Source organism: Arvicanthis niloticus, chromosome 1 (genome assembly GCF_011762505.2).
Source record: "Arvicanthis niloticus isolate mArvNil1 chromosome 1, mArvNil1.pat.X, whole genome shotgun sequence".
Taxonomy (NCBI): Eukaryota; Metazoa; Chordata; class Mammalia; order Rodentia; family Muridae; genus Arvicanthis; species Arvicanthis niloticus.
In genome coordinates, this window is record NC_047658.1 from 93888922 (window position 1) to 94126553 (window position 237632).

The 237632-nt window shown below is 48.5% G+C and overlaps 19 protein-coding genes and 1 pseudogene across 64 annotated transcripts; 11 read left to right on the forward strand and 9 right to left on the reverse strand.

The window, feature by feature from the left end:
• The first annotated feature begins 3964 nt into the window (after positions 1-3964).
• On the forward strand, positions 3965-11289 carry LOC117718607 (large ribosomal subunit protein eL18-like; annotated as a pseudogene).
• Positions 11290-16611: 5322 nt separating this feature from the next.
• Positions 16612-22832, forward strand: Mapk3 (mitogen-activated protein kinase 3). The gene is made up of 9 exons (XM_034484101.1): positions 16612-16799; positions 17724-17906; positions 20034-20223; positions 20392-20508; positions 20736-20850; positions 21201-21332; positions 21503-21612; positions 21691-21845; positions 22243-22832. The coding sequence occupies exons 1-8, from the start codon at positions 16627-16629 to the stop codon at positions 21811-21813; spliced, it is 1143 nt and encodes a 380-aa protein (XP_034339992.1). The 5' UTR covers positions 16612-16626; the 3' UTR covers positions 21814-21845; positions 22243-22832.
• Positions 22833-22974: 142 nt separating this feature from the next.
• Gdpd3 (glycerophosphodiester phosphodiesterase domain containing 3) lies at positions 22975-32079 on the forward strand. The gene is made up of 10 exons (XM_034512695.2): positions 22975-23624; positions 23918-23960; positions 24193-24328; positions 24409-24454; positions 24574-24692; positions 24768-24857; positions 26050-26183; positions 28603-28662; positions 28779-28830; positions 31882-32079. Exons 1-10 carry the CDS (start codon positions 23486-23488, stop codon positions 32023-32025), a joined length of 963 nt encoding a protein of 320 aa, XP_034368586.1. The 5' UTR covers positions 22975-23485; the 3' UTR covers positions 32026-32079.
• A 1306-nt stretch (positions 32080-33385) lies between these two features.
• Ypel3 (yippee like 3) lies at positions 33386-36760 on the forward strand. 9 transcript variants are annotated; one of them, XM_034511833.2, is made up of 6 exons: positions 33390-33540; positions 33947-34046; positions 34200-34382; positions 34484-34527; positions 34750-34858; positions 36283-36760. In XM_034511833.2, exons 2-6 carry the CDS (start codon positions 34026-34028, stop codon positions 36370-36372), a joined length of 447 nt encoding a protein of 148 aa, XP_034367724.1. In that variant the 5' UTR covers positions 33390-33540; positions 33947-34025; the 3' UTR covers positions 36373-36760. The 9 variants fall into 9 exon arrangements, with proteins under 9 accessions (XP_076798771.1, XP_034367724.1, XP_034367696.1 ...); XM_034511820.2 differs by having other exon boundaries at positions 33430-33540; positions 33947-33979; XM_076942656.1 differs by lacking the exon at positions 34484-34527 and having other exon boundaries at positions 33386-33540; positions 33947-33979.
• A 153-nt stretch (positions 36761-36913) lies between these two features.
• Positions 36914-41677, forward strand: Tbx6 (T-box transcription factor 6). The gene is made up of 8 exons (XM_034511793.2): positions 36914-37862; positions 37951-38185; positions 39101-39368; positions 39461-39607; positions 39686-39756; positions 40656-40729; positions 40811-40991; positions 41072-41677. Exons 1-8 carry the CDS (start codon positions 37745-37747, stop codon positions 41283-41285), a joined length of 1308 nt encoding a protein of 435 aa, XP_034367684.1. The 5' UTR covers positions 36914-37744; the 3' UTR covers positions 41286-41677.
• Positions 41678-41985: 308 nt separating this feature from the next.
• On the reverse strand, positions 41986-48776 carry Ppp4c (protein phosphatase 4 catalytic subunit). 2 transcript variants are annotated; one of them, XM_034524727.2, is made up of 9 exons: positions 48633-48776; positions 48272-48433; positions 45136-45187; positions 44507-44557; positions 44236-44337; positions 43563-43736; positions 43343-43469; positions 42486-42675; positions 41986-42406 (listed from the first exon to the last, which is right to left on the reverse strand). In XM_034524727.2, the coding sequence occupies exons 2-9, from the start codon at positions 48367-48369 to the stop codon at positions 42277-42279; spliced, it is 924 nt and encodes a 307-aa protein (XP_034380618.1). In that variant the 5' UTR covers positions 48370-48433; positions 48633-48776; the 3' UTR covers positions 41986-42276. The 2 variants fall into 2 exon arrangements, with proteins under 2 accessions (XP_034380618.1, XP_034380626.1); XM_034524735.2 differs by lacking the exon at positions 48633-48776 and having other exon boundaries at positions 45136-45246; positions 48272-48418.
• Positions 48777-51439: 2663 nt separating this feature from the next.
• On the reverse strand, positions 51440-56676 carry Aldoa (aldolase, fructose-bisphosphate A). Of its 4 annotated transcripts, none has more exons than XM_034484232.2 (9): positions 56523-56676; positions 53861-53999; positions 53558-53769; positions 53065-53119; positions 52815-52975; positions 52391-52474; positions 52130-52304; positions 51792-51991; positions 51440-51716 (listed from the first exon to the last, which is right to left on the reverse strand). In XM_034484232.2, the coding sequence occupies exons 2-9, from the start codon at positions 53970-53972 to the stop codon at positions 51621-51623; spliced, it is 1095 nt and encodes a 364-aa protein (XP_034340123.1). In that variant the 5' UTR covers positions 53973-53999; positions 56523-56676; the 3' UTR covers positions 51440-51620. The 4 variants fall into 4 exon arrangements, with proteins under 4 accessions (XP_034340123.1, XP_034340132.1, XP_034340114.1 ...); XM_034484241.2 differs by lacking the exon at positions 56523-56676 and adding an exon at positions 56233-56387; XM_034484223.2 differs by lacking the exon at positions 56523-56676 and adding an exon at positions 55267-55426.
• A 312-nt stretch (positions 56677-56988) lies between these two features.
• LOC117693532 (uncharacterized) lies at positions 56989-65475 on the reverse strand. Of its 2 annotated transcripts, XM_034484255.2 has the most exons (4): positions 65118-65475; positions 64298-64441; positions 63899-64054; positions 56989-57233 (listed from the first exon to the last, which is right to left on the reverse strand). In XM_034484255.2, the coding sequence occupies exons 1-4, from the start codon at positions 65121-65123 to the stop codon at positions 57120-57122; spliced, it is 420 nt and encodes a 139-aa protein (XP_034340146.1). In that variant the 5' UTR covers positions 65124-65475; the 3' UTR covers positions 56989-57119. The 2 variants fall into 2 exon arrangements, with proteins under 2 accessions (XP_034340146.1, XP_076798722.1); XM_076942607.1 differs by having other exon boundaries at positions 64298-65475.
• A 3578-nt stretch (positions 65476-69053) lies between these two features.
• Tlcd3b (TLC domain containing 3B) lies at positions 69054-87015 on the forward strand. 8 transcript variants are annotated; one of them, XM_076942670.1, is made up of 8 exons: positions 69054-69309; positions 70690-70808; positions 73660-73776; positions 76855-76985; positions 81755-81838; positions 84331-84565; positions 85612-85707; positions 86009-87015. In XM_076942670.1, exons 4-8 carry the CDS (start codon positions 76861-76863, stop codon positions 86294-86296), a joined length of 828 nt encoding a protein of 275 aa, XP_076798785.1. In that variant the 5' UTR covers positions 69054-69309; positions 70690-70808; positions 73660-73776; positions 76855-76860; the 3' UTR covers positions 86297-87015. The 8 variants fall into 8 exon arrangements, with proteins under 8 accessions (XP_076798785.1, XP_076798790.1, XP_034364020.1 ...); XM_076942675.1 differs by lacking the exon at positions 70690-70808 and adding an exon at positions 75278-75372; XM_034508129.2 differs by lacking the exon at positions 70690-70808.
• Positions 87016-87252: 237 nt separating this feature from the next.
• On the reverse strand, positions 87253-88220 carry C1H16orf92 (chromosome 1 C16orf92 homolog). 2 transcript variants are annotated; one of them, XM_034489070.2, is made up of 4 exons: positions 88151-88220; positions 87623-87781; positions 87461-87548; positions 87253-87369 (listed from the first exon to the last, which is right to left on the reverse strand). In XM_034489070.2, the coding sequence occupies exons 1-4, from the start codon at positions 88218-88220 to the stop codon at positions 87348-87350; spliced, it is 339 nt and encodes a 112-aa protein (XP_034344961.2). In that variant the 3' UTR covers positions 87253-87347. The 2 variants fall into 2 exon arrangements, with proteins under 2 accessions (XP_034344961.2, XP_076798817.1); XM_076942702.1 differs by lacking the exon at positions 88151-88220 and having other exon boundaries at positions 87623-88075.
• A 15130-nt stretch (positions 88221-103350) lies between these two features.
• On the forward strand, positions 103351-107913 carry Doc2a (double C2 domain alpha). 4 transcript variants are annotated; one of them, XM_076942730.1, is made up of 11 exons: positions 103351-103710; positions 104452-104795; positions 105155-105234; positions 105419-105493; positions 105605-105714; positions 106826-106952; positions 107036-107095; positions 107178-107341; positions 107422-107503; positions 107585-107681; positions 107768-107913. In XM_076942730.1, exons 1-11 carry the CDS (start codon positions 103358-103360, stop codon positions 107911-107913), a joined length of 1638 nt encoding a protein of 545 aa, XP_076798845.1. In that variant the 5' UTR covers positions 103351-103357. The 4 variants fall into 4 exon arrangements, with proteins under 4 accessions (XP_076798845.1, XP_076798848.1, XP_076798856.1 ...); XM_076942733.1 differs by having other exon boundaries at positions 104512-104795; XM_076942741.1 differs by lacking the exon at positions 103351-103710 and adding an exon at positions 103738-103980 and having other exon boundaries at positions 104512-104795.
• Ino80e (INO80 complex subunit E) lies at positions 107469-117894 on the reverse strand. Of its 4 annotated transcripts, XM_034502114.2 has the most exons (8): positions 117753-117894; positions 117524-117594; positions 117285-117337; positions 113806-113884; positions 113607-113718; positions 113166-113282; positions 109375-109466; positions 108313-108875 (listed from the first exon to the last, which is right to left on the reverse strand). In XM_034502114.2, exons 1-7 carry the CDS (start codon positions 117831-117833, stop codon positions 109395-109397), a joined length of 585 nt encoding a protein of 194 aa, XP_034358005.1. In that variant the 5' UTR covers positions 117834-117894; the 3' UTR covers positions 108313-108875; positions 109375-109394. The 4 variants fall into 4 exon arrangements, with proteins under 4 accessions (XP_034357995.1, XP_034358005.1, XP_076798887.1 ...); XM_034502104.2 differs by lacking the exon at positions 109375-109466 and having other exon boundaries at positions 107469-108875; XM_076942772.1 differs by lacking the exon at positions 109375-109466 and having other exon boundaries at positions 113166-113231.
• Positions 117895-118436: 542 nt separating this feature from the next.
• Hirip3 (HIRA interacting protein 3) lies at positions 118437-121057 on the forward strand. Its single transcript, XM_034502071.2, has 7 exons — positions 118437-118579; positions 118661-118781; positions 118882-118990; positions 119240-120171; positions 120241-120409; positions 120489-120587; positions 120669-121057. Exons 1-7 carry the CDS (start codon positions 118515-118517, stop codon positions 120830-120832), a joined length of 1659 nt encoding a protein of 552 aa, XP_034357962.1. The 5' UTR covers positions 118437-118514; the 3' UTR covers positions 120833-121057.
• A 609-nt stretch (positions 121058-121666) lies between these two features.
• On the reverse strand, positions 121667-139772 carry Taok2 (TAO kinase 2). Of its 6 annotated transcripts, XR_004608488.2 has the most exons (20): positions 139628-139772; positions 136327-136493; positions 136078-136149; positions 135883-135984; positions 135235-135280; positions 135027-135123; positions 134759-134872; positions 134566-134657; positions 132083-132176; positions 131907-131988; positions 131096-131263; positions 130685-130969; positions 130344-130502; positions 128293-128658; positions 128000-128203; positions 127493-127732; positions 124129-124341; positions 123307-123413; positions 122989-123171; positions 122752-122906 (listed from the first exon to the last, which is right to left on the reverse strand). XR_004608488.2 is itself a non-coding variant. In XM_034520987.2 (19 exons), exons 2-19 carry the CDS (start codon positions 136456-136458, stop codon positions 122388-122390), a joined length of 3150 nt encoding a protein of 1049 aa, XP_034376878.1. In that variant the 5' UTR covers positions 136459-136493; positions 139628-139772; the 3' UTR covers positions 121667-122387. The 6 variants fall into 6 exon arrangements, 5 of the variants coding, with proteins under 5 accessions (XP_034376878.1, XP_034376862.1, XP_076798840.1 ...); XM_034520987.2 differs by lacking the exon at positions 123307-123413 and having other exon boundaries at positions 121667-122906; positions 130685-130951; XM_034520971.2 differs by lacking the exon at positions 123307-123413 and having other exon boundaries at positions 121667-122906.
• Positions 139773-142174: 2402 nt separating this feature from the next.
• Positions 142175-173964, reverse strand: Tmem219 (transmembrane protein 219). Of its 8 annotated transcripts, none has more exons than XM_076942767.1 (8): positions 173806-173909; positions 173327-173384; positions 155193-155322; positions 153343-153541; positions 153065-153254; positions 147671-147900; positions 145038-145207; positions 142175-142271 (listed from the first exon to the last, which is right to left on the reverse strand). In XM_076942767.1, exons 3-7 carry the CDS (start codon positions 155234-155236, stop codon positions 145070-145072), a joined length of 801 nt encoding a protein of 266 aa, XP_076798882.1. In that variant the 5' UTR covers positions 155237-155322; positions 173327-173384; positions 173806-173909; the 3' UTR covers positions 142175-142271; positions 145038-145069. The 8 variants fall into 8 exon arrangements, with proteins under 8 accessions (XP_076798882.1, XP_076798876.1, XP_034376910.1 ...); XM_076942761.1 differs by having other exon boundaries at positions 153343-153544; XM_034521019.2 differs by lacking the exon at positions 173327-173384 and having other exon boundaries at positions 173806-173964.
• Positions 173965-181291: 7327 nt separating this feature from the next.
• Positions 181292-196555, forward strand: Kctd13 (potassium channel tetramerization domain containing 13). The gene is made up of 6 exons (XM_034523374.2): positions 181292-181727; positions 183274-183443; positions 191956-192045; positions 192136-192188; positions 192758-192953; positions 195796-196555. The coding sequence occupies exons 1-6, from the start codon at positions 181484-181486 to the stop codon at positions 196030-196032; spliced, it is 990 nt and encodes a 329-aa protein (XP_034379265.1). The 5' UTR covers positions 181292-181483; the 3' UTR covers positions 196033-196555.
• Positions 196556-196698: 143 nt separating this feature from the next.
• On the reverse strand, positions 196699-200879 carry Asphd1 (aspartate beta-hydroxylase domain containing 1). Its single transcript, XM_034510723.2, has 3 exons — positions 198983-200879; positions 197449-197562; positions 196699-196951 (listed from the first exon to the last, which is right to left on the reverse strand). Exons 1-3 carry the CDS (start codon positions 199839-199841, stop codon positions 196842-196844), a joined length of 1083 nt encoding a protein of 360 aa, XP_034366614.1. The 5' UTR covers positions 199842-200879; the 3' UTR covers positions 196699-196841.
• A 300-nt stretch (positions 200880-201179) lies between these two features.
• Positions 201180-221810, forward strand: Sez6l2 (seizure related 6 homolog like 2). 2 transcript variants are annotated; one of them, XM_034509991.2, is made up of 18 exons: positions 201180-201843; positions 202798-202929; positions 203586-203885; positions 204193-204332; positions 204523-204724; positions 208994-209179; positions 209793-209961; positions 210492-210655; positions 212614-212814; positions 213209-213347; positions 214133-214329; positions 214431-214625; positions 218138-218329; positions 218426-218617; positions 219119-219157; positions 219340-219457; positions 219571-219667; positions 221250-221810. In XM_034509991.2, the coding sequence occupies exons 1-18, from the start codon at positions 201765-201767 to the stop codon at positions 221277-221279; spliced, it is 2772 nt and encodes a 923-aa protein (XP_034365882.1). In that variant the 5' UTR covers positions 201180-201764; the 3' UTR covers positions 221280-221810. The 2 variants fall into 2 exon arrangements, with proteins under 2 accessions (XP_034365882.1, XP_034365889.1); XM_034509998.2 differs by lacking the exon at positions 219119-219157.
• Positions 221811-223784: 1974 nt separating this feature from the next.
• On the reverse strand, positions 223785-228488 carry LOC117717968 (putative protein T-ENOL). 6 transcript variants are annotated; one of them, XM_076942825.1, is made up of 6 exons: positions 228333-228488; positions 226516-226600; positions 226132-226282; positions 225862-225895; positions 225630-225687; positions 223785-224074 (listed from the first exon to the last, which is right to left on the reverse strand). In XM_076942825.1, exons 2-6 carry the CDS (start codon positions 226594-226596, stop codon positions 224039-224041), a joined length of 360 nt encoding a protein of 119 aa, XP_076798940.1. In that variant the 5' UTR covers positions 226597-226600; positions 228333-228488; the 3' UTR covers positions 223785-224038. The 6 variants fall into 6 exon arrangements, with proteins under 6 accessions (XP_076798940.1, XP_034371371.1, XP_034371375.1 ...); XM_034515480.2 differs by lacking the exon at positions 228333-228488 and adding an exon at positions 227404-227520; XM_034515484.2 differs by lacking the exon at positions 228333-228488 and adding an exon at positions 227033-227192.
• Cdipt (CDP-diacylglycerol--inositol 3-phosphatidyltransferase) lies at positions 227551-231509 on the forward strand. The gene is made up of 6 exons (XM_034515461.2): positions 227551-228005; positions 228101-228235; positions 229306-229459; positions 229916-229997; positions 230333-230414; positions 230530-231509. The coding sequence occupies exons 1-6, from the start codon at positions 227963-227965 to the stop codon at positions 230673-230675; spliced, it is 642 nt and encodes a 213-aa protein (XP_034371352.1). The 5' UTR covers positions 227551-227962; the 3' UTR covers positions 230676-231509.
• Positions 231510-237632: the final 6123 nt, after the last annotated feature.

The following is a 237632-nucleotide window of genomic DNA, read 5'->3' on the forward strand; positions in this document are numbered from 1 at the left end:
TGCCATGAAATGCAGGGATTTTGTTTGTTTCGTTTCTGCTTCTGTTTCTCTATGTAGACCACACAGTATCCTCCTGCCTCATTCTATAATAGAGTGCTGAGATTAAAAGTATGCATTGGTTTGTTTGTTTTTGAGATGGGGTTTCCCTATGTAGCCCAGGCTGTGCACAAACTCGCCTCTCCAGTGCCAGGATGCAGGCATGCACCAGCACACATGCTTTATGGTGGGGTTTTGTATAGTAGCGGATAACTGAACCAAACACTGTGGGGAAAGTGTATAATTGTGTATTAATGTACTTAGAGTAAACCAGAAAATGTCTGTGACTCTTAGAATACACTAAGTTAATTATGCAAATGCTATACATGAACTAGTAGTGACCCTGTTCCAATGTTGAACTAAATATATATATATATATATATATATATATATATATATATATATATATATATATTTCAAGACAATCCAATGAAAAAAACCAAAATGTCTCTATCTCATTCTTTTAGATATTGATGGAGATGCCACAGGAAGGGGGCTTCAAGGGATTAAAGGAGCAGACAGGAAATTCTGTTACTAAAAAGAAGTTGGGCATAATGGCACCAATCCCAGCACCTGTAAAGAAGCAGGAGATCACAAGTTCAAGACCACCCCAGGCTGCAGAGCAAGACCTTGCCTTCAAAGAAGGTGGAGGAGGCCAGAGAGTTGATAAGGGTAACAGGTAAGGGCACTGTGGACAAGTTTGATGACCCATGGTCAATATCTGGACCCTGTAGAGTAGGAGAGAATTGGCTCTGATATCCACTTCTGCATACACAGACACACGTGCACACGCACACACAAGCACAGACACACACACATGCACACACGAGCACGCACACACACACACTCAGGGCTGCTCTAACGTGTACAGACAGTATTGGGATGGCTGCAAGTGGACTGAGCTTAGATTACAAAACCAGCAGCAAAAAGGCTGCAGCTATATTTGGAAGAAGGAAGAGACTGACCCAGTGCTTGGGGTGGATGGTGTAATATTGACAGATGACCAAGAGGAAACAGAACTTCACAACTTTCATCTTGTTTGTCTTCTCAAGGAGAAGATGCTCAGGGTTTAAAATGACTTAAAGTTGCAGTTAGGAGCTGGGGACATTCGGCGGCAAAGTAGCTGCTGGGTTGATGTTTGATTCCCAGAAGAAAGGAAGAAGAGGAGGAGGAGGAAGAGGAGCGTAAACTAACAAGAACAGAGAGAGAGGGGAGAGAGAGAGAGAATAGTCAAGAGGAAATGGAATCTTCCAAGAAGGGGAGAAGGACTTTAACTCTGTCAAAGCGGTCTAGACCGCAGACTTGATCTGTTTTCTCTAGAGTCCAACAGAAGCTGTGTGCAGCCTTGTAACCACTGTACACAACTGTGAGAGATTTGAAAAAAAAAAAGAAAATACTGAGAATGATCAATGTTGTTCTACCTTGCGCTTATAAACTATCTTAAATGATTTAGCCGTGAATTTTGGTATCCGTGAATTTGGTCTCCCTGGAAGCCTGTTTGCGTGCGAGGAGCAGCTGAATGAACTTCACTTCCCCTTTTTCCCAGCAGCACCGCAGCTGCCATGCTGCCGACAGGGACCTCTGGGCGCTTCGTTTGCTTTGGGCCTTGATCTCAGGAAGAGACAGTCTTTGGGGAAATTCAGATGACATAAGGAATGAGCCCAGGCACAGCCGATTGGTGGCTCCCCAACAGTCAAGCCAAGCAAGTGTGGTGGTGCACACTGAGAGACTAGCCCCTAAGAGGCATAGGCAGAGGAGCCGGACATTGAGAGCTAGCCTGGACTACAGAGGGAGACTTGATTTCAAAACCTACCAAATAAGCCTGCTGCCTCAGACCTGTAAACAGAGTAAAGGGGAACACAGCCTCACAGGCAGCCTGGACTCAGGGCTACTCAGGAGTATTCTGGTGACCTATCAAGCCCTGTCTCAAAACACAACAGTGAGGATCAGAAGTTCAAAGTCATCCTCAGCCACATAGCAAGTTCAAGACTAGCTTTAGCTATTTGCCAAAAAAAAAAAAAAAAAAAAAAAAGTAAATAAGTAAACAAAACCAAAAATTGTAGCTAAGTAGCAGGCCATTGCCTGGCATGCATGAGGACTAGAAAAATAAAACAAAGCAGAAACACTATAATAATCTGGCAGGGCATGGTGGTTTATCCTTTAATCCCAGCACTAGGCAAAAGGAATGAGAATCTGAGTTTGAGGCAAGCCTGGACTACACAGTGAGTTCAAGGCAAGTCAGAGATACATAGAAAGACCCTGTCTCAAAAAAAAAAAAAAAAAAAAAAATCTAAACTAAGCTTTATAGAGTCAGCAAAAATATCAGAATAAAGACCTATGGGAATTCATTTCTTAATAAAAGTAATAGAAAAAAAGCTAAAAATCAGCTTTCAAACTAAAAGTCAACCAGACTAGAACAACTTGAGGAATCCTTATTTAAGAAGGATGGCTGAAGCACTGAGGGCTCAGAGGGAAGAGCACTGGCTGCTCCTCAGAGATCCAAGTTCAAATCCCAGCACCACTCAGAACCAGCTGTAATTCCAGTTCCAGTAGATTTTGATGCCCTCTTCTGGCTTCCTGGGCACTGGGCATACATATGGTAGTGTATAGACACACAGGCAAGATGTTAGTTCTCCAGCTGCATATGTAGCAGATATGATGCCTTCTCTGGCATCAATGGGAGGGGAGCCCCTTGTTCCTGTGGAGGCTCAACGCCCCAGCATAGGGGAATGCTAAGGTGGGGAGGCGGGAGTGGGTGAGTGGGGGGGGGGGAGCACTTTCATAGAGGTGGGGGGAAAGGGGATGGGATAGGGGGACTTTGGAGGGGAAACCAGGAAGAGAGACATTTGAAATGTAAATAAATAAATAACCAATTTTAAAGAAAGAAAAAAATTTAAAAAAAAATGATTCTCAAAAAAAAAAAAACTTTAAAAAAAATTACTGACTCCTGAGTGTTGGTAAAGACGGGTGCTTTTGTAGTTTTTTTTTTTTTTTTTTTTTTTTTGACAAGTTCTCATTAGCTCTGGCTGGCTTCTGAGGCTTTTTAAATTGCCTTAATCTAGTAAGATGCGAACTCAAGTCCAGCCTGAGCTACATAGCAAACCCATTTCTCAACAAACAAACAACAAAATAGCAACCAAGGGGGGGGAAAAAATCTCGGCCAGCAAGCTGACCCAGCAGCTAAAAGCACTTTGTGCCAAGCCTGATAACTCTGGTTTGATCCCTGGGCCCCACATGACAGAAGAGGAGAATTAATTCTGGAAAGTTGTTGAGCTGCCTTGTTTATGTCAATTTACTGCAAGCTAGAGTCATCTGAGAAGAGGAAGCCTCGATTGAGAAAATACCTCCAAGACAGCGAGAGGGCCCAGCCCATTGTGGGTGGGGCCATCCCTGGGCTGGAGGTCCTGGGTTCTATACAAAGCCAGCTGAGGACGCCAGGAAGTACAAGCCAGTTTAAGGCGCACCCCTCGGTGCTGTGCTGTCTGCATTAGCCCCTGCTTCCAGGGCCTGCCCAGTTTTGAGTTCCTGGCTTGGCTTCCCTCAATGGACTTTGATCCAGAATATGAAAGCTAAATAAACCCTTTCCCCCACAACTTGTCTTGGGTGATGGTGTTTTATCACAGCAATAGTAACCCTGACAGAGACATTTGTCCTCTGGCTACCACATGTATGAACACACACACTCAGCTGTTTAATAAATAAATGTATTAAAAAGAAACATGAATAAAAAAGAAGAGAAAACAATCCTTTTAAAGGCAGAGCAGTGGTGCAGACGCCTTTAATCCCAGCACTCAGCAAACAGGCAGGTCTGTGAGTTCAAGGCCAGCCTGGTCTACAGAGTGAGTTCCAGGACGGCCAGGGCTACACAGAGAAACCCTGTCTCGAAAAACAAACACTTTCTGGACCTGGCCGAGCAGGAGGTGTCGTCATGGATGTGAACATTTGCCACAACCAGAACCAGAAGGTTTGGCGGAAAGAGCCCAAGGCCAACTCCACCTTCAATCAGGTCGTTCTGGAAAAGGTTATTTATGAGCTGCACTAACCAACCGCCTCTGTCCTTGTCCCAGATGACCCGAAAGCTAAAGCTTTCTGTCCGGGAGAACAAAACCGCTGTGGTTGTGGAGATGGTCACAGATGATGGGCAGATTTCTTTCTTTCTTTTTTTTTTTTTTTTTTTTTTTGGTTTTTGGTTTTTTGGTTTTTTGGTTTTTTGGTTTTTTGAGAGCAGATTTCTAAAGTGCCCGAGCTGAAGTTATGTACCCTGCGGTGAGCAGCGTCTCAAGTCACATTCTCGAGATAAGATCTTCACCTTCAACCAGCTGGCTCTGGAGTCTCCCAAGGGCCGAGGCACTGTGCTCCTGTCTGGTCCTCTGAAGGGCCGAGAGGTATATTGGCATTTTGGCAAGCCCCCAGGAACCCCACACAGCCACACCAAACCCTATGTCCAGTCCAAGGGCCGGAAGTTCTAGTGTGGCAGAGGCTGAAGAGCCAACCAAGGCCACAAAACTAACCCTGAATCTTACTGTAAAATAAATAAATAAATAAATAAATAAATAAATAAATAAATAAATAAATAAAATAAAATAAAAAAGCTTTGGAGGTGGAGGCAGCCGGAGAGATGGCTCAGCGGTTAAGAGCACTGACTGCTCTTCCAAATAACACTTGTAACTCCAGTTTCAGGAGATCCAGTGCCCTTTCTGGCCTCCACAGGCATGAGACACACATGTGTTTGGATTAAAGGCATATGCCACCACCACCTGTCAATGCAACACAACTTAGAGTTACTTGGGAAAAGAGTTTTAATAAGGAATCATCTAAATCAAGCCGGCCCTGTAGGCGTGTCTGTGAGGATTGTCCTGATTGTTAATTGAGATGGGAAGACACACCCTGAATATGTGTGGTACCATTTCCAGTCAGAGGGATGAGAAGACCTGAGCTTGAGTCTGACAGGAACAGCTGTTTCCAGCTCTGGCCACTGTGACATCCCTGCAGTAATCAACAGTAACTTGTAAGCCTTAAGATTAACCCTTCCCACCTTTTTGTCAAGGTATTTTTCCTAGCAACAGAAATGGAGATAGGACACCAACCTCATTCAGGGCTCTGCCTTCTCTCTTTCCATCTCAAGCACTACAAAACAAAGCAAAACACTAAAGATGCTCAAAGAACCAAAGGGAATCATGCTTAAAGAAGTAAAAGAGAGGGCTGGACAGACAGCTCAGTGGCTAAGAGCAAAGGCAGCTCTAAGGACTAGGGTTCAATTCCCAGTACCCACATAGCAGCTCACGATAATTATGTGTAACTCCAGTTCCAGGGCATCCGACTCTTTCTCTAGATACTGCACACATGTGGTACCCAGAAATACACAGACAAAACTCCCGTGCACACAAAATAATAAACTCTACAGAAGGACAGGGAGGGCCGTGGAGAGATGGCTCACTGGTTAAGAGCACTTGTTGCTCTTGCAGAGGACTGCAGTTCAGTTCCCAGCAAGCCACTTGGCAGCTGACAACTGTCTGTAATCCTAACTCCAGAGGATCAGATGCCCTCTTCTGGACTCCTTATGTACATGGCACACAAACATACATTCAGACAAAATATCATACACATAAAATAAAAATAAATAAATCTGCTGAGCATGATGGCTTCAATCTCAACACTCTGGAGGCAGAAGCAGACAGATCTCTGAGTTCCAGGCTAGCCTGATCTACACAGCAAGTCCCGAGCTAGCCTAATCCACATAGGAATACTTTCCAACTTTAATGAAAAGCATTAATCTGCACATCTGAGAGACTAGGTGATGTACAGCAGGGTAACTGTGAAGAGACCCACACATAGACTATCGGTAAACACACTAACAGCCAGTGACAAGAAGGAGATCTTGGTAACAGCAAGAGAAAAGGCCTCGTGATGTACAAGAAAACTTAACTTTATGAACAACACAAGAGGCCAGGCAGCAGGATGGGGACACATTCCAAGTACATCCACAAAACAGCAAGCCAGGCAGAGTGGCTCCCATCTGGAATCTTGACACCTGGAAAGCTGAGGCAGGGGGACTGCCATGAGTTTGAAGCCATCCTGGACTATACAGTTAACCTCGGGCCAGCCAGGGCTACAATCTTGTCTCAAAAGAACCCACAAATAAAACAATAATAAATGAAAAACTAAGTGACAGTTGATTATTGGTATTCATAGTACTTATACTCCATAAAGACATTATGAACACTAAGTTGACAAATGTTGAACCAGACCTAGTCACACATGCCTGTAATATCCAGCTAGTGTGGAGGCTGAAGATCAAAAGTTCAAGGCCTGCTTGCTGGTAAGTTCTGAGCCAGCCTGGGCTACATAAAAAGACCATGTCTGAAAATAAAAAGGTCTGGTCATATAGTGTGCATGAGGTTAGGTTTAACACACACACACACACACACACACACACACACACACACACACACACACACGGGCTCATAAAGCTAGATGATCTGAATTTGTTGATCCCCAAAGCCCACAAGATGAAAAGAATTGACTCCTTAAAGTTGTTCTCTGACTTCCACATACACACATTGGTAGCATGGGTGCATGTACACACTCACACCAAATGAACAATAAATAAATAGAAAATAAATAAATAAATAATTTTTAAAATTTAAAGCTGAGCATTGGTCTTAGGGGGAAAGTCACACCATTAAGGAAAACATATGGTATTGATTCATTAACATTGAACTCATAATTAACAATGACATAACTCAGGCCTGAGTTCAACTCATGGATTTTTTTTCATATACACATCTAGGTCTGTGAGGAACACCAGGCAGCTCCTCATCACTACAGGGAGCATTTAAAGACGAGCACAGAATGTGGCACTAAATTGAAGAACAGACATGTTGGTGCACTTAGAAGTAGGAGCAAAGCCAGGCAGTGGTGGCGCACGCCTTTAATCCCAGCACTTGGGAGGCAGAGGCAGGTGGATTTCTGAGTTCCAGGACAGCCTGGTCTACAGAGTGAGTTCCAGGACAGCCAGGGCTACACAGAGAAACCCTGTCTCGAAAAAAAACAAACAAACAAACAAACAAAAAAGAAGAAGTAGGAGCAAAAAGAGTCAGAAATTTGAGGCTAGCTTGAGCTATAAGAGATCTTGCCTCAGATGAACAGATATCTAGGGGAAGTTGTACATGCCTGTAATCTCAGCTACTCAAGAGGCTTCTGAAACTGGAAGGTTCTGAAATTTGGGTCTAGCCTGGGGAACTAGCATCTCTCAAAAAATATAACAGTTGGGACTAAAAGATGGCTCAATGGGTAAAATCACTCACTGCCAAGCCTGATTCTTGAGTTCAATTTCTGGGAACCAAATGGTAGAAAATGAGAATCAACTCCTGAAAGCTATTCTCAGACCTCTACACACATACTATGTGTGCGGAGACCCCACACACACACACACACACAGGCACACAAATGCATGTAATTAAAAACAATTAAACAAACAGGTAACTCAATAGTAAACTGCTGCTTTCCAGTGTGAGATCCTGGAATAAATCACTGATAAAGAAAGAACCCACAAAGACCTGTACAATGACACTGACCTGCAATTCTAAGGCAGGAGGATTGCATGTCTGAGCTATAAAGTGAAACCTATGAAAAAAAAATTAGGCTTGATGTTGCATATCCCTAGCCCCAGCAATTGGGAAGCAGAGACATGTAGATCTCTAAGTTTGAAGCCAGCCTGTTCTACACAGTGAGCTCCAGGCAAAGCTACATAGTGAGACTTTGTCTCAAAACAAAACAAAAAGAAGAAAAAGAAGAGAGACAGAAAGAAAAGAAACACCAGACCTGGTTCTTTAAGCTAAGAGATGGAAATCTGAACCCACTTGAGCAGCAGCAGAGAAGGCTGCCTTGAAAGACAATGTTAGTTTATAGAGTTGTCTTAAAAGCAGTCGTACTGAGCAAGCACACCGGCTCATACCAGCATTCCAAGCTGAAGCTGAAGGACCTCTGTGAGTTCCAGTCTGAGATACAAAGCTAGACTCAGTCTCAAGACAACAGCAATAACCCAAAATGCCAGTCTCTCAAGGATGTGTAAGGATACAGTTGCCACATCTAAACACAGGGTATGGACATCTGTGAGGTTTGATCTGACAGACCTGAGGGAGGAAAGAGATGATTCAATAGCAACAGTGAAAGACTTAGATGCTGCAAGGGAACAAAAGACTTGAACACTGTGCACAAGCCAAACCTAAAGGTCACCATGAGGACACCCACCCAGTGACAACAGATGTGTACAACACCACAGAGATGTCCTCTGGGACAGACCATATGCCAGGCTACAGAGCTACCCTCCACAAGTTTTAAAGGACTGAAGTCATATGGAGAATGTTTTTCAATCACAAGAGCTCAAAATAACAACAAAAGAAATTAAGGGAATTCAGAAATATGTAGAAATTAGGCAAGACTATTCAAGAACTAAAAAAAAAAAAAAAAAAAAAGGAAAAATCATATAGGAAGTAGAAAACACATTGAGATAAAGGAAGATGAATTTACAACCTACCAAAGTCCCCGGGATGTGGGGCCAAGCCGACAGCACACAGCTGGAGTTCTGGCACTTGGAGGGCAGAGACAGCAGTTTCACAACTGGAGGCCAGCCAGGGCCACACCACAGTGATAACTTCACACAGCTATTATAAAATAAGTGAGATTGGGCATTTCCTCTGATTAGCCATGACCTACCTCACACAGAGATGCTCAGTGTAGGTGTTTGAATGAGAATGGAGTCCGTAGGCTCACCTATTTCAATGTTTGCTTCCCAGTGGACCGTTTAGAAGGAAGAGGAGGAGTAGCCTTCTTGGACAAGGTGAGCTAGGGAGAATGAGCTTTGAGATTTCAAAAGCCTATTCGGGGTCCAGTTTCTCTCACCTACAGATCAGGGTAGATCTCTCAGCTCCTTCCCCAGCACCATGCCTGCATGCTGCCATGTTTCCTGCCAGGATGATAATGGACTAACTCTCTGAAACTGTAAGCCAGCCCCCAGTGAAATGTTTTCTTTTTATAAGGGTTGCCTTGGTTACAATGTCTCTTCACAGCAATAAACAGTGACTAAGACACTCAGTAAGTGTATGATTGTGTGTGTGTGTGTGTGTGTGTGTGTGTGCGCGTGTGTGTGTGTTCTTGAGACAGAATCTTGTTCTATAGCTCCGATTGGTTGGCCTGGAACTTTCTTTGTAGCCCAGGCTGGTCCTAGATACGCCATCCTCTTACCTTAGCCCCTAGGGACCAGGTCTATGACTGTGCACTACCATGCTTGAAAATCAGTACATGCTGAGACAGTACCTGGTTGTTTCTGCAGCTCACAGACAAAGAAGAGACTTTTCAAGAAGTTCAGGAGCTTAAGGTTACCATTAGTTATGTAATAAGTTCAAGGCCAGCCAGGGCTACATTAGACTCAGTCCCAAAAACAAAGAAACAAAAAACAAAACAGGGCTGGAGAAATGGCTCAGCAGTTAAAAGCATTGATTGTTCTTCTAGAGGTCCTGAGTTCAATTCCCAACAACCACATGATGGCTTCCAATTATCTGTAATGGGACCCGATGCCCTCTTCTGTGTGTCTGAAGATAATTTACTCATAATAAATAAATTTTAAAAAAGAATCTTGCAGCCTCCACATACATAATTATTACAGAGCATTACACCTCCAACAAGCCTATAATGACAGACTGTGATGAGCTTCTTGGAAGAAGACACCATAAGCGAGGCATACAAGTAGCTCAGGTTGGAGATCTGGGAGACGCATTTATAGAAGTGAAGAAAGTATTGGGTCAGCCAGGCAGTGGTAGTGCAGGCCTTTAATCCTAGCACTTGGGAGGCAGAGGCAGGCAGGCTTCCTAGTTTACAGCCAGTCTCGTTTACAGTTCCAAGATGGTCAGAGCTACACAGAAAAAAACTTTGTCTTGAAAAATCAAAAAGAAGACGAAGGAGGTGGAAGAGGAAGCAGAAGAGGAGGAGGAGGAGAAAAGAAAGAAAGAAAGAAAGAAAGAAGGAAGGAAGGAAGGAAGGAAAGAAAGAAAGAAAGAAAGAAAGAAAGAGAGAGAGAGAGAGAAAGAAAGAGAGAAAGAAAGAGAGAAAGAAAGAAAGAGTGAATGTGGGGGTGATAGTGGAGCCAATTCCTCGACCTCCATGGGTACTGTACTTACATGCGCACACCCACACAAAGGCACATGTGTATACAATTAAAAATAAAATAAGAAGACCGGTTATGGTGGTGCAGGCCTTTAATCCTAGCACTCATGTCAGGTGGTTCACAACTCCCCATGACTCCAGCTTCAGGGGACCCAACACCCTCTACTGGTCTCCGCAGGCACCTGCGCACATGGGGCATTCACTCACACAGACACACACACTATAAATATATTATTGGTGGTGCTGGAGAGATGGCTCAGTGACTAAAAGCACTGGCTGCTTTTGCAGAGGACCTGGGTTTTGTTCCCAGCACCACGTGGTTGCTCATAACCACACATAACTCCAGTTCTGGGTGTCCAGTGCTCTCTTCTGACTTCGTGGGCACCAGGCAGGCACATGGAGCACATATATACTTAGAGACAAAACATTCTTGGTTACTTTATTATAGCTGTGATAAACCTAATTGACCAAGGCAACTTATAAAAGCAAGCCTTTTATAAGCCCCAATTTGGGGCTTACAGTTTCAGTTGGTTAGAGTTCATAGCCATACGGCAGGAAGTATGGCAGCAATCAGGAAGCCATGATTCTGGAGCATATGTCCTGGAACTCACAGAGAACTGCCTGCCTCTGCCTCTCAAGTGCTGAAGTTAAAGGCGACCACCACTATTTTAGTTAAATATTGATCTATAAAGGAGTCTGAGAAATCCCCAAATCCCAGCACGATCCTTAAAGGAAATTCCAATCTCAGCCACTAGGGGGAGAGCTCAGTCGCGCTCCCTTACCCAGAGGCCTGAGAGTGGTGGCATGCGCCACCCATCTCTCCAACCTTTCCCTTGCACAGGGAAACTCACTCCGCTCAAGAAAGTGGAATCCCATGGTCCTTTCTGAGTCACTATATTCTCTTGCAGTAGCAATATGATCTGGCAAAATTCCCTCCAGGGCTTTCACTACTTCCTGAGGAGCATCCGAAGTCGGCCTGAAGCTAAGACCTTCATCAGTCTGGCCTGCCTCATTAGGGCTATCCTGGACCTCCCGTGGATCCTTGTCTGCAGCTGTCAGACAAGACAAGCTCCTGCCTCTATCCCTTGATATATGCTCTTCCCTTTCCTCGACGTCCTTTCTCCATGTCCAGCTTCTGCAACCTCACTAATGTTTCAGTGACTAAAGGCCACCTCCACAGCCATGCGGTGGTGGCCCACGCCTTAAATATCAGCACTTCGGAGGCAGAGACAGACAAGGCAGATCTCCATGAGTTTGAAGCCAGTGTGGTCTACAGAATAAGTTCAGGACAGCCAGGGCTACATAGAGAAACCCTGTCTCTAAAAGCCAAAATAAATTAATAAAACAATAAAATAAAATAAAAGGCCACCTCCTCAATTCTCCTGAAAGTGACCTTGGCCCCTTCCTCCCCCAGCTTTTGGGGGTTTACTTTTGATATATTTCCTTCTTATATGACCCAACTTGGCCTTAAACCTGCCTCAGTCTCCTAAGTGCTGTGTTTACCACCACATCTGGTATCATGAAGTTTTAAGCCAGTCTGGCTGCAGCAAGTTCCAGGTCTTCAGTAAGAGCCTGTACTATGCAGCAATCCTCCATCAGCCTAGCCTAGAATGTTGCTCAAAGTGCCATATAATTAAGCCTATCAAAGCAATTACCAAAGAAATCGTGGATCTAACCGGTACCTCTTAAACATTTAGTGACTGGACGCTCTGGGGGATCAACCGCTCAGCCTCACTGACCTGAGCTACATACAGTGCTTGGCCATAGGTCTGACTCTGAACACTCATGATTGTTCTATTGTCTCTTGATCCATAATTCCCACAAGCACTTTCTCCCAATACCCTGGGGAGAAAGAAGAGAAGCCTAGGCTCTGTGTGTTTGCGAGGCTTCTGGATCACACAGTTCTGGAAAAAGGGGTGGGATAGCAGCATATGAATGTGTCTTCCACGTGAACTCTCTATGGTTCCGAGACAGTATGGTATCAGAGAGTGTGAAAAGACATCTTACGATAGTGGCCCCTCCTTGACTCAAGTTAGCAAACTTAATTCTCAGACTCCCCAAATGTTAAATAATTGATTCATTTAAAAGTGCGACGCTGGGAGAGATGGCTCAGCAGTTAAAGGCATGTAATGCTCACCCAGAGGGTCTGAGTTGCCAGTACCCATATCAAGCGGCTCACAACCAATTGTATGTAACCCCAGCTTCAGGAGATCCAATACCTTCCAGCACCTATACTCATATATACATATACACTGAGAGACACAACTTAAAAGCAATCTTTTTTTTTTTTTTTTTTTCAAGACAGGGTTTCTCTGCATAGCCCTGGCTGTCCTGGAGCTGCTCTGTAGACCAGGCTGGCCTCAAACTGTCTCCTAAGAGCTAGGATTAAAGTAGTGTACCAGCACTGCCCATCAATCAATCAATCAATCAATCATTTAAAAGTCACTGCAGCAGGCCTAGCATCAGAAGGTTCTTGAGCCACGTTGTCCAATATGAATCAATGGCTGTTGACTTTGTGACCATGGTCACTTCTATGTCTGTGAAGTTCACCACACTGACTACTGAGCAGTTAAAACTTGGCTAGTGCAGCCAGGAAACTGGATTTTTTTTGACACGGTGTCTGACTCTAGGTCAGGCTCTGTCTCTGTACCCTCCTGCTTCAGCCTCCAGAGTGTGGGCATTACAGACGTGTGTCACCACACCCAGCACTTTTCTCTTTAGCAGAATCCAAGGAGAAGGCAAAGGGTGAGTCTCCAAGGCAGAAGGAAGATGTGGAGGAGGGAAAGGCAGGAAGCTACCCTACCGTGACCAGCCCTAAAGCATCTTGGAAGCTGGCGCTGTGAGGACCACTGCCTGGGACCACTTCCCAGATGAAACACATCAACTGAACAGTTCCAGGCAGGGACAGGGAGAGAATCTTGGAAGTCAGATGACTTCTGGGGGATGCTTACTGAGTGTCCAAGTTATGGATAAAACACCATGAACAAAAGCAAGTTGAGGAGGAAAGGGTTTATTTGGCTTATACTTCTACATTGTAGTCCATTACGAAAGGAAGTCAGGACAGGAACTCAAACAGGGCTAGAACATGGAGGCAGGAGTTAAAGCAGAGGCCACGGAGGGGAGCTGTTTACTGGCCTGCTCCTTATGGCTTCCTTGCTCAGCCTGCTTTCTTATACAACTGAGGAGCAACGGCCCAGGGGTGGCCCCACCCACACTGGGCTATACCCTTCCCCATCAGTCACTAATCAAGAAAGCACCCTACAGCCAGATCTTGTGGAGGCATTTTCTCAATTGAGGTTTCCTCCTTTCAGATGACTCTAGCTTGTATCAAGTTGACAAAGCTAGCCAGCAACTGAGTTATTAAAGACTGAAGATAGAAAAGGAAAAATAAGTGAACTCTTATTTAATTCTGACAGGCCTTGTTGGAAGCTGGGGTCGGGGGCTGGGGAAGGCAGGGGTATGCCACTAATACTTTATTGTTAACTTCATGACAGTTTAGAGAGGTGAGGACCAGGAACAGCTGACAGCCTGCTTTCTTATAGAACCCAGGACCACCAGGCCAGGGGTGGCCCCACCCACCACGTGCTGGGTCCTTTCCCATTAATCACTAATTACGAAGGCGCCCTACAGCACATGTTATGAAGGCATTTTCTCAACTGAGGTTCCCTCCTCTCAAATGACTCTAGCTTGTGTGCCTGCACGGGTGTAGAGTCAGGAGTCACGCAGGAGCACCTGCCTGCATGGGTGTAGAGCCAAGCAGTCCACTGATTGCTCAGGGGCCAGGGCAGGTCCAAATCCTGTGAGTGCTGCTGGTTACTGAGATGCCTGGTTCTGGGTTCTCCGCCTTTACAGATCTGATGACACCACCACCACCACTCTAGCCTTGTTAAGCATACAGATCCCACCACACCCCCCCTCCCGGGTCAAACCCGGGATTTTGGACTTAACTGGGTATGATGTTACAGGTCTGTAAGCACAGCACCTTGACACACATGCACATGCAACACAGACACACCAACATGAAATAACAGAATACATTTAGAGACAGGATCCTGGAGAGATGGCTCAGTGACTCAGAGCTGTTCTTCCAGAGGTCCTGAGTTTAGTTCCCAGCAACCACATGCTGCTTATAGTCATCTTTAATGGGATCCAATGTCCTCTTCTGCTGGGCAGGCAGGCAGAGCCATCATATACATAAAATACATAAACAAGCCTTTAGAGACAGGATCTCACCATATAGCCCAGGCTAGCCTCAAACCGACAGTCATCCTACCTTGGCTTTCCAAATGAACACAGGATTCTAGTTGTTTTTGTCAAATCTAATTGTTTAATTAAGTAAATACTGTGTATGGGTGTGTCTGAGTGTACGTACGTACGTACATGCATCAAGTGTGTGCAGGAGCCCTCGAAGGTCAGAAGAGGATGCTGAATCCCCTGGAACTAGATGGTTGTGAGCTGCCATGTTGATGTTGGGAACCTGGATCCGCTGCAGAAGCAGGAAGTGCTCTTATCCTCTGAGCCACCTTTTCAGATTCTCAAATCCAAACTTAAAAATGACATTTTCAGTGCTGGAGAGATGCATTAGCATTGAAGAGCACATACTGCTCTTCCAGAGGACCCAAATTTCATTCCTGGCACCTAAATCAAGTGGCTCACAACTGCTTAGAACTCTATCTAGCTCCAGAGGGTCTGACTCCTCCAGCCTCGGTGGGTGCCTGTACTCATGCGCACAGGTACAGACAGACGCACACATAATTTTTAAAATTATATTTTATTTATTCTGTGTGTGAATATGTGTGTATCCACACTCATGCTATTGCATACTTGTGTTGGCTGGAGGATAACCTGCAGGAACTAATTCTCTCTCTTTTTTTTTGGCTTTTCGAGACAGGGTTTCTCTGTATAGCCCTGGCTGTCCTGGAACTTACTCTGTAGACCAGGCTGGCCTCGAACTCAGAAATCCGCCTGCCTCTGCCTCCCAAGTGCTGGGATTAAAGGTGTGCGCCGCCGCCACCACCGCCACCACCACCACCACCACCACCACCGCCGCCGCCACCACCGCCACCACCACCACCACCGCCGCCGCCACCACCACCACCACCGCCGCCGCCACCACCACCACCACCACCACCACCACCACCACCACCACCACCACCACCACCACCACCACCACCACCATCCGGCAGGAACTAATTCTCTACTTCCATTGTGTAGATCCCAGGGATCCAACTCAGATCCCTAGGCTTGCTTGGCGAGCATCTTTCCCTACCCAACCATCTTACCGGCAAAGATCCAGATCCAGGGTGTTGATGTTGCCGTTTGGCGTGTGCATGTGCATATGTGCATGTATAACAGAGAAAGAAAAGCTGATAGTGCATCTTAATTGATTTAGTTACCTCTGTTCACAGCCACCACCCCTTCCCGTCTTCTCCTGTGAGGTGGGCTGGGTTGCATGTCCTCTGGGCAATAAGGCAGAGGGCATGTACAACACCAGGACCTCAGGACACACTTGAGCCTGCCTGCAGGCCAGCTTCTTCACACTGGAGTCAGGACGGACTTCACAGATTCCTAGTGCTGCCTGCTGTCCACCACCCTTCAGATTGCTTCCTCATTATAAAACGTAAGATATGCCCCACCCCCCCAACGCCACAGAGTGGCCCAGTGGATGTGGGCACTTCCTACCATGTCTGACAGCCTGAGTTGAATACCTGGGACTCACATGGTGGAAGGAATCAGATGTCCTCTGACCTCCACACGGTCTCTGTGACATACTCATGCCTCCACACACAAAATTAATAAATGTGGCAAATAAATAAGAAATTTTGGAATCTGCCATGATGATACAGTCTTTAAGCCCAACACTGGAGAGTTATGTTGAGGCCAGCCTGGTCTACATAATGAGTTCCAAGATAGCCAGTTCTGTGTCAAGAGACCCTCTTAAAAAAGAAAGAAAGAGAAAGGGAGAGAGAGAAGAAAGGATGGAGATGTGGCTCAGTGGTAGGATGCTTGCCATTCAAGGCCAACCTCCACCACATAGAGCCTTTGGGGCTAGCCTAGATTACTACTGTCTGTCTAAATGAAACAAAAGAAGGTTAGAGGCAGGTCTCCAAAGGTTAATTGTAAGACATAGGTGCGTCCCCTTAGCATCACTGAGGGCCGCTGGTCCCTGGGGCTGCAGAACTCTCTTGGCCGACTAAAGTACCCTAGTGGCCATAGCTGGGAAGGAACAGCGTAACTAGGCGGGAAAGCCGGGCGCGCGCCCAGGAGACCACGTGACTTCGCGGGCCCGCGCAGGCTCGCCGGGCAGGCGCGGGGGCGGGGCGCGCGGGGGCGGGGGCGGAGCCTGGCGCGCGGCCCCGCGGTGACAGGGCGTAGGGAGGGGCGGGGCCGCGGGCGGGGCAGCGGGGGGAGGCGGGAGGAGTGGAGATGGCGGCGGCGGCGGCGGCTCCGGGGGGCGGGGGCGGGGAGCCCAGGGGAACTGCTGGGGTCGTCCCGGTGGTCCCGGGGGAAGTGGAGGTTGTGAAGGGGCAGCCATTCGACGTGGGCCCACGCTACACGCAGCTGCAGTACATCGGCGAGGGCGCGTACGGCATGGTCAGGTGAGGGGGCGTCCCGGGTGGGGGCTTCAGAGCAGGGACAGCAGGTGCGTGCCCCGGACATGGGGGCCCAGGGAGTGTCGCAGGGGAGGGATCGTGCAGTGACTTCTGGGGGACCAGGAGCTACTTTCTCCGGGGAGGGGGGTTGGAGGCTTTGAAGCCACCTTGTATTGTTAAGGGAGGAGCACCTGGGGGACCCTAGAGATACAGGTGGAGCTAAGAGGATGAGTATTCTTGGTGAAGGGGGAGTGAGGGACCCATAAGCAGGTAGTGGGAGCCTTGGTTCCCCCTGATGAGGCTGTGACAGAGAGTTTGAGAGAGAAGAGCAAAGCTCAGGGTGGGGCAAACCTTTGCACCTCTGCCCCTAGCAAGGCGAGGGGCGCAAAGTAGGGAGGGCTCTCTAGAATGTGCCTTATTTTGTAGGATGCGTGTTTGTGAGTTCTCGCTGCCCCACTGTGTGCTCTGGGCCTTTGTTCCCATGGGAACAGCTCTGACCCAGGAACCTACCTCACAGGGAAATCTGCCTGCCCCTCCTTATCTCTTTTTCTCTTGTCCCATTACTGAATCCTCTAGGTTTCATCTACTTTCTCCATTTAACTCCCATTGCCTGGACCTGCCTTGGATTGAAAGTGTCCAGCTTGGGAAAGGGGAGGAGGGAGGGGGCAACTAGAATGTAAGAGGGTCCAGGAGAAAGGAAGTCAGTGAGTAGCCACTCTCTTCCTCTGTTTGTGAAGTCACTGAAAGGCAGCCTGGCTGGTCCCCAGCTTCCCCCCTGGAGATTCCAGGCCTTCACAGCAGGAAGGAGCCAGCATTGTTTACCCTTGGCCTGAACCCTCTCCTGCTCTCTCCCGTCCCTGCCAAGGCCTGGGTGGGGCCACGAGGCCTGGATTCCCCCTTTGTAAGGCCACATCTCTCTGGCCCTCTCAGCTCAGCTTATGACCACGTGCGCAAGACCAGAGTGGCTATCAAGAAGATCAGCCCCTTCGAGCATCAAACCTACTGTCAGCGCACGCTGAGGGAAATCCAGATCTTGCTGCGATTCCGCCATGAGAATGTCATAGGCATCCGAGACATCCTCAGAGCACCGACCCTGGAAGCCATGCGGGATGTGTATCCTTCCTTCACTTTAGCCACAGCCCCAGAGCTAGGCTAGGGAGCTTGGCTTTGCTTTCTGTCATCATCTTTTGTACCACCCTCAAAAAAAAAAAAAAAAAAAAAAAAAAAAAAAAAAAAAAAAAAAAACCAGCAAAGTAACTTTTTAGCAGAGAGTCTCCAGAACATAAGAGCACACTGGCAGGCCTTGGATCCTGGTCTGTCAGCCAACTGGAGTGGCCTTGAGCACATCCTTTTCTGCTCTGTGCCCCAGCATGGTGTGTGGGGAGGGAGAATGCTGGGCTAAACAGCCTCTATGGGAGCTTTGTCTTCTGACATCTGCAGTTCTGTGACATGACCCAGTCTCTGCCCACAGCCCGTTCCTGCTCAACAGACTCACGATTCTTTCTTTAGAGACCTCACACTGGATGGAAAGCAAAGAGGCAAACCAGTATTGGGCAGGCCTACTGCTTTGGTTCTGATTCAACCTTTTGACTTCCCTGTGTGATGAACTTTACCGAGTCCATTTCAAAGATGAGGAAACTGAGGCTCTTCTGTTAAGTTTTACAGTGCCTTCTCAGGGGGTGGGCAATACTTTCTCCAACATGGAGGGGGTGGAGGCTTTCAAACCACCTTGTATTGTTAAGAGGGGGAACCTGAGGACCTAGAGTCACAGGGCAGAGCCATGCCTTTGCACTCCTACCTAGGCCAGGGCCTCAAGGAAAGATGAGGGGCTCTGAGAGTCTCCCTGTATAAGAAAGCCTAAGTTCAGCTGTTCCTGTTTGCTGCTCCCTGCTCTCCCTTAGTTGGCTTTCTTGGAGCCTTCCCCCTTTTCTGAGAGCCCCACCCTTATTACCTGTGGACTTGTACCTTGACCAGGGAGGGTAGTCCAGCCCTTGTAGCCCTTGCTTGACACTACTTTCCTAGTTCAGACATCCAGTTCATTGTCCACATCTACTTCCTGCCTGGCTCCGTTGTTAGCGACGGTAGCACCCATGGCCTCTTCCCTATCCACCCCTCCCAATCCCAGGGTTTGTTCTGCAGCCTCTGCAACTCTGACCACAGGAAATCGACACACTCCTGTCCTGCTGCATGACCTTCAGCAGGTCTCTGCGTCCTAAACTCGCACAGTTATAAAACAGCAGGGTTGGTCCATGTGTGTATATCTGCATGTGCTTGTTCTCTCTTTTTGAGAAAGGGTCTCACTATGTAGACCAGGCTAACCCTGAACTCACAGAGATCCAACTGCCATTGCCTCCAGGGTGCCACCAGCCCCAGCTCACATGTCTTCTGTAGAAGACAGTTCAGACTTAGTTTTTTGAGAAAGTGTCACTATGAATCCCTGGTTGGCCTCAGGCTAACTTTGTAGACCAGGCTGGTTTTAAACTTCTAGGCAATCCTCTGGCCCCTGCCTCTCGAGTGCTGAGATTATAGGAGTGAGGTCCTCTGCCCAGCTCCTGACTACTCTTCCAAAGATAAACCAGATGACATTTGTTTATGTTTAATCTTTGTTTTATCTTCAAGTATAAAAGGACTCTTAGTTCTCCACCTTCTGGTGTATGGTGAAGTGCCCTGTAGAAGCACACTGTTGGGGAGTGTCTCCTCACTTTTCTGGCACAAATCACCCCCATAAGGCAGGCATTTATTTTTAAGCAAACAGTTACTGTGTGCCAGATGGTATTCATGCATTATCTCGTTTAACCCACTCAACGGCCGCATGGCTCTGCTCGTGAGTAACAACTGTGATGCTTGTTTGCTGAGCGCTCTCCGCAAGCATCTTCTGCTCACAGCCATCCTCTGAAGAACACTTACTCTCCCTGCTTGTCAGATAAGGAGACGGAGGCGTGGACAGGTTAAGAATATGGAGCTGTGGAGGCAGCATGGGGACTTCGGGCATGAGTGGGTTAACTCAGAGCTCCTGTTCTCCCTCCCACTACCTTCCACAGCACCCTCATTTGCTCAGTAGGGAAACTGAGGGCCCAGAATAGATATGCCTTGCACACTGTCAGCTCCAAGCCTTGTAAAGCGCATGAGGCCAAGGGACCCTAGCTGGGAGGAATACTCTAGCTCCTGGTCAGAGCCTGTTTTCCTTAACGAAGTGTCTCCTACTCCCCCCAACATGGGGGTCTCTGGAGCCGCCATCAGTTACATTGTTCAGGACCTTATGGAGACAGACCTGTACAAGCTGCTTAAGAGCCAGCAGCTGAGCAATGACCACATCTGCTACTTCCTCTACCAGATCCTCCGGGGCCTCAAGTACATCCACTCAGCCAATGTGCTGCACCGGGACCTGAAGCCCTCCAATCTGCTCATCAACACCACCTGCGACCTTAAGGTCAGAGGTTAAATGCCTGCCTCTCTCCCCTTCCCTGGTCGTGGGGCCTGTGGGTGGCCAGCAAAAGCAGCCTTGGAACATGGCGAGCAAGAACAGAATAGGTAGGGCAGGGCCACCTCCTAGCCTGTGGAGACCTTAGGCCCTTCAATGGCCTGGGTTTGATTCCAGATCTGTGATTTTGGCCTGGCCCGGATTGCTGACCCTGAACATGACCACACTGGCTTTCTGACTGAGTACGTGGCCACGCGCTGGTACCGAGCCCCAGAGATCATGCTAAACTCCAAGGTAGGAGAGTTACCCATGTCTGCAAGGAAGTCCTAGAGTCATCTCTGGGCCTTGGCACAATCCCTCTGGCCCTTGGGCTCTAGCGAGATGTAGAGATTAGAGTTTCCCTGGCCTCTGTCCTCTGCCCTTTGCTGTGTTAGATCTCAGTTGGATATAGTACATGTCCCAAATACCAGGAATGACCCTGATGAGGTTGGCTAGGGAGCTCAACACATTCTCCTCCCCAGGGCTACACCAAATCCATTGACATCTGGTCTGTGGGCTGCATTCTGGCTGAGATGCTCTCCAACCGGCCTATCTTCCCTGGCAAGCACTACCTGGACCAGCTCAACCACATTCTAGGTGAAAGGGCCTGTCTCTCTGAGAGGGTTAGGGGTTAGCTCATCAGAGGTGACATTTCTGGAGGGTGAGAACTGGGTACCACATGTGGAGCCTCCCCAGCATCTCATGGTATTTCTTCCCATTTGAAAGCTGGGAAAAGCAAGGCTAAGCCCCATATCTGAGAAAGACTGGAGCCAGAATCTGAGTCCAGGGCTCCCTGGTTCTCTGCTCTCTGCTCTTCGTCACTACCACAGTGGGTAGACGGGCAGGTGTGGCGGCAGGTGGCTGGGCTTGGTATCCTGTTCTTGCTTCCTGACCTGTTCCCAGAAAGAGGACCTGACTTCTCACCAAAACAACTGGTTTATCCACAGGTATCCTGGGTTCTCCATCCCAGGAGGACCTTAATTGTATCATCAACATGAAAGCCCGAAACTACCTACAGTCTCTGCCCTCGAAAACCAAGGTGGCTTGGGCCAAGCTTTTTCCCAAATCTGACTCCAAAGGTTAGTGAGACAAAGACAAAAGGCCTGGGGTAGGCTAAAACCCAGCGACAAAGAAGAGTGTGTACCCCTAACGCCTGCCTCAGTAGATAGGCCCCTGGGCACTGGACAGGGGATGGGATGTCCATGGCACTCCGTTAGCCTTCCTCCTGACTGTCCCTGCCTTGCCTTAGCTCTTGATCTGCTGGACCGGATGTTAACCTTCAACCCGAACAAGCGCATCACAGTAGAGGAAGCACTGGCTCACCCTTACTTGGAACAGTACTATGATCCCACAGATGAGGTAAGCCGGCCACCAGCGGCTAGGTGGGTAGTCAGTATCTCAGGGTCTAGCCTGTACCTTACTGTCTTTGCCCCCTAGCCAGTGGCTGAGGAGCCATTCACCTTTGACATGGAGCTGGATGATCTCCCCAAGGAACGGCTGAAGGAGCTGATCTTCCAAGAGACAGCCCGCTTCCAGCCAGGGGCATCAGAGGGTCCCTAACAAGAACAGACACCCCTGTCCTTTTGGACCTGGTGAGTGGCTCCCAATGCCCCTGCACGGCCACATCCCAGTCAGAGGCTGCCCAGCCTGGGTGCGTCACCATCTGTGCACATGTGTGGTAACAACAGAGAGCCGGGCCTGCTAGTCATGTGTGACCAAGCATCCTCCAGCCCATCTGTTTCCCACTTGTCAGCATCACTGGAGACCCACGCGTGAGGGACCCGCCCCTTATGAGGAGCCATTCCAGGCCTTGGGGGCAGAGTATCCCATGATGACTTTGAGGAGAGCCTATAATCACAGCAACAGTTGGTGGCTGCTCTTGTTAGCTGCAGATAAGGAAGCCAAGATCCATAGAACTTGACAGACCAGTGGCACTGGGGTCAAGGCTTACCCGGCTGACAGTTCTTTTCTGTCTGTTTCTTTTTTAAGGTCCTGCTCCTACCTGCTCCTTCTCTGCAGATTGTTAGAAAATGAACTTTGCTCAACCCAGACCCCGGCAGCCCAGGCTGGACCAAGGGTGGGCCTGGCCACCTTCTCTCACTTTGCTGGGGTCTCCTGCTTCAAGCAGGCTTCTCCCACTCCAACCCCCTGTCCCATCTCCCCATGGCCCGAGTGATGAGGTGGCCCCAGAGCTGATGATCTGTGCTGCTGTGTCTTTATCTACCCTTGCTAGCCCCGGCTCTGGTAGACCGTTCTGGAATGGAAGGGCTATGACCGCCCTAGGCTCTGTTCTACAGAGGGGTGGAGGGCACTGAGTAGGGCTACACTCTGCCCTACTTATCCTGTTGGAACCCCACCCCATTTCCCCTGACAGGACATTCCTAAGTCTCAAGGGCTAGTTTCCCTGAGGAGCCAGGCCCAGGCCTAACCCTCTCCCACTCAAGCTGCCACATGTAACGTCCTTGCTGCTTCTGTGTGTGGGTGATTGGATGTGGAGGTGGGGCCCGTGGAGAGCCGGTGCCCCTCCCCACCTCCCCGTGCCTGTATCTAATATATAAATATAGAGATGTGTATATGGATGACCCTGCCTCTGTCTGTGTATGCCGACGTGACCCCAGCATGCTACACTCACAACTGCCCCCGCCTCCAGCTGTGGCTTTACATGACCCTGGTAGTCTTTGGCGCCAGCTAGCCAGGCATGAGGTTGGGTTCTAAGGAGTGCCAGTTTCCTGGGAAGGGGTCAGTTTCCCTTTAGTCACTGTCTTCCCTAACAGCTTCCCGTTTAACTACCTGGAGTGATTTGGGGTGACTCAGAGGCACCTTACACACCCCCAAATTCCCGGGAAGTGGCAAAGGTAGTAAGTTACAGGTCCTGTCTACAAACACCTATGCGAGGCAGAGAAATCTAAAAACTAGAGGGTGGGACTGCCTAATCCCCCACACACACATGGTCAAGAACAGAAGGGGATGTTGGGATCTGTGAAAGGTCTCTGGATGTGAAACCTAGGGCTGCCTGCCTCAGTTCTGGTGCCTGGCCCCAGCTCTGGGCCATACTGCAGTCTGGCCATGTTCCAGCAGCACCCAGCAGGCTCAGCAGGTCCATGGGCGTGGCGCTGCCCAGTGGTGGAGCCAGCCTACACTGGCTCAGCAGGCAGGCTCCGCCCTGGGCATCAGAGCCCTTTGGGACTGGGAAGGCTGTGCTTTTGACAGAAGCCTGCTGTGGAGTGAGGCTATGATCCCCTTCCTGTACTTTGTTCTGCCTGCCCTGGGCAGTTACATCATGGTCTCCATCTTCTTCCTGCGCCGACCTCATCTGCTGCACACGTCCCGGGCTCCCGTCTTCCCTATCTGCCTGGCTGCCCACCGTGGAGGTGAGCTGAGTGAGGGAGTGAGAAGGGATGGAATCCATTTAGGGTGGAGGGAGCCTAACAAGACAGGTACCATGGTGGGCAGCCTATCTTCAAGACACAGGGCACTAGTGACTGTTGAAGAATGAGGTAAGGAGGGTCACGGGTTCTGGAGGGTGTGTGACAGGGAAGGAGAGGCCAGTTCAACTGACTGGAAGAGAGGAAGCCTAAAGCAAGTGGGAGACCATCAAGAAGAAAGGTAGGTAGGTAGGAAGGTCAAGCCAGGTCCCAGGGACTCACCCAAACTGCTTCTACAGGGTCTGGGGAGCGCCTGGAGAATACCATGGAGGCAGTAGAAAAGTGAGTCTGAGACCCAGCAAGCTCCATGTAAGGTTGTGGGGTTGTAGATTGTGCTCTGCAGGGCAACCAGGAGTACTACTTACTGATTTGTAAACTGGGTATCTGGAAGCCCCTGAAACTGTGTAGGTGGGGTCACATGTCCCACCATAAATTCTGTGTCAATATGTCCCTTCCACTACATGCCCTGGTCCTTCTGTGTCCTCTCCCCCCTCCCCTAACCTTTGCCCCATAGTTCCATGGCCCAGCGAGCAGATCTCTTGGAATTTGACTGCCAGCTCACCCGAGATGGTGTGGTGGTAGTGTCACACGACAAGAACCTGTCCCGCCAGTCAGGCCTAAATAAGGATGTGAACACCCTGGCCTTTGAGGTGAGTTTTGCAGCCCCTCATACTGAGAGTTGCATCACTTACACACATGCACCCTGATGATGCTTCTCTGTTCTCCACAGGAACTGCCCCTCTACAAGGAAGAACTGGAGATTTACTTCTCACCAGGTAGGATGTGTATAGCCACCACTGCACTGCCTAGCCACCTTCTCATAGACTCTCATTAAACCCCTCCCTCTAGCCCGTTCATCCTACTCTGACCCCAGTTTTTGTGACCCCCTGCCCAGGCCATTTTGCCCATGGGTCAGACCGGCACATGATTAGTTTGGAGAATGTATTCCAGAAATTTCCTAGGACTCCCATGAGCTTGGAGATCAAAGAAAAAAATGAAGAACTCATCCACAAGGTAGTACTGTAACCCAGCAGGTGAGGGCAGGGTCAAGAGAGGCCTGGCTTCCCTTACCCCCCTTCTCCCTCCTAGGTAGCCAACCTGACCAGGCACTTTGACCGAAGCGAGATTACTATTTGGGCTTCAGAGAAGAACTCAGTCATGAAGCGATGCAAAGCTGCTGTGAGTCCCTCTTTCTCTGCCATGGGGTTAGAGGCCACCTCAGCCCAAGGACGGCCCCAGGAACAAGCCTTCAGTGAAAGGTCCGGGACTCCCCAGAAAGGGGGTCCACTTAAGTCACAGGATAGCACGCACCCAAAGGACACAGGAGAGACCGTCTTGCTGTAAAGCACATGAGGTGGTTTATTAAATCAGAGCTCTGGGCCAGCCCATATCCCCATATCTCACATAGGGGATAGAGGGACTGACCTCGTGGCTCAGGGGCATAGCGCTTATATATGGGCGGGGTAGGGAAAAAGCGAACTTTCGCGCGGGTGCACAGGATTGGTTATTTTACTTTTTTGAACACTAGTAGGCCTTACCATGGGGCAGGGTGTAGTTCCTCCCTTGGCCAGTCAGTTTCTGGGATGTTCTTAACAGGCCTTTGTACTGTAACTCCCCCTCCTCTATAACTAATTAGATGGACCCAAACCTGCTGGCAGGTGCTTTTCTGCCCAAGGTCTAAGGCGAAAAATTTACACATATTTCATAAGATGGCCTTTATAATTTTTCACTCTACATCAGCACAGTCCCCAAGAGCAGGATTGGAAAAGTCAGATATGTGACTGTGTACTGGCATGGCATTGCCATGAGGCCTGCTTTAGGAAAACTCAAATACTGGCGCTGTTGGTCAGGTGTTTGGCACTGTGACAGGCTTCAGGCCATATCTTATGGCTTATAGTTTTTAACCCATATCACATAGGCCCCATAGCTAGAGGTCAAGAGGGCATGAGAAGGAGGTCTCCTCATTAATTAGAAGCAGAGATAACGCCTGAACTGATTTTTTCCTCCTTCCCTATTGTCATGGGCCTGAGAGGTGGAAAGAGCACAATAGATACCATTTTGGAAGCAGATGCCAGGCTGCTTCTTCCCCTACAAGCCCCTTCCAAGCCTATGGAGAAGCTGCTGCCCATGTTCAGGGTGGGTCTCCTTTCTTAGCTAATTTTGTGGAAACATCCTCAGGTATGCCCACAGGTATTTCCCCAAACTCCTAGGTACTACTTCTTAAGTCAATCATATTAACAGAATTAACCACTGTACTGTTCAAGGTGTGGTTGTGATGTCCAGCCCTGACCCTTTTGACAAGTACCATCTCTCTACTGCCTCTGGTGCGGATAGATGGCTCTACCTTCTCACCTCTCCCCCTGCCTCCCAGAACCCTGAGATGCCCATGGCCTTCACGATATGGCGATCATTCTGGATAGTGCTGTCCTACTACCTGGGGCTGCTGCCTTTTGTCTCCATCCCTGAGAAGTTTTTCTTCTGTTTCCTGCCCACCATCATCAACAGGTACCAGTGAGATGGGGCTTAGAACCTCTCTGTTATGGCTACATTGCCCAGGATTTGTGTGGTAATGACTCAGGACACCCAGTTTCCTAATTTCCTCAGAGTCCTCAAGGTTCTTTAAATATTTGTGTGTGTGTGTGTGTGTGTGTGTGTGTACACGCACATTTGCACACCACATGTGTGCAGTTCACTACAGAACCCAGAAGAGGGTGTCAGATAGCCCAGAACTAGAGTTATAGGTGGTTGTGAATTCACCCAACATGAATACTTAGAACCAAACTCAGGTCCTCTGAAAGACCAGCAAGTTCTTAACCACTGAGCCATCTCTCCAATCCCAAGGCCCTTTAAAGAGAATAGTGACCTCTTTTTTATTTTGTTTTGTTTTACTGAGACAGAATTTCATGTATCTTAAACTGGCCTGAAACAAAGTAGCTGAGAAAGACATTGAATTTTTAATCCTCCTGCCTCTACCAGGTTTTATTCAGTGCTAGAAGTAGAACCTAGGGTTTTGTGTATGCTGGGGACACAATTTGTTATAGAGGGTGTGTGTGTGTGTGTGTGTGTGTGTGTGTGTGTGTGTGTGTGTGTGTGTGATGGTGTGTATCTGGATGCCAGAGACAATATTCTTTCTGCCTTTTGGTAGGTTCCAGGGATTGGACTCAAGTTGCTGGGCTTTCATGGCAAGGACCTTTATCCACTAAGCCACTGGTTCTTAACCTGTGGGTCAAGATCCCTGTGGGGGCTGAACAACCCTTTCACAGGGGTTGTCTAAGACCACTGGAAAACACAATACTTATAGTTCATAACAGAAAAATTATAGTTGTGAAGTAACAATGACTAATTTTATTGTCATTGTTGGGGGTCATCACAATGTAAGGAACTATATGAAAGGATCACAGCATTCAGACGGTTGAGAACGGCTGCACTAAGCCATGGAGAAGGCCTGGTTTTAGTTTCTAAGTCAAGGGTCTCATATATTGGCCTCAAACTGTCAATCCTCCTGCCTCAGCCTTCCCAATGCTAGAATCATGGGCCTCTACCACTATAGTTCTTGCCTGGCATTCATGAACACTAAGAGGTTTGTGACACCACCACCACCACCAATAACAACTTGCAGGCATATATATATATACATACATATGCATGCAGTTTTAGAAGAAATTCATCCAAACCCTTGATGGAAAACCTCTCTAGTCAGTGCAGTTGTAATAGGGTAAAGCCTTGTAAAGAAACCTGATGTGCCTGGGTCAGGCCCTCAGGAGAACAGCCAGGCTCTCTCACTCTAAGGTGACTTAGCCCACCCTTCACTAGCCCTGTTAACAAAGTAACTGTAGAAGGATATTTTCTTAGCTTGGGCCTGTCTCCTCCCTTTCCTTTGTGACAACTTCTCCAGGACTGTCCCCTAAGCCCTGGTTCTACTATGTGATTCTCAGGAGAGCTAGCCAGCCCCATAGCCCCACAGCCCCACAGCCCCACAGCCCCACAGCCCCACAGCCCCACAGCCCCACAGCCCCACAGCCCCACAGCCCCACAGCCCCAAAGCCTTGTCTGCAGTGTTTTACACAGGGTTAAAGGTTTTCACATATTGTAGTGTATTTAACCTTTACCTTACAGTGCCCCTTCCAGAAGGTAGAGCTATGATCTACCCCTCGACCCTCATTAGTATCAGAGATACAGGGTTTCTGTGATTTGCCCAAGGTTACCCAGTTGGAAATACAGAGACTGCGCACACTCCAAAATCAAAAATCATCCCTAGAATGGGATAAGTTGTGACATGTAGTCAACCTAGTAAGCCCTGTCTCATCTGAAGAAGCTGGCCAAATTTGGGCACCATGGCACACACCTGTAATCCCAGCATTCATGAGAGAATGAGGCCAGAGGGTTGCAAGTTCTGGATCAACCTCCGCTATTCTTAAAAAACTACCCTTGGCGGGGCAGTAGTGGTGCATGCCTTTAATCCCAGCATTCAGGAGGCAGAGGCAGGAGGATCTCTAAGTTTGAGTGTTCCAAGACAGCCAAGGCTACGCAAAGAAACCCTGTCTTGAAAAGCTAAAAAATTTAAAAAACCTCATCCAGACTCAAACAGGAGGACCTCTGTGATATCTAGCTCTGGTATCAAGCTGGTCCCAGGCCCATCACAGATATGGTTTTGATTGACCTCCAGTGTGTTCCAGTGTCTAAGCCTCAGATTCTTGTCTTTAAGATGGGAAGACAAGCTCTGAGTTCAAAGACTCAAGACACAGTCAGCTCTCACAAAGGTTGCATTTTCTCTCTAGGCACCTGCAGAGCTCCTTCAGGCGAGGCCAGGGTGAAGGAGTCATTACCACCACACAGCTCTGTGCCCCACCACTACCACCACGAGAGAGAGAGAGAGCGCCCAGATACCAAGGAGCTGACTCTGCCTCTTCTCTTCTCTCCACAGGACTTATTTCCCATTTCCCTGTGGATGGATGAACAAACTGTCGGCTACAGTTACAAAATGGTGAGGTGGGCAGGGCTGCTGGGTAGAGGGTCCACACAGGGACCTGCCACCACCCTTCTCCTTTGTCCCCTCTCACCACTGTATCATCACCTTTGATGTCCCCATCCGTCCTCCAGGATCATCATGAGGAAAAGTCTGATCCGACACTTGCAGGACAGAGGGGTGCAGGTGAGGACTCAGCCACTAGCCAGAGAGGAGCTGGTTGAGTGTACACTTGGGAGCAGAGTTTCCATCATTCTGTGACACTTCTGAGTGTCGGTTACTTTGCCTATAACATGCAGAGAATGAGTATCTGCAGATCCTATGAATGTGTACCTGGTACTTAATCAGAGATTGGTAAGCATTAGCCACTGATCATGACGCTTGTGGCCTGCTGGGAACATGCTGGGGAGCCAGTCCCAGCCCCCCTGCGGCTCTGCCTTGATTGTGGTCCATGGAAATAGTGAAGGCATAGGTTTGTTTTGGTATTTTGGGTTTTTTTGTTGTTGTTGTTTTGTTTTGTTTTCATGTGTAATAAATGTTTTGCCCTAAGACATTTAATCAGCAAGCCTCACTGAGAGGGTTCTGGACACTAACCTGGGATGAGAGCTTTCTATCAAATGTGGGGAAAGAAATGAAGCCTGTTAGCCCCTCATGTACTGTGATGTTACAGTGAAGGACACAGGCCGTGGATGGAGGGGGATGGGGCTAGTCATGAGAATGTTGGAATGAAGATGGCTCTTGGGGAGAGAAAACATCAGAGGCAGGCATCTACAGGCCTAAAGCTTGGAGGAGCAAGAGACCGGGCTCAGAGAAACTGGGCAGATTCCCTAGGCTGAGGGCAGTGGAGGTCAGTTAGGCCCACTGGCCTCATGTCTAATAGGACCATGACCTTAGGGAGGGAAACTTTTGAAAGTCTACCACCTATCCAGATAAATTCATTGAGTGAAGTCTTTGGTGTATAACATGGAGACAGTGTGGTGGTAGGTAGACGGTGAGTGTCCTTAAGAGCCTGGTACTGCCACAGACAGGAGTCAGATTTGGGTGACAGCAGTGGGGACAGATGGAAGGGTTAATAACTCAGAGAGAGGCTTTGCCTACTACCTGTGTCTGACATTGTTAAGGCAGAAGGACAGAGAGGTCTTTCCTTCCCAGCCCTCTCACACCTCTGATCTCTACGTGTTTAAAGACTAGACCCTCATTTGTTCAACTAAGACATCCAGAGATCCTACACCAGGTGTGGTTGTTTGACTCTGCTTGGCCCAGGGGCAGTGGCACTATTAGGAGGTATGGCCTTTGTTGGAGGAAGTCAGCACTATGGAGTTGGGCTTTGAGGTCCTATGCTCAAGCTCTGCCCAATGTGGAATAAGGGACCCTGGATGATAATGGACTGAACCTCTGAAACCGTAAGCCAGCCCCAATTAAGTGGGCTTTGTAAGAGTTGCCTTGGCCATGGTGTCTCTCCACAGCAATGGAAACCCAAACTGAGATACCATGTCAGCCAGGTGCAGCAGCCCATACACATGATACTTGGGAAACAGAGGCAGGAAGATAGTGGGTTCTAAACCAGTCTGGACTGAGTAACACTTCCTGCCTCAAAACAACAAAGATAAAACAAACAAGGAAGACAATAAAATGATTCAGTGGCTAAAGGCTTCTGCCATCAACCTGATGACCTAAGAGCTGTCCTCCAGCCCACAAACTTGGTGTGATGTGCACCTGCCCCGTCATAAGTAAATAAAATCAAATTGTTAAAAAAAAAAAAAAAAAAAAAAGAGGGGGATGGGATGGGATGGGTGGGATGGGTGGGAATGGGTGGAATGGGGAGACGGCTCAGCAGTTAAGAGCATTAGCTGCTCTTCTAGGGCATCCACATCTGGGTCCCAGCACCCATAATCACTGGCTTACAATCATTCACAACCATCCAGATCCAGGGGGTCAGATGTCCTGGCAGACCTCTGTTGACACCAGACATATGTGTGGTAAACAGACATACATGTAGATAAATCACTCATACCTATCAAACAAACAAATATGTTTTTTAATTTTAAAATAAATTGTAAAAAGAACAATAGTAAACGGGAAAAAAACAGGTATAGTGCTATATACCCGTAACCTGAGCACTAGAGATGGAAGCAGGACAGAAGTCCAAGGTCATCATCAGATAGAGAGAGAGAGTTTAAGGCCAACTTGGTTACATGAGACCCTAACAGAGAAGAGAAAAGAAGAGGGGAGGGGAGGGGAGGGGAGGGGAGGGAGAAGAGAAGAGACCATAAGAAACTATAAAATAGTGATGATAGTGATGGGCTTTTTAGTACCTAACTTAAAAAATATATTCCATGTGTGTGCGTGTGTGTACATGGGGTGGAGCACATCCCACGCTGTGCTTGTGGAGGTCACAGGGTGTGTGTTGCAGGAATCAGTTCTCCCACCATGTAGATCCTGGGGATCTAGCTGAAGTCCTCAGGTGACTTTACCTGCTGAGTCACGACATTGGCCCATGTTTGTGTTTTTGTTTAATTTGTTTTGTAGTACTAGGAATCAAACCCAGGGCTTTGCACTTACGAGGCCAGGGTTAAACCATTGAGCAACAGCCCCAGTTCTTGGATTGTTTGTGACAGGTCTCATATAGCCCAGGCTGGCCCTTGAACTCCCTGTGTAACACAAGGTATCTTTAAATTCCTTTCCCTTCTATCTCTTGCCTCTCAGTGCTATAAAAAAACAATCATGCACCACCACAGTGCTACTCTACCTTTGTTTTTAATAGAATTTCTTTTTTCTTTTGAGACAAAGTTTCACTGTGCAACTCTAGCTGGCCTGAAATTTACTATATAGACCCAGCCTAGATCTCACAGAGATCCACCAACCTCTGCATCCTGAGTTCTGAGACTGCTCAACTGCAAGTTCATGTAGTTACATGATTTATGTATTTATTTTTGAGGCAGGGTCTTGCTATACAGCCCTGGCTGGCTGCTACTCTGTGTAGCCCCGATGGCTTCCCGAGTGCAGCGTTACAAACATGCATGGCCACGCTTAGCTCTAAGGTCATATATTTAGGTTTTGACAGTAGCTGTGTTTAATAACTAATTTGGAATTTTCTAAAACGATAACCATCAGCTCCAGGACACCATTGCTGGGAGGTCTGTGCAGAAGGAGGAGCTGCCACCTCCTGGACGTTAAAGGAAGCTTTGGGTTGATGTCTAGAACTAACCTGTTCTTTCCCCCCCCCCCCCTGTTCAGGTACTATTTTGGTGCCTAAATGAAGAATCAGATTTTGAAGTGGCCTTCAGCTTAGGAGTCAATGGTGTCATGACCGATTACCCCACAGCCCTGAGAGGCTACCTGGACAAGCAGGAACAGAGAGATCCAGCCTCCTCAGTCTGAGGCCCTGTCCTTTCTTTCTCTTAAGAAAAATAAAAATGTTCTTGTCAAAACATAGTTCATCTTTAGATACATAGTACATCTTTAACATCAGCACTTGGAAGGCAGAGGCAGGTGGATTTCTAAGAGTTATATTCCAGGGCTACAAAGTAAGAGCCTGCCCACTGACACCCCTCCAAAAAGAAGCCTGGGGGCCTAAGTAGGCTGGCCCACTTGTTCCACTACATTCCAGACCCAGTGGAGTGGCACCACACCCTGTGTCAGCTTGGCCTCCACTCAGAAGCATGCTAACCAAGTGCCCAAGACTCTAGAGATCCCGAGATGAGTGGTTTTCCTGAAACCATTAAGAGAACCAGGCATAAGGGACTCGATTTTCCTCGTGTTACTAATGTTGGTCACCTTCTGCACTGAACTGCAAGCAGGCAGGCATGGGTGAGCTTACAGGCTCCCCCACCATACCTGCTGTCCTCTTTCTGATCTCCTAATTCATTTAATGAATATTTCCAATGCAGTACTTTTCAAGCCTGCTGGTTACTGGGACTCTGCAGTGAACACAAGTCTAGGTATACCAAACAGGTTTAAACTGGGGTCAGACCTACAGAAACCTGGAGGCCAGGAATACCAAAGGATGCTTGGAGCAGATGATGCTCAGCCGTAGAGATTTTTAAAGCTTTGGTTCCTGGGAGTCTAATAGCAAAAGGACACCTTTAGCTGGGCAGTGGTGGCGAACGCCTTTAATCCCAGCACTTGGGAGGCAGAGGCAGGTGGAGTTCTGAGTTCGAGGCCAGCCTGGTCTACAGAGTGAGCTCCAGGACAGCCAGAAATACACAGAGAAACCCTGTCTCGAAAAACCGAAAGGGGGAAAAAAAAAAAAAGACACCGTTAGCAGTTCCCTTCTAACAATCTGTCCACGTGCTTGGGAAAAGTGAGAATTCCAACTTTAACTCTTACCATCTGGGTAATCTCTGGAGAGGATCTCTTCTCCAAGCCTCAGAACCTGGTCAAATGGAGAAACTACAGGATTGTGAGATAGTGGCCAGTGGATAAACGAAGACAATTACGACGAGCTTTCTCAGGGCTTTGCATACAGACAACACCCTCCTACTAACCCCATGCCAGGTTAGGATCCTTGTCTCTTCGAGCACCAGTGATAGCAGAGCACCAGAGGTGCAATCAGGCCCGTGGTAGCCTCTGGGTTAGGCTGAGACTCGCAGCCGCATTTCCGGGCGAGCTGGCTAGCGGGAGCCGGGAGCAGGGGGAAGGGCAGCCCAGCCTGTGCTGGCCGCCGTATGACGCGCCCCCTCATTTGCATGCGGCACTCCGATTGGCTACGGCGGCCGCCGGGACAGGAGGCCGGCCCCCTCCCCCTCCCGCCGCAGCCGCGGCAGCAGCTGGTCTCGGTGTAAACAAGTCGAGGCGGCTGCGAACCGGGCCGGGGGGGACGGCGCCCATCAGGAGCGCCCCCCACTCCCAGGCCAGGCCACCCCGCGGACCGGGCCCTCCACGCGCCCAGGCGAGGTGAGGCCTGGACCGACGTCTCTGCGCGTCGCCCCGCGCCCCCGCCCCGCAAGTGAAGACTGCCCCTTCCCCCGCGCACGCCCCTATCCCCTCGCCCCAGGTGAGCCCCGGGGTCTCAGGTAAGGCTTGGCGATGCAGGTAAGATTTCCCTCAGCGGAGATGAGGCTCAGCGCCTGCAGGTAAAAACCCCTCTACTCCCTAGGGGATCCTCTTCCTTTGGGGAGGCCTCCTGCCTCCTCCAGGTGAGAGACCCTTTCCCCAAACGAATTCCATATACCCCACATTTGACCTATCACTAGTCCAAATAGGGTCCCAAGGACCAGTCAGTTTCTTATCCCCCCCCATAATGCCTCAAAACTGAAAACTGGCAGCCCATCCACTCTGAAGCCCCTTCTTCCCGTTTCAGATGCCAGCTCAGCAAGGGTGAGGCCAGAAGCAGGTGGGTGACTCACCTAGAGCTCCTCCTAGCCTCAGTTTCCCCGCTGATGCAACCTGAGGCCTCCTCAGTGAGTCAAAACTGAGATGACTCTGATCCCTGGTGAGACTGCTGGCTCTAGGGAAAGGAGAGAGCGGCCAAGTGTGACAGAGTCCCCATAGTTCTGGGCTTGTCTACATGTGTGTGGCCTTGGTCCTGACAGTCCACCTCTCCTTCCTGGCAGGCACTGGGCTCCCTCTGCTCCCCGTGGACCGCTCCCCGCGTGGGGCCACTGCCCTTGGCCCCCGCCATGGTGCGGATTTCAAAGCCCAAGACGTTTCAGGCCTACTTGGATGACTGTCACCGAAGGTACAGCTGTGCCCACTGCCGTGCTCACCTGGCCAACCACGACGACCTCATCTCCAAGGTAAGCAGGCCACATTTTTGGTCTAGAATGGCAATGGGCTGCCTGGCAACTCCCCACCAATAGCCCTAACCCCCTCCTCTCGTCTCCCCACTACCCTCCAGTCCTTCCAGGGCAGTCAGGGGCGTGCCTACCTCTTCAACTCTGTGTGAGTATTCATCTCCTTCCTTTCTTTTCCTGACCTCTGTTGTGACCTGTGACCCCTGGCATCAAGCCGATAATATTCCCAGAGGCCCTTGTTTCAGACAGGAAGCCATCATCAGGTTCCTCTTAGAGGCTAAGACCAGACGCTGAACATACTAGCTGGGGGGGTGGGGGGGGGCCTCTGTGCTGCTGAGACCCTCCCTGGGACTACCCTTTGTTCCCACAGGGTGAATGTGGGCTGCGGGCCAGCAGAAGAGCGGGTGCTGCTGACAGGTCTTCATGCTGTCGCTGACATCCACTGCGAGAACTGCAAGACCACTTTGGGCTGGAAATATGTGAGTGTGTGATCCCTTGACCTAGGCTTAACCTAGGCTGGCCTTTGACCTAACCTCATCCCTTCTTCCTTGAAAGCATATACCTTTGCCTTTCAGAGTACCAGTGGCCCGGCACAACCTGTTTTCCCCCAGTGACTGGTGTCTGTCCATTGCATTCTGCAGGGCTTTGAGGATGTTCCTCTTCCCTCAGAGGGTTAGCACCCCATCCTAGCCAATCAGTAGCAAATAGCATCGTCATTTATGGAATGCTTATCCGCCATGCATATTAACACACACGGCATATAGTCTCTGAATCGTTACAACTGTTCTGGTGGCAGAAGACAAGGAGGTCTGAAATGCTGGGGCATTTGTCCAAGATCACACAACTAAGACTCTGTAGCAATGTGGAAATGAGGTCCCCAGGTCTTTGCACAGCTCCTGTAGCTTCTGATGCTGTCTAGCTTCTGGTTTCACAACCTCAAGTCTCATTTCTTTACCTGGCATGGGAACATAAAGCCACTACCTGGCACAGAAGATCATTATGAGGATCAGATTACATGTAGCAGTTATTCCTTATCCGTGTGGGGAGTGTATTAGGGAATTGGGCATTTGGCTTGTCTCTAGGAGCTGGATGCCCCAGGCAGAGACAGAGAGTCCTAACCTAACTTTACCTCTGACCCTGCCACACATTTGCTGTGTGTCTCTGGACAGGTGGCCTGGCCCCTCTGAAACTCCTAAAAATATAGCCTAGTCCAGAGGTTAAAAACTCAAATGTCAACAGTGTGTGGTGCTGCATGCCTTTAATCTCAACACCGAGGAAGCATGGGCAGGTGATCTCTGAGTTTTAGGCCAGGCTAGTGAGCTCCAGGACACCTAGGGCTATGTACCCTGTCTCAAAGTTCAACAAAATCTGTCAAGTGTCTAGAAGGCCAGGCAGATACTGTGGGTTTATCAATGAGAAGCATAGATTTAGGGCAGAGAAAGCATGCTGTTGCAAAATGGAGTGAGTACGTATATTTATCACTTAGTTGTACATTTTATTGTATTTTTTTAATGTGGTACTTGTATTGAATCTAAGCCTTCCACATGCTAAACATCCCCAATCCCTAAAGTTGTTTATATTAAGTTCTCTGCTATCCAAATAAAGCTACTTGTAGGCTGAAATGGCCCTTAGGCCACCAGTTTATAATCCCTGGACTATGAAATCTTATAGGTACTTCTGTATCCTCCCTATTGGAGCTGTCATTAATTTTCAAAAATACCCATGACTCAAAGTTCTCTGTATTCCCAGGGGGAAACAGGCCTGCCAGTTGTGTTTGGGCAGATAGCTGAGCTTCCCTGGGCCACAGTTTTTTCATATATAAAACAAGACCAATCATTTCCAAACCCCATTGCTTAGTGGTAAAAGTCTTGTCTGTGACTAGCAGTCCTTTCTCTCCTTTCAGGAGCAAGCCTTTGAGAGCAGCCAGAAATACAAAGAGGGGAAGTACATCATTGAACTCAACCACATGATCAAAGACAACGGCTGGGACTGACCTAGCTCCTGACTCATGTGGCTTCAGCCTGGCCTGGCCGCCAGGGGGAGCCACTGGTCTCGCTCCTCCTGAAGGGAGCTCTGGACCCTCAGGGTCCCCACAGGGGAAGGATCCAGCTCCTGTACATATATTTTATTGCATGCACTGTGACCTTGGGGGGAGACAAGGAGGGGGATTGTACCCCCGGCACCTCCCTGCGATCTGACTGGCTTGGATCTCATTTTTTAACCCCTTCCTGTCTTGCCTGTCCCATAGATATGGCCTGTGTGCTGCTCTCATGGCCCCGGTGCACCATCTTTCTGTGAATCTCTCCCACTGGATCCCTCTTACCTGCAACGTGTCTGTTCTCCTTCTGTAGCGTTTGTAAATAATAAAACAATGGAATGGAGACAGCCCCTGGCTCACATGGAATACAGAAAGGGGACCTGGAATCCAAGTTCCTTTTCTATATAGATGGTTCCATTCAGAGCCTCAGCAGGAGGAATGGAGTAGGAACAGTAGACCAAACTGGTCTAGCCCCCGACTTCTTGCTTGTGTTTGTCTTGGCGTTAGTGCCTAGGGGGCAAGCTTCAGGAAAGACCACCAATTCTCTGGCTTTGCTGACCCTGTCTGAACTACAATTCCCAGGGACCCCAACACAGCTTGCCTGTGGCCTTTGCGTGAGACTGGCGCAGTGCCTACTGGGAAATGTAGTTGAAGTGTTCTCGGCGTAAGCCTTTGCTCCTTGCACGAGATACCACAGATTTGTGGCTGTGCACTCCCCTCAACTTTTGAGACTTGGAAGCTTTTTAGACTATAAACCAGGGAGGACTCTAGGCTTTAGTCGTCTGCTGCGGTCTCTTGAAGATGCCCAATGTCTGGCGCATCAGCACAGACACCAACCCTGCACTTGTCCTCGCATTCACTAGTCCTCCAAGTGAAGAAAAGGGAGGGGTCACCTTCCAGAAAGTCTGGGGCTTTAGGGTCTAACCCGGGATCCTAGGCTCGGTGCCAAGATCCAGGTCCCACCCCTGCCCCCTAGCCGGTCTGCCCCCACCGTGGGAACAGAGACCAGCTGGCCGGAAGCGCCAAACTGCGTCCCTGTCCTAGCCCTAGGGATCAATCAGGCCGAGGAGTTAATTATGTAATGAGGGGGTAGGGGGTCGGGACTAGTGAAGCCGCGAGGGAGAGGGGAGGGTACCCAGGTATCCGGCCTCCTCTTGGACCCCTTCGAGGCCCCAGGGGTCTCCATTCCAACCCACCTCCAGGGCCCCAAGGATGGGAGGGGCTGTGATCTCTGGTTTGGAAGGGGCTGTGCTGTGAGCTATAAAGGGGGCATCCCTTAGACCCCGGATTCTAGCAACTGGGACACAAGGCCAGAAGAAACTACAACATGTACCATCCACGAGAGTTGTACCCCTCCCTGGGGACTGGCTACCGTCTGGGACACCCCCAGCCTGGGGCAGACTCCACCTTCCCACCTGCCCTGACAGAGGGCTACCGCTACCCTGGTGAGCGGTTGGATTGGCTCTGGGTAAGGGGCAGGAAACTGGGAATATGTGGCCCTCCCCTGGATCCTCATTCTTCCCACATCTCCAGATCTGGATACTTCTAAACTGGACTGCTTCCTCTCTGGGATTGAGGCAGCTCCCCACACTCTGGCTGCACCCCCTCCTTTGCCCCTTCTCCCGGCTGCTCTGGGCCCTGAGACAGCACCGCCACCCCCAGAGGCCCTTCACTCGCTTCCTGGGGTCAGCCTGAGCTTGGAGAACCAGGAACTGTGGAAGGAATTCAGCGCTGTGGGGACAGAGATGATCATCACCAAGGCTGGCAGGTGAGGGATGAGCGAGTCAGCTTTTAGAAAAGATAGAATTCCTGGGGACAGAAATAGGTTTAGGGGCCTCTCCAGGGCTAGTATAACCCAGACAGCAGAATCTAACTGGCCTGACACTATCTGTGACCATGGGTGAACAGGAGTTACATTGTGTCTAGGTTCAAGGATCAGTCTGGAGAGTTTGTGACTGAGTTTAGGAGTGGTTCTATCAAGGGTCAGAGAGGTCAGTCTGGCTGGGTTGTAGCTTGGCATGTGGCCTAACTCAGAAACAGACAGCCTATGAGAAGGATCAAGGACCAGTCAGTGACCATTGTCGGGAGAATCTGTCCAGGATCGGGGTGAGTATGTGGCCAAGTCCCAGCTCACCCTCAAAGAAGGTGAATGCTCAACATGTGAGCTCTGGCAAGGTCTCTAAGGCCTGAACCCCAGGATAAATCTTGTCCTCAGGGGCCAGCACCTATTTTTTTCTGAAGTTAGTCTTTGCAGCCACAGGGGCCAGTGCTGCACCAAGGTGGGGAGCAAGAGGCTCCTAAGGCTTCAGGAAGAAAATAGTCACCATTGTCTCTGCAAATAGAGTTACAGGGGACAGGGGTCAGGAGCCTGGACAGGAAGTGGCAAGGGCTCTGAGACAGGCTTGTACCATGCTATAACTAGAATAGAGAGTGAAGGATCAAGTGAGAAGATTAACCTGCTGTGCCTGTCAGATTCCTTAACCTGTCTGTTCCCTTTGCCCATCTGTAAAATGGACTAAGCCTTCCAGCTCTTAAGACTCTGTGTTAGAAAACCTAATCACACCTCTCTGGCTTTACTGTGCCAAAATTGAGGTGCCTGTTGCTAGTTTCTTTAATGATGCTGGGCTCACCCGTGGTAGTGGGTAGCTCCAGGCCTCTCCTACCCTCCCCTTCCCCTGTACAGGCGCATGTTCCCTGCTTGCCGTGTATCAGTCACTGGCTTGGACCCAGAGGCCCGCTATTTGTTCCTTCTCGATGTGGTTCCAGTGGATGGGGCCCGATACCGCTGGCAGGGCCAGCACTGGGAGCCCAGTGGCAAGGCTGAGCCCCGCCTACCTGACCGCGTCTACATTCACCCTGATTCTCCTGCCACCGGTGCCCACTGGATGCGGCAGCCCGTATCCTTCCATCGTGTTAAGCTCACCAACAGCACACTGGACCCCCATGGCCACGTGAGGCCCGGGCTGGGACTCCTTGATAGGGTTTTAGGGCGGTACTGGGAGGAAGGTGAAGGCTGGGAGTCACCTCATTTCTTCCCTCTCAGCTGATCTTGCACTCCATGCACAAGTACCAGCCACGAATCCACCTGGTGAGAGCCACCCAACTTTGCAGCCAACACTGGGGGGGTGTGGCCTCCTTCAGATTTCCTGAGACCACATTCATCTCTGTGACAGCCTACCAGAACCCTAGGGTGAGTGACCTTGCTTGAGGGAGGGGCAGTGCCTGTAGCTCAGGCTACAGGGGCTTTGACCTGGATGTGTGTCCTCAGATCACACAGCTGAAGATTGCAGCCAATCCCTTTGCCAAAGGTTTCCGAGAAAATGGCAGAAACTGTAAGAGGTGGGCATCATTCATTCAGTGAGTGTTTACTAATTACTGTGCCAGGCACTGTGCCAGGTTACCAGGAACATGATGGTAAGTAAAACCATGTATCCACTTTTGGTTCAACAAATACTTAAGCTTGCTCAGTCCTCATACAATTGATATGAGGCAGAGCAGACAAAAACGAGAGCCCTGTAAGATTCTACTGAGCAATAAGGCATGAAAAAGGTGGCAAGGCTGGAGGGAAATAGTGGAAAAAAGGCACCCGAGGACAATTGACAAAGACCTTTAGGAAGGGGAAGGGAAGGTGGGTGTCTGGAAAAACACAAGTGCGGAAGGCTCTGTGGCAGAAGTGTCCTACAGTGAGGCTGAAGAATGAGCAAATCGAAGTGAAGGAAGTCAGATAATTGCTTAGCAAGGAAGGACTTGGCCATCTGTTCTGAGTACAACCCGAGAGCTGACCTAGCCCTGGGAGAGCTTCTAGTCTATCCCAAAAGACAGTGACTGGTTCACTAGCTCAAATATGGAGTGAGCTATGATAGGGCATGAGGGAGGTGTGTGATGTCACAGGTCAGAGAGGCCTTCCTGGAAGAAGTATAGATTGTCAGGTGCAGAAATGCTGTGGGGCAGCCATGAAACTGGGCAGATATTGGACCTTGATGCTGGAAGGTGCTTTCTCAGATTCTAAATACCCAAGGAGGAAAGAAAGCACTGAAGAACAAGTTCCAAGTCTAAGAGAAACCTCAGCTCTGCTGCTTTTTAGTGGCTTCTCTGGTCCTCAGTTCCCTATCTGTAAAATGGGTATAATACAGCACCTGCCCACAGAGTGCCTGGGAGGGTGAAGTGCCTGGCACCTTGTAAGTACTATTAGTGCCATCATCATCATCATCATCATCACATCATCATTCATTCCCCAGGGAGCGGGATGCCCGTGTGAAGAGGAAACTTCGGGGCCCGGAGCCAGTAGCCACAGAGGCCTGTGGGACTGGGGGTGAGTGCTATCCTGGTGGCATGGGGCCAAACCTGAGACATGGAGCCCCCACTAGCCAACCTGTGCTTTTTGTCTCCTCAGATACACCAGGGGGTCCCTGTGACTCCACTCTGGGTGGGGACATTAGGGACTCAGATCCAGAGCAGGCCCCAACCCCCCGGGAAGCTTCTGCCTCAGCTCCTCCCTGTGGGGGCCCCAGTGCTGAGGCCTACCTCCTGCACCCTGCAGCTTTTCATGGGGCCCCCAGTCACCTACCAGCCAGGTAAGGTGGACAAGGGCAGAGGGCTGGGTGCTCCAGGAGGGGGTGGCCCAGTTCTGTTCTTATACCTCTCTCCTGACTAGGACCCCCCGCTTCCCTGAGGCTCCAGACCCTGGGCGTCCAGCCCCCTACTCAGCTGCATTCCTGGACCTACAGCCTGGACCAGGGGGCTCTGCCTGTCAGGCAGCTCCATCTGTACCATCCTTTGCCCCACACTTCATTCAAGGGGCCCCCTTCGCTCTACCATACCCAGGACCTGGAGGTTATCTGGACATGGGATCCAAGCCAATGTACTGAGCAATGATGTAGTCAGCCAAGCCAAGGCCTATGCCATCTTCCCTTGATCCTCCAGCTCCCTTCCCCCAGCCTGGTAGCATCCGCATTGAAGTGGTACCCTCCCTCCCCCCCACCAAATGGCTGGCTTGGGCCTCTCTCTACCCTTTAGTTCACACCTTGATTTCACTCCACCCCCTCTGGCTTCAAAGCTCAGGCAAGGCGGCTCTGAGTCCAGCTGGGGCCAGCTTCCCCTCAGCTCTCACCTCAGTGCGAATGGAGGGAGACTCTGCCTGGACAAATGGGGCCCCAGCCAAGTACCCCCACCTCCTGGGGACCTCGCCACTAGTGTAAGCCACACCAATTTGTTCTCAGGATCAGAGTATTTTTGTTAATAAAACTCCAAAGACATTAGTGCTCAGAACTTGAGCTGATGGTGTTGGCCCTGGGTGGGGCTGGGGGAGCCACAGCTTTAAGGTCCAGATGCTGCCCTTGTGGATAGGAAAGAGCCTGCTCCGGGCATGTCCCCTTCAAGAAGATGGATTAGTTTCCTCACAATGGTTGCTTTAGGAATCAAGGCTTGTCCAGGAACCTAGATTGTAACCAACACTAAGGAAGTCTTTGGGAAAGATTAGCAGCTGGAGCCTGAAGGCTCTGGACCCAGTGGACAAGCAGGGCAGGCCTCCGTCTCTACCCCAATCAAACCTGAGAGAAACCCTAAGACTATTTTTCTTCTTTTATTAGAATTTTTTTCTTTTTTTCTCAAAATGTTTTATCTAAAAACAAAACAAAAAAAGAGAAAGAAAAAGGAAAAAGGAAAAAAGAAAAACAAAAATGGAAACTTCATGGATCAAGTGGGAGGAAGGAGAGGAAGCCAGGAGCTAAGGCTCCAACCTCTCCAGAGCAAGTCCGCACCCTGGGGCAAGCAAAGCCAGGCAGCCCCTCATACCCAGCCTCCGACTGGGCAGAGGGCAGTCACAGTGGTCCAAGGGCCAGAGGGGCTGGGGCCAAAGAGTCACAGGAAATAGTCGGCCACTGGCTTTTTGGAGGGGATGCCACGTGTCTCTTGGGGTGCAGCCTCAAAGATGATGAAATCTTTCTGGAGGTGCTCATCCAGTTCTAAGATGGCTGCCACATTGCCACAGCTAGATTTAAGAAAAGCACAGTTAGCAATGGTTGGCCCAGATATCCACCCTCACCCCGCTCCCAGCCCTGCCAGCTTACCGGTAGCAGTAATTAGGTGCTGACCACACAGTAAGCACGGTCTCATTGAAGTGCCACTTGTAACCTTCCATCACCAACTGGTGAGCACGGCAGATCATATCAATGTCATTGGCTGCGTTGAACTGGGCGACCACGTCACTGCCAAACAGGTAGCCTGCCCCACGGGGGCTCACACCCCAGCCTGTTGTGTCTGAGACAGGACAAGGACAGTGTGTGGGCTCCTCTGGTTGTCTACTATAACACAGAATTAAAAACCTGTGCACCTTTCCTCATCAAGCAGAGGCTTGTCCTAGGGGATCCTGGGAGACAGGACAGCAAATGGCAGAGCAGAGATGCTCTAAAGAGAAAACAATGCCCAGAGTACCACTGTGATCAAGGTCTTTCCTGGCAATAAGGTCATTTTCTGTCACCTGGGGCAGTCTGGACTAATACTGATGGAACTGGAGAGTACTCGGAAAGCCTGGCTCTAAATTTTCATTCTGGCCCAACTAGAGGGGAACAATATACTATACAATGGAAACCTCAGGGGCCATCATAAGAGGTTGTCAAAGCTTCTGTCACAGTCTATGACCTTTCCCACCCAGGGAGCCAATGATTTCATCCTGAACAGACCCTCTGAGCCACGAATACTCAGGAGCCCACCTACTGCAGAAGGCCTCAGCACACCATCATCCATGGTTTCTGCTCCTTATGGAGCATCCAGTCATAAAGGAGAAAAGCAAAAGGCTAAAGCCAGTGTGGACCAACCTTGCCTTCTTCTCCCAAACTACCCTGGCCTGATTCTTCTCCCTTCATACACTTGCTTAAATCCAGTCTCCACAAGCTAAAGGTAAAGCCAGCTCAGGTATTACCCTTACCTTCAGGGTCAGACCACAGGAGGTCACACATGGGTCCATCATGGGGTACCTCTTGCTTTCGGTCAATCGTCCGGATCTGGTCCAAGGTCTGGATGGAAGGGGAAAGACCTCCATGCACACAGAAAATCTACGAGGGAAAGTAATATTAGAGAAAGGAGGTGGAAGCCCAGAGACCCACCATTGCCCCACCCACCCCTAAGGAGATCCATAGCCAACCTACCTTGCCATCAATGATGGCAGACAGGCTGAGGTAGTCAAAGATCTCAGTACAGTAGCGCCATACGGTCACCGAACCATATTTCCGTAAGCACTCATCATAGAATCCATAGACCTGGGTAATCTGGCGACTCTCATGATTGCCCCGGATCAAAGTGATTCTGTCAGGATATCGAACCTAGGGGGAGCATCAATCCATGGCTGATTCTAGTCTATTTCCCACTTAACCCCTCCCAAGAGTCTACCAGCCTCACTCAGCCCTAACCATGATCTGTGTAGCCCAGTCTCTTACATAATCATGACATCCCTGCCTCACAGGCTCCTAGGGGCTTTTTCTAGAGATACACTACAAGACTAATGATTCCTCACCTGCCAGACAGACTCAGGCTCCAATCCTTAGCGCCCCATCCCCACCCTACTGTGGTCCCTCACCAATAAATTCTCCCAGTTACTCAATTTCTGCTGCTTCCTGAGCACACAGCCTGTCTACTTCCCAGAACTCACATCACCGCCTCTTCTCAAGGGCTCAGGAGACGGCCCCACTCATGGCAGCAGTCATGACCAGCCCCGCCAAGCACACAGTCCACAGCCACAGCAAAGTTCCAAGGTGACAGGAAAGGTGATGAGGGCAGCGAGCAGTGGCCAAGGCTCAGGCTCCAGGGGCCAAGGGTCCTCACCTTAAGAGCCAGCAGGAGGAGGAAGGTTTCAACACTGTAGAAACCACGGTCCACAAAGTCTCCCATGAAGAGGTAGTTGGTCTCAGGGACATCGCCACCTACCTGGGAGGAGGGATATGGCTCTGCTTGGCCCCAAACTATCTCTCCTCCCACTGCAAGACCAAAGAGGCTGAGCCCCTTCTGTCACCCAAAGTCCGTGCAGCCTAAGGCCTCTCAATGATCCTATCTTCCAATCACCCCCAGTTTGCAGGTCCAGTGTTCCCTAACTCACTCTGAACAGCTCCTTGAGGTCATAGAATTGTCCATGGATGTCACCGCATACCTGGAAAAAATGAATGTGGGTTGTCAGAGTGGACAAAGGCATAAACCCTTTGTTCCTAGAGACCACCCTTCAAAATACCTGTTACTTTCCATGCCAGCCAAGGCTGTATTACTCCATCTCAAGACTATAGTTCTACCCTCTATCCCCAAGTGAGCCTGTTCTGGTGTCATCTATCACCTCACCCGCTCTGGTACAGGAGATGTATGTATGTTTCTTGGGAGACTCACAGCTTCAGAAGACTGGCTTCATCTCTGTTTGTCCACATGCCCAGCAGAGTTACTAGCACACAGCCAAGAATCATTTACCAAATCAAATTCTTCTGCCTTAGCCATGAACATCCCCATGATAAATCAAAATTCCTACAGCATCCTGTCTTTTCTTATAGTCATACGGCTAAACCCAGGGTCTCAAACACACCAGGAAAGCATCCGACCACTAAGCTTCAAGTTCAGCCCACCATCTAATTCTTGTATTGAGGCTCACCTGAAGACTGAGGAGAGCAGGGGACGGGGGGAGAGGGTTCTAGCCTCTCATAAATTTAGGACTAAGTCAGAGGCTCCAAGGGACAGAGTACTCACTGTGACTGGCGAGTCCACCCTCTGCACGTTGCTCTCTTCTACCAAGATCTCTCTGGAGACAGGAGAAGACCAGGGTCACCACAGGCAGGCCAGCCCAGCCCAATTCCTGACCTTTTTTGGAGGGAGGGAGGACATGAGGTAGTCCTTGAACCTCCATGGGACAGGAGGAAGTATGCACTGTCCCCATGATTTTGGTCAAAAAGCACTGACCTCTGCCACTCCACACCTCAACACTCAACACCTGCTCATGGCTCCTTGTTGCCAACTGAACAGAGTCCAAGTTCTCACTCACCTTCCCCCAATTAAGCCCCTCCAAGCAGGCTGTGACATTTTCAGCCTAGACTCTCCCTGTGGTTCCTTGAGTACAGCACATATTCCTGGAAGGGAGATCCCTTTCCCTCAGAACACTGAGCTCTGACCTCCCTCCCTTCCCCCACACTATCCACGGTAAGGGTGAGCTCTAGGCCATGGTGATCCCAGATAGACCTTTAAATGATTGTGCTGTTCCTTCCTTGTCAGCATTAAATTTTATTTATTTGTTCTGGAGACATAGCCTCATTATGTATCCTCGGCTAGTCTGGATGTGTAAACTTGATGTATAAACCAGGCTAGTCTCAAGCTCAAGAAATCTGCCTGTCTGTGTCTGCCCCATGTGTACCGGACTGCAGCACTGCAGCACTGTGACAGGGATTCAGAATAGGCTCTGCTGTAGCTTTTCCTTTCTGCTAGTTTGTGGGTTCTTCTAACAATGTCTTCTCTGGCTCAGCTCAGAGAGCACTGTCTTTTCTAACCCTATTCCTATGATGAGTTCCCCAAAGACATCCTTCTAGAATATCGGCAGGAGCAAGCTGGAAACTTGCTGAACCTGGAATCCAACTTTCACAGAGCAATACCATCGGCTCTCACAGACCTCAAATCAATACCAGGAACACGTACATAGAATGTGAGCACTTGGTAGGAGAGGCAGAAAGATCAAGGTTATGCTTGGCTATATAGAAAATTCAAGCCGGGCGGTGGTGGCGCACGCCTTTAATCCCAGCACTTGGGAGACAGAGGCAGGCGGATTTCTGAGTTTGAGGCCAGCCTGGTCTACAGAATGAGTTCCAGGACAGCCAGGGCTACACAGAGAAACCCTGTCTCGAAAAAAACAAAAAAAAATAAAAAATAAAAAATAAAAAAAATCAAGGATAGTCTAAGATGTGAAAGTTCCTGTTTAATAAACAAAACCGGAAACAGGCATAACGGCATGGTGATAGAAGCAAAGGAGTCCACACTCCAGATCAGCCTAAGAGACAGTGAGATCCTGTCTCCAAAACAAAAGCCTCAAACCAAACAGGACTAGGGATGTAGCCTAGCAAGAGAAAGCAAACTAGGACAGCAGCTGTCACATCCTCAATGGGTAGCCTGCATCAAATCAGTGGTATCTACAAGTCATGGCTTCCTACTCTGTAAAAAGAAAGCATCACTTGAGAGACAGAGACAGATGTACCTCTTTGAGTTCAAGGCCAGCTGGGACTACATGGGAGGACAGACAGACAGGCACACACACATACTCTCCTAGCTTCACAGGACTGGTGGGGAGAGTGAGGACCAGGCTACTGTCCTTCAGCAGGGTGGAAGCCACACTGAAACAGTTTCCAGAGGAGGCAGGTAATCAGCCTCAATGCTGCCTACATATTTACTCCCTGCTTGAATATTCCTTCTCACTGTGCTGTCAGCTGGTCAAGAGTGTATCTTTCAAAGTCTACTTTTTCTTAGAAGTACCTTGGTCACCCAAGGGTGATAGCACATCTTTAATCCCAGCACTTGGGAGTCAGGGGCAAATGGGTCTCTAAGTTCAAAGCCAGCCTGGTCTACAGAGCGAGTTCCAGGACAAGGCAGGTCTACAAAGAGAAACCCTATCTCAGAAAAAAACAAAAAACAACCCCCACCCACAGAGCTTCAGCTAGCTTCACTCTTTGAATACACCATTATTGCCCTCCCACCATAAAGACACCATCTCATGGCTTACGGTACCCAAACACCATGCTAAGTTCACTTCCAGCTCAGATTCACTGAATGGTCACAACCATTTTACTCAACACAACTTGTTCCATTTTACTGACTCCTAGACACATCAAAATCACCACCACACAAAGTGGCAGAGCTCAGATTCAAACTCACAGTCACTGCACCCGCAAACTGGGATCCTGACTTACAACTTTCTCTACTTCTCTCCACATCCATATCATGCTTAACTCTTTTTAGCCTCCTTTCCTGAGCTTCCGAGTCTCAGGCGGTGGCCTTGATCTAGATAAGGATGACCCTAAACCCCTCACTCTGCTCTTCTCCCCCAAGTGCTTGGGATTAGAAGTGTGTTGAGGCTGTGGGTTTGTTTGTTTTTTGGTTTTTTGAGACAGGGTTTCTCTGTATAGCCCTGGCTGTCCTGGAACTCACTCTGTAGACCAGGCTGGCCTCGAACTCAGAAATCCGCCTGCCTCTGCCTCCCAAGTGCTGGGATTAAAGGCGTGCGCCACCACCGCCCGGTGTCTGTTTGTTTTTTAATCTTCCTTTTTCGAAATGGTCTCAATTTAGTAAGCCAAGCTAGTCTGAAACTCACGTTCTATTCTAGCTTACTTATTTTCTTAGGATCCTAACTTAACAGGAAAGTGGCTCGACTCCATCTTCCAGAATCATAACTAAAAGATCCATATTCAGAGAACTGGCTTCAGGTTCCATTCCTTCCTTGCTGGTAATTTTGAACAACTGGAGTCCTTGTTTTGTTAAACTGGACACAAAACCACTTTCTCTTTTAAGGACTGACGGGATTGAGGGACTTTCGCAAATCCCGTTTTGTTTTCTTGCCTTGAACCAGCTCCTCATTCTTAAAGAACTATCCCAGAAACTCGGTCCCTCCAAGAAACTTTCTCTTTCGCCCCAGCAGGGCAAGCCGTTTTCCCTGAGTTTCCAAGAACTTCCTGCCACTCGCTCTTACTCCACTAGAAACACACTCACAGCCGACCCCGTGGGTTCCTGGTGGGAAGTGGCTCTCGGGACGCTTCCGGGATAGGGCAAGCCCTAAGTTTTCAGCTGAGTTAGCCCAGCCGAAACCCCTGGGCGAGGAGTTGGCCTCCCTCCTGCGGGGCTGCCGGCTCACCTGGCCTTAGCACACAGGGCCTTGACTTCGCTCTCTTTGATAAGCTCACAGCGCCGCAGCTGCTCGATCTGCCGGTCCAGGTCGCTGATTTCCGCCATGGCCCACCCCCCGGCGCGGGTCAGAGTCGGGGCCGCCGCCCCCTCCGGACCGCACAGGGGTCTCCTGGGAAAAGCGAAGGCGAGCCCGCCAATCAGAGGGTCCGTGCGGGAGGGGGGACTCGATTCTGGGACCGCCCCCCCCTCCCCTCACGGCGGTCCAGGACCCTCCGCGTCCCGCTGCCCTGGCCGCACCCCGCCAACTCCCGTCGAACCCCGCGGGCCCGCGCTAAGGACGGTGGCCTAGAGGGGCCTCGGACAATTACCGCCGCTGAGACTCCGGCTGAGTCTCTCCGACTCCCCACTTCCCTCCGCTTTGGGCCTCCGCCACCGCCGCTTCTACTTCCGGCCTCGCCGCGGAAGCAAAGGGAAACCAGTTCTATCGCGCGCCGGAAGTGACATACACAAGTCACGCCTCTCTCAAGGCGCCGGGAAGGAGCCGGAAGTGGGCGGGCGAAGTGGGCTGGAGGTAAGTATAACTGTGCTTCAGTTTTGTAGGCCAGGTGACGTGAGCTGCGGTAGGCTTCTCATCTCACATTACAGTTTTCCCTTGGCTGCTTTCTGTCCTGCTTCTATTACAGATCTCACGGATAAAACTGCCGTGTTCATCATTGCCTCTCCGGTGTTTAGAATAAGGCCAAGCATTGCAGATATGCATAAATAGTTGTTCAATGAATGGGCCTATCCTAGTCCACATTGCTTGCCACGGTTCCATAGAAACCTTGCCATGGAGGAACTCCGCACCTGGGTGGTGAGACATCCTATTTGTAATCCCAGAACTCAGGAGGCTAAGGCTGGATTGTGGATTCTAGGCTGTCAAAGCCACAGAGCAAACACTCAGGGGGAAAAAAAAATACCAAAATTCACCAAGATGGCATGTCTGATAAAAGAACTTGTCACCAAGCCCGACTGACCAGATTTGAATCGACAGGACCCATATGGTGATGAGAGAAAACACAGAGGCTTAAATCTAATTGGAAAAAAAAAAAGATAAGTGCCCACTCTTTGGACCTTGTTTTTAACTCCCATAATTTCAAAATAGTTGATGTTTTTTTGACAGGGTTTCACTATAGCTCAAAATAGCCCAGATGTTAAGCAACCACACCCAACATTACTTCCTATTGCCTGAACATACTCCTTGAAGGTGGCCATGGGTTCAGAGGCTAGCTTGCTCACAGTTGAAAGCTGTAAGTTTTTCAGTTAAGACTCAAATATAAACTCAGGGAAAGCGGTTTTCAAGTCTGGCTTTCACCTTTCATTTATTGTTGCTGAAACTCAAAGCAACACAAAAACTAAGACTTGACACTCCCCAAATTCAGTGCATGCCCTCTGCTTTCTTGCCTTTTGTCGTAGGCAGAGGTTATTAATCTTTCTTCTACACCATGCTCTGTTTCAGCATTCTATTGCCCCTCTCAATTTTGAACGATTTTTATGTGCCTTAAGATTGTCTTATGGGGGCGGGAGGAGAGATGGCTCTGTGGTTAACAGACTGCTCTTCCAGACCACCATCCAGGTCCAATTCCCAGCACTGACATGGCTGCTCACAACTCTAACTCCTGTTCTGGGGGTCCAGTACTCTTACACATACATACATTCAGCCAAAATACCAATGTACATAAAATTAAATTTTTAAAGAGATTGTCTCTTAGAAGGGAGTAATAGCACATGCCTTTCATCCCAGCACTTGGGAAGCAGAGGCAGGCAGATCAGAGTTCCAGACCAGTGTGGTCTACACAATTCCAGAAAGCAAGGCTACAAAAGTGATAAGCAGAAGTTTGTTTCCCCAAACACTAGGGATTTAATCTTTCCCTGCAGTGCTGGGCAGGAACCAGAGTCATATACAGTGCTCAGCCATGCCTGAGCTTAGCGTTGATTACTGGCAATACATGGAAATATTCAGACAGTGGAGACTATGCTTTGATACTCATAGTAAGTCAATTCTGTGCAGATCACTGAAAAGTGTAAAAGAAAAAAGATGTTTAGGAAGGAAAACAACAGAAAAGACAGAGAAGGCAGGAAACAGGAAATGGTTAAGACCAAATGAGTCCCTATTACTACTTAGTATCTCCAGCACTATACACTAGAGAGAATAGTGGGGCTGGAGAGGGAACTCAGCAGTTTACAGAGTTGTCTTCCAGAGAACCCACAGGACTCACAACCATGAGAAACCAGGCAAGGACTCTGCCACTGAGTTATAGTCCCCAGCCCTCAGTCCTTAGGGTTTTTTATCTTGCTAAAAATACATTCCTCTTGGCCTCCAAGGGCATCAGACACACTGTATACAAACATTTATGCAGAATTGTTTAAAGGCACAACCACACTCAGTATAAGGTGGCAAGAATACAAATGGCCAACGGCTCAGTGTGGTGCTCATTCTAACATCCATCAAGGACCAGCAGCAGCCCTGAGGCTCCATTCTCAACCTGGAGCCTGAGAGTTCTGCAGCTGCGCTGTGTGGATACCTGTCAGTGCAGGAGAGGATTCTAGATTTTCCAATAGGTTCCATATTCCCAAGAACACAAAGGTATTGTTAATTATATTTCCTGTTACAATGGGGAAACAGCTGCATAAATTTAAAGTAATAGAAAACTTCACCCTTGGCAAGGTAAGAAACCCAGTCAGGAATGCTAGAGCTGGGGCTATAATGCAGAAGCAGAGTTCTTGCCTGGATCCCAGCGAGGTTTAGATTGGGCATGGCACCCTATACCCATAAATCCAGCACTCAGGAGGTAGTGGCAGAATATTAGGTGTTCAAAGTTGCCTTCAATTAGATGTGGTTAGAAGAACATCTCACAATACTCTGCCTTTCTCAAAGCTCTGGTCAATAAACCCTTCCTCCAGCTTTCCAAGGATGGCTTCCATGTCTGCATGACACCCCGAGTGAGTTAATTAAAGTGCTCTTTGCTGTTTATTATGAACCAATAAAGTTTGTGAGCCCTAAAAAAAATTAACAACCCAAAAAAAAAACAAAAACAAAAACCTTCCTCTATCCTTTTACTGCCCAGGGAAAAAGGCGTCTAAAGGCTCTTTCCTCAGGCCCTCTCCTATACCCTACAAGGAATGAACGACAGACTCCCCCTTAAATAGTTGTTTATTGGCAGTGCACTGGAAGGGATGGCAGATTTAGCATTCACAGACAACACCGCACGCACGAGGGCAGCAAGAGTGATGGGAAAGAGGCTGAAGGCCCTTCAATAGCAAGTGGGTAGGCAGGGGCCTGGAGTGTTGACGGAGCAGCCTTAGATCAGCTCTGGTTAGTAGGCATGGTTAGAGATGAAGAGAGATTCACTGGCTGCGGCTCCAGACTGGCCACTTGGGGTATACTTTCCTTGACAGGCGAGGCTGTTGGCCTAAAAGGGAAGAGGAGTCAGGAAAGTTCTGAGTGCCACCCCCTCCCCCGCCCTGTTCACACTTCCATGCCTTACCAGGGCCCGCTTGATGTACTCCTCCTGGGCTGCCTTCAGGTTCTCCTTCTTCCCACCCCAGGCCTTCAGAGCAGAAGCCTGCAGGGCTCGGCCATAGGAGAAAGTCAAGGCCCACGGTTTCAGCAGGGGACACTTGTTGATAGCGTTGAGGTTGATGGATGCCTCTTCCTCACTCTGCCCTCCAGACAGGAAAGTGACCCCTGGGAACAAGTGCACAAGGAAAGGGTGCTTTCATTAGAGATGCAGGGCAGGAAGGAGCTGTGAGAAGTTACCCTGGACAAAGTCAAATGTGATGGCGCATCCACTTCACCAGGCCAAGATGAGGGAGTGGGCCTCACCAGGGACAGCAGGGGGCACTGTGCGACGAAGTGCTGTGACCGTTGCCATGGCAATCTCCTCATTGGAAAATTTCTGGGTGCAAGCATGGCCAGGGGTGACCATGTTGGGCTTCAGCAATGTGCCTTCCAGGTAGATATGGTGGTCACTCAGAGCCTTGTAGACAGCCGCCAGTACCTGGAACACAGAAGATGGAAACCAGGGGTTACCTCAGTGGGGCCCAGCCTGCCACATTACCCTGACCAAGTAGACGGGCAACCTACCTTCTCAGTTACATACTGGCAGCGCTTCAAGTCATGGTCCCCATCAGGGAGTATTTCAGGCTCCACAATGGGCACAATGCCATTCTGTGGGAAGGACAAGGTAGTGAGGCCTCTTGACCAGGACCCTCACCTACAGCTCTACCACCATTAGCCATGAACTTATGTTGATGATGATAGGGAATGAGGCTTCAAAGTCCTCAGCAGGTTACGGGGGATGAGCAAACCTATCAGATTTACCCATACACCTATTCCCACCCCTGTATTGCAGAGTAGCCTCCACTCAATAGCCTGACGCATGGTGGGTACTGAGAACAGTTGCTCTGGGGGAGGTAGATATATATTCTGGCAGATGGACAGAAAGGTAGCCCACAACTGCACCAAGTGTGCGCAGATGGCCCACTGCCAGTCTGTAGTCCAGTCCCACCTGCTGGCAGATGCTGGCGTAACGGGCCAGAACATTGGCATTTTCCATGATGGCCAGGGCCGAGGGAGTATGTTCCCCAATCTTTAGCACACAGCGCCACTTGGCAAAGTCAGCGCCATCCTTTTTATACTGGGCACAGCGTTCAGACAGCCCATCCAGCCCTGAAGGAATAAAGTGAAGGTTTGTGAGCAGACTCACTTTGGAACTCTGGTGAGCTGGTGGAGAAGGGAAGGAGGAAGATCATTCTTACCTTGGGTAGTGGTCTCGCCATTGGTTCCTGCCAGGGGTACCACACCCTTATCTACCTGCCAGGGAGGAGGACAGCAGTCAACTCTGCGGCCCCTTTCTCCTCTACCCAGGCCCAAACTCATCCCTTACTGCAACCTCTCATGGTTTGCAAAGATGTTTACGAGGAAAGATGTGTGTATTATTTTAAAGGAATGTTAGCCGACTAGAGGGACCTGGCACTACCTCTCCCCAAGAAAGTCATTTCCTTCTTGACTTTTGGTTTTTCATTCATATATGTGGTATCACCTTAGAATCACCAGGGGGGCCATTAAGTTGGTAACAGAGCACTTGGACCTGAGTTCTATCCCAAACACTGATTATATGCAAGTACACCCGAACTAAGAAAACCATACCTAAGTCTCTAGGCCTGCTAACCCAGTATTCACCCCTCCCTACCTATTAATCCTTCTCCAGATCCAACTCTAATCTTACATCCCAGGTCCCCCCCCCATTACCTTAATGCCCACAACACCACCCTTGGACTTGATAACTTGGGGGAAGGGACGTCCATCATCTGCCTTCTGGTACAGTGTCTCGTGGAAGAGGATCACCCCCCCAATGCAGGGATTCACACGGTCATCTGCAGTCAGCAGCAGCTGGCGGTAGAAGCGCCTGTTCTCCTCGGTGTTCTCGGTGCCAATGGACTGCAGGCGCTTGGCGATGCTTCCTGAAGGGAGGGTCATGTGGGAAGATAAGGGGATCAGCCGGCTACTTCCAACCTTGGGCCCGCCTCCCCCGTTCTTCTGCCTGTACCGCACCAGTGGACTCGTCTGCAGCCAGGATGCCCTTTCCCGGAGCCACAATTCGGTGAGCGATGTCAGACAGCTCCTTCTTCTGCTCCGGGGTCAGTGCTGGGTATGGGTAGGGCATGGTGCCAGTGGTAGTGGCAGCACTTTCCTGAGTGAGGAAGACAGACAGGGACAAGTGTTTAATTGGGCCATCCTATGGTCTCCCCAGGTAACAAAGCTCGTTCCCTGGAGGCCAGGGCAATAGCCCCCACCTCCCCTGCCCCACTCCCTGAGGGTCCTGGGATACTTCCTGTCCCAGAGCTCTCCCCTACACCCGACTTCCCTATACTAGACCTGCCTCTTCCTGTACCTTTCCTAACTCTGTCTGTTGCTGGGTGTTGCCCAGCTCAGAGTGGGGTTGCTCACTGGCAACTGGGGGAAAGGAAAAAGCCAGAGCCAGGGACAGGCGGGTCATGTTGAAGCTGGACCCATCTGGCCTGCGCGTTGCCATGGGTCACCTTGCCTAGAAACAAAATTGAACCGGGAATATTTTAGAATTTAAGGATCACGAATAGGGCAGAGAGCCTAATACCCTCATTTGAAAGAGCCCAAGAAAGAAATGATCTGTGCTTAGCCACACAGCAACCCAAAGGCGAGAGCTAAGAGAGAACCCAGATTTCACGACTGAGGTGGGGTGCCCCTTTTAATCCACCCAGGGCCGGCCCAGGCTTCAAGGACACCCCAAGGTCAGGCTTCTTTCTACTCGATGGTTGGGGGTAAGAGCGCAAGGAAAAGGATATTAGGAAAAACACAGGGCCATCAGAAACACAGAAAAGGGGCTATGGAGCCCAGATAGAAGGAAACCTTTGCCTCCATACTGTTAGAAGGGGAGGGCAAGGATGTACGAGGCACGTGCTGCTCACACAGCTACAGCGGTTCCAGGCTCAGAATCAAGGTCACAGATAAGGAAAGATAGTTTAAGTGTTAATGGGCCACAGAGTGCGGCAGCTGAGGAGTTTAGCCTTCTCCCCAGGGGCTCCCTGAAAGGAAACCAAATTCCTCCACCCCATCGCGGAAACCCTGAGACGGTGTAAGAGCTGATGGCCCCCCTCTCCCCATTGCTTTTTGAGATCTCTTAAATAGGCAATGGGACTCTGATGCTCTGCATAGCGGGGAGTTTTTGCAAAAAATAGAGGGGTCTGTTTTTCCACCTCATCTTGCTTCCTCCCCCGGCATGACTCAGCGCGCTGAGGAGCTGCTGCATGGCGCAGCGAACCGCCAGGGCGCAGGCCGGAGAATCCGGGCTAGGGGCAAGCGTGGGGGCAGAGAAGAGAGGAGTGAGGGGCCGTGGGGAAGACGGCTCTGCACTGCCCGCCACCGGCCCAAGATCCTAACCCCATAGACCCTTCCCCGAGCACGTGTCAAATGGCGCTCACCTGGCACAGGACGGGGTGGGTCTGCCGGGTACGCCGGTGGGTAGGCGAAAGGACTAAGGAGCGAACGCGGCTAGGGTCACCAGAACCTCGTTCTGCGGCGCGTTCCAAGAGAACGCAGCCTATTCAGCAGGGGTGGGGGGGACAGGAGGCGGGGCCCCGGACATTTAAAGGCGCCGCTCCGCCCTCTGCAGGTTTTTTCCTTGCAGGGACGCAAGCCGTCCAATTGCAGGCGGGCACAGTGCGGGGCACCGCCCCAAGATGCTACGGTAGGAGGCGGCGCTGGGGAGGAGACAAGCGGCTAGAACTCGATCCCTCCTCCGCCCCGCTAGGACGTGACTCGAGCCACATCCCGCAGGTCACCAGGCCCTTCCCCCAACCCCCCAGCCCCTGCCTGGCGCGCGCGCGCGCGAGCTTCGTGACTCAGCCGGAATGTGGGTTGGAGAGGAGTTGGGAGGGGGGTCAGAGTGAGACGATCAGGCTGGCCTCTCCTCCTAGACCCCTGGCTTCCGGCCTGTGCAGTTGCAGCCTGACGTCACTGCAAAGAACGCATAGATTCCGAGCCTGCCGGCCTGGCTAGGCGCTTGGATAAAAGGCAGGGCGAGTTCGAGCCCTCCCTGGCCAGAGCACGCACTGGGAGTGGGAGAGGGTGACGCAGTTGACATGGTACGCAGACAAAGCCTCCCCGGACTAGTGTGCCGGCCACATCGCCACGGAGTGGCGTAGCTTGGCCTGGCCTTGCCTAGCTGAGTGGCGGGAGTCATCACCGGAGAGCTAAACACACCCTGTTTGAGGAAATGACCCGAAGAGGACTGGCCCAAGCCAGACCGGTCTTTCCCGAACCTGATTTCCTTCTCCAAAATAAAAAATCCGTCTTGGAGCTCTCTGTCACCCTGTTACTCTCAGAGCACCCAGTTCCCTCAGGCCCCAGTCAGCAACCCCCATCCTGCAATCCGTCTAGCGGCCCACCTGTGGCGCAGTGAAAGAAGCCGCAGAGCCTGGTCAGCTGCGAGTGAGCCCCGGCAGTACAGGGCTGGGTTATAAGACAGCTCCTACCCTCCACCCCTCCCCTACACACCCCCGCACCAGTGTCCCAGACCTTCTCGGTAACCCCTGCCCTTTCCCCACCCCGCGAATCCGGAGACCGGGACCTATATTTAGGGAAACCTGAGGCTCCTGACATTCATCCCTTCGTGGGGGCGGGGGGGAGAGGAAGCTTTAGTTTTCCTTGAGAGGAGGGGGTGCCACTCCTCACTCACCGGTCTTTAGAGGAATCTCTTCCTTGGAAATACAGTGAAATTAGTCGAGAAATCAATCTCGGGTCCGGGATCTGTAAGGCAGAACAAGAAGGGAAAACATCTAGACGTCGCCTCCCACCGACTCCTCTGGTCCCTCCTCCCTTGACTCTGGTGCCTGCTGGTGGTTGTACTTTTTTTTTTTTTTTTTTTTTTTTAAAGGAGAGCAGATGCAGGCAGGATACTCACCTCTTAAAATAACCAGAAGTCTATAGGCAGGGTGTGGCTGGCCATCCCTTTATCCTGATAGTCCAGGTTCGAAGAGCCCTCCCACACTGTTGCCTGGGTGAGCAATCCTCACTTTCACATACAATAGTTTATCAGGGGAGGGAGGGGAAGAGAGGCAGGGGCACTGGCCAGAACACCAGGCCCTTTACAGCTGTCCAAAAGCTCTCAGAATCCTGCCTTTCAGGGAACCAAGCCCTCCACTCAAGGTTCCCAGGCTGGGCCTGCCATACATACATAGCTCCAGTGCCCTAGTAGTGGTGTCCTGAGGGTCATTATAGAGGGGGCCCTGGGGGCTGGCCACTCCCCAAAGAACAAGGCCCCCAACCCCATCTCTCATCTGAGCTTGATCTCGAAACAGAGGCAGTTGAGGCTCTGGCAGTCTGGGAGCTGGCAGGCACAGGCACAGTCACACAGTGGGCAGCAGTGAGGGCATGGAGGGGCCCAACCCTGAGGGAGAAGAGAGAGGTGGATAAGCAGAGGGGCTGAGGAGGACACAGCAGCCCAGTGGGCAGAGAAACAAAGCACTGTAAACAAAGTAGTCCTCCATCAGCAGTTAAACATCAGCAGTGATACAGTATTCTATCTATCTCACTGCTCCGAGATGCAAGCCCTAGGACTCAAGGGCTCTGTCCCTTTTCCTACCACATGGGTGAGAACAGTGGACCACTGAAGAATTGGCTTTAAGTCTGGCTAGTAGGTACACTCTACTCTCAGAGCCCTATGCAACCTGGAGGAAATCAAGACCGGAAACATGTTTCGATCCTCATGAAGATAGTTTCTGGGGGTTGGACTTTCTTGCTGGCATGAAAACAAACTATACGATCTCTTTCTTCCTTTCCTTATGAGACAGGCTCTCATTCCATAACTCAGGCTAGTCTGGAACAGTGAAACCCAGGCTGGCCTCAAAATCATGACAATCCTTACTTCAACCTACCAAGTACTGGGGTTTCTCTTGTCCTGTTTTGTGACAGGGTTTCACTGTGTGGCCTGGTTGTCATGGAATTCACTTACTTCCTAGTGCTGAAGCAGGCAGATCTCTCTGAGTCTGGACTAGCCTGATCTACATATTGAGTTCCAGGATAGCCAGGGCTACACAGAGAAGTGATTCTCAACTTTCCTAATGCTACCACCTTTTAATACAATTCCTCATGTTGTGGTGACCCCTCAACCAAAAAAAATATTTTTGTTGCTACTTCACAACTGTAATTTGCTACTGTTATGAATCATAAGCGTCCATTTTTTGACAATCTTAGGCCAGCCCTGTGTAAGTTAATACCCACTCTCCCACCCCACCCCTCAAAGGGTCGATCGAGACCCACAGGTTAAGAACCACTGACAGAAAGGGACCCTGTCTAAACCAGGTGTCCTGACTTTATTTTAGTCCCAGCACTAGGAAAGGTAAAGGAAAACAGATGAGAAGTCCAGCCAGCCTGAGCAACAGAAGACCTTGTCGTTAAAGGACAAGACAAACAAACAACAAAAGGAAAAACAAAACAAAAAAACCCAAATAAGCAAAAAAACACAGATGGCTAAAGAGATGGCTCAGCGGTTAAGAGCAATGGCTGCTCTTCCAGAGGACCTAGTTCAGTTCCCAGCACCCACATGGTGGCTCACAACCATCCTGGCTCCAGCTCCTACGTTCCTGGGGATCTGACACTTTCTTCTGACTTCCTCAGGCACACACATGTTGTACAATCAGGTAAAACATTAATATAGATAAATCTTAAGAGGGGGGGATTTTTTTCCTCAGTGATGAGTTGAACTTGGGATATATCATGAACACAGGCAAGCACTCTGCTTCTGAGATACTCTGAACGGGGCTCACACTCGTGGGATGGGGGGCTCTTCACAAAATAATGAAACAGAAACTCAGTGATTTGCCCATAAGAACACAACCAGCAAGAGAAACTGGTTTGGACCAGAGCTCCTTTCCCCAGGCCTTGGATTCTCCGGGCCTGCCCTCCCAAGGCCAGGAATGTCGGCTTCACTCTAGGGCTTCAAAGGCATGGACAGCTGGTCTCCTGTTCTCTGCTTAGTGTGGGGACTCATGCTCAGCGGTGCCTGAGACACAGACAAGGGCTGAGCATTTAAAGAAGGCTAAGCATATCACTTTACTCTCTTTAGGCAAAGGCAGAAGGGGCCTCTTCTGCCTGTCTCATGGACATAATGTCCTGAGATATAGGAACATTCACCCCTGTAACCCAAGGCTCCTCTAACCTTGGGTTAGAGACAGAAATCATCTGCAACTGCCCCAGGCATGGATGGGAGGCAAGCCAAAGCCCTGGAGTAGACACACCCGGGATGGCTATGTGACAGAGACTAGCTCCTTGAGGCCACGAGCAAAGCTAGTGACAGCCACAGTTGCACAGTTCAATCAGAGACCAGGGCCAAGCCAGGAATAGAGAAATGACCTTTCCAACAGCTGAGGTTTCGGGGTACAGTGTCAGATGGCCAGTGAGATCAACTGTCAGCAGGGGGGAGGGAGACCAGCCAGAGAAAGGGGTCTAACCTGGGCCAAGTTACCACCAACAGGGGAGAAGGCTGTAGGCGCAATGGTGGAATGGAGAGAGAAGTGTTTTTCTTGTGATAAAGAGTGGTTTGGGGGCATCTCTGGAGATCAAGTCAGGTCTGTGGGTTTCTAGAAGACCACACCATCACTCTGTGTACAGAGCCACTAGCCAGAACACTTCACAGCCCTTACCTCAGAAAAGGGTATTAAAAGTGTTTCTTGGCTCTGTTCACGGAAGGGTTTAGTTCAGCCATTAATAACTGGCTAATGGATTTCTTGACTCTCACAAGCAAAGGTTTCTGGAAGAACTCCACTGTTTAAGTACATTAAACAAGGACTCTGTAGCCGGTTAACCTTGTGTTTCTATAGGCTCTTGGGTGGGGTTTATCTTTGGACCTTGGGAGGACCAGCCATTTTTACTGGCTAGTTAGTACTTAAGCCCCAGAGTCAAAAATGCCCGCATGTGAATTCTGCCTGATTAAATCATGTTTTGAGCTTCAGTTTCCTCATCTCTGAAACAGACATAGGATTCACTTTTCAGTGTGTCAATGGGCAGAGCTGAACCCTTAGTCAGTGCTCAGTGCTGGGAGCCACTGGACATCACAGTTCTGGTTTCCCTCTGCAGTCTGTCTGTCTCCACTCAGTGTGTAGCCCTGGCTGTCCTGGAGCTAGCTCACTCTGTAAACCATGCTGCCCTTGAACTCAGAGAGATCCATTTGCTTCTTCCTCCCGAGTGTTGGAATCAAAAGGCATGAGCCACTATGGCCAGCTTTAGCAGTAGTTCTTAATTCTAATGTGCATCAGAATTACAAGAGCTTATTAAAAAGTACAATCTATAGTCCCAGCCCAAGCTGACTGGTGAGAAGCCTTGGAGGCAGTGACGTGAAAGGCCTCCTTCTGATCACCTGGCTGGATGTCGCCCCTTTCCTGACTCCTGTAATTGTCTGCTTGCTCATCTATCTTTGCCCTTTACCACAGTATAAGACCTTGGAGTAGAGAGACAGCGTCTGGTTTATTTCAGCTGAGCCCCCAGGGTCAGCACACAGCCTCACACACTGGCTCTCAGTGTCCCTACTGTACACAGGAGGTAGGGAAGAAAGGAAGCAACCCCCTCCTCCTAACAATGCAGTTCAGCAAGCAGGTCTTTCCCACAGAGAGGAAGAAAACCGTGGGTTTGTGGTCTGGCTGGCACATCTATCTGACCCCAGGCAAGTGAGTCACTTGAGCCTCTGTGTCTACACTGGCCAAACAGACAAGCTCTGTGACCTTTCTGCTGTTGTCGTCGTTACTGTAAGGAACCTGGAGAACAGAGGCACCTCAATGTACTTTGAGGAAAGACAGATCAAGGACAGGACAAATTTTCCTATCCTTGGTCACTCTACCTCTTCCTGGATCCAACAGAAACTGGACTGAATCAGATGCATATGGTTCTGAAGCCCTGGGCCAACAGATGAGAGACCTGATCTTCTCACAGTCAGCCTCGACCCTATTCCCTAAGAAGTCGGATCCCTTCTTGTCACTCCATGTAAACACACAGAAAGGGGGGGAGGGGGTTCAGGGCCATAAGTCATTCTGTAACTCCTTAAGATAGGAGTTCTTAGAACCTAAGGTCTCCTTTTTCCCTAACTTCAACCTGAGAGGCCACCTCCTGGCCAGTCTAGGGAACCAGAAGCAGATTACTTGAAAGAAGGCAGTTCTACACCTTCTCACTATGAAGCCACAGCTGGCCTTGAATTTGCATTTGCCTCTGCCTCATGAGGCTAGGATTAAAGGTATATACTATCAGCCTGGATCTACTTACTATAGTAATTTTTCAACATAGATTTACATTTATTTTAAATTTATCTTGTATGTATGGGTGTTTTGGCTGCCTGGGGGTCTGAACACTATTTGCTTGACTGTAAAAGACAGAAAAGGGCTTCGGATCCCCTTGACCTGGAGTTACAAACAGTTCTGATTTAGAAAATGGGTGCTGGGAATCAAACCCAAGTCCTCTGGAGGAGCAGCCAGTGCTCTTAATTACTGGGCCATCTCTCCAGCCCTCCAACTTGTTTTAGACTGACCCTAAACTTTCTATGTAGCTTTACTTTAAACCTATGGGTTTTTAAAAATTTTTTTATTGCATGTAGATGAGTGTTTTAACTGTGTGTGTCTGGATACCACATGCATGCCTATTGCCTGTGGCAATATTCTGAACCAGAAGGCAGCATCCATACGTAGTTTATGCGGTGCCGGGAATCAACCCACTGTCTCCTGAATGCTAGGCAAACATTCTACCAACTAAGCTACATTTCTGGCCCTCAGAGTTTATTTTGAAACTTGAAACATCTGCCAGGGATTTGTATCAAGTACAACCAATCCAAGTTATGAATTTTCTTCTGCTTAGTCTGTTAACCCTCCCTGCTAAGTAAGGAAGGTCACTGCTCCAGGGACAAGAACTCTGATATCTAAGTCTATGCACCTAAAATAATCACTGTCTAAGAAGGTGATCGATCACAAACATAAAACCTGTTGTCTTCTGTGGATCAGCATCCCCATCCCCCACCCTCACCCCATGATTCTGTTGGAGCTTAAACTGTGGAGCAATTAGCTAGCCAAGACTTCACTGGTCTTACACAGTGAAACCACAACCATCCTTGCCATCTCATTCCCCTGCTAGAGGGGCAAAATAATACACGCACACCTCCACGTCCAGGCATGGATACATGGCCATGTGCAGTATGGTGGTGAAGAAGCAGGCTATGCGGCGGGATCCATCTTTGCCAGGGAGGTGGTAATGCATGCTACTAACAGCAAGGCATGTATGTACCACACAAGACAACTTTACAGAGCTGATCTAAAACAACTGGACCTTCCTCGCCTCCCTCTGCTCCCCCGCTCCTGGCGTCTTCTGACAATAGCCAAGAGCCCCACTGCTTTGCCTGCTACATGACTATTTTGGAAACAATACTTTTTGTGATAAAAATGTAGGTTTCTATTGCAAAACCCACCTGTAATCCCAGCACCAAGGAGACAGAGGCAGGAGGATTTCTGTGAGTTTGAGGCCAGCCTAGTTTGCACAGAAAATTCTAGGCCAGCCAGGTATACATAGTGAGACCCTGTTTCAAAAGAGCAAAGCAAAACAAAATAACAACCAAAACAGCAAAAATCCAGCTTGCTTAGTAATTAGTATAACTTAATTCAAAAGAAAAAAAAGAGACTAGACTTCTTGCCATGTTGGCACCTGTGGGTGCTTGCTGGGAACAGGACCTCTAAACAGAAATATGTCAGGAAGGCTGTGGTCCAAGGCCATTTTCTGGCTAGAAGGGAGGTCACCAGAACCAAAGAGAGCTCATAGCTCTTCTTAAGACTGAAGGTGGTTATGGCTGAGATGAAATTTAATTCTACTTGGGCAAGAGATGTGTTTATGTGTATAAGGCAAAAACAGCACAGTTGACTCCAGGAGCAAACTGAACAAAGCCAAAGTGATCTGGGGAAAGGTGACTGAGACCCATGGGACAATGGCAGGGCCACGCCAAAGTCCAAAGCCATTTTCCTGCAAGGCTGTTGGACAGATTCCTCTCACAAACTCATTTTGTTTATTTGTTTGTTTGTTTGTTTGTTTGTTTTTCTCAAGACCGGGTTTCTCTGTGTAGTCCTGGCTGTCCTGGAAGTATTCTGTAGACCAGGCTGGCCCAAAACTCAGAGATCCACCTGCCTCTGCTTTCCAAGTGCTAGGATCAAAGGCGTGCACCACCACTGCCTTGCTTTTCTCTTACATGTTTAAACTAGCCAAACAGGGTAATAAAATAATAATAAAAGAAACAAAACAGAAAAATTGAAAAAAAAATAATAAAAGTTAAAAAATGACAATTAAGCCAGGTATGTGTTGGTGTATACCTATAATCTAGCACTTGGGAGACAGATGCAAGATCAGAAGTTTAAGGCCAGCCTAGTTACAAGATCCTATTGCAAACAATACTTTAAAAGTTAAGTAATGCTAGATTTAAACAAATCCTCAGTTCTTAAGAGCTGCTTCTGGAAGCAGGCCGGTACGTGCCGGTACGTGCAATAGGCCTGCTCTCTGGGAGAGGACACTCACCCAATGGACGGAGGGTGTTTTTTTGTGAATCCGAGCCAGGCCCTACCCCACAGCCAGGCACTTTACTCAAGGCCTGTTTTAACTGCCTTGTTCAGAAGTCCTGACTATGGGGCTGGGTGTGGTGGCATGCACCTTTATTACCAGTACTACAGAAACAGAAGATATCCGTGTTCAAGGACAGCCTAGTCTACATAACAAGTTCCAAGACAACCAGAACTAAGTAATGAAGGAACCTGCCTTAAAAAAAAAAAAGTCCTGATTATGTACTGGGCTTGTGGTCTTGTCACACAAATCATCTTTCTCCAGCCATCACCCTATATTTACTCTTCTTTCAAGTACCATTCATCACCAGAAACAATCTGATATGTTATGTTGCTTTTAGCTGCCTGCCTATGACTCAGTACCTGGAATAGTGCCTGGCCTAGGGTTACTGCTCAGTAATAAATGTGCTGAACAAAGAAAATGAAGGCTCAGATCATCCCTAGGTCAGAGGGAGCAATCTGGGTTAGGAATGGAACTCACAGCTTCACTGGGATGAGGGCAGCAGGCATCCAGGTAGTGGGAGGGACTGGGCAGGGGGAAGTCGCAGGCTTCTGCACAGCTCCAGCAACAGTCTTGGGTCTCTGAGGCACCTTGTTTCCTGCAAGGGGAGCTGCAGTCTGTGCAGCAGCCCTGGGCCTAGGAGATGACAAGACTCAGGATCTGGACCAGAAAGCGGGGAAGGGACAACTCTCCACTTTAATTTCTGGAGAGGGGCAAGACAAGGGTTAACTGGAGTCAAGGAGGAGGACCCCTCTGCTCTGCTGCTCTGACTAATTGGCAAAGGTGTCCCAAGATAAAGGCCTGCAGGTGAGGGGGCACACTAATCACCAGGTTCCTCTTCCCCAAGAACTACCCTCTCTTCCACACCAGGCTCCTCACCAGCAGACAGCGCCTAGTCAGCAGCACTAGGCCCAGCAGCGACAAATAGATGCCCACAGTGATGAAGACGATAGCAGGGGTGGGAAGCAGTAAGGAAGGGCTGCTGATGGAAGCCTGGGTCGGATTCCACGGGCCAGGGGTGGTCTGAAGAAGCACAGAGGAAGCCGTGAAAAGGAGGAGAGATGCTAGGAGGGACACAGAACTAGGTGAGAAGGCAATAGAGCAACACCCTGACTCACCATTCTGTCCCCCTACCTCCCTCATTTACTATCAAGGACCTGCCAGGACCTGCCGTCACTTTAGAGTCATCTAGGAAATACTGTTCTTTGGAGAACACTTCTCTACACAGAGTTTTGTATCTGACTCCAGCATAACAACTTTCCCACCCTTCAGCCCTCAGCCTTGGCCCCTCTTCCAACTTGCTTCTTTCCACACCAGCTGCCCTGGTACCTCCACCCACGGCTCCCCGGACAACTTTTTTTTTTTTTTTTTTTTTTTCCCAGGGACAAAGCTTCCCCACCCCAGCCCCTGGCTACGCCTCTACCCCAACCCCTTATCCGGCAATCATAATGAAGTCTAAGCAATTCCCAGAGGCTCCGTCCTCTCTCTGGCTCCTGAGCTTCTGACTGTACTGCTCTCTGTCTCTCTGACTGCTAATAAAAACTATCTTGCTAGGAATCCCGGAAACATGCCACCTCAGGGGGAAGTCCATCCTGGACTTCACACCTCTTTCCCTGAGCCAGAAGACTTTTTATTGGAATAGAAAACCCCCTCCCCGGTCCGAGCTCGGAGGCGGACGAGCACAGAGCACTGGACTCACGTCCATGGGGCTGGGCAAAGCCAGTCTGTCCAGGAGCTGCAGAAGAGAGAAGATTCTGGGCTCAAAGATCGAGTACCCTTAGGCCGGAGTGCCCAATCTCTTTCTCTCGTTCTGCGGGGGAAACCTGAGGCCCACGGATGGCGGGTGGGCAGGCGAGGATCTGGGGAGCCAGCGCCTTCCCCTCCGGCCTGGCCACACCCTCCACGGTCCCCAGGTTCCTGCTCCCTCGGGCCACGCGGCCGGAGCACCTACAACCACCGAGCAGCGGGCAGTTTACAGATTCCGCGCCGCCTAGGGTCCGAACCGCCAAGGCACCAGCACCGCCCAGAAGGTTGGCGCTGCTTTTTGCGGTTGCCATGGGGACCGCAGTGCTGCGACTACGGCGGCCCGCAGAGATCCAAACACTCCATTCCTGCCTCACTGTATTGGCCCTGCCTTCTACCATTTACCCTAGGTAATAGCCATCTCCCAGCTTTCCCTCCGGAACTAGACAGAAATAGTGCATTTCTCACCACCGCCGGCCCAGGACAGATGCTCATCGAATGCTGGATGTCAGAGGATGCGGACTGGGTCCACTCCCTCTTCTGCAAAGGAGGAACTGCCTGCCTCAGACATACTGTATTTTTAAACTTTACTTTCCCGAGAGGAACCAGAGAAGGATTAACTGGAGACAAGGAGGAAAACTCCCCTGCTCCCACGAAAAGGACAGATGCTCTAAATGGTATAGGCGTCTCAAGATAAAAGCTTGCAAGTGAGAGGACATTCTATGCACCAAGTTCCTCTTACCCAAAGCCTACCCTTTTTTAATTGTATAGAAATATCATTATTTTTCAGCCTGTCTCACTTTGCCAGCTTCACTCTCCTCCCCACCCCTGGCCTTTTGTATTATTTTCAAAGTGATTTCTGTTAGGAGGTAGTTTCCTGAGTTCAGCCATCTCAGGAACGAGTTCCACCTTGATGGCAGAATCAAAAGTTAATTCATGTTCCTCGGGCCCGGGAACCCAACTCCTCTCCTGCTTCTTCAGGTGTTTCCTGTTTGTCTGTTAACCAGTAAAGGATGTAAAGACGGAAGATGCTGTTATCCCATTATCTAAACTAAGACACACAAGTCATAAATGTGTTACCTGTCATGACTTAAGTGCAGCTTGCCCACTTTGTTCCCTTATCATTTCAAAATTCTGGATCAGAGTCCAGGAGGGGACCTGGCTGCAAAAACTGACTCAAGGACCCTGAAGCCAGGTGACCCGGAAAAGGCGGGAAAGATGCAGTCACCAACATTAACTTCCTTTCTAACCCTTTGTGTCAGTGCAACAGCCCACCCTGCTCCCAATCACTCTGTGTTCCCATCCTATAAGAATATTGTACAATCTCCCTTTGGAAACTCGGATCAGATCCTGAACTGCCCACATCCCTGCACTCACAGAAAATAAAACTTCCATTTTTAAGCTTCTGTCTCTAAAGTGAGATTTCTCGGCTTCCATTCTGAACCCAACAACATCCTTCCTCTCCCTCCTCCTCCTCCTCCTCCTCTTCCTCTTCTTCTTCCTCTTCCTCTTCTTCCTCCTCTTCTTCCTCCTCCTCCTTCTCCTCCTCCTCCTTCTCCTCCTCCTCCTTCTCCTCCTCCTCCTTCTCCTCCTCCTCCGTTTGTAATTTGTTTGCTAAGACAAGGTCTCATTCTGTAACCCGGGCTGGCCTGAAACTCACACTATAGTGTAGTTTGGTCTGGGCCTCACCCTGAATGCCAGGATTACAGGCATGAGCAGCCGGGTCATGTTCACAGCTGATCATACTCCTTTTCTATTTTGAACTACCGAACCCCACTGACTGCTGGATAAAACAATTTTACAGACTCAACACTATCCACTCTGAGCATCCTCCAAGAATAAAGTAAATTTCTTTCTCTCCTGCTGACATTCTGTGGGAGGACAGGGCCCACATGCAAATATAAACAGATACAATGTTGTGCCTGATCAGGTCTTTCAGTGCCCCACATAAGACCTACTGACTCTCAGCTCTATAGCCTTGGAGCTGCTGAGACCTCTACCTAGGACACCCTTCCTCTTCTTTCTCTTGAGGAACTCCTTCCTCATCCCTCAGGCCTGCTCAGCTTTATCCTTTCAGAATCTGGCTGCATACTTCAGACAGAAGTTGCTGAGTTGAGCTCTGTACTCCCCAGCCTCATCACAGGATAAGGACTTCTCTGTGTCTGCCTGGCCCTTCGGTCAGACTGCTAGTGCCGGGCTGCTTCTGGTCTGTTTCCACAGCCCAAGCTCAAGCATTTGGGACCACCCAGAAAACAATACTGACTCTGTGAAGCACTCAAATCCAAATCTGACTCTGCCTGCAGATGAAGTGTTGTCCGGTACTCTGCTCCCTTGGCCTCCAATGCGCTCAGTTTCCCTAAGTCACTCCTAACCTTTCTGGTTGTACATGTGTGCTTGCACATGGATGTACATGCACACACAGAAACACAAGTGTAGTGGAGGCCTGAGACACAGTGTCACCATACTCACCTCCTTCTCTCCCCGGATATACTTACTACAGCTGAGTCCCTTGAACTTCCTTTTATGTTTGTTTATTGTTGTTTTGTTTTCCCTGAGACAGTGCCTCACACTGCCACTCTAGTTATCTTGGAACTCATTCTGTATACCAGGCTGGCCTCGAGATCTGTCTGCCTCTACCTTCCAAGTGCCGAAACTAAAGGTATAAGTTGCCACCACCAGGTCCTATGGTCTTTCTTTCTTTTTTTTTTCTTTTTTTTTCTTTTTTTTTTTTTTGGTTTTTCGAGACGGGGTTTCTCTGTGTAGTCCTGTCTGACCTGGAACTCACTTTGTAGACCAGGCTGGCCTCGAACTCAGAAATCTGCCTGTCTCTGCCTCCCAAGTGCTGGGATTAAAGGCGTGCGCCACCACCGCCCGGCTTCCTATGGTCTTTCTTTTCCCGAAAGAAAGTTAGAGAAATTGTCAGGGACTATGCCTGAAGGGGCCAAAGCATTCCATCCTGCAAGGAGGCTCTTTAAACAGGAAGATAAACAACTTACAACAGCTTCAGGAAGTCCCTGAATCTGACCAGATTCACTAGGCCCCTCCTTTCCAAAGTAATAAAAGCTGAGATTCCCTCTCAGACCAGACAAGCTGCAGAAAAGACTCGAGACCAGTAGGTTTAGACCAACTGAATCATTTGGAGAGGACTCTTCAAATGGCTGAGCTGTGTACAGGCTGTGCAATGTGCTCCAGGTTCCCAGCTTTTGTGAGCTGTCACCCATCCTGAGGTGGGCTTTGGTGATGCAGGTGTCTTTGTATTGTTTCTGCTCCGTAAGTAACCCCTCATCCATATTTCTGTAAGTAACCCCAATGAAACTGATTGGTTCACCAAGTTGGATTCTGGTGGTATCTGTACTTTGGTCTATCCTGGGCTCCCTCTCTGAGATGAGTAGACCTCCATGTATTTTCCTAGGAAAAGTTGTACCACACAACATCCCCTGGGTCCTGAATCCCCCTTCAGCCTTCAATCATATTGATAGGGTCCCAGCCATTCCTCCAGCCTTCTCAGGGATGACTGAGCATGGAGAACAAGTGCTCAGCTCCTCTCTGGTGTAGCCTTGTTCATCTGAAGTAGTATCAGATTGCCTCCTTGAGATTCTTTTTTTCTGAGTCTCAAAGACCAGGATGAGGCCAGTTTCCATCTCTACTGTAGGAAAGACCTCCAATGATACAAGCTTCCTCCCTGTCTGTCTTCAGCCCCTTCCAACAGAGAGATGCAAGCCTTGGCAAGGGCCCCAGGCACACCCATGGTCTGCAGTGGCCAGACACACTGCTGATGGTATTCTGTTCCTGTCATTGGTTCCTCCAGTGTGTAGGAGGGCAGACACCAGACAAGCCAATAAGAGAGATGATATATGTGCCTCACATTGCCAAGGCCCCATTTCTACCCACAGTATAACATTAGAAGGAGCTAGGAGACAGTGATTTTACCATAGCCAACAGCTGCCATGACTCCTTCTACCTGAAGTTCAAAGCTGGGAGTGTCAGGGAGCATCACGGGGCATGTTGAACTGACCCAGAGAAGTGAGAAAAGGATGACACCATGTTCTGTCCTCAGTCGTCATGACGTGGGTGAGAAATGGGACATATAGAGAGACCAGCAGGTGAGAGAAGCTTCAGCTTGGATGTGACCCTGAGAAGAAAGCCAAGCAAGTATCATTCTGATCTAATAATTTCAACCCTTCCATTGGCTGTTAGATAACATTGTCTTCTAGATACTAAGAAAAGGCCCCTGGGCTAGTAAGATGGCTCAGTAGATATACATATGGATGTCTGATGAACTAAGTCCGACCCCAGAAATCTACATAAAGATGGGAAGGGAGAACTGACTCCTCTGATCTCTACACACACATATACACACGCGCACACACACATACACTGTAGCAGGGTGTATCTACACACACACAAACACACATGACACAGACACACATGCACACACGCACACTGTAGCAGGGTGTATCTATACACACACACAAATGACACAGGCACACATGCACAAAAACACATACATACTGCACACATATACACCACACACACATATACACCACACAGCCACACAACTACACACACACACACACACACACACACACACACACACACACACACACACCGAGAGAGAAGAGAGAGAGAGAGGTTTTCTCAGCAGAAGGGGGGGGGGGGGTTCTCAGCATTCCTAGTATGAAAATGAAGACCTTTGCCTAGGACCTTCATTCTTCAATCCCTAGGAGGAATGAAGAAGCCACACTTTGCACTGGGCCGAGTTAGCTGGTTCTCATACCTGTGGTCCCAGCACACGGGAGAAAAAAACAAGAGGGCCCCTAGTTTGGGAATAGTCTGGGTTACACAGTAAAACCCTGTCTCACAAGCTGGAGGCAGGGTGGCTCAATGGCAGAGTATTTTCAAAGCATTTACAAGTCTCTTTGGCTTTAATCCCAAGTCCCATAGAAAACAAGCAATCAGACACTGTTGGTGACTACCCAGTGAGCACCCAGTGAGCTCTCAGCTGTTGGTGACTACCCAGGGACATCTCACTCAGGAGCTGTGCCTACCTTTTTGAATCATTCCCAGAAGCCCTTTGTAGAGTTGCTGCTACTGTCTCTATGTGTACATAAGCATTCCAAGGCTCATGAGTCACACAGGTATTCCTGGCGCGGCGAGAGTGGCAAAGCCAGGATTCAGACCCAGGCCATATGACAGAGGCTCAGAAAGGTTCAGAAACTTAGCCAAGATCACATAGACAAAGTATGGAAGAACAGATTAGTAAATCCACAGTTGTCTGTCTCCATCTCACCAACCACGCAGCCTTTTCTGGTGTGAGGAGAAAGGGGAGGACCTTTCTTGCTTGGAACTGTACTAACTTAGGACAGGTTAAAAACAAACAAACAAGAAAAACCCCCTAAATAATGAATACTCTGGCCCCAGGCCACAGTGTCAGGTGGGAAACAGACACCACAGGCTGCTCAGTGGTTACTTATTCACAGCCTTGGTGACACCACAGCTGCATGCTCTTCGATCTGCCATCTGCCTAGGTCCTGAGGATGAGCCCGGGAGCCTTTGGACAAGGGAACCCAAAGCAAAAGGAAATGGTAAACCCCAGGCTCAGAGGAACCTGCTGGCAAGGTCTGCAAGAATGGTAGAGCCACTCCTGGTGAGTTAGGCTGAGGGAGGGGAGCAGGGTACTGAAGTCACCTGAGAGGAGTATCTCCCAACTGCCTCTTCACAGGCTATGCTGAGTGGCCAGAAAGCTTCCTGGTTACATTCCCAAGCTGGTGGCTACTCCCTTCCTTTACAAGCATGCATGGCCAAAGATTTCTGGAACACTTGGACTGTGCAGTGGGTGGAGTGTACCCCATCTTGAGTTTATTTTAGGTGACATACTGGTTCAGCAAGAACACACACATACATACATTCAAACACACACACACTCAAAGAGACACACAGTCACACATACTCAAAGACACACACATACTCAAAACACACACACACACACACGCCAGTTCAAATATACTATCTTCCTTCTAGTTCTCTTTCTATACTTTTGCTTTTTCTGCCCCTTAAAAAAAAACATTATTGTTATTGCATGTGTGGTTTGTGTGTGTGTGTGTGAGAGAGAGAGAGAGAGCATATGTCTATGTGTGTGCCACAGTGCAAGTGTAGAAGGCAGAAGATTACTCTGTGGAATTGATTCTTTTCTTTCACCTTTGTGAGAAGTCTGGAGATCAGCTCAACAGCTTGAAAAGCAAGCATACTTTACCCACGAGCGCCTCCAGCCCCCCCCTTTTTTTTTTTTTTTTTTTTTTTTTTGAGACAGGATCTTGCTATGTACCCATGTTAGCTTCGAATTAGCAATGACCCTGTTCACTCAGCCTGCCAGATGCTTGGGTTACAGGGACAAGCCAGGGGCCTCTGTCTATACTTCCTTCTTCTCTTGTAGCCAGGAGGGAGTTCCTCTTTACCACCAGATTCAGCTCCTTATCTGACTTTTCTTCTCTCTCTCTCTCTCTCTCTCTCTCTCTCTCTCTCTCTCTCTCCCCCCCTCTCTCTTCCCCCACCCAGGGTTTCTCTGTGTGGCCCTGGCTGTCCTGGAACACACTCTGTAGAGCAGGTTGGCCTCGAACTTGGAGATCCACCCGAGTGAGTGTTGGGACTATAGTGTGCACTACCATGCCTGGCCAGATTTACAATGTTCTTCACAAGTGATTCTGGCATTCCATTTAAAAATATGTTTCTTTTTTTTTTATGATATGGGTGTTTTATCTGTATGTATATGTAGTGCTTGGTGCCCAGAGCCCATGGAGACCAGAAAGGGATGAGCTCTCCTGGTACTGGAGTTATAGACAGTTATGAGCCACTATGTGGGTGTTGGGAATTGAACCTGGGTCCTCCAGAAGAGTAGCCGGTACTCTAACCACTGAGATTGTCTCCAGCCCTGTCATTTTCAACAGTATTACAGTTTTCCTTTCGGAGGTTACAAGATTGTACTCTGGAATTTGCACACCACCAGGCTCATATTCCAGCTGTGAGAACAGACCTATTGGTACACATACAAGATCTGGAATTTACTGACTAGCAAGTTCAGGGCCAGTCTGAGACACTTGAAACTTTGTCCCAAAGAATAAAATGGGGGGTTCAGTTCCAGTTACCAACATGGCAGCTCACAACCACTTGTAAGGGCGGTTCCCAAGGATCTGTGCGCTATCATGCCTGGCTCACACTATTATACGTTTATTTGTATGTTATTTATTTTAGGAGGACAGAGTCTCACTCTGTAACCCAGACTGACCTGGATCTCACTGTGTCTCAAACAGTAACCTGAAACTCATGACAATCCTCTTATCTCAACCTCCCCTAAACTGGGGCTATAAGTCGGCCAAGGCCAACTTGAACTGATTCTGTCTTATTGGCTGTCAGACCATGTATGGCTCAGAACCTGAGTGTCATGGTGCTGTCCTGTGCGTTTTTAATGGGCAGCATTGACCCTGTGAAAATACATTGTTTTTTATTGGCATGTGCTCACTGTAGGCAAAGATGGAGTCCATCGAGATCTTCACACCAGTTATCATGACCTTTGACCACATTCATCCTCCCCCACGAGTCCCCTTCTCCCCTACCCCTCCCTCTCTGGCTATTTTTTAGGATTTATTTTTCATTATTATGGAGTGGAGCGCTCAGGTTTCAGTGGCCTCAGAGAACAACCTTGTGGAGTTGCTTCTTTTCTTCTACTTTACCCTGGTTCTGAGGACCTAACGAGGTCATTAGGAACTCACAGCAAGGACATTTTACCCACCGAGCCACCTTACAGGCTTTTGTGTTTCTGAAACAAGTTCTCACCTTGTAGCCCAGGCTAGCACGGACCTCTCAATCCTCCTGTCTCCGTCTTCTGTCTGTTCCAGTGTACAGTGGTGAACCACCACACTAACTAAACTTGGTTCCATTTAAAGACTTATTGAAAAAATTTTGAAGCATTCACACATACACACAAACAGAACTACAGTGTTTATATATGTTATTAAAATTTTCCCGCCTTTAATCCCAGCACTTGGGAGGCAGAGGCAGGTGGATTTCTGAGTTCAAGGCCAGCCTGGTCTACAGAGTGAGTTCCAGGACAGCCAGGGCTACACAGAGAAACCCTGTCTCAAAAAAAAAAAAAAAAAAAACCCAAAATTTTTTTTCCTTATAGGCAGTGACTTGGGGAAAGTAGTGAAACGTTCCTTAGGGATGTAGTTATGAAAAAAAAAAAAGTTGATTGCAATAAGCCCAGATTTTCCTAAGTGGGTCCTTGCCCACTGGTAGGTTGCAAAATCACCCGAACTACATTTGGCAGGGGATGTAGGAAAAATCCCAGGACACTGCATGGAATGGACAGTCAGTACTGTGAGAAAGTTAACTGGGCTGGGGGTAACTCAGTGGTGGAGGGCATGAGCACTAAGTCATAAGCAGATTTCTGTGGCTCCCTGAAGCTGTAGTGAGCTATTGTGTTCCCATCTTTCATATCTCAGACAAGCCTGTGTAGCCGTGGACCTGGCTGATGACAAGACTGTGACAATGAAAGCATCTAGAAATTTCCAGTGACAATCGGGTCTAACCCTTCCCAGCTCCTGGCTATACACTTCAGGGTAAGCTACATGTCCAGAAGAAAACAGCTGTCTTAGAGCATGGAGATTGCTTGTCACGGGTTCAATCCCCAGGACTGAACAATAACAAAATCAAGCAAACAAGCAAAACTCTTTTCTGTTCCTTTAGAGTTTTGTCTTTTATGTCTGCATAACATTATAACAACCGACAAAGGTAGCTCACCCAGCACTTGGGAGGCAGAGGTGGATCTCTGTGAGTTCCAGGCCAGCTAGAGCCTCAAAAAATCAAAATCACAAAGAAAATGTTTAGCCATGTCCTACACACAGGTGCACAGGTGCGTGCATCCAGAATTCTGAGGATTCTCTGGGATCGACTGCTCATGTCTCTCCTGAAGCACCATGCTCTCGTGTGTTTTACTCCCAACTATTTGGCTGAATTTGTAGCGATGAGGCCATGCTGCAGGCTGGTCCCTAGCCCATCTCCCATGCCCACCCCTTGTTGGTTTGGTTTGGTTTGAGGTTTTTCAGACAGGGTTTCTGTGTAGCACAGGCTAGACTAGAATTTGTGATTTGCTGCTTCAGTTCTCCAAGTTCTGCAACTATGGGCAGGTGCTAAGGAGAGAACACGGGGCCTTATGAATGCCAGGAAGGGCTCTACTACTGAGCCACACTCCCAGAACCTATTTATATTCACTTTGAGAGACAGGTTTAGGTGCTGGAGATACAGTTCAGTAGTAAAGTCAAGGCCTGGGTTCTCTCCACTGCTGCCAGATATGGTAATGTCCTGTAATCCCAGCACTTTAGAGACAGAAGCAAGAGGATCCAACACAATGATGAACTACATAATGAAGCCAACCTAGGCTACATAAGATCATGTCTCAAAAAAAAAATCTCTTTTAAGCAGCTGAGACACAGACACACCACCCCCTCCATGCTACATCTTTCTCTGGCCATCTGTAGAGTCTGATTTTGAGATGTAGACCCTCCCAACCTTGAACCTGCCAACCTAACTCATCTCACTCTTGCTCGAGTTTCAGCCCCACCTCTGAAATGTAGCTGTCCATCAAATCAATGAATTCTCGTTGGTCAGTTCTACCTAAAGGCACAAGAATGCCTTATCTTTCCTCAAGAATATAAGCAAATGATGTCAGGAGATTGGCCAATGGGAAGACAGTATGATCCCATCAGTCCACCAATGGGAGGCTGATACTCCTGCCTGTCCAGCTGCCTCTGTGGAGCAGTTTGACCCCTTCCTTCTATGTTGGGACGATCCCTTAAAAGCCACTCAAAAGATGCAGGATGGCAGGCTCCGACTCGCCCCACTGCTCCTGGGGCTCCCTGACTTGCCTTCTCCTTGGAGTGGACGGGAGGAGAGGCTTTTTCAGGCAAAAAATAATATATAAAAGTATGCATCCCATAATCTCTGCTTTCTTTTTTTTTTATTTTTATGTATAATAGTCTTTTACAATTCCGTTTAATGTTTTAAAATTTCAAGTATTTTGACAATTTGAACACCCTCTCCCTTCATCTTTTGCAAGTTTAGTTGCTGAGGAGAAACATCAACTTCTCCCCTGCCCTCCCACCTTTGTACCAGAGAGCTGAGGCCTGTGACAAGTCTGAGAGACGACACAGAACTGGGTGTGTGTCTTGCAGAGGTTGCAGCCGGGTGGAGCTGTAATGCACATACATCAGGAGTGTTACAGGGAAAGGAGGATTTTTGGTTGTGGAGTTTTTCTCCTGTCTTTCTCTGTCTCTTTGTGTCTATTTGTCTCTGTCCCCCTCCCCCCCTCTATCTCTCTCTGTCTTTGTCTCTCTCATCTCTCTCTGTCTGTCTGTTTCTGTCTGTCTGTGTCTCTCTGTCTCTGTCTCTATCTCTCTGTCTCTGTGTCCGTATGTCTATCTCTGTCTCTCTCCTTCTCTCCCTCTCTTTCCTCCTCTCTCCCTCTCTCCCCCTCTCCCTCTCTTTCTCCTTCTCTCCCTCTTTTCCCCTTCCTCTCCCTCCCCCCAACTCTGTCTTAAAGATCGAACCCAAGGTCTCCCAACCCCTGAGCTGCAGCTCTTTTTCAAGATTTATTAGCCAGTCACAGCGGCCCACACCTTTGATCCCAGAATTAGGAGTCAGAGGCAGGCAGATCTCTATAGTTTTAAGGCCAGCCTGGTCCACAAAACAAATTCCAGGATAGCCAGGCTTCATAGAGACCCTGTCCCCCCCCCCCCCCAAATATTTTACGTATGGGTATTTTGCCTGCATGTACTTGTAGTACCCAAAGAGGCCAGAAGAGGGCATCAGGTCCCTTGGAACTGGAGTTACAGATGGTTGTGAGCCACTATATGGGAGCTGGGAATCAAATCCAGATCCTCTGCAAGAGCCGTCAGTGCTCTTAATCAGAGCAGTCTTTCCAACTCTCTGTTTTGTTGATTTTGAGACAGAGTCTTGCTATGTAGTCCATGATGGTCTCCAACTTGTGATCCTTCTTCCTCAGCTTCCCACGTTCTGGGATTGCTGTTCTGTGCTACCATAAAAAGCTAAAATATGATCTGTTTTGGAAGTATGGACCAGCTCCAGGGTTATAGGGAAAACCGAAACAGTCTGAACTGGGTTTAAAACAAAGTGGTAGGGCATGTGGATGCACACCTGTAGCCCCAGCCTGGGGGAGGTAGATGTGGGACATCAGTTCAAGAGCAGCTTGGGGCACATAGAAATTTCAGGGCTAGCCTGAAGTACACAAGGCCCTAACTCAAAGGAAAAAACACACAAACAAGTGTTATGTCCAGCTGCTTTGGATAAATGAAGTAAAAGTATGTAAAGGCCAGGCAAGGCACACAGTTCTGGGCCCTTTTAGACCTTAGGTAGCTGAGACAGGATGGTCAGGAGTTCAAATCCAGACTGGCAGATATGGCAAGACCTTGTCTTAGACCAAACAAAAAAAAAAAAAAAAAAAAAAAAAAAAAATACACTAAGGAGCCAAAAGAGATTAGACTCCAGGCATGCCTGGTGACTTACAGTGACTACCAAGGAGTGGGGCTCATGGGCCCTTGTGTCTTTGCAGTGACAGTAGCTGGGGGTACGGGAGGGGTGTTGAAGAATATTGTTTTCATGGCACTATTTCTCTTCTGCAGACAGGCATGGCCCTGTTCTTCATGCTGGGCTGTGTCTTCTTCCCACTGTGCTTTGCCGTCCTCTGCTGGGGGCTGCAGAACCAAACCAGTTTGCGGATGGAGAGGGAAGAGGCCGTTTTGGTGGCATCCAAGTAAGATGGGAAGGGTGGGGTATCTTTCCTGGGGCCAGAACTGATGGAGCAGCTGCTGGAGCATCTGAAGAGGAGCTGGAGTGGACTCAGGAGGACACAGGGCAGTGTGGGTGGGGCCCTGTTAGTGGAATCTTTTGCAACAGTGAAACCACTGAGGTTCAGGTCTCTCATTGGGAAAGGGGCCTGATTGTAATTTCTCTTTTCCATGGAGACATGTGAGGATCGCGTGTCTAAGGGCTGTGGGCATTGAGGAGGTGCAGGGGTAGGACCTACGTGACACCCTGGGGAAGAAGAAGGGCCTTGGCTCCAGCCAGGCAACACAGAGCCAGCATGTGAACCCAAGCCAGGGCCTGTGGGCCAGGCAGGTGCTCTCCCACCCAGCTGCATCCCAGTCTCTCCCCTGAGACAGAACTTTACTTTATAATCCAACCTGGCCTTGAAACAAAGATGTTCCTGTCTTGATCTCCAAAGTGCTAACAATTGAACATTTCATTTTTTTTTAGAAGTTATTACATTTAACCGGAGGGGGTGCACATGCTGTGGTGGCTCACATGAAGGTCAGAGGACAACTTGTAGTTGGTTCTCTCCTTCCTCCAGTGTTCCAGGGATTGAACGTAGTCTTGGCAACAGGCACCTTTACTTGCTGAGCCTTCTCACTGGCCTGAAACTGGTTGCTTTTTAACTGATAACTCAGACTAGAATTTAAGGAGATACTATCTTCTGCTGGCAACATCATACTAGGAAAAATGTGTTTGTGGGAGAGGTTGGGCCCTCGGGTTGTTAATATAAAGGTGAACAAAGCCAGGGCAGAGCTGGGACAGGGTAGGAGCAGGGTGCAGAAAGCAATTCTTGGGGGTTGTTTTCGGGTTTTTTCTTTTTTCCTTCTTTTCAATGCTGGGTATGGAGCCCTGAGCCTCTGAAATGCTAGATAGCCACTGAGTCCCCAAAGGCAGAGTTTCCCACCAATGTGTCTGTATAAATCCCCTTCAGAGAAAACAAAAATCAAAAGCACGAACCCCAAATCCCCATCTTGCTCGCTGTCACAGTCGGTCCCGGTCCCTTGGCCAGGTCTGTGTCCGCAGTCAGGTTCTGATCCAGATCCCTGCCCTCGCTGGTGCCTTTGCACTCTTGTTCGTTGTTGTTTTGTTTTGTGTGTGTTATATTTTTTTTTTGTGGGTTTTTTGTTTTGTTTTGTAGGTAGCCGAGATTGCATCTTGTAACTTTTGAAAGGTTTTGGTTTTATTTTATTCTGTTACTCCTAGTTAACCTCCTGCCTCAGCCTTCCGGGTACTTGGATTTCAGGCCTGTCTCTTCATACTAGTAGCTCAGGCTAGGCTAAGTGCATGTTTCTTGACAGGATCTCCCTATGTATTCCTGACTAGCTTGGGATTTTGCTGGGACTTTGCTGTATAGACCTGGTTGTCCTGGAAGCCCTGGAATCTGCCTCCTGTCACCTCTGTCTCTGGACTTTCCTGGAGTGAAGCAAACCCCAGCTTGAAATCCTACTTTTCTAATGCACATAGCTGTGTTATCTTGACACTTAAAAAAAAACAAATCCTCTAAGCCTTAGTTTTTCCTTCCCCAACCCTAAAAGCTCTAAGAAGCATTGACATAAATCTCCTTATCCTGTGCTCAGTCTGTAGTAAGACCTGGGAGAGTGGGCCTCTTTTCCTTAGGTGAGATTTCCAGGTCTGCCATGGTCTCTAACACAATCCCCAACTCCTGCTGGTGTCGACTTCCCTTAGCCACTCCCACAGACTGCCACTAGAGGGCACCACAAAATAGCAAATCAGCCCCTTCCTCTAGGGCGCAGAGGGAGTAAGCTGTGGGCTGGAAAGGTCAGTGGTCAGTAAATTTTGAGGCTTATCTCAGGACCAGTGAGAAACCCAAACTACAGTTAGGTGTCAGTCCCCTTGATATACAAGTCTGAAGGAGAGATGGGTTTGGGGAAGGCCCGGCTATAGGAGGCCATGGAAGTGTGAGGAGTAGTTGTGTGCTAGGCCTAAATTACCCTGGCCAAAGGCCTAGGCTGTGCTGTGTTTCCCCCTTGGATTAAAGGAGGAAGTTGACTCAGCCAACCTCCAGGCTCTTCCTCACAAGCAGGACGTTCTGAGGAGTGGCAGAGGAAAGGGAACCAAGGCAACAAGGAGAAGGGGCTCCAGGAGGCTGTGCAGCCTGAGGAAGGGGCCCGGCTTCCAGGACTCCACATGGGTTTTCAAGGCAGCACCCTCTTCTCTTCAAGCCCACTTTTTTTTACCCTCTCCCCTAGGCTAGCTAGCACTTCCTCTGTAGCCCAAGCTGGTTACCAGGAGTGATCCTCCTGCCTCAGCCTCTGGAGTGCTGCCAGAACTACACGATGAACCACTGCCTCCTGTTTCCTATTACTACCCCTCCTCCCCCCAAAGCCACGCTGGAGGGTTCTGACAGCCAGCCGGCTCTCCTCACTTAGTTCTGTCACTTCCTAACTCTCTGATCCTGGGGATCTGGGCTCACACCTCAGGACCATTTCCTGACCTCTAAAGAGCAGAGGAGCATAGATCCCCCCTCCCCCCTGCTGTCACACTAGTGAGGCACACTAGTGAGGGATGACTTGCGGTGGTGTGTGGTACCTAGTGCACGTCAGTCTCCACTCCCTCTGACTGGAGAAGCTGGCGGGCGGGGGGGGGGGGTGTTTCTAGGTCTGAAGGACACTGTGAGATGGTTTGTTCCTATCTGTGCCTTCAGTGGGGGGAAAGCAAGAAACACCATCTACTCAGGCTACCTTCTCTAGGAAATCTTCTTGGCCGGAGTGAGCACCCCTGAGCTAAGATCCCTGCAGGCCACTGAGGGACACACATTTCTGTTTATAAGCATCAGTAGAAGAAAATGCCAGACATTTTTAAAGTGCTGACAGGAAAGGCCCCTCAAGTACCCCCGCTAGGTGGAGGTGCCCGGGGCTAAGAGAAGAGCCATCCCTTCCCTAAGCCCTTGTCCCCAGCAGCCCCCTGCACTGCAGCTCCTGTCTCTTTAAGGGCCTCCCCCTCCCTCTTTCCCTGTCCCCCCCATCTCTGTCGCAGCCGCTGCTGTGGCTCAGAGCTGCATGGGAGACAAGGCTGCTGCAGGTCCGGTTTCTTGGTGTCTGGTCGGTGCCATCATTTCCCTCCCCCTCTCCCGCCCTCCCCAAGCTGGTGGCTTCCCCTCCCCCTCCCCCTCCTCACAGAGGGGGCAGGGGGCTGGGCACCAACTCTATAATGCCATGTGCAGTGTCTGCACAGGGCAGCAGGGCTGTGGCCGCAGCAGCAGGAGGTGGTGGTAGCCTGTGGTGGCGGGAGAGCGGGGTTGACTGGTGACCGCTTGCCCAGCTGCTCCTCCGCTCGGCTCCGTCCTTTCCTCCCTCCCTTTTTCCAGGGCTGGCACCACCGTCCCCCACCCCGCCTCCTTGGGCCCTCCCAGCCTCTCCACGTAAGCCCCCCCCCACCTGCCGCGGTTCTCCCTCCCCTCCCCCACTGCATCTTCCTCCTCCTGTCCCCTCTCCCTCTTGGTCCTCTCATCAAGTCCTCCCTTGGTAGTCTCTTCCCACCCTCTCATCAGCTCTCCCCACCCCTATTCTGCCTGCTAGTCCTTTCTTTCTGAGTCCCCAATCTCATTGACGTCCCTTTCTCCCTTGCCCTGAACTGGCCCTCTTGTCCCATCCTGTCCCCGCCCTGGCCCCTTTGTGCTTCCCCCTCCCTCTTTCTCTCTCCCTCTCTGGCTTGGCAATCCCTTCTCCACCTCCAACTCCCTCTCTCAGTTTGGCCTTCCTGTCCTTTCTGGACCCTCTGGTCTCCCTGCCTGGGTCCAAGTCACCATGCTTACCCCAATGGTGGCTGGGGGGGTGGTGTTCCCCGGACTCTTCCTCCTATCCAAGAACACGCTCCAGAGGCTGCCCCAGCTGCGCTGGGGGGAGGCCGACGCAGTCATTGTCTCCGCCAGGTAAATGGCATGCCTTCCCTGAGTTCAGCCCCTCTCTCTCCAACAGGCTTCGTGGGGAAGGGACCCCAGCACATCCCTGGGCTCAGTAGTGGTGGGTAGGTTTACATCCCAGCTTCCTTCCCTCCTTGGACCTCACTGAAACCCAGCCATCTGGTCTACTATATAGCTTGATCTTGCTCCCCTTAGCTTCCTCCTGCCCTCCCTCTAAAGCAGGGCAGCATGTGACTAAACAGTCCCACAAGACACCCAGGAGCAAGCTGAGGGGCAAGACTATGTTTTTCAGGGCTAGTGTTTGGGGGTCAAGGCACAGAGAAGTAGAGAGTGAAACTTGTATGTCCCTAGAATAGGGCCACCAGGAAGAGGATCATGGTAAGAATCAGGGAAAGTGTGGGAAAGTGGCAGGGGTAGAGGGAGCTTGGGTTACCATGGGGCCAGTGACTGTAGGGATGAGCTGCATGGTGACTGGGTGACCAAAGGGTGCAGGAGCAACTGGGGACTCTCTTAGTCCTCATGGGTCCCTTCCCTCCTTCCTCAGGGAGAGATGTCACTGTAAGCCATTCCCAACACTGGCTTACCTCAGCATGGCCTCCTTGGTGTCCTGGGAGGAAGAAGATTCCACTGCCACAAACTAGGAATGAAGAAGGCTGGGAGAGGCAGGGACTGAGGGATGGAAGCTAAGCGGGGCTTGGCTGAAAGTGACGGTGGGGAAGCCTGGCTTAGGAGGCAGCTGAGGAGTCCTGAGGAACACCCAGACTGTAGTAGCCGGAGGAGAAACGGAGGCACACACCTTACTTTCACTCTTTCCTCTGTCTACCTAGGCTGGTGTCCTCTGTCCAAGCCATCATGGCCTCCACAGCTGGCTACATAGTCTCCACATCCTGCAAGCACATCATAGATGACCAGTAAGTGCCTCACAGCCAGCCCTGCCCAGGCCCCCGCCGTGTGTATGTGGGACCTAGGATCTCCCAGATCTGTAGTAACCAAGAAAGTTCATGTGATTGCTGCAACTCAAAACCAAGGATAAATTTATCCTGCCCTGTCTTAAAGGTCAGAAGCAGGGAAGCAGGAGTCGGGATCAAAGGAAATCCTCCAAGCAGTTCCTGCTCAGCTTCCTGGCTCTTGTCATAGGTTTTGAACATCAGTCACGTCTTTTCCAACTCTTGTATCTCTCATATTCTTTCTGGAATCCATGACTAGCCTCAGCTTGGGTCCAGGGCAAAGAGAAAGGGATGACACAGCAAGGCCATTGAGGGTCAGGCCGTGGGGGTGAAGAGGCCAAAATTTGGCACTGGCAGTTACTGCAGTATTTGGTGCTGCCAAAAAGGCCCAGGCCTGAGCACTGGGGCGGGAGGAGGGTGACGGGACCGGGCCCTGTCCGTGGTGCTGATCTGTCCATTTTAGCTTGACATAGGTTGCTGCAAGTTTGCTGTGTGGCCAGGATGCTCTTCCTTGACTCATAGCTTCTGGCTCTAGTGTCCTTCTGTGGTGTCCTTTGAGCCTCAGGGAACATTATCTGGGTGACCCTGGTCTCCATCTGCCTTCTGGTGTCTGTCTCTTCTTTTCCTATGGGAGAGTGTTTTCTCCTCCGAGGACCTATAGAGAGGTCACATTCCTCCCCAGAGCAGCTTCTGCAGGAAGGAACTGAGTGTGTCAAGTGCCTAGAACAGCTCCTGGGTCCATGGTGCTGAGGAGCCTCTTAGGATCCCTTTCCATGATGTGACTTCCCCTTGCTCTCACCCAACCCCTTCCCCAGCTAACGGGTCCCAGAGAAGCCTGGTGCCAGGCACTTCCTTCTCACCTATGCTTACCTAGAGGTCACCTTTTGGCTCTTGTATTCCCAACCTCAAGTCCGCTCTTGGCCTTGTTTCACCTTTAATCCTTAGGTAGGTGGAAGGATCAGGGTTAATCCGGGGGACAACAGCTGTCCTTCTTTCTGAGCACCTAATTGCTGAGAGAGCAGGAACAGAACCTAACGCCTCATCTGTCAACCCAGGGCCCAAGCCCTTTCTAGCTTTTCCACATCCCAGAGTCCTGTGGCTTCCGCCCCTCAGCACATCCCTAGGCAGCTCTGAGCCTTCTCTGAGCACAGTCGGGCGCTGTTTGTATTTCTGCTGTTTCTAGCCAGCTGCTTCTCCCCTGCCACCTGACTCTGACTCCTGGCCACATCCCCCTCCAATGCTGTAATATGGGTCCCTTTAAGGAAGGGCTGCTCCCTCTCCCAGGCCAGCTTGCCTGGGTAAGGGGTAAGCTCTCACACACCCCTCACCTGTACCTCAGCACTCTCCACTCTCTCACCAGCACTTGCTTGGTGTACGGTGGCTAGCTGGATAGCCTTTTGCTCTGTTCCCTCTGGTCCTTTCTGTCTCCCACCCCCACCCCAGGCCTGACCGAGGATTCCTGGACTTGAGAAAGCTTCTGTGCTGACTCAAGAGAAAAAAAAAAGCGCAGAGTGGCGTATCCGTGTGCTTCCCGTATTTGTTTACTCCAAAGTCTGCAGAACTTTCTCTGTTCTTGGCATCTTTGCTTGGTATTTTCTCTGTACTGCTGGCCATACCTGAGCTAACAATAGACTTGCCACCTTGGAACAAAGGCAGGCTGCAGCGACAGCCCCTCTGGTGCCCTGGGAACTGGCTCCAACTCTCCAACCTTCTTGACACAGTGGGGCTGATGGCAAGGACTCCTGTGGTTATTCCTTGGCCACATTACTTAACCTCTCCATAGCACAGGGTTTTGTGAGAGGTGAACAAGCCAATGCTGTGTAAATATTTAAGTGCCAGCATAGTGGCTGGCATGTGAGAACCGTCACGTCAGCTGGTGCTGGGTCCCTATAGCAGGATCTCTATAGCAGTTGGACCTTTCTCACTGGTTCCTAACTGGGAATGTCTTTGTGTCTTGCTTCAGCTCATTTCCGTCTTACCCACGATCTGCAGTGTTCTGGTCTCCTCTCCCTGTGATACTGCAGAGGAAAAGTGTGGATGAAGGAGAGAGATAGAGACACAGTGAGAAAGACAGAGATACCGGGGGTTATGAGGTCGGCCTGGGAGAATGTCTGGCCTTGGATGATCTCTTGTATCCCACCCCTCAGTTCCAGCATCTGTAACTCAAAACTCAAGAGTTATTACGAGCCGGGAGGTGGTGGCGCACGCCTTTAATCCCAGCACTTGGGAGGCAGAGGCAGGTGGATTTCTGAGTTCGAGGCCAGCCTGGACTACAGAGTGAGTTCCAGGACAGCCAGGACTACACAGAGAAACTCTGTCTCAAAAAACCAAAAAAAAAAAAAAAAAAAAAGAGTTATTACGAGAGCCTTTATGGACCTGACTCCCTCCCATTGAGTACCCTATCCTGTCCTAGGGGTTGCTGAGACCCTGTCCACCTCTCTTCTCTCCCCCCACAGGCACTGGCTGTCCTCGGCCTACACACAGTTTGCAGTTCCCTACTTCATCTATGACATCTACGCCATGTTCCTCTGCCACTGGCACAAGCACCAGGTTAAAGGGCATGGAGGGGAAGACGGGACGCCCCGAGCCCTGGGCAGCACCTGGGCCGTGGTACGTGGCTACCTGCACAAGGAGTTCCTCATGGTGCTCCACCACGCGGCCATGGTGCTGGTGTGCTTCCCACTGTCCGTGGTGAGTCCTTCCTCCTGGAGTCAGGAGGCTCGGGGGCACAGCAGAGTGGGGGGTCCCTGGTGACAGGACTTGGGACAGGACTTCTGGAGCAGAATTCCTCCCAGAGTCTTAAGAGGTACAAGTCAGTGTGGGTGCCTTACAGCATTGGTTACCTGTATGTGAAACCCAGCCTTCCTCTTTGTGTAAGGCTTTCTTAGTCTGCATGTTGTAGGCAGGAGAAAAGAGCGTACCGAGTGTTTATAACCCAGGACTACGTGTCTGTTTGGGCTAAGGATCTAGTTCAGCTGGTAGAGTGTTTCCCTAGCATGTGTGAAACCCTGGGTTTAATTCCCAGCACTTTGTAAAGCCAGCACACTTATAATCTTAGCACTTGAGAGTGTAAGCAAGAAGATACGAAGTTTAAAATCATCTTTTGCTACATAGTGGATTTGAAGCCAGTCTGGGGGGACATGAGACTCTGATCCAAAGGAGGAAAAAAAAAACAAAACAACTCATCTTAAATCTCAGCATTCAGGAGGCAGAAGCAAGTGAATCTCTGAGTTCGAGGTTAGCTTGGTCTACAGAGTGAGTTCTAAGACAGCCGGAGCTATGGGGCGGGGGGAGGCATATGGGGGGACGGGAGCAGTGGAATAGGGCTGGGGACGTGGCTCAGTTAGTACAGTGATTGCTACGCAGAAACAAGGACCAGAGTCTTCTTGAAAAGCTAGTGTGTGCTTAATCCCAGGTCTGGGGCAGTGAAAACAGAAGGGTCCCTGGGCCTTGGTAGCCAGCCAGTATAGCCAGATGAGTGAGCTCCAGGGTTAGTGAAAGTCCTCAAAAATAAATAAATAAATAAATAAATAAATAAATAAATAAATAAATAAATAAAATTGAGAGCAATTGAGGAAATTGACTTCTAGCCTTAATATGCATGTATACACATAAACAGGTGCACGCCTGTGTACACATGAACAGAGAGATGGGGGCACAGCAAGAGGGCACAAAGTATCTCTGAGGGGAGAGATACAGGAATGCACAGATCCTCAGGCTTTTGCCTTTTCCCCTAGGTGTGGCGACAAGGCAAGGGAGATTTTTTTCTAGGCTGCATGTTGATGGCCGAGGTCAGCACACCTTTCGTCTGCTTGGGCAAGATCCTCATCCAGGTGAGAGTGAATCTGAGGGGAATGTGGGGTGGACTTTTGGGGGGATTCCTTAAAGATCTTGCAGCCTTTCAGCGTGGTGCTGTGTGCCTACTACACTAGGGGAGGTTGAAGGCAGGAAGACCATGAGCTTGAGACTAGCCTGGGCTACATAGTGAAACTCTGCTTCAAAAAATAAAGACTAAAGAGCATTGGCCAGGGGCAGGGGCGGCCGTGGGAGGAGCCCTAGGCAGGGTGGAGGGGAGGCAGCTGTGGGAAGGGAACCCCTCCTCTCCCTGCTCTACCACACTGTCCTTGCCCACAGTACAAGCAGCAGCACACGTTGCTGCACAAGGTGAACGGAGCCCTGATGCTACTCAGCTTCCTGTGCTGCCGGGTGCTGCTCTTCCCCTACCTGTACTGGGCCTACGGGCGCCACGCTGGCCTGCCCCTGCTCTCAGTGCCCATGGCCATCCCGGCCCACGTCAACCTGGGCGCTGCGCTACTCCTCGCACCCCAGCTCTACTGGTTCTTCCTTATTTGCCGAGGGGCCTGCCGCCTCTTCCGACCCCGAGGTTCCCCACCACCCTCTCCTTGTCAGACCCAGGACTGAGGCTAGGCCCTGGAAATTCCCCCTCCCCAGCCCCTGTGGAGACAGTGTTTGGGGCTAATAGATGTGTGTGTTGGGGGGGGGGGTGAGAGCCAGGAGTCCCTTGCCTTGACAGCCCCAAGACAGATGGACCCAGAATAAGGAGGAGCTATATACCCTCGGGAGCTGAGGTCAGATTGGCAGGCAGGAAGAGAGGGGACCAGGATGAAGAGCCTCTTCTTGCCTCTGTGCTAACAAAATGAAAGGGAAAGGGAGGAGATGGGGCTCACTGGGACCAAGGAGTCAAGGGACATGGGGGTGGCCCCGCTCCCAAGGACATCCTAGCCTTGCTGCTACAAATCCCTCTCTGCTCCCCATCACCCGGGAGAGAGAAGACACCCTAACTCACCCCATGTGGGCCCTGAGAGGGCAGGTAACCCCCACAGCTCCTTCCTGTGAAGAGCAATCTGAGGGACCTTATTTATTTATTCACCCATATCAAACTAATTTGTTGGGGTGAGGGGAGGGAGGCAGTTGCTCCCCTACAACCTTTCCAGCGCTGAGCAGCCCTGGGGGCAGGCGCCAGGCCAGTCCCTTCTGTCAGGGGCACATTTAGCCCTCGGCCCCGGCCCCGGCTTGTCCCTGGTGCTACAGGCCAATCGCGGCTTCCTCCAGTCTGGGGGCCACAGACCCCGGGAGGTGCTTTTACAGACCGCTAATAAAGACGATCTTCCTGAACGCCAGCAAGACCCTTTGGTCCAGTTTTTGGGGGCTGGGAAGGGAGGAGAAAAGGGGATGGATGACTACCTAGCCACTGAGTAGTAAGGGAGGAAGGGGGAAAGGGTGTGTGTGTGTGTGTCCACCAAGAGGATCATTGGGCAGCCTGGGAGGAATGGGGTGTGTGAATGGTCACTTCGAAGTTGGGGAGGAAGGAGGAAGTGGGGGACAGGTGGCCACAGAGAGAGGGCTACTGCAGTGAGGGAGGAAGGAGGCACCACCTTTATTTCTCAACAGAAGGCTGGGCAGATGTGTGTGGCTCACAGCTGGGTCCAGGGCTACTATAGCTCGGCTCTTGTTAGGCCCCTTTCTGGAAGCGCCTGAGGAGTATGAAGATCAAATGAGAGGGGGCACATAGGAGATTTGGGTCCTTTGGAAGGGGTAGGGCAAGGACAGGGAGACACAACTCACACATGCATGCAGAACTGGAAAAGCAGGAAGAAGAAGGCCACCACCAATGTCCCCACCAGGAGGTGCTGGAAGAGCCCAGGGCTGGAACCTGCCAGACAGCCAACAACAACTTCCTTCCAGACCCTGCCAGGAGGGAGGCCCCTAGATCAAGCTGGTTCATACCTGTCTTAACAAATGTTATAGGCTTCTCTCCAATAAACTGGGCCACAGCAAGAAGGCTCGCTTTGTCTGAGTCTGGATAATCGAAGAAATCAGGCCTGTCTATGAAGAGCTGGGAGCTGGCTCCTGGTACTGAGACCTGTGTTCCATCTCTTCTGGGTGCTAAGAGCCAAAGCAGAGTCTGTGACAAGAGCCCGAGGGCCAGCGTGCCCACCGACGAGGCCAGGCAAATCCAGTGCTCTGCCTGTTTTGTTCCCAGAGTTGGCCAAGCTCTCATCAGAAGCCTCCCTACCATGTCTGAGATGGGGGGAAAGGTTTGTACAGTAACGCTCTGTGACAAGACAAGGCAAAATGAGACAGAGGGGAGGAAGGAGAAGGAAAGGAGAGAAAAGGAAGAAAGGAGGAGAAAGGAAGAGGAGAGGGGAGGAGAGTAAGGCTCAGGGCTGGGCTGGCCTCCTCCTGCTCACAACCCAGCCTACTCCCATTCTCAAGCCCCCCTTATTCCTTCTATCCCTAAGCTCAGCTTCCCACCTGTTTCTATGGTCCCCAGCTCAGCCATCCACATCCACACCCACAGGGTCACCCACTGCCACAGCTTCATAACCTCTCACTATTATGAATGAGTGGGATTCTATGATGTCACAGCCCAGAGCCATTCCGCTGGCCTGACTATGGGGCGCTTCCGGCTCCTAATGCAGGAGGGTTCATTGAGCCTCGTCCTCAAGAACAACATTGACAATAGCAGTGACAGTGGTGGGGGCTTGGGGTGTAGCCCAGGGGTCCAGCTTTTGCTCTGTGTGTGCAAGGTTCTATCAGAGCCACAGTCAGTCAGTCGTTTGGTCAGTGGTATCCCAGGATTTAGCTGGGACTAGGAGATAATGCGTTTGTACAGCAGCTATACTGGGCAGGTGAAGAGGGCTACATATCTCCAGTTGTCCTTTGGATCAACCTCAACTTGTTTACTGAGTGCTTATTAAAATGCCAAGAAAGTTACAAGGATTAGCTCATGTAAATTGGAGAAGCTCTAAGAGGAAGGCCGGAACCAATGCGGAGGGGGCGAGGAACGCTGACACTATGCTTCCTAAAGCTGTGCATTTTTCTGTGTGGGGCTTCCCTTTGCTTTCTGAACCCCAGTTTCATGCACCAATCCATCTCCAGGCTTGATTTTAGCGCTCGGTAGAGATGGATGCGCACGGTGAGAAACAAGAGAAACAGCCAACTTTTCCACTAGGTGGCAGCAGTGTTGGCCCAACGGTGCCACCATCTCTTCTACAGGTTACAGGCAGGCAGGCATGCTCCTCTCTCGGGACTGGCTGTCACAGGGAGGCGGGGAGGAGGGGGATGCAGCGAGGCCGGGGGTGGCACTAGAGGAACTCCCCCAGCTCATTCCAAGGCTAGTCTCTCGGCCATTCGAAGAGCTTGGTTTACTCCCCTCACCGTGACTCACTTTCTCTTTTGGTGGCATTGGTGGCATGTGAACCGCACCGTTCCCTATTCCACCTCTATTTCTTTTTTCGAGTTCCCTCAGTCCTCCCCGTGTCACTTCCCAATTGCGACCGGCACTCCAGAGGCCCCTCCTCTGGAAGAGGCCCCTCCTCTGGAATTGGAAAAGGTAGTTCGCCTCTGATTGGCAGTTAGGCCTGTCTATCACAAATGAATTCCAGCCCACCCAGGCCAAGGACACTTCAAGGGACTCCTCTATTCTGCCCGTGCTTGTTTTATAGTCCCCTGGCTACTCTGTTACACCACTTGCCCGGAAGGTGGTTCCTTATCAAAAGATCCTCTCTCAGACCACGAGGTCACAGAGACCTGCCTCTGCCTCCCAAATGATGCTGGGATTAAAGAAGTGTGCGCCTACACCAGGATCAGCTTTTACCACCACCTCCTCCTCCTCCTCCTCCTCCTCCTCCTCCTCCTCCTCCTCCTCCTCCACCTGCTCCTCTTCTTCCTCCTGCTCTTCTTCCTCCTGCTCCTCTTCCTCCTCCTCCTCCTCCTCCTCTTCCTCCTCCTCTTTAATTAATCACAGCTATTGAGAATTCGAGTGTCACAACTATGCCCAGAGACGTTTCCACAACATTCTATCCCTTTCTCCTGATCTTTTTCTTTCTTTCTCTAACTTTTATGCTCTCACACGTTACATCCTGACCTGTTTCACCTCCCTTCACTCCTCCCAGTCCCTGCCACTGTCTCATCTCCCCCAGATCAACTCCAACTGTATCCCCAAAAGAAAGAAAGAAAGGAAAAAAAGAAAGAAAGAAAAAAGAAAGAAAGAAAGAAAGAAAGAAAGAAAGAAAGAAAGAAAGAGCAGGTCTCCCAGGGATATCCGTCAAACACAGCCTAACAAGATACAATAAGCCTCATATCAAGGCTGGACGAAGCAACCCAGTAAGAGGAAAAGGGTCCCAAGTGTAGGCAAAAGAGTCACACAGCTGTCACAGTGTTAAGAGGCCCACAAGAACATCAAGTTACACAACCATAACATATATATGCAGAGGACCCATGCAGCCTCCATGGTTGCCATTTCAGTCTCTATGAGCGCCTCTGAGTCCCGCTTAGTTGACTCTGTGGGCTGTGTTCTTGTGGTGTCCCTGACTTCCCCTGGCTCCTACAGTTCTTCCTCCCCCTTTTCTGTGAGGCTCCCCTGCCTCTGCCTGGTGTTTGTCTGTGGGTCTCTGTGTCTGCTCCCATCAGTTGCTGGATGATGTCTCTCTGATGACAACTGGGCCAGGCTCCAGTCTATGAGTGTAGCAGAATATCATTAGGAATCATTGCGTTGACTCCCACCCCAACCCCCAGTGTTTGGTTCTATCCTGAGTCTCTGGGCTGTCCTGCCCCTGGTTCCTAGTCATCCACATAGTGTCAGGCATGGGCTTCCTCTCATAACATACGCCATAAACTGGATCCATCATGGGTTGGCCTCTCCCACAAGTTCTGCACCACCATTACCTCAGCATATGTTGCAGGCAGGACAGATTGTAGGTTGAAGGTTTTGTGACTGGGTTGGTGCCTGATTATAGAACATGGTCAGTTTGGGCTCCATATCCCCCATTACTAGGAGACTTCACTAGGGTCACTCTTGTAGATTTCAGGGAGTTTCTATTGTACTGGGTTTCTATCCCAACCTGAAATGTCCCCCCATTCTAGTCATCTCTCTCAGTACTCTCTCCCCTCATCTCCTCCCTCCCCATGCCTGATCATTTCTGTTCCCATCCCCACCTGCCCCCACAAAAAAATCTGTTTCCTTTTCCCAGGGAGATGTTTGCACACCCTTAATCCCTTCTTGAAAGTCAGCCTCTCTTGGGTCTGTGAACTGTAGCACAATTTCCCTTTACTTAACAGCTAATGTCTACTTCTACATAAGTGTGTCTTCCTGGGTCTGGGTTAGCTCAGCTTCTATTTTCTAAGCAAAAACATCTCGAGAGGTAGGCCAGGGTGATACATGCTTTGTAATCCCATCGCTGTGGAGACTAGTAGGAGGGACACAAAGCAAGAACCCATTGAGCCGGGCAGTGGTGGTGCACGCCTTTAATCCCAGCACTTGGGAGGCAGAGGCAGGTGGATTTCTGAGTTGGAGGCCAGCCTGGTCTACAGAGTGAGTCCAGGACAGCCAGGACTACACAGAGAAACCTTGTCTCGAAAAAAACAAAAAACCAAACCAAACCAAACCAAACCAAAAAAAAAAAAAAAAAAAAAAAAAAAAAAAAAAAAAAAAAAAGAACCCATCTGAAATACACAAGTATGTGAGGCCCTGCTTCCACAAACCAGGCATATGATACCCGCTGGGTAGTCAGCACCCATACCTGGGCACCTTTTACCTTCGAGATTCTGCTTCGAGAAGCTCATGTACTTAGACATGAGCTTCTGAATTATATTAAGACAGTTTTACCAACCCCCAACTCTGCTTAAGAGAGACAAACAAGAAGCCAAAGTGGAAAGTCCTGAGGAATACACCTGCAGCCTTACAAATGTGTCTCCACAAATAGGTACGCCTGAAGTGGAAATGTCTCGCTCTTTGGAAAGTTAGTTATACTAAATGATACTTAGCTGGGGCACACAGGTGAAAGGATGTCTTGCTGAAGCAAACACATGAAAGACTGTTTTCCTGAAGCAGACACAGGTGAAAGGATATTTGGGTATAGTAGACATGTAAAAGGACCCCTGATGAAGGAGTATAACTATGGCCCCACAGACAGTGGGAGACGAGCACTGAGCTTTGGTTTGGTTTGCTCTGCCTCACTACTCTTCGCTAAAGACAGGCATGTATTGGTTCACCTTACAGAGTGTTGTTGAGCTCAACTTGTGATAATGTGGCCATTGAGAGAAACTTGCCTGAGAACTGCTCATGAGGTTCCTCTGGTAACTTGACACTTCTGTGGTCCCACCTCAGGTGGGTTGTCGGGTTGTCGAGCTTGGTGGTTTCTTCAGGATTGAACTACAGCTGACTGGTGTCTGCTTGCTGAAAAGATTGGACTCTAGCTGCTGGTCCGTGCCTAGAGGACTGGTCTGCAGCTGCTGGTTCATATTTGGTGTTGGCTACAGGGCTGAACTGCTGTCAAAGAAGATTGAGCTCGCCACCCAAAGCTGGACAAGTCCACTTCCCCTATATCCTAATAACTTTTCTCTTCCACTACCTCTGCTGGGTGGTGGGCTAGAGGAGAGGTTGAACCCTTATTAAAAGTAGGTTGCAAAAAAATTGTGCCTAAAGGTGGCGCCCAACAGGGCTGAGGCATGATGGGTAACTCTGCCTCTAACGTGGTAGAGGCAACTGCAAATCATGAGAGGTTAGCAATGTTACTTTAGGAAATTGGCAAAATGGCAGCTACTGCTGTGGGATGGTCTCCTACTGGGTTCCCAGAGGTGGTTTTCTGGTTTTACTTTGTAGTGTTCACATATACTATTCTGAAAAAGTTTCGGGGGTGTGAGGAGGCCTGAAAACTCAGAAGGTTCACTCAATTCTCTTCTGTTAGAAAAGATCACAGAGCCGGGCAGTGGTGGTGCACGCCTTTAATCCCAGCGCTTGGGAGGCAGAGGCAGGCGGATTTCTGAGTTCGAGGCCAGCCTGGTCTACAGAGTGAGTTCCAGGACAGCCAGGGCTACACAGAGAAACCCTGTCTCGAAAAACAAAAAAAACAAACAAAAAAAAAAAACAAAAAAAAAAAAAAAGAAAAAAAGAATCTATTGTTTCATATGGGTTACATTCTTCCTTTGTCAAAGAAATGCTAAATAACTGGGCCACACAGCATAGGGTGATCCCTCAAGATTGGAAGGGATTGATGTCCACTGTTCTAGAAGCTGGTCAACAATTACAATGGTTGTCGTGGTAGAGGCATGAAGCCACAGCAAGGGGGATAAATGTTACTAAAGACCAGCTGCTTGGTGAAGGGCAGTATTCGACTTACAAGAACAAATCAGGTCTGATGATGGTGGTATTGGACAATGTCATGCTGCCGCTTCAAGAGCTTGGGATTTGGTTGAGGAACCTGGGGGTGGGGTGGGGATCTACCTCATTTACTAAAACAATACAGAATTCTGGAGACGCTTTTATAGAATTCTTACGAGTTAAGCTGTGAATAGAGCCATATCAGACCCTGAAACCAGACAGTCATTGATAGAAATACTGGCCTTTGTGAATGCAAACACCAAATGTCAGAAAGCAATCAGACCATTGAAAGCTTGTGGAGTCCCAATAGATGAATGAATCAGAAAAACGACTGGTATGGGTTCTCAGAAGTATATCCAAGCATCATAGGACAAATTGTGTCTAGAAATATCAGAAATCAAAATGCTCGATGTTTTAATTGTAGTCAATTTGGTCATTTCCAAAGAGATTGTAAGGCAGAGTTCAAAATAACAGGTACATTGATTCTAGAGAATACTGTAACCATAGAGGAGAACAAGCAGGTTTTGGTTACTAAGAGCCACAGAGGCTTCAAGGCTATTGCAGCCACTGTGGAAAGGGCAGACATTGGTCAAAGGATTGCCGATCTAAGAGAGACACACGAGGTAACCTCTTGCCATCAGGGAATGAACTAAGGGGCCTGTTGGCTTGAGGCCCGCAGCAAACAATAGGAGCCATTTTCCTTTAGTCAGTCAGAAGGTACCAAGCAGGCAAAGAAAAAAGAAAAAAAAAAGAAAAGGAAAGGAAAGGAAAGGAAAGGAAAGAAAAGAAAAGAAAAGAAAAAGGTATTTCTGATCATATCCATGCTACAGAAGGAAGTGCCACAGATCTGGCCACAGATACCTCTCTTACATTATCCCCAAAAGTTGAATGTTATAAGTTAACCACTGATGTGTATGGTTCCTTACCTTCAGGGACAGTGGGAATAATCTTGGAAAGAACTGGATTCACTTCTCTAGGATTTATTGTGTATCCAGGTGTATTAGATGGGGATAGTAAGAAAGAAATAAAAATCATGGCAAAAAAGGAGATGCAAATTGAAGCAAAGGATAGAATTGCTCAGTTGTTATTTTCTTACATCAAGGGCAATAACACCCCTGTTGAACAAACAGGGGCTTTTGGGAGCACTGAAAAACATGTGTTCTGGCAAACAATGGTCAATGATCATAAACCCAATGGTACAAATGAATGGTGTGGACATAGAAGGGTTGTTAGATACAGGAGCTGATGTTAGTATACTTTCCCAAAGTCTTGAGATCTAGATTAGCCACTTCGGAAGGTTTACACACAATTTATTGGAATTGGTAAATTATCATGAATAAGACAAAGTGTCCAATGGATTACATGTGTGGGACCAGGAGGGGAAACAGGGAAGTTGAGACCTTATGTGGCTGATATACTTATAAACTTATGGGGAAGAGATCTTTTACAACAATGAGGTACTCAAATTAATATTCCTGCAATTCCAGGGACAGCAATTGAGGAAATTAGAGGTGATATGGTAGATGCTCCTGGGGAAGGTATTGATACAGGTGATAAAGAACAATCCCAAGCTGTGCCCATGGTCAAAAACAGGACGTCACAGGGATGGAGTTTCCAAATTTATAAAAAGGGCCACCGCTGACATACCAACCACCTTGGAAAATGGCCTATAACAAAAGAAAAATTGTAAGTACTTCAACAACTGGTACAAGAACAGATGGAGGCTCAAGATATAGAAGAGTCTAGCAGCGGATGGAACTCCCCTGTGTTGTTTTTTTAAAAAAGTCAGGTAAATGGAGGACAACAGATTTAAGAGTAGTTAACGAGGTCATCAGCCAATGAGTCCTTTACAAGCTGGACTTCCTTTACCATCTTTGTTACAAATCATGGCCTATAATAATATAATTGACTTGAGAGATTGCTTTTTCTCAATACCCTTGCATGAGAAAGACAGGGGAAGCTTTGCTTTCTCAGGACCTACTTTGAGTTCTACTTTGAGTAATAGTCTTCCACTAAAGAGATACAACTGGAAAATACTTCCACAGGGAATGTGAAATAGTCCAATTTTGTCAGTATTTTGTGCAACAACCATTAGAAATTATCTGTAAGCAATTCCCTTGATCTATCATTTATCATTATATGGATGACATTCTGTTGGGTGATTCTAATAAAGATGTTTTAGAGAATGTTTATGGTAACACAAAAAAATTTACCATGCTGAAGGGTTACAGATTGCTTCAGAAAAAAATACAAAGAGGAAGAGATTGATTTAGTTATCTGGGTTATAAAATCAATCTACAAACAATTCGACCACAAAAGGTACAGATTGTGTACACTTAACAATTTTCAAAAATTAATGGGAGCTATTAACTGGCTAAGGCCTATAATTAGATTAAGTATATATGAGTAGTTAAGTAATTTGTTTCAAATATTACAAGGAGATTCCAATTTAAACACTCCAAGATGTCTAACCAATGAAGCAGAAAAAGTTAATGCTTGTTGAACTAAGACTGCAGAAGCATACATGGATAGAATTGACCCTAAACTTGATTGTATTCTGGTCATTTTACCCTCGACTCATTCTCCTACTGGGCTTATTATGCAAAGGAAGATCATATTATAGAATGGATTTTCTTAGCTCATAAACTAAAAAATTGAAAGTAAACTATAGAAATAATTGAAACTAAAATATAGAAAACATTTCTGAATTATTAAAGGTAGAATAAGACTACATCAAGTTTCAGAAACAGATCTGGCTGAAATTGTAGCACCTCTTACAAATGCTGAAAATATGTTATTGTGGGTAATGAGGGTTGGCAAAAAGCTTGTAGTAACTACTTGGGTGAAATTAATAACAAATAATCAAAAAGCAAATGTATACAATTTATTACAAGAACTAACTGAATTCTTCTACATATTATAAAGGGATCACAAATTCCAGAGGCACCAACATTTTCTACTGATACAAACAAGATGGGGACGACAGGTTGTCAGATAAAATAAGCAAGGTGCTCCGACGTCCATATACATTGGTTCAATAGAATGCTATTCTTATGGTATTATTAGATTATCCTGAACCTTTTAACATAATTATTGATTATAAATATTGATTCCTTGTATGCAGAAAGAGTCATTTTACATGTAGAGACTGCTGAATTTGTACCTGATAACTCCAAATTAACTTTGTTTATACAATTGCAACAGGCCATCAGAAGTAGAAGTTATCCACACATATTGGGTCTCACACAGACTTGCCAGGTCCATTAGCTCAAGGAAATGATGAAATTGACAAATTACTAATAAGGAATATGTTAGAAGTCTCGGAATTTCATGAGAAACATCACGTTAATGGGAAAGGTTTAAAGAAAATTTTTTCCATCACTTGGCAACAAGCCAAAGAAATAATAATAATAAAGTCCTACATGTGTTCTATACAATCAAATTCCATTACCTGCTGATAGTAACCCTAGGGGTACTAAAAGAAATGACACCTGGCAGATAGATGCTCTATATTTTGCAAAATTTGGAAAACAAAGGCTTATCCATCATACCATTGACAGGAACTCAGGGTTTCAATGGGCAACTGCTTTAAGTTCTGAGAAGGCTGATTGTGTGATTATACACTTATTAGAAATAATGGCAATTATGGGGATACCTGCACAAATTAAAACTGATAATGCTCCTGCATATGTATCCAATAAGATGCAACAATTCTTTGCATATTACAATATAAAACATGTTACTGTTATGCTACATAATCTCACAGCACAAGCGGTTATAGAAAAAGCCAATTGTAAGAGATGTTATTAAATAAAAAGGAAAAGTAAAAACCCCGGGACAGACTAAATAATGCTTTGTTAGCTCTCAATTTTCTTAATGTTGGTGAAAAGGGAACAACAGCAGCTGAGAGACTCTGGGTTATTGAAAAAACTGAGGAACTAGGCCAACCAATATACTGTAAGGATGTGTTCACATTATAGAGTAGAAACCTGCAATAGTTTTAAGATGGAGACATGGTTATGCTTATGTATCTACAGGGAATGAAAAATATGGTTACCAACAAACCCATAAAGATTAGATCAGACCAGGGAAAACCTCTTGTCAGCTGAGACAGTGTCCTCACAGAGCAAACAGCCCTGGTGATTCAAACTGTCTCAGATACTTATTCCTCCTAAACATGCATGTAAACCAACTTCAAAAGGGCCAGTCCTAACGGTCGCTCATACAGACTGAAAAAACACAAATTTGGCAACAAATGCTACAGCTACCTTTTTTCAAGCTAACCATTTTTTTCCTTAGGGCCCATACAGGAATTTTTCATCCCAATTCAGCAAGGAGCAATTTCAGGAAGATCGTCCCCTAGTCCCTTCAGGTGGGGTGGGTGGGTTTGGTCATTTGCTGTGTTATACTTGTCATCATCTAGGGTGGAACGTTATTATTGGTTAAGATCAGAGATTGATAAAAATTTAAAGTTGTTTTGTTTGAATTATTGTATGTTAGAAATTTAAGGTATTTTATTTCATTATTGTATATTGATAGAAATTTAAGTTTTGTTTGAATTATAGTATATTGATAGAAATATTCTATATTGATAGGAATTTAAGGCTGTTTTGTTAGATTATTTGGCTGTCTTGTACATATGCCATTTATTGAAATCTGATGGTTCTTACAAGTATTTCCATTGTGTGTAGTTTGCTAATGACAGAGAAAAGAACAATTCTTAAACAAAAAGGGGCTTTGAAGTGGAAACTTCTAGTTCTTTGGAAAGTTAGTTATGCCAAATGATGCTTTGCTGGGGCACACAGGTGAAAGGATGTCTAAAGCAAACCCATGAAAGACTGTTTTCCTGAAATAGACACAGGTGACAGACAGTTGAAAGGACACTTGATGAAGGAGTATAACTATGACCCCACAGACAGTGGGAGATGGGTACTGAGCTTTGGTTTGGTTTGCTCTGCCTTGCTACCCTTTGCTAAAGACAGGCATGTATTGGTTTGCCTTATATAGTACAACTTGTGGTAATGCATCATTGAGAGAAACTCACCAAAAACTGCTTGTGAGGTTCCCACAGAAGCTTGCTGCTTTTGCAGCCTTGCCTCAGGCAGGTTGGCGAGCCTGGTGGTTTCTTCAGGATTGAACTACGGCTGCCTGGTATCTGCTTGCTGAAAGGATTGGACTGTAGCTGTTGGTTCCTGCCTGGTGTCTGCCCGCCTAGAGGACTGGTCTGCAGCTGCTGAGTTGTGTTTGGTGTTTGCTACAGGACTGAACTGCTGCCCAAGAAGATCAAGCTTGCACCCAAAGAACTATTGCAGTACAGGTCCACTTCCTCCATATCCTAATAACTTTTCTCTTTTACTATCTGCTGGGTGGTGGCTAGAGGAGAGGTTGAACCCTTACTAAAAGTAGTTGAAAAAGTAGTGCCTATGTACACCCCACTATAGAAGTAATTTTAGAGAGGTAGCCCATATGGCTCTGGAATAAAAAACACACCTGGTATTTTTATTAACATACTGTAAGCCTAAACTGGGCAGGTTCTGAGTTATTCTAGCCTGCACTCCAGCCATAGGCCCCATGTTATTTGCCCACCGAGTCTTGCTATGTTTGCTCTGCTCCATGTGTGTCTTCAGAGCGATTTTCTCTTGGTCACATGCTCATGGTCCATCCTGCCTCGTGGTGACCTCTCTCTTCCCCCTACCTTTTCCCTGCCTGAGACTTCCCTACTCAATCTCAAGTCCTGCCTTCCTCTCTCTCCTGCCCATTCACAGGCTCTAGCCTTTTATTACCCAACCAGAGATTATTGGGGAGCATTCTTTATGGCACACTGGTCAATACAATGCCCATGTCCAGACTGCAACCTGATTTGGGGGCACAGCACTCAACATTTGATACACAAGACAAGCCCCAACACCTCAGAAAAATAACAGAAGTCATCCCTACTCTACCAGCTGACCAGAATGAGGCAGATGAGACCCTCTCTCCTCAAGCATACCTCTGGACCCCTCTGAGCATCAGTAACTGTACAGAGCTCCTGCCGTGTGCTGCCCTGGACTCTAAGGTTTAGAACATGTTTTCAGGGGTGTGGGTACGGCAGTGGGAGACATAACATTTGCAGCAGAAATGTGAGGACCTAAGTTTAAATCCTCAGAACCACTGGGCATGGTGACGCAATACCACGGGGTAAAATCCCAGCAGAGGCAGGAGAATCTGAGTTCCAGGACAGCCAGAGCTACATAGTGATAACCCCATCTCAAAAAAAAAAAAAAAAAAAAAAAAAAAGCCCCAGAACCCCACCCAAAGCTGTGTAAACCTAGCTTTTGTAGCTGGAGATGAGAGAGCTGGTCTCCAGGCAGAAGGCGAGGAGGTTACACAGGCTGTCTTGTGACTTCCACATAGATGCCACGGCATAAACACATGTGAGGGAAGGAAGGATGGATCGATACATAAGTTCTGCCTTCTGAAACCATGAGAAAAGCTCACAGATGCATATTGGTTTAGAAGAGACGGACAACTGTCGGTGTCCGCATTTGCTGCCTGCACTCTCAGCCCTTTCTGATGGGGCTTTGTCCCCTCCTCTCTCCTCACTAGAGCTGCTTGGCTGAAGTCCATCAGTGGTGCTTACTCCCTTCTCCATTTGGTCTCTCTGCGGGATGCCCCGTCCCTCGCGGCATCACAGACTCACCCTCACCGGTTTTCAGGGCTCCTCTTGGTCTCTTCATATATATTCCCTCTCCCTAGGTGATCTCATCCATTCTCATGGCTTTAAATACCATCTATATGCTGGTGACTCACAAACGTATATTTCTAGCCCAGACCTCTCCTCAGAGCTCCAGACTCCCATGCCCAACTTCCTGCTTGATGTCTCCAAGTCCAAAAACAGTAATCCTACAGGAAGGTCTCAGTTCTCTCACTCCAAGCCTGCTCCTCTCTCTTCAACAAATGCTTCTGCAGTCTTTCTAGGTGTTTACTGGGGACCTGAGGATCCTCTTAGATCTTTCTTCTTACCTGACAAGCCCCAAGTGAACATTTGCTGGCGTAATTTCCAGCAGAGAGCTCACAGATGTCTAGATGTGGTGGCACACAACTGCAATCCAAACTCGAGAGGCTGCAAATCATGAATCCAGGTCAGCCTGGGATGTATATCCAGATCCTGTTCCAAAGAAGAGGGGAAGGAGAGGAAAGAAGAGAGTGTTCTCTCTCTCTCTCCTCTCTCTCTCTCTCTCTCTCTCTCTCTCTCTCTCTCTCTCTCTCTCTCCTTTCTGTTCAAGACAAGGTCTTTCAACTGATCTATTGATTGCCACAGACTTTGGTCTGGTTAAACTGTGCAGATTCCTACCTCCTAAGTCCCAGCCTCAGCCATTAGCAAGAACCAGTCAAAGCCAGTATACTACAGGAAAGGCTCCTGTATGAGAGCCAGGCCAGCCTGTCTGCCTGTCCTCCAATTTCCTTTTCCCCAGGTTTTAAGCTACACTGGTTTCTGACCACTCTGTAGTCTAGGTTCTCACCAAGTGATTAATTTTTCTGAGAGAGGGTTGTGCTAAGTAGCCCAGGCTGTCTTCAAGCTTGCAATCCTGTCTTCACTTCCTGAGTGCTGGGGTCCTATTCATAATGCTCACTCAAGGTTTTTATAGTCTCCTAGATGCTTTCACACCTTGCCCAAGCTGCTCCTGCTATACTCTGGATCCATTAATGCCTCATCTTGGAAATGCCAGTTGACACATTTCCTGTAGGAAGGGAGCTCTGAGGCACCCAGCTCTGGGCCATCCTTCACCCATCTCGATTGGAATGAATCGTCTGTGTGTCTGTCTATCTCTCTACAAGGCTATGAGGCTGGAGCTTGTTGCATAGAAGGTATCCAAGAAATGATGGGGTAATGGGACACAGGCATGTTGGACACAGCTTTTCCCACTGTGAACTGCTAAGGCTCATCACTGTCTGCCATGTCCTTGGATTTCGGCCTCTGGAGGAGGCTTTGCAAGGCATGATGGGATGAGTCCAAGATGTCCACAATGAGAAGACAGCAGTGGAGGATTCACTGATCACACAGCCCCTTTCCTTTGGCCCCTGTGTCCAAGCCAACAGCACCTTTGCTCTGAAGTGCTGGCTGGTCTGGAACACACTATGTAGCCCATGGCCTGGAATTTGTGGACACACTTTGTCTACCTATGCCTCCCAAGTCCTGGGATTGCAGGCATGGGCCAGCAGGCTTGGCTTCTTCCTTCCTTAACCTAGAGAGCTATGAAGCTCACATGCTTTGTCTACACAAGGCCCTGAGTCTGGTCTTACACACAAAGACAAATGTAAAACTTTTGAATATTTATTGATTTGTGTAAGTGTGTACCATGTGCCATGTCCCGTGTGTAGAGGTCAGAAGACAACTTGAAGGAATTTGCTCCTTCCTTCTACCATGTGAGGTAGAAGGTCCTAGAAGCAAACTCAGGTTTGTGTGGCGAGTTTCATTACCAGCTGAGTCACCTCACACCCTCAAATGTTTGTGACTTTAATGTGCTCTTGGAAGGGGTGACATGCACACAGCACAATTCAGAAGCATGCGAATGGCCCATACCTTCATCCCCAGTGCCTGGGGTCAGAGGCACAGATCTCTGAGGCCTGCCTGGTCTACACAGTGAGTTCCAGGCCAGCCAGGGTTACGTAGTAAGGCCCTGCCTCAAAGAAAATAAAAACATACAGAAAGTTGTGTATTGGAGGCCAAATCTTTCCTTTGCTTGCCCTTCCCTACTCCACAGCTACCTCACTCTTTAGCGGTCACCATAGTTACCAATGTCTTGTGCAGTCTTCTGGAAATAATATATGCACAATTAAACATGTGTAAGGTTTTCCCCTCCTTCAAATGGTAGCATTCCCATGTGCTGCTATGCACTCTGCATCTCAGTTTAAGTGAGAGATTATGAAGGCAATTTTGTGTGTGTGTGTGTGTGTATCAGAAACCTCATTTTTCATGGCTGCATACTATTTTGATATGGGAAATTAGTTTCTCGTGCATGGGTAGTTTTGTTTTTTTTTTTTTTTTTTTTTTTTATAAGTTTTAGGTAGTCAGATGATGGTGGTGCAGGACTCAGGAGGCAGAGACAGGTGGATCTGAGTTTGAAGTTAGTCTGCTTTTAAAACAGAGTGAGTTCCAGAACAACCAGGGCTACACTGAGAAAACCTATCTCAAAAAAAAAAAAAAAAGTTGTAGGTAAGACTCTTGAACTATTATTTTGTATGTTGTTGGGTATATTGAAAAGTGTATCAATAGGATAAAGTCAGAAAGCTGGAGTTTCAAAGAGCATGTGGATTTGTGATCTTGGCATCCAGTGTCAGACTGGTTGCAACGGAAGTGCCATTAATTTATTTAATTAGTATGTTAAGAGTGCTGAGACTTCAATTTTGTCCATTTCATAGGTGACTGTTTATTGTGTTATATAATATGACTTTATATTATTCTTTTTAAAAAGTTTTAAAATACAAACATATAAAATTGACATGTAACAACTACCATGTTATCTTTTTTATTTTGTGCTAGGGATCAAACTGACTGCATGCTATGCACACACTGTACCAGTGGCCTCAGGCCTTGACAATGTTCAACTGTACGATTAGTCAGTGTTAAGCATAGTCACATGTTGGGCAGAAGAATTTCTCTGTTGAGTCCCAATATTTAGCGAGGCTGACTGAGTGTCAGACCCAGTCTGAGGCACTCTGGACTCAGAGATGAATCAGCCCCTGTTCTCTGCCCCAACTCCCCGGCTGTAAACAGGCAGATCAAACTGTCATCAGAGCTGAGTCTAAGGGTTCTGGCTAGAGGAATATAGAGGGATATGAGAGGGTGTGTGTGTGTGTGTGTGTGTGTGTGTGTGTGCGCGCACTCCAGAAGACTGCTAGGATCAGGTGACGTATAATGACCCAGGAAGGCAGTTCTCAGGAGCAGAGGATCCTAAAGACATGCTCTGAAACTGAAGGGTAAGTGTTACCTGCCAGCCGTGGGCAAGGGATTCCTGGCTTGAAGGGCCTCTCTGAGGATTTGGTCTTTCCAGGAGGAAAGTTCAGGACCCAAGAAAATCGAAGGTTAGGGTTGAAGCCTTCTGTAGCATAGTCTGTAATTCCAGTGAGGCAAGAGATTCAGGAGTTCAAGGCCAGCCCAAGCTGCCCATCTGGCTAATGCCCATTAAGATATTAAAACAAAACAAAACAAAATAAAAAACAAGACAGAAGGCTAGTGGTGAGAGGCAGGAGGCAGGTCGTGGTGACTGCAGGTTCAAGGGACAGAACTGGAGGTGGCAGAGGGTGGTGGGAGGTGTGGGTCTGGTAAAGAGACCCAGGTCCCGAGGGCTAGGTTGAATCACAAGATGGAAGGAGGGATGGGAAAGCCTAATAGTGGTTCCCCAGAGCAGCAGGAGCAGGTCTCTCCTTTTTCCGGCGGGTCCTTAGGTCACTGCGGATCTCTAAGCCACACCCACGGACACCCAGGGGTAGGACAGCTGCCCTTTCCTTTCCCCTCTGGTGTTTTCTGGGATGGGGGTGTGAGTGAAAACCAGCGTCGCTATGGCAACCAGGCCGGGTGGTCGGGCCCTGGAGCCCTGGGAGGCAGCGAAGGCGAGAGGCGGGGCAGCGGGAGGCGCCAGGGCTGCGCGGCGGGGCGGGGGCCTGGGTCTCCCGGGAGGAGCTGGGGAACACCGGGCGCCTCTCGCGGAGGTACACGCCAAGTTCTCGGGTGAGTGTGCACGCGTGTGAGCTGGCCCAAGGCGCACGGGCGGGTGTGAGCGCGAGCACACGTGTCGTGTGTACACTCGCGTGGGTTCTGGGGCCCGTGCCTGGCCCTCTGCGCCCCGCGCCCCTCCCGGCCGCCGGCAGCAGCTCCCGCCACTCCCGCCCCGCGCCGTTTCTCGCTCCGTCCTCGCCCGCCGCGCCGCAGTCGCCGCCGCCGCCCAGCCTGCGCCCACGGGCCGCCCGTGCCGGGCACCTGTTGGAGGCTCAGGGACAGGTGCGGGGGCTGGACCGGCCAGGGGAGCGCGGGTGAGGGTGGGGGTGAGAGGTAGAGAAAACGAGGCGGGGTGGGGGGTCCCTACCTTGGGAGGGCGGATGACCCGGGTTAGGGACTAGGCAGGCAGGCAGGCAGAAGCTTGGGCTGAGTGAAGAGAAACCTAGAGGGGTGGGTGACACCCTGGCCAGCCCCGCGCCCGATGCAGAAGATGGCTAGAGCTTCAGAGCAGCAAAGGAGGGAAGCTGTGGGGTCCCTGGAGGACTTGAGGTGATGGGGACAGAGGGAGAACCCAGGATGAGAGGAAAGCCCTGGAAAGGTGACAGAGGGACAATGTGCAGGTAGTGGTCAGGGTTAAGAGGGAGTCACGACCTGTCTGCCAGGACTGATCTGGCAACCCAGACAGCCCCTTGTGAAGCCTGGCCTCCTGCCTGCCCACCAGCTAGCGCAGCTCATCCTCTCCCTGACACCCAGGGAGGGCAGTGAGGTTCCTCCAGACCCCAGCCGGCCACTCCAGCTCTACCCGTCTCCCAGCCAGAGGTGCTGCATGAGGGGCCGCAGGGGCGATCGCATGACCATCAACATCCAGGAGCACATGGCCATCAACGTGTGCCCTGGACCCATCAGGCCCATCCGCCAGATCTCCGACTACTTCCCTCGCAGGGGACCAGGACCAGAGGGTGGCGGTGGCGGCAGGGGCTGCGGGGAAGCCCCAGCTCATCTGGCCCCTCTGGCTCTGGCCCCCCCTGCGGCTCTCCTTGGGGCCACTACACCTGACGATGGAGCTGAGGTAGACAGCTACGACTCGGATGATACCAGTGAGTCTGGGGGCTCAGTGAGCTTGTGGGAGGGAGCAGCCTCCTGAATATATGTGCGTGTGCGTGGAGGATGGGGAGGAGGGAGGGCAGTCCCGCCACCACAGCTGCAGTCTGGGTGCAGATTACAGCTTCAGCAAGGCTCAATATTCAATATTTCTGCTGAGACACTCCACCACCCACACAGACAGTTGCGGTCGAGCCAGGGACCTAGACGCAGGCATGCACATGGCTGCTCAGCCTCTTGCACATACACTGGCAGACCAGCAGGGATGTGGACACATCCATGTAGCCACCAGGTCTCACACCTTGACCTGGACCAAAGACTCATTCCACTTTCTCTGCGTCCCCTGTTTCTGCAGCTGCCTTGGGCACGCTGGAATTTGACCTTCTCTATGACCAGGCTTCCTGCATGCTGCACTGTAGAATCCTCAGGGCCAAGGTGTGTATCCTCCTTCCTAGGCTGCCACCCTGGGGTGGAAGTTCCATCTTCCCCCAATCAGAATGTACTCCTTCCTACTCCTTCTGCCTCCCTGGAACTGTAATCTGTGGGGATCTAGTCCTGCAGGAGGAGGGAGAAAGGCTTGGGAGTCTAAAATCCCCTTTGCATCCTGTCCTCCCTCCAGGGCCTCAAGCCCATGGATTTCAACGGCCTGGCTGACCCCTACGTAAAGCTGCACCTCCTGCCAGGAGCCTGCAAGGTATGTCTCCTTCCAGAACTAGCTTGGTTTATGGGTCCTTTCCCACCCCCACCTTAAACCTTTGCAGCCCACAGGTTCCGTGCATTAGAACACTTTGTCCCCATGCCCCAGGCCAATAAGCTAAAAACCAAGACACAGAGGAACACACTGAACCCTGTGTGGAACGAGGAACTGACGTACAGTGGCATCACAGATGATGACATCACCCACAAGGTGCTCAGGTGAGGGCTTTTCCTTCAGGCAGCACCTCTGGGAAAGCTGTCACTGGAATCTTAGTTTGGTCCATCTCCTTATGTTCCATCAAGCCTGTTTTGTTGACACCCCACAATAACCAGCGGCTCCCCAGAGCCCTCAGCAGGAGGTTTCAATGTTCTTGTAGGTCTTCTAGCAGAGGCCTAGGTTTGGCATCTGATGGCCTTCAGTTGTGCCTACATGCTCTTGGCTTCCTGCCAACTTCAGTCTTTGATCTGAGGCGCAGCCCCAAATGTGCTTCTTCTGGACAGGTTTCTTTGCTGTCCTTGGGCTGTCTGCCCTATCGACCTATAATCTGAGGGGAAGTCTTCCGAGGCAGAGAACTTGCCATCACGTTAGGTGTAAGAAGTCCCCCTAAAGGGGAGCCTGGCAGCTAAGTCCAGGTCAGGAGAAACTTCTTCCTTTACTCTTGGGTAATAGGAGAGATAAAGGTAGAAGCAGAAAACTTGACCTCACAGTAGACAATGGACCCGCGAGGTCACAGAGGCAGTATTTTGTTTTGACTGGGTCAGCCCAGGCTAGCCTTGAACTTAGTGCTTAGGATCACAGTGCCACCATACCTGGTTCTTAGGGAGCATCTCTTTGTTTGACCCTCATGATAGCTTTAGGGCACTTGGGTAACTTGCCCAAGGTCACACAGGTAATGAGCAGGGCTGGGATTTCCACACACCTTCATACCGTAACCACTCATGTCTCAACTCACACTGCTGTATCTGGGCCAGGCTGGACTTGCTCAAATGGGAAAGAACAGGGCACCCAAGTCAATCAGGAGTCCTTGGCTGGTTACTACCACTGTGTCTGTGGCCATACCCACCCATCCACACCTGTGGGATTCAGCTGGCACTTGTCCTCAGGTGGGAAATGGAGCAGATCTAGCTGTGAGGACATCCTATGCACCTGGGTAATTCTTGATAAGATACTTGACAACCCTGGGCATATCCAATTGCCCTTCTCAAGCTCCCACCCATTTTGCAGATGAGGTGAACTTAGGGCAGAGCTGGGACTGGTCTGAGGACCTTTTTCTCCCTCCGGAGTGGGGCTCAGATACCCAGGGGCCCTGACTCTGCAGTTCCCCGCCAGGATCTCTGTCTGTGATGAAGACAAGCTGAGCCACAATGAATTTATTGGGGAGATCCGAGTGCCCCTCCGCCGCCTCAAGCCTTCACAGAAGAAGCATTTTAACATCTGTCTTGAGCGCCAGGTCCCGGTCCGTGTGGGGCTAACAGGTATGGGGGGTGGGGGGGATCTGGAAAGGTCAGCTTGCCAGAACCTCTTCTTTGCCCCCCTCAGCTTCCTTCACCTTCTTCAATGTCTGCGGCGCTGAGGGGCATATCCTGTTACCTGAAGGAGGTGAGGCACATGATGCCGAGAACCCGGTCTGGGTGGGAGGTGGAGAACACTGTAGACTAACCTCTGCCTCCTTCTCTGGCAGCTAGAGCAGGCGGAGCAGGGACTTGGGCTGCTGGAAGAGCGTGGGCGCATCCTGCTGAGCCTCAGCTACAGCTCGCAGCGGCATGGGCTGCTGGTGGGCATTGTTCGCTGTGCTCACCTGGCTGCAATGGATGTTAACGGCTACTCTGACCCTTATGTGAAGACGTGAGCCCTTGCCCAAACCTGACCCCAGCCTAACTGCTCTGGGGCCTAGCCTGTCCCTAATTAACTTCATGCTCCCCTAGGTACTTGAGACCAGACGTGGATAAGAAATCCAAGCATAAAACGTGTGTAAAGAAGAAGACGCTAAACCCAGAATTTAATGAGGTAAAAATGGCAGGGAACAGAAATAAAGATGGGCTGGGGACAGCGGTGTGGACAGAAAGCACCGCCTGCCTTTGTTCTCAGGAATTCTTCTATGAGATGGAACTCTCCACTCTGGCCACTAAGACCCTGGAAGTCACAGTCTGGGACTACGACATTGGCAAATCCAATGACTTCATAGGTGAGTGAGAGAGCCCACCAGGTGCCATGAAAGAAGTGGAGGAGAGCTGGCATCTAATAGGTTGGCCGGCACTGCCTGTTCTTCAGGTGGTGTGTCTCTGGGACCAGGAGCCCGGGGAGAGGCCCAGAAACACTGGAGTGACTGTCTACACCAGCCAGACACAGCCCTGGAGCGCTGGCATACCCTGACCAGTGAGCTGCCCCCAGCAGCAGGAGCTTTTCCTGTGGCCTGAGAGGACAGCAGCTGCCCAGCACAGGCCCTCTGGGGCCGGGTCCAGTACCCAACCTTCGCACGAGTGTGTTGCACGTTTACATGGGGTGGGATGCTCCTGCCCCACACTACCTGTCTTATTTTTGTGAGTCTCTGTGACCGTGGGTCTGTCTTCTTGTGAGGGACCGTTGAGAGCTATATTCACATATGCAAACTTTCTCCTGCCTGATTTGCTATTACCTGCAAATATGCAACCACCCCATGCACAGGGCCACGTGGGAGTCTCCTGCCAGTGCCCCACCCCATCCTGCAGCTCCTCTCTTGGCCTCTCCAAGCTGCCTGGTCCCCTGCCCCACAGGGAGGGGTCAGATTAGGGGAGATTAGAGGAGAACACTTCCAAATAGAGGAAAAGACAAGGAAAGAAAGAGCCAACTCTTTAATATAGAGCCTTCATTAAAGTGTCCCAGCCCTGTGCAGCTGCTCTTCTCAAGGGTGGCCACCATAGGTCTCTACCTCCCTAAGATGTAGCAGACCCTTCTGGCCACTGATTTAAATAACTGTTCCCTGGATGGGGCTGGGATGTAAGGGCAGGGCCCCTGCCACCTTCCTCGGGGACATTTGTGCATGTTTACGCCTTTTCTGACTGTGTCAGTGGCCGAAGCATGGCAACTGGGCATCAATAAACATCTCTTGAGGAAGTTGGCTCGAGTGTGCTGGCACAGGAGGAGCGCTGTGGGGTGCCTGGCAGGTAGCACTGGGTGGCTACTCTGGAATGTCAATCACCAGGTCGTCATCTCCATCCAGGGCATCATCCCCACTGCCTGCATCGCTGAACATCTGCTGAGGGACGGTGCTCAGGATTGTATGTGGAGGCATCTTAGGAGGAGGCAGGGGGGTCAGGGCTGCCCCAACACTGGCACCAGAACCCCTGGCAGGGAAAGCCAGCGGTCCACCCACAGGGCAGTCAGGGGGTCCCACAGCCATCTGCAGCAGAGGGAGAAACATAAAGAGGTCTAGTTAGATACATCGGCACTGGGAAGCTGCACAGTGCCCACTGAAAGGCAGTTCAAGGTGTGTGTGTGGGGCCCACCGCAGCCCCTCAGTCTCAAGCCATGAAGTGCCTGGGGTGAGGGGCAGTGATGGAGGCATGATGGGGATGGGGTGAGGGGAGTCTGACAGGGAGCCTGGCAGAAAAGCTGGGCTCTTCTCTTTCTAGCAAGGCACTCTGGTTGCTCTGTGCCAGCAGTTACAGCCAGATTCAGGACTAGTGCCTTCCTCCTGCCTCTGGGCACCACCTGCCACCACTGGTCGGCTCTCCCTCCTCCTCCTGTGGGATTCACTGGTTTATGGTAGGCATCACAGGCCACCTAAGCCAGAAGCCTAAGCAGTAGCTTTGCTCCCCAGTTTCTATGACATTGTGGATGAGCCCCTCCTTGGGACCCCAGCAGCCACCAGCCTGGGCCAGGACCTTCTCTCAGCTCACCTGGTCTAGGTACCAGCCTCCTAACTGGACTCCCTGCCTTCAGCCTCTCCCAGATCCAGATCCTCCTCCACACTGCGGCCAGAGTGATCACTCTAGAACACAAACCTGAGCATGTCACTCCTCTGCTTGAGGGCCTTGGCCTTGGCTGCCCTCAGGATGGGCAGTGAAGTGGGCCTAACAGTCTGGCTCAATCCCATCTGTCAAAGTCACGCCTTGTCCTCTGAGTTTGAAAGGACTCTGCTTGCCCCACCCTGCCAGTCCTTACACATCCTCCCTCAAGAGAATTCCCTGGATGCTTGTGATAGCTCATGTGCCAAGGGCACAAACTGAACACTAATAAGGCCTAGGTGACTTCTATCAATAATCTCTACTTTATAGGCCATCCTAGAAGAGAGGTGGGGCCATATGTCAGAGGAAGGAACTAGTATGGAAACAGAAAATAAAGGAATAAGATGCTGGTCCTTACTGTGCAGCACCCAAGGTGCCCATGTGACTGGGGTAGCAAGCAACATGGATGTGTGGTCTCTACAATGACCTCCTGACACTGCCATACTTGGCCTGTGGCCTGCTCTCTGCCTCTCAAGGACCCCTCCCTTACCTCTGCTTGTGGAGTGATCTGAGGGGGCTAGAGTAGGTGAGGTCTCAGAAAATATGGATGGCAAACTACAGCTCTGCAAAGAACCAGAACCCCTGTGGTGGTCTGAATGAGAATGCCTCCCCCATAGGCATTATGTTTGAATGCTTGGTCCCTAGCTGGTCAAACTGTAAGAATTAAGTAGCTGGCCTTGTCGGAGGAGGTGTGTCACTGGAGGTGAGGTTGGACTTTTCAAAAGCTTTCAGTCTTCTCAGCTGGCTCAGATGCTCTCCATCTCTCCCCTCTGCCTTCCCCAGACTCACGGATTCTAGTCCTCTAAAACCACAAGTCCCAAATAAACACTACAGGTTGGCTTGGTCATGGTGTTCCAGCGATGGAAAAGTAACCAAGACAACCCCGAGTGCACAGAGAGCTGGATGCACACACATGACTAAAGAGAACTACTCCAGGGGGACGAGGCCTCTACAGGCTCCCCTCTGCATCACTACCCTGCTCCCAGGATTTCTTCAGCATGACCACGAGCAGCCAATGTGGCTCCATGGGGCTGCCAAGGCACAGGCATTGGCTAGGCTAGGTTCTCATCCTTCACTCATTTTAGCCTCTCATGGGCTCCATGAAAGAGAGTTCAGTGACATGCCCAAGGTCACATGGTGAGTATATGACAGAGCTGGGTTCAAATCCAGCTAAGGCCAATGCTCCAGCACTCTTGCCACCTCCTCTATCTCCCACCTAGAAACTTCTGGGACTCAGCTCTTCAGTGCTGAGTGTCTAGGCCTCTCTTACCTCCGTGTCCTTCAGCCCTGCTGCACCTTCCCCCATCATGTTTCTCTCCGCCCCCACCCATCTTACTGACCCTGTGCTCCATTACCCTTCTCTGATTCTCCATGCCTGGAAGCAAAAGCAGTTGAGCCCAGCCTTTCCTTACACACCCAGGCACGGCATCCAAACATCCGAAGCTCTTACCCGCCCTAGACTGCTGTGCCCAGTTTTCTCTCCCCACTGTCCTGACTGTGCTCAGGAAAAGCCAGGATACATTACTATCCCAGTTGTTTCCCAGTGCTAGGGATCAAACTCAGGGCTTTGAAAATGTCAGGCAAGAACTACTACTGAGCCACATGCCAAGTCCTAAGACTGCATACTTAATCCTTAGGAACTAGAGGTACAGGCAGCTGTGAGCCGCTTTACACAAATTCTCAACTTGGGTCCCTTGGAAGAGCAGCAAACAATCTTAACCACTGAGTCTTTTTTCTAATCCAAGAATTCATTCATTTATCCTTCCCTTTTCTCTCTCTCCCTCCCTCCCAATTTCTTCTTTCTCTGAGACAGAGATATAGCCCTGGCTGGCCTAGAACTTGCTATGTAGACCAGGATAGCATCAGACTTACAGAGTCACCTGCCTCTTCCTTCCACATGCTGGGATTGAAGGCGTATGGCAGCATGCCAGGCAGAATTCACACTTAGCCACTATAAATACACTGATTCCGCCTGTGGTGTAGGAGCACCGAGAGAGAGCTGTTTAGCCTGGTCCCTACTCAACTTTGCTGGCCAGCTGACGGGCATTACCATCTCCCCTCATCTTAGGCTTGCTTCTCATACTCCAAAGCTCTATGTTCAGCCTTTCCTCTTTTCCATTCACACAGCCCTACAGAGCCCCAGCTCACAGAGGCCACTGTCTAGCGAGCATTTCCAGATGCCCTCGACAGGTCCAAGGCTGATTCTCATCTCCCTTCTAGAATCAGCTTCTTCCATAATCATCTCAGGAAAGCTGCCCGTCTGCATCATCACTCTCAGGTAAGCCCTAGAATCCTGGGATCCCTTCTCTCCCTCACAGTCAAACTGGGTCTCTCAAGAAACCCTACAGACCTTCTCTGTCATGGATCCATGGCACACTCTGCAAGGTTCTTGTAATCACTTCCTTTTTGCCATCTGACTGTACCCAGGCCTGTCTCCACAGAGCCATGTTGTCCATGTGTCTAAAAATGCAAGCTGACCTAGACCTTGCCTGCTCCCCTGGCCCAGAGGCTCTCACTCCATTCCCATACAAGCCTACTCTCTAGTCTCTCTAGGACCCATGTGCTTACATCCTTGGCACTTATCGGCTCTCATCACTGGCCCAGCTTCCTCCCCACCAGCACCTCTTTTTTGCTTGTTTGTTTTGAGACACATCTTGACTATGTAGCCCTAGCTGGCCAGAAAGTCACTCTGTAGACGAGGCTGGCCTTGAACTCCTAAGTACTCACCTACTTCTGCCTCCATGGTGCTGGGATTGAGGACGTGAGCTACCACACACCTGGCTTCCTCATTCAACAGCATGTCCACCAGACTGAAACCCTTTCCCAGACTCCTCAAGGCTCGCTTCCTGGATGCAGTCAATAGCACCCTAGATTGTCTTCCTTAAAGTCCCACCCATTCTGTTCTTTTTCTTTACTAGGGCCAATATCTCTTATTTATCTTCTGCCAATTTGGCCAGAACAGGAGCTCTATACAGGGGTTTGTCTCGATGTTCGTTACTACAGCTGTGGCACTCCACACAGACCTTTGACACAGGAGGTGCTCTGTGGACACGTGTTGATTTTACCTGGTTTGACCACTTTGAGTCTTGGTCGATTGCTCAGAGTCACACTGTTCTGAACTGTGGGAGCCTTGACTAGACTCTAACATCACAATCCTTACCCAGCTCCAGCTCCAGGCTGCATACAGTATTCATGACTTGTACAGAAATGCTTCCCTCATGCCATGCTACAGGTCCTGGTTACACAGCCAGGCTGAGGCAGGACCTCAAGCATCCTGACTTGGAGTCCTCCAAGACTAACTGTGCCACTGGCAGCACAGTTCTCTGCTCTGCCCTTCAGTGCTGACTCTTGGGCTGAGAGACTAAGCATCTCAAATTAACCTTTCAAAATTCCTGGACATTGTGCAGGGTGGAGACCAGTTGGTATGCCTAGCATGCACTAAGCCCCGGGCTCAACTCTCAGCACTGCATAAACCAGGTGTGGTGGCACACACCTGTTATCCTAGCACCAGAAAGTGGAGGTAGGAGAACCAGGAGTTCAAGGTCATCCTCCTAACTAATGCTACAAGAGACCCTTTCTCAAGTAAAACTACTAGGTTCCTATACATGCCCCTTAGGGTTTAGCCTCCTTTAGATCCAAGTCCTGCCTTTGTGGCCCCTCCCTATAATCCCACATCAGGGTACCTTGAGTTTCCGGGGTAGGCGGGGCCGTTTCTCCAGCTTGGGCCTCAGGGGGCTGGGCTCAGGCAGCTGCAGGGCCAGGTAGTCAGAAGGGAATGGGGGGTAAGGGGGAGAAGCCAGCTGCAGGTGGGAGCAGGAAGATGGAGATGGGAAATGGAGTAGGTGAAGGGAGGAAATGTACACAGGAGAATGGAAAACAAAAGACATGCTGATGAGTGTGGCTCCCAGGCTCCTGAGAACAGAAGGAAGGGACAGCAGCAGGACTGTGTCCTGGGTCTGCCCCTAGTCCTACACAGGCAAGAGTAGACAGTCCTGACTCACACCCGCCAGAGGTTACTTGTTGGCCACACGTGGACACACTGAGTTGGTCAGACGCACCCTTGCCCACACAGCACCCACAGTATTCCCAGGCACAGTAGCCCACCACCTCCTAGGCCGACTCACCGAGCTCAGGTATGGGGAGGGGGCCCCACAAGTCTGCAGAGGAAATCCTGTTGAAGGAGGCAAGGAGAGGCTGGAAGGGGATGGGGCTCCTCCCATCGGGGGGCTTCTCTTCCTTGAGAAGGATAGGGACAAGAGTTAGAGACACCTGTAAAGCCCAGATGCCCCACTCCTGCCCTGGAAGATTCTGGTTCCTGCTTACCTCTTAGGGGCTGGTGTGTCAGACAACTTGGGCGTCCCCTCTGTCTCACTGTTATCTGAAGAGGCAGTGGCATCTGAATCTGTGGAGAGGGAGGGTCAGTGGGGTTGTCGAGTTTCCCAATCTACCCCCAAGGTCTGTAACCTCAACACTACAGACAGGTGCTGGGGAAGGTGACTTCCCAGTTGGCACATGTGCGAGCATGTGGTTCTGGGGAGTCTCTCAGCTCTCATACCTACTTATCATGTAAGCACCTCCCTGGCACTCTTGTCAACACATGGGCTCCTTTACTCTCCCAGGGCTTTTAAGCACAGAAGGGGGAAGTACATCACCTGTGCTTCCCAGATGAGCTCACTGAGCTCGGAGGGTGCCTATGGAGTCTGAACTCAGGTCAGTGATTGTTCGACCAACACGGCCCACTCTTTCACGAGCCTCTAAGTAACCCTTAGCTTCTGTTGCACTTCCCTTATCCAGGGACCCATTAAAACATCCCTCAACACCATTAAAGCTTCCTCTGCTCCACATTCCAACTGCTACCAGCTCAGGCCACCAACATGTTAAAATGACCATGACCTACTCAGCCATTTTGCCACTTACTGTTCAACTCAATAGTATCTCTGGCCACATACTTTAGTGTGACCCAGGGCCTCTGGCACACTGGTTATTGCTTGCTCAGTGTTCTTCCCAGAAGGCTTGCCATTCACTCGGCAATCACTACTCGAAGATGGTTGTATGTTATCTTCTACCTGGATCCCTTCTTTTGTTTTTTTGTTTTTGGAGACAGGGTTTCTCCGTGTAGTCCTGGCTATCCTGGAACTCACTCTGTAGACCAGGCTGGCCTTGAACTCAGAAATCTGCCTACCTCTGCCTCCCAAGTGCTGGGATTAAAGGTGTGCGCCACCACTGCCCCACCACTGCCTGGCGGATCCTTTCTTTATATCCAAAACACTCTCTCACCAATACACTGAATTTCTTTTTGGTTATATTCTTTTGGCTCCAAATCTTTATATCAGTTTAATAATTGTGCGAGGGAGTCAGAGGAAGACATTCAATCCCTGAAACAGTGATGTGTTGTGAGCTGCCACATAGGTGCTGGGAACTGAACCTGGGGCCTTTCCAAGAGCAGTAAGTGCTTTTAACTGCAAAGACATCTCTTTAGCTCTTTGCCTACAATTTAAATTTAAATGTAAAAAACAAACAAACAAACAAACCAACCAAAACAAAAACTTAGGTTGGAAAAACAGCAATCGGTATTTCTGTTGCTGTTGTACACACCAGTCTGGGGTACTCAGGTGAACTGCTACTTCAATTCCTACACACATCTTAAAGCGGCTTTTTCTCATTCATACACAATTTAGATACTACATGCTTCTGTGTGATCTACAAGCTAGAACACTTTGTTGTTGTTTAAGATGGCTCTCTGTAATCCTGGTTGGCTTGGCATTCAATATGCAGACAAGGCTAGCTTTTAAACTGGTGGTTCTTATGCCTCAACCTCCTACGTGTTAAATTTGAGACATGTTTCACCATGCCTAACTGGGTCTTATTTATTTCTTTATTTCTTTATTTATTTATTTATTTATTTTTGAGATAGGGTTTTACTCTGTAGCTCAAGCTGGCTTGGAACTTAGAGCTATCCTCCTGTCTCAGCCTTCTGATGCTAGGACTACAGATATAAGACATCATGCGCAGGTGGCTTTTGCATTCTAGCTTTTCATTTTTACTTAGAGACAGGGCATTATGTAGCTGTAGTTGGCCTTGAACTTCTGGCCCTCCTGCCTCTACCTCCCATGAAGGGCTGGGATTAAAGGCCTGTTCACCGTGCCTGGCTTCATACCCCACCCACCTTTCTTTGAAACATAGTTTCATTTAACTAGGTTGAAACTCATATTTAAATTTTTAAAAAATTACATTTACTTATTTGTGTGCATATGGGCACACACATGTGGAGGTCAGACTACAATTTAAGGGATCAATTGTCTCCTACAATGTAAGTCCTGGGGACTGAATTCAGGCAGTCAACAAGTCAGGTTCAGCAACAAATGTCTGTGCCCCTGCAATAAGCCATCTCAAAAGAAACTAGGTGTGGGCTGGAGAGATGGCACAGTAGCTAAGAGCACTGGCTTCTCTTCCAGAGGACCTGGGTTCAATTCCTGGCACTCACTTCTCTGCTCACAAGCATCTGTAACTCATTCTAGGAGATCCAATGCCCTCTCCTGGCCTCCATAGGCACTGTGTGTACATGGCAGGCAGGCAAAACACCCATGCACATAAAAATAAATATCTTAAAAAACAAAAAAGGTGGCTAAGTGGGTGTTGTGGCACAAGCATGAAATTCCAGCATGAGGGAGGCTTGGGTAGGATTATGAGTTCAAGACCAACTAGAGCTACAAAATGAATATAACTCAAACAACACAAAACAAAAAAGTAAAAAGTTATGAAAATTATAAAACTATATACATTCAAAATTTAATGTCACAAGTAAAAGTTCTAATAAAACAGAGCCATTTTGTTTACTAATATGCTGGCTCTGGCTGCTTTTCACATGAGCCATAGTTTGTTTCAACAACAATATTTTATAAAACAAAATTTTTCCTGACCCTTTGCAAAGCAGACGGCCACCCCGTCACACCGTAGTCATTGCCATCTCACCGGCTGGAATCTACCTCCCATTACACGCAGTCACTGCCATCTTGAATCCTCATTAAGCTCTCCCCGTCACTTAAATCCTGGTTTATAAAGTGGTTTTCTTCTCATTACATTAGTGTGTTTGTGCAGAGGCCTACATGCTATATATAGTGAGTGTTCTGATGTTGAAGGACAACTTTCAGGAGTTGTTATTCTCCTTTGTTTTTAAAGATTGGGTCTCAGTAACGAACTCCATGCCTCTGCCATGCATTGCAGGCATGGGTAATACTGTATCTTTCTAGTTTATTTTTTTTCACTTATTACGTATAACTGATAGAAATGACAAGCCCCAGTGTTTAAACAAGTGTTCCTGGGTCCATCCTCTTAGGATATGGAAGCTGATGCATCCCCTCCAATAGTTAAGCCTAGTTGCTGCCTTCTGTTGTCTTTTTTTCGCCCCACAGGACAAAGTTTCTCTTTGTAGCGAAAGGCTTCCTTCATTTTGCCAGCCTGTGCCAAGCACAATGCCTAGAACACAGCAGGTAAGTAAATACTTAAGAATCCAGGGGCCCGGTATGTACTTGGGAGGCAGAGGCAGGCAGGTTTCTGAGTCTAGCCTAAGGCTAGTCTGGTCTACAAAGCATGTTCCAGGCAAGCCAGGGCTACACAGAGAAAACTTTGTCCTGTGGGGTGAAAAAAGACAAAACAGAAAGAAGGCAACAGGAGGCAGCAACTAGGCTTAACCATTGGAGGGGATGCATCAGCTTCCATATCCTAAGAGGATGGACCCAGGAACACTTGTTTAAAGTGCCAGTATCTCATGTCTTCCTAAAAACGTTCATGACTCTGCTCACCAGAAGAGTCTTCATCCACATTTTCATACTGCAGAAGTCGATCTAGAAGGAAACTGAGAGAAGTGGGAAGGACAATGTTTATTCCCATTTTGGTGATGTTCTTAAGCTCTACCTAGTCCCTCCTAGAAGACCCACTAGATCCTCCTAAAACTGCATGCATGTGGGGTCCTATTCCAGGGTGGAGTGAGAACGAGGATTCCTAATAGTAACATTGCCCTTGTGTCCACAACATGCCTTACCTCTTGTCTCGGGAAACCTTCAGCAATTTCCTTTGCGCCTTTCTGAGCTCCTCCTGAAAGCACTCGTGTTCCTGTAGCGGACAGAGCGGGTGCTGAGCCAAGAGCGATCCGTAGAAGACCCAGAATCCGGAGACATCTCTCCTTACTCACCCCCTTTACCACAGGGGTAAACTGAGGTCCTCTCAGAGCTAGGCCTCACACTCCACAACCGCCCCACACCGGCACTCACGTAAATGAGGAACTTGAGCTTCCGCTTCAGATTCCTGTATTTCTTTTTGTAGTCCACTTCGCCGTCCGCTGGTCCGTTCATGACCCGCCTGGGAGAAGCGTCCCGGAGCAGAGTCCCGCTACCCAAGTCCGCCCGGCCTCTCACACCTCCACTTCCGGAGACTTTTCAACGCCGTGTGAAACGGACTACAACTCCCAGCGTACTCCGCGCGCGCAGGGAGCGTAATCACACCACCCGCCCTACGGGGGAAGACCTGAAAGGAACGCAGCTTCCAATGGCTTCGCGGTGAGCTGAGGTCACAGAGGAGCTGGACACTGGGGGGCGCAATTATTAATTCTAAACTGATATAAAGATTTGGAGCCAAAAGAATATAACCAAAAAGAAATTCAGTGTGTTGGTGAGAATACCCTTTCCCTTCTTCCTTTCGAAACAAGAGACCTAACTTGTTGATCCTGACTACAGGGAAGCGTGAAGAACTGATTACGTTATATTTAAGAGACTGCCAGCGCCGAACCGGCTTCTAACGAAAATTTTAATTCTTAATTTTAACAAAGAGTAGAAACTTCCCTCAAGACCCACCACCAGCTGCTCGGGAAAAAGCAAGATCTGGCCAAGTTTTCCGTCCCAGTGCTCCACATCGGAGGCTCAACGGTCCCTTTTCTCACGAAGCCGCGGCGCTGCGCGTGCGCAAACTACTGTCAAACGCACTGAAAGTGGCCCGGAAGAAAAAAGGCGGGAGCAACCAATCCCTGGTGGCGCAAAATGGCGCCGGGAGATGAGATGCTGGAATTCACTCGCAGCTTCTTTCGAACTTGCCCCGACCTCAGGTACAGAGAGTCTGGGTATTAGAGTCTGGGTTGTAAAAGGCAGGGGCTGGACTGCCACTGTCTTGACACATGTCTCTGTAGCACGGTTACGCACTCCATCGTGCGACAGAAATTTTTGATTCACGTGGGTCGGGATCATCTTGAACCTGAGGAGAAGCAGGCGTTGAAGCGGCTGGTGGAGGAGGAGCTGCTGAAGATGCAGGTGTGGGCCTAACCCTGGGCCAGGAGAGACAGGATTTCTTGCTGAGGGGTTGGGGCAGTGCTCAATCTTGGTTCGGTTTTTCCTCATGCTGAACCCACAGGCGGATGCTGGTACCAGGGAAGGAAAGCCAGACTTTATCAAAGTGAAGAGGTCTCCTGCTCCCTGCAGTGACCCAGAGAGGAAAAGGTTCCGATTCAATTCAGAGTCAGGTTAGTGCCTTCTCCCCTGTGTATCTGTCTGTGACTTCAGCGACATTGGTTTATTCAAAAGACAAGGTGCATGTATTAATTAATTGCAAGGCAGTAAAGTGGTTGGGGGTAGTGAGTCAGAAACCAGGTGGAGCCACATCTGTGGTGCTTCTTGCTGTCCTTCACTCTCAACCAGAGTGGATCTAGAAGCATCCTATTCTAAATGGAAGGGAAAGGAGAACCCACCCCAGCCCTGTCCCCTTGTTCCAGAATCCAGCTCTATACCATCCAGTCCAGACTGCTCAGGACCCCCAACAAAGAACAGTACAACCAAGAAGGCATGTCCAAGAAGAGCCTTAAAGAAAGCAGTTGAGAGCACAGATGAAGACCAGCAAACAGACCTGGGTGCAAAGATGGGATTGGAGGAGAGCAGTGAGGAGGAAGCAAAGGGCCCTGTCAGATCAGGTGAGGTCTGGAAGGCAGAGGACACTGAGAAAGATGATGACAGGAGAAAAGAACAGAAGGGTGGGGCTAGAAAGAAAGCTGGGGCCAGGAACAAGCAAGCACCACACAAGGCAGATAGGAAGCAGGCTAGGGAAGAGAGTGGAAGCAGTGAGGAAGAGGCTGTGCAGAGCAGAGCTAAGGTGGAGGGATCCACGGGAGCTAAAGCCCAGGAGGAGAGTGACGACAGCGGAGAGGAGGTCCTAGCCAGGAAGAGCGGTCACAGGGAGCCCAGATCCAGAGGCAACAAAGCAGGGAGGACAGCCAGTGAGAGAAAGAGCTATAAGCAGAAAAGCAGGGCTGGGAGGCCGACTGGAGGCTTGGGAGACAGCGAGGCAGAGAAGGAAGGAGGGGCAGTAAGTAGTGGGGACAGCAATGGGGAGGAAGAAGATCACTCAGTGAAGAGAAAGAGCAAGGCTAGGGCCCAGACTGAGAGTGGGAGAAGGCAGAGCACAAGCAGCGAGGAGGACGGGAACAGCACGCAGGTGCAGGCAGCCACTCAAGACACCACAAAGACGGGCAGTCTAGGCAGCAGTAATGGTGACAGTGGCACGGAGAGGGAATTGAGTGACTCCCAGGCAGGACAGAATACAAGAGAGGAGAGGAAGAGCCGTTCTTCCAAGAAGAGCGCCAAGAACAGCAAGGCACGAAGCTCCTCATCGTCGTCATCAGATGCAAGTCCAGAACCCACAGGTCAGAAGGTGAGAGAACACACCAGGTGGGTGGGCTCCGCTAGGGAAAAGGTCCTTCAGCTGCAAATTCTTTATTAGGCTGGCTCTCGTCGCTGTGGAGAGGACCACCCAGCTGTGGCTAGGCTAAAGCGATACATTCGAGCTTGTGGTGCCCACCGAAACTACAAGAAGCTGCTGGGTTCCTGCGGCTCCCACAAGGAGCGCCTGAGTGTCCTCAGGGCTGAGCTAGAAGCACTGGGCATGAAGGGTGAGAAGGGATGTGTCTGAGAGCTGCAGGAGGGCCTGAGCACTGGGGAGGAGGGCCTCACAAGCTGCTTCCGCTCCAGGTAATCCTTCCTTGGAGAAGTGTCGGGCTCTGAAGCAGCAGCGGGAAGAGGCAGCTGAAGTGGCTTCCCTGGATGTTGCCAACATCATCAGCAGTACAGGTAAACAATTTCCTCTTCAGGGAAGGATGAGCCTGGGATCAGGTAACTAATCTCTCTCTACCGTCTCTCCCCACCTCCCAGGCCGACCAAGAAGACGAAATGCCTGGAACCCTTCAGGGGAAGGAATCTCCCCAGGGGAGCTTTATCACCGAACCCTGGACTCTGAAGAGGAGCGGCCACGCCAAGCACCTCCAGACTGGTCCCATATGCGTGGTATCATCAGCAGTGATGGGGACAGTAGCTGAGCCCCATGTCCAGGATGGACCTTACCCTGTTATATAAGAGCCTGTTCTGTGGAAGCAACTTTCAAAGACAGACTATAGTGGCAGCACCCAAGTTAGTGGCACACTACTCAGTTTCATGTTCTCTAAGATGGTTTTGGGGTTCATGTACAAGCAGCCTCTCAAGGCATTTGAGGGGCTTGTTTTGTTTTTTAAAGACTGAATAAAGGAATGTTTGTAATTACTTCATCCAAAGTGTCGTGCCCTGTCTTGTCCTTTGGGGCCAAGAATTTGGGAAGTAGCCCTTGCTACCAGGCAGTAGTCTAGTTCTTTTTTTTTTTTTTATCAATTCCCCAGTTGTCGACTCCTGGACTGTGTCATCCAGTCTGTCACCATGTTATATGAGAGAGGATATGGCTCTTCTTCCTCCAGTGTGACCAGCTGGTTTCTCTGACCAATGTGCCCCTAACAATGTGAAGCTGGCTGGAAGAATGCATACGTAGCATGGATAAAGCCCTGGGTCTCAACCCCAACAAAACACACACCCAGGCTCAGTTCATCTTCCTTCCCATGCCACCAGGGATGCTTGGCCTCATAGAGGTAGATACAGTAGACCTGACTGGCCAATCAGAGCCTGAAAAACCTCAAGTGTCCAGGCAGGCATAGTAAGATAGACATGGGACCCCAAAGCAAAGCAGAATGAGGGTTCAACAAGCTGATGACCTTCCAGCCATATGTGCACTCATTAAAATCACTAGAACTTCAATCACATCACCCAATTAAGCTTAAGTAACACTATCACTTGCCACTAATACATTCTTCATGCAAACCTTAGACAAAAATGGAGAAGTCCTGTGGTCTGTTAGAATAACCAACAGTTTATTAAAAGCTTGCCCTAGGGCTCTGTGCCAGCCCCATAGCTGAGAGGGGCTCCCATGACTGTTCCCAGGCCTGGCAGCAGCCCTTTCCAAGGTCCTTCCCTTGTCCCCCGCCCCAGCCCGGACCCCAGTTTAAAAAAAAAAAAAAAAAAAAAAAAAGACAAGACGGCACAGGACGTCAGACAGCAATAGGAGAATGGTGAGACCCAGGCACCCTGACCACAAGACCACTGATCCTTCTGGAGGAAGGCCTCCTCCCATTCTCCTTGCTTTGGCACCAGACCTGCTCTGCCATTCCACCAGGTCTGGGGGCCCTGTTGTCCCTAGTTCATGGCCCCATCACAAGGGTTGTATAATTCTCTGAATATAATATATCTAGACCCACCCTTCCCCTCCCCTAGGGGACCAGATGAATATTTGACACTCACAGTTCCCACCTTTTGTAGGTGGTGATGGAGGGAGACCCTGGCACCATGGTGGGGAGGCAGGGCTCCTGGTCAGCTTTGGGGTACCGATGCCCAAGCTGGCCTGGGGTCACTGGCCAGCCCCAAGAAGCTCATGAGATGAGGAGATCTGATGGGGGAGCTGGAGTCAACATCCTGTCCCCACCACCACTGGGTAGGCTTCAAGGACACTGCCTGTAGGATCAGGCAACCACCCACTCCCACCTTGCCCTATTCCTCTGCTCACCACCTTGTACTTCAGGAATAGAAGTGGGAGGAGCCATTGAGGATGTGGGAAGCAACACTGGTGCTTCGGCTCAGCGGCCCTGGCACTGCAGCTGGCGGGCCAACGTTCTCACCACTGCTGCCCCCTGACGCTGCCCGCCTTAGGGGTTGAGGACTGTTTCTTAGCAGCAGCAGAGCCCCTCCACGGGGTGTTCCACTCTGTGTCGGAGGCCCTAGCCAGTTTGGAGGCCCTGGGGGAGCCAGCAGAGCTGGCTGACGCCAAGCTGGCGGGGGCATGCCTGGTGGAGGAGGGCCATGGCTCCAATGGGCCCCTGAACGGGGAACTGGACGGGAGGGCCAGGCAGGGGCTGGGGGTGGAGCAGGATAGCCCTGGGCAGCAGCTTCAGCTGGAATGCCTCCCAGAGCCATGCTGGAGAAACCCAGCCTCATGCTCTCAGCATCGAAGGCCTCGATCTCACGGGCCTGCCGCTCAAGCAAACTCCGGATGCGTTCCGAACGCCCTGTCTGGAGGGCCAGCAGCTCTTCTTCCACCTGGGACACCCAGAACAGGGGTGAGTCCTGGAACGGAGAGCCTGCCCTTCTTTTCCCATCTTGGGGGGATCAAACCCCTTACCCGTTGCTCTAGCAGTGCCCTCCGCAGAGCTACTCTCTGCTCCAGCTCTCTCAGCTCCCGCTCATGCTGGCTCTCTGTGCGGATCTTGATCTTGCTCTGGTAAGCATTAAGGAGCTCCAGCTCCTGCTGGAGCTGCTGCCGCAGGGCCTGAAACTCAGCCTCTTGGGTCTCATCAAGCCGGAGCTGGAGGACAGGGAGAACAGGGTTTAGGGACCTCCTCCTCTGTCCCCACCATCCTCCCCTGCCCCAGTAGGCCTGGGCCCTAAGGTGGCAAGGAGCGGCAGTCTCAACCTCTATGAGAATGGAAGATGGTCATACCCTGTGGCACAGCAATTACACTTGCAGGAATCTATCCCCCAGGTATACTTGCACATGTGCTCCAAGTGTTCACGGAAGCGTTGTGATAGCAAAATGCTGGAAACAACCTAAATGTCCACCAATAAGGGATGGGTTAAATAAATTATGGTACATCCATTCCATGGAAAATTCTATACTGTAAAAAACTGAGGTAGACATGTGATATGGAATGATGTCCAAGAGATACTGGGTGGAAAGGAAGTCAGAAAACTATGCAAAGTCTGATTCTATTGTGTTTTAAAATTCCTATAAAATCTTCCAAATATGCACTGGAAACTCTATAAGTTAATCATTACAAAATTACCTCTGAGAAGTGGGCCTGAGTGAGAATGGGGCCCTTTAGCTCTTTGGACTCAATGTGCATTTGAAGCAGCCCATTCTAGTGTTGTGTATAGTTTTCCTAAGAGATTCTTTCCAGATTCCTGAAGTCTGAGTAAAATGGTCTGAGAGCCACACTCAACTGTAATCTGCTCCCCTGCTCCCTGTTCACACAAAGTAAACTCAGGTCCAGAAAAAAATATTACAGCCAGTACTTTCTTTGGTGGTTCTTGGCAGAGCAGGCAGGGTGAGTGTCTTAAGATATTAGGAAAACAGTAAGAGAAATAATAAGGCCACTAAGGAGAATATAAGACAAAACCACTATGGAAAATGCTAGTAGTGAAAGAGCACCCAAGTTTCCTAAGTCCAAAAAGTTCTGTTCACATCTCCCACCTTCCTTTGCCGCAATAGAGTTTAAAGTAAAGGCCAACCTCCACAGTCTCCCTCCCAGATCCCAGGCCTCACCGCCTGTGAGCTGAGCATCTCTGAAATGGACTGGTCATACTGCTCGGCCAGGATCGCCAGCTTGCGAGTCTGTTCCTCCTTGAGCCGCTTAAGAAGGCTCTTGTGCTGAGCTTTGGGTGTGGTCTCCAGCAAGTGTGCCCGCAGAGCCTTGTATTGCCGTGTCTGGATCTTACACGTCTCCTGGAACTGCTTCTTGATCTGCAGCTCCTTTGACTATGCAGTGAACGGATCAAGGGGAAAAGGGGAAATGGGGCAGGGGAGAAGGAGAGGAGGAGGAAGAAGAGGAACAACGAGGGGAAAAGGAAGAAAAGGAGGAAGGAGACAGAAGCAGAGACAGGGAGAGGGAGAGAAACAGAAAACATGTTAGACAGAGGGGGCGGGGGGAGCTGTATACAGACAGACATGGAGAGATGGAACTGCTGAGAGATGAAGAAAGTCTCCATGGGCAAGAGAGGTGGAGGAACAAGAGAGGTTCTGAGTACATCCAGAGTTGCATGGGATGCACAAGAAGAGACATGAAGATCTTACAGACAAGAAGCTGAGAATCTTTAGAGGGCTGAGTACACAAAAGAAGCTCTGGTCATGCAAAGAGGGAGGGAGAAAATATCGCCCTGGGATAGAAGCATGTGATTACATTTAGGAATATAAAGACTGAGTGAGGGACCAAGGCACACACAACATCCACGAAAGGGTAATACAACTAAGGGCAGGTAGAGGAAAGCCCAGGTCCAGTACCTCAAGGAAGGCAGGAAGCAGTACTGGGCTGAGGAATAGGTAAGAGGTTGCCCCATATCAGGCCACTGAAGGGAAAGGGCAGCAGAGAGTGGCCAGAAAAGATCTGAGAAGTTCCGATGGGAGCAGCTGTCCCCCTGACCAGATCCATACTTGTGCTCAGCCCGACATAGTCAGCCCCACTCCAAGCCCACGGCAACCCCAGACCTCTCGTTTGTACATTCTACCTGGTTCCTACTCACCACCCTTGACTGAAAGTTCTGCGGTCCCAACCCCCAACCCTGTAGACTAATGCCTGACCCAGGTGAGAGACGCAGCTCCAAACCGTGTAGGCAATAGGTTCACAGCAAAGGAAGGGGCAAAAAGGCCAAAGGCTTTAATCCTAAGTACGCTCTGGAAGAGTCCCACAAACAGGTGGAACTGTGACATCAGGAAGTTCTGTGGAAGCTCCACAGGAGCTCACAGCCCAGAGCTGTTTGTGGTCACGGTACAATGAATCTATGAAGGCAAAGAGGATGAGGCTGAGGTGTGAAAGGAGTGAAGACAACGGAGATGGTGTGAAGAAGTCATGGAGCTGAGGGCCAGGGTCCAGATTCAGGGCAAACCAGGGAGGCTAGGCGGCAGGACAAAGCAGACAGAGGCAGCCTGGGCCAAAGGTGTAGTTCCGCTCAGATATTTTATTTGTGTTTTTTTTTTTTTTTTTCCTCTTTTGGTGGAGGGGAAGGGGACAGGTTGGAAGGGAGACAGAAAAACAAAATCAAAGAGGGGAAAACCCCCATGATTTCCCTCCCTGCCACCCCTGGCCCCAGGCCTGAGCCGATGAGGGTGAGGATGAGCACACACACAGCAGGGGACAGCAATAACTTAGGGGACTGGGGAAAACACAGAGTGTCACTTCTGGACTCCACAGTAGAGGAGGCTGCCTGTCTAGAGATCTAGGTCTGGGGCCGGGATTGGACTTGGGGAAACATACTAAAGAAGAAAGGTCAGAAGGGGAGGAGAGACTGGGGTCCTGGAGAGACTTTACTGAGTCATGGGAGATAAAGTGCTCAGTGCCCAAACTTTGGGTGGAGGGTGGAGTTGGTTACCTCCAAGGAGGCAGGGCCCTACGGGTTTGAGATCTCCGCCCAGCTACAGTCCCTGGTGGTAGCTGTCGGGAAGCAGAGAGCCCAAGACGGCGTTGGCTACGTGGTAGAAGACGAGGAATCCGACTGGGCCGTTCACCCTTAAGCAGGCCCCAGCTGGCTAGTATATGAACAGCCCAAGGGGGCAAGCAAGAAGCTAATCTGTGGCTAGCCCGTGCTAGGCGCCAGTTCCAGCCCTTGCAAAGAGCCCAAGCTCTTGCTAACAGAGCTAGTGGGTGTTGAGTAGTGCGAGGATTTCCCTGACGGGGCCAAGGGACAGGTAGTCGACTTCGGAAACCATTCTTATTGGTCTTAGGGTACAGGGCAAACAGCCCCCGGTCTCCCACAGCCCCACAGCCCTGTAGGGCCCGAAAGACCATGGGTGACAGGCGTAGCAAAACCCGTAACCAGAGTCGAGAGATGCCACGACGCATCTGGGGACCTTGCTGCCGTACCCATTTGCCCCCAGCTGCCATAGCTGCCAGAGGTAAAGCCAGGCTGGGCCAAGCTAGGAGCCAGGCAGCCCCAAGGCCCAGAGGCACACCCATAAGGCCTCTGCGCCAGCTCAGGCTAAGGACAGCCCCCAGTGCAGTGCCCTGAGCCAGGAGTAAGAACAGACTGGGAGGCAGGTGTAGAGCTGTACAAAGGAACAGGTAGGAGGCCCCTAGGCCCACTAGTCCTACCTCAAGGGCCAGCAGTGCTGCCTGCAAGCCACCTCCACCCTGGGCTGCCAGCAATGGGAGTAGCAGCAGAAGGAGTAGGGGCAGGAGGCCAGAAGAGGACCCCACTGCAAAGGAGAGGCCAGCCAGGAGGCCATGAGACAGGAGTCCAGGGAGCTGGCTAGCAGGGTACTGTCTCAGATGTGATGGAGGTGGCTCTGGGGGGATATCTGGGGAAGGACAGCCATCTCCAGGGTCCCTGGGGGTTCCAATTGGAGCCCCTCCCTCCTCTTCTTCCTCCTCTTCCTCCTCAGGGACTGGAGTCAGAACTGGACCCTGAGCCCAGCCAAGCTTGAACTCCATATCCACAAGGTTTCCACCCTCCTTCTCCCACAGACTCCATGCCCCAGCCTCTTCCTGGCCAATAATATTTCTCTCCTGGGATGCCAGTGATGGGACTCTCATCTCCTTCATCTCCTGGGATGCCAGTGATGGGACTCTCATCTCCTTCATCTCCTGGGATGCCAGTGATGGGACTCTCATCTCCTTCATCTCCTCAGATATACCCCAATCGTCCTCTTTAACCAGACTCCTATGTTTCTGTGGGCTGGAACTAAAGGTTCCCATTTCTTCCCCCAGAATCCTCTGCTCCTCTGGCTCCAAGGTAGTCCCTTCCTTTCCCAGAATCCTTCTCTCTGGCACTGTTTCCTCCTCCTCTCCCAGCATCCTTTGGTCCAGGATTGCCTCCTGGCCAGATGAGCAGGGCTGCTCTTCACTAGGGGTGCCTGTGCTGAATGGTCCCAGAGCCCCAGTAGCAGGGGGGCCCATGGGTAGCTGGCCTGCACGTACTTTGAGGCTCTTGGGCTGCTGGCGAACCTGGGCCGCATGCTTCTGCCGCAACTCTTGCTCCCGACGCTTGTTGTACTCCAGCTGGTTGCCTAGCTCTGTCTGGTGCTGAAGGCGGGTGAGTTCAGCACGTGTGCGCTGGACAGCCTGGAGCTGTCGTAGCTCCAGCTCTCGGGTAGCCTCATGCTGCCTTAACAGCAGAGCACACTCCAAGTCCTTCTGTGTCTGTTTCTTATTCAAGTCCTAAGGCAGAGAAGAGCTAGAACTCAGGGCCCAGTGAAGGAGCCTTCTTGGTATTGAAGAATTAAAGGTACAAAACTCTTTAGTAGAGAGGAAGAAAAGAATGAGACAAGTAAGGGCATCCTCTCAGGGCCTGGTGGGGACAGAAAGCAAGAAGGATGCTGAAAAGGAGCCAAATCAAAGCACTAGGAGGGCAGATGAGAAAGAAGACTTTAGGGAGGCAAATGAGAGAAGAGACCATGTGGAGAAAGGCAGGTGGGTCAGGTCTACCTCTCGAAGCAGGTCCTGATCTAGGCTGTGCCGAGCCAGTAGCATCTTGCGCTTGTATTGGCGACATTGAAGCTCGAAGTACTGGCGTTGCCTTCGTAGCAACCCTGCCTCCTCTTCTGCCTGGCACTGTTGCAACTGTTCCTTCTGCCTCAACAGCCACTCAGCCTTCTCTCGTTTGGGTGTGCTAGGGTTCTCCTGGAGTTCCTGGCAGGGCAGTTGGGAAGTGGGTCAGTGCCTGCCATTGTCTTGCCTACCTGTTGGCCCTGGTTCACCCAGGGCAGTTCTGGCCAAACCTCTTTCAACTGCTCCTTCCGAAGTTTATAGGTTCGCTTCTGAGCCTCCAGCAGAGCAGCCAGCTCCTTCTTCTGCTGTCCCAGGATGTGCTGCTGGAACTTCCGCTCCTCAGCCTGAGCAGCTCGAGCTTCCTTCTCACCAATGGCTTGGTGCCTCCGGGCCAGCTTCTCAGCCTCAGTCCCAAACCCAGCCCGCTGTGCCTCAAGCTCCCGCTGCAACCGCCCACTGTGCTCCTCACGTTCACCCCTCAGACGGGACTCCAGGGCCAGCAGCTGCTTCTGGTGCTGACGCCGCATCCGCTTGTAGCCACTCAGTTGCTCCCGCAGGGCCGAGTCCTGCTCATGCTCCTGGATCTGACGGCTGACCTAGGGTAGTGAGAGGACACAGTGGGACTCAGCCCTAGCCCCATTTTACTCACAGATATGGCAAAAAACAATGTTCTCAGACTCATGATTTCATTGGTAAGTGTCTTCTTCACATTTAAACTCTCTGAATCTATTTCCTCAACTGAAAAACTATCTACATCATGGATTGGGGTAGCAGACTGAGGTGATAAAAGATGGTAAGCACAGGTCCTGGTGCCAACACAGAAACAATTCAGATTAGTGCAAAAGAATGACCAGGATGCTCCTGGGCTCTGATCCCAGCTTTGCCCATTATTATCACTTAATCTCAAGCAAGTTAACTTCTCAGACTACCAATTCTCTCATCTGTTACATGGGCTAACACCTCTGCATAGCCGAGTGTGCATGCTGGCTAGTATTCTCCTTTCAGCAAACACTACTGAGGGTCCATCATGCTCCAGGTACTAAGCTAGGATCTAGGTTCTGATATATTAGATCAAGACCTCTGGTGACTTCTGGTCTCATTCCAACTGTTCTATCAGTAGCTCTTAAGTTTATCTTAAGTAATCTAGGTTGCCAAGGCCCAGGAAAACCAAATCTCTCTGCATATAGGACAAAGTAGCAACAGCAGCTCAAGAGTGGTCCTAGCAATCCACCCCCAGTCACAAGCAAAAGCTTGAAGAACACATCAGACTTGCCCAGTGGCCACCAAAGAGATTGTTAGTACTCAAATGCAGTCAAAACTGGAATGTGACCTAAAGGCTTATCAAGAGCATGATCAGAAAGCTATGTTTTACGAGAAGCCTGAACTTGCTGGGCATGGTAGCAAATGCCTATACATTCTAGTACCCAAGAAGGATCACAAATTCAAGGTTGAGCTACTTAACAAGAACCCATCTCAATAAGCAAATAACCCCTTTCTCCATGAATTGAGAAATATAAATTTTGGAAGACTAAGATCCTATTTGCGGGAACAGAACCTACCCAAGGGCACTGGGCAAGTATGCTGGACAACAGCCTCCCCAGACACAACACATCAGCCTCAACTCCGTTTTTTTTTTAAATTCACTTTACGTTCTGATCGCAGTCCCCTCCTTTCTCTCTTCCCAGTTGCACCCTTACAAGTCCCTTCCCCCTTCCCCACTCCCATTCTCCTCTGAGAAGGAGAGCCCTCCTTTGGGTACCACACCACGCTGATGCAGCAGCCTCAACTCTTAAATGGGATTCAATCCTTTCCCTCCCAAGAGAGCCGGAAAGATTAAACATAAGCATGTGTGTAGGCCTGACAACAAGTCACTGACATGGAGCAGATCCCTAAACTCCACTCCTCCACTCTGAAGCACTGAATCTAGCAAACCTGCACACTGCCACTGGACTATCACAGCAGGGTAGATGTGCCTGTCCAGGCATGTAAAGCACCTGACTAGCCAGAGGAGTCCAGGAAAGTCTCCACAAGCTGTTATTTCAACAAGGCCTTGAAAGCAAACAGTTTGCCAGGCTGGGAATACCCAGATTAGGTAGTGTGACTAAGACAGTCTGCTTGGAGAAGGGAGCCAGCAAAGACATCAGCAAAGTGAGGGTAGAATCTAGCCTTAAATCATGTGCCACAGAGAAAGTAACTTCTGTCTGATGTATCAAGTAAAAGAGCAAAATCAAAAACAAAACAAAAACCTATCATGAAGCTGAGTGAGGATAGCCACACTTACCAGGGAGGCAGTACGGATGGTAGCAAAGTGGTCTCGGTTGCGGCAATAAGCCCTGCGGCGAGCAGAAGAGGAGGTGGAGGTGGGAGGGGCTGCAGGTGGTTGGAGTGGACCTGGGGTCATCTCTGGCTGGTAAGGATCATCATATAGGTTGTCTGAGCCCTAGAAAAAGGAAAGAAAGGATGCCCCAAACTCAGGTGCCAATGGACCTGAAGGGTACCTAAGAAGACTCCTTCAGTCTGAAAGGAGCAGACACACTGGAGAACAGGGCCCTCGTCAGTTCCTGAGCAAATCAGCCATGCTTGGCCTTGTGTCCACTAAGCTGCTCAGGGTGACCTGCATACCGGCAGCCGGTGGATGATGGAGCTGTGGGAAGTGACTGTATGCTCCCCCTCCTGCATCATGGCCATCTCTCGGGATTCAGGGCCTTCTTCTTCCTCTTCTTCTTCTTCTTCCTCTTCCTCCTCCTCCTCTTCTTCATTATCTGAGGCATCTGCTAGGCTGTTGACTGAACTGCTTTGACTGGAGGCGCTGATGGACATGCTGGGCACTGAATGGCTACTCTCTAGACTGGTCAGTGTCCCTGCTCGGTGCATGTAAGGTTCTGCTTCCTGTGAACAGGGTGTGAGCTGTTGGGCGGGGAAAGGGAAGGACAAGGATATGGAGTAGCACAAGGAAAGAAGGTGAAGACAGACAGGGAAGAAGGGCCAAGCCCTTCTCAGGTGGGGAGGTGTCAGATTAAGCTAAGAGGTCACCTCCTCTTCCTCTGGGGCCTCAGCACCAGGGCCATTGGGTGCCTCTTGGAATAGTATCTTCTTCATCTTTCGGTATTGCAGGTTATCCAGTTCCCGTACAGCATCCTTGGTTCTCTGGATCAGGTCCATGATGACTGTGGGTGGTCGCTCCCGGAGCACAAAGCGGTGCTGGGGAAACAAAACACTTGAGATCTGCTGTCAGTTCTCCCTCAGCCCCTCTAGGTTCCATAATCCCTTTCAGCATCTCCTAGCCCGAGGCCCCTGCCCACTACGGCTGCACGCTCACTCTTTCTTCCCACAGAAACTGTCTTTACTACCCAGACAGTGTCATTTCTCCAGGCATTGCTGAAGGCAATATATTCAGGAGATCTAGTGCCAATCCAGCTCTGCTTACCAAAGGCCAAGTGCCTTTGGATGAATCAAAAGACCTCTTCAGGCCCTCAAATGTTATCCTTTTAAAACCCAGCAGGTCAATCCAGCAGTCTGTTCGTGCTAACTAGGGCTTCTCAAGACACACTGGGTCTGCGAAGGGAATGAGGCTCCTGAAGATTCGAAAACTTAAAAACATCTAAGGGAGATCATATACTTATGGTCTGTGACTAAAAAAAAAAAAAAAAAAAAAAGTGAAAATAAATTATTACTTAAATTAAGACAGCATGGCAGATAAAATCTAGCAAGACACAGGAAGTGGGGTATCAGAGCCTGGGGCAAAGCAGATAAAGGAAGCCTCCTGGATGAACATTGGGAGTCACTGACAGGAGTTTTCTGTGACTCTACCAGCCACCAGTTCTAGAACACTAAATGTACTCACCTTCAAAAGAACCTCTGAGGTTGGTCTGTCTTGAGGGATTTTCTGAAGACAGGAGTCAACAAAATTCCGGAAGTACTCAGACCTGATATCCCAAAATGTAAGAGACAGGAGAGGGCATGAGCTAGGCAGCCAGAGCCTATGACCTAACCCTTTGGCCCAGAAACTCTAGTTCTCACCAGTGTCCTGACTGGAGAGCAGGAGATTCATTCTGTGCAATGTGGTATAAGGCACTCATTGCATTCATGTTAAACAGTGGTGGCTTCCGCTCCGCTACAGAGGTGAAAGGAGGAAGATGATCAGAAACTAAAAGGAACTACAAACAGCTTGGGTTCAAATCCCATCTCCCAGGCTTTCTTCCTGTTTGACCTTGAGCAATTCCTGATCCTGCTGCATCTTAATTTCCTCTCAATAAAATGTAATGTTCATTTTATCTGCTGCACATGGGCAGAGTAGGTACTAAAAAACACAGCAAAAGGCATAAAGAAGCACACAGTTATCAGCCCAACTAGTATGTATGAGGGCCAAATAAGGAGCAAACCTACAGTGTAGAAAGAGAAACAAGAAAGTTCAAGAAAGTTCCAGTCTAAAATGAACTGACCAAGTACCATTAGGGAGAACTCAAGGTGTAGCTTAGTTGCTGAATGCTTGCTCAGCATATGCCAGCCTCTAGATTTGATCCCCCAAACCACCAAAACAAAATGCAACTAACACCAAACTAAAGTTGCTAGTTGTGGTAAGGGGAAAACAGATAAATGGCTAGGAAACTGAGGAGAGGTCTTTTTAGAAAAGGGAGTACTAGAGGGAGCTATAGGTGGTGAGCCAGGAGCTCCTTGTAGTTCAGACAAGTGTCTTGTTGTTTTTTTTTTTTTTTTACCTAAATAGTGATTTAATTACCAACAATTTACAAGAATGTAAGTTTCCAGTTTTTCTTTAAGAATCATATATGGTAAAAGGAGTTGGAACTATACATCAATGGTCCTTTATAAGAACAGAGACCTCCAGCTTGCCCTGACTTCCCTCAACACTGTTCCACGCTACTGGCTGCCATTTCTAATCAGGCTTTCCAACAATGGAGAACTAGTTCTATGTATCCACATCTCTCCAAAATCTAGGAATACAATACTTCTCTGTGATCCGCTCCACACATTTCACCACCTGTCTGGTCACGGCCTCAAATGGCAAATGCAGCAGCATGTGTGGAAACAAAGGGCAAGAGTACACCCAGCTCTCACACAATACAAACCAAGGCAAGAAAGTGGGCAAGCTCTTAACACGTTCCACATGCGCAAAGCCCATGAAAGGAAGAGGAAACAGAGGCTCTAGCTGATTTAAGGAAGCTGGGGACACTTCTGGTTTAGGAGGCAACAGAGAGCCACAGAGGACTCTGAGCAGGGAGTTAAGAGACTGCACTGAGCCTAGGCAGACCTCTCTGCCATCAGTACATCAAGAGACTATAAAGAAGAAACTAGTTGTCAGGCATGGTGGTACACTTGGGAGGCAGAGGCAGGTGGATCTCTGAGTTCAAGGCTAGCCTGGTCTACAGAGTAAGTTCCAGGACAGCCAGGGTTACACAGAAAAAAACAAAACAAAACCCTGTCTCAAGGATGTTGGCGGGGAAGAGTGGCAGAGGAAAGATCTCTGCAGGAAGCAGTCAGTTTGAACTACTCTCTTCTTGGACAATTACTTCATGCTTGGTATTGTGCTAGAGGACTTACAAGCATTACCCCAGTAGACAACTGCTTCAGTAGTCCACATTGGCAAAGAGCACCAACATAGCTCCAAGACCTCAGGTACTCAATTGAGCCTAACTTTTAGGACCTGTCAACTCATTCCTCTGTATTATATGTGTAGTTCCAAAAGCTAGTCTCAGGCTTGCCCTTACCTATAAACTTTTTTTTTGTTTTTTTTGTTTTTTTGTTTTTCAAGACAGGGTCTCTCTGTGTAGCCCTGGCTGTCCTGGAACCAGGCTGGCCTTGAACTCATAAATCCAACTGCCTCTGCCTCCCAAGTGCTGGGATTAAAGGCGTGCGCCACCACCGCCCGGCACTTATAAACTTCTGCAATGCTGCTTTCTGGTCTAGAATGTTCTATCCTGAATCTTCCTAGCAGCTCTTGGTCTTGAAGGTTTATTTAAACATCTCTACCACACACAGGGCTTCCTCAGCCTTTAAACTAGATGAATTTTTATCTCTGTACCACTGTACCCCAGTGATGGAAAACACATCTAGCTTTCCCTACTTGAATGCATTTTTAATGAGGGTAGGAACTTTACCCCTGTATCCCCAGAACTTAGCACACTGGGCACTTAAAATAGATTTAGAACCCAGATAATAGAGAAAAAGCAAGGATTGCTGTAGTATCTTTAGGTGTAAGAACTCCTGGGGGGACCTCACATGGTGACACACACCTTTAATCTCAGAACTCAGGAGGCAGAGCCAGTTGGATCTCTGAGTTCAAGGCCAGTCTGGACTACAGACTAAGTTTCAGGACAGACAGAGAAACCCTGTCTGGAAAAAAACAAAACAAAATAAAATGCAGGGTTTGACAGCTGCTTGTATTAAAGCTCCAGAATAGTCTAAATGGACAGGAACCTAGAGGCCTGGGGTCCATGGGATGGGAAGTGGACAGTAAGCTGAGGAGGTAGAGAAGACATCCTTACCTAGCTCAATACAGGTTATCCCCAAGGACCAGACATCCACTTTGCCATCATACTGTCCCTCATCCATGGCTAGGATCACCTCTGGAGCCATCCTGGGAGGACAACAGAAGAGAATGGCTATCACTGAACCAGCTCCTACACTTCTCATTTCCAGCATTTGGGTGTCATCCTACCTCCCACCTCTTCCACTTACCAGTATGGAGTGCCCACAAAAGAGTTGGCAGGTGCCATGATAGATGCGGAGCCAAAGTCCCCCAGTTTTACCAAGCCTGGTTCTGACAGCAAGATGTTTCCAGCCTTCACATCTCTGACAGAGGCAAAGTGCACAGATGAGAAACACATCTCAGAAAAGATGTGGGGGTGGGGGTGAGGTTAGCAGTACCCAAGACAATCAGAGCTCAGCAAAACGAGAACTGGCATAGAAAGTATCCTATTCTCAGCCACAGCTGGCACCATCATACCTATGGATCATGTTGTGTGAGTGTAGATATGCCAGGCCCTGAAGCGCCCCATGGGTCACAGCTGCAATCTCTACCTCCTGCAGGGGCTTCTTGTGCACTGCAGAAGGAAGCAAAGTCACAGACTGAGGGCCCACAGGGGATGGAATAAGTACTTTCTCCTATAGCTTTCTTGTTGATCTTCCTTATCCCCACGTTCAGATTGACCTACCTTCTAGAAGGTCAGAAGCTGAGCCCAGGCAATATTCCATCACCAGCTACAGAAGGGGTCAAGTGTTAGAGATCATCAGATTCTGGCCACCCCCAGCCCAGCTCCCTTGAGCAAAAAAATCAAAACAGAACTTTCTTGTTTATCTTCCACTGAGGCAATGCCAAAAGGGTGATAGAGAAGAAGGGCAGCTAGAGAAAACAAGAGGTGGTGGGAACGTCTCTGGATTCAAGGTACCTCCACCAAAGATTCCAAAACTCCTACCACTGCTCCTTTAGAGACCCATTAATCACCGCCTTCTAAAGACCATACTATATATGCAGCTCAGGGTCAGCCTCTTCTGCACCTACACAGATGTTCATTTGTTTGTTTTTCTTTTTAATATAGGACTGTGTAGTTTTTAATATAGGACTGTGTGGTTTTGGCCCAGGATGGCCCAAAACTCACTAGGTAGTCCAGACTGGCTTGGAACTCAGAGATACACCTGTGTCTGCCTCCTCAGTGTGGGGATTAGAGGTGTGTGCCACCATGCCTGGCTCATTGGTTTTTCTGAGGACTAACAAAGTCAGAAAGAGACTGCCTGCTTAAAATGCTGGACCAGAAAAAGATAGACCTGAGTAAAACTGTTAAGGTAGTTGTGGGACAGCTCACCCAAGCTGTGTGCTCCCTCAGGTAACAGCCCCGGTACTGAATGGTATTAGGATGCCGCAGCTTCTGTAAGAACCGCACCTCCTTGATGATATCCTGCCATTTCTAGAAGGTCAAGAGAGGAAAGGGTTACCCAGACTGCATGTTGAGACTAGGGCCCTCTGCCCTTCACAACTGATCTTAATGAACCTGACTCACCTCATTTGATTGCTTCCCACTATAGGACATCTTCTTGATAGCCACCACCTCACTGTTCCGGACATCCCGGGCCTAGAGGACCAGATTGGACGGTGGGAAAGACCACTTTGGGCATGGGGTGAAGGAGGACCTGCTAAGCTAGTAGGAGAGGGTGGGAAGGACTGTTGCGGTCGAGTGGTGCAGAGGCCTGGAGACCCACAGGTTTAAAAAGACTAAGCCCTGCTTTACCCTTTCCAAGACCCAACTCACAAAGTACACAGCTCCAAAGCTGCCATGGCCAATTTCCCGGAGGTCAGAGAACAGCTTCTCAGGGTCATCCTTGAAGAAGAGCTCAGCCACATCAGGGTCCTTCAGGCTCCCGGCCCGGCCCCCAGCTGGCATGATGGCCCCTGGGGGCCCTGAGATTGGGATCTTGCCTGGAAAAAGTAAATAGGGCCCTTAGAGCAAAGACAGGGCCCAGAGAGAGAGAGAAAGGTCCTCCCCTCAGGTTTCTGCCTCCCTCCTCTCATTTACTGACGAGGGGGAGGTACTGCTGAGGAAAGGGGGTGGGGGACTGTTAGGAACAACATCAAAGCTCAAAAAAAAAAAAAAAGTTGCCCGGGGAACTAGATGGAGGTGGTGGTGGTGGTGCTGGGAATGGCTGGTGGTCTCTAGAGTCCCTAAAATTGCCAGAAAGATAATTCTGGGAAGCCAAGCATCCTCATCAACCCCTCAGTAGTTTCTCAGCTCCCTACACGCTGCCATTCCCCTCAAGAATAAAGGTTTCTCTGTCTCGGCCAGAGCTTCAAATCCCAACATGTCCTGTCCCAGGAGTTCTCATAGTCCATTGATTTCCAGGCACTTTCCTGTACCCCTTGGTGCTGAGGCTACCTCCTCCTTCAAGCTCTCAAACACTGGATGAGAACAGGAAACAGTCAGGCCGGATGTGGTGGAAATCCGGCCATTGTTACAAGTGGGTACTGGCCTGAAGGGACAAGGAGACTCATTTTCAAAAAACATAGGGACACTGTGGCAGGGAGAACATCTAGAATAGAAACAGTAGGGACTGGCACCTGACTCTGGGGGCTTTTGTGTTCTGGGCTGTCTTACTTGTCCAGTCCAACTGCATAAGCTGCATACATGAAAATGGATGTTGTGGGTTACAGATAACATTCATTGAGAATGGGCACTGTGCACCTCACATCAGCACCTCTCACTGGGCCCCTAGAGCCTTATGGAGAAACACTATTGTTACATTTATCCTTTATAGACAAGTAAACAGGCTCTGAAAAAGCAAATCATTTGCCACCACCAGGCAAAACTAGCAAGGTATGATCAAGATCACTATTTTCCAGACAGTCACTGAGGCAAAGAAGAAAAAGGGCTTTCCCAAGGTCACAAAACTACCTTCTTTCAGGTTCAGGACAGAGTTCTGTTAGGAGGCAACTAAGCCCAGCCTCCCAGTTTTAGGAGAACCTCCCAGATCATTCCAGCCCTTGATGGGTGGGAGCGCCAAAGCAAACTCAAAAACAAACTCCAAAGCAAAGTTGCCACAGGGTACTAGAACCAGAACACGCAGGGTCGCTAGGATAGGCTCTTAAGGACTAATAGGAATTTAGACACAAAGAGCCCTCAGCAGAGTTGGACTCCGAGGCACAGTTCTAGCTACTTAAAAGTACCTAACAATTTCAGCATATAATTATATTCTGTGGTGCATTGTTTCCTGTCCATGTTGTTAATTTTGTCTCCTTAGCTCAACTGGAAGCTAGAGGGTAGAAACGGAGTGTAAGTCTTTGGTAGGCCCCTGGGGTGTAAAAGGTTCAGAACTGATTGATTGGTTACTCTCAGCAGCTTAGTCTGCTCAAGGCAGGCCTCCTTCTCTTGGAGCAATAGTGGCAACCACCCCTCACCACATACCCACACAAAAGGCAGGGCATCACAACTTGCCGAGGGAACCCTCATGACTTCTTAACCAGCAACAAGCCCAAGACTGCCAACCCAGAACCTAAGGCCACATGAAGAGTACCAGCCACATAAAACATCATACAGGCCCCTTCCTTACAGTAACAGCTGGGCAATTACCATGGTCTGGGATAAGTCATAATCACCTTCTAAAACCCATGTTACAAAAGAAGCCCTAAACTGACTTACCAGTATATCCCATCTGCAATCTAGTGCCAAGAGTGTCAGGAAAGTTCCTTATACTTCTCTTTGGTAAACAGATTACAGAATTTGACTATATGAGATCTCACTCATACTCAGAACACTTTGTAGACACTAAACAAATGGCTTTTCCTTCTCTGATCCAGAGTTACCAGAGGCTTTAATCCTGGGAGCAAGGGGGGGACAGAGAGGAGATCATTCTAACAGCTAAGAAAAGGCACTAAAGCCTTTTTTTTTTTTTTTTTTTTTTTTTTTTTTTTTTTTTTTTAAGCAGAGTGAGCTATCTCTGGAACACAGGCCAAAGTGTGGGATCAGGGCAAAACTGAAGGTCATGTTAGAAAAATACCCATGAGGAAGAAGCACAAAACAGTGCTTCCTCTCAGGAAAAGCTCCTTCTGGAAAGGAAGATCATTACACCCTCATTTTTAAACCTCACCCTAATACATTCCCTGTGGGTCCCTGCTCAAGCCCAGGCTCAGAAGTGGGTAACCAGTCAGGGACAAGACTTGGGTTAAAAGCCTGAATCTGCCACTGAGTGACCTTGAACAACTTCTCTGGGCACCAATGTTCTCAATTGTAAAATGGGAAGACAATAATAAAAGAGTTCCCACAGGTTGAGTAGGAATGAGTGTAGCATGGGAAAAAATGTATGCAAAAGTACTCTGTAAAGGATAGGTCACTTGACAAATATGAGATTATTTACACCATCACAGCAAAAGACAGAGAGGTAAACGCTGCTGGAGGAATATTACCAAGCGCGCGCATATACATACACATACACACACACACACACACACACACACATATACACACACACACATATATACATACATACACACACACACACCTTTGCAAGGACAAAAACTCCAACTAAACCAAGCCAGAAAATAATATAAGCTCCCAGAGTGGTAGCTTGCACCTGTAGTCAAAACAGTAGAGAGGTTAAAAACTGCCTCCAGTTCAAAGCCAGATCGACCACCCAGAGCTACAGAAAGACTGTCTCAATCTAAATAAATAAATAAGTCAGTCCACCTACATGGGAATCAACACCCTAGAACAGTCTGGGGAAAAAAAAAAGGAGTATAATAAAATCATGGAGAAGAGGTGGTTGTGAGGGCAAAATTAATAAGGGAGAAGACTAGAAAGGTGGAAACCCATTTGATTAGCTAAGCATCCTAGGGCGTGACCCTTGGTGATATGACAGGCTCTGTCACCTGAGGGTACCCCTTCAACCAGACACAATGAAGGGAAGATAAAGGGAGACGAGGTAGCAACAGAAGGCAAGGCTGGCCAGAGACTGACCATGGGCCCAGCAGGAACTCCCCATTCCTGAGGAGAGGGCCTACCCAGTCCCATATTCTCAGAATGGAGCTGACTAAAGACTCATGCCCATGCACCCGTGTCTCACCTGGTAGGGGTCACTATGGTGCCCCAGCGCCTCCGCTTCCTCCTGGGGTACTCCAGTTGCTCTGACAAGCAGGGAGAGGGGCAAGGAGACCTTCCCCCTTGCCACCTCTTCCTCAGCTTTCGCCCTTCCTGAGGGGCGGGCCTGGGAAGCCTCCCCTGGAGGGGAGGGGGTGACAACCTGATCTGACCTCGCGGTCCAGTCCTCCCCCAACTCGAGGGCGACAGTTGCTGAATCCCGGATTTCCGATTGTGGGGTCTGAGCCCCGTATATTTGCAAGGGCTAAAAATGGGTCCGATATTTGAACGCTTGGAGGATGAACCCCGGATATTGGTGCACACAGGGTCCTGAATTCCAGGTATTTTAAATTCTATAAAACAGAGACCCAGGTTTGTAAAGGTTGGGACTTGAGTCCCAGATACCTGATATACGAGGGCTTGATACCTGGGTATGTGAGAAACAAGAGACCAAGCCCCAAAATCTGGGACCCAGGGGCCTGAGCCCCAGGTCTTCGGCCACGACAAGGGGCCCACCCCGAGGACGCCCGGCTGCACGGCCCCTCTAAGGCTAGGGTCCGAGAGTGACAGCCCCCACTCCAGCCCTGGCCTACTCCCTTTCCCGTCCTCTCTGTCCGGAACAGCTGAAGGACTGTAGCCGAGACGCTGCTGATCGTCCCTGCGCCTCACTCCCTTTCCTTTTCGTCTCAGCTTCTCACCGCACCACAGCCCTGCTCTCGTCCCGGCCTCCCTCTCCCTCTCTCTCCCTCTCTCTTCCTCCCAATTCCAAGATGGAGACCGGGCGGGAGCGCGCAGGCGCGGTATGCACGCCGGGCCAAAGGGGGTGGGGCCCCAAAGGAAGTAGCCCCGCCCCTCGCCTGTAGCTGCCGCGGCCCAGACTACAAGCAGCCCTCGAGCCAAAGTGCGCGCGCGCCCCGCCACGCGGATCTTGGGTGGGAAGAGGAGAGGAGAAAGGCTTGGCTTGCTTGGGGTGGAGCCCAAGCGCGTTGTCCGAGGACTGCTGGTGGAGAGAGCTGTGGCGCATGCGCCCGCCACGCTTTTCGCGCTGCGACTGAGCTTGTTGCTAGGGGAAGCTCTGAGGGGGCGCGCTAGGAAGGAAAGCTGTGGTCTGCGCCTGCGTACAGGGTGAAGGCTGAAAGGAGTAAAAAGCAAGGCTGCTGGCAGCTGGGCGCGGGAAAGGCGGGAAACCGGACCATTATGATGTTTATAAGTATCTAAACTAAACCTGAGCTCCCAAGTGCTAGACTGATGTGCCAAAGTTGGGAAAACCCAAAGGGTCAAACAACTACAGGAAAACTGAGGTCCAATAGGGTTGTATAACTTGCGAAAACTCATGAAACATTTATGTCAAATCATAAACAGAATCATCAATTTAGGTTCATGGAAGAAAACAAGTGAGAAAGTAGCACAGTTGTATTCACAGTATGTCTAAAGAGTATAGTGCTGGCTTAATGCTTACAATTCCAACACTCAACGAGCAGCGGTGGCGCATGCCTTTAATCCCAGCACTTGGGAGGCAGAGACAGGCAGATTTCTGAGGCCAGCCTGGTCTACACAGTGAGTTCCAGGACAGCGAGAGCTACAAAGAGAAACCCTGTCTTCGAAAAAGAAAAAGAAGAAGAAGAAAGAAAGAAAGAAAAAGAAAAAATTCCAGCACTCAGCAAGCTGAGTCTGAGGCAGGAGACGTTAAGTTCTGCAGAGCATGTAACTTAACAGAGTTCCAGTATCAAAAACAAAAAACCAAACAGACACACAAACAAAAACCTCAAGTATTTTCCAAAGTAAATTCACAAACACAGTCAAAGTTTTAAGTGATCTATGCCAACTTGGATTCCAAACTAAGGTCAACAAGGGTGAGAAGGATGCTAGTCATCTGGAAACTAGAGAGGGTGACAGCCAACGATTTTTGAGTTCTAGGCCAGAGGCTCAGGCTTTTCATCCCAGCAACTTGAGAGGCAGAGGCAGGCAGATCTCTGAATTTGAGGCCAGCCTGGTCTACACAGTGAGTTCCAGGCCAGCCAAGGCTCTATAGTGAGAGAGAACAAAACAAGGCTGGGGATACTGTTCAGTGGTAGAGTGCTTGCCTAGTGTATGTGAGGCTGTATATTCAATCCACGGTGCCACAAAAGGGACAGGACCAAAATAATAGCTAAGCAGGTGCTTGCCATGGAAAGGCTGGCAACCTGTGTTCAATCCCCTGAATTCATGAAGAGGACAAAGAGGAGAACACAATTGCTCAGGAACCCCCATGTACATGCCATGGTACATGCATCATGAACATGTACACACCCAATAAGAGAAGAAAAATCCCCAGGGAGTGGCAGCACATGCGCTTAATCCCAGCACTAAGGAGGCAAGTGTAGGAGGACTTCTGAGTTCGAGGACAGCTTGGTCTGCAGAATGAGTTCCAGGAGAACCAGGGTATACAGAGAAACTGTCTCGAAAAACAAAACAAAAAATCTTTTACATCAACAAGGAAAAGTCCCCAGTGTTTACTTTAATCCAATCCCCAAATAAGTACCTTACACAATAGTAGTCAAAAGCTATTTATTTTCCTACAGTCCAGTTCTTCATTTTTTTGTAATAGGTCTTCTAAACTCAGAAGTAGGCCCCAAGAATTTGATCTGTACCTGGAGAAAAGGAAGAAAACAGAACAGGTAAGAAAGCCCCTGGACCGCCGGGCAGTGGTGGTGCACGCCTTTAATCCCAGCGCTTGGGAGGCAGAGGCAGGCGGATTTCTGAGTTCGAGGTCAGCCTGGTCTACAGAGTGATTTCCAGGACAACCAGGGCTACACAGAGAAACCCTGTCTCGAAAAAAAACAAAAAACAAAAACAAAAAAAAGAAAGCCCCTGGACAAAGGAAGGGACATCTAGAGATAAGTCTGGCACTCAACCCACTGGAACTCTAGGATCAACCAGCGGCCAAAAAGCTAGAAGCCTCTTCCCACTCCCAATTGAATGGGTTCCACTGCTCCCTATTGCAAGAAGATGGGAGGTGGGGACTGGCCAAAAGGAAAATTAACAATGTTCTCTTGAGCTTCCAGTTCCTCTGGGCTGGAGTCATTCCACAATCTAGGCTGTTTTGACTTCTCCCACAGAGATTTTCTAGCACACAGAGGCAAGCAGAATCTGGGGAAGGCTTAGGAGCTGGATACATAGCATACAGCTTTCAAATGGGGTGAAACCCTCCCAGCAAGGTGGATTTTCCATTGCTTTTATTCACTCAGTGAGAGGTGTAAATTAGTAGCATTAGTGCTGTGAGGACCTCACTTACTACATTTGCCAAGCTCTTTCTCTCCAAACATCTAGTTAGCAGTGCACTAGTGTTCTCAGTGCACTGGTGACTGAGTGAAGAAACATCTAGTTAGCAGTGCACTAGTGTTCTCAGTGCACTGGTGACTGAGTGAAGAAACATCTAGTTAGCAGTGCACTAGTGTTCTCAGTGCACTGGTGACTGAGTGAAGAAATATCTAGTTAGCAGTGCACTAGTGTTCTCAGTGCACTGGTGACTGAGTGAAGAAACATCTAGTTAGCAGTGCACTAGTGTTCTCAGTGCACTGGTGACTGAGTGAAGAAACATCTAGTTAGCAGTGCACTAGTGTTCTCAGTGCACTGGTGACTGAGTGAAGAAAACGCATAAAGTGCTTGGGCAGAGAATGTAACAGGGATCACCATTCAGTAGATTCATTGGAGCTGTTTGAGTAGAATTCCAGGAGAGCCAACAAGATAGCTCTGTCACTAGGCTGACAACTTGAGTTTGAATCCCAGGATACACAGGATGAAAAGAGAGAATGATCTCCAAACACGTGCTGTTCCATAAACAAACACATGGCTCCCCCTCAAATAAGTAAATAAACTTAAAAAATAATAATTTTGCCAGGGTTGTTGGTGCATGCCTTTAATCCCAGCACTCAGGAAACAGGCAGGGGCACTTTGGGGCCAGTCTAGCTTACATAGTAAGCTTCAGGCCAGCCGGGCCTACACAATGAGATCCTGTCTCAAAATGAATAAGTTTCATGGGAAAAAAAAAGCCCCGAAGACTCCATATTTAGGGCAGATGATCACAGAGCTCCGCTAATTCATCAGTGCTAACATGTGGGTGTGTGCAGCTCAGCTCCGCTGAATCTGACAATCAACACCACTTGGAAGACAGCAGTCACAGAAGATATGCATGAAAGCATATCTAGTTAAAAAATAAGGCCCTGTGTGCTGGTACATGTCTTTAATCCCAACGCTTGAGAGGCAAAGGTAGGTGGACCTCTGCCAGCTTGGTCTACACAGTGTGTCAGGTCACTGAGGCTACAAATGAGACCATGTTTCAAAACAAACAAACAAACAAACAAACAAAAAAGTAAAAAGAGGCCCTGGTGGTTTGGTGGTTAAGAGCACTTACTGCTCTTGAAGAGAACTGGAGTTTGAGTTCCAGCAACCACATCTGGCAGCTTAAAACCACCTCTAACTCCAGCACCAAGGGATCCACCGCACTCTCTGGCTTCCTTGGGCACCTGTGCGCATATGACGTACATAAGTTCATGTAGGTACACACATATACACAAATAAAAATAAATTTAAAAAAAATGTAAAGGTGGGGCCTTAGGGGGTTAAAATAAATGAAAAGACGAAAAAACAAAATCAAACTATATCCATGCTTAGGGAGCTCTTCCACTTCAATAATCATACCTCCAATAGACTTCATCGACTTTGCCCGTCAGTCACTAATCACACAGCTGCCATGATCGGCTGTATAACTGTGCAGGATAAAGCAGGAGAAGAGCTCACAGGGAGAGCAGGGAGACTGCCAGGGAATATGGGAAGAACAACCTTTCCTTTTCTTTTTTCTTTTTTTTTTTTCCTTCTTTTTTCAAGACAGGGTTTCTCAGTGTAGCCCTGACTGTCCTTGAACTCACTCTGCAGAACAGGCTAACCCTGAACTCAGAGAGATCCAAATACCTCTGCTTCCTCGGTTTTGGGATCAAAGGGGTGTGCCACCATAGCCCAGCTTAGGGGAGGCATCTGAATTGCTGATAACAAGTCTTTTTCTCCCTGGGTAGTATTTACTAGTGTCCACTTTATAATAATTTACCAAATTGTACTTTTATGGTTTTTCTTTTTACATGAAAGTTATTTATTTCATCAATTCCATGAAAATCCACTCCATCTCTGACCTCCACATGCACACCATGGCACATGGGTGGACACACACACAGAGAAAGAAAACATTACAAGTAATAAAAATGTTCTGTTTGCAGAGAAGACTGTTCCCAGTTCCCAGGACACCGCTGAATAGGGCTCTTGGGGACTCACAGGAAGCTGTATTTGAGGATGGATTCTAAGGCTCTGCTTTACCAGGTTACAGCTGCCGTCCCTTCCCTACCTTAATTCCCACAGGGCCTCACCTGACAGCAGAGTGAGGCACAGTCCGTTGCCCTCAAAGCCGCGTTCTAGACCAGTGGAATTCTGGGCGTGGATGGAAGCACACTGCCGTGGCACAGCAGAGAAAACCACAGAGCAGAACCAGGAAAAAGCCCAAGACCAGCAGTCTGCTGCCACACAGAGCTAGCTCCTCCTAGTGGTGGGGACAAAGAGGGAAGGGGAAATGGTTACAGTAGAGAGGTTTGGGAATCTTGGGAAGATATCTTGTCCCATACCATGAAGAACAGAGACAGGCCTCCATGAGGCAGAGTCCTCCTGACACTTAGGGGCAGCTACGGGTCAGTGACAGATAACATTTGTCCAGATGTTTTCCAAACTGCTTTCTTGCCCAATTATCAACTGAACTCTCAATGACTCCCCAGGAGTCACTAGTCTCCACATTCCACTTGTCTTCTTTCCTTCCTTCTTTCCTTCCTTCTTTCCTTCCTTCCTTCCTTCCTTCCTTCCTTCCTTCCTTCCTTCCTCCCTCCCTCCCACCCTCCCTCCCTCCCTCCATTCCTTAAACAAGGTCTTATTATGCCTCAGGCTGGTCTCAAACTCTCATGTTCCTTCTGCCTTCAGCCTTCCGACTGCTGCAGTAACAGGTGTTTTCAAAGTATTTTTTATATCTATATTTGTATGTAGGTATTTGCACATTTATCTGTGCACCCCCTGCATACAATACCTGCAGAATCCAGAAGGGGGCTTCAGATCTCCTAGGACTGACATAACAAATAATTGTAAGTTGCTATGTGGGTGCTGGGGAATGAACCCAAGTCCTCTGGTGAGGCAGTCTTTGCACTTAACCACTGAGCCATTTCTCCAGCCATAAAACACTGGTTGCCAGCAAATGCCTTTACTTGCTTCAGCTATCTTGACAGCCCTTCACATTTTAAAGTCTATGCAAATAGAGCCAAATTCTGCTTCCCCAAATGGCCTTTTTAAAAAATTAATTAATTAATTACATGGTTTTTCAAGATAGGGTTTCTCTGTGTAGCCCTGGCTGTCCTAAAACTCTGTAGACCAGGCTAGCCTAGAACTCAAGAGATCCACCTGCCTCTGCGTCCCTGGCCATCTGCTGGGATTAGACATTGTGGTAGTTTAAATATGCTTGGCCCATAGCAGAGTGGTACTGTTGGAAGGTGTAGCCGTGTTGGAGGAAGTGTGTCACTGTCAGGGTGGGCTTTGAGGTCTCATATATATATATGCTCAACTCTGGCAAGAATCAGTCTGTTCCTGGCTGCCATCTGATCAAGATGCAAAACTCTCAGCTCCTTCTCCAGCACCATGTCTACCTAGACTCCTATCATGCTCCTGCCTTGATGATAACAACTGAACCTCTGAGCCTGTAAGCCATCCCAATGAAATGTTTCACTTTATAAGAGTTGCCTTGGCCATAGTGTCTCTTCACAGCAATGGACTAAGACAGGCATGCACCACCACCCCCTAGCACAAATGACCTATTCAATATGAAGGATGAGCATGTAGCAACCCTTTACCACTCTCCTCTGCCCTGCCAAGAGCTGCTTTCTCTTCTCTAAGGGCTCTGGCTGGCCCCTACTTCAGTGTCAAACTGTAACACTTAGTCTAACATTCACAGTAGCTCAGAACTGGCCCTAAGATCTGAGACTTCTCCTGTTTCCTTCTACCTCATCCCTAAACACCTCCTGTGAATCCCAAACAGTGAGCCTCACCCCTTTCCTCCTTCAAGGACCATTTTCCCAGGGAAAGGACTGGACCGCTGCTGCCTTAATGCTGCCTCTTAACCAGCTGTGTGCCGTTAGGCAATTCATTCCCTCTCTAAGCCTTTTTCATCATCTGCAAAATGGGACAATAGTACCTGTTTCACAGGACTATCTTAAGATCAAATGAGACAATACTTCATACTCTGAGACAATACAAAGACTTTGTACAAATGAGATAATACAAAGACTTTGTGTACTATAGATTACTATACATAACTCTTTCTTACTAGAAATGTTCAAGTTAGGGTTAACTGTTTCTTGCTTTATGTCTGTGTAACACTCTGCTCATATCTCTGTTACAGCAACACCTCATTCTGCCTCTAATTATACTCCTGAATCTCTTTTGTTTGTTGTTGTTGTTTTGGTTTTTTAGACAGGATCATAATAACCCTGGCCATCCTGGAGCTGCCTACATAAACCAAGCTGGTCTCCAAGTCAGCAAACAGCACATGACTGTCTCTGATCAAATCTGTTTTGTATTAGGTACTGTGCTGAGTACTTTACGGTCATTCTTATTCAATCCCAGTTACTGGAATTTGTAGATTATGTTACATTTGTCTTTTGCAGATGAGGAAGCTGAATCCTAAGAGATTCCATGCTTGTTCTTCACATCACTGCCTGTAACCTAAGGCAGGATTATCAGAGACTATGCTTGTTCACTCTTCCTCTTTTTTAATACATAGCCGTTATAAAACCCAGGTTAACCTCAAACTTTCAATCCTCCAGCCTCAGACTCCATAGTACCAGGATTATAAAAGAGCATGGCACCACACCAGACCAAGCACATTCCTTCTCTACTAAGTGAAGTGGCCTCGTCAACTCTTTCAGACAGTGTTCCACATAAAACATTGAGGATCAATCTGTGCACTTACTGAAGTAAGCAGCTTGGTGAGCACCAGGCGCTCGTGGCTCCAGACCTTGACACATTCCTCACCCACCACTGGGCTCAGGCTAGCGTTTCCAGCTCCCTCTTCTGAACAGGAGATAGGTGGTTGGCTAGAGGGCAGGATTTCTGGAACTCCACTGAAATACAGGCAGGTCCCTGGAGTCCTTCCTGAGGCCACTTTGGCTGTGACAAGGACAGACTCTCTGGCAAAGGACCCTGCAGGAGGCACAAGACACAAGGTGGAAAACAAAGTGGGGCTGGAGAGATGGCCAGCAGCAAAGAGCACTGGCTGCTCTTCCAGAGGACTTGGGTCTGCTTCCCAGCACACATATCTAGAGGTTTCTAACTGCAACTGCCTGAAACTCCAGCTTCAAGGGATCTGTTCGAGGGATCTGATCCCCTCTTCAGGCTTCCTCTGGTAAACAGACACACATACACACACACACACACACACACACACACACAAATACACAAACATAGCATTCACAGATATATGCACATACACAAACCAGGTGTGATGGCACATGCCTTAAATGCCAGCACTCGTGAGGCAGAGGCAGGAAGATCTCTAAGTTTGAGGCCAGCCTGGTCTACAGAGTGAGTTCCAGGACAGCTTGGGCTACAGAGTGAAACCCTGTCTGGGGGGGGGGGGGGGGGGAGAAAAAGAAATAGAAAGAAAGAAAGAAAAGTAAAAAATGAAAGAAAGAAATTAACTTGTCCAAAGAAATTAGTTATTCATTGGTCACCAAAAGCCATTAAAAGTTCACACTCTGTTTCAAATTGCTGGACAAGGGGCTGGAGAGATGGCTCAGTGGGTTAACACCACTGACTGCTCTTCCAGAGGACCCAGGTTCAATTCCCAACACCCACATGGCAGCTAAAAACTGTCTGTAACTCCAAGATCTGATAACTTCACACACACACATGCAGGCAAATAAATAAATTAAAAATCAAATTAACAGACAAATGATGGCTTGCTTGGTAAGTACCTTTGGGGTGATTCTCAGTGCAAAAACCACGAAGTTAGACTGTCATTTCACTGCCAGTAACCCAGATGTACTAAAGAACATACAAACCAGGGAAAACTTTCAGAAAAAACTAAAGCAAATACAGGTTATATTCCAATTTTAAAATGTTGAAGGCATTTCTATGAAAGGCACAAACCAAAAGTTTTTTTTGTTTGTTTGGAGCCCAGAGTAGCATAGAAACCATTATCTAGCCAACGCTTACCCAGAGCTCATAGCAGTCCTCCTATCTCGACCTCCAACTGTTAGGATTATTGACATGAACCACCATATCCAACTTCTATCATCATTTTAAATGAGCAGAGAGGATGCTCACCAAACTGTTGTTAAGCCTACATTTTCTTTGTTCATTGCTTCTATAGTTTGAATTCCTACATGGTTGGGGATGCAGCTCAGTTGATAGAATGCATGTGGACCACAAACCAGCATAAATTAAGAGTGAATAGTACCACACACTTGTAATCCCAACACTGGGGAGGTGGAGGTGAACAGACAGATAGCACAGAGACTTTGAGCAATACAGTGAGTTTGAGGCCAACTCTGGCTAAATAAGACCTTGTTGTAAACTAAGAAACACCAAAATCAAATGTATAATATTAAAAACAGAAGAAAGGGGACAAGCAAGATGGTCTATCCAGGAAAAGTCCCTGCAGCACAAGTCTGAGGACTTGTATACTTGGTGTCCAGAAGCCAGAAGAAGGTGGAAGGAGAGAGGCAACTACACAAGGCTTTTCTCTGACTGTCCATCCCCATGCCAATAGAAAGAACAAATGTAAAACTGCAAGCAGGTTAACAGCTAGGGGTATTGCTCAATAGCATATATGAGGTCCCTGGGCTCATTTTTAAGCACAAGCAAAAGAAAAAAACCCAAAACAATATAGACTAAGATGTTTGCTTTGGGGGCTGGAGAGATGGCTCAGTGGTTAGGAGCTCTCATTGTTCTTCTGAAGGTTCTGAGTTTAATTCCCAGCACCCACAAGGCAGCTCATAAGCACCTAATGCCATCTTCGGGTGTAGAGAGTACGTGTAGACAAAATACTTATATACATAAAACACATAAACAAACAAACAAATAAATAAATATTTTCAAATGTTTGCATTGATTTTATCAAATACAAAAAATTAGGAAATGATAGTGTTAATTGCTCAAAAAAACATTAAATAATGATGGCCTAACCACTTAATGGGTCAATTACAGACATTAAAATAATAGGTCAGGTAGTGGTGTGGAAAGCCAGATATGTCTAAGTGAAAAAGAAAAACAACTTGGCATATATATTATAATCACAACTGAAGAATGCACAAGAACGATTCCATAGATAACATCTTCTCTTGGCACTGCCCAATGGACTTGTGGGCCAGATGTTGTGTTGTTAATCCCAGACAGTGAACAACCCTCTTAGTTCACAAAAGTTTTACCTAAATTTTTTTCTTCATGTCTTTTTCTATTTTTTCTTTCTGTTTTTGTTTTGTTTTGAGGTAGGGTCTCATTATGTAGCTCTGTCTGTATTTAACTCACTCTGTAAACCAGGCTGGCATCAAACTCAAGAGAAATACATCTGCCTCTGCCTCCTAAGTGCTGGGATCAAAGGCGTGCTTCACTACATCCAACTCTGTTTCTTTTCCTTTAAAACAGGTCTTGCTTCTGAGTCCAGACTGTCCTCAAGTCTGTGCTTCTGCCTCAGCTTTTCCAGTGCTGGGCTACAGGCAGGCACCATGATGCCAAACTCACATCCCTCCTTATAAGCCACTTCCTAGTGTTCCTGTCAGCAGACCAATCCTGCTCCTTTCTCGGTCAGACTGAGTTTGCCCAATGTACTAGATAAAGTCTAACTACTTTGGGTTACACACAAAATCTTTCTTTCTTTCTTTTTTAATTGGTTTTTTGAAACAGAATCTTTCTGTATAGTCCTGGATATATAGTCACTCTGTAAATCAGGCTGGCTTCAAAATCAGAGATCCACCTGTCTCTGTCACCCAAGTGCTGGGACAAAGGCGTGGGCCACCACTGCCCAGCTCACACAAAATCTTATTGGATGTCATCAATTGTGGCTCATACCTAAAAGGAGTGAACCAATGCCTGCAAGTTGTCCTCTGAGCTCTACAAGTATGCTGTGGAGGTCATACACATGCTCACACACACATGAACAGACACAAGTGACTAAGTAGCTGTAATTAACTAATTAAGAGACTGTCCATGCATTTCTACTTCCTGCTTTGGATTATTTCCCCACTCATTTCTTTCCTACTCCATCCACACTGAGCCTGGGAAGTTCCTAAACACGACATCATAGTTCCTTCCCATCTACATGTCTGTGTGTCTGCTGCTCCCTTTGCCTGGCGTGGCTAAGCATTCTAAAAACTTAGGTTTAGACGCTGTATCTTCGAGAGGTCTTCTTTTACCAACTTTCCTATACCTTCTGTTCTACTTCTCACACTGACTGACTCTTTTATGTCTGTATTCTTGGTAGACAGACTGTCAGCAACTTAAGGGGAAGGCCAAGAGCCTAGAAAAGTTGCTACTAGAGCCACAGTGAAATAAATAGGGCTTTTCTGTGATTAGGGTAGGGAGTGAAAATGAGAGAAGAATACTGGGGAGTGGTGGTGCCCACTCAGGAGACAGAGGCAAGAGGATCTCTGTAAGTTCGAGACCAGCCTGGTCTACATATTGAGTTCTAGGATAATCAAAATTACATGGAAAGATCCTGTCTCAAAAAAAACAAAACAAACAAACAAAACAAAGTGCTAGTGAGAACAGAAGACAGTGCAAAGCTCCAGTTGTAAGACTATAAATGGGGGCTGGAGAGATGGCTCAGCGGTTAGGAGCACTGACTGCTCTTCCAGAGGTCCTGAGTTCAATTCCCAGCAACCACATGGTGGCTCACAACCATCTGTAATGGGGTCTGGTACTCTCTTCTGATGTGTCTGAAGAGAGCAATTGTGATATACTCATATGCATAAAATAAATAAATAAAATCTTTAAAAAATATTTACCATAGAGCTATCCTATATTCTATGCTTGACTATACTCTCATAGTACTAAAATATATGTCCACACAAAAACTAGTGTTAAGGACTGGGGAGATGGCTCAATGGTTAAGAGCACCATCTGGTCTTCCAGAGGTCCTGAGTTCAATTCCCAGCAACCACATGGTGGCTCACAACCATCTGTAATGAGATCTGATGACCTCTTCTGGTGTGTCTGAAGACAGTGTACTCACATACATAAAATAAATAAATAAAAACAAAACCCAAAAAAACTAGTGTTAAAAACAGCATAATTTCTTTCTTTCTTTTCTTTTTTTTTTTTTTTTGGATTCTTTTCTTTTTTGGGGAGACAATGTCTCATTATATAGCCTTGGCTGGCCTAAAGCTCGATATGTAATTAGGCTAACCTGTAGAGATTTGCCCACCTTGGCCTACCCAGTGCTGGAATTAAAGGTATGTTGCACTGGACCAGGCTGAAACAGTATAATTTCTAATGACCCAAAGTGGAAACAAGCTAAATGCCAATCAAATGATAAACAGATACATACAGATATGGAATACTCATCCAAAGCTATTATTCACCAATAAAACACATGAAATAAGGCTGCTACATGATGAACCTTAAAAATCTCAAGTCAAAGAAGCCTGTCACAGAGGACTGCATACTGTAGCAATGTCCAGAATAGGCAAATCACCAGAGACAGGAAGCAGATTTGTGAAGGTCTCAGAACCTGGGGAGAAGAGGTGCAGAAAAGCTATGGTGCAGAGATCTTAGATGATTAAAAAAAAACTATATATATACACATACCCACATATACACGTGTGTGTGTGTGTGTGTGTGTGTGTGTGTGTGTGTGTGTATGGGTCTCAGGGTGGTTCCAGAGATAGGTAAACAGACTAAAAGTAACTTAGTTGTATACTTTAAATGAGTGAAATATATGGTGGCATGTGACTCATATTTCAATGCTGTCATATTTATTTTGGAGGTTGTTTCAGATCTTGCTATGTAGTCCTGGATGACCTGGAACTCACTATATAACCCAGGAATGCTGGCATGCTTGCACACTCTCTTCAGATCTATCTAGCTCTCCATACATAGTGGGGCAGGGCATTTGCTTTTAAACCTGAGACCTCTTGGTACATTTTAGGACAGAACTGAAGAAACTTGGAACTGAAACAGCTAAGCCAAAACACAGAACCTACTGTGGACAGCATTCACTGCAAGTATCTCATCCTATCTAATCTGTGTCATAGCAAAAGTCACTAAGGTGTACAGATGTGTCCAAGGTCACTAGTCTGGTGAAGTCAGAAGTCGGGCCCAACCCTAAGTGTAGTGACTCTGGACTGCGGTATTCCCCAGATCTCACCTTTCAATCCTATCTGACTACCATGGATCTTGGCTTGAAATGTTTGGGTTTTGTTTCTGTCTGGATCATCTCCGAAGTTCAAAGTGGTCAGTAAGCCAACGACGTGAGGACCTCGCCACTTCCCTGTGACTGTCTCATTCATGGGGCACAGACTTAGCTGGCCAAAAGATCTCAAGAAGGAAACCCAATCCTGTGTGCAAAAAAGGACAGTGACAGAGAGGTGAGAAGAGCAGCAGAGGCGGGTATATACCACAAGGGCGAGCACCCCGGGTACTTACCTGGGGAATGTCAGGGCTACGCAGGCCAGTTGTGTGGGTGAGGAGGAAGCCACCAAGGCCCAAGCCAGAGAGGCCAAGGAGCAGCAGGATCAAAGTGGCACAGACCAAAGGTGGGTGATGAGCCAGACAGAGATGCAAGTTGTGCCCTGCCTGGCAGCTGCCCATGGGGAGCAGGGGGGTCTGGGCATCCGTGGAGTGCCTGCTGGAGGACAGTAAGGAAGAACTAGACAAGAGCCTGCTGGTCAGAAGGCACTCACCCATGTTACGCAAAGACAAGCTACAGCTAGAAGACAATGAATTTGCTCAAAGCCACACTGAAAGGGACAGAGCCAGGTCCAACATCCAAGATTCTGTACTCCAAAAGTTTGACTCCTTACAACACTTTAAAAAAAAAAAAAAGCTTTCTTTCATTTCTGAAATCTCCAAAGGAGAAGCAGGGAAGAGCATTCTGTACTAGCAAAAGGGATGTGAAAAGAATTCTCAGCTGGAGAAAGAGGAAGCAGTTGATCTGGGGTTGGGCTTTGATGGTCAAGCCAGAATCCAGACCGGAAGTGTCTGGGTTAAGAGTTCCTACTTTGGAGTTAAGCTAACTAGCCAGGTAGGAATGGATGATGCTCACAAATGCAACCAAGCCAGTTGGTTGTCTGTGAGGTTAGGAGGTCATGAAAGAGAGTTCTAAGAACACCAAGTAATGAGGATTCGATTGGGCAGCTGTTTGCTCGGTACTTGGCCATTCAGGAATTCAACAGATGTCCATCTCCTTTCTTTTTATTGGTGTCATACTGATCCTTAAGACCAGAAGCCCGCAGAAAAACACTGTAGCACAGAGACTCTAACACAGAAGTGGTAGGGTTATGGTCTAAAATCCGTCTCCAACTTCCGAGAACACTATTCCAGGCAAGAAGCGATAGACTGATGAAAATAAACATCTGGAAGGTAGGAGATCAGTATAAGGTATGGGGGGAGAGCGTGGGAAAGTGTGAAAGCCACTGGGAAACACACGTGTCACATATGCTCGGCCCCTGCGTGGCCCCACGTCCCGGCATTTCTGCAAGGGGGAGGGTAGGAGGAGGGAGGGCAGAGCCTGAGGGGCAGTAGCGGCTGGTGCATCTGGGCCTCCCGTCCTCCCCAAAGCCCCCTCCTGAAGGATCTCGACACCCGCATCCCTTCCCGATGCAGCGGCTTCAGGTCGGTTTACCACTTGCTAGCTCTCACCGCTTGCAGCCGGGTAGAGGCCGGCGCCCAGTGACGTCATGGGTGGCGCGGCAGAGAGGCGGGGCCCTTGCTCGCTGCGCTCGCTCCGGCCCCGCCCCAATCCGTCTAGACGAGCATGCGCGGTGGCCACGGGGGTGGAGAGGTTTGCTGGTTACTCCCCGGCCCGTGTCAAGCCAAACCAAAAGAAAATTCACCATAGGGGCCAAGCGGAGGAAGTAACTCACCAGGAGGTGCTAAAACTAGCAATAGGCAAGGGAGGCCGTGCTAGCGGTTTTGGACATCTCAGGGTCTTCCTCCCGAAAGAGCGCAGGAGGGTCGGAACCTCATCAAAGTCATTTTTCTGATGTTCGGGACCCACCTGTGCCATTCGCACACTCCGGCCGCCGTCCAGGTTTCCCGGAAAGTCTTGGGAATCCTCTGGGAAGGATGGGACTTTACTCCTCCCCTCTGAGAGTATTGTGTAGGTTCTGCTTTTCTCTGCCCTCTCAAGTGCTTAAGGTGTGTACCCCTTACCCTCAGCCTTTGGCTCTTAAGAGGTTCCTAAGGGCCCAGGACCCTAGAGATGCAAGGCTGTTCAACCGGGAGCGAGCGTCTCTTCTCACTCTGTTATCCTTTTAGAGGGATTATCATCTTACCTGAAATTTAAGCTTAAGACACGGAGCCAAAAACTCAGGTCCATCCTCACTCTGTCGGTGCAGTCCGGTAGCCCCAGCACTCATGAGGTGGAGGCCTGAGCATCAGGAGTTCGAGGCCAGCGTGGGATCCCTCCAAAACCAAACAACAACAAAATGAATAAATCTAATTCTGCATAAACCATAATAATCATGTTGTCCTGGGGATAAGGTTGTCCCCTTTAAAGGAGGGCATTTGGTTTGGTTTGGGGGAGGTGCAGATGACATGGAACTCACTTATGAAGACCACTTATTTGTCTTTGAACACAGAGATCCACCATCTTCTGCCTCCTGTGTGCTGCGATTAAAGAGGTGGAACATGGTTCTCTAAAGAAGGACATTTGTACCACCAGTTTTAGTTCAGAACAGTTCTCAAAAGATGTATATGTGTATATATATACGTATATATACACATGTATATATGTATATATATGTATATATGTGTGTGTATGTATATATATACACATGTATATATGTATATATATACACATGTATATATGTATATATATACACATGTATATATGTATATATATATGTATATATAAGCAAAATGAGGTATCATTCATATTCATTAGTATAGCTACCAACAAGAGATCAGAAAATAGGAAGCATTAGTAAATATGTGGACAGATTGAAACTTCAGCTGAATGTTGTTGGTAGGAACATAAAATGGTATAACTGTTAAGGGAAAGAATTTGGCTTTTCCTAAAAAGGAAAAATAACAGAAATGGTATTACCATGTGGTTACAATTCTACTTCTGGATATAAAATTACTCCCCAAATTTGAAACAATGTCTCCGTGAGACATTTGTACACCCATATTCCTAGCAAGATTATTCACAAGAGTCAAAAGTGGAAACATCCCTAGAATGGAAGCTGGCTAATCCAAATGTGGTTCACTCAACAGATGAGAGAATATTACTCAACTCTGAAGTGGAAGGGTAGCCATGTATGGTATCCCATGCCTGTGATCCTAGCATCCATGAAGTAGAGGCAGCAGGACAAGGAATTTAAAAGGACACCATCTTTGGCTACATTATTGGGGCATTTTATGCTGAGTGAAATGTAAAATGTATCAGTTACCAAAAGAGAGCAGCAAATGATTCCATGTATATGAAACAAACAAGACAATAGTATATGATCCCACATCTATGAGATACATGACGTAACAGCATATGATCCCACCAACATGGTATGTACAGGACAATAGCAAATGATTCTCCTGTATGTGATGCATAAGATAAACAAGAGAATGATTCTAACTCTATGAGATATACAAGACAGCAGTGTATGATTCCAACTACAGGTAGTGCACAACACAAAAGTGTGTGACACCAACCTGAGGTGCAGAAGACAATGACATGGGATTCCACTTACATGAGACCCTCAAGACAATAGCATATTATTCGAACTGTATGATATGTACAAGACAATAGCAAATATCTATACAAGATGATTCCTCTTACATGAGATCCTCAAGACAATAGGGCTGGAGAGATGGCTCTGCCGTTAAAGGCTAGGCTCACAACCAAAAATATAAGAGATCCTCAAGGCAATAACATATAAGTCCATCATCACAATAGTCACAAGAAAATAGTGTGTGATTCCACCTGTGCATTATAAATCACACAATAGTGAAGGATTCCACATATATAAGCCAGACAAGATGATAGCATATGACTCCACTAATATGGGATGTGAAAGATAATTGCTTATGATAACACCAACTTGAGATGCACAAGACATTAAGCAAATTATTCCACATATATAATATGCATAAAACAATAGCATATACTTCCAACTTTGTGGAATGTATAAGATAACAGTATACGATTCCACTGAGATGCATGTCCCATGAGATGCATGAGACAATAGCATCTAAATGCATCTATACGAGATAAGCAAGATAATAGCAAATTACCCCAACAGTATATGTGTGATGCAAAAGACAAATGTAAATGATATCACTTATATGAGGCACACAAGAACACAGTGAATGATCCCACTGATGTGTGATACACAAAACATTAGCTTATGGGTCCCCTCTATGAGATGCACAAGACAATAGTGTGTGATCCTTCCAACATGAGAGTCACCAGATAGTAAGTGAATGGTTCCACCTCTACAAGATGTACAAGATAATAACGGGATTCCACTAGATTATATGCACAGAGAGATAGAATGATTCCAGCTAAATGTAGCACAAGATGATTGCATACCACTAGATGAAGAAAAATGAGAGTATATGATTCTACCAACATGAGATGTTTAAGACAATAAGAAATAATTCATTCTGTATAAGATACACAAGAGGATAGCATGTATATGAGATATTTAAGACATGAATGATTCCATTCTATGAGAGACACAAGAATATAGTGTATGATTCCACTGACAGGAGATGCACAGGATAATAATGTATGGCTCCACTTGTGTGAGATAACCAGCCCTATAGTGAATGATTCTACTTTTTGAGCTGCTCAAGATAGCAACTGATACCAAGACAAGAGCATAAGATGCCATCTGTATATGACCCCCGAACCAATACTGGTGGTAGTGATAATACATGCCTCTAATCTCAGCACTGGAGAGGCAGAGGCAGAGGCAGAGGCAGAGGCAGAGGCAGAGGCAGAGGCAGAGGCAGAGGCAGAGGCAGAGGCAGAGGCAGAGGCAGAGGCAGAGGCAGAGGCAGAGGCAGAGAGGCAGAGAGGCAGAGAGGAGGCAGAGAGGCAGAGAGGCAGAGAGGCAGAGAGGCAGAGAGGCAGAGAGGAGGCAGAGAGGCAGAGAGGCAGAGAGGCAGAGAGGCAGAGAGGCAGAGAGAGGCAGAGAGGCAGAGAGAGGCAGGCAGATCTCTGAGTTGGAGGCAAGCCTGGTCTACAGAGTGAGTTCCAGGACAGTCAGGACTACACAGATAACCTATCTGAGGGGTGGGTGGGGGTGGGGGGAGCCAAAAGACAATAGCAACTTATTTCAACTATGTGAGATTCACAAGACTGTAGCAAATGATTCAAATTATTTGATCTACACAAGGCAGAAGTGTAATGGTAAATCTGCCCAATCTAGGCATGCAGCATTCATTTGATACTTATTGACTTGTGTCGTTATTCTATGGACTCCCTATGGGCAAAAGATTTACCGCAACAAATTGGCGCCCAACGTATTATTTAGAACTCAACTAACTTGAGACAAAAGAACAAAAGAAAAGTTACAAAGTACAAAAACTTCCCCAACGGCCAAGGTCAGGAGCAGCACTCAGCTTACAGCTGGGCTTGCTCACTGCCCTGTGAAAACTGAAAGAAGGGTCTTCCGAAAATTCAACAGTGAAACAAAAGTTATTGTAGCCAGACCAGTAGGTCATTTAAATTAAAAAAATTAAATTAAAAAAAAAGTGAATAGACACAGATAAATAGATGTAAAAGGTTTTAAGGTTGCGAGGAGTAAATTGCAGGCTGCTCTGAGTCAAGAGAGCCAAACAGATAAATAGAAAGGTTAGAGTAACGAATTGTAACGAGGGACTGGTGATCCTAGAACACAACTGCCTGCGAGGTAGTTTTCAGGTAGAAACAGTGAATTGAGGGCTCCAAACCAGATAAATTTTTAATATAAAAAAAAACATATTTTGATAAAGATGACAAAAACAATGGATATCTTTTGGGCTTTATATGATGATATTTCAAATGGTTTGACAGAAATCAACTTAGGGAACACTTTATTATTTATCAGTATTGCTATATTTATTTTTTTGATATACTATGTCTTCTCAAAAGACAAAGCTCTAGATAAAAAATTCTTTGCCTTGGAAAAGAGATTACAAGAAACAATAGAACTTTTGGTACAGGATAGAGATGAAATTTGGAAACAGATAGAAAATAATGAGGAATGGAAGCAGGGCTTAGAACAGAAGTTACAGGAACAAAAAGATGAAAATGAAAGTGGGAGACAGGAGATTAAAAGGATAATTGAACAGAAGATAGAGCAGTTAATAGATCAGATGGAGAAACAGATAAAAAATAATGAATTGAAGACACAAGAAATTATAGATCAGAATAAGAGACAGAAAGATGAAAATGAAACTGGGAGACAGGAGCTAGAAAAGATGATCAAACAGAGCATGCAACAGCTCACAGATCAGATGGAGAAACAGATAGAAAATAATGAGGAATGGAAACAATTACAATATAAAAAAACATATGAAGCATGTATACAAACCTTAAGGGAGGAATTTAAATTTTCAGCTGAGGAAAATACTGAGGTTAAGACAGAAGTAAATAAAGAAAGTCAACCAAGAGTTATTAGAAAACACACCTTGGTCTATCCGGTTACAGTACAACAAAGACCTCCAAATGTTGTTTACCCACAGGGTTATGAGAAATTTGAATGGCAACCTGTGGATGTGTTAGATCTGAGAAAATTTAAGGAGAGTGTCACTAATTTTGGTATGCACTCACCATTTGTTAAACAAATTCTGACTTCTTGGGCTATTAAAAATAGAATAATCCCCCAAGACTGGAAAGATATGGCAAGAGCTATATTAGAACCTGCCGCAAATTTACAATGGGTTGCATGGTGGAGAGATGAGGCGAGGGAGATAGCACAACAAAATAGAGCCAGAGGAAAGAGAGAAGCGGCGGAGTGGGCAGTTGGTCGAAGTTAGAGGGCAGTTGGTGGAGAGAGAGAAGATGAAGAAGGCCTTGACCTAGGAAACTGCAAGTTGTTAAGAGCTCTCATAGCCGGGGAATAGTGTAGTTTAATGGTAAATCTGCCCAATCTAGGCATGCAGCATTCATTTGATACTTATTGACTTGTGTCGTTATTCTATGGACTCCCTATGGGCAAGAGATTTACCGCAACAGAAGTGTATGATTTTATTGACTGAATTGCACAAGACCATAGTACATGATTTCACATGTATGAGATGAAGAAGACTAAATAGAAAATTATTCCACCTATATGAGATGCACAGGACAATAGTGAATGGCATACCCTATATAAGACCACAAGACAATAGTGTTTGATGCTATCTCTGTGTCACTATGAGATGAATGAATCAATAGCATTTGATTCTATAGACCTATCTTGCACAAAACTAGGAAGGATTCAGGAGATGAACAAGACAGGGTCATATGATTTGACTCATATGAGATGCACAGGACAATAGCATACGGTTCCCATGATACAAGATACACAACAAAATAGCAAGTGATTCAAAATATGTATGATACATAAGATAGTGGTTAATTACTCTACCTCTTTGAAGTTCATAAGACAATATCATATGATTCCACCAACATGATATGCACAAGATAATAGTGCAAGATTCCAGTGTTATAAAATGTACAAGACAGTAACACATGATTCCACCAAATGAGGTGCAGAAGATGACGGCAAAGGATCCCTTTTATATCAGGTTCATGAGGCACTAGTGTCTGATCACACTTAAATGTGATGCATAAGTCGATCTTGAAATGATCCACTTATAAGAGCTAGACAAGATAGTAACATATTTTCCCACCATTATGTGGTATAAAGAATAATTGCTTATGATTTCACCAACCCGAGATGCATAAGACAATAATGAATGACTCCATATATGCACAAGACATATTATTCCACCTATATGAAATATTCAAGACAGTAGACATGAGTCCACCTATATGGGATGTGTAAGACTAATGTATGATTCCACTGATGTGAGATGCACATGACAGTAGCATATAAATGCACCTATATGAGATTTTTTTTTCGAGACAGGGTTTCTCTGTGTAGCTCTGGCTGTCCTAGAACTCACTCTGTAGACCAGGCTGGCCTCGAACTCAGAAATCCGCCTGCCTCTGCCTCCCAAGTGCTGGGATTAAAGGCGTGCGCCACCACTGCCCAGCTATATGAGATTTTTAAAAAGACAAAAGCAAGCGATGGTGGCTAGAGAGATGGTTCAATGGTTGAAAGCATTTGCTGCTCTTGCAAAGGACTTGGATTTGGTTCCCAGCACCCACATAGTGGCTCAAACCTATTGTAACTCAAGTTCAGGGAATCTGAAGCCTTTTTCTGGACTCCATGGGCACCAGGCATGTACATGATACACATATACTCATGCAGGCAAAACACTCATACGTATAAAATAAAAATAAATAAATCTGAAAAAAAGTATTTTAAACAGCTATTGAAAATCTGCATTCACTTAACAGTTTGGGGATGTGTGCTGTGTGGCATGCATCAACCTGCATGCGGGGGTCCCAAGGCTGAGCATGGTAGCTGGATCCTTGACTTCAGTGTCCCCCCCTCTTGTCAATACTTAGTGCTCAGATCAGAGCTGATGGTCTGACAGTGCAACAAGCAGAGTGGGAACCATCCAGAGCCTGGCTTTGCCCAGCTCTGCCCAGAGAACACAGCAGAGCTCTGGAAGTTTACAGCAAAGCTCCTCACAAGGCACTGACACTTTGCTTTTTACTTCTTTGACTTTTTGTTTGTTTTGTTAATTTGTTTCTCTACTCATGTGTATGTGTGTATGTATTGTGTGTATGTATACATGAGTGCTGGTGCCCACAGCACACAAGGTTGTCCAGTCCCCCTGGAGATGGAGTTACAGGCAGCTGTGAGCCACCCAGTGCAGGTGCTGGGAACTGAACTTGGTTCCTCTCCAATGGCAGTACTTGATCTCAACTGCTGAGTCATCTTCCCAATCCCCACACCCTTACAGTGTTTATTTTGTGAGCCTTGGCTTGGGCATGCAAATGAACATCAGAAGTTGATCTCTCTTTCTTCTGTGTGGACCACCGGGATCTCCTTCTAGTCACATTTTGACAATGCGCCTGTATACACCGAGCCATCTCACAGTCCCTCATCCTGTTGGTTCGATTGCTTTTTGAGACAGTGTCTCACTGTGTAGCTCTGGTTGGCTTGGGACTCCTCTGTAGACCAGGCTGGTCTCTAATTCACAGAGATCTACCTGACTCTGCCTCCAGAGTGCCTCCTCATGGTTTGTCCTACTGAGACAGGACCTCACGTAGTCTAAGCCTGCTCACAATGTAGCTGAAGATGACCTTAAACTCCTGATCCAGCCTGGCAGTGGTGGCACACGCCTTTAATCCCAGCACTTGAGAGGCAGAGACAGGTGAATTTCTCTGAGTTTGAGGCCAGCCTGGTCTACAGTGAGTTCCAGGACAGCCAGGGCTACACAGAGAAACCCTGTCTCGGAAAAACCAAAAAAACAAAACAAAACAAAAAAAACCAACAACAACAAAAAACCAATAACAATAACAACAAACAAACAAACAAACACCTCCTAATCCTCCTGCCTCCACCTCCCAGACAAAGGTTATCCACAGGGGTCACCTTACATGGCTGACTGCCTTTGTCTCACCTGACTCAGAGTCTTTCAAGGGAAGGAGAACAGCTAGACATGGGGTGTTCCTAGAAAACATTACAAGCTAAGAGAAGAAGCCATGGCCACTTAGAGGAAATGATCATAGCTGAGACAAATAATACGTGCGCGCACACACACACACACACACACACACACACAACTAAACCAAAACAATCACAACAAAAAACAAAAGAAAAAAACCAAAACAAAACAAACAAAACAAATCCCCAAAACCTACCACGAACAACACAGGGAGGAAAAGATGAGGAGTAAGAAGCTTGGAACATATGTCCCTTTTCAACATTTTTATTTTTGTTTTATGTGTGTGTGTTGTCTGCATGTATGTCTGTGCACCATGTATGTGCAGTGCCCAAGAAGTCCACAAGGAAAACTGAGGGCCCTGGCATTGAAGTTACAGACAATTGTTAGTCACCATGTAGGTCTGGGAATCAAACCTAGGACCTCTGGAAGAACAGCCAGGCCTCTTAATTTCTGAGCCATCTCTCCAGCTCCTGGGAAACATCCTTGAAATATCCTTCTACCCCCTACACTTGAGTGTATAATACATAATGCTCACTCAGATGGTCCTGGGGGAGAATATTAACTGGCCTCTCCAGCAGGTCTTCAGGGCTAGCAGAGGCAGAGATTGAGGGCTAAGCTACAGTTGTAAATAAACTCTATAGGTTACGTGGGTGTTCCAGCACATGGACTCTGCAAAGGGCCTAGAGAGTGTCTCTCTTGACTTTTCCTCTCCCGTGTCTGCATCTCCTTGAACCTCCTTGCCCTGGGCACATTCTCTTTCTACCTATGTAATAAAATTAGAAGTGACCTGGTTTCAGTGAAAATATGTGAAACATACAGAGAACCAGTAAAATATTCCATTCACATAAAATAAAGTACCTGAGAAAGCACAGGATTGGGGGCTTAGGGTATTCCAAACAAAAACTTGAAATCAACTACTTATGAATTCCTTGAAGGAATAAAGGAAATCGTGGATAAAGAAGTGAAAGAAAACAGAACAATGTTTCTGTTAATCAGTGAGATGGCTGGGAATGTGTATCTGTTGGCAGAATGACATCATAGCAGCACATAGAATGTGCATGGGGCACAAACCTACAATCCCAGCACTCAGGAGTTGGAAGCAGGAGGATCAGGAGCTTTGGATGGTACTTGTTTGTTTCTTTGTTTTGAGACAGGGTCTCACTATGCAGTTCTGGCTATCCTAGAACTCACTATGCAGAGCAGGCTGACCTCAAACTCACAGAGATCTGCCTTTGCTTCCTGAGTGCTGCGATTAAATGTGTGTGGCACCATCCAGGATCCAGTGCTCAAGGTCATCCTCAAGACCTGGGACACATGAGACCCATCCAAAGCAGAAGCAGGAAAGCAGAAGAAAGAGGGAGAGAGGGAGGGGAAGGAAGAGAGGAGGGAGAGGGGAGGGGGAAGAAGAGGAGAAGGAGAAGAAGGTGGTTATGAGAACCAAAGCTGGGCTCATTAGCATAGGCTATCCACACCCAACACCCCCCATACACACACACACACACACACACACACAGAAGGACTGAAGGAAGGAGAGACAGAAAAGAGAGTATATATGCAAAGTTTCTCAGGAAAAAAGAAACAAACACAACAGCATATTAAAGAAATTGTAAACCATGGCTATCTGGAATTTTTCCCAGGGATACAGGTTCAAACCAGAGGAATCAACTCATGGCATGGCACACACCTTTAATTCCAGCACTCAGGAGGGAGAGGCAGGCTGATGATCTCTGTGAATTCAAAGCCATATTGGTCTACAGAGTGAGTTCTAGGCCAATCAGGGCTATATCATGAGACCCTGTCTCAAAACCAGCAACAACAAAAATCAGCCCATGACATACAGCAGATTACTAGAACAAAAGGTAAGAAACAATCATTTCAGTTAATGAAAACTTTTTTTTTTTTTTTTTTTTTTTTTGCTTTATATGGCTATGGTGGCACAGAAATGTAATGCCAGCCAGCATACAGGAGCTGCTGGTAGGAAGAGCAGATGTTCAAGGCCAACTTTAGCTAAATACTTGATTTTTTTTATGCCAGACGGAGGCAGTATCTAGGAAAACCAAAACATAAAGAAAGAAGAAGAAACAGTAGTAGTTGTCTTGTAGTGGTGGTCAAGCAAGGTGGCTCATGCCGAAATCCTAGCACTCAGGCAGAAACATAAAAATTGTTACAAACTCAAGACCAGCCTGGCTACATAGCAATTTCCAGGCCAGGCAGGGCTATTGGACAAGATTCTATCTCAAAACAGTAGTCAAAATGGACAGGTGGCTCAGCAGTTACAAACACTGGCTGCTCTTCCAGAGGACCTGGGTTTAGTTCCTAGCACCCACGTGAAAGTGAACAACCATCTATAATCCCAGCTATAGGGGATCTAACATCCTCTACTGACTTCCATAGGCACCAGGCATACAGATACATGCAGGCAGGCAAAACACACATAAAAATAACATTTTAAATGCAATAAAAATTGATAAGGGAAGAGAAAAGGGACTGGAGAGATGGTTCAGTGGTTAAAAGCACTGATTATTCTTTTAGAGGACCCAGGTTCAGTTTCCAGTACCCACACAGTGGCTCCCAACATTTGTAACTCTAGTTCCAAGGAATCCCACGGCCTCTTCTAGCCTCTAGGGCACAGCATGCATGTAGTACGCAGACATACCTGCAGGTAAAGCACTCATACACACAAAAATAAAATGAAAAACAAAAAAGACCTTTTTATAATAAAATGTTCATTAACCTACAAACGGAAAAGAACTTTCTCAAATACATTTAGTAGTGAACACTGAGTTCAGAAGAACTCACCATACAGGATAGAAACCCAGCAAGTAAATCACTCAGCAAAGCCTTTACCAAGTGGGCATCAAAGACTAAATACTGGTCTGCACCCATGTTTCCAGAAAAAAGTCACCCCTATGTTAAAGATTCTGCTTGGCTGATTGACATAATTGGAATTTTGTGAGTGTGGAGAGTTGAAATATTGCAGATCAACAGGCAAATTCTCTTGTGCTATCTTTAGTCCCCTTAATAACCAATATTGGCTCACCTCTGTGACTGGCCTTACATCTTTCTGCCTGCCATGTAAAACCTTTGGGATATATTACCTTAACAGATAACCAGCTTCCACCAACTCTCAAAGGTAACATCTAAAATCTGTAACAGAGATGGTATTTTCTTTTCTTTTTTTCTTTTTTCTTTTTTCTTTTTTTTTTTTTTTTTTTGGTTTTTCGAGACAGGGTTTCTCTGTGTAGCCCCGGCTGTCCTGGAACTCACTCTGTAGACCAGGCTGTCCTCGAACTCAGAAATCCGCCTGCCTCTGCCTCCCGATGTGAGCCACCACCACCCGGCAGAGATTTTCTACAACCCTGCCTACCTCCTGTTTCCACACATGGATGTGAAAAGTGCCCTGAGGCCTGTGAGATGCTAAGCAGGAGAAAGTGAGGACTGCCAGCCCACTGACTTGAGGTGCTATCCCCACCACTGTTGGCAGAGAGAACCCCACAAACAATTCTCCCACCCACATGCACTCACGTGCACTAAATAAATGTAACAAGCTTAAACTCCTTCCTCTTATTCTGTAACTATAAAAACTTCATCAAATTGTTACTATATTGGAACATGATATGGGGGCAACCCAGATCTGCATTTCTGGGCCAAACAGTTCTTACATTGGTCTCAAGGATAAACTGTTTCTTCTTTTGTTATTTGTTTGTTTGTTTTTGTTTTTATTTTGAGACAGGGTTTCTCTGTGTCCTGGCTATCCCGGAACTCACTCTGTAAACCCAGCTGGCCTTGAACTGAAAGATCTGCCTCCCTCCACCTCCTGAGTGCCATTAAAGGTGTGCATCACCACTTCATGGCTGATAAACTGTGTCTTATTCCCTTTGATATGAGCTATACCATATCTTTGTGTTGACACGGGAGGGTAACTTGGCTGCACAATAACTTTAGCAACACTTCACACACGTTAACATCAGATAGTCCATACTAGAAAGAAGCCCTACAAAGGCAAAGAGTATGTAAGGCCTTTAATCAAATCTCAGTCCTCCTGAGGCTCACGGAAATCTAATTTAGTAGAAACTTGTGCATGGAATTACTGGGGGGTGGGGAGGCTCTGCCAAATGTGCAGACCTGAGAACAGCAGGGATCTGTGCCGAAGAACAAGACACAAATGTAGGAAAAAAAGAGAGAGAGAGAGAGAGAGAGAGAGAGAGAGAGAGAAAACCCCTGCTCAGACCCTGAGGTTAAGGTGCCAGGGCGATAGGATGCATTTTCCACAGATTGTGGCAAAGCCCTCTCTTTTCTCCCCCCCACCAACCTGTTATTTACTTAAACATTAAACTTCAGGATTTGACCTTCACCCAAATACGGTTTTCCAGACCAAGAGCATCCTGGAAGCAGCCTTGATTCTGCCATGATGACTTGAAGGCTGTGCCTCACAAGGTTTTTAGCAGTGAGATGATGTAACACACAAACTTGTCAATACCTATCTTCTTTTAAAAACTATTTCATAGTGAATTTCAGGCTTACCTGACTAAAAATCGAACAACAACCCCCCAAATAAACAACAACAAAAACAACAAAACAAAACCCATACAAATAATGTGTGTGTGTGTGTGTGTGTGCAGCCACGTCTGGACATACTTGTGGAAGTCACAGAGCAACCTTGGCTGTCAGCCCATGCCTTTAGGGTCTCTTTGTTTGCTGTGGCAGATGCCTGGTAGTTGGAGCATGAGCTTCCAAGGATTTGTGTTTCGCCTCTCATCTTGCTATGAAAGTCATTGGATTACAGATGGGGCTGCCTCTCGAAACCTTGTGTGGGTTCCAGGGATTGAGCACAGACCTGCGTGCTCTATGCTATCTCCCCAGCCACTTTTGGTTTGTCTGAGACAGGGTCTGTACCTGTAGACCAGGCTAGTCTCATACTTACGAGAACTGCCTGCTCTAAAGAGTGCCCATCTGCCAGCCCCTTAATTGTGCTCTCAATTTGCATTCCCAAGTGACCAATGATGTTCTATTAGCCTTTTGTATATCTTTTTTATTGAGCAATGTATACTCAGCCTTTGTTTAAGTTGAGCCCTGAATTGTTGCTCAGCATTTACTGGCCATCTTCAGTTGATGTTGCGGGGGAAATACATCAACATAGATATCAGAATAGCTCAGCTGAGTTGTCTTAGAAAGGCTAGAAGTTTGTTATGGTTTCAGATGTGTTACATCCATTTCCTGGATCTGTTTTCAAATTTGATGTGTGTTTCGCAGTGGAATTGCATGACCACTTGGTAACTCTATGGTTAATTTATCAAGGAGCTGCCAATCTGTTTTCCACAGTGCATGCAAACAGATACGAAAAAGGAACAGTGAAACTAAGAAGTAAGCCTGCATCTGCCAGCAGATGCACAGACAAACAAGAATAGCTGCATACAACACTAAGTCTTTCAGCCTTAAAGGAACCCAGAGCTGGGAACATGGAGAGTTAAGAGCCATGGCTGCTCTTCCAGAAGACCCAGCACCTGGGGGAAGAGGGGTTAAAACCTCCTATAACTCCAGCTCCAGGAAATGAGGCATCTTCTGCCTCTGAAGCACCCCCTCCTGTCCACACACACACATGGTGTAAATTCACACAGATGCACACATATACACATAAAGTTTTTTAAAAAGAAAGGAAGCTGGCCAGCATGCCAGAGCCTGAAGAGGTTTTGTGAATGTGAATTTAAGTGAGAAATACCAGGCACAAAGAGACAAACATTCTGTACTCTCTTATTTCAGATACCCAAAGGAGTCAGAAAGTAGAATGAACAGTGTTTGCCTGGGGTTGGGGGAAGGGGAAAAGCTTAATTTGCTTCAAGTTGGGAAGATAAAGTAAGTGCTGGAAATGATGGGGGTGATGGTTGTCTCTGGGCTATACATTCAAAAACAGTTAAACTAGTGAACCTTTTTATTTTGTGCGTGTGTGTGTGTGTGTGTTTCAAACAGAAAGAGGAAACAAGGAGAAAGAATAGTAACCAAAGGTATCTCCACTCAGCCTGTCTCCCAAGCAGGAACTCTCTCAGTCAAACTTGACTGAGCCCTCTGTGGCTCTTCTGAGCACCCATCCATGCTCAGAATTGCTCTGTAGTCTTGTCCCCCACCTCCCTCCCCTGGAGTCCCCCCACCCCAACTCTCACCCCTCTTTCACAGAGGAAAAGGATTAACATGAAATCTTTGAGATTTTATGAAGGGAATTAGTATGGGGCTTCCAGGCAGCGATCTGTAAGAGCCCCTTAAACAGGACGGTTCCCTGTTGTGGTAAGAACTGATCCCTAGGCACATGAAGACATTTAGGAAGCTCTGTGAGGCTGGACTCAGACAGAAGGAACGAGGAGAGGCCAGAGTGGCTTGCCAGGCAGCTGTGGGAGCTTAGATTGGAGCTCTGGAAGAACAGGCTGGATTGTTCATCGGCAGCTAACCTAACAACCACTACAGAGACCCCAGGTTACTATGAAGTCAGCAGAGAGTTCTACTAAGTTTATTTTATTTTCATGTGCATGTTTTGCCACCATGTATGTAAGCATCCTTGTGCCTGCCTTGTGATGACACAGTTCAAAACACAGTCTGATACTTAGGAACTAGAGTTCCTTGTTGCTGTGATCCACCACATGGGTACAGGGAACAGAACCCCAGTCTCCTAGAGGAGCAACCAGCTCTCTTTACCGTTGAGTCATCCCTCCAGCTTCCAATAAAAAAAATTTTTTAAAGAGAAAAATGAAGCCGAGTATGACTGTATGTTCCTTTAGTCTAAGATTTGGGAAATAGAAGCAAGAAATCAGAAGCTCAAGGTCATCCTGAACTATATTCCTAACCCTAACCCTAACTCAACCCTAACCCCAACCCTAACCCCAACCCTAACCCCAACCCTAACCCTACCTATACAGTGAATTTCAGGCAAGTCTGGGATGGATATATCTTTGACAGCCTATAGCCTATATCAAAGGGAGGAAAATGAAGAGAAAAATAACTTAATGTATGCATTTAAGTGTTCCGAGCCCCTCCGTGTCCCCTTCGCCCGTGAAAAAGGACACGTGAGGCAATGTTCGGGTGGTTACTACAACAAGGCTTTACTTCTTGTATAAGCAGAAGCGGAAAGACCCAAAGCCCGGGAAAGGCACTGCTATATGTACCCTAGAGTGGCGTGTTCACTTCTGATTGGCTGTTCACTCATCACCCCACATTACGCCCCGGGATGGGCAGTGACTTTGGCGCGCTTTCTGCCTTTTGCACCTGCGCAGTCAGTTGTTTACTAGTGGGAGGACAGGATGCCCGCGCCATCTTGTAATGGCGAATGCTGACACACTCACTGTGGCTCCCAACATTTAAGATTTTGTGTATAGTGTGTGATATGTATTGTAAGAGGTGAGTATGTTTGTGTTTGTTTGTATGCATATATATGTACGAGGAGTTCAAGGCTAGCTTCAGCTAACAGCCAGTATGAGGCTAGCATAGGCTGCATGAGACCTTATCCAAAAACAAAGACAAACAAACAAACAAAAAGCCAGCCCAATTGTAATATTGGAAGTTGGTTAAAGGGGACCAAAGGAAGAGAGGGAAAAATAGCCAAGACCAACTCCCAGAATGCAGACACAGTGTGGTGGGGAAGACTGAGGTCACCACTGTGAAGCTAGAGACGGTAGATAAATCAAGATACCTCATGGAGGGGGCTGGAGAGATGGCTCAGCAGTTAAGAGCACTGACTGCTCTTCCAGAGGTCCTGAGTTCAATTCCCAGCAACCACATGGTGGCTCACAACCATCTGTAGTGGGATTTGATGCCCTCTTCTTGTGTCTGAATACAGCTACAATTTACTCATAAAGATAAAATAATTCTTTTAAAAAAGAAAAGAAATCAGATTCCTTTCTGCTGTTTCCTTTCCCCCTGATCAAGTACACTTGCACCCACAGTTTTAACCATCCCCTGGTGTCTAATGCTAAGAGCTCCAATATCCAATGTCACAAGCATGAGCCTTTTAGGAACATATCCAATTTCTAGACCCTGTGGGCAGCTCCACCACGTCCGTAGGTCAAATACAGAGAGCAAGGCTCAGCTCTGCTGTATCTACAGTGTGCCCTGTCCCACTCTGTCCTGCGGTTCTGGTTCTCTACTATCTGTACTCATGCAGCCATAACCTAGGGTTCATCCTTGCTTCCTCTTGCCTCAGTCCCAAACTTTGTCTCAAACTTTCTGTCTCACAGATATTTCTCAAATCTCTCTCCTCTACTTCCTTTGCCTTTGTGTGCCTTACCAGCTTTTACCTCTATCCATCCATCCATCCATCCATCCATTTATCTATCTACTGAGACTGGTCTTGCTATATATTCAGGCAGGTCAGTCCCCAACTTTCTTTTTCTTCCTCCTCCTTCTCTTCCTCCTCCTCTTTTGGAGTCAGTCTCCTGTTACCCAGTCTGGCCTTGAACTTGCATAACCAAGGATGGTCTTATCCTCCTTACCCTCCTAGTTTCCACAGACATTCACTGCCACACTCAGCTAGCCTTGAACTTGTGATTCTCCAGCCTCAGTCTTTGGGATTATGGATGTGCACCGCAGTGCCAGGGGATCAATCTCCTTGTTTGAATTGTTGAAATCGTCTCAAACATCTCTGGAATTCTCTCAGAGGCAGGAAGATCACTCTAAACTTGCTGCTGATGCCGGGCAGTGGTGGCACATGCCTTTAATCCCAGCACTTGGAAGGCAGAGGCAGGCGGATTTCTGAGTTCGAGGCCAGCCTGGTCTACAGAGTGAGTTCCAGGACAGCCAGGGCTACACAGAGAAACCCTGTCTCGAAAAAACAAAAAACAAAAAACAAAACAAACAAACAAACAAACAAACAAAAAAAAAAAACCCTTGCTGCTGAGCACCTGTCAGCACCTGCTGTTTTCACAGCAGCTGTGTTTGGCTCGTGGGCCCTGGGCAGGTCCGGGGTGCTCTATCTACCCCTCTGCAGCTGCAGCCGTGTGTGCTCCTCCTGGAGTGGTTTCAGCTGTGCAGACCTGTGCACAGCAGTTGTTCCCATTTGCTCCCACCTAGGCATGGCTGACAAACTCCTTATTGTTCTCAACACTGAATTTGTTTTTCTTTTCTTTTCTTTTCTTTTTAATGTTTATTTATTTTATGTATGTGAGTACACTGCAGCTGTCTTCAGACACACTAGAAGAAGGCATCGGATCCAATGGTTGTGAGCCTCCATGTGGTTGCTGGGAATTGAACTCAAGACCTCTAGAAGAGCAGCCAGTGCTCTTAACCACTGAGCCATCTCTCCAGCCCTCCTACACAGTGAATTCTATGCCAACATGCTGAGACAGAACCTGGCTCAAAAACAGACAAACAAAAATAACACCTAATAATAAAAGAAGACAAGTCAGGCTGGGGTCATGTCTTGGGTGGCACCATGTAGGCTGCATCCTTTCCTACAGCATCCTGCTGTGTGAACCCTGTTCCCAAAGAGCTCTGTTTAGTCCCTTAGGAGAAAGCATTTGTCCAAGGAGTGTAGCATAGGGCCCTCAAGGGTGTTAAGCAAACAGCCTGCTTTAAGACACAAGATATCCTGAGCATATCTGGTGACCATGATGAGGGATACTCTGTAGGTTTTTTATTGTTTTTCTCTACCTGCTTTTAACCCCTGAGCTATCTTGGAATAAAAGCTTCAGAGATGCCCTGTAAAAGACTTCTTGAAGTATTGCCTAGAGTCTCCTGGTGCTGTTAATCTCAAAATTGACTCAATTCCTCAGCAACAGGCAGGTCTTCATAGATAAGGCATAAATCTAATCAGTGGGAACCCCGAATTCAATCCCAGCACCTCACAGACAGGGAAGAGAGTAACGGGGTAATAGGAGTCCTTAAAATTGTTCCTCTAGACGAAGAGTTTTAGCCCTCTTCCTGACAGAACTGATTAACATAAAACTGTCGAATCTTTTGTAGCCTCTGTATTTCTTGTTTCTCTCTCTTTTATCTAAATATGGCATGGGGCAGGGACTGAATATTTCCATTTGCTTGTTTTTCTCAGCAGTTTGTTTTAAAATGGGCGGCTTGGCCAGGGTGGGAACCTGGGCAAATGGCAGGGGAAAAAGAGAAAGGAGTGGAGCTGGAGGTCTGGAGAGACCTTGATCCTCTTCATGACATGTGGCCCTGGTCCAGTGGACTATGCTCAGAGAAACTTGATTAGAAGTGTTGTTAAGAGCCACATGGATGGTTGAAGACCTAGCTCCATACTAAAGTGCTTGCCCAGCATAGACAGGACCCTGCCTTGAAATATACAGACATGTAATTTTCTGGGAATGGGCACAGGCCTTTAATCTCAGCACTTGAGAGGTAGAAGCAAAGCCTCAATCTCATCCTCAGCTATGTACCATGATAGAGACCAGCCTGGCCTAGGTGGTGTGCTCTCTCTCAAACAAGTAAACAAGATTCACATAGTACATAGTATGTCAGGGGCGGCCAAAGATCCGAGTGTGACTCCAGTCAAATGGTGGTCCTAGGTAATTGCTTTCTTCTATAGCCCAGCCCAGCCTTGCACGAGGAGCATGGAAGATGATTTTGATTCCATGCACTTTAGGCTGGCTTGAGTCAGGAATAGCCACAGTCCTAAAACTGGATTGTTAGGTTGGGCCCACAGAGCAGAAGAAAGGGAACAGGTAGAGGTCTGGTGGGCCTAAGGATTTCCAGGACTCACCTAAGTGCTCAGAGGAAGGCAAAGTTCCAAGGAGACTTTGGAGAATAGTATGAGGGTCCTGTTATCAGGGATGCAGAGAAGTAACTTAGTGAGCAAGAAAACCACCACTCAGCTTCAAGCCTTTCTGTTCTTCCCTACCACACAGGCCTAAGCAGCCACTATAGAACTGGGGATGCTCTCAGCAAAAGAACACTTGCCTAGCAGATCAAGGCTCTGGGTTCAATCTTCAGCACCAACAATAACAGAGACGCATTGGTGTCCCTGCTCCTGGTTCGAGGGCTGGATGATGCCTATAAGGATTCCCTAGCCGACACTCTTGGTAATGTGGAATTGCTTCTAGGCTTCAGACTCTACACTCAAAGACCAGGAGAGCTCTTAAAGGCTGGGACTTGGTACACAAAGTCCCTCTCCTACTCTCTCCTCTGTACTTGCCTGGCCCAAGCCCAAGCCCCACCCCTGTCCCCCCAAGAAGCCCTTACCTGTGATAGTTCCACTTTCTCCTCCTCCAGAGGCAGCTTGAAGGCAGGAGGCAGCACAATGCTGCCAAGCCTGGAGAGTCCCCCAGATTCTTCTGTGGTTAGGCCAGCTGTATTAAAATGAACTTTGTTCCCTGAGGATTTGTTCATGGAGGTGTTATTGTGTAGTCGGCTGCAGTTCCCATGGCTACAGGCTCACAGAGAGACGGGAATGGGTATTCACCAGTGGTTTCTGTAAAATAGGAATTTGACCTCATTTATAATCAAATATGCAGCAGAAACTCTTGGAAATGACCTAACTTGAATAGAGTTCAAAGTGTTCTGAATGATAGTCAGAAAGAACACTAAATAAAATATACATGTTGAACTATGAATTCTATCCCTGGTTCAATCCAGGTACATTATAGCTTTGAATAATCAAGAAATTGACCTTTACATATGGACGATAGACCATTCAACTGAAAGTCTGTGGACTGATAGCCCACCGGCCAGATCTAATTCATTTTGGATGCAGTGATTAAAATTTTGTTTTGGGAGCCAGATACAGTGGTATACATCTTTAATCCCAGCACTTGGGAGGCAGATGGAGAATTATGAGTTCTTGGTCTACATTGTTGGGGGCCAACTTTTAGCAGAAAGCGGCTATCAGCTTTGCAGCCATCTTGAGCCATATACCCTGACATGAGACTTGGATTACAATAGCCTACAACAGCTGAGCACACTCTGATAATCTAGGTTTAGATACCTTGGGTGCATGAGATTAAAGGTGTGTAACTTAAGAGTTTGATTTAGAAGTGTAGAGATCAGATTTAGAGATAAGACCTAAGGGCATGATTAAAGGTGTGACCAAAAGGCATGGCTTAGAAGTGAGAGATATAAAAGGCAGAGGCAGACAGAGATCAGAGAATCAGACAGAGGAGACAGAGAAGCAGACACTTAGAGGAAGAGCAACTGAAGAATAAACGGGATTGTACCTTCCCCCCCACCATGAGCAGGACTGAAGAGACCTTGGTTACCACAACAAGGTCAAGTGACGGGATCTAGGTGGAGTTACCCACCTTGGCTGCCCGGAACACAGAAGCGGAACTGCCCCTGGGCTTGCCTTGAGACATCTCCAGCGTGACCTGGAATGGACTATGGACTATCCCACCCATCTGGAACCAGGAGGGGTTGCGGGTTGGGTCTTCCCCTTTAAATTGAGAGCTGAACATTAAAGCTTTGGGCCTTGATCAGAGAACTTTGTCTTGGCCTCATCTCTTCTCGCCCTCCTTCCCCCTTCATTCCCAGCCCCCCTTTCAGGTGAATCCAGTTGACTTGTGGCCGCGGGCGGCTACACGGGATTGAAACACACTCTGTCTGGTCTCCATTCCTCGAAACCACCCTCACTCTCTCTCTTGCTGAACCCCGACCCGAGGACCAGAGCGGCAGCTTGAGCACAGGATACAGTGGCCGCCAATCGAGGAGTGGAGAGGGCCTCAACATTTTGCTCAGGCCACGACATTTTAGGCCGCCCAAAATGGGGCAGCCTAGGCCCCAACATTTTTGGCGCCCGAACAGGGACTAGTGCACTTCTCAACATTTTTTGGCCCCCGAATGTGGGACTCCAGCTTAGGCCTCAACACTACATAATGTATTCCAAGCTAGCCAAGCCTATATAGTGAGACTCTAATTAAAAAAAAAAAATGTTTTGGGTCAAGTTTAAAAAAAAAAATCTGGATAGTGGTGGCACACGCCTTTAATCCCAGCACTTGGGAGGCAGAGGCAGGTAGATTTCTGAGTTCGAGGCCAGCCTGGTCTACAGAGTGAATTTTAGGACAGACAGCCAGGGCCACACAGAAAAATTCTTGTCTTGAAAAACCAAAATAGATACATAGATAGGTACACAGACAGATGGATTTTAAAAAAAGAATTTTTTTAAAAAAATCTGTATATTTGGGCCAGGAGATACATTAGAAGAGAAAGGCCCCAGATGTCAAGGCTGATGGTTCTATCCTTGTAACTATTGGGGTGACAGAAGAGAACTGACAAATATACAGATGCATACACACCCACATGCCCAAGAGAGAAAAAAATGGGAGGTTAGAAGTTCAAGGTCATCCTCGGCTACATTGTGAGTTTGAAGCCAGCCTGAGTATATGAGACTCTGTCTCAATAAACAATGAAAACAACAAACAAAATTCAGTAAAACCCCAAAGTTGTCTTGTGGAGGATCACCAGGAATACACCAAACATTGAAAAAAGGAAGTAGGGTTTGCGATTCCTAAGAAAGGACAACACAATCTGGGGAAGCGTAAGGCAGCAGCTGAAGACATAGAAATGAGTCGCCATAGGCCTTACATGTATTCGGTTTCTAGGATGTGGACAGGGGTTTCCTGTCAGGAAGCAGGAGTAACTCTGGCTGAACACATTCTATCTGAAAGAGGAGCAACAGACTCTCAGGGGCCCTTCCAGGCCAGGCAGATGGAGCCTGGACTTTATCATACAGCCTGCCTCTTCTCCAGGATTTGCTAATCAGGAGACTGTGGAGCAAACATTTGTAGTTGGACTAAGATAAATGTCCCCTCCTTTTGTTGCAGGGCTCTCTGTAGCATGACAAAGGCCATTCTGTAGCATTTGGCACTGGTCAGAAAACATCAAACAATGGCATCGTGCATAGTCTCAAGAAACAAAAACAGGAATCCTAAAACAGAGCTCAAAGTCAGTTTTGTCTGCTTCTTTGGTTTTTTGGTTTGGTTTGGTTCTCTTGACAGGGTTTCTCTCTGTAGTCATAGATATCCTGGGAACTCACTCTGTAAACCAGGCTGGCCTCAGACCCAGAGATCCACTGGCCTCTGCCTCCCAAGTGTTGTAATTAAAACTGTGTGCCACCTCATCAGGCTCAGTCTGGTTCTTTCATGCAGGAACTAGGAGGTGAACCAGACTTCCTCTTGTTGACTTCCTTCTGTGAGGTGAGCACCTACCCACAGCTGCAGACCTAGTCCCACATCTGTCTTTTTAAAAGCTCCAAGTGAGTTTCTTTTCTTCTTTTTAAAGATTTGCTATTTTTGTGTTTGCATGGCTGTGTTTGGAAGCCCTTGGAGGTCAGAGGAGGGTTTTGAACCTCTGGAGCTGGACTTATAGATGGTTGTGTGTTGAGACCCACACTGCCCCTCGCTTGGGGGCCACTATGTCTCTGCCTGAGTTGCTGCTCTGGTCCGAAGGTCAGGGTCTAGCAAGAGAGAGAGTGGGGATAGAGGGGAAGAGACACGAAGAATGGAGACAAGACAGAGGGTCTGATCAAGTCTCTAGTTTCGTTTATTGAAAGGAAATCCGGGGTATTTATATGCTTTGCCACGTTCCTTGTAGGCGGGGATACCACGTGTGCCTTGCAGCTGGGGGCACTAACAACAAAACAAGATATGTGGGATAAACAAGATGTTATCAGAGTGTGCTCAGCTGCTGTGTAGGCTGTTGAAAACAAGTCTCTTGTCAGGGTATATGGCTCAAGATGGCTACAAAAATGATAGCCACTTTCTGTTCGAGTCGGTTCCCAACAGTTGTGAGCTACACAACTTGGGTCCCAGGCCCTGAACTGGAGTCCACTCCAGCTCGGGTTTTCTCTGTCAGCACAGTCACAGAGGATTCTGCCAGAGCTGCAGTGTGCAGGTACAACAGAGTGTGTCTGGTGCAGTCTGCATTTTCTTTGGTCTATGGATATATTTGGAAACTGGTTTTGAGCTTTTAAGTAAAAGGTGTGTTCTTTGCATTGCATGGGATTGAGTTTTGGATCCCCCTTTCCAGCAGCATCATCCTTATTTGGAGAAGTTTAGCCCATGTACATGATAAGGGACTCAGTCATCCCTGCTGGGAGACAGCAAGAGTAGCCTATTGACCCATTTTAGAAATTTCTGGGTATCATCTTCATGAAAACGTAGCTCACTGGAGAAAAGGTCACTAAAGTATCTGGAGACTCTAACAACACCCCAAACATACATGTCCATGTGTAGAAGGAAGTAAAAAGCCAGCAAGTAGGACCAAGTTGGTCACATGGATGGGGGTCTAGGCATCACGCATCACAAAAGGCATGGGCAATTTTTTTTATCTCTTGCAGTGGACAGACTCTGTGGTGGAAGTTACACCATTCTCATTTGGTGACTTCAAAGTTAGGCTCAGTGTCACATCACCGGAACCCTACCTTTTAAGAGGGCTAACCTAGGCATGGAAGGACCTGCTTTTAAGCCCAGTGCTTGGGAAGCAGAGGCAAGCAGCTCTCTGTGAGCTCTAGGCCAGACTGGTTTGCAGAGTGAGACCCTGGCTTACACACATTACACAGCAACACAGCAAGAGTGTGTGTGTGTGTGTATACGGTGAGGGGGCACCAACAAACAGTCTCCTATCACAAAGAGAACCCAGATATTATAGTAGTTTCTGTTCCTGACAGGCTAGGATTTATTTATTTACTTACTTGGTTACTATTTATTTTTCTGATACAGAGTTTCTCTGTGCAGTCATGGATGTCCTGGAGCTTGCTGGATCTAAAGGTGTATGCCACCCTGGCAAGCTCAGTACAGATTTTATTAGTAGGATTATAACTGTCTCAGCAGAAGCATTTTTGTTCAGGTTTAACTTTTACAAGACCAAAGCTTAGAATTAATTTTGTAAACCAAACCAAACCAACCAACCAACCAACCAACCAACAACAACCCCTTAAGAATGGCCCTATGGAAGGTGTCTTAGTTAGAGTTCTATTGCCCTGGAAGAACTAGCGTGCTTTATTTCTAAGCCATTTCTCCAGCCCCAGGAAGTGGAAATAATTGCTACTGGTTATCTTAGTTGTTGGGGGCTGACTTTTAGCAGAAAGCGGCTATCAGCTTTGCAGCCATCTTGAGCCATATACCCTGACATGAGACTTGGATTACAGTAGCCTACAACAGCTGAGCACACTCTGATAACATCTTGCTTTAGATACCCAGGACTTTCCTTGGGTGTGTGAGATTAAAGGTGTGTAACTTAAGAGTGTGACTTAGAGATCAGATTTAGAGACAAGACCTAAGGGCATGATTAAAGGTGTGACCTAAAGGCATGGCTTAGAAGTGAGACATATAAAGGCGAGAGGCAGAAGAGGGGTCAGAGAATCAGACACTTTAGAGAGTAAAACTTGGAGAACAATTTGGAGTAACAGAGATTCAGACACTAGGAGTAGGAGTAGACATTAGACACTCAGAAGAGAATAGATTGAGTACAACTAGGAACTAGGAGGAGTACAATTAGGAGCTAGGAACTAGGAACTCAAGATTTGGGATTTGGACTAGGAAGAGAGACTGAAGAATAAATGGGATTGAATCACACTCTCTGATCTCCATTCTTCGAGTCCGTCCTCACTCTCTGTCTTGCTGAACCCTGACTGGAGGACGGGAGCGGCAGCTTGGGCCGGGATACAGTGGCGGCCAAGTGCGGAGTGGAGAGGGCCGCAACATTTTTGGCGCCCGAACAGGGACAGCTCGGACCTCACCCGAACGTGGGACTAGTGCAGTTCCCTACATTTTTGGCACCCGAACGTGGGGCTAGCTTAGGTCTCAACAATTAGTCATTGTTCTGTGGGCTGGGATGCAGCTTAGTTTGTAGAGTGCTTGCCTATCGTGCACAGATCCCTGGATTTGATACCTAGAACCACATAAACTGGGTGTGGTAGCATGCATTTGTACTGTCACTGAGGGGTCGGGGTAGGAGTTCAAGGTCATCTTTGGCTGCCAATCAAGTTTGAAGCTAGTCTGGCGTATGAGAAAAAACCCACTTCTCCCTCAATCTTATCTACAAAACGAAATGAATGAATCAGGGCTAAAACAGTATGTGTAAAGCACAGGGGTCTCTGAGACCTTCGTTAGCCTGCAGAGGCAAGAAGGCAGTTCAGTTCAGCAGGACTCGACTCAGTAACCAGTGTTCATTCAAACTCCAAAAGTCTGACCCCAGTTAGTTTATTTTACCCATACTTAAGCCCATCATAATTGGTGAAAACTTATTCTGGTGATAATTAACTAAAAAAAAAAAAAAAAAAGTATACCCAAATCCCTTTGAGGAACAAAGAAAACCGAATACAGGTCGGATACAACTACATCAAAACTCTGCAAGTTCCACAAAGATAGTTTTTAAAGACTGACTGTGGAAAAACAAATTTACAACTCTCTTTAGGGGAGGATTAGGTGCTAGAAGTCTCTAGCCAAACACATAGAGCCAAGGTCACCAGGTTAGTTAACACCTGCTTCCAGCCTTCTGGAAGGTATAGCATTCCTTCCCTTGAAGGAACAACCTTGTATGCTCAACATTACAGATTCTCCTAGTGTTTATCAGTGAGTGCAAAGACCCCTCCCCCATGCCTCTTACAGTAAAGAGTTAGCATTTGTAGGAGATGGCTATATTTGGTCATTTTGTGTTCAGATATGATTATGGAATAGGCTTCTTATCCACCGGAGTGTGAATTTGTCTGAAACTGGTGTTTTGTAAAACTGGGCTGGACAAGACACCACCACAGCCTCATTACGGGTGCCAGGCCAGTTCTTCCAGTAAGCTGGTGACAAGGTTAAAACTCTCTTCTGGGACAGGGTTTCTCTATGAGACTAAGGCTGGCCTTAAACTCAGAGAGCCACCTGCTTCTGCCTCCTGGTTGCTTGGATTAAAGATGTGAGCCACCACTGCCCGGGTTGACTTTAGTTTTCCATCCAAGCAAATACCCTTTCTAGACATTAGGGCAGGCTGTTAAATACCTCAGGTATCAGTTTCTAAACTGACTTAAAAACGAAAAATCTTTTGTTCACCGTGCACTCTACCTTCTTTCTTCTCTTTTGGGGTTCCATGGAAAGTCTCATGACAGCTAGGATTCTAAGATCTTCACTAGCTTGTCCAATCTTATTCTTGTAATCGCCAGGTTCCTGCCTAATGGTTCTCCTTTTGCTCTGAAATAGGTAAGACTGTATAGGCCAGGATCACCTGGAACTCTAATCTTCCTGCCTCAGCCTCCAGGGCTAAAATTAGTTATATGTAATTCAGGTCTCTACCCTTCTCCCTACAGGGAACTCTCTGCATCCTACCTCTACACAGGCGCTACTTTTCATTATTACCTCCCTTAGACCTTCTAACCTGTGAGTCCTCTGGAAACCCTACGGCCTCATTGGAGAACTTTCTTTTTTTGTTGACTGTTCTTTCGTACAATCTGTCAAGTGCACTGGGCTGGGCTAGGAAAACCATTTTCAACCTCCAGCCTTTGCTCCTGTTTCCTTTCACCCGAATGAAGCGCTCCTGAAATCGTCACGGGCTGCGGTCCTCTTCATCCACAATAACAAGGGGCAAAGGGACCTTGGACGCTCTCTTCATCCAGGTTTCCGACTCTCCCCAGAACAGCCCCCCCCCCCACCCGCCCGCACGACTGCAACGGCGCCGCCGACTGCGCACGCCCCAGCTCTTGGCTCCGCCCCCCGAGACGCGCCTCCCCGCCCCCCCCGGCTGACCGCGCCTGCGCAGCTCCGTGCGCCGGCTTCCGGGTGGAGAGAGCGCGCGATGGGGCGGCTGGTGGACGTCGCGGAGTAATAGCGGAGAGTGGGCGTGTGCGCCAAGCGGTCGGGCGTCCGCGCTGGAGTCGCGGGGTCTCAGGGAACCGGTCCGGGACGCGGAGAGAGCTTTCGACTGCCACCCGCGTCCGCTCCCTGGCATGTCGGCCGAGGCTTCTGGCCCGGCGGCGGCTGCGGCCGAATGCCTGGAGTCCCCTAGCCCCTCGGGTGTTGAGCCTGGCTCCCCCTCGTACGGTCTGAAGCCCCTGACCCCGAACAGCAAGTATGTGAAGCTGAACGTGGGCGGCTCGCTGCACTACACCACGCTGCGCACCCTCACGGGGCAGGACACCATGCTCAAGGCCATGTTCAGCGGCCGCGTGGAAGTGCTCACAGACGCCGGAGGTATGCGTGCCGCCGGTACACGTGCTGCCCTCCAGCCCCCAATTCATTCCCGGCTCCCTCGACCCATCTTATCTTTTCCTAATTCAAAATCTCTCTCCCCAATCCTTTACTTCCAGCAGCAACATCTGCCAAGCGCTCCATTGCCGATTGTCTGCACCTCTTCCCTTAGTTCAAAAAGCCAAGGAATCAATCCTACTGCAAGCTGCACCCCTCAAACAACCTTTACCACTTACTTCCCACTGCCCAGCCTTTTGTTTGCCTCTCTGCGGTAGAACTGCTCCAGGTAGCCTCAAGAAATGAAAGATGTGGTCTGTCTCTAACACAAGTGCCTGCACTCTCTAGGAATTATCTATGAATGCATATATGTAGAAAGAGAAGACTGCTCTGGGTTTGCCAGGGGCCTGACTGAAGGGCACAGCTCTTCTTGACAGGTGAACTTTAACCTTCTTGGAGTGTTGCCTTTAAATTTGGGACCCACTTATTGAAGAATAGCTTTAAAGGGAAGGGTTTAACAAAGATGAAAGCAAACACTTAGGAGGTGAAATTGAGCTTTCAAATACTGAACATGAAAATTCACTTATTTGATAAGTACTGTGAAGCATCAATTAGTGCTAGAGAAAGTTTGGTAAAGGGATCTGATGAATCTTAAGGAGTTAACCCCACCCCCTTCGGGGCGATTGGGGAGGTCATTGAGTAGGAATGACCAATAAGCAAGAAAATTTCATGCAATCACAGAGTAAGTTCTTGGTATTCCGAGTAATATTGTTACTACTTTATTGTTATGAACTGGAGGGTTGAAGTGGGCATTTTCATTAAATGAGATGGTTAAAATTAATACAAGGGGTTAAATTTATTGATAAGATAATTTGGTAAGAATTTCCCCATGGTAAGCTGGGCTTGGTGGCACCTGCCTATAATGCTAACACTCAGTTTGGACTACATAATGCGATCCTGACTTGAAAACAACTTTCCAGCCTTTAATCCCAGCACTTGGGAGGCAGAAGCAGGTGGATTTGAGTTTGAGGCCAGCCTGATCTACAGAGTGAGTTCCAGGACAGCCAGGGCTACACAGAGAAACTCTGTCTCAAAAAACCAAAAAAACCAAAAACCAAAAAACAAAAACAAAAAAACCCAACAACTTTCCTGTGGTGAGAGCCTTCTGACTATTCAGCAGATTTGGGAGGGAGCTGTTCTGTGGCAGGTGTATGTATGATATACTGGAGATGTTTCAAACAGTTTTTGAATATGGCAGAGGTCTGAAACACATAAGTATTAGGTGTTCTTTTTGTCGTTGTTATTGCCTCCCTGCCCCCACAGGGTTTCACCGTGTAGCCTTTGCTGTCCTAGAACTCACTATGTAGACCAGGCTGGCCTTGAACTCACAGAGACCCACCTGCCTCTGCCTCCTAAATACTGAGATTAAAGGGGTGGGTCACTAGGCATATATAGGTTTTCTTATGGCTTTGGAATCAGTTTTCTGAAAATGTATTAGCCCTAGTGTCCCCAGCAAGCCATCCTTCCTTTTGCCTTTTCCCACCCCCACCAGGTTGGGTGCTGATTGACCGGAGTGGCCGTCACTTTGGTACAATTCTCAACTACCTGCGGGACGGGTCAGTGCCATTACCTGAGAGTACCAGAGAACTCGGGGAGCTGCTAGGTGAAGCCAGATACTACCTGGTACAGGGCCTGATTGAAGACTGTCAGCTGGCACTGCAGGTGAGAGCCCCTCCCCCACCTCTGGGTCCTTGGACTCCTGTCCAATAGTTAGCTATTACAACAGAAGAGAGAGATCGCCTAGGGAGAGCCTGGCTTAGACTGGACATAATTCCTAGGCTTTTGGGATTTTGAGGGCACAGTCCTCGGCAACATCTCTGCTGCTTAAGGCAAGAGCCTCAATACTACCTGGTGTCCAGACTGTCACCATTAGAAGTGCCTGCTCGTGAGGGGATGGAGGGGGGAGGGCTGGAGAGATGGCTCAGGAGTTAAAGCACTGGCTGCTATTCCAGAAGTTCTGAGTTCAGTTTCTAACAACGACATGGTAGCTCACAACCATCTATGATACAATCCAATCTCCTCTTCTGGTGTGTCTGAAGACAGAGCTGGTACTCATGTGCACGCACATTAAGCTTATATATATAAAATCATAAAGAGATACCTGGTCTGTGCTTGCAGCTGTCCCTGTTCAACTTGTACTACCACCTGAGTGACATTCCCACATGGCCCCAGTCTGTTCTCTCCTTGGTTCGAAAGTCTTAAGTAGCTTTCTAGGCCAGTAGAGGATCTCAATTTATATAATTTAAGTTTTTGATACTACATTTGCATGTGTGTGCAGCCTACAGTAAAGCACTTGTAGAGGTCAGTCACAGGACAGCTTTCCACCAGTTTTTTTCCTTTTTTACCATGTACATTCTGGAGATGGAGTACTCACCGGTCATCAAGTTTAGCCACTGAGACATCCTACCAGCCTGCTCTCACTACATCTCAGTTTAAGTTCGAATGTAATAACCTCCATGATCTGGTCCTGTCCTGGGAGGCAGCACACATGTGCATGCACATGCACACATGCCTATCTTCCAACCCTCAGGACTTTTTATTTTTAGGTTTTGTTTTTGTTTTGTTTTTTCCCAATGGTGAAACTGTTTCCTCAAATAAAGTGTCATAAGTGGAGCCATGCTCCCTCAGCAGGGCTGGGGCTTCCCGGGGCTCCCCGCTCGCTGTTGTACTTCTGTGGGTTCTAGGGAGCCCATGAGGATCCGGGCCGGCTCTGCTATGCCTAATACCCTTGAACCAGTCACTCTAGCTTTCTGTTCTTTAAAAGAGAAGGTTCCAAAAGAGAAGTAAGAAAACTAAATACAGTGTAGTAAGTTTTAGTCAACTCTTTTGTTGAGGTTTGTTGTAATTACACAGTAGTAGATGGTAAGTCGTGCTATCTTGAATGCCAGTTGTAAATTAAGTGGAGAGTGAACTACTTTTCTCTCAGGGACCTCTTATTGGGTCTAACTTTTTTTATTGTGTTTATTCACTTAATGTGGGTATGTGTACAAGTGAGAGGGAGCTATAGCACGTATGTGAAGGTCAGAGGATAACTCCCTCCCTCCTGGTCCTTTACCGACAGCAATAACCAATAATTATGCCACATGCCTTCTTCCTACAATAATATGTGTTCTGGGGATTGAATTTAGGCCTCCAGGCTTGGTAGCAAGCTACCAAGCCACCTCACTGGCCTGATTATTGGCTCTTGAAATCCGAAAGAGCAGAATTCTTTTGGATAGTATACATATTTTTCAAATTTTTTACCTGTAGCCCATAGGAAAAAAATGTGTTTTGTCCTTATATAATTCAAAGCATTTAGTGAAAGAGTGCTGTTAATAAAATGTCCCTTAATATAGCGTTCCTTTGCCCCCTTCTTTCCCCTCTATTATTTGAGACCCATTATACTTATTTCATGACCCATTAAAGAGTTACCATGTAGCAGTTTTTAAAATATTGACTTAGATCTTTTTTAATGTATGTTTTTTGGGGGAGTGGCATGAGCCACATATATGTGTGGAGGCCAGAGGACAACTTTAGAGAATGGATTCTCTTCTCCTACCTTGTGGCACCTGGGGATGGGGAGATCAAACTCAAGTTGTCAGGTTCTGCCTCCTTTCCTCTCTGAGCTATTTGGCTGGCCCTGAGCTAGACCTTGGAAGGTACTGTTTGGCTAATTTATCTTATATTTTGAGACAGGGTCTAGCCGTGCAGCCCATCTCCAGCTCTTCCTGTGTCAGCCTCCTGAATGCTGGGATTACAGGTGCCCATGTCTAGCTCTGCTCTGTAATTGAAGTTGACCTATTGTCGTCCTTGCATACTCGCTGAGTCAGGAGGGACTTTACTGTTGCCTTGTTGGTACATTTTGTGCCCTTGGTTCACATACAAAGATACAAAGAAACATTAGGGATGCTTTTAAGGCCAGTGAATTCAGTTTCTGCTCCAGTGTATCTGACTGTCAAGTGTAGTACTTCCTTCCCATGCCCCTCCACCCCACAGCTTTTCCCCACTCTACTCCCCCAACCCCCTGCCCCCACCCCTACAGCAGCTCCACATAGTCCTCAGGGCACACCAGCATCTCTGGCATAGGCAAGTCTTTTCTCTTTCAATTTTGTGTCTTCTCCCTAACATATTCCCATGTCAAAAAACCAAAATCTTCAAATTTTTTTCTGGCTTTTGAGGATCAGGTTTAGATATTGTCAGTAATTTCTCTTAAAATGTCACTTATCTGTGGAATAGCGATTTGTATATGTGTGTTTAATGTTTTTATTACATTTTATTCATGTTTTTGTGTGGGTCTGTGTGTCCTATAATTTGAATGGTGGGAGGTCAGAGAACAACTTGTGGGTGTCAATTCTGTCCTTTCAACATATGTGTCCCTATGATCAGACTCAGGTTGTCAGGCTTGGTGACATGCATCTTTATGTGCTGTGCCATCTTGCTAGCCCAAGATGGTTGAATTTTTAAATTACAAATAGCCTTTTGTGTATAGGTGTTATGTGTGGGTGTGTGCATGTGTGTATGGGTCAGAGGTTAACATCAAGTGTCTTCCAGTTATCCTCCACGTTGCTCTTTCTGGTTGCTTGGTTGGTTTGTTTGTTTTGAGACAGGGTTTTACTTATGCTGTGTAGGCCAGACTGGCCTCAAATCCAGAGATCTGCTTCGGCCTCCCAAGTGCTAGGATTAAAGAGTTTGTTCCACTTTACTTTTTGAGACAGGGTCTCACTGAAACTGGAATTCATTGGCTTGGGTAGGTTTTCTGGCCAGTGCCTCAGCAATGGGATTACGATGTATGTCATGGGCTTTTCACATGGATGCTAGGAATCTGAACTCAGGTCCTCATGATTGTATGACAAGTACCTTATTAACTGAACCATCTCTCCAGACCCACCACCTATTATTTTTAGAGCAGTATTATCAGCTATAGAAATTTGGGAAATGAATCACCAAAAAAATAAAGCATCAATTTTTTTCATGTTGTTTTTTGTGTGTGTATGTCTACTCACTAAAATCAAGCCATGTTGTATGTACTATTTTGTATACTTTTCTTTTGACATTGTTAATAATTTATATCTTTCTGTGTCAATAAAATTTTACTCGAACATCCAGATCATATGTTCCAGTTTCTCTAGTTGTGCCTGAAATGTGTTGAGCAGTTCACTTATAGCTGAGTTTCACATTGTGTCTGGCTGTGTTCTACAAGTGTCTTCTAATCGGAAACTGCCTGGTTGTTTGTTTGTTGTTTTCTTATAAAACTTAGTTGTTAGAAGACATTCCCTATAACAATGGTCTGCTTACCAAACTTGCCTGATTGCTCAGGTCTGATGTCATTTGGTTCAAATACTGATATATCCCAGATTTGCTGTAAATTTGGCTATAAATTTAAAGGTTTGATTGGTTAGAGTACATTCTAGAAGGTGTGTATTTCATACTGTATTACATAAGATACGCATGATGTTGCTAATATGACTAATGCACAGATTTGGTCCCTGAATTCAGATGATAGATTGAGTCCTCCCTCCACTGTATTTAAGATTTCCTTGTTGCTAACTGTAAATTTATTTGTGTGCTATTAATTTAGGCATTGTGCAAGTGGTAGTTGCCTGTCAACAACACACCAATTGATAGTTCTTGCCTGAGTCAGTAATCTCATTAGAGTTATGGTATAATTGTAGTTTAGCGTTTCTTCAGTGTTCCATGGGGTCACTTGTAAAGTCATGCTTTGTATTCTCAACTGAGTGAGTCTTGCAGTCGAACAGCACTGTCCCCTAGCAGTGTAGATAACCATTAGTGGGGGAGGGGTTACTTAGCTTTTTTCCAATTCGATGTTTTTATTAGCTTTATAATTTTACATATAGATCTTTTCATATATGGACTTAAAAAAAAATTCTATGTGTTAATTTTGCCTGCATTGTGTAGACTACATGTATGCCTGGTACATTACATCCCCTGGAACTGGAGTTATGAATGGTTGTAAGCTGCCATGTGAGTGCTGGAAACCAAACCTAGATCCTCTGCAAGAATAGCCACTGCTCTTAACCTTTGAGCCGTCTCTCCAGCCCTCACATATGGACATTTTAATCTCAGTGAAACCCACTTTTGTAAATATTAACTATGAAGGGATTTTGCTCTTCTTTTGCTCCTCATAGTATAAGTTAGTTTTCCTTACCATCTATTAAACAGTTTTTGTTACCTAGTATCCAAAATAGACATTGGTGATTCTTGACTCCCTTAGGATTGGGCTTCTATTTAGTCCCCTCCCACACTGAAGAGGACTAACATATCCCAACAGTATTGTAGAGATACATTGAGTAACTGGAAAGACAGTTTCAAGTAGTTGCCCTGATGACTTTGAATTCCTGATTTTTCCACCTTTACCTCCCCACTGCCAAGATCTCAGGTAGGTATCACTACCCTCAACTCTAATGTGTGACTTTTGAAGTTAGGCCATAAAAAAAGAATAGCTTCTGCCTCATGGACCCTTCACTCTGGTAAGCAAGCCATTGCATGAGGAACCCAGATAGCTCTTAGGAAGTCTCCCTGGTGAGGATCTGGAGCCTTCTGTTAACTGACTCCCAACTCTGTGGGCCAACTTTATCTAGGCCTGGTCAAATATTCAGATGATGCACTTCTGGCCAGCATCTCACATTGCTGTCATTTTGAGTTAAGGTTCCCTTATGTTCCCCAGTCTAGCCTTGAACTCAGGCTCTTCCTCCTTTCACTTACAGACTGGGATGACAGCATGTGCTAGTGTGGCCAACTGTGGCTATCATTAAGACTAGTTCATTAGGCCGGGCAGTGGTGGCACACGCCTTTAATCCTAGCACTTGGGAGGCAGAGGCAGGTGGATTTCTGAGTTCGAGGCCAGCCTGGTCTACAGAGTGAGTTCCAGGACAGCCAGGGCTACACAGAGAAACCCTGTCTCGAAAAAAACAAAAAAACAAAAAAACAAAAAAACAAAAAAAAAGACTAGTTCATTAAAGACTGTGGGCTGCTGTGAAGGTCTGAGCCTCAGAAATGTAAGAAGGCAACAACAGATGACAACAGATGACAACTGTTGTGTATGTAGGCTGCTATGTCTATAGTAATTTGTCATCAAGAGGTAACACATTGTGCTATGACTTCCAGACACAACAGAACTGATACACATACAACAGAACTCACAGAGACTATGACAAGTACAGCTTCAAACCAGACAAAAATCCAGGCACTAAGAAGGGGAAGAACCTATTTGCAGTGGATACCTTCTGGGAAAGGGAAAATCCATGTTCTCCAATGGAGTATCACTGGGTATAGCAATCATTTCAAGGTGTCCAGGAGTGGGTGACTAACAAAAAACACACTCCATACCTTTTGGATTGGTATTTTCTGTCTTACTGTTTGTTTGTTTGTTTGTTTTCTTTCTTATCTTTTTGTTTGTTTGTATTCAGACCCAGTCTTACTATGTATTCCTGGCTATCCTGGAATTCCCTCTGTAGAACTCAAAGTTAGAGAGATCTACTTTCTTCTGTCTCCCAAAGTGCTTGGATTAAAGGCATGCATAGTCACCACCCAGCTTGGTTTTCTTTTCTTTTTTTCTTTTTTAATTTACTTACTTTTATTTTACGTGCATTGGTGTTTAGCCTGCATGCGTGTCTGTATGAGATTGTCAGATCTTGGAGTTATAGACAGTTGTGAGCTGCTATCTGAGTGCTCACAGATTTTTTGAGCAGGTCCTCTGGAGAGCATTCCCCTTAACTGCTGAGCCATCACTCCAGCGCCTCCCGTACCCTTGAGAGAGGGGGGTGGGAAAGGGAGGTGGACCTGGGGAAGATAAAGAATATGATCAAAAAAAGATTTAATCAGTGGGGCAGTAGTGGTGCACGCCTTTAATCTCAGCACTTGGGAGACAGAGGCAGGTGGATTTCTGTGAGTTTAAGGCCAGACTGATCTACAGAGTGAGTTCCAGGACAGCTAGGGCTACACAGGAAAACTCTGTCTCAGAAAAACAAAATAGCAGAAGAGATTTAATAAATGTAAAAGAAAGGTAACAAATTGTTCCTTCGGGTGTGTGGGCTTTTTTATGCAAAACCACAAAATGTCATGCCTTTAGTCCCTTTAAGCACTCAGGAGGTAGGACAGACAGACTTCTCTGTGAGCTCCATGCCTGGTTGCTCTACAGAGGGAATTCCAGGACAGTCAGAGTCACTCGGTTTCTTACTGCTTATACTGGTAGAGGAGAGTAAACTAAAGAAGCAAACAGTGGCCGTGGTGGCGGACGCCTTTAATCCCAGCACTCGGGAAGCAGAGGCAGGTGGATTTCTGAGTTCAAGGCCAGCATGGTGAGTTCGAGAGAAACCCTGTCTGGAAAAACCAAACAAACAAACAAAGAGGCAAACAGTGGAACAACCAAGCCAGGAACTGTTTGCACATTCCCAAGCTTCCCAGATAATGCATACAATAACAAATGGTTTCCATGCAAAGATTAAATACAGAACATTCCAGGAAAATGTAAAGATAATTCAAGAATGTGATTGTAGAGTCCTTTGTTTGGACCCCAGAAGCCCCCAAAGAGATGCCCAGAGAATTGTTCATTTACATGCTAGCCCTTTTGTGTTTAGGAAGGTCCTTCCTTTGTAAGCACAAGCCTCATCCTTTTGTGAACTTGATTACAGGGATCTGTATACATTCAGCCAAATAAACAGCTCTTCTAAGAGGCCTAAGGTGACACACCCTTAATCCCAGCACTCAGAGGCAGGGGTCTCACACTGAGACACAGTCTAATAAAAATAAAAGTTTAAAAAAGGCAACTTAAGATGTGACCTCTCAGCAGCCTGTTTCCAATCCCAAAGCAGTCAAAAGCTCTTTTCAAAGAGGTTAGGTATTTTTTTTCTCTCTTACAACATGAACCCTAAGCTTAGACAACAATAAGCATTTAATAAACTAGCAGGGACTTGAAGGAGCAGCCCTAGCTGAAGCACAAGAGGGCTTTGGACAATGAAACTCATACATGTGGGAAGTAGGCTGAGGAAACTGGGACTATGAATATGTCCCAGGAAAGAATGATGCTTCTGGGCACCGGAGCTGTGAATCATGGCTGGTCAGGGGTGGGCAACAAAGATGCCCAGTGCGTTACAGACTTTAGGACCAGTGACTTCTGCATGCCTCCTTTTGTCTTTGCCTTCCCTACCTTTTGAACAAGTGGTTAAGTGGAAAAGACACCATGCCTGTAGTTCATAGCTCTTCAGCTAGGAAAAAAAAAGTCCCTTCATGACTGTACCCAGATGGCCTTATCCCATCCTGAACCTGGGTCAGATTTTCTGTGCTTTGAGCTGCCAATGTAATGATGAGACTTAGACAGTCTTGGGAGCAATGAATTAATAGAATCAACCTTGAAACAGCTCCCAGTGACTTAAGGCAGATGAAGCTAGGTCATAAAAGACAGTGAGCCATCCATTGTCCATCTTCTCTTCTGCATTATTTTCTCTGGAGAAACCAACTGTTGGATTATAAAGACACTCAAGGAGACCTACAGAGAGGTCCAGGTGACAAAGGTTAGATCCCTCATGCATCAGCCGTGTGAATATAGCAGCCATATTTCTCAGAAAGTGATCTGTAAGAAGCAGCAATGCTCTCAGATGCCTGTAACCCCTGCTGTGCATGCCTTCATGGGAGAACCTGTGCCACAGGGCCTAAGCCACTCTCAAAAGAATTCCTGACCCACAGGAAAAGGAAATCATAAATACCTTATGTTAAATGAAGCTATGGCACTTGGGGCCGTTTGTTTCACAGCATAGGTTAAACCGGTCTGTGCTTTCCTGCGCTTGCTCCTCAGTTCTCAGATGCCCACACCGTTTGTTTCTGGTTTTCTGCCATATTTTATTTTGTTTTGTCTCTGCACCTAAAGTACAGTTTCTGTTACTGTGCCTTTGTAGTGCACCTTTATGTCTTACAGACGCACTGCTGCAAATTGACTTAGTAATCGCAGATGTCTATGCTTCCATCGATTGTTTGTTTGTTTGTTTGCTTGCTTTGAGGGAGTTTTATTAAGTAGCCTAAGCGGCTTTCAAACTTGACCCCTTGCCTCTGCCTCCCAAGTGTGTCCATTACAGGCATACACTTTCCTGACACTTAAATAAAGGCAGCTTACACCGCCTTTATTTAAGTGGCGTGAGTGAACACCACTTGTACTGCTAATCAACTTCCACTTCCTCCCCAGCAAAAAAGGGAGAAGCTGTCGCCATTATGCCTCATCCCCACAGTGACATCACCCCGGGAAGAACAGCAGCTCCTGGCCAGCACCTCCAAGGTGAGGCCCTGGAGACCCATGGGTTGGATGGTTGTAACCGCCGCTGTTCTTTCCCTGTCTCTTGACTGCATCCTTTTGCTTCTCCTACAGCCTGTGGTAAAGCTTCTGCACAACCGCAGTAACAACAAGTACTCCTATACCAGGTGAGCCCTGTGGGTCAAGGATGGGTCCATTTATTTTCACGCTCAGAAATTAGCACAGCTCTGCTGTCCCATGGAGGACTGTGGTCATATGGAGAGACTACAGAATGCCTGCCTGTTGAATGTCCCATCCCAGCTGTGCCACCTGTCATAAGTAAATGAGGTTCAAGCCAAGTCTGTGATAATAGTTAGCATAGGTTAGTTCCTTATTTCCCAACAGGATTGGTCTCAGTATTGTCTGTTAACTTATCCACACTCCTAATGGTCTGAGGACCTGTTGGTCTCCATCTAGAGATGATACTGTGGCACCAGAGGATAAAGTAACCTGCCTAGTGTTGCTTAGTTAAAATGTGGCAGTGCTGGGGTGCCTGGTGACAGTCTAGTTGAGAGCCTGTACCAGGAGCCTCCACACTGGATAGTGATTTGCCCTGCAAATGCTTCCTTTATGAGGCCTACACAGTCGGAAGTGCCCTTCTGCACAGGGCTGGAGTGCTGGGAATATGGGCCCCCCTGGGGGAGCAGAGGGAAAGAAAACAGTCAACCACCTAAGGCCTGCTGGCCCTGGTTCTCAGCACTTCAGATGACAACTTACTGAAGAACATTGAGCTGTTTGACAAACTAGCCCTGCGCTTCCATGGGCGGCTCCTCTTCCTCAAAGATGTCCTGGGGGACGAGATCTGCTGCTGGTCTTTCTACGGGCAGGGCCGAAAAATCGCCGAGGTGTGCTGCACCTCCATAGTCTATGCTACGGAGAAGAAGCAGACCAAGGTCAGAGGGGATCAGGGAGGGGTGGGAGGGGTGGGAGGTAGGAATCCGGACCCTGAATAGAGGTAGATCAGCAGGTCAGGCGAAGGAAAGCTCTTTGGTGGTTATCAGGGACCAGAGTTCTAGTTCATGGCTATGTAGTTTGGGAAGGTCACTTCATTACCTATGAAATGAGGCTGTTAGATTAGAGAAGTTCTGTTTTCCTTTTCTCTGTTTGGGGTTGCTGGGGATCAATTGGTCTCCAGGCCTCGTGAAGAACATGGTTTACTTGTTTGTGGCTTTTTTTTTTTTTTTTTTAAAGCTGTAATGTATTTTATGTGTCAGAGTGTTTTGCCTGCGTATGTTTAAGTATACCACATATGTGCTGGTACCTGTGGAGGGCAGAAGAGGGCATCAGATCCCTTGGAACTAAAGTTACATGTGGTTGTGAGCAACCATTTGGGTGCTGGGAAATGAAATGGAATCCTCTGCCAGAGCAGCAGGTGCTCTTAACCATTGAGGCAACTGGCCAGCCTTAAAGCAGGATTTGTTTTGTTTTGTTTTGTTTTGTTTTGTTTTGTTTTGTTTTGTTTTGTTTTGTTTTGTTTTGTTTTGTTTTTCGAGACAGGTTTTCTCTGTGTAGCCCTGGCTGTCCTGGAACTCATTCTGTAGACCAGGCTGGCCTCCAACTCAGAAATCCGCCTGCCTCTGCCTCCCAAGTGCTGGGATTAAAGGCATGCACCACCACCGTCGGGCTTAAAGCAGGATTCTTAATGTAGGCAGTGGAGAGGGTTCAAAACTGTTTGCAGTTCTCAGGATAGCATGCAGATTTAGAAGCATGCATGCGTTTTTCTGTATGGAAGGTCCACAGAGCTGGGTCCAGTGTACATGGGATCCCAGCACACAGCACACTGAGGAAAGAGGATCATGAGTTAAAGGACATTCTGGGATACATAGTAAGATCCTCTCTCAAAAACTGTCTCCTAAAAAAAAAGTCCATGGTTCACTTTAGAACCTCAAAAGGTCCATTACCAAAAACAGGTTTTTGTCTTTGCAGTATTGCAGAAGGAACTCAGGACCTCAGGAAGCTAATAAACTAGTACTGTGCCACTGAGCCACTTCCCAGCCCCTTTGTTATTTCGTTTTGTTTTGAGACAGTCTTGCTGCACTGTACAGGCTGGCCTTAAACTTACAATCCTTCAGCATCAGCTTTGACAGCCAGAATTCTAAACCTCTCAGGACAAGACAGGCACAGTGGGGCACACCCTCAGCTTCAGCACTATGAAGCAGTTCTGGACCTGCCAGGGCAGCATAGTAAAATTTTGTCATTAAAGAAAATACTAAAACAAAACCCTCAGGACCTTCTGAGTTTATGCTGTGATTGTGGTAGCCATCAGTGAACATTTCACAGTATCCAGGGCTGGAGAGATGGCTCAGTGGTTAAGAACACTAGCTGCTCTTTAAGAGGACATGGGTTTGACTCTCAGCACACATCTGGAGGTTCACAGCTCCAGTCCCAGGGGATCTAACACTCTCTTCTGGCCCCTTGGAGCACTGCATGCGTATGATGCACAGACAAATATAGAGACAAAACATCTATACATATAAAAATTAATTAGTTAAAATTTAAAACTGTCTCAGTACCCAGTCTGTGTTAGGCACTGACCCAGACTCCACACCACAGACACAGCATGTTGAACAGAGTGCAAATCTCTCCTTGGTGGTGTGTGATAAGCAGTCTTTCCCTGTTCCCTGTCAGCTAATGAGCCTGTGCTTTCAGACCCAACCCAAGCATCATTTCTCTTGAACACATTTGCTCAGGAAATTCAATGCAATTGTCCCAGACAAAGTTGTCAAACTCCTTCTTAGCTGGACAGATGCTGCAGTCTTGGGTAGAACAGTGGCTGCAGAGCAGTGACATGCCTCTTCCTTTCCAGTGTCCCTAGCTAATATTAGCCTGATACTTGTCACCTAGCGGAAGGACTAAGAAACATTGATCAAAGGCATGGAATATACCTCATCTTCCAGACGGGTATTTTTCCCTGCTATTAGGAAGATAGGAAGAGGTAGCTTAGGAGGAGGGTGTGGTGGTGTACACCTGTAATCACACATTACTGGGAGGCAGTTTAACTCAGTCATATTGGCTACCCTTGTACAGGAGGATTACAAGTTCAAGGCCATCTTGGACAGCCTAGTGAGACTATCTTAAAATAATTAATTTAATAATAAACAATTAAGAGTCTGCGTGTAGCTCAGCAGTAGAACTGGCCCAGCGTGCATGAGACTCTGGGTTCATCCTATCCTATTCAATACTGCCCAGCAAAGTGCCCCTTTCCCTGCTGCTTTTCCCTCTGTTTTTCTTCTTCATTCTGGCTTGGCATTTGAGACAAGTTCCTGTCTTGCTGCCATGCCTCATTTTGCTTTCTCTAGTGATCTGCCTCCCTCTCTTGGGTTGATCAAATACCACATTCCCAGCAAGGCCTTGTCTGAATTCCCTACTGAAAAAGGAAACTCTCTTGGGAAAAGCCATTCATGTCCCCCTTTCCAGCTTTCTGCATAAAATGTCATCATCTGAATGAATATGTATCTTAGGAAGAATGTGTCTGTGTTTCCCCCTAGACTTCCAACATGCTGAGGGCAAGCATTTTTTATAATACTGCACTCCTGATGCTTAGAACAAACCAGGGACAGTGGCAAGTACTCAGGACTTATTAAATGAAAATCATTCTAAGAGCCTGGGCAGTGAAGAAAAGAAAACAAGCCTAACTGCCTTCAGGGCCTAGAGGAGAGCCCACAGAGGAGCCACTGGGGAAATGCCGTGGGACTAGGTCAGAGGTAGGAGCTACGGGTTGCTGACCTTTTGCAGGTGGAATTCCCTGAGGCTCGCATCTTCGAAGAAACACTGAATATCTTAATTTATGAGAATTCCCGTGGCCCAGATCTAGCTCTCCTGGAGGCCACAGGGGGTGCAGCTGGAGGTGGTGGGGCGGGCCGAGGAGACGATGAAGAGAACCGAGAGCATCGTGTCCGGAGGATTCACGTCCGCCGCCATATCACCCATGACGAGCGTCCTCACGGCCAACAGATTGTCTTCAAGGACTGACCTTGATCTTCCCCTGCTTTCCTCTTGCTTCTGGGACCTAGTCCCTCTGTCTCTGCCCCGGCTCTGCTGGCCAAGTCGTGGGTCTTCCCTCTGTCCCCTCATTGCATGCTATGTTCAGTGAGCCCTTTCCAGTCATTGCCACTCACTGCTAACCACACGGTACATTCCAGCATTACCCTCTGGTGGGGCTCTTCAGAAAGCCAGTGTCCACCTCTCCTCCACATCCTTGTTCTGTCGTCTTTCTCTTACCATCTGGTTGAGGATGACACAGGATTCCCTTTCCCTCTTGTTAATACATTGAACACGCATGTAGTAAGAGACAGTACCACCAGCCACACTCCAAGCTGCTTTCTGCCAGTGCAACAGAGTGCTTTGCCCATCCTGCCTCACCATGCGCCCTACCTCCTTAACTTTGTACTAGGCTGGCCTGGACCTGTACCAGCTCGGCTATCTTGATCTGTTTCATATTATTTATTATTTTAATTTTCTATTAAATTATTGGAATAAAGTTGAGCTGAAGGTCTGCTGCTGACTCTCGAGTGAGGGATGCAGAGACAGCTTGTTTTAAGAAGATGCCTGGCTGTTAGTGTGGTAGAGACATGAGCCCCTTGCCCCAAGCCCCAGCCTGGGATTGGTAACTGGGAAGGAAAGAATCAGGACTTAAGAGAGGATTCAGAATTTGTATTCAGTGCTGGCCGAGTAAGTCACACCTTCCTGCCCCTCACAGTGGAGAAGAGGTCCTGACCTCCACTCAATCTGTCCATGAGTACAGCATCACTCCAGCTCAGGTGCGAAGAGAACAGCTTCTTTCAAGGGTCTGGTGCGAAGACAAAGTCAAGAGCTTGGCGTTCAGCCCCAGCCACGTTAGGGTGCCAGAGGTCCACAATGAAGACTACTCGAGGCCCATCCTCAGGGGATCCTAAGGCACATAGGGATGGAGATAGCAGCTGACACAAAAACTTCTGTGCCAGAATTCCTATCATATACTGAGGAAAGCGAAAGTCAGTAGCAGGCCCTCACCAGTGTTGTATTTGTTCATTTAAGTCAGGGTCTTATCATGTAGCCCAGCCCTTGAACTCACCATCCTCCTGGCTCAGCCTCCTGAGTGTCACCATACCTGGCATTTACAGTGATAACTCTATGTGCCTAAAATGGGTACATTTTATACTGACCGACATGATAAGGTTAAGTAAATGCCTGAGGTCCCACAGTAAGAGGGTAGGGTGTAGATAGTCTAGCTGATGGTCCTAGCTCACATGCAGTCACCTGGTAAAGAAGGCAGAGGCCCCACAGGTGATTGGAGGAGCTGTGACTTGCCCAAGGCTGTGCAGTCCCAAAATGGTGCTGGTGAGAGAAGATTGGCTGGATTCCTCATCTCTTTGGTCCCCCAACCCACCATAATGTGAATCCTATTACCATTATGAGCCACTGTGTGCAGGAAGGAGTCATCCACCAGGAGGCAGTGTCCTTCAGCCCAGCACTGGGGCTCACCACCAACAACCAGCTCACAACCAGGAGGGATCTTCAGGCCTGTGAGGAGAGAATGGGCATCCACCTTTCTTGCCTGTGTTTAGGGGGCCTGCCTGCTCAATGGCCTCAGGCCAGATTCTGTGGTCTTTTCAAAGATGGCTGGAGTACATTCACCACATAGTGTGGTCTGAAGGATGCTAAGACACTGGGAAGTTCTGCTGTGGGAAGTATATCTGTCATTTGGAAAAAAACTCCCCTGAGCAATCCCTTCCTGGACTTTCTGTCAGTTCAGTTCCAGAATCTACTTTGTAATGGGCACTTCTCTAATGGCTCCATTCTGACTCCAGGACCTCAGTTGAGTGTGCTGAGAAAACAGCCAACTCTGATGGCAAACAAGACATTCCAGAAAGTGGCATCTGGAAAAGTCTTAAGACTGGGAGTTTTCTCACCATTACTAAGGTTGAAAGTCCAACATGTGCATAGTATCTGCAAGGAGCAGCCAGAAAGCCCTCACCCAGGGACCAGGGGTGGGGATCAGCCCTGAGGCAGAGGGGTAGTCCTTGAGAAGTCTCAGCTCCCAGCTCAAGTCCTGTAAATTGGCAGGGAAACAGCTTTATAGGAGAAGCTGCCCTGTAGGAGCTCCACATCATGCCTCTGGGTGTCATGTGGCACAAAGGGAGATGAAGGCATGTCTGGTAGGAAAAGTGTGCCCCAAAGTATAAGACACCTCCAGCTAGCAGCACACAGAAATTTAGGGTAAGCTGAAGTCATAATATTTACTTCTTTTCTGATTTCCTTTCAATCTTTAGAACATTAGAAAGGAAATCTCAGGTTGGTGCTATTGAAACCTCCAGTAACATTGTTACTTATCAGTGAAGAAGCCTAAAGTAGGCTACCTACTGCACACACCTTCAATCCCAGCACTGGAGAAGTAGGGGGAGGTAGATCTCAGTGAGTTTGAGGCCAACTGGTCTCTATTTAGAGTTCCAGGCCAGGACTACAATAGTGAGACACCCTGTCTCATAGATTATGTCACTATACTCCCTAGACTAAATAAAAAAGAAACAAGACCCAGGCATGCCTCAAACTTGGGATCCTTGCCTCAGTCTCCCAGTTGCTGAGATTACAGTCATGCACAACCATGCCTTGCTCAAGGTTGTCTCTTTTTACAATTTAAATTTGATTTTCTGAGTATTTTCTCTTCAGGGCAAATAACACTGACCACTTACAGTTCAGTGAGGATTTCTTCTAAGTTAAAAGGGGAGAGGGTGGTTGGAGACAAAGAGTAAGGGTCTTCATGGAACCCTATGCAAGCCACCACTGACTGGATAGTTTGCATGAAAGCGGAACTCAGGAGATCTGGTTGGGGAAGATTCTGAGAAGAGAGGCATGATAGGAAATGTAGTGCAGAAAGACCCGATTTCAGAAAAGAGGTAGTGAAGTAGGAAATATAGAGGGTTTGTAGGCAGGCTATACTCACCCAGGTGGCATCTAACCCGAGCATTGGTGGGTCCACAGCGGCCCTCAAGCCGGGCCCCAGGCAGTAGAACAGAAAAGCCAGCATTGCCGAAGGTATTGGCACTCATGAAGCTCCGCAGCCCCATCAGTGCCCGATAGGCTCCTGGGCACCGCCGGCAGTTGCTGGGTTGACACCGGCCTGCTTGGTACAGCAGAAGCTGGTAGCACCCAGGGGCCAGGGGTGGGGACCAGCCCCGAGGCAGAGGGGTAGTTCCTGAGAAGTCCCAGCTCACAGCCCCGAAGTCCCGCAAAATGGCGGGGAAGTTGCTCTGTAGGAGCTCCACATCATGCCTCTGGGCATCACGTGGCACAAAGGGGGATGAAGGCAGGTCTGGTAGGAAAAGTAAGCCAGGGCGCTGAATGCCCAGGACCCCTGTCCCTCCTGTGAGGCCAGAGCCTCCCTGAGCTGCCCGCCTCACTCTGCCCATCCCAGCCCAGGAGTAACGCCTGGCATAGGCCCGAAGCCGCCTGCTCACTAGACCTTCTGCCCTGTGTCCTTCCCCAGAATCCCCAGGGCCTCTTGGGCCAGTCTGAGAACATACATCAGGTATACCGCTAACACCTCCAGCCCGGCTCCCAGCCCCCAGGGCCTGCATGTCTTGGGAGCCCAGGCGGTAGCAGTACCAAAGGAACAGAGAAGTGAGGGCTCCGAGGAGTACAGTAAGAGCTGAAGAGCCTAGGGGCAGTGGCCATGGAAACATGATAGGCAAAGAGGCCCTGGCCAAGAGGGCTGCTGCATCTTGCAGACCCCAGCTCCCTGGTCCCCCCAGTTCTCCACCTGACCCCTCAATGACTGCTTCCTGATTCCCTCCCTGCCACATCCCCAATCCTGTTCACTCCTACAGGATCCAACAGACCTTTCCCTCACTTGCCTCTAGTTCTCTCTCCCCTTCCTTTTCTATTTGTCTCCACTCTGAGATTGCTCTAGTCCTCTCTTCCTTCTGTGGCCCTCCTCTTCTTTCTCCTTCCCACAGTCTCCTCTTCCTTTCCTCTCTCTCCACCGTCAGTCTCCCAGTCTCAGCTCGTTTCTCCTCCCTCCACTCCAGCCCCCCTTTTCTTATCTACTTTTTCTTCTAGCTTCCCCTGACAACAGCGGTCCCTACTCCACCTGGCCTGCAGCCCTACTCTAGGGCCGCTCTTTCTGTTTCCTCTTTCCTCTCTCCTTAACCTGTCTTCTCCCTCGACCGGGTCCGGTCCGTCCTCTCCAATTCCCGATCTCCTACACACCCCTTCTTGGGCGCCCACTCACCCTGACGTCACTCCTTCCCGCAGCCCTCTCTGCTTAGCTACCCAGGACCCCTCCCAGAGGCAGCCGCAGCCCAGCCCTGCAAGGGGGTTAGAGGGGGGAAGACTTCTCTCTGGATTTGCCTCTCCAGACCCCCTCCCCCAGCCCTGACCGAGCGCCACGTGGGGTACAGGGGCACAGTGCCAACCTCCAGCCGCCCCGCAATGCGAAAAGAAGGGCGGGGCAGACTCGGGGGCGGGGCGAGAGCCCGACCCGCGCGTGAGGCCGATGCTCTGGTACTGCGAGTCCGACCGTGGGCCTGCAGGTCCCTGGAGAGGTTGGCCTGTGACTCCCCTTTTCCCTGGCTTGGCTACGCCAGAGCCAGCCCTGAGTGAGACACGGGTTCACGAAGCAGCTTCAGCCAATCACCGGCTTCAAGGCCCGCCCGCGTAGGCGGGGCCAGGAGCTGTCCGTGCGCCGAGGTGCTGAAAGGGCGCCCGCTTGCTGAGTGGCAGAGCCAGGAGATCACCGGTGGTAGCCTCTGGGCTGCAGGCCTCTGTCAAGTCGCCTGCTGGAGGAGGGAGTCTCAACACGTACCCTCAGACTCCTTACAAACCTGGATACTCCCCCTTTTCCTGCGGGAGGGGCTAGCCCATCCCACCTGAGCTTCTGTAAAGGGCATAGTGAAGGAGGTCCTTGGGAGGTCCGGGTGTGGACAGAGGACATACTGGACAGGCCAGGAAGACGTGAACCAAGCTGTGCCCACTCTCGGCACCTTAGGAAGATCAGGTGCAGAGATACCAGATGTTCTGGAATGGCGCCAGGAGGGAACCTAATTACTACTGGGACCAGAGTTTCCTTCCGCTCCCCTAGGGGCCTCGGAGTGCAGATTACGGTCCTGGCTCAGGATCCCTCCTTCCTCCATCTGCACTTCCTCCTCCTCCCTCATCAGAGAATAAATCCCAGGCCCCTCCCTTCGCCCGTCCCCAGGATCTGACGTGGGCTTGACACCTTTCTTAGCTTCTCCCTCCCGCAGCTCCAGTGGCCGAGCTTCAGCTTCCCTGGTTCCGCAACCCCTTCCCTCTTCCTCTCCGTGATAAGCCCCAGTTGAACCCTATAAGGACCCTCTGGATCCTCAAGCCCACCCACCCTGGACCCCCGGAAGCTGCCTTACCCCTCCCACTTCCCCCAGCTAGCTAGCTATCCATTCCGATGGGCCCAAGCACCCGAACAAGGGGATAACCTTCGGCCCTCTCGGCCCCACCCCCCGCAGCGGGAGCCGCGCCCCCCTTTGCCATAGATCACAGAGCAAAGGATAAAGATTGAGCAAAAGGGGGCGGACTCCAAGCAACCCCTAGGCCAATTCTGCTCCTCCATCCCAAAGGAAGAAAAATTGTCTTCCTTTGCTGACCCTTAGCAGGAAGGCAAAAATAAAGGAAAAGATAAAAGGACGCGGAGGGAAAGTGACAGCTAGATTATTCAGAAGAACCACTGAGGAGAGAAATTAGGGTGAGTCGCCATGGGGACTCCCAAGGCCCAGCACTCGCCGCCTTCCCAGCTGCTGTTCCTAATTCTGCTGAGCTGTGTCTGGATTGAGGGTAAGGACATGTGGGGGTGGGTCCTGGGAAGGTTCTCGTGGGCCCTCTACCTTCTTTCTCTGAAGATATTGAGTCTTCCGAGCTTGTGGGGGAGGGGAGGGGCACAGTTGACTGGGAAGGGGCAAACCAAGGGTCTCTGACTGGTGCGTGGAGCCCGTGGAGCCCGTGGAGCCCTTGAACTCCTGATATTAAGGAGATAGAGAAATGAATACGAAGAGCTTTTAGTTGTTTCTTAGGGGTTAAATTCGAGAAGAGCTGGGGGAAGTTGGGTGGATTTCTGCGGAGGCGGTAGAAGCAGGCAGGGTACCTGGGTGGGAGATGGAGGTGCTGGGAGAGATGCCATGCGCTGTACACACAAATGTTCTTGGACATATGGACAAAGACAAATGAACACAAGCAGGGATATTCAATCCCTGACTCTCTACTCTCATCCCCAACCCTAGAGAAGGCAGCAGAGGCTGCAAAGACTGCAGAGAGGAGAGAGAAGAGAGAGAGAGAGAGAGAGAGAGAGAGAGAGAGAGAGAGAGAGAGAGAGAGAGAGACTGAGGCTGTCTGCAGAGGCAGAAACCCAGAGAGAAAGCTGGCACTGCAGAAGCAAGGTCTGGGAGGTACTGTCAGACTCTCAGACTCTCCTCAGAGTTTTGGGATGGGGGGGGGTGTTGCTTCACTGGGGAGGAATAGAAAGCAGTCCCAAAGGCCAGGTTCTGCATACCCTGCTAGAGCTCTCCAGGGTTAGTACTAACTAAGGTTCTCACTGAAGGCCCAGAGACCAGGAGCTGGATGGAACTCTATGAGGGAGAGGGCAGGTTAGATCGACTCCTCTGATCTCAGGCTCTCAACCCAGCCGGGGACCCTTTGAGTGTCCATAAGATGTGCTCTGGGAAAAAAAAAAATCTCTCCAGATAAGGACAGGATGTAGAGGAATGGAGAGGCTCACAGGACTTCACCTCCTAGGTCTGCCCCTGAAGGAGGATGAGATGATGCCAGAGCCTGGAAGTGAGACTCCCACAGTGGCCTCTGAGGACCTGGCTGAGCTGCTCCATGGGGCTTTGCTGCAGAAGGGCCCAGAGATCGGCTTCTTGCCGGGTGAGGCCCACAGCATGGCATAAAAGTGGAAAGAAAGGCTATGTCTCTGAGAGATGGAGTGCCTGGCTAGAAGGAAGGCAGGTAGAGTTCAGTGGGAGAGACCCCTAGGAAGCCAATGAAAGTCAGGTGAGGCAAGCTGACCAAGAGTCAAAGCTGGCCCTCGACAGAACCAGAGACAGGGACAAAATGATGAACAGTCAAGAGATCATGTATAGAGAGAGAGAGAGAGAGAGAGAGAGAGAGAGAGAGAGAGAGAGAGAGGAATTCAGACAACCAGAGTCACAAAAATGGCGAGACAGAGAATGACAGACAACTAGCAGTTGATCTAGGATCATAAAACCAGAGAGTAATAAGAATGCTAAGCAGAGAAAAGCTCCAGAGAGAGCTAGACAAGAGAAGAGAGAGAGGGTAGGCAGAAGCAAGAGCCAAATCTGGGGGTGGGGAGAGGCTCAAGGGGGCTGTCAAGGCGGTAGTGGGAAGAGAAAGGGAGCTTTAGCTGCAAAATGTTGAGAGAATGTGGGGAGCCTGGGTGGGTAAGGGGAAATGGGGCCTGTGTCCTGTGGGGAGGCTTTAGGGTTGTTTCCTCCTAAGCTGTTCCCCACCCTCATGGGCCAATTTGCTACTCCTGTGTGCTGACTACCCTTAAACTATCTCAGGATCTGACCCAGACCCCACACTAGCCACCCCTCCAGCCGGCCAGACTCTTGCAGCACCCTCCCTGCCACGTGCCACTGAGCCAGGGACAGGGCCTCTGACGACAGCTGTCACCCCTAAGGGGGTCAGGGGGCCAGGCCCCACCGCGCCAGAGCTGCTGACCCCACCCCCTGGAACTACAGCCCCGCCCCCACCCGGCCCCGCCTCCCCAGTCCCACCCCTCAGGCCTGAGGGAGGAGAGGAGGAAACCACCACCACCATCATCACCACAACAACTGTCACCACTACTGTCACCAGCCCAGGTGAGGTGATGGAAAGGGGGTGGATGCTCCCGTGTGGGTCTGGATAGGAGAAAGTTGCTTGGATCATGTGGAAGGAGATTTAGGTACAGGTCGGAGAGGGGTAATGACAAGGCAGCATTAAGGTCCAAGGGCTCTTCTGTGGACTTCCATCCACATTGTAGCTGGTGAAGGAAAGTCTCAGTAGAGGTAGAATGGGAGCACTGAATAAAGATGGTGAAGGGTGGTGGGGATACAGGCCAGCACTGAAGATGCTTGACTGGGAGGCATCACAAGGACCTCTCAGCCCCAGCCACTTACATCTCTTTAGTTCTGTGCAATAACAACATCTCGGAGGGCGAAGGGTTTGTGGAGTCTCCGGACTTGGGGAGCAGCGCCAGCCGCTCTGTGGAGCTCCTAGATTGCACCTACAGCATCCATGTCTACCCTGGTTATGGCATTGAGATTCAGGTACTTTCCTGTGGTGCCCATTGAGTGTGACTAAGTCTGGCCTGGGAATCAGTGAACCTGTTTTCGGACTTAGATGATCTCAAAACTCTTCTGCAACATGTGTGGTTTACCGGAGGGTGGGGGCTTAGTCGGACATGTAACCCCTCCCCCTGCTGACGTGCCCTGGCCTCTCTGTATCCGGCTTCTCTAGGTGCAGACACTCAACCTGTCGCAGGAGGAAGAACTCCTGGTGCTGGCTGGTGGGGGGTCTCCAGGCCTGGCCCCCAGACTCCTGGCCAATTCCTCCATGCTGGGAGAAGGACAAGTGCTTCGGAGCCCAACAAACCGGCTGCTCCTGCATTTCCAGAGTCCTCGAGCTCCACGGGGCAATGGCTTCAGGATTCACTATCAGGGTGAGGAGTCTGAAGTGCCATTAGAGGGACAAGAGCCACCTAGGGTACAGAAGACATCTCCAGAATCCTTCTAACTCAGGGTTCTAAGAGAATCTTCCTCCTGCTTGAGACCTTGTGGGGGAAGGACCCTCAAAAGACACGTGTGCACATTTTCTCACACATTCCTGGATCTGTCAATGCGGTGACTGAATCCAAGTAGCAAGTCACTTATTCCATTCAATGAATTTTTACTGAGTACCTACTTCATACCAGGCTCTGTGTTTGCCTTGGGGAAAACAATGATAAAGCTCACCCTAAGTCTGTCTTTTAAGGAGCTGAAGATCTGGGTAAAAACAGATAGTAATTTGAATGGTGATGTCAGTCAGGTAAGGACTGTGATGGAGGAGAGGCCAGGGGAACAAGAATCAAAGGGACCAGTGTTTTTCTAAGGAATATAGGAATGGCTTCTTAGAGGAGGTGGTGACTAAGAAGAGACCTACAGGATGAGCTGGCCAGGGGAAGGGTGGGAGGAAGAAAGAGAAAGAAGCAACTGGAATGGATTGGAAGAGTATATTCCGAGTCCCAGAGAGGAGAGAAAATGGAGCCCTTAGAAAGGTGAAGTGGAAGGTAGTGCTGTCTGCATCGTGTGACCCAGGGCAGTTTATTTCACCTTTCTGTGCCTCGTGGCTCCATCTGAAAAGCAGAAGTTAGAATACTCACTGTGACGTGTAACTAGGATGATCAGGTGAATTAGTATCGGTGGAGTATTTAAAACAGGCTCTGGAACACAGTAAAAACCTCAGCAACATCAATCAGTGCCCCCAAGGCCAAAGCAGAGAAGGCAGTGAGTGAAGAGAGAATAGGAAGACCACCCTGGAAAGCAGGCAGGGCGGCTGAGGGAGCTCAGGGTGCTTTAATCTGCAGATGCGAGGAGGAGGAAGCAGACAGCAGGAAAGTGACTCTTAGGTTTGCAGTTTTGGGAACTCCTTTTGACTTCCAGGGCAGTAGGGGGAGTGTTTGATGTATCCACACAGACAAGCTACACACATGATCGATGTTAGCCTATGTGTGTGGGGGAAGTGGCTTTCCATAGTGTGCGTGTGCATGAGCTAAGGAACTTTGCCAGTATCCCCGGTCTAGACAGTGATGTCCTCTGCAAAGTTTTTTCATGTGCTCTTAGAGATAGGAGCCACTGTCCCTGGGCTCCATGTACTTCCCCCTTCTTCCCAGATAACATGTGCATCTTATTGAGGTTGCAGCGGCTGTCCCTTCCTCATGCCCTGAGGGTCAATTGTTCAAGGCAGAGCTCCTCCTACCTGTAGGAGAGACCAGTGAGCTAGGACTTGTACTTGGCGCCAGGGACCTGGTTGTTGGAGACAAACGCATGCATGCCTTGGGATGCTAGATATCAGATGGAAAAAAAAAAAAGCTACCCACTGGCTCCTTTAAGCAGTCATTTCCCTAGGGCATCAAAACTAGGACTCCCGGGCTAATTGGAACATGGAGGGGAGCAGGGCTGTTTTGTAAAGGGGACTTTGTTACCTGCCTTTGTTTTCCCTTATTTGAAGCTCCTGCAGGCATTCTAGGGACAGAGGCACTGTTAAAGCTCTCCTTAATCTGCTCTAACTGTGACCTCATGTCTAGAGTGCCAGCCCGAGTCTAGCAAATTGGCCATGTGCAAAGTCCTTCACCCATGCCGACAGGGCCCAGTCAACTCCGCCTCTCAGAGGAGGGAGAAGATTTGAGGTTGCATGGATTTCTCAGGCACCTGAAACTTTACTGAGGATTAGAAACCAGATGACCAAGTCTCTGCCCCATGGTCATTCCTAAAATGAGGGTGGGGGATGACTGGCATGAGTCCCCTTGGGCAGGAAGTCCATTGCATGCTTTGTATTGTTTGTTTTGAGACAGGGTCTCATGGAATCTAGATTAGCCTGGAACTCACTATGTAGCCAGGTATAGCCTTGAACTTCTGATCCTCCTACCATTACCTCCTCTGTGCCTGGATTATAGGCCTGGTTAATTCAGAGCTAGATATTACTAAGTTAGATTCCAATCCTGCATTTAATGTTTTTATTTAGATTTTAGGCCAATCCCCTTACTGGTACGAATTATTGAAATTAGTGAAAGATACCCCTTCCCAGTGTAAGATCAGCCTGCTCAGGCTTTGTTTCAGTCTCATAGTGATAACAGATATTAGGTAATGTGATGAGAAAATGACATATATAGAATCGAACATGGGTAAGATCTTACGGGAACAGGGAAAGTCTAGAAGGCTTCCTGGAAGGAGCAGTATTTAACTTACTCTTCCAAAGATCAGAAATCTACCAGAAAGCCTTACATGTAAAAGCACAGGAATGGGAAAAAATACGAAGGTAGTCTGTCTATGATGGTACATGCATGTAATTCTAGCTCTCTGGGTGCTGAAGTGGGAAATACAAGAGTTCAAAGCTAGCCTGGACTACATATTTTTGTCTCAAAAATAATCAAAGGGTAGCTAGGTGTCAATGGTGCATGCCTTTAATCCTTGTACTTAGGAGGCAAAGGCAAAGGCAGATAATTTCTGTGAGTTCAAAATCTACCTGGTCTACATAGAGCGTTCCAGGCTAGCCAAGACTACATAGTCAGCTCCTGTCTCACAAACAAAACAAAAATCACAAGGACTATGGGTATAGTTCATGGGGGAGCATTTGCCTAACATTTACAATGTCCTGGATTTAATTCTATCAGCAGACGGGAGAAGAAAAGACCGTGAGATAGGAAGGAGTCACAGACTGGGTGTGGAGCCTCAAGAGCTGAGTACCAACTTAAGGACTGGCTGGACCTGGCCAGGAAGGGACTAGAATATCAAGCTAAAACATTCAGATTTGACTCTGTTGGCCACAGAGGGTTGACATTTACCCAACCTGCTGTATTTTAGATAACTGTTTTCTATGTCTGCTAGTCTTAGTATACTGGGGACTCTGGAAAGGCAAGGTATGGGTTTATTTTGTTTCTGTCTATACCCACAGCTAGATAAATGCTTGATGACTTTCGAAATGTGGAGGGGATAGGTTTTTGACAGAGTCACAGAAGGTTCTAGAGCCAGGAAAGACAAAGCCTTCTGCTGACTAGAACTGGCCTGTGCCCCCCACAAGACACAGCCTTGGAAACTGAAAATGGCAGTGAGATTCTCTAAAAGCTGAGGCAGGAGGATTAAGAAATTGAGGCTAAGCCGGGTGGTGGTGGCGGCGGCGCACGCCTTTAATCCCAGCACTTGGGAGGCAGAGGCAGGTGGATTTCTGAGTTTGAGGCCAGCCTGGTCTACAGAGTGAGTTCCAGGACAGCCAGGGCTATACAGAGAAACCCTGTCTCGAAAAGCAAAAACAAAACAAAACAAAACAAAAAACCAAACAAACCAAAAAAGAAATTGAGGCTAACCTGGGCTACATAACAAAACCTTGTTTCAAAATCTAATTCCACCGTACCCACTCCCCATACCAAAATAATTTCAAGAGGCTTTGAAAAAGAATATAAGTGGTGCAACTGTGCAGAGTGTATAGAGGGGGAGTGGCACCAGGGCATGATTATCAGAGGACAAAATGACTTGAATGTGGATGAACTGGTCACTGTTGCTAGGAAAAAGAAAAAAAAAAACAACCCTAATTTGAGGTACAAGGAAGTCAGTGCAAGAAGGGAGGTTGTGTTACTCTGGAGCACTCCATTTCCACTAGGAGATCTTTCAGAGGTGCTGGCTAACAGGGTCTTAAGCCAACATTCCTAGAGCAGTTTCTTGCGTCTGGCCTGGCTGAAGGCTGTGTGCACCTCCATACAAGAAAGTTTGTGAAAGAAAATGCCACAAAGCATTTCACAAGTGAGAGCCTCAGCATCCACCTCTAGAAAGTGGGTCACCCATTCTTTCTCCGCCTACCTCTGAAACTGTGTAATCTGAGTTGGAAAGTAAACCATCTCTGCAGATGCCATTTGTTATTAGTGCTGATATACATCGGGGTGCTCAATTGATTTACTTGAGGTCCTGCAACCAATAAGACTGGGCTCTAAAATAACTTTTATCTATAAATGGCCAAAGCAGGCTAAATGGCAGAGGTCAGAGATAATCACCATTGACACTGCCTCTTCATGAGGCAGTGAGCCAGCATGAGGAGTCACTCTTCCTCAGTGTGGACTCCAGCATGGGGCCCATTTGTTCCCTGGGAATAAGGATGGAGGGATTTACAGAAGTACCAAGGGATGGGTATGAGAGCTCATTGTGGGACAACAGCCCCTCTTCCTCTTCTTTGACCTGTCCAGCATACCTTCTGAGCTGCGGCTTCCCACCCCGGCCAGCCCACGGGGATGTGAGCGTGACAGACTTACATCCTGGGGGCACTGCCACCTTCCACTGTGACTCAGGATACCAGCTGCAGGGTGAGGAGACCCTCATCTGCCTCAACGGCACCCGGCCAGCCTGGACTGGTGAACCCCCTAGCTGCACAGGTGAGTCTCTCAATGCAGGACTTTTGTCCTGGCTTGGGGGTTGGGGGTGAGCTGGGAAATCACCATAATCCATCTTGAAGCTTTTAGTTGCAGAGCCCCTGTACCAGGTTGTACCCTAGAGGTCTCTACTGTGATGGTCTCCATCCTTGGAGAACCCCCAATCTTGTCTTCATCTTGGGCTTCATCTTGGGATGCCCTAGTTGGTGTTTGCCATCCTGTTACCACTTGTAGATCCCCTTTCTTTGGAGAACCAACCACTTCATTGAGCTATATTTGAGGTTCCTGGCTGGTAGCTCTTGGTCCTAAGATCTTCATTCTGCAACCTATCCACCAAGCCTAAAATGCTTATGTTTTAGGGATTCCTACCTTCAAAGCTTCTCATCTGAGAGTTTCAATTTTGAGGCTCCTTAGCTCAAAGTGCCCACCTCTCCAGAGGCTTCATTTTAGCAGTTTGATGCATAGGCTTCTATTTGAAGCTAGACAGCAGCCTAGAGAAAGTTCTGTCTCTCTGCTAAATGCAAAGGGCAGAGGCCATCCCTGGCCAGTACCCACTAAGTTCTAGAATTAGGCCTGAGAAAGGGCTGAAGCCTTCCTGTTCTCTCTCTGCCCATAGCATCTTGTGGTGGCACCATTCACAATGCCACACTGGGTCGCATTGTGTCCCCTGAGCCTGGGGGAGCTGCAGGGCCCAACCTCACCTGCCGCTGGGTCATTGAAGCAGCTGAGGGACGCCGGCTACACCTGCACTTTGAGAGAGTCTCACTGGATGAGGACAATGACCGGTGAGAATCTGGGCTTTGGGTTGGAGGTCCCCATCCTGGGAAAGCTGGGAGGCTTCAGGGGGGAGTCAGATACACTGGATGAGGTATCCAACCGAGTTTTGTCATAACCTCAGAGAGTGCAGCTTCGCAACCTTAGATGCCTCAGTGTGTCTGGAAGCATCTCAGTTCTCATTGGTAAAACGGAGATAGCACCCTTCCAAACACTTAATAAAAGCATTAAGATATGTCAAGTATAGAAGTGGCGCCTAGGACGTGATAAACACTATAAACGTATGTGCTCTCATTTTCCTCATTCTTCTTTGTTGTTTTATAGTGTGCACTCTGTGCCTCTGTATCCTCACTATAAAATGAGGGGTTAATAATAGTGTGTGACTCAAGAGTCCTTGTAAAGATCAAACAAGATCAAATACATTAGGGCTTAAAAGAATGCATGGTATGGGTTAGTGTGGGATAATAGCAGCTATAAAGACAAGCCAGGAGAGCAGCTTCCAAGGGGAAAAATGCACCTGCCACCCTTCTGTCCATCTCAGGCTGATGGTGCGCTCTGGAGGAAGCCCCCTGTCCCCTGTGATTTACGACTCTGACATGGATGACGTCCCTGAGCGCGGTCTCATCAGCGATGCTCAGTCCCTCTATGTAGAACTGCTTTCAGAGACACCAGCCAACCCCCTGCTGCTCAGTCTCCGATTTGAAGGTAATAGTCTCACATCCTGACCATGCCCAACCCCACACCATTTCCTCTTCCTCAAACGAGCAACAGTCACAAGTACATACTCCCTTCATGCTCACCCTTCATGCTCATCTTTGTGGTTGGTCTCTGATACCTGACAGGAATACCTTCACAGGGACGTCTTTTTATTCCAAGTAATCTCTTCTGATTCAATTTCAGATAGGGCTGGATCCAGTATACAGCCCAGTGGACAGTTATCTGTCTCTTAGGTTTTTACTGTGCAGTGGCTTCACTGGCAGGGAGGCTTTCCCTATGTAGTGGACCTGACTACACTCTGACAGACTATTATTACTTTACTCAATGCCATCAGGAAAGAAAGAAAGGAAATGCTGGTGAGAGTCAGGCAAAAATTCCAGAAGTGGTTCTCATTGACTTGATTAAGTCCAATTAAGCCAGGCAGTATTATGATTGGCGGGTTTGAATGGCATGGCTGTCTCTGGTTGGCCCCAACCAACCTCATGGACTAGAACTAAGGAAAGCATGTTCCACCTGATGAGAATAGGGAAACTGGTACCAGAAGAAGGACGAATGAATATTGGACAGGTCAAAAGGAATCAGCAATCACGGGGAAAAAGAGGCAGTTAGGTGTGGCCTCTAGGATGGAGCATAATGAAATGACTTGAGAGCGGAAGGTGGAAGGCAGCTCAGGGGAAAGGGAAATGGTGCACTTGCACAGCCGCTCAACTTTTATGGAGAAACAAATCAGCCAAAAAGCACATCTCTAGAGCGTGTTTTCTGTCCACCTGATTGTATCTTACCTACAACACAGCACGGCTGAGCATTTGTAAACACAGTAGCAAGGGGCAATGAAAGAGTTGGGCAGTGCAGTGGTGGCGCACGCCTTTACTCTCAGTGCTCAGGAGGCAGAGGCTAGAGGATCTCTGAGGTCGAGGCCAGCCTGGTCTACAGAGCAAATTCCAGAACAGCCAGGGCTACACAGAGAAACCCTTTCTCAGAAACAAAGAAAGAGGCAATGAAGGGAAATGTTCAGATTAGAAGGATGTAGTTTTGGATAGCTCACAAATAAAGTGGGATTGGCACTGGGACCTGGGAGATGGACAGGATTTGCACAGGATGCCTTGTCAGGTTAAGTAATACAAAATGCACTAGTGAATCTGCAGAAACCCAGAACATGATCTGTTCTGAAAGTGCTTAGGAGCTGTCTGTGTTTCAGTAAGAATTCTTAGCTGAGTTGTGGTAGCGCACACCTTTAATCCCAGCACTTGGGAAGCAGAGGCAGGCAGATTTCTGAGTTCCAGGCCAGCCTGGTCTACAGTGTGGGCTTCAGAATCTTTGCCTGCATCATAGGTAGTCTTGTAGATAAGATACGATCAGATGGGGAAAGCCACTGTCGAGACTGGCTGCTCACTTGGCTGATCTGGTCCTCTGAGAATGCTGAGCAGCTGCTGCACTAACTGCAAGTCTGGATTCCAGCAACAGTGTGGATGATCAAAATCCAACTGTTATTTCTGGGGCTAGAACACACCTACACAAGCCAGCTTTCCAGAAGCACCCCTTCCCAGGCCCCTTGCTGTTTCCAAAGCCAAATGTCTGTGGATGAGAACTAATTGTTCAGGATTGTAGTTCTGCTTCTATAGTTGTCCCCTACTGACCCTGGGCAGGTGGCTTTTTTGTCTGAAGATGTCCTTGTCTGTAGAACTGTGGTTAGTACTACGGTGCTAACTCTAAATGGTGGTTGGTGCAGGTGCATGGTCCCAGCAGCCACTTGGAAGGCTGAGGAAGGAAGATCTCAAATTCAAGGTCAGCCTGAATTGTATAGCAAGACGCCCATCTCTAGATACCAAAACAAACAAACAAACAGCCCATGAGGGGCCTAGAAACACCCAAATTCACTCTAAATGTTCAACATGAGCTCCTGAGACCTGTCTAATGCTTAATGTTTGTGATCAACTCCTCTCCAGCCTTTGAGGAGGACCGCTGCTTCCCCCCTTTCCTGGCACATGGCAATGTGACCACCACAGATCCTGAGTACCGCCCAGGGGCGCTGGCCACCTTCTCATGCCTCCCAGGATACGCTCTGGAGCCACCAGGGCCCCCTAATGCTATCGAATGTGTGGATCCCACTGAACCCCACTGGAATGACACAGAGCCAGCCTGCAAGGGTGAGCCTTCTCATGACACAGAGCCCTTCAGCCTATGGAAGACTGCCCCTGGAGTAGGGACCCCAGGAAGGCATTGAAACCCAAAGCCTGGGAAAGCTCTGCCCCTTCGGAGGCTGCTCTCTTGGGGGAGTAATTTTTGGACTTGTTATGAATTCAGGCTCAGACTCAAAAGGCTTCTAAAGCTAGAACTAGATTTGGGCTGAGTGTGGATTGGGTGGTGAGTAAGCTGGGAAGTGGGTGGGGTTAACTGAGAGCAGGGCTAGAGAAACAACCATGTTAAAACCTGGATATGGCAAGGTCGAGGTGGCCTCGTGCACACTGCCAAAGACTATGAGGACTGGTGAGTGGAGAACACATGCCCACATGGTTTCTAAACCTGACACTTCTTCCCTAGCCATGTGTGGAGGAGAGCTGTCTGAGCCAGCTGGTGTGGTACTCTCTCCTGACTGGCCCCAGAGTTATAGCCCTGGCCAAGACTGCGTGTGGGGCCTGCATGTCCAGGAAGAGAAGCGCATCTTGCTCCAAGTTGAAATGTATGTTTGGGTCATGGTACCAAGTGTGATGGATGTAAGCTCTATCTGGTGTGAGCGAGAGGGCACTAGCCTGCATTCTGAGTCCAACTGGCTCTTCTGAGCTCACACAGAATTCCTTGGGTACATGGTGTTCTGAAAGAGGACATCAAGAGGTGGGAGACCTAGGTTCAAGTCACTTGGAGAATAAGGCCAAGTAAAGAGGAAGTATAGCCCTCTTCAAGGGCTGCTGCAGGTCTGGAGGGTCTGCTCTCAAATGCTCTACCACTAAGCTATACCCTGCCCCCCTCCCCATGTGCGTGCGTGCGTGTGTGTGTGTGTGTGTGTGTGTGTGTGTGTGTGTGTGTGTATGTGTGTGGCTAACATGGCTTCTTGAGCAAAGGGACCCTGGCCCTAAAGTCAGTAGGTGCAAGTCAGTAAGCTTATTTGGTATCAGGTGGTCACGAGTGGAGAAAAGGCGAGTGGGCAGGGACCCAAAGCAGATAAACAGGCAGAATCCAGCATCTGAGTGTGGAAGGGCTATGGTTTATTATTGATCAAGCTAGATTTGGGCAGGGCATGGGGTGGAAGACCGGCTGGAGAATGGGTTGAGCTAGTAATTTGCAGGGTCGAAGATTAGGAAGCAGGAGTAGGGAGGAGCCAGTCCACCTCTGAACCTGGAGGAAACCCTGCACTGGTCAAAACTGAGAGGGGGGATTCAGGGCAGACTAAGATTGAGGGAGTTGGGTGGAACGGGGTGAGATGGGTTAGTCGTAGTTGGCCTAATTGTCTAATTTCCCTCACTGCAGCTTGAATGTTCGCGAAGGGGATATGCTAACACTGTTCGACGGGGATGGTCCAAGCGCTCGAGTTTTGGCCCAGCTGCGGGGGCCTCAGCCACGCCGCCGTCTCCTTTCCTCTGGACCTGATCTCACTCTGCAGTTTCAGGCACCCCCTGGGCCCCCAAACCCGGGCCTAGGCCAGGGTTTCGTGTTACATTTCAAAGGTACTGAAGGCAAGGAGGTCTGGATGGCCAGGGATCTGGCAGGGAAGGGGTACCAGCGCAAGGTCCTCTGAAGCTGGAAGGGCATTCCATCTTCTCTGCAGAGGTCCCGAGGAATGATACCTGCCCGGAGCTGCCACCTCCTGAGTGGGGCTGGAGGACAGCATCCCACGGGGACCTTATCCGGGGCACAGTACTCACTTACCAATGCGAGCCTGGCTATGAACTACTGGGATCAGACATCCTCACCTGCCAATGGGACCTGTCCTGGAGCGCGGCGCCGCCTGCCTGCCAAAAGAGTGAGTAGAGCCCCACCTCCAAACCTGTGCTTGGGCTCTGGCTCCACCCTTTCCTGTCTCTCCGGGATTCCTTCTTTTTGCCCTGAATTCGGCCTGAGACTTGAGGTTCAACCCCTATGACCTTTAGGTCCCAGATAGTGTCTTGAAACATACACATGCACGTGCGCACGCGCACGCGCATACGAATTCTGCCTTCAGCTCAGGCTTCTTTCTTCCCTTTTATCCTGTGTTCCACCGTTTTTTTGTTTTGTTTTGTTTTGTTTTTTTTATCAAGGTCCAGCCCCGATCTCACCCTGCCAGGTTTGAACCCCTCCCTTACAGGGTTCAGCCAAGTTCCGGCTGGGCTCTTCCCCATTAACTCTTAATTCTCTTCCAAGCTTCAACCAAACTCTCAGTTCCCCAAAAGCTGACTCTGTGGGAAGTCACTCTGTTAGAATCAACCCTTATCAGTGGACTTGATTTGTTTTAATGCAGTCACTGAAGCCTGGCTTTGGGTTATGGTTATAGGACAGGTCTCTGACTCTTTCCTACCCTGATGGATCTCAAACCTGGAAGGAAGAGATACATGAGCAACTAGGCATGTTACACAGTCTAACAGGGGACGATCTGGGATACATACTAATCTCTCTGAGCTTTGGCTCTCCCGTGGATGAAGTAGGAGCGAGCCGTGTGCAGAGCAGAGGCAGCACTTCACACAGTGCCTGGTGCTTGGAAATAATGAGCCACAGCTCTGAGCTGCACTGGAGCAAGATTGTAGCTCCGTTCACCCGGGGATGGGGCACATTGGCTTCAGAGGAGGTGAGGCTTACAGAAGCTTGGAGGCTTTATTTTTAAAAGAAAGGCTGGGACGGCAGTGGTGGCATGCACCTTTAATCCCAGCACTTGAGAGGCAGAGGCAGGCAGATTTCTGAGTTCGAGGCCATCCTGGTCTACAGAGTGAGTTCCAGGACAGCCAAGGCTACACAGAGAAACCCTGTCTCGAAAAACCAAAACCAACCAACCAACCAAACAAACAAACCCCAGCATTTTGGGGAGCTGAGACAGAAAGATCATGAGTTCAAGAAAGGCTAACCATGTCTGAAAAGCCCAAAGACCTGGGGATGGGGGTGAGGGATGAAACAGAAGGATTTCCATGAGTTTAAGGCCAGCCAGGGCTAATTAGTAATTAATTATCTCAATCAAAACAAAACACCAGCCGGGCAGTGGGCAGTGGTGTCGCATGCCTTTAATCCCAGCACTTGGGAGGCAGAGGCAGGTGGATTTCTGAGTTCGAGGCCAGCCTGGTCTACAGAGTGAGTTCCAGGACAGCCAGGACTACACAGAAAAACCCTGTCTCAAAAACAACAACAAAAAAAAAAAAAAAAAAAAAAAAAAAAAAAACCACCAAAACAACCACAACAACAAAGAAACAAAACAAAAATGAATAAAATAGAACAAACAACAAAATGAAGTAGTATCTTTGTCTCTTTAAATTTGGGGAAACAAACAAAAAAAATCAAAAAACAAAAAAAAACAAAAATAAATTCAGAGAAATTAGCTGGATGATGGTGGCACATGCCTTTAATCCTCCTAGCAATAGGATCTCTGAGTTCAAGGCCAGCCTGGTCTACAGAGTGAGTTCCAGGACAGCCATGGCTACACAGAGAAACCCCGTCTTAAAAAAAGCAAAAATAAAATAAATTTGGGGAAACTGACACAAAGATTGGTTTTAGTTCTCCCCCACTGATTACTTTTTTCCAGACAGGCTTTTTCTGTGTAGCCCTGGCTGTCCTAGAACTTACTCTGTAGACTAGGCTGACCTTGAACTCAGAGATCTGACTGCCTCTGCCTCCTAAGTGCTAGGATTAAAGGTGTGAGCCACCATGACCCTTTCCACTGTAGTTCTTTTTTGTTTTGCTTTGTTTTTTGTTTTTGTTTTTCAAGACAGGGTTTCTCTGTATAGCCCTGACTGTCCTGGAATTCACTCTGTAGACCAGGCTGGCCTCCAACTCAGAAATCCGCCTGCCTCTGCCTCCCAAGTGCTGGGATTAAAGGCGTGAGCCACTGCCATCCCCAAGTCCACTATGGTTCTTACAAATAGCCCCCAGGGAGGTTGCGGTGGTGGGGTAAATGGGGAGGAGTTTCAGAAAGCCAGATTTGGGCTGGACACAAGGAAGACTATGTAGCCGGCATAGCACCTCATCCCTGGGGCGATTCACAAACCAGTGGATCTGAGTAGGCCAAGCAGTCAGGTTGCCTAGCCAAGGCTAGCCTTAGAAAATTGCTGCACCCTGAGTCTGATGCTGAGTTGAGACTCAAGTGTCAGGATCTATCCAGTGCTCCAGGGCTGTGATGGCTATGATCCTGGCTGGTTCCAGCTTGGCTAAGTGCCAAGCCCTGGGCCACAAGAAAGATGGCAGTGACATTGATCTCTCAGGAGAATCAGGATTAAGTATCTATCAGGTGTCTAGCACAGGTTTATATGAATCAAAGCCCATGTGGTTGGAAAGATAACTTAGATGCCACAAGTATCAAGACCTGATTGAACCCGATCTGCTCAACCGACATAAAAGCTAGGTGTCGTACACATACCAGTAACTGAAGTGGTGGGGGCATGGAGGGACACTGGAGCTTACTGGCTAGACAGTTCAGCTTTGATAGGTGAGATTCAGTAAGAGGCTCTATTTCCCAATATAAGGTGATAGACAAAGACACCCAACATCAACCTCGGGCCTCTGCATGCACACAAGTGAACACATATAGATCTACAGTCACAAAGGCCGTGATTATGACCTTCTGTTTAAAGTAGCACTGGAAATAAAGTGCAGGCTGTATAAGTAAGCAAAATAGGCTAGGCACCATGCAAATGTGGGGGACGCAAGAGCCATCCTGTCTGGAGACACTAACTTCTGTCCATAAGAATGATCAGTCATGCCGGGCGGTGGTGGCACATACCTTTGATCCCAGCATTTGGGAGGCAGAGACAGGTGGATTTCTGAGTTTGAGGCCAGCCTAGTCTACAGAGTAAGTTCCAGGACTGCCAGGGCTACACAGAGAAACCCTGTCTCGGAAAAAAAAAAAAAAAAAAGATCTGTCATGTGAGGGACAGTGCCTGGCTTCAGTTAATGTGCTCTGATATATTGATTAAATATTTTTTAATTTTACCTGAGTACAGGGTCCAGGTTTGCCCCATTTATCCTGTTTTCAAAAGAAATATAAAACACACTGTTTTTTCTCCAGCCTCAGGGTTTCATTATGTATCCCAGGGTGTCCTATTCTGGAACTTGCTATGTAGCACAAGGCTGGTTTTGAGCTCATAGTCCTTTCTTTAGTCCCAAAGTGCATTGTACCATCAGGATCAAACCCATTGACCCAAAAGTGTTTCTGACTCATAATCTGTACCCTTCTAAGAGATTTTTCAGAGGACAGGGCTGTTTTTGAGGAGATGGCAAAAGCTCAGGCCTCTGTGAGCCCTGTTTCCAGGCAATCTGCTAAGACATTGGCAACCCCTAACCTGTCTGTCCTGTTACCAGTCATGACTTGTGCAGACCCTGGCGAGATCACCAATGGCCACCGGACTGCCTCAGATGCCGGTTTTCCTGTGGGCTCCCACGTCCAGTATCGATGTCTGCCAGGGTACAGCCTGGAGGGAGCAGCTGTGCTCACCTGCTACAGTCGGGACACAGGCACACCCAAGTGGAGTGATCGGGTCCCCAAGTGCGCCTGTAAGTTTCGGAACACCCCAGGAAGGGCAGACCGGGGAATCCATACTGGGCCTGCTCAGTATCTAAGTGGGTATGTGGCTGGTGTGCTCCCTGCAGTGAAGTATGAGCCGTGCCTGAATCCTGGTGTTCCTGAGAATGGTTACCAGACCCTGTACAAGCATCACTACCAAGCGGGCGAGTCACTACGCTTCTTCTGCTATGAGGGCTTTGAGCTCATCGGCGAGGTCACCATCACCTGTGTACCTGGTCACCCCTCCCAGTGGACCAGCCAGCCCCCACTCTGCAAAGGTGCCTGGGCAGACAGGGCAGGAGGGGCATATCAATATATGGGGAGTGACAGGGCTAGAAAAGTTGGGTAGAAAATTCAAGAACAATGGCTGAGCCTGCTGAGTGCCTATTCTGTGGGCTCTCATCCTTATAGGCGTGACTGGAAAACCTTGGGAGATTTGAGGTTCCAGAATTATCATGGGATGTAGTGAGGGCCTTGGTTTAGAGGCTCCCTACTCTCTCTACAAAGGGAGAGTTTTGCTCTCAGTGAGAAATTCTGAAGCTGGCTGGCTGAGACTGCCCAGGAACCCTGAACCTTTAGTGGTTTGAAGGAAGAGGACAGGCTTGACCCATCAGTCCCCCGTGGCCTCCACACACTCAGGGAAAGACAAGTTTAGATTGAACAGAGGGCAGAGAACCAGGCTGTGCAGCCCAGCCTCACCCCACCAGGCTCTGGCCCTCTCCTCAGTCTCCTTCCCTCCCTGGCTCAGACCCCGTCCCCTCCCCCTCCTCTCCCTGCAGTGGCCTATGAGGAACTCCTGGACAACCGAAAACTGGAAGGTCAGTGAGGGTGCAGGTGGAGACCAGGCCTGGCCAGGTAGGGAGGGCAAGGTCAAGGCTGGGGGCAGGAGGCCAGGCCCCGGAGGGGTGAAGTCAAGGGTTCAGGCCCCAGGGCAGGAGGCTGGGAGAGCCCAGGAGTGGGTACAGCCTTGGTTTATTTGCTATTCTTCCTCCCTCCCCAGTGACCCAGACTACAGACCCATCACGGCAGCTGGAGGGTGGGAATCTGGCTTTAGCCATCCTGTTGCCCTTGGGCTTGGTCATTGTCCTTGGCATTGGCGTTTACATATACTACACTAAGTAAGTACCTTACTCTTGATTGCTGGCCAGGGCAGGTGGCTTACCTGGCATGGGAATAAGTGAGAGAGTTCAAGGACTCACATAATCAGACCGTTCTCCCCTGCCTTTCCCAGGCTACAAGGAAAATCCCTCTTTGGCTTCTCCGGTTCTCACTCTTACAGTCCCATTACTGTGGAGTCAGACTTCAGCAACCCACTGTACGAAGCAGGGGTGAGTCCCTCCCCTCCTCATGGGATGCCCCATCTCTCGGTCTGCCCTCAGGACTTCATAATCTTCTTCCAAAGTCCCTGATTTCAAACTCAGTTGCCCACAAAAGCCATGATGATACCAATGCAAATTATGTGTAGACAACAGGGACTAATAGCAAACTGGAGAACCAGAGCCCATCTACAGGATACAGCTCTGATCCATGGTGGGCGCTTAGGCCCAACCTCCAGATCTCCCAATTGTTCAAGACATTTCAAAAATTCATATCTTTGTCATCTTAAGATACTATAAAATAGCTGGACAGTGGTGGCGCACACCTTTAGTGAGAGTGCTAGATTCTACCCAGGAAGCTTGCTTGTTTTTTTTTTTCTTTTTCTTTTTTCTTTTTCTTTTTTTTTTTTTTTTTTTTTTGTTTTGTTTTTTTGTTTTTTGAGACATGGTCTCACTATGTAGTCCTGCTACTCTGGAACTCACTATGTAGACCAGGCTGTCATGGGACTCTCGGGAGATCTGCCTGCCTCTGCTTCCTGCTTGTTGGTGTTTAAAGTGTGCACCACCACACCTGACTGAGAATCTTTACTGAAAAATAGTTTCTAAAAATTTGTAAATCATTTTATGTGTATGTGTGTTTGCCTGACCGTATGTCAGTAAACCAAGTATATAAAGTGCCCTCAGAGGCTGGGCAGTGGTGGTGCACACCTTTAATTCCAGCACTTGGGAGGCAGAGGCAGGTGGATTTCTGAGTTCAAGATTAGCCTGGTCTACAGAGTGAGTTCCAGGACAGCCAGGGCTACACAGAGAAACCCTGTCTCACCCCCCCCAAGTGCCCTCAGAGGCCAGCAGGGGGCGTCAGATTCCCTGCAACAGGAGTTACAGGTTGTTGTGAGCCATCTTGTGAGTGCTGGGAATCTAACCCAAGTCTTCTGGGAGAAGTGCCAGTACTGCTGAGCTCTCTCTCCAGCTCCTCTACATTAATTTAAATACAAAGGTCTTGTGGTGGCTCACAATTTTAATTCCAGGACTTCAGAGGCAGAGGCAAAGGCAGAGACAGGCAGATCTCAGAGTTTGAGGCCAGCCTAGTCTACCTAGGGGGTTCCAGGACAGACAGGGCTACATAGAGAAACCCTGTCTCAAAATAATATGAAGGTCTTTTTGAGAGTGTGTGTGGTACTAGAGACTGAACTTAGTGCCTTATGTAAAGTCAAACATTTTCAATGTCTCATTCTCTTTTGTATTTTGAGACAAGAATCTATAGCACTAGCAGGTCTGGAACTCTATATAAACCAGGCTGGCCTCAAATTCACAGACCCACCTGCTTCTGCCTCCAAGTGCTGGGTTTAAAGGTGTGTGTATCATCATGCCTGGCTCTCCAGTCCTTTTTTTTTTTTTTTTTTTTTTTGGCTGGCCTTGAACTACTTTTGTAGCCCAGGCCAGCTTTGAATTGTCATCTTCCTGCCTCTGCCTCCCTAGTAGTTGGAATTACAGGTTGGTACCACCAGACTCAAGACAAATATGTCTTCCCCCTTCTTGTGGATGCCTCTTCACCTCCAACTGACTCAGATTTATCTGTTCTTTCTGTCCTCAGGATACGAGGGAGTATGAAGTTTCCATCTGAGCCCCAAATCTAAGTCTGCAGGACCCAGGACCTCCCTGTTCTCTCATCGTTCTGGGCAGTGAGGAGCATAGGACCTGGTCTCTGGCTCCCCTCACCCCCTGCTGTGTAAATAGTGTCCCCCCAACCCATGAGGGGGCTTTGATGGCCCTGGAGACCCTACAGTAAATAAACCAGCATCCTGATGCCCAAAGCCGCCTCTTCTTAGTTGCCAAACAAGGGGCCTTCCACCCCCTATTCTACTGATTTCTGGACCCAGGGAAGGGAACTCAGCCCCTTGCAACTCTTGGGGCTCCTCCAAGCCAGGGCCCTACTCAAGAACTGTCCCTCAGCTCTACTATCCCCATGGCCATGAAGGCTCCCTACCCCCAGATGCCTGACTGCTGCTGGGCCTTGGAGGGTGAGAAGGATGAAGGGAGAGGTGGGCCAAACCCATCCCTTCCCCGCGTCTCCCCGCCTACACTCTTTCCATCTTTATTTGCTTCTGAGTTCTTGTTTTTGAGCAATAAACAGAAAGTCACCACTTGTAACTAAGCTGATGAGTCTGGAAAAATGGGTCTCAAGGTATTGGGGCCAGTGGTGGGGAGCCCTCTGGAGAGTCGGTTTGGGGAAATGAAAGCTCTTCAGAGGGAAATGGAAATGCACTTTGGGGCAATATCCCAGGTGTCCACCTGGAGTCCAAAAGCCTGTACCCAGTGTGATGGTGCATAGCTGTAGTCCTAGCCTGCACCCAGTGTGATGGTGCATAGCTGTAGTCCTAGCTCTTGGGAGGTTAAAGCAGGCACATTTTGAGGGTAGCCTGGTCCTACACAGCAAGTTCCAGGCCATCAAGGACTACATAGTGATCCTATCTCACAACAAACTTGGCTTGAGGCTCTGGCCTTGTAGAGGGCTGGCTGGCACAACCAACCTCCCCACTAGTAGCTAGGTTCCTCCAGCTGGAAGAGCCATACCCTTGCATTCATCTGAGTAGTTTCCCCTTTTTGAAAATGTGGCGAACACTCTGTATTCTTTCTCCTGCTGATCGTTTGTGGCTTACTTATCACCTCTCTCTCAGTGCTATTGCCCTAGAAATAGGGTTGCACGAGTAGCTTTGGCTGTCCTGGAACTTGCTCCGTAGACCACACACACACCTCTTGCCTTGAACTCATGGAGATCTGTCTGCCTCTGCCTCTCAAGAGTTGGGATTAAAGGCATGCACCATGCCCAGCCTCTCAAGTGCTGAGATTATAGGTGTCTGCCACCATGCCTAGCTTCCTGCTATGTCAAGCATACCGCTGTTATGTGAATGCCATTCTACCAAGAATGCCCCTTTCCCCATCATATCTGATCCACATTATAAGCAGATCAGAGCCTCCTTTTGGTGCTGAGACTTTAACGCAGGATGTCACGTATAAGTAGGCCATGTGGCTTAGACTCCCAGCCCAATGTCTAGCCTATTTGTCTAATTTTGTTTTTGTTTAATCAAATGACCTAAATTTTACTAACTTGAAATCGTATACTCTAGCTGATGTTTGAAAAGATGCTGAAATATTTTAAAAGGGGTAAATTTTAGTGAAGTGGCCTTGATTACAGCTTAAGTAAATTTGAGGCAGCTTCTGTATTGAATACTTTTGTTTTTGAGATAGGGCTTTATGTAATCCAGGTTGGTCTTGAACCCCAGATCCTCCAGCAGGAGCCTGCAGAGTGGGTAGGCTTCTATGTATATTGTGGTTGGTTTTTTTACCTTTTGTTTTTGAGACAGGACATCTCTATGTAGTCCACACTGCCTTGATACTGTGAACTGGAAGCAAACTTTCTGCCTCTGCCTACTGAGTGCTGGGATTATTCAGGATTAAGAGGGATAATCCACTTTGTGTTGTTGGGGGTTTTTTGTTGTTTTTGTTTTTTTGTTTTTTTTAAATCCTTGTAAGGAACTTGTGAGCCTGGGGTAATTTATTACTTACAGTTTTTGGGGGGTTTTGTTTGGATTTTTTGAGACAGGGTTTCTCCGTGTAGCTCTAGCTGTCCTAGAACTCATTCTGTAGACCAGACTGGCCTTGAACTAACTAGTAGAGATCCACCTGCTTCTGCCTCCCCAGTGCTCAGATTATAGGCATGCACCACCGCTGCCCAGCCACTCAGTTTTCAATGAAGGAAAGTAAGGTTGAGGGAGGCAAATGGACTTCCTCAGAGGAACAAGTGAGAAGTCAAACTGAGCCTAAAATACAAACTCCTCAGGCCTTCCTGAATCCCCTCAGTCTGGTAACAAGTCAGCACACTCTCTTAAGCATGAGACCCCACAAGCTCAGAGGGAGAAGTAGAGGCCCAGGGTCCTCAGAACCCAAGGCAAAGGCTCTCCTGACCATCAAGAGTGGCTTCCCGGATGTTAGAGCTAGCTAAAGGGTACCAGACAATGGGTTTGGCTCTAGCAGGTGCCAGACAACTAGATTTTAGAGAGATGCTGCCATGCACCAGCTCCCTCTAGAAGAAAGGCATACCCTCTCCAGGACCTACTCCAGAACAATGTTTTGGGGAAAGGAGGTCCCTGGTTCTTTATTAAAACCTTTTCTTCTCAGTAGTGTTTGTCCATGGAGGGTGGAGGGCCCTGCAACAATCCCAGATTTTCTTGGTTTCAAAGGTGGCGTTGCTTATGACCAGGAGTTCCTCCCAAGATGAGAGGCTTAGCCAGTTGCAAAAGAGGGGCTTTGAGGTTTTCACTGAGGGGCATTGTTGGGGGAGGGCAAGAGGCCGAGAGAGAGCAGTACCAGGGAGGACTGAGCTCATCCTCCAGTTGTCAGGCTGCTGGGGAGTGCTCCCTGGAAGAAAAGAAGAGCTGTTGACTCTTTACACTTACGGGTCCTGTTATATCCTTGACCTTTCACCCAGCCATCCAAGCCATCCACCACCCTTGAGTACAGACACCATGCTCCACGTATTCCATAAACCCATTTCTCCATGCACACAGCCACCTACACCCTCCTTCCCCAGCCTTCAACTCTGTCTACCTCATCACCCACTCATTACTCATCCATCTTCCCACTCAATCATCTCCCACTTACACTTCTTGAGAGCAGGGGCCTGCCTTACTTTGCTCAGAGGTGCACTCCAGGACAGTGCTGGCATATGGTAAGCAATTAGTACATGCTGAGTTAACACATCCAGTCATCATTTACCCATCTACTTGTTCAACTCATCCATCACTCCCTATCTAATATTTGCTTTTAATTTTAAGCATTTATCTATTTACTTGTCTACCTATAAGGTAGGGTCTGTACAGCCCTGGCTGACCTAGAACTCCCTCTGTAGACCAGGCTGGACTGGAACTCACAGAGATTAACCCATCTCTACCTCCTGAATGCTGGAATTAAAGGCATGTGCTACCACACTAGGCTTTTAGAATTTTTTTTTTTTTAATTTATTTTATGTGTATTGGTGTTTTGCCTCCATATAGGTCTGTGTACCACTTGTGTGCCTGGTACCTGTGGAGACCAGAAGAGGGTATCAGATCTCCCTGGAACTGGAGTTATAGACTGTTGTGAGCCATCACATATGGGTGCTAGGAATTGAATCTGGGCCCTCAGGAAAGTCAGCACATGCTCTAAACTGCTGACCAGTATCTCTTTGGCCTCTTTTATTACATATGTATACTTTCTAAATTCCTGTTTGTTTATTTTGAGACAAGGTTTCTCTTGGCTGTCCTAGAACACACTATCTATATCAAGTTGACCTTGAATTTGAAAGGAACACCCTGCTCTGCCTCCAGAATGCTGAGACTAAAGGCATATGCCGCCATGCCTGGCAGGTCCTAGAGCACACAGCCGCTGACAGCCTCCCTTGACTAAGGTTACTAAGGTGCCTCTCTGTATCTTGGCCCATACAATCTCTGCTGCTTACAATACTTAGAGCTGTTTTCCTAGGACATTCCTTCTTTAGGTGTTTCCTTCTTCAGGAAGCTCCATGATGTCTTTCCTTCCCAGCCAGCTGAGGATGGGGTAAAAATAGTCTTATTGTTTTCTCTTCTTAGGTAGGCACCATTCCATATTGTGTTGTCACTGGCCATTAACTTGTCCTGGCCTCATTCTAAACTGAATTCTGCTGGATATGGTGAGCGCCTTTAATCCTACCACAGGGAAGTTAGAGGCAGGTTTGTCTTTGTGATGTCAAGGCCAGGCTGGTCTACATAGCTAATTCCAGGCTAACCATGCTACATAGTGAGACCCTATCTCAAACAAACAAACAAACAAACAAACCCCTGAATTCTTCAAGGGCTGTCTTTATCGTGCATTCTGTGTCCCAAATGTCTAACTCCTAACACATGGGCAGCACATAGTGGAAGCTGGAAATGACGGAACTGAATAATCTCATACAAACCTTTTCACGAGGAGATGGCAAAAGGTGTGCCTTGGTTCGGGTTCGATTTCTGTCAGAGCTGGAGATGGCAGAAGACAATAGAACAGGCTGAGAATCACGAGCTGGAGCATCAGGAGGGAATAGAATAGAACTTCATGGTTGAAAACTCCCCCTACCCTGCTGGGATGCTGTCAACCCTTGCTCTCTCCCCACAGGCTCCTCTGTCCTGGGAGAAGGACAGAGCCTCACTCACCGGGTGTCAGTGCCTCGGGTCTTGGTGAAGAACACTGGAATTAGAGGCCCCAGTTAAAGGAACAACTTTCCCCGTGGTTAGAAAGAGTTGTGGCTAGAGCAGATGGGAACCAAGGGGCTCCTGGCTGGCAACAATAAGTGAGTTAGAAGGTACAGGGCTCTGGGCCTAGGACAGGAAATGAGGAGAAAAAAATGGGCAGATTCCTGGGGAGATCAGCTATGGCTGGAAGAGTCAGGGACTGGTCTCTAGATGAAGAGGGAGAGAGTTCACCATTTCTAGATATCTGAGTCCCTTGGTCTTTTGTCTGCTTTTCCTTGTTGGGCATAAGATTCAAACGGGAGCGAGCAATAAACAGTGCTTCGTCTGTGAGTTCTGTGCTGATTCGGGTGAGGAATTCTTCAGAGCGGGATAATGAGGCTTTCTGGAAAGGAAGTTAGAACTCAGCCTGCGAATTCCCATCCGTCTGGTGTTTTCCAGGCTGCAGGCTCTGTGGCTGGGGAATCTGGTATCAGTATGTGGTTTGAATGGAAGGCCCGAGACCCAGAATGCAGTCTGTGGGGCCTCGGGGTTAAGGAGCAAGAATAAGGCTCAAGGCTCAGACAGGGCTCCCTGACTAGCTCTTCCCACCTCCTCCACTTTTCCATTGTTCTTTACCTGCCCTCCACCTAAGGAGGCAGCAGCTTGAGATGGCCAGATGTCCTTTTTATCCCCACTCCTGGCAGATGTGGATGCCATCCCCCTGGAAACAAAGATTGTGTTAGACTGAGAAACCAGCCCACTTTACCTCAGATTCCATCTCACGCCATTCCCCGAGCCCAGATTTATTTAGTCAATGACTATAGCTCAAACATCCTACTGTCTCAGTTCTGTCCTTGAAAAAAAGTTGGTTGTTTCGCCTAAGTTGACAGGAGGGACTCTCAGAACAACTCCCTTCCCTATTCCCTCCAGAGCCCTTCTTCTTTCTTTTCTGCCAAGGCACTTCCTTAGGCAAGGCAGCCAACATGCAGCCCCCGACCTGGCTGATGGGTTGAAATCTTAGGCTACTCGGCAGGAGGGGAGACGGAAAGTTCTAAGGGGACCCTATGATGGGCCTCAAGGGATTGGGAGTTGGGGGAAGAAGGTTGGGAAGAGGGTGAACCAGAGAAGCGCTACTCCGGGTTGCTATAAAGACCTAAATGTTTGCGGAAGTTCTATAGTTCCGTTGCTAGGAGACTAGAGATTCTAGAACTAAGGACGCTTTCCTTGCGTGTCTCAGTGGCTCTCCTGATTCCTTCTTAGAGGCGGTGACCCCAATGTTATATCTAGACGTTTGGGAGATGACGTAGGGTGGAACCTAGGCTCTAATCCTCCCACCACCAGGGCGGCGCTAGAAGCAATCGGCAGGCACGCCCGGAGCCTCTCTAGCCACCTCTTCTCAGCCTGGGTCCCGGAGAGCGACCGTGGCCGCAAGCGTAGAGGGCGGGGAAGCGATGTGGGCCGTACTAAGTCACCCAATCTCTCGGGGAGGCGCAGATTCCGGACGGAGGAATCTCTACGCCTTACCGTTGCCTCCAGGAGTTTACGCCCTCTGTGAAATGCAAAATGCAGATTCCCTCTTAGGTCTCTTCTGCTTCTCCCTTTTCAGTTTCTTCCTTTGCGGGTGGCTCTCGAGTCTCTCCCCTCCCTCGGTGCGTTGGTATGAGCCGAAGCCAAGGGGCGGCAGGAAAAGGAAGCAGGCTGGCCTTAAAGGGACCTCAGCCATTATTTATTTTATTTATTTATTTATATTTAAAAGCTGCTCTCTCCTTCCTCCGATGTTCCTAACGTCCCCGACTGAAGAGTAGGCTCGAGGAGCCAGGCGCACCCGGAGCTGCGGGGCCCGCTGCTGGAGACGGCAGCTCTTACCCATCGGAAGGCCAGGTGTGCGTGAGCTGTGCCCAGGGGTGTCCCGCGCCCCAGCGCCCTGCGGGCTCTAACAGCTGGGATCGCCCAGGGGAACTGGGCCCTGGGCTCAGGTGGAGCGGCCGATGCCCCGGGCTGAAAGGTGAGACCACGCTGGTGAGGCTGGGACAAGACCTTGCATCTCCAGACCTGGGCCCAGACGACAAGGGGAGCCGCCAAGATGCCAGAGGAAAATATTTTCCTGTTCGTGCCTAACCTTATCGGTGAGTGCTGCCTGCCGCCCCAAGAGCAGCGGAGGGCGAGGAACCCTAAGCTGGCTCCCCGATCATACCCTGTACCTCTCCCATCCCATCCCAAGGTTATGCCCGGATTGTCTTCGCCATCATTTCCTTCTACTTTATGCCCTGCTGCCCCTTCACGGCCTCCTCCTTCTATCTACTCAGCGGACTTCTAGACGCTTTCGATGGACACGCAGCTCGAGCCCTTAATCAAGGTGACAGAACTTTACCACCACCGGCACTACTTGGGAGCCCAACTTCCCCTGTTCCTTCCCTGCTTTCTCAGAACCTCGCAGAGGACTCTTTCATTACCTTCTCTGTAAGAAAGCAAAACAGAGCTGCCTGGGATTTAAGCTTGCTCTTGAGGATTGATGACTGTTATGAGGGGTATGGACGATCTAGACCAGACGTAGCTGTGTGAATGGAATTCCATTCGGGTGTGGCAGTGGTGGCTCATGCCTGTAATGCCAGCACTGATGAGGCAGAGAGAAAGATTGCTCCAAGTCAGAAGTCATCTAGGCTTCGTATTGAGTACCATGTGAGCCAGGACTACACAGTAAAATCCTGCAAAAAATAAAAGTGATCGGGGATGAAGGTTGAGTTTGTGCTCAGAGGATAAGAATGCTTGCTACTCTCATAGAGGACCTAGGTTTGATTCTCAGAACCTACAAGGTGGCTTACAACCACCTATAGTTCCAGTTCCAGGGAATCCAATGTCCTCTTCAGACCTCTGTGAACACCAGGCTTACATGTGGTGCGCATACATATGCTGACAGATAGATACATAAACTTTTAAAAATGTAAGTAATAAGAACATTCCATTCAACAGGTGTTTACTAGGTAGTTACTATGTGCTAGGCACAGACATTATGGATTCTAGAAGAGAGGTTGGCACTGGGTGGGAGGAAGCAGATGTTTAGCGCTCTGACTAGTTTTGTAATGAGTTCTCCAGACCCACCTCTAAAATTGCCCCTGAGACTTTAGGTCTGCTTGCCTTTCTTTGGGGCCTGGTTCTGGGTTAGTAGAGTTGAAAATAGAGTTTCCCCATTCCTCCAATACCTCTCCTGCCACAGCCCTATGCCTTCTCATTTCTTGTCCTCATAATCCGTGCCCTCCTGGCCTCACCATCTGTTGACAGCAACCTGCTTTTCTCCTCTACTTGTAGATGGTAGACATTTTCAAACTCCTTTCATGCTCAGCTTAGAATGATAGGCCAGAGCAGGTGCCTGTCACTGGTCTACTATACCAAACAGGCCCTTTCCACTTAGTAGTCATTATTTTTCAGGAACCCGATTTGGGGCCATGCTCGACATGCTGACGGACCGTTGTGCCACTATGTGTCTCTTGGTCAACCTGGCCCTGCTGTACCCTCGAGCTACTCTGCTCTTCCAGCTCAGCATGAGCTTGGATGTGGCCAGTCACTGGCTGCATCTGCACAGGTCTGCTCTGATGCTGGGGGGTGTTGATGAGGGGAAGGCATTGCAGTGGGAGGGAACTGGGATGGCTGCAGGCTTGGGGGTGGTATCTTCCTTTTTCTACCCTCCTTGAGACAGCAGCCCAAGGCTTGCTTAGAACTTAGTATGTGCTCAGGTAGGCCTCAAATTCATTTGAGTGCTCAAATTATAGGCATGTGCCAGCATGCCCTGGCCCTTAAGCCCCTGGGTGATCCCTGTGTCTCTCAGTGGGTTTGTCATTTTTACAGGTGGCTTAAGGATTTTCTAGCATGGGCCTGGCTGAATATTTTAGGGTTCCAAATGGGGAAAGAAGTATGGGTGCTTTGTAGTGGGGCATTTAATCCTGACTCTGCCCTGCCTAGGGAACTGTCGGACTTTGAGCTTCACACCAGGTCCCCCGTACACTGAGCGCTCACGAAGTCCTGTGCTTTTCTCCCCAAGTTCTGTGGTGCGAGGCAGTGAGAGCCACAAGATGATCGACCTGTCTGGGAACCCTGTGCTTCGGATCTACTATACTTCTAGGGTAAGCACTTCCTGCCCCGCCCTGACTTGATCTGAAAACGGGAAGTCTTAGGCTGAACACTGGTCAGGAGAGGTGATAACAGCCATCTGAGCAGGAGTGGTCCTTGGGCTGAAGCGAGGTGGAGGCGAATTAGTGGGAGGTCAGCGTGCATCATCCTGGCAACAGTGACAGTGAAGCCCCAAGAGAGAGGGAGAGGGGGAGAGAGAGACCCAAGAAGTACGTAGTATAGTGCAGTGTGCAGCTGGCTGAGAGACACTCTCCTGTCTGGCAGAAGTCCCTGTGGGTTACCGTAGGGACATGGCCCTCCGTCTTAGGCAGCCTTATATTGTGTGCAGCCTGCTCTGTTCACCCTGTGTGCTGGAAATGAACTCTTCTACTGCCTCCTGTACCTGTTCAGTTTCTCCGAGGGACCACTAGGTAGGAAAGGGGATGGGGGTGTGGTTCTACCCTGCCCTGCCTGGGGGGGGAGAGAGGCCTCCCTCTCCCACCCCTCCATCCCCTGTTTTCCTTCACTCTCTCTGCCTCCCCGTAGTTGGCTCTGTGGGGCTTTTCCGGATGGGCCTCTGGATCACAGCTCCTATCGCCCTGCTCAAGTCCATTATTAGTGTCATCCACCTCATCACAGCTGCAAGAAACATGGCTGCTCTGGATGCAGCAGACCGTGCCAAGAGGAAGTGATCGTCTCCCATCCCCAGCTGCCCACCTGCCCTGGGTATCTACTGTACCACGGGGCTCCTCTCCTCCTCAGAGGTCCCAGTGTCATGTCTTTCTCATGTGTTCTGTAACCTGCTGGGATTGGGGGTCACCCTCTGTTTGGTGTTGTCACTATCTCTTTAATCCTGATGATTAGACCCAACCTGTGACCCCAAGGACCTGGCTCTGCAAAGCAGGAAGGGTGCTCAGGAGGCCTCACCCATCCAGCTGGTGCTCCAGGAGGCCTGACTGAGGACTGGGTGTTGCCACACATCCTGCTGGCTCAGTCCTGGGGTCTGGACTGGGACTTTGGGAACACGTGAGGGCAAAGGAGTCAGACTGACGCCGTTGGGCCAAGGAAGCCTGGGTACCAGGCCAGGGATGGAAGGGGCCAGGGGCTAGGTAGATCCTTCCCTGAGGCAAGCTCCTCTATCCTGTCCTGCTCTGGAAACCTCCATAATAAAGGGGGGCACCTTCACTCTTTTTGGATTTGTTTACTTTGAGACACTCTTAGATGGTGGTCTAGGATTCAGAGGAGCTGGATAAAAAAATCCACCTGGATGCTTTTCCCAAAAGAGGTGGCTGGCTCCTCCTTGTCATTCCAGTGACCTTAGAGAGGCCTTGTGGCTCTTCAGGTTCACGAGCATTGTCTCTGCCCACCCGCTTTATGTCCCTGGCTGGCCACTTTCATTGTAACCTTGATCTTCCCTCATGAGAATGTAAGTGTCATGAGAACACACTTATGTCTTTCTTGTCTCTGCCTGGGGTGAAAAGTAGCCTGCATGTGGCAGCTGCTTAATAAATCTTCATGGAAAGATGGACGGTTTCTCAGAGCACAGTCCTTAGGCCGAGTGTGTGTGTGTGTCTCGGTCAAGCTGGCTCTGCTATACCCTTGAGCCACACACACACCAAATACCACACACCACACTGATCTTGAGTTCCTAAGTGTTTTGCTTCTGCCTCCTGAGTGTTGGGATATGCCACCATATGAATTTTTTTTTTTTGGGGGGGGGGGTGTTTCGAGACAGGGTTTCTCTGTGTAGCCCTGGCTGTCCTGGAACTCACTCTGTAGACCAGGCTGGCCTCCAACTCAGAAATCCGCCTGCCTCTGCCTCCCAAGTGCTGGGATTAAAGGTGTGCGCCACCACTGCCCGGCATTGTTTTGTTTTTTTGAGACAGTATTCCTGTATTACCCTTTCTAGGCTCACATGAACCTCCTACCTCAGTCTCCCAAGTCACTGAAACCCTGGGTACATGCCACTAACTAGCAGCAGCTTTCTTTCTTCTGGCTTTTGAGGTAGGGTCTCATATAGCCCAGGCTGGTCTCAGCTGCTCTAGGGAGCTGATGAACTCCGGATCCTCCTGCCTCCACCTCCCTTGTGCTAAGACTACAATAGGTGCCGACAAACTCCACGCTCCTTCATTTGTAAGTGTATTGGGTTGCAGTGTATTGGGTTGCGGTGCTAGACCCCACGTTGGCACTGTTGGCAGACATTTGCTCCATCCTTATAATAACTTGGCTGTTTCACACACCTTGTGTTGGGAAAGCTGGCATTCAGGTGCAGTTTGGGGGTTTGGGGAGACAGGATCTTACTGTATAGCCCAGGCTGGCCTTAAACTCAAGACCTTCCTGCCTCAGATCTTTGAATGCTGGGTGTGTGTCACTATACCCAGTAGGATGAGGTGTTGATATTTTAAGTAGATAGCTGGTGAGGACAAGGAGGGAAGAGTTACTGCTCTTGGCAGAACAAACAGCCCACAGAGGCAGGGGTCCAGAGAGCACCCAGGCAGTTATGAGAGATTGAAATAGATCTTGATCCATGTGTCTGGAACACTAAGTGCTGCGGTGTAGGAACTGGTGAGAGCTGAGGCTCCAGCAGCCCAAGGAGCTCTGTAGGACATCAGGCCTCTCCTTCCTTGTGGCTATCATAAGGAAGTGCAGTTCTTATCAAAGGGCCTTATCTCATCTCCTGGGCCTGCTCCTCAGTGAGATGGCTGTTTGTTGCTGTGCTTGTCTGGAGGCAAATGAAGAGAGGAAGTCAGTTTGGCTCCAAAGTCCACCCTCTGCTGTTTTGTGTTAGGAGGCTTCTAAAACATGGGTGCCCTCTGTTTCTGATGGAACCAGGTCCTGCCAGGACCTAAAGATACTGCTGGTAACTCTTCTTCCTCCTGTTTGGGGAGGCATTGCAGGATCTATGTGGAAGGGTTGAGGTATTGGTGCTGGAGGAAGGTATTGAGCCACACAAAGCTGATGACATTTCAGATGGTCCCAAGACCCATGCGGGCCTGCCCCAGTGGAGGTGGAGGTTGGGTAGGGAGGCCCTAAGTAATTTTCTGGAAGTAGCCATCACTCCCACCAAATGGATCTTCTGAGTGTTCAAGCTGAGGTGTCCTCTGTTGTCCTTACTCCCACAGTCCTGACCCACTCTAGGGCCCTGGCTGTGATCATTTATGGTGACACCAGCTATGTATGATCTTCACGGGGGGATGGGGAAGGAGAGAGCAGGTGCTTTGGAGCAGAGTGTTGTGCCTGAGGGCCTGAAGCCTGAAAGGCTAACACTGCATGAAAGGCACACACACAGAAGGGCCTCCATGTCCCTTGAGGTTGAGTCTCAAGTCAGCATGGGACCTTTGGTCTCCTGTTTGGTGGTTGGACTCGACTCCAGAAGAGCCTGCAGGGTGCAGGGATGCATTTACAGCCTAGGACCCACAGGCCTTTGATCTGGAGGCAGGAGTGAGGAAGTCTGGAATTTGGTCCTGGACAGATCTTGGGTTCCATGTTGGGGGTGTGTCCCCAAATGAGGGATGGCTGTAATAATTTCCTAGAAATCAACTATGTTCGTTCAGGCTAAATAAATACCTCATGCAGGACACTGCAGCAGTTCATCCCATGCATGGCTGTGTCCTGGGAAGGGCAGGAGATGGAGAGCCCCAGTTTGCTGTTCCTTTGCGTGCTCTCTAATCCCCCTGCTGCAGCTTTAAGTGACCCTGGGTATGGGAGAACTAGCTCAGCTGTTAGAAGCCCTTGTCGCTCTTACAGAGGATCAGAGTTTCAGTCCTGGCAGCTCACCACCAGGAACTCCAACTCAAAGGAATCCAGGTTGTTCTTTGGCACCTGCACTCAGTACGCACAGGCATGTATGTAAATTATTTTGTATGTAAGTTATTTTCAGTCAGACATGGTGGTACATATCTTTAGTCCTAAAGCTCGGGAGGTAGAGGCTAGTGGATCTCTGAATTTAAGGCCAGCCTTCTCTACATAGTGAACTTCAGGACCAGCAGAATTACATAAAGAGACCCTGTCTCAAAAAGCCAAAACAGCTTTACTGTGTGGCTGTGTCTGTCCTGGAACAAAGTGTAGACAAGGCTGGACTTGAACTCACAGAGATCTGCTTGCCTCTCTCTGCCTCCTGAGTGCTGAGATTAAAGGTGTACCCACCACATCCTGACAATATATATATATATATATATATATATATATATATATATATATATATATTCAAAATTCAAAATTTTTTTAAAATTATAATCCTAGCTGCTATAACAAACTCCAAAATGCAGTGGTGGGAAGTTTCCAAGACCACTTGGACATGCCTGTAAGCCCAGCACTCAGGAGGCTGAGACAGGTGGATTGCTGAGTTCTGGAACTCATAATGAGACTTTCCATCCCTACTCTCTAAATTTTTTTCTCATAAAATGTTCCTTAAACCTGTTAATTTTTCTAGTATTTAGCCAAAGGTAAGGCATCTGTTCTAAAGCTGGAAAATATGGCTTATGTTCAATTTTATTGGTGGGCACACTGTTTTGGGGTTTGTTTTGTTTTTTTGTTTTGTTTTGTTTTTTTCGAGACAGGGTTTCTCTGTGTAACTCTGGCTGTCCTGGAACTCACTCTGTAGACCAGGCTGGCCTCGAACTCAGAAATCTGCCTGCCTCTGCCTCCCAAGTGCTGGGATTAAAGGCGTGCGCCACCACCGCACACCGTTGTTTATCATCTGGGCAATTTATGGGTAAATTTGGTAACTGTGGAACCTGCCTCCTGTGTGAGCAGGGACCCTGCTGTGTTCCCGTGAGGTACTTTCCTGTCACTGAGGTACACCTGTCTCCTCCACTTTGCTACCAGTGCCAGGCCAGTCTTCATTACATACAGTTTAGAGTGATTTCCTCACTGCCTAGGACTGTAAGCCTATGGAGAACATACAGTCGTCAGGCCAGGCTGTGCTGTGTAGCATCTGCCACCGTCTCCGATGGCATTCACATCTCTCTCCAACACTGTCTCTCACGGTTTACCTGAGGTTTACTTTTCCATCTAGGATGCAGGCTGATGGAGGCCTTGTGGGAGATTTTACTGATCATACTTTTATATGGAAAGAGAGAAGAGAGTATAGTGATTACTTTAGGTACCCAGTATTTCATTGGCTGTAACAAATTACGTGAGCAGCCTGTTGGACACTATGCATTCATGTGAAGACATGAAGTCATCAACTGGAAGAGAACCCAGGGGTCAGCGGTGACAGTAAGTCTGGAGAAATGGATTCTGAAGCCAGTGGTGCTGGCTGGAATGTAGGTAGGAGAAAAGAAGGTCTTGGAGAGGACCTGCCCTGAGGGCTGTGCAGAAAAGACAGCACTGGCCAATGGTGAGGCAGAAAGAAAACTAAAGTATGTGGTCATGGGAGCCCAGTGTGGAAAGAGGTGACTGGTCAAATGCCAGGCAGGCTGAACTGAATAGGCATGGAGACACACTAACTACAACAGTCTGAAAAAGCCGGCGAGGCATGAGCAATGGGCGCTAAGCGTGCAGAGAGCTCCGGAGAGATCTGGCTGTGAAGAAACAAGAGAAAGGCGAAGACAGGTCGAGCTCTTGGGTCAGAGGAAGACACTGGTGTCCTGCTTTATTACTTCTACCGTATTCCCTAGAGACAAGGTGGCTCACTGAGCCTACAAGCACAGTTTTATGGCTAGGGCCAGCATAGCCCTGTGATCCTGCCTCCCTCCCTATAGCCTTATAGCCTGGCCATAGTTGCTGCCTTTTGAGATTTTTAAAAGATCATTTTTTTTTAATGTGCATTGGCATTTTGACTACATGTATGTCAGTGTGAGGGTGTCGGATCCCCTGGAACTGGAGTTAGAAACAGCTGCTGTGTGGGTGCTAGGAATTGATCCTGGGTCCTTTGGAAGAGCAGCCAGTGCACTTAACCACTGAGCCATGTCTTCAGCCCCCACAGCTGCCTTTTTATGTGGTTACTCTGGATCCAGACTCAGAGCCATATGCTCTTTAACTGGGAACGATTCTTACCTGTTTGTTTTTATAGAGTTGGAGGAATTTACAGACTGATGGATGGGGCCCCAAAGAGGTTGGTTACAGAGGCAGATGGGCTTTGCTGTCAGCTCTCAGGACAAGACAGTGGGATCAGGGCCCAAGGTGAGCAATCCTTGCTGGGCACAGTGGTGAGGAGAGCCAGCTCAGCTGCTCAGTGTGTTCTTCTCTGCTGGGAGGAGAGGGAGAGCCTTCCTGCCCGGTCTGCTTCTATTTTTTTCAAAGAGGTGAGAAAAAGTGGGCAGGGGAGGAGGAGGGTGTGAAGAGGAGGCACGAGGAATTGTTCTGGAGGGAGGGGATCTCAGAGAAGATAGGGAGAGCACAGCTCCCTGGAGATTGTGGCTGGAATCTAAAATGAGACTGGTCACATGCTGGGGTCTCCTCCAACAACAAGCAGCTGCTTTGGTTCACAGAGGGAAGGAGGGAGCCTGACAGAGAAGTGCCACATGCCCATGATCCTAACACTGGATAGTGAGGCTGCAGGACTGGGTCCATAGTCAGACTGGTCTGGAAGAAAGCAAGGAGGATGGGAGAGGGAAGGAGGGAGGGAGGGAAGGAGGGAGGGAAGGAAGGAGGGAGGGAAGGAAGGAGGAAGAGATGGGGTAAGGGAAAGGAGGAAGAGGCAAGAAAAGAAAACCAAATGCCAGGGTATAATTCAGTGACAGGTATTTGCAGTGAGGACCCTGGGTTCCATTCCTAACCCAGGGCAGTGGGGAGTAGGTATGGGGGAGGGGGCTTTGCTATCTAGCATGACAAAGGTGAAGAAGATGAGGGAATCATGGGTTTTGATTGAGTCAATTGTAGGGACAGAGCCCAAGATCCAAGTTAGGCAGTGAACAAGTTGTCCATGGTGGTGTGGTATTGTCCAGGGACAGCGTGGGAGCCAGTAGCTGAGACCTGAGCAGCCACCATGTACAACCTTACTTGTTCCCAGAGGCCCTTGGTAATACACAGCATTTAATAAGTAGCAAGTACCAGTTATGGAGCTGTAAATTAATTAGTTCTCTTGAGGAAAGACTTGGGAAGGTCTGGGTAGGAACTGACACGCACCAAGCGGGAATGTGAGTTGTGAGGTACTATGGGCAGACCCTGGGCCTTACACCAACCACACAAGCGCAGCTCAAAAGCACTCCGGGAAGAAGCAAGGCTCTCGAGATGGAGATGGGGCACCAGTGCGGAAAAGGAACACAAACGTCACCTACCTTGCTTATCTGGGTGCCACCGTGGGCTCATTTCACAAATGGGAGGTGACAGGAGGGGCTGACTCAGTTGCCTTCATAGACACACAGGGAACAGGGCCCATTTTCTGTCCCCACCACAGGATTATTTTACTTCCACAGTGGTGATGGGGCAGGCCTAAAGCTCCACGTGGCCTAAAATCCAACACCCTCGCCTCCACTGGTGTTCCCAAGCTGACTGAGCTTATCTCATCTTACCAAGCAAAGACCCTTTACAAGTTCGGGGCAAAGTTTGGTGAAGTAAAGTTTGAGGGGCAAATAGGAAAGAGGTACCCCAGTGCTCCTCAAGAGTCCAGACCAGAAGCTTCAGAGTTCTCTAGATCCTGCTGTCCTCTTCCTTAGACAGCCTTCTCTAGGAGGAGGCAAACACAGGTACCCAGCGGAGGCCTG

What these genes read in the sequence shown, in the direction of transcription:
- Sez6l2 (XM_034509991.2), top strand. Translation starts at nt 201,765, where the DNA reads ATGGGGACTCCCAAGGCCCAGCACTCGCCGCCTTCCCAGCTGCTGTTC. An exon ending in ATCTTGCTCCAAGTTGAAAT is followed by an intron (nt 213,348 to 214,132) that starts GTATGTTTGGGT and finishes CCCTCACTGCAG; the next exon opens with CTTGAATGTTCGCGAAGGGG. An exon ending in GCCGCCTGCCTGCCAAAAGA is followed by an intron (nt 214,626 to 218,137) that starts GTGAGTAGAGCC and finishes TCCTGTTACCAG; the next exon opens with TCATGACTTGTGCAGACCCT.
- Doc2a (XM_076942730.1), top strand. Translation starts at nt 103,358, where the DNA reads ATGGGAAAGCCTAATAGTGGTTCCCCAGAGCAGCAGGAGCAGGTCTCT. An exon ending in GGTACACGCCAAGTTCTCGG is followed by an intron (nt 103,711 to 104,451) that starts GTGAGTGTGCAC and finishes CCTGACACCCAG; the next exon opens with GGAGGGCAGTGAGGTTCCTC. An exon ending in CAAATCCAATGACTTCATAG is followed by an intron (nt 107,682 to 107,767) that starts GTGAGTGAGAGA and finishes CCTGTTCTTCAG; the next exon opens with GTGGTGTGTCTCTGGGACCA.
- Asphd1 (XM_034510723.2), bottom strand. Translation starts at nt 199,841, where the DNA reads ATGTGGCAGGGAGGGAATCAGGAAGCAGTCATTGAGGGGTCAGGTGGA. An exon ending in TCGGGTTAGATGCCACCTGG is followed by an intron (nt 197,563 to 198,982) that starts GTGAGTATAGCC and finishes CTCTCCTCACAG; the next exon opens with GCCTGAAGATCCCTCCTGGT. An exon ending in GCACACAGTGGCTCATAATG is followed by an intron (nt 196,952 to 197,448) that starts GTAATAGGATTC and finishes TATGTGCCTTAG; the next exon opens with GATCCCCTGAGGATGGGCCT.
- Hirip3 (XM_034502071.2), top strand. Translation starts at nt 118,515, where the DNA reads ATGGCGCCGGGAGATGAGATGCTGGAATTCACTCGCAGCTTCTTTCGA. An exon ending in CGAACTTGCCCCGACCTCAG is followed by an intron (nt 118,580 to 118,660) that starts GTACAGAGAGTC and finishes ATGTCTCTGTAG; the next exon opens with CACGGTTACGCACTCCATCG. An exon ending in AGGAGCTGCTGAAGATGCAG is followed by an intron (nt 118,782 to 118,881) that starts GTGTGGGCCTAA and finishes CTGAACCCACAG; the next exon opens with GCGGATGCTGGTACCAGGGA.
- LOC117693532 (XM_076942607.1), bottom strand. Translation starts at nt 64,561, where the DNA reads ATGAGGGAGGTAGGGGGACAGAATGGTGAGTCAGGGTGTTGCTCTATT. An exon ending in TGACTAGGCGCTGTCTGCTG is followed by an intron (nt 64,055 to 64,297) that starts GTGAGGAGCCTG and finishes GTCATCTCCTAG; the next exon opens with GCCCAGGGCTGCTGCACAGA. An exon ending in GCCCTCATCCCAGTGAAGCT is followed by an intron (nt 57,234 to 63,898) that starts GTGAGTTCCATT and finishes CTTCTCCCTCAG; the next exon opens with GGTTGGGCCCCTCCATGCCC.
- Ino80e (XM_034502104.2), bottom strand. Translation starts at nt 117,833, where the DNA reads ATGAACGGACCAGCGGACGGCGAAGTGGACTACAAAAAGAAATACAGG. An exon ending in TGTGGATGAAGACTCTTCTG is followed by an intron (nt 113,885 to 117,284) that starts GTGAGCAGAGTC and finishes CCCTCTCCACAG; the next exon opens with ATTCAGATGCCACTGCCTCT. An exon ending in CCTCCCCATACCTGAGCTCG is followed by an intron (nt 113,283 to 113,606) that starts GTGAGTCGGCCT and finishes TCCCACCTGCAG; the next exon opens with CTGGCTTCTCCCCCTTACCC.
- Cdipt (XM_034515461.2), top strand. Translation starts at nt 227,963, where the DNA reads ATGCCAGAGGAAAATATTTTCCTGTTCGTGCCTAACCTTATCG. An exon ending in GTTCGTGCCTAACCTTATCG is followed by an intron (nt 228,006 to 228,100) that starts GTGAGTGCTGCC and finishes TCCCATCCCAAG; the next exon opens with GTTATGCCCGGATTGTCTTC. An exon ending in AGCTCGAGCCCTTAATCAAG is followed by an intron (nt 228,236 to 229,305) that starts GTGACAGAACTT and finishes ATTATTTTTCAG; the next exon opens with GAACCCGATTTGGGGCCATG.
- Ppp4c (XM_034524727.2), bottom strand. Translation starts at nt 48,369, where the DNA reads ATGGCGGAAATCAGCGACCTGGACCGGCAGATCGAGCAGCTGCGGCGC. An exon ending in GCCCTGTGTGCTAAGGCCAG is followed by an intron (nt 45,188 to 48,271) that starts GTGAGCCGGCAG and finishes TCCTGTCTCCAG; the next exon opens with AGAGATCTTGGTAGAAGAGA. An exon ending in CCTGTGGTCTGACCCTGAAG is followed by an intron (nt 42,676 to 43,342) that starts GTAAGGGTAATA and finishes GTCCTGTCTCAG; the next exon opens with ACACAACAGGCTGGGGTGTG.
- Aldoa (XM_034484216.1), bottom strand. Translation starts at nt 54,341, where the DNA reads ATGGCAACGCGCAGGCCAGATGGGTCCAGCTTCAACATGACCCGCCTG. An exon ending in GGCTGCAGACGAGTCCACTG is followed by an intron (nt 53,770 to 53,860) that starts GTGCGGTACAGG and finishes CCCTCCCTTCAG; the next exon opens with GAAGCATCGCCAAGCGCCTG. An exon ending in AGTGCCCCCTGCTGTCCCTG is followed by an intron (nt 51,992 to 52,129) that starts GTGAGGCCCACT and finishes ACTTGTTCCCAG; the next exon opens with GGGTCACTTTCCTGTCTGGA.
- Gdpd3 (XM_034512695.2), top strand. Translation starts at nt 23,486, where the DNA reads ATGATCCCCTTCCTGTACTTTGTTCTGCCTGCCCTGGGCAGTTACATC. An exon ending in ACCATGGAGGCAGTAGAAAA is followed by an intron (nt 23,961 to 24,192) that starts GTGAGTCTGAGA and finishes TTTGCCCCATAG; the next exon opens with TTCCATGGCCCAGCGAGCAG. An exon ending in TCGGCTACAGTTACAAAATG is followed by an intron (nt 28,663 to 28,778) that starts GTGAGGTGGGCA and finishes TCCGTCCTCCAG; the next exon opens with GATCATCATGAGGAAAAGTC.
- Mapk3 (XM_034484101.1), top strand. Translation starts at nt 16,627, where the DNA reads ATGGCGGCGGCGGCGGCGGCTCCGGGGGGCGGGGGCGGGGAGCCCAGG. An exon ending in AGATCATGCTAAACTCCAAG is followed by an intron (nt 20,509 to 20,735) that starts GTAGGAGAGTTA and finishes TCTCCTCCCCAG; the next exon opens with GGCTACACCAAATCCATTGA. An exon ending in TCCCAAATCTGACTCCAAAG is followed by an intron (nt 21,333 to 21,502) that starts GTTAGTGAGACA and finishes GCCTTGCCTTAG; the next exon opens with CTCTTGATCTGCTGGACCGG.
- Tbx6 (XM_034511793.2), top strand. Translation starts at nt 37,745, where the DNA reads ATGTACCATCCACGAGAGTTGTACCCCTCCCTGGGGACTGGCTACCGT. An exon ending in AGAGGGCTACCGCTACCCTG is followed by an intron (nt 37,863 to 37,950) that starts GTGAGCGGTTGG and finishes CCACATCTCCAG; the next exon opens with ATCTGGATACTTCTAAACTG. An exon ending in ATCATCACCAAGGCTGGCAG is followed by an intron (nt 38,186 to 39,100) that starts GTGAGGGATGAG and finishes TCCCCTGTACAG; the next exon opens with GCGCATGTTCCCTGCTTGCC.
- Taok2 (XM_076942714.1), bottom strand. Translation starts at nt 136,458, where the DNA reads ATGCCAGCTGGGGGCCGGGCCGGGAGCCTGAAGGACCCTGATGTGGCT. An exon ending in TGAGGGAGCACACAGCTTGG is followed by an intron (nt 135,281 to 135,882) that starts GTGAGCTGTCCC and finishes CCCCTTCTGTAG; the next exon opens with CTGGTGATGGAATATTGCCT. An exon ending in GATAACCTGTATTGAGCTAG is followed by an intron (nt 132,177 to 134,565) that starts GTAAGGATGTCT and finishes TCACCTCTGTAG; the next exon opens with CGGAGCGGAAGCCACCACTG.
- Tmem219 (XM_034521005.2), bottom strand. Translation starts at nt 154,924, where the DNA reads ATGGCACAGGTGGGTCCCGAACATCAGAAAAATGACTTTGATGAGGTT. An exon ending in GTAGCCCTGACATTCCCCAG is followed by an intron (nt 153,255 to 153,342) that starts GTAAGTACCCGG and finishes TTTTGCACACAG; the next exon opens with GATTGGGTTTCCTTCTTGAG. An exon ending in TAGTCAGATAGGATTGAAAG is followed by an intron (nt 147,901 to 153,064) that starts GTGAGATCTGGG and finishes TGCCTCCTGCAG; the next exon opens with GGTCCTTTGCCAGAGAGTCT.
- Tlcd3b (XM_076942689.1), top strand. Translation starts at nt 76,861, where the DNA reads ATGGCCCTGTTCTTCATGCTGGGCTGTGTCTTCTTCCCACTGTGCTTT. An exon ending in AAGCACATCATAGATGACCA is followed by an intron (nt 81,839 to 84,330) that starts GTAAGTGCCTCA and finishes CTCCCCCCACAG; the next exon opens with GCACTGGCTGTCCTCGGCCT. An exon ending in TGTGCTTCCCACTGTCCGTG is followed by an intron (nt 84,566 to 85,611) that starts GTGAGTCCTTCC and finishes CTTTTCCCCTAG; the next exon opens with GTGTGGCGACAAGGCAAGGG.
- LOC117717968 (XM_076942825.1), bottom strand. Translation starts at nt 226,596, where the DNA reads ATGGCATCCACATCTGCCAGGAGTGGGGATAAAAAGGACATCTGGCCA. An exon ending in CCTCCTTAGGTGGAGGGCAG is followed by an intron (nt 226,283 to 226,515) that starts GTAAAGAACAAT and finishes CTTCCTTTCCAG; the next exon opens with AAAGCCTCATTATCCCGCTC. An exon ending in TGCCATCTCCTCGTGAAAAG is followed by an intron (nt 224,075 to 225,629) that starts GTTTGTATGAGA and finishes CTTTTCTTCCAG; the next exon opens with GGAGCACTCCCCAGCAGCCT.
- Kctd13 (XM_034523374.2), top strand. Translation starts at nt 181,484, where the DNA reads ATGTCGGCCGAGGCTTCTGGCCCGGCGGCGGCTGCGGCCGAATGCCTG. An exon ending in TCCTGGCCAGCACCTCCAAG is followed by an intron (nt 192,046 to 192,135) that starts GTGAGGCCCTGG and finishes CTTCTCCTACAG; the next exon opens with CCTGTGGTAAAGCTTCTGCA. An exon ending in CGGAGAAGAAGCAGACCAAG is followed by an intron (nt 192,954 to 195,795) that starts GTCAGAGGGGAT and finishes GACCTTTTGCAG; the next exon opens with GTGGAATTCCCTGAGGCTCG.
- Ypel3 (XM_034511833.2), top strand. Translation starts at nt 34,026, where the DNA reads ATGCAACCTGAGGCCTCCTCA. An exon ending in TGCAACCTGAGGCCTCCTCA is followed by an intron (nt 34,047 to 34,199) that starts GTGAGTCAAAAC and finishes CCTTCCTGGCAG; the next exon opens with GCACTGGGCTCCCTCTGCTC. An exon ending in GCCTACCTCTTCAACTCTGT is followed by an intron (nt 34,528 to 34,749) that starts GTGAGTATTCAT and finishes TTGTTCCCACAG; the next exon opens with GGTGAATGTGGGCTGCGGGC.
- C1H16orf92 (XM_076942702.1), bottom strand. Translation starts at nt 87,914, where the DNA reads ATGGTAGGGAGGCTTCTGATGAGAGCTTGGCCAACTCTGGGAACAAAA. An exon ending in TATAACATTTGTTAAGACAG is followed by an intron (nt 87,549 to 87,622) that starts GTATGAACCAGC and finishes GCTGTCTGGCAG; the next exon opens with GTTCCAGCCCTGGGCTCTTC. An exon ending in TTCCAGTTCTGCATGCATGT is followed by an intron (nt 87,370 to 87,460) that starts GTGAGTTGTGTC and finishes CATACTCCTCAG; the next exon opens with GCGCTTCCAGAAAGGGGCCT.